At 41.2% G+C, this 288,358-nt stretch overlaps 1 protein-coding gene across 1 annotated transcript; it reads right to left on the minus strand.

Annotated features, from left to right (window-relative positions):
- Positions 1-27,163: 27,163 nt before the first annotated feature.
- On the minus strand, positions 27,164-215,498 carry PTGFRN (prostaglandin F2 receptor inhibitor). The gene is made up of 9 exons (XM_053705760.1): positions 215,360-215,498; positions 122,196-122,564; positions 71,004-71,426; positions 69,357-69,707; positions 46,544-46,960; positions 42,762-43,148; positions 41,625-41,732; positions 40,481-40,777; positions 27,164-28,531 (listed from the first exon to the last, which is right to left on the minus strand). The coding sequence occupies exons 1-9, from the start codon at positions 215,415-215,417 to the stop codon at positions 28,362-28,364; spliced, it is 2,580 nt and encodes an 859-aa protein (XP_053561735.1). The 5' UTR covers positions 215,418-215,498; the 3' UTR covers positions 27,164-28,361.
- Between the last annotated feature and the right edge of the window lie 72,860 nt (positions 215,499-288,358).

A 288,358-nucleotide genomic window follows, 5' to 3' on the forward strand; every position in this document is an offset into this window, starting at 1 on the left:
CCAAGGGTGGTGAACATATATTTCCAATCAATTCTATCAAACGCCTTCTCCGCATCCAATGACAGGAGCAGAGAAGGCGTTTTTGTCTTATCCAACCATTGCACGAGATTTGTCACCTTTCTGATATTATCCGGAGCCTCCCTATCTTTGATGAATCCCACCTGATCAGGATGCACCAGGTGGGGTATAATTAGTTTAAGGCGATTTGCCAAAATCATCGTAAAGATCTTCAAATCTTGATTTATAAGGGATATCGGGCAATAATTTTTACAAAGTCTATGGTTTCTGCCAGGTTTAGGTATCACTACAATTTTAGCATATAAGAGTTCCGGTGGAACAGGGTTGCCCTCCATAATATGGTTGCAAAATGTGGTAAGGTGAGGGAGCAGCGTGGATCCAAATAATTTATAGTATTCCCCTGGAAGCCCATCAGGGCCCGCCGCCTTCCCTGGTTTAAGATCTCGGATCGCCCCCATCACCTCTGCCGCAGATATCTTAGCATTAAGTGTTTCCCTGTGTTCCCTAGATATTGTGTGCAGTGGGGAATGTGCGAAAAATTCTGTCATGAGAGTTTCTGTTGTTGTGTTATGAATGACTTTGTGTCCGTCGTATAATTCCCCATAATAGGTTGCAAATGTATGGACTATTTCCTGTGGATGTGAAGTGGAGGTACCACGAATGGTCTCAATAACTGGGATTGCTGATGCTCTACATCTTTCCCTAATTTTGTAGGCCATAAATTTATCCGGCTTATTCGCGTAAATGAAATACCGAGATTTCAGTTTTTGAGTAGCCCTAGTAGCTTGGGAGTTAAGCATCGACATTAGTAGTTTTTTTTTAGTCTGGAGCATATTTAGGGTGGAAGTCAATTTTGATAGTCTGTGTTGTCTCTCTAATAAATTTATTTCCCTATAAAGCTCTTCTAGTTGATTTCTGTATTTTTTGTTTTGGACAGCTTTTTCTTTGATAAGCAATCCCCGTAGCACTACCTTATGCGCTGCCCATATGTTTATTGGATTTAAAGTAGAGTCAGTGTTCATAGTCCAATATTCTGTTAATGCTCGTAGAGTGTTTTCGTGTGCCTGAGGGTTTTTAAGATATGTAGGGTCGAACGTCCAAGTTTTGCTACGTGATGGATCTCTTAGTCCGTCTATCTGTAGGGAAACAATGGAATGATCCGACCATACACAGGAATGTATGTCAGATTTTCGTATTAATTATGAATAGAAAGTAGTATCAGTAGTTACTCCATATAATGTATCCCATGTATCTATTAGGGAGTGAGGTGATAAGTGATCTTGAATAGATTTGACTAGTCGATTATGTCGTAGTTGCTTGTTAGTCAAAAAGCTATTAGATGTATGTTTAATCAGGGACATAGTGATATTAAAATCCCCTGCTAAAATGATCTTAGTTTGGGACCATTGTGTTAATAGGTGTGCTATATGTCGAAAGAATGAGTGCTGGTTCTCGTTGGGTGCATAGACATTGCATAGAATGATCTCAGTGTCTAAAATCTGACCCCTGACAATAAGATATCTCCCTTCTGGGTCCTCAATGGTAGATACATGTGTGAAATTAATAGAGGAATGAATTAAAATAGAGACTCCCCTTTTCTTGGTGGATGCCGTGGCATGGTAGTGGGTTGTGAAGTGTCGTGCCCAGTATCTTGGGATATTAGCTTTAAGAAGGTGTGTTTCTTGTAAAAATAATAAGTTTGCCTGCAATGAGGCATATTGGGACATCGCTATCTTACGTTTGGTGTCAGTGTTAAGTCCCCTGACATTATGGGAAAGCAAAGTTATTCTAGGGAACATTGTTTGGTAATGTTGTGTATGTTAGGGCTGCGTAAACTGGTACCTTCTGGTTCCGACCTTTACCTTGCTGGAGTCTTAATGGAGTAGTAGTTTCAGTATCAAGGAGCATTACAAAGTTGTCACTGGGGTAAAAAGAAACATTAGAGAAAAAACAGCACATTACATGCAACAGAATAAAAAACAAGTCCCCGTCCCTGAAACGGTCAGCTAGGGGACAACATTGTGAAAATGAACAAATAATCAACAATCAGTATTGCGAGGGGGCAAGGGCACCCCTCCAGCTCACAAGTCAGGTCATATCTAAAGTGAGCTCACGACCTCAACCAAACGAGCATCATCAAAGTTTGTTTTTGTGTAATTAGTGAAAAGTTCAAAGGCTTCTAAACAACCATCAACTAGGCCGTTAACCGGAATTTGGTAGTGTTACCTCAGTCTCGGGTATCTTTCACATTGAGGAGTCAAGTTCCGTTTCCTCGAGTTTCTTTTGTCTTTTATAGTTAATTTTCTGCCATAACGCTTTGTGTCTGGTTTCTTGTGTTGATTCGCCATTAGAGAGAGCTTCCAGATGTGGTAATGCTGGGGCTTCTAAGCCCAGGACTTTACAAATTTCAGGAATATCTTCTCGCTCTTTGAGGGTTATTATTTTAGAGTCTTTGGTGATGATGAGCGCAAAGGGGAAGCCCCACTTATATGGTATCTGATGTTTCCGGAGCAAAAGCGTAAGGGGCCGTAAGGTACCCCTGCGTTGTAGAGTTCGCAAGCTTAGGTCCTGAAAGAACTGAATCACATTCCCCTGAAATTTGAAGGTAGGATGTCTCCTAGAGGCTTGTAATATTTTCTCTTTGTCAGGGAAGAAAGTTAATCTGATTACTACATCCCTGGGGGGAAGGCCGTTCTTAGGTTTAGCCTTTAAAGCTCTGTGAGCCCTTTCCACCTGGAAAATATAGTCAGCTGGTTTTTCAGTGATCTGGCTGAAGAGTTGAGATAGATATGCTGGTAGATCTCTAGAAGTGACTTCTTCCGGAATTCCCTTCAGTCTGATGTTGTTACGTCTACTTCTATTTTCGAGGTCCTCCAATTTATCTTGACATTCCGCTATTAGTTGTTGTTGTGAGGAAATTGTTTGTGTCATTTCATCCATGTTTCCCACAATAGAGTCCTGTTGGTCTTCTAGGGTCTCAATTCTCCCCCCATGTCCACCAAGTCAGATTTGATCTCTGACAAACTGTTAGTGACTGATGTGTGGATAGAGTCAATCTTCTCCCACAACTTCTCAAAGTTATCAGCGATATCCTGCTTAGAGACTAATGTGCGTAAATCTGCCCTTGTGAGAGGGACACTGTCATCTCGAGGTTGTGTGGGTTCCCCCTCTGATTCCTCTTCTATCTCTAAATCTTTGGGGATTTTATCAGATTGGGTTGTTTTAAAAAAAGAGGACATATTGGTAGTCTTCGGCGACTTATCGCCCTTCACTGATCTCCTGGCAGCCATGTTTCTGCTTCTAAGATGTGGTTCTGACTGCCATGGCGGTACAGACGAGTGCACGGGAGCACCAAGTCCTAAACAATTAATGGAAGTGGGCGTATGTTTATGTCAGCGTTAGGCAGAATATTTGTTTTAATGACTAGATCATTTTTTCATATACTTGAGGTTTGGTATAAAGGCAGCGACCAAAAAAAGAACGCCATTTAACGGCATATGAATTACCTGAGAGCATATCATTGGAGTCAGAAAGCTGGCTGGTTACCCCCTCTATTTTATCTATGTGTTTACATTATTTTCACTTTGAGAGTGTTCCTGCAGTTCAATGCAGTCCTGAATAATTCTGCTGCAGGTGTAATGCTTCTATTGACTTAAAGAGATGTATAAATAAAATGGTGTATTTTTCCGCCACTTACCCCTCTGCAGGGACTCTTAATATATCTGGATGCCTCTTTTGCTTCTGAATTTCTTATACTTCTGTACACTATCCCAGCATGGATGTCTGTGTCTTTTCTAACACCACTTTTATTCAGAGAGGCTACTAGGATTGCTGGCTGTGGGGGCCTCCGTTTTTCTCCTAATTGCAAAAGGCTTATTTTGGCTTCTATTCTCCTCTACCTGATCTCTCAGTGTATGTGTCTACCTTGTTTGGGCTGCCTTTACAAATCCAGCTTTTTTTGTCTTCTTTGGGGGGCCTACTTGATCCGGAGTAGGCCGCAGCCAGGGACTTTCCTGAATTTTCCCTGGTTCTCAAATTCAGGTTGAAGTTCCGTTTTTTTTAGTGCTTCCAATTTGATGTTATTTATTACCCCTTAGTTGAGGATGCCAACAAGTAGTAAGTAGTGGCCTCAGTGAGCTGCTTTTTATTAGTTTAATACCCTTTTTTACACAGAGCTTCTCTCATATGCTGCTGTTTCCTTTGCCAGCTAGCCCCACCTATCCCAAGTACAAATTTAAAAAGAGGAACAATGCACAACAGAATTATTTCAACCAACTGATGTTATTTATGTTGTTGATAGAGAAAATAATTTTTATCTTAATGCATTATCACAGATACTATTAGAGAAAAAGACTCCAGTCAAAATCTTTGTTCATACCCTTTGGCTTCATGCATTCTAGGTTATATACCCAGAACATCTCTCTCATTTTTAATAGTTGTTCCCTATCTCCACCCCTTCTAGGCCTATCTACTTGTTCAATAATTTGAAACCTAAGTTGGCTGATATTATGACCCATAGAGAGGAAGTGAGAGGAAACTGGAGCCTCTTTATTCTTGCATCTAATATTAGATTTGTGTTCAGTTATCCTCTCCCTTAACTCTCTACAGGTCTTGCCAATATAAATTTGGCCACACGGACATTTAATAAGATAGATACAGTATGTAGCCCTGCATGTAAGATACTTATTTATTTTATATTTCTTTTCAGTAATGGGATGATGGAAAATTTCTCCCTTAATCATAGAGCTACAGTTGGAACAGTTCAGACATGGGTAACAGCCATACCTCTTGGGCCCAATGGTTTTCTGGCTCTCTTGTTTACAGCTACCAATATCAGAATGTACCAACACATCTTTAATACTTCTGTTTTTCTTATAAGCCACCATTAAATTTTCTTTAAATTCCAAAACTTCTGGATGGCAGTCTTTTATTATATGCCAATTTTTCTTCAAGATACCAGTAATTTTATTACTTAACCTGTTAAATTGTGTGACAAAAATCATACGGTTTGACTTTGTTTTTTGTTTATTTATCTTATCTGAATTGTTCTCTTTCAGGATCGCATCTAATTGTTTAGAGATCAAAGATGGAGGATAATTTCTATTTATAAATTTGTTAGCCATTTGTTCCAATCTATATTTACATTGTTCTTGATCTGATACTATTCTTTTCACACGAGTAAACCGACTTTTAGGAAATTGCCTGAAAAATATTTTCTAGATGATAGCTCCCATACTTCAACAAATTATTCCTGTCAATACTCTTTGTGTAAAGATCAGTATATAGAAATCCCTCCTTATTATAAACAATAGTATCAAGATACTCAATCCTCACCTCATTCATATTCAGTGTAAACTTTAAACCTGTTACTGAACTATTAAGATCCTGTACAAATGACAGGAGGCTACCAATGTCGCCCCCCCACACGCCAAACACATCATCGATATATCTCCACCAGGAGGCGCCATAGCATTGAAAAGATGAATGTGAATATACAAAATATTCTTCAAAATTATTCATGAAAATATTGGCGTATGTGGGGGCGACGTTGGAGCCCATTGCCGTTCCCCGTCTTTGTAAATAATATGTATCTCCAAACAAGAAATAATTCTGATATAATATGATAGATAATAATTCAACAAGAAACCCAATTTCTCTTTCAGTATAGTCACTATTAGATCTCAATGTATTCTCAACAGCTTCAACCCCACTAGTATGTTTTATTGAGGTATATAGACTGGAAACGTCTAAAGTAAATAAAATACATTTATCCCCAACATATCCAAGATCCTTAATTTTGTTTAGGAAATCATTAGTATCTCTAACATAGGAATTTGCTTGTTTTACAAATGGCTGTAATATTTTGTCTAAGAAAACAGAGATAGATGAAAAACAGAACCCATACCTGCCACAATTGGCCTACCAGGGGGTTTCTCTTTAGCCTTATGTATCTTGAGGTCTAAGATGTTTTTAATTTCTTTATTAATATCAATGGTTGGATCTCTACTTAGTATTTGATATACTTGATTATCAGATAGTTGTCTATTGATTTCTGCCACATAATCTATTCTATCCAAAAGGACAATGGCTCCGCCCTTATCGGCTTCTTTAATGATTATCTCTTTATTATTCCTTAATTTCTCAATAGCAAGCTTATCTTTTTTGTTCTTTTGTACCAATTTCTTTTTTCTCTCTCTCTTAAAAAGAATGTCAATTTCTTTTTGTACCAAACTCATATGTGGCTAAGCACATACCATAATCTCTAATATTTTTAAATCTAGTGATATTAGTGTTATCAGTGCTTGGTGTCTGTACATAATCCCTTTGCATAGCAAAGTACATTTTTAATTTTAGTTTTCTATAAAATTTCTGCAAATCCTGTTGTACCAAAAACTCATTGCAATGATTATCCAAACAATAGGATAAACCTTTGTTTAGTGCCATTTCCTCCTCTTCACTAAGAATATAAGAGGATAGATTATAAACCAAATTTTCGTTACATATTGTCAAATCATTCACACCAGAATTACACATCCTATCATTCACACTGTGCCCATTGTGATTAAGTGCTTCATTCAATTCAGTGTCATCATTCACAATTGTGGTACATACATCGATTTTTCCAGGAGAGAGAGATTCAATATTAAACATGTCTGTCATATCATCATTTACACTCTGGTTAATAATAGCAGTAATATTGTTTTCAATAAGATTACTAGCTAGTAAAGAATCATTACGGCTCCCAGTCTTATTAGATTCTATGCCATTAGTACATTTAACCAATTGTATATCATTAGGGTTAGTAACTTTATCAAATATGGAAGTCCTGGATTTTTTATCACAGTTCTTATTCGTAATAGCACCCACAGCAATATGTGTCAAGTGTCTATAGCCATGGATTTGTTTAAAGTCCTGCATAGGGCCTTTTTCGAAAGTTCCACATATTTTTTCACTTTCGGCTGCTTGATTTAACGCCGTATCAGGACTACATCCATCTGTAGCATCACTAACATTCCCCAAAGATCTTATCTGCTCATACCTCTCAGGTTGGTTGTATATCCTTGGGGGCATAGTGGCATTTAATAACGGTAATGGCCTTGTGGAGCACAACGAGGCCATTACCGTTATTAGTGATGCTACAGATGGATGTAGTCCTAATATGAGAAGATAAGATCTTTGGGGAATGTTAGTGATATGTTAAATTTTGAAAAAAATACCCCCTGCACCTCACCACAGCTCTGCTGTGGTGCCTACCTACCCCCAGGGTACTTCAAAATGACTCGCCAACAATCCGGATAATAGAACCCCTGTCTAAGATTAACCAGAGTTAATGCTTGCTGCTTCACAGCCAGAGGAAAGTGCGCATCTGAGCGTGCGAAATTAGGCCCCGCCCATCATGTCCGATGATCAAGTAGGCCTAAAACAACCGCATGGTGAAGCAGTTTCAAGAAAAAAAAAACAAGTGAAACTTTTTAACCCCAATAACACACCAAATTGTCAAACTGTTCATTTTGCAATAAAAACCGTTAAACAATTCCTGCCTCTCCCAGTGTCTCTTATAATGCTTAAGCCCATTATAATGATTGCCCAATATTTGTCAACTGATAATTTAAGCAGAGGTCTCCCAGTAACACCCCTTTGTTTTACAGGTCTACTGCTTACCCCTTCCCTTGCAGGGAAATAAATGTCAACCAGTTCTGATATACCAAGTCTCCTCAGAAATAAAGGGCTGCATATACCTCAATGCTGCTTGTAGCATGAAACCGTTCTCCACACTGAAGATATCTCTTGTATTACCTTCAGAAGCTCTGTGGGAACCAACATGGATCTTAGTTACATCTGCTAAGATCATTAACCTCAGGGCAGAAATCTTCTTCCATATCCCCCTGAGGAAAATAGTACTCACCGGTACCATTTAAAAATAAAAAACTTCTTGATTGAAGAAACTAAAACACCTCACTTTACCCCTTCCTAGTATAACACAGGCAAAGAGAATGACTGGGGGTGGAGGGGAAGGATGGAGCTATATATATATATACAGCTCTGCTGTGGTGCTTTTTGCCACTTCCTGTTAGCAGGAGGATAATATCCCACAAGTAAGGATGAAATCCGTGGACTCGTCGTATCTTGTAGAAGAAATACAGTCCATCTGATTCTGTTCCCCAGAAAAAACAAAATTTATGCTTACCTGATAAATTTATTTCTCTTGTGGTGTATCCAGTCCACGGGTTCATCCATTACTTGTGGGATATTCTCCTTCCCAACAGGAGGCTGCAAGAGGACACCCACAGCAGAGCTGTCTATATAGCTCCTCGTCTAACTGCCTCCCCCCAGTCATTCGACCGAAGACAAGCAAGAAAAAAAGGAGAAACTATAGGGTGCAGTGGTGACTGTAGTTTAAAAATAAAAAACACCTGCCTTAAAATAAATTTATCAGGTAAGCATAAATTTAGTTTTCTCTTGTAAAGGTGTATCCAGTCCACGGGTTCATCCATTACTTGTGGGATACCAATACCAAAGCTTTAGGACACGGATGAAGGGAGGGACAAGGCAGGAAACTTAAACGGAAGGCACCACTGCCTGTAAGACCTTTCTCCCAAAACTAGCCTCCGAAGAAGCAAAAGTATCAGATTTATAGAATTTAGAAAAGGTATGAAGCAAAGACCAAGTCGCCGCCTTACAAATCTGTTCAACAGAGGCCTCATGTTTAAAAGCCCATGTAGAAGCTACTGTAATTCTTTCAGGAGGCTGCTGGCCAGCAGTCTCATAAGCTAAGCGAATTATACTTCTTAGCCAAAAGGAAAGAGAAGTTGCCGAAGCCTTTTGGCCTCTCCTCTGTCCAGAGTAGACAACAAACAAAGCAGATGTTTGACGAAAATCTTTCGTAGCTTGTAAATAAAACTTTAAAGCACTAACCACATCAAGATTGTGTAATAGACGTTCCTTCTTTGAAAAAGGATTAAGACATAGGGAAGGAACAACAATCTCCTGATTGAAATTCTTATTAGATACCACCTTAGGCAGAAACCCAGGTTTGGTACGTAACACTACCTTATCTGCATGGAAAATCAGATAAGGGGAATCACACTGTAAAGCAGATAAACGGAACCCCTTGAAGAACTTTAATTACTAAATTTAAACTCCATGGCGGAGCAACAGGTTTAAACACAGGCTTGATTCTAACTAAAGCCTGACAAAACGCCTGAACGTCTTGAAGCTCAGCCAGGAACTAGCTGACAATCCCTTCTCCAATCCTTCTTGGAGAAAAGAAAATATCCTAGGAATCCTGACCTTACTCCATGAGTAACCCTTGGATTCACACCAATGAAGATATTTACACCATATCTTACGATAGATTTTCCTGGTGACAGGCTTTCGAGCCTGAATTAAGGTATCAATGACCGATTTGGAAAAAACACGCTTTGATAGAATCAAGCGTTCATTCTCCAAGCAGTCAGACGTAGAGAAATTAGATTTGGATGTTTGAAGGAACCTTGAAGTAGAAGGTCCTGCCTTAGCGGCAGAGTCCATGGTGGAAAGGATGACATGTCCACCAGATCTGCATACCAAGTCCTGCGTGGCCACGCAGGGGGTATCAAGATCACCGAAGCTCTCTCCTGCTTGATCTTGGCAATCAGACGAGGTAGCAGAGGAAACACATAAGCCAGGCTGAAGGACCAGGGCGCTGCTAGAGCATCTATCAGCGCTGCCTTGGGATCCCTGGACCCGTAACAAGGAAGCTTGGCGTTCTGACGAGACGCCATGAGATCCAGTTCTGGTTTGCCCCAAAGTTGGATCAACTGGGCAAATACCTCCGGATGGAGCTCCCACTGCCCCGGATGAAAAGTCTGCCGACTTAGAAAATCCGCCTCCCAGTTCTCTACTCCTGGGATATGGATAGCTGAGAGATGGCAAGAGTGAACCTCTGCCCATAGAATTATCTTTGAAACCTCCAACATTGCCAGGGGGCTCCTTGTTCCCCCTGATGGTTGATATAGGCTACAGTCGTGTTGTTGTCCGACTGAATTCTGATGAACCTGACCGCAGCTAGCTGAGGCCAAGCCTGAAGAGCATTGAATATCGCTCTTAGTTCCAGAATGTTTATCGGAAGGAGGGCCTCCTCCTGAGTCCACGAACCCTGAGCCTTCAGGGAGTTCCAGACTGCACCCCAGCCCAGAAGGCTGGCATCTGTCGTTACTATAGTCCATTCTGGCCTGCGGAAACTCATTCCCTTGGACAGATGGACCCGAGATAGCCACCAGAGAAGAGAATCCCTGGTCTCTTGATCCAGATTTATTAGAGGGGACAAATCTGTGTAATCCCCATTCCACTGATTGAGCATGCAAAGTTGCAGTGGTCTGAGATGTAGGCGGGCAAACGGAACTATGTCCATTGCCGCTACCATTAATCCGATTACCTCCATACACTGAGCCACTGATGGACAAGAAATGGAATAAAGAGCACGGCAGGAAGTTAGAAGTTTTGACAACCTGACCTCTGTCAGATAAATCTTCATTTCTACTGAATCTATCAGAGTTCCTAGGAAGGAAACTCTTGTGAGGTGAGAGAGAACTCTTTCCTTCGTTCACCTTCCACCCGAGAGACCTTAGGAATGCCAGAACAATGTCTGTATGGGACCTGGCGATATGAAAAGTTGACTCCTGTATCAGGATGTCGTCTAGGTAAGGGCTACAGCTATACCCTGCGGTCTTAGAACCGCCAGAAGGGACCCTAGAACCTTCGTAAAGATTCTTGGTGCCGTGGCTAACCCAAAGGGAAGAGCCACAAACTGGTAATGCCTGTCTAGGAAGGCGAACCTGAGAAACTGATGATGATCCCTGTGTATCGGAATATGTAGATAAGCATCCTTTAAATCCACGGTAGTCATATATTGACCCTCCTGGATCATAGGTAGGATGGTTCGAATAGTCTCCATCTTGAAGGATGGGACACTGAGAAATTTGTTTAGGATCTTGAGAGCCAAGATTGGTCTGAAAGTTCCCTCTTTCTTGGGAACTATAAACAGATTTGAATAGAAGCCCTGCCCCTGTTCCTCCTTTGGAACTGGGTGGATCACTCCCATAACTAGTAGGTCTTGAACGCAATGAAAGAATGCCTCTCTCTTTATATGGTTTGCAGATAATTGTGAGAGATGAAATCTCCCCTTTGGAGATGAAGCTTTGAAATCCAGAAGATATCCCTGGGAAACAATCTCCAGAGCCCAGGGATCCTGGACGTCTCTTGCCCAAGCCTGGGCAAAGAGAGAAAGTCTGCCCCCCCCCACTAGATCCGGTCCCGGATCGGGGGCTACTCCTTCATGCTGTCTTAGAGGCAGCAGCAGGCTTTTTGGCCTGCTTCCCCTTGTTCCAAGCCTGGTTAGGTCTCCAGACTGGCTTGGACTGGGCAAAAGTTTCGAAAGGAACGAAAATTAGTCTGTTTGGTCCTTAACTTGTTGGACCTATCCTGGGGAAGGGCGTTGCCTTTTCCTCCAGTAATATCAGAAATGATCTCCTTCAGTCCAGGCCCAAATAGGTTCTGTCCTTTGAAGGGGATCTTGAGAAGTTTAGACTTTGAAGTGACATCAGCTGACCAGGATTTAAGCCATAGCGCCCTACGTGCCTGAATGGCAAAACCTGAATTTTTAGCCGTTAGCTTGGTTAAATGAAAAACGGCGTCAGAAATAAATGAATTGGCTAACTTAGGAGCTTTAAGCCTGTCAAGGATATTATCCAACGGGGTCTCTACCTGCAAAGCCTCCTCCAGAGACTCGAACCAGAAAGCCGCTGCAGCAGTGACTGGAGCAATGCATGCAAGAGGCTGGAGAATAAAACCTTGTTGTATAAAGATTTTCTTAAGGAAACCCTCTAATTTCTTATCCATAGGATCTAGGAAAGCACAACTGTCCTCGACAGGAATAGTTGTACGCTTAGCTAGGGTAGAGACTGCTCCCTCCACCTTAGGGACCGTCTGCCACAAGTCCCGTGTAGCGGCATCTATAGGAAACATTTTCTTAAAAGCAGGAGGGGGAGAGAACGGCACACCTGGTCTATCCCATTCCTTAGTAATAATTTCTGAAAACCTCTTAGGGATTGGAAAAACATCAGTGTAAACAGGCACTGCAAAGTATTTGTCCATTTTACACAATTTCTCTGGGACTACAATGGTGTCACAGTCATCCAGCGTCGCTAAAACCTGCCTGAGCAACACGCGGAGGTGTTCAAGCTTAAATTTAAATGCTGTCATTTCAGAGTCAGACTGAAGTAACGCCTTCCCTGAATCAGAGAAGTCGCCCACAGATAGAAGCTCTCCTGCACATTGTGAGGGTATATCAGCCATAGCTACTAAAGCGTCAGAGAGCTCTGTATTTGTTCTAGCCCCAGAGCTGTCTCGCTTTCCTTGTAACCCTGGCAGTTTGGACAATACCTATGTGAGGGTATGATTCATAACTGCCGCCATGTCTTGTAAAGTAAACGCATTGGACGCGCTAGATGTACTTGGCGTCCCTTGAGCGGGAGTTATAGGTTCTGACACATGGGGAGAGCTAGATGGCATAACCTCCCTTTTGTCAGTCTCAGAAACCTCAGGTGATAAATCTTTAAAACCCATAATATGGTCTTTATAACTTATAGAAAGGTCAGTGCATTTGGTACACATTCTAAGAGGGGGTTCCACAATGGCTTCTAAACATAATGAACAAGGAGTTTCCTCTATGTCAGATATGTTTAACAGACTAGTAATGAGACCAGCAAGCTTGGAAAACACTTTAATAAATGTGAAAAAAGCAATAATAAAAAACGGTAATATGAGTATAAACATGAATATTATCCCTTTTTGCAAGCATGATCCCAGTCGTTGTTAAATCACTATCAGGCTTACCTTAAATATACCAGGCACTGTCAGCATTTTCTAGACCTTATCTCTCTAGAAAAAAATATACTGAACATACCTCAAAGCAGGCAATCTGCAGACCGTCCCCCCAACTGAAGTTTTTTTTCCATACTCTTCAGTTATGTGTGAGAACAGCAATGGACCTTAGTTACAAACCGCTAAGATCATCAAACCTCCAGGCAGAAGTCTTCCAATTTCTGCCTGAGAGTAAAAACAGTACAACGCCGGTACCGTTTAAAAATAACAAACTTTTGATTGAAGGTAAAAACTACACTAAGTCACCACATCTCTCTTGATACGTCCTTTCTTGTCGAGAGCTGCAAGAGAATGACTGGGGGTGTCCTCTTGCAGCTTCCTGTTGGGAAGGAGAATATCCCACACGTAATGGATGAACCCGTGGACTGGATACATCTTTACAAGAGAAATAAGAACTGCAGGTGCCGTTTCATATCCTCCTGAGGTCCTGTGAAACAGAAAAAGTCTTAGTTAAGATTTTCTAAGACTTTGTACATCAACGCAGCACAATCCTGGGAGGCACAGTGGAGACAAAAATCCACCAGTTCCCACAGACTAAAAAGACTGCTTGAAGCTGCTCTGTAATAAAATAGTACACTTTGGCACCATTTAAAAACAAAAAATTCTTGACTGAAGAATCTAAACTAAACACCTCACTTTACCTCTTCCCATCACTAACACAGGCAAAGAGAATGACTGGGAAGGGAGGCAAGGGCTATATATGCAGCTCTGCTGTGGAGCTCTTTGCCACTTCCTGCTCGTCATATCTTGTAAAAACAAAATTTATGCTTATCTGATAAATTTATTTCTCTTGTGGTGTATCCAGTCCACGGGTTAATCCATTACTTGTGGGATATTCTCCTTCCCAACAGGAAGTTGCAAGAGGACACCCACAGCAGAGCTGTCTATATAGCTCCTCCCCTAACTGCCACCCACAGTCATTCGACCGAAGACAAGCAAGAAAAAAGGAGAAACTATAGGGTGCAGTGGTGACTGTAGTTTAAAAATAAAAAAACCTGCCTTAAAAAGACAGGGCGGGCCATGGACTGGATACACCACAAGAGAAATAAATTTATCAGGTAAGCATAAATTTTGTTTTCTCTTGTAAAGGTGTATCCAGTCCACGGGTTCATCCATTACTTGTGGGATACCAATACCAAAGCTTTAGGACACGGATGAAGGGAGGGACAAGGCAGGAACTTCAACGGAAGGCACCACTGCCTGTAAGACCTTTCTCCCAAAAATAGCCTCCAAAGAAGCAAAAGTATCGAATTTGTAGAATTTAGAAAAAGTGTGAAGCGAAGACCAAGTCGCCGCCTTACAAATCTGTTCAACAGAGGCCTCATTTTTAAAAGCCCATGTGGAAGCCACCGCTCTAGTGGAATGAGCTGTAATTATTTCAGGAGGCTGCTGGCCAGCAGTCTCATAAGCTAAGCGGATTATGCTTCTCAGCCAAAAAGAAAGAGAAGTTGCCGAAGCCTTTTGGCCTCTCCTCTGTCCAGAGTAGACAACAAACAAAGCAGATGTTTGACGAAAATCCTTCGTAGCTTGTAAATAAAACTTTAAAGCACGAACCACATCAAGATTGTGTAAAAACAGAATTTATGCTTACCTGATAAATTACTTTCTCCAACGGTGTGTCCGGTCCACGGCATCATCCTTACTTGTGGGATATTCTCTTCCCCAACAGGAAATGGCAAAGAGTCCCAGCAAAGCTGGCCATATAGTCCCTCCTAGGCTACGCCCACCCCAGTCATTCGACCGACGGACAGGAGGAAATATATATAGGAGAAACCATATGGTACCGTGGTGACTGTAGTTAGAGAAAATAATTCATCAGACCTGATTAAAAAACCAGGGCGGGCCATGGACCGGACACACCATTGGAGAAAGTAATTTATCAGGTAAGCATAAATTCTGTTTTCTCCAACATTGGTGTGTCCGGTCCACGGTGTCATCCTTACTTGTGGGAACCAATACCAAAGCTTTAGGACACGGATGAAGGGAGGGAGCAAATCAGGTTACCTAAACGGAAGGCACCACAGCTTGCAAAACCTTTCTCCCAAAAATAGCCTCCGAAGAAGCAAAAGTATCAAATTTGTAAAATTTAGCAAAAGTGTGCAGTGAAGACCAAGTCGCTGCCTTACATATCTGGTCAACAGAAGCCTCGTTCTTGAAGGCCCATGTGGAAGCCACAGCCCTAGTGGAGTGTGCTGTGATTCTTTCAGGAGGCTGCCGTCCGGCAGTCTCGTAAGCCAATCGGATAATGCTTTTAAGCCAAAAGGAAAGAGAGGTAGAAGTCGCTTTTTGTCCTCTCCTTTTACCAGAATAAACGACGAACAAGGAAGATGTTTGTCTGAAATCTTTAGTAGCCTCTAAATAGAACTTTAGAGCACGGACAACGTCCAAATTGTGTAACAAACGTTCCTTCTTTGAAACTGGATTCGGACACAAAGAAGGTACAACTATCCCCTGGTTAATATTTTTGTTAGAAACAACTTTAGGAAGAAAACCAGGCTTAGTACGCAAAACCACCTTATCTGCATGGAACACCAGATAGGGCGGAGAACACTGCAGAGCAGATAACTCTGAAACTCTTCTAGCAGAAAAAATTGCAACTAAAAACAAAACTTTCCAAGATAGTAACTTAATATCTATGGAATGTAAAGGTTCAAACGGAACCCCATGAAGAACTGAAAGAACTAGATTTAGACTCCAGGGAGGAGTCAAAGGTCTGTAAACAGGCTTAATCCGAACCAAAGCCTGAACAAATGCTTGAACATCTGGCACAGCTGCCAGTCTTTTGTGTAGTAAGACAGATAAAGCAGAGATCTGTCCCTTTAGAGAACTTGCAGATAATCCTTTCTCCAAACCTTCTTGTAGAAAGGAGAGAATCTTAGGAATTTTTATCTTATTCCATGGAAATCCTTTGGATTCGCACCAACAGATATATTTTTTCCATATCTTATGGTAAATTTTTCTAGTTACAGGTTTTCTGGCCTGAACCAGAGTATCTATAACAGAATCTAAAAACCCACGCTTTGATAGAATCAAGCGTTCAATCTCCAAGCCGTCAGTTGGAGGGAGACCAGATTTGGATGTTCGAATGGACCCTGAACAAGAAGGTCCTGTCTCAAAGGTAGCTTCCATGGTGGAGCTGATGACATATTCACCAGGTCTGCATACCAAGTCCTGCGTGGCCACGCAGGAGCTATCCAGATCACCGAGGCCCTCTCCTGATTGATCCTGGCTACCAGCCTGGGAATGAGAGGAAACGGTGGGAATACATAAGCTAGGTTGAAGGTCCAAGGTGCTACTAGTGCATCTACTAGAGTCGCCTTGGGATCCCTGGATCTTGACCCGTAGCAAGGGACCTTGAAGTTCTGACGAGACGCCATCAGATCCATGTCTGGAATGCCCCATAATTGAGTTATTTGGGCAAAGATTTCCGGATGGAGTTCCCACTCCCCCGGATGGAATGTCTGACGACTCAGAAAATCCGCTTCCCAATTTTCCACTCCTGGGATGTGGATCGCAGACAAGTGGCAGGAGTGATCCTCCGCCCATTGAATTATTTTGGTCACTTCTTTCATCGCCAGGGAACTCTTTGTTCCCCCCTGATGATTGATATATGCAACGGTCGTCATGTTGTCTGATTGAAACCTTATGAATTTGGCCTTTGCTAGTTGAGGCCAAGCTCTGAGAGCATTGAATATCGCTCTCAGTTCCAGAATGTTTATCGGGAGAAGAGACTCTTCCCGAGACCATAGACCCTGAGCTTTCAGGGATTCCCAGACCGCGCCCCAGCCCACCAGACTGGCGTCGGTCGTGACAATGACCCACTCTGGTCTGCGGAAGCTCATTCCCTGGGATAGATGGTCCAGGGTCAGCCACCAACGGAGTGAATCTCTGGTCTTTTGATCTACTTGAATCATTGGAGACAAGTCTGTATAATCCCCATTCCACTGTTTGAGCATGCACAGTTGTAATGGTCTTAGATGAATTCGTGCAAAAGGAACTATGTCCATTGTTGCAACCATCAATCCTACTACTTCCATGCACTGCGCTATGGAAGGACGAGGAACAGAATGAAGCACTTGACAAGAGCTTAGAAGTTTTGATTTTCTGACCTCTGTCAGAAAAATCCTCATTTCTAAGGAATCTATTATTGTTCCCAAGAAGGGAACTCTTGTAGACGGGGACAGAGAACTTTTTTCTTTGTTCACCTTCCATCCGTGAGATCTGAGAAAGGCTAGAACGATCTCCGTATGAGCCTTTGCTTTTGACAGAGACGACGCTTGTATTAGAATGTCGTCCAAGTAAGGTACTACTGCAATGCCCCTTGGTCTTAGAACCGCTAGAAGGGACCCTAGCACCTTTGTGAAAATCCTTGGAGCAGTGGCCAACACGAATGGGAGGGCCACAAACTGGTAATGCTTGTCCAGAAAAGCGAACCTTAGGAACTGATGATGTTCCTTGTGGATAGGAATATGTAGGTACGCATCCTTTAGATCCACGGTAGTCATAAATTGACCTTCCTGGATGGTGGGTAGAATCGTTCGAATAGTTTCCATTTTGAACGATGGTACCCTGAGAAATTTGTTTAGGATCTTCAAATCCAAAATTGGTCTGAACGTTCCCTCTTTTTTGGGAACTACGAACAGATTGGAATAAAATCCCATTCCTTGTTCCTTTATTGGAACTGGGTGTATCACTCCCATTTTTAACAGGTCTTCTACACAATGTAAGAATGCCTGTCTCTTTATTTGGTTTGAGGATAAGTGAGACCTGTGGAACCTTCCCCTTGGGGGTAGTTCCTTGAATTCCAGGAGATAACCTTGAGAAACTATTTCTAGCGCCCAAGGATCCTGAACATCTCTTGCCCAAGCCTGAGCAAAGAGAGAGAGTCTGCCCCCCACTAGATCCGGTCCCGGATCGGGGGCTACTCCTTCATGCTGTTTTGTTAGCAGTGGCAGGCTTCTTGGCCTGCTTACCCTTGTTCCAGCCTTGCATTGGTTTCCAGGCTGGTTTGGGTTGTGAGGCATTACCCTCTTGCTTAGAGGATGCAGAATTAGAGGCTGGTCCGTTTCTGCGAAAAGGACGAAAATTAGGCTTATTTTTAGCCTTAAAAGACCTATCCTGTGGAAGGGCGTGGCCCTTTCCCCCAGTGATGTCTGAAATAATCACTTTCAATTCTGGTCCAAATAAAGTTTTACCTTTGAAAGGGATGTTAAGCAATTTTGTCTTGGATGACACATCCGCTGACCAAGACTTTAGCCAAAGCGCTCTGTGCGCCACAATAGCAAACCCTGAATTTTTCGCCGCTAATCTAGCTAATTGCAAAGCGGCATCTAAAATAAAAGAGTTAGCCAATTTAAGTGCGTTAACTCTGTCCATAACCTCCTCATATGGAGTTTCTCTACTGAGCGACTTTTCTAGTTCCTCGAACCAGAACCACGCTGCCGTAGTGACAGGAACAATGCATGAAATTGGTTGTAGAAGGTAGCCTTGCTGTACAAAAATCTTTTTAAGCAAACCTTCCAATTTTTTTATCCATAGGATCTTTGAAAGCACAACTATCTTCGATAGGAATAGTAGTGCGTTTGATTAGAGTAGAAACTGCCCCCTCGACCTTGGGGACTGTCTGCCATAAGTCCTTTCTGGGGTCGACCATAGGAAATAATTTCTTAAATATAGGGGGGGAACAAAAGGTATGCCGGGCTTTTCCCACTCCTTATTTACTATGTCCGCCACCCGCTTGGGTATAGGAAAAGCGTCGGGGGGCACCGGAACCTCTAGGAACTTGTCCATCTTGCATAATTTCTCTGGAATGACCAAGTTGTCACAATCATCCAGAGTAGATAACACCTCCTTAAGCAGTGCGCGGAGATGTTCTAATTTAAATTTAAATGTCACAACATCAGGTTCAGCTTGATGAGAAATTTTTCCTGAGATTTCTCCATCAGACAAAACCTCCCTCATGGCCCCTTCAGATTGGTGTGAGGGTATGACAGAACAATTATCATCAGCACCCTCTTGCTCTTCAGTGTTTAAAACAGAGCAATCGCGCTTTCTCTGATAAGTAGGCATTTTGGATAAAAGATTTGCTATGGAATTATCCATTACAGCCGTTAATTGTTGCATGGTAATAAGTATTGGCGCACTAGATGTACTAGGGGCCTCCTGCATGGGCAAAACTGGTGTAGACACAGTAGGAGATGATGTAGTATCATGTTTACTCCCCTCATTTGAGGAATCATCTTGGGCAATATCATTATCTGTGGCAGTACTGTCCTTACTTTGTTTGGACGCTATGGCACAATTATCACATAAATTTAAATGGGGAGACACATTGGCTTTCATACATATAGAACATAGCTTATCTGATGGTACAGACATGTTAAACAGGCTTAAACTTGTCAACAAAGCACAAAAAACGTTTTAAAATAAAACCGTTACTCTCTCTTTAAATTTCAAACAGAAAACACTTTATTACTGAATATGTGAAAAAGTATGAAGGAATTGTTCAAAAATTACCAAAATTTCACCACAGTGTCTTAAAGCATTAAAAGTATTGCACACCAAATTTCAGAGCTTTAACCCTTAAAATTTAACCCCTATACAGTCCCAGCTATAGTCTTTGCTGAGACCCAACCAAGCCCAGAGGGGAATACGATACCAAATGACGCCTTCTAGAAGCTTTTTCAGTGATTCTTAGATCCTCACACATGCATCTGCATGCCCTGCTCTCCAAAAACAACTGCGCAGTAATGGCGCGAAAATGAGGCTCAGTCTATAACTAGAAAGGCCCCCTGACTGAAAAAGGTGTCCAACACAGTGCCTGCCGTTTTATAAACGTTCCCCAAGATTATAAATGCCAAATGTTAGCCTAAATCTGAATAATATGCCCAAATAAAGCAATCGATTTAGCCCATAAAAATGTCTACCAGTTTTTTAGCCCTTATTAAGCCCTTTATTCTGTATGTTTGACTAAGAAAATGGCTTACCGGTCCCCATAAGGGGAAATGACAGCCTTCCAGCATTACACAGTCTTGTTAGAAATATGGCTAGTCATACCTTAAGCAGAAAGATCTGCTAACTGTTTCCCCCAACTGAAGTTACTTCATCTCAACAGTCCTATGTGGAAACAGCAATCGATTTTAGTTACTGTCTGCTAAAATCATCTTCCTCTTACAAACAGAAATCTTCATCCTTTTCTGTTTCAGAGTAAATAGTACATACCAGCACTATTTTAAAATAACAAACACTTGATAGAAGAATAAAAACTACATTTAAACACCAAAAAACTCTTAACCATCTCCGTGGAGATGTTGCCTGTGCAACGGCAAAGAGAATGACTGGGGTGGGCGGAGCCTAGGAGGGACTATATGGCCAGCTTTGCTGGGACTCTTTGCCATTTCCTGTTGGGGAAGAGAATATCCCACAAGTAAGGATGACGCCGTGGACCGGACACACCAATGTTGGAGAAATACGTTCCTTCTTTGAGGAAGGATTAGGACATAATGAAGGAACAACAATCTCCTGAATTATGTTCTTATTAGATACTACCTTAGGAAGAAACCCAGGTTTGGTACGCAAAACTACCTTATCTGCATGGAAAATCAGATAAGGGGAATCACACTGTAAAGCAGATAACTCCGAAACTCTTCGAGCCGAGGAGATAGCTACTAGAAACAGAACATTCCAAGACAAAAGTTTAATATCTATGGAATGCAAAGGTTCAAACGGAACCCCTTGAAGAACTTTAAGAACTAAATTTAAACTCCATGGCGGAGCAACAGGTTTAAACACAGGCTTAATTCTAACTAAAGCCTGACAAAACGCCAGAACGTCTGGAACCTCAGCCAGACGTTTGTGCAAAAGAATAGACAGAGCAGAAATCTGTCCCTTTAAGGAACTAGCAGACAATCCTTTCTCCAGTCCCTCTTGGAGAAAGGATAAGATTCTAGGAATCCTGACATTACTCCATGAGTAACCCTTGGATTCACACCAATGAAGATATTTACACCATATCTTATGATAGATTTTCGAGCCTGAATTAAGGTATCAATGACCGACTTGGAAAAACCACGCTTTGATAGAATCAAGCGTTCAATCTCCAAGCAGTCAGATGCAGAGAAATTAGATTTGGATGTTTGAAAGGACCTTGAAGTAGAAGGTCCTGCCTCAGCGGCAGAGTCCATGGTGGAAAGGATTAGCGCTGCGGAATCTGTTGGCGCTCTACAAATAACCGATAATAATAATAATAATAATGACATGTCCATCAGATCTGCATACCAAGTCCTGCATGGCCACTCAGGAGCTATTAAAATCACCAAAGCTCTCTCCTGCTTGATCTTGGCAATCAGACGAGGGAGCAGAGGAAACGGTGGAAACACATAAGCCAGGCTGAAGGACCAGGGCGCTGCTAGAGCATCTATCAGCGCTGCCTTGGGATCCCTGGACCTGGACCCGTAACGAGGAAGCTTGGCGTTCTGACGAGACGCCATGAGATCCAGTTCTGGTTTGCCCCATAGTTCAATCAACTAGGCAAATACCTCCGGATGGAGCTCCCACTCCCCCGGATGAAAAGTCTGCCGACTTAGGAAATCCGCCTCCCAGTTCTCTACTCCTGGGATATGGATAGCTGAGAGATGGCAAGAGTGAACCTCTGCCCATAGAATTATCTTTGAAACCTCCAACATCGCCTGGGGGCTCCTTGTACCCCCCTGATGGTTGATATAGGCTACAGTCGTGATGTTGTCCGACTGAAATCTAATGAACCTGACCGCAACTAGCTGAGGCCAAGCCTGAAGAGCACTGAATATCGCTGTTAGTTCCAGAATGTTTATCGGAAGGAGGGTTTCCTCCTGAGTCCACGAACCCTGAGCCTTCAGGGAGTTCCAGACTGCGCCCCAACCCTCTATAAACAAAAAACCCTCTATAGTGGTCCTAGATGCCAGAGGACTCCTTTAGGGAAGCTGGATGTCTCAGTCTGAATATCAACTGCGCATAAAGTGTGCGAAAATAGGCCCCTCACACCATGCACTCAATGTCAGAGGGCCTTAAAAAAGTACTCCTAGGAGTAATCTAACAAGCCATGTGGAAAACTAGGCCCCAAATAAAGATTTATCACCCTCAGAGAAAAAGTTTTTTCTGTAAGTTATGCAAAAGTTTTTACACTAAGTAATATGAGAGTTAACATGAATATTACCCATATCTTGTAAGCATGATCCCAGTCGTTGTTAAATCACTGTATCAGGCTTACCTCAAATATACCAGGCACTGTCAGCATTTTCTAGACCTTATCATCTCTCTAGAAAAAAATATACTGAACATACCTCAAAGCAGGTGATCTGCAAACCGTCCCCCCAACTGAAGTTTTCTTTCCATACTCTTCAGTTATGTGTGAGAACAGCAATGGACCTTAGTTACAAACCGCTAAGATCATCAACCTCCAGGCAGATTCTTCTTCCAATTTCTGCCTGAGAGTAAAACAGTACAACGCCGGTACCGTTTAAAAATAACAAACTCCTCTGATCGAAGGTAAAAATTACACTATGTCACCACATATCTCTTGATACTTCCTTTCTTGTCGAGAGTTGCAAGAGAATGACAGGGGGTGGCAGTTAGGGGAGGAGCTATATAGACAGCTCTGCTGTGGGTGTCCTCTTGCAACTTCCTGTTGGGAAGGAGAATATCCCACAAGTAATAGATGAACCCGTGGACTGGATACACCTTTACCAGAGAAAGAAATACTTTTTATCTCTGTGATTAACTTGTATCTAAGCCTCTGCATTTAGAGGTTTAAATGTTATAAAGTAAATTAATAGAACGTTGGTTGTGCAAAGCTGGGGAATGGGTAGTAAAGGTGTTGTCTATCTTTTTACACAATAACAATTTTAGTATTGACTGTCCCTTTAACGTACTTTATCACCTCTAAGTTTTCGTGTTTCTTGCACAACAACTAGACAGTGCTAGTGCATGTGTGCCATATTGATAACACTGTGCTCACTCTCGTGGAAAATTATAATGGTAAAGCAAGAACCAGCACTGATTGGCTAAAAACAGAATTTATGTTTACCTGATAAATTACTTTCTCCAACGGTGTGTCCGGTCCACGGCGTCATCCTTACTTGTGGGATATTCTCTTCCCCAACAGGAAATGGCAAAGAGCCCAGCAAAGCTGGTCACATGATCCCTCCTAGGCTCCGCCTACCCCAGTCATTCGACCGACGTTAAGGAGGAATATTTGCATAGGAGAAACCATATGATACCGTGGTGACTGTAGTTAAAGAAAATAAATTATCAGACCTGATTAAAAAACCAGGGCGGGCCGTGGACCGGACACACCGTTGGAGAAAGTAATTTATCAGGTAAACATAAATTCTGTTTTCTCCAACATAGGTGTGTCCGGTCCACGGCGTCATCCTTACTTGTGGGAACCAATACCAAAGCTTTAGGACACGGATGAAGGGAGGGAGCAAATCAGGTCACCTAAATGGAAGGCACCACGGCTTGCAAAACCTTTCTCCCAAAAATAGCCTCAGAAGAAGCAAAAGTATCAAACTTGTAAAATTTGGTAAAAGTGTGCAGTGAAGACCAAGTCGCTGCCCTACATATCTGATCAACAGAAGCCTCGTTCTTGAAGGCCCATGTGGAAGCCACAGCCCTAGTGGAAGGAGCTGTGATCCTTTCAGGAGGCTGCCGTCCGGCAGTCTCGTAAGCCAATCTGATGATGCTTTTTGACCTCTCCTTTTACCAGAATAAACAACAAACAAGGAAGATATCAACGGAATGTAAGGGTTCAAACGGAACCCCCTGAAGAACTGAAAGAACTAAGTTGAGACTCCAAGGAGGAGTCAAAGGTTTGTAAACAGGCTTGATTCTAACCAGAGCCTGAACAAAGGCTTGAACATCTGGCACAGCTGCCAGCTTTTTGTGAAGTAACACAGACAAGGCAGAAATCTGTCCCATCAAGGAACTTGCAGATAATCCTTTTTCCAATCCTTCTCGAAGGAAGGATAGACTCTTAGGAATCTTAACCTTGTCCCAAGGGAATCCTTTAGATTCACACCAACAGATATATTTTTTCCAAATTTTGTGGTAAATTTTTCTAGTTACAGGCTTTTTCTAGCGCCCAAGGATCCAGAACATCTCTTGCCCAAGCCTGAGTGAAGAGAGAGAGTCTGCCCCCCACCAAATCCGGTCCCGGATCGGGGGCCCGCATCTCATGCTGTCTTGGGAGCAGTGGCAGGTTTCTTGGCCTGCTTTCCTTTGTTCCAGCCTTGCATAGGTCTCCAGGCTGGATTGGCTTGAGAAGTATTACCCTCCTGCTTAGAGGACGTAGCACTTGGGGCTGGTCCGTTTCTGCGAAAGGGACGAAAATTAGGTTTATTTTTGGCCTTGAAAGACCTATCCTGAGGAAGGGCGTGGCCCTTGCCCCCAGTGATATCGGAGATAATCTCTTTCAAGTCAGGGCCAAACAGTGTTTTCCCCTTGAAAGGAATGTCAAGCAATTTGTTCTTGGAAGACGCATCCGCTGACCAAGATTTTAACTAAAGCGCTCTGCGCGCCACAATAGCAAACCCAGAATTTTTCGCCGCTAACCTAGCCAATTGCAAGGTGGCGTCTAGGGTGAAAGAATTAGCCAATTTAAGAGCACGAATTCTGTCCATAATCTCCTCATAAGAAGAAGAATTACTAATAATCGCCTTTTCTAGCTCATCGAACCAGAAACACGCGGCTGTAGTGACAGGGACAATGCATGCAATTGGTTGTAGAAGGTAACCTTGCTGAACAAACATCTTTTTTAGCAAACCTTCTAATTTTTTATCCATAGGATCTTGGAAAGCACAACTATCTTCTATGGGTATAGTGGCGCGCTTGTTTAGAGTAGAAACCGCCCCCTCGACCTTGGGGACTGTCTGCCATAAGTCCTTTCTGGGGTCGACTATAGGAAACAATTTTTTAAATATGGGGGGAGGTACGAAAGGTATACCGGGCCTGTCCCATTCTTTATTAACAATGTACGCCACCCGCTTGGATATAGGAAAAGCTTCGGGGGGCCCCGGGGCCTCTAGGAACTTGTCCATTTTACATAGTGTTTCTGGAATGACCAGATAATCACAATCATCCAAATTGGATAACACCTCCTTAAGCAGAGCGCGGAGATGTTCCAACTTAAATTTAAAAGCAATCACATCAGGTTCAGCTTGTTGAGAAATTTTTCCTGAATCTGAAATTTCTCCCTCAGACAAAACCTCCCTGGCCCCCTCAGACTGGTGTAGGGGCCCTTCAGAAACAATATCATCAGCGTCCTCATGCTCTTCAGTATTTTCTAAAACAGAGCAGTCGCGCTTTCGCTGATAAGTGGGCATATTGGCTAAAATGTTTTTGATAGAATTATCCATTACAGCCGTTAATTGTTGCATAGTAAGGAGTATTGGCGCGCTAGATGTACTAGGGGCCTCCTGTATGGGCAAGACTGGTGTAGACGAAGGAGGGGATGATGCAGTACCATGCTTACTCCCCTCACTTGAGGAATCATCTTGGGCATCATTTTTACTAAATTTTTTATGACATAAATCACATCTATTTAAATGAGAAGGAACCTTGGCTTCCCCACAGTCAGAACACAATCTATCTGGTAGTTCAGACATGTTAAACAGGCATAAACTTGATAACAAAGCACAAAAAACGTTTTAAAATAAAACCGTTACTGTCACTTTAAATTTTAAACTGAACACACTTTATTACTGCAATTGCGAAAAAGTATGAAGGAATTGTTCAAAATTCACCAAAATTTCACCACAGTGTCTTAAAGCCTTAAAAGTATTGCACACCAAATTTGGAAGCTTTAACCCTTAAAATAACGGAACCGGAGCCGTTTTTATATTTAACCCCTTTACAGTCCCTGGAATCTGCTTTGCTGAGACCCAACCAAGCCCAAAGGGGAATACGATACCAAATGATGCCTTCAGAAAGACTTTTCTATGTATCAGAGCTCCACACACATGCAGCTGCATGCCATGCTGTTCTCAAAAACAAGTGCGCCATACCGGCGCGAAAATGAGGCTCTGACTATGATTAGGGAAAGCCCCTATAGAATAAAGTGTCTAAAACAGTGCCTGCCGATATTATTTTACAAAAAATACCCAGATTAAATGATTCCTCAAGGCTAAATATGTGTAAATATGATCGATTTAGCCCAGAAAATGTCTACAGTCTTAATAAACCCTTGTGAAGCCCTTATTTACTGTCTGAATAAAAATGGCTTACCGGATCCCATAGGGAAAATGACAGCTTCCAGCATTACATCGTCTTGTTAGAATGTGTCATACCTCAAGCAGCAAAAGTCTGCTCACTGTTCCCCCAACTGAAGTTAATTCCTCTCAACAGTCCTGTGTGGAACAGCCATGGATTTTAGTAACGGTTGCTAAAATCATTTTCCTCATACAAACAGAAATCTTCATCTCTATTCTGTTTCAGAGTAAATAGTACATACCAGCACTATTTTAAAATGACAAACTCTTGATTGAATAATAAAAACTACAGTTAAACACTAAAAAACTCTAAGCCATCTCCGTGGAGATGTTGCCTGTACAACGGCAAAGAGAATGACTGGGGTAGGCGGAGCCTAGGAGGGATAATGTGACCAGCTTTGCTGGGCTCTTTGCCATTTCCTGTTGGGGAAGAGAATATCCCACAAGTAAGGATGACGCCGTGGACCGGACACACCTATGTTGGAGAAATGCAAGTTTGTAAAAAGCACTGAAATAACGGGGCAGTCTGCAGAGACTTAAATACAAGGAAATTATAGAGATAAAAAATGTATTAATATAACTATGTAGGTTACGCAGTACGGGGGAATGGGCAATAAAGGATTTATCTAGACTTTCCCTTTAATTTTGTCTTTACTGTCCCTTTAATCGTTTAGAGGAATGCCAAAAAAATGTAATTACAAGGTGTTTACTGTCCCTTTAAACTCAAAACAACAATGAATAGAAATATTTCATTTGTTTGTACTTATGCTGGATGGCAGTGCCAGTATTAACCAGTATCAGCTGTGGCTAAACAGAACTGGCGTCTCATCTGCTCACAATGAATTATTCGCCCCTCTCCTTCAGAACTGACAGTTATACTGGAGATGTAGAAAACAGAACGCATGAAAGAAATATACTGACGACCCTTTTCTGAAAAAGGTTTTATACATCACTGGTCAGACAATAACAAATCTGTGTCAAAAAATAAAAGAAGGTCTTTATTTTGTTTATTGCTCGAGAAGCCGCAGGCAGAGGCGGAAAACAGGACATACAAACCGCAGTATAAAAACTTGTATCTTTCAGAAACAATCACTATAAAATACATATACTCAAGTCTCCAATTAACCTCTGCATTGCTGGAAAGGACGAAAAGCTGCTAAACCTTTTTGTTTTACGGCAAAATTCTGCAGCATTGAATTTCTGTACCGGTATCAATAAAAAAAAACCCAACAAAACAAACAAAAAAAGAAACATTTTACGATTATATAAAAAAATACTTTAAAAAATAATCCAAAACATGTGCTTGTCATTTAAATAAGCAGTACCATGCGAGAAGACCCGCGTCTCTCTGCTCGTCTGGAGAATAGTGCACAAATAAGCCGAACCATAAATTCAGCTAGGTATTAGTGAGCGGATTGTTGATAGAACTATATACAGACTGAGGTTTACATTGTCTTTCCCCTTTGGCCTGTATTGTGGCACCAGATGAGCAGTAAAGACCGCTATATGAAGTACACGTCGGGCTATACTGAGGCATACAGTATATATGGCTGTCACGTATGATCAGTAACTTGGCACTGAACACTTGGCTTTGTACAGATTTCATCACAACATACAGAGCTTCCTTCATAACCTGCACAAATGATTGCAATGCACACAAGGCATGGATAACGCAGTGGATCAAACTCTCTTTTGGTTCCAATGGCATCTGTTGGATGTTGTCCGTACTGCAATGTCAGACACTGGGGCTTAAACTGGTGCCTTTTTACACAAGCACCCTCACAAATATTAACCCTTGGGTGGCCTAGACGGTCTTGTTCATAATTCCACATTTGGCAGCTGAAGAACTAATATTCTTCATTTAAAGAGTTCCCATGTAACCTCAGTAGAGGCTCTCAACCTCCTCATCTGTCCTAGGGCTTAGTTGTTCTCCACAGGTTTATTGTCCTTTATGTGTCCATTGCACTATGGGTCAACAGTTACTTCTTTTGGATCCACAATCGGAAATCAGGGTCAACTCATGTTCGTCCTACATGGGCCCAGAGCCTCAGTTTATTATGCATAAGGTTCTGAGTGATGGAGGCTTTAGATCAATCTCATAACCATTTGCCCCTATGGCTTTGTGTCACTAGCAGCCCACTTAGTGACTCAGTATTCCGGGCTATTGACTATTTGTCAGTCCATTTCCATTGACATGAGACGGCGGTGCTCCCTACGGGTCTCCTTAATTGGCTGAGTCTTACAACAAAAGTGTGAGGTGCAATATCCAATCAGACAAGAGAGAAGGCCGACCACCAGAGCGAGACCAACTCCGATAATTAGTGGATACTTGAAAGCACTTAGCACTGGGGAGAAAAAGAAACAAAGTCACTAACACAGTTAAAAAGTATGTGCTATGTGTGTAAACACTGTGTATTCATTTCAGTGTCTGTCTAAATATGAAAAAAAAAAAAAAAAAACTAACTTAATCATGCAAAATGTACATATCCAAGACCAGTAAATATATACAAGGAAATGTGTTTGTTTTTAAACGTTTCTAGGGATGTAATTCTGATACCATCCACATGGTGGTGATATGACAACACAAGAAACATAAATTATGCTTACCAGATACTTTCCTTTCCTTCTGTATGGGAAAAGTCCACAGCTGCATTCATTACTTGTGGGAAATACTGAACCTGGCCACCAGGAGGAGGCAAAGACACCCCAGCCAAAGGCTTAAATACCTCCCCCACTTCCTACTAACCCCAGTCATTCTGCCGAGGGAACAAGGAACAGTAGGAGAAATATCAGGGTGAAAAAGGTGCCAGAAGAATACATTTAAATGTAGGGCCGCCCATCTGAGAACACGGTCTGGAGCTGTGGACTCTTCCCATACAGAAGGAAAGGAAGTTATCTGGTAAGCATAATTTATGTTTTCCTTCTTAATATGGGAAGAGTCCACAGCTGCATTCCTTACTTGTGGGAAACATATACCCAAGCTCTAGAGGACACTGCATGCTAACAGGAGGGTAAAAAGAGAGGCGGTCCCTAATCTGAGGGCACCACAGCCTACAAAACCTTTCTCCCAAAGGCTGCCTCAGCAGAAGCAAAAACATCAAACTTGTAAAATTTGGAAAAAGTATGTAATGAGGACCAGGTAGCCGCCTTACAAATCTGATCCATAGAGGCCTCATTTTTGAAGGCCCAAGAGGAAACCACTGCTCTTGTAGAATGAGCAGTAATCCTCAGAGGAGGCTTATGTCCCGCTGTCTCTATGCTAAACGGATGACACTCCTCAGCCAAAAAGATAAGGAAGTCGAAGAGGCCCTCTGACCCCTACGTTTCCCGGAATAGAGAACAGAGAAAGAAGTTTGTCTAAATCCCTTCGTGGTCTGAAGAAAGAACTTCAAGGCACAAACCACATCCAGAATTACGTTGTAAACGTTACTTCGATGAAGAAGGATTAGGATATAAGAAAGGAACCACAATCTCTTGATTGATGTTGCGATTTGACATAACCTCAGGAAGAAAACCTAACTTGGTTTGTAGAACAGCCTTATCAGCATGGAACGCCAGATAAGGAGGGACGCATTGCCAGGCAGCAATCTCAGATACTCTGCGCGCAGAAGCAATAGCCAGTAGAAAAGGAACCTTCCAAGACAACAAATCAATATCTACTTCATGCATAGGCTCCAACAGAGCCTGTTGCAAAACTTTAAGAAGAAGATTTAAACTCCAAGGAGGAGCATTAGATCTAAACACAGGTCTGATCCGAGCAGAGCCTTACATGACTGTACATCTGGAAGCTCAGCGAACCTCTTGTGTAGTAACAGACAGGGCCGGAATCTGTCCCTTCAGAGGACTTGCAGAAAAGCCCTTCTCCAGTTCATCCTGGAGAACAGAATAAGTAGGTCCTTCACACCTTATGATAGATGTGACAAGAAACCGGCTTACGAGCTTGAATGAGAGTATAAATAACTCTCTCAGAAAACCCTCTCTTGACTAGGACTAAGCGTTCAATCTCCACACAGTCGGCCTCAGAGAATCTAGACATTGATGAACAGAGACCTTGATTAGCAGATCCCTGCGACAAGGTAACTTCCACGGAGAAGATGACACCCCCACTAGATCCGCGAACCATATCCTTGGCGGCCAAAACGGAGCAATCAGTATTAATGATGCCTGCTCTTGCTTGATTCGAGCCACTACACGAGTGAAGTAGAGGCAACGGTCGGAAAAGATAAATTTGGATTAAACCTCCAAGGCACTGCTAATGCATCTGTTAGCTCCGCCTAAAGAATCCCTGTACCTCGACCCATATCTGGGTAGCTTGGTATAGCGACGTCATAAGATCTTCATTTGGAAAAACTCTGCAAACACTTCGGTAAGGAGAGACCATTCCCCCAGATGCAAGGATTGTCTGCTGAGGAAATCCGATTCCCAGTAAAGCACATCCGGAATATGGAACGCTGACAGCGAACAGATGTGGGTCTCCGCCCACTCCAGAATCTGAGATACTTCCCTCATAGCTAGGGAGCTTCTCGTTTCCCCCTAATGATTGATGTAAGCCACCAAGGATATAATATCCGATTGGAATCTGATAAACTGGGACGAACACAGCGGAGGCCAGGCCTTCAGAGCATTGTATATTGCCCAAAGCTCCAAAATGAAATCGGAAGGAAGATTTCCTCCTGAGTCAATAGGCCCTGTGCCTTCCTGGCAACTTAAACAGCTCCCCATCCTGACAGATTAGCGACCGTAGTCACAATCACCCAGTATGGTCTTAAGATGTATGACCCTCGGGAAAAGTGATCCAGACAAAACCACCAAGACAGCGATTCTCTCGATCGGTTGTACAGAGAAATCTGTTGAGACAGATCTGAATGATCATCATGAGACCAATCACCTCCATACACCGAGCCACAGATGGCTTTAAGTAGGTCTGGAGGGCAAGACATGTGGAAGCTAGCTTGCAACGTCTCTGGTCTGTTAGAAATATTCTCATGTCTATGGAGTCTATTATAGTATCCAGGAATTCTACCCTGCTACTTGATATAAGAGAACTCGCTCTAGAATTATCTTCCATCCATGGGATCGAAGAAGACAGGAGGAGAGATTCCTAATGGTCTACTCTTCGAAACATTTCTTGGAGCCATAGCTAGACCAAACGGAAGTGCAATAAACTGGAAGTGCTGGTCCAGGAATGCAAACCTTAGGAGCTGGAAGCGGTCCTTGGGATTGGTAAGTGAAGGGAGCATCCTTCAGATCTATCGTGGTCATGAACTGCCTTTCTCGAACGAGGGGAAGAATGGACCTTATTGTCTCCATCTTGAACAAGGGGATATTTAAAAACTTGTTTAAGCACTTTAGGTCCAAAATCGGACAGAAAGTTCCCTCCTTCTTTGGGACCCCGAAAAAGTTGAAATAGTACCCCCAACCTCTCTCTGTGATAGGCACCAGGACAAAAACTCCTAAGAGGACAGATCCCGTACGCACCCCAGAAAGGCATCCCTCTTTTCTGGTCTGGAAAAAAGGTTTGAGGGGAGAAATCTGCCCTTGGGTGGCTGAGACTTGAAACCTATCTTTTAACCCTGAGCTATAAACCTCCAGGATCCATGGATTCTGCACGTCCCTGAACCAAGCGACTGAAAGAGCGACAGTCTGCCCCTACACGATCCAGAAGAGGACCAGGGACTGCCCCTTAATGCCGACTTAGACTCCACGGGCTTCTTGCTCTGCTTGGATTTATTCCAGAACAGAGCCGGCTTCCAAGAGCTCTTGGTTTGCTCTGGCTTAGCGGAGGACTGCTGACAATGGGTTTTATCAGAACGAAAACAACGAGAATTGGAATTTTGGCCCTTAGACTAGCTCTTATTCTCTTGTGGTAGGAGTAGGAGGGCACCGTTGCCCCCTGAGAGCATGGAGATAATTGAGTCCAGGCCTGGACCAAACAAAATCTTTCCCTTACAGGGGAGGGAAAGAAGTCTAGACTTAGAAGTCATATCCGCAGACCATGACTTCAGCCAGAGCACGACGGACCTGAACAGAAAAAGCTGAAGCCTTAGCATCGAGGCGAATAATCTGCTTAATAGCATCACAGATAAATGAATTAGCAACCCTCAAGGCCTTAATTCTTTCCTGAATAACGTCGAGGGGACCCTCCACCTCGGTCAAATCCTATAAGGAGTCTCACCAGTAGGTAGTTTCTCCAGCAACCGCGGCAACAGCCACCAGTTGAAACAAATATCCCGCATGTTGAAACATCTTTCTTAACAGAGTTTCAATCTTTTATCCATGGGCTCTTTAAACGAAGATCTATCCTCAAGCAGGATATTAGTATGTTTATCAAGGGTGAAGACAGCACCATACCTTTTAGGAACGGAACCCCACAACTCCATTGAGAGTCCAGGACCGGGAACAATTTCTTAAAGGGAAAAGAGGGGGAAAAGGAATCCAATCTCGTCCCATTCATTCTTAATAATGTTCGCCATCTAACAGGCACAGGGAAGGATAAGGTACCACCCTATCCTCAAACTCTATCCAATTTAGGAATCAAAGGTTCATCAGGCAGCTTGGCCTCTGAAACCTCTAAATTCGCCAAAACTTCCTTTAGAAGACTGCGCAAATTCCTAAAACTAAAGTCTGGTTCCTCCGCAGCCAGAGGTTTAGAGGCAGCAGACTCCGACCCAGAATGTTCATACTCTGAAGTCTCAGAAAGAACTTCATCCTCTGATAACCTATCAGTTAAATTTAATAAATTATCTAATGTACTCTGGGAAGGAGTGCAATATGTAACCATTCGCTTGTAGGGCGAGGTAAAGCATTAAAGGCCACAGACACCGCCGTCTGAACTTATTTTATTAAAGAAAACAGCACCCTTATAACCCAATGGCTGGGGCACTCCCCACCGCCTATGACCCAGGCAGTACAGAGATTTATGACTCCTCTCTGATAGACACCCAGTCAAGAAAGATGGAATGAAAGCCGCGACCACTCCCGGTCACATGGTGTACAATGTAGGATCGTCCCTGCTATGAGAAAAAGCTCTCCAAGCTGGTAAGCTGCACAGCTCTCAAAGTGAAACCTGTATATTCCATAACAGCCTATGAGCCCATAACATCTCACACATAAAAGCAGCATAAAATCTCCACTGTTCAATAATCCTCCTCAAGAGATATTAACCATTGTTTTTATAAAGATAAAAACATAATTTATGCTTACCTGATAAATTTATTTCTCTTGTAGTGTAGTCAGTCCACGGGTCATCCATTACTTATGGGATTATATCTCTTCCCCAACAGGAAGTTGCAAGAGGATCACCCAAGCAGAGCTGCTATATAGCTCCTCCCCTCACATGTCATATCCAGTCATTCGACCGAAACAAGACGAGAAAGGAGAAACCATAGGGTGCAGTGGTGACTGGAGTTTAATTAAAAATTTAGAACTGCCGTAAAAGACAGGGCGGGCCGTGGACTGACTACACTACAAGAGAAATAAATTTATCAGGTAAGCATAAATTATGTTTTCTCTTAAGTTAAGTGTAGTCAGTCCACGGGTCATCCATTACTTATGGGATACCAATACCAAAGCTAAAAGTACACGGATGATGGGAGGGACAAGGCAGGAACTTTAAACGGAAGGAACCACTGCCTGTAGAACCTTTCTCCCAAAAACAGCCTCCGAAGAAGCAAAAGTGTCAAATTTGTAAAATTTGGAGAAAGTGTGAAGTGAAGACCAAGTTGCAGCCTTGCAAATCTGTTCAACAGAGGCCTCATTTTTAAAGGCCCAGGTGGAAGCCACAGCTCTAGTAGAATGAGCTGTAATCCTTTCAGGAGGCTGCTGTCCAGCAGTCTCATAGGCTAAACGTATTATGCTACGAAGCCAAAAAGAGAGAGAGGTAGCCGAAGCTTTTTGACCTCTCCTCTGTCCAGAGTAAACGACAAACAGGGAAGAAGTTTGACGAAAATCTTTAGTTGCCTGCAAATAGAACTTCAGGGCACGGACTACGTCCAGATTATGCAAAAGTCGTTCCTTCTTTGAAGAAGGGTTAGGACACAATGATGGAACAACAATTTCTTGATTGATATTCCTGTTAGAAACTACCTTAGGTAAGAACCCGGGTTTAGTACGCAGAACTACCTTGTCGGAATGAAAAATCAGATAAGGAGAATCACAATGCAAGGCGGATAACTCAGAGACTCTTCGAGCCGAGGAAATAGCCATCAAAAACAGAACTTTCCAAGATAACAGCTTGATATCAACGGAATGAAGGGGTTCAAACGGAACGCCTTGCAGAACGTTAAGAACTAAGTTTAAGCTCCACGGCGGAGCAACAGTCTTAAACACAGGCTTAATCCTAGCCAAAGCCTGACAAAAAGCCTGAACGTCTGGAACTTCTGCCAGACGTTTGTGCAGAAGAATAGACAGAGCAGAAATCTGTCCCTTTAACGAACTAGCAGATAAGCCCTTTTCTAAACCCTCTTGTAGAAAAGACAATATCCTAGGAATCCTAATCTTACTCCATGAGTAACTCTTGGATTCGCACCAATATAAATATTTACGCCATATCTTATGGTAAATTCTTCTGGTAACAGGTTTCCTAGCCTGTATTAAGGTATCAATAACCGACTCTGAGAAGCCACGCTTTGATAAAATCAAGCGTTCAATCTCCATGCAGTCAGCCTCAGAGAAATTAGATTTGGATGGTTGAAAGGACCCTGAATTAGAAGGTCCTGCCTCAGAGGCAGAGACCATGGTGGACAGGACGACATGTCCACTAGGTCTGCATACCAGGTCCTGCGTGGCCACGCAGGCGCTATCAGAATCACCGATGCTCTCTCCTGTCTGATCTTGGCAATCAGTCGAGGAAGCATCGGAAATGGTGGAAACACATAAGCCATGTTGAAGACCCAATGTGCTGTCAGAGCATCTATCAGCACCGCTCCCGGGTCCCTGGACCTGGATCCGTAACAAGGAAGCTTGGCGTTCTGGCGAGACGCCATGAGATCCAGATCTGGTTTGCCCCAACGATGAATCAGTTGAGCGAAGACCTTCGGATGAAGTTCCCACTCCCCCGGATGAAAAGTCTGGCGACTTAGAAAATCCGCCTCCCAGTTCTCCACGCCTGGGATGTGGATCGCTGACAGGTGGCAAGAGTGAGACTCTGCCCAGCGAATTATCTTTGAGACTTCCAACATTGCTAGGGAACTCCTGGTTCCCCCTTGATGGTTGATGTAAGCCACAGTCGTGATGTTGTCCGACTGAAATCTGATGAACCTCAGAGTTGCTAACTGAGGCCAAGCTAGAAGAGCATTGAATATTGCTCTTAACTCCAGAATATTTATTGGGAGGAGTTTCTCCTCCTGAGTCCATGATCCCTGAGCCTTCAGGGAATTCCAGACTGCGCCCCAACCTAGAAGGCTGGCATCTGTTGTTACAATCGTCCAATCTGGCCTGCGAAAGGTCATCCCTTTGGACAGATGGGGCCGAGAAAGCAACCATAGAAGAGAATCTCTGGTCTCTTGATCCAGATTTAGCAGAGGGGACAAATCTGAGTAATCCCCATTCCACTGACTTAGCATGCACAATTGCAGCGGTCTAAGATGCAGGCGCGCAAATGGTACTATGTCCATTGCCGCTACCATTAAGCCGACTACCTCCATGCACTGAGCCACTGACGGGTGTGGAATGGAATGAAGGGCACGGCAAGCATTTAGAAGTTTTGAGAACCTGGCCTCCGTCAGGTAAATTTTCATCTCTACAGAATCTATAAGAGTCCCTAGGAAGGGAACCCTTGTAAGTGGCAATAGAGAACTCTTTTCCACGTTCACCTTCCACCCATGCGACCTCAGAAATGCCAGAACTATCTCTGTATGAGACTTGGCAGTTTGAAAACTTGACGCTTGTATCAGAATGTCGTCTAGGTACGGAGCCACCGCTATGCCTTGCGGTCTTAGTACCGCCAGAAGTGAGCCCAGAACCTTTGTAAAGATTCTTGGGGCCGTAGCTAACCCGAAGGGAAGAGCTACAAACTGGTAATGCCTATCTAGGAAGGCAAATCTTAAGTACCGGTAATGATCCTTGTGAATCGGTATGTGAAGGTAGGCATCCTTTAAGTCCACTGTGGTCATGTACTGACCCTCTTGGATCATGGGTAGGATGGTTCGAATAGTTTCCATTTTGAATGATGGAACTCTTAGGAATTTGTTTAGGATCTTTAAATCCAAGATTGGTCTGAAGGTTCCCTCTTTCTTGGGAACCACAAATAGATTTGAATAGAATCCTTGCCCGTGTTCCGTCCGCGGAACTGGGTGGATCACCCCCATTAGTAAGAGGTCTTGTACACAGCGTAGAAACGCCTCTTTCTTTATTTGGTTTGCTGATAACCTTGAAAGATGAAATCTCCCTTGTGGAGGAGAAGCTTTGAAGTCCAGAAGATATCCCTGAGATATGATCTCCAACGCCCAGGGATCCTGGACATCTCTTGCCCAAGCCTGGGCAAAGAGAGAAAGTCTGCCCCCCACTAGATCCGTTTCCGGATAGGGGGCCCTCTCTTCATGCTGTCTTAGGGGCAGCAGCAGGTTTTCTGGCCTGCTTGCCCTTGTTCCAGGACTGGTTAGCTTTCCAGCCCTGTCTGTAACGAGCAACAGCTCCTTCCTGTTTTGGCGCGGAGGAAGTTGATGTTGCTCCTGCCTTGAAGTTACGAAAGGCACGAAAATTAGACTGTTTGGCCTTTGATTTGGCCCTGTCCTGAGGCAGAGCATGGCCCTTACCTCCCGTAATGTCAGCGATAATTTCTTTCAAGCCGGGCCCGAATAAGGTCTGCCCTTTGAAAGGAATATTAAGCAATTTAGATTTAGAAGTCACATCAGCTGACCATGATTTAAGCCACAGCGCTCTGCGAGCTTGGATGGCGAATCCAGAGTTCTTAGCCGTAAGTTTGGTTAAATGTACGACGGCATCAGAAACAAATGCGTTAGCTAGCTTAAGTGCTTTAAGCTTGTTCATAATTTCATCCAATGGAGCTGTGCGAATGGCCTCCTCCAGAGACTCAAACCAGAATGCCGCCGCAGCAGTGACAGGCGCAATGCATGCAAGGGGCTGTAAGATAAAACCTTGTTGAACAAACATTTTCTTAAGGTAACCCTCTAATTTTTTTATCCATTGGATCTGAAAAGGCACAACTATCCTCCACCGGGATAGTGGTACGCTTAGCCAAAGTAGAAACTGCTCCCTCCACCTTAGGGACCGTCTGCCATAAGTCCCGTGTGGTGGCGTCTATTGGAAACATTTTCCTAAATATAGGAGGGGGGGAAAAAGGCACACCGGGTCTATCCCACTCCTTGCTAATAATTTCTGTAAGCCTCTTAGGTATAGGAAAAACGTCAGTACACACCGGTACCGCATAGTATTTATCCAGCCTACATAATTTCTCTGGAATTGCAACCGTGTTACAATCATTCAGAGCCGCTAATACCTCCCCTAGCAATACGCGGAGGTTCTCAAGCTTAAATTTAAAATTAGAAATCTCTGAATCCAGTCTTCCTGGATCAGATCCGTCACCCACAGAATGAAGCTCTCCGTCCTCATGTTCTGCAAATTGTGACGCAGTATCGGACATGGCTCTCCCATCATCAGCGCGCTCTGTCCTTAACCCAGAGCAATCGCGCTTGCCTCTTAATTCTGGCAATTTAGATAATACTTCTGTCATAACAGTAGCAATGTCTTGCAAAGTGATTTGTATGGGCCTCCCTGTTGGCGCCACAATATCACGCACCTCCTGAGCGGGAGGCAAAGGTACCGACACGTGAGGAGAGTTAGTCGGCATAACTTCCCCCTCATTGTCTGGTGATAATTTCTTTACATGTAAAGATTGACTTTTATTTAAAGTGACATCAATGCAATTAGTACACAAATTTCTATTGGGCTCCACATTGGCCTTTAAACATAGTGAACAAAGAGATTCATCTGAGTCAGACATGTTTAAACAGACTAGCAATGAGACTAGCAAGCTTGGAAAAAACTTTCAATGAATTTACAAGCAATATAAAAAACGCTACTGCGCCTTTAAGAAGCACAAAAAGCTGTCACAGTTGAAATAACAATGAACCAAATTAGTTATAGCAACCAAATTTTCACAGTAAATGTATTAAGTTAGCAGAGCATTGCACCCACTTGCAAATGGATGATTAACCCCTTAATACCCAAAAACGGATAACAATTATATAATTAACGTTTTTATCACAGTCAAACACACTGTCACAGGTCTGCTGTGACTGATTACCTCCCTCAAAACGAATTTTGAAGACCCCTGAGCTCTCTAGAGACGTCCTGGATCATGGAGGATGAAGTAGGAAGATTGTGACTGAAATTTTACTGCGCAAAAAAGCGCTAAAATAGGCCCCTCCCACTCATATTACAACAGTGGGGAAGCTCAGTAAACTGTTTCTATGCAGAAAACAAAGATAGCCATGTGGTAAAAATCATGCCCCAATAAGTTTTATCACCAAGTACCTCACAAAAAACGATTAACATGCTAGTAAAGTTTTGAACATATATTTTAAAAGCTATGAAGTGTTATTAATAAGCCTGCTACCAGTCGCATTTACTGCAGTGAAGGCTCATACATTACTTCAGTATTAACAGTATTTTCTGAGTCAAATTCCATTCCCTAGAAAAATACTTCAGTGTGCACACACTCATCAGCCTAATACCAGTCGCTACCACTGCATTTAAGGCTGAACTTACATTACATTGGTATTAGCAGTATTTTCTCAGTCAATTCCATTCCTTAGAAAAATTATTTACTGCACATACCTCGTTTGCAGGGGGGCCCTGCATGCTATTCCCCTTTTCTGAAGTTACCTCACTCCTCAGAATGTATGAGAACAGCCAGTGGATCTTAGTTACGTCTGCTAAGATCATAGAAAACGCAGGCAGATTCTTCTTCTAATGCTGCCTGAGAACAAACGGCACACTCCGGTGCCATTTAAAATAAACTTTTGATTGAAGAAATAAACTAAGTTTAAAAACATCACAGACCTCTCACAACGACCTATCTTTAGTTAGGTTGCAAGAGAATGACTGGATATGACATGTGAGGGGAGGAGCTATATAGCAGCTCTGCTTGGGTGATCCTCTTGCAACTTCCTGTTGGGGAAGAGATATAATCCCATAAGTAATGGATGACCCGTTGACTGACTACACTTAACAAGAGAAAGGAGCCACACTATGACCCTGTCTTCTATACGTTAACATGAGTGTAAAGTAATGAAACAATCTTACCGGAATCTATGCCGTGGAACAGTGACACGATCCTTCAAGTTTGACAGATTGTAGCAGCGCTTCTGACATGGACTTTAGTGAAGAAAGCAGGCAGCGAAACTCGTCAACGCTGATTGCTTAAGGAGCTGTTAATATGAGTCTGGATGGGTTCGCAGAAAGACTCTCCCTGCATCTCCAGACTCTCTTACCCATGCTCTCACTGAGAGGCTGACAAGACTACTTAAAACTCCTGTCCCATCTTGAAGAGTACTACCCTCCATAAGAGACTACTCCGAAATCTTCTGACACTTCTCTGCCAACCTCCTGTGGAAAAAAAGGCAAAGAATGACTGGGGATAGGAGGAAGTGGGGAAGGTATAAAAGCCTTTGGCTGGGGGTGTCTTTGCCTCCTCCTGGTGGCCAGGTTCGATATTTCCCACAAGTAAGGAATGCAGCTGTGGACTCTTCCCATATTAGGAAGGAAAGTAGAATGTATGCACTTGTTGAGGGTATAAAAGACAACTAAATGTGCAGACATGACTAAGGGCTGATTGTAGGCCCAAAACGTTGTCTATTTATCATACTTTGGACCCTGTCATGTTACAATAAAGTTCCCTTTTGGTGGCTGGAACTCAACTTTATTTTATTGAGCATAATCTGGAAGTGGATGATCCAGGGTTCTGTGCCCCACAGAGTGCCGTTTTCTAGACAATGCGCTGCAACATACTGGCACCAAACACATTGTAAGAGTAAGCAGCATACAAAACAAATGTGAAGGACTCAAAAAAGGTTGTCCCAAAAAAGAATGTCAGGAAGACAGACTGGAAAATTATAAAAAGGGGCGATGGGTTGCAGGAAGGGAGGAATTGTTTACCAACATGGAAGTTAAGGTTCCAGGCTCTGAGTTTTCTGTCCATCTCTTACCTAAATCCCAGTCCTTTTAGGGCGAGCCAGGTTAATCCTATGCCTGTGTGTTGTGCATTTTGTGTATGGCTAAACATTCCGATATATTTAGCAATTAGTGCTAATAGTGTGTAGAACATATCTTACCGTCCATTCTGACCCTCAGTGACACAACATTGGAGGTGATTCCTTCTTGACTATTCCATCCACCTTCACCTGAACGAACCCAGGGGGTAACAACGCAGTAATAGCTACCAGCATCCTGTTCCTCGCAGTTGTATATACGCAGCCTGTATTCCATGTCACTCATGCGCTCCAGCGCAACCTCACTACTACTGTTCCTGCGAGTCTGACGGACTTGAGCTGCTCGATTCACTGCTGCCAGCAGCACTGGTGACTCACCTGGGCGCTGTGCAAACCAGGAAACCTCAAACCCCAGGTCTTCTGTGTAAACACAAATGCAGAGGATAAGCTACACCTGGGATATACAACTGCAGGTGACATTCATGAAATACATGAAGTGTAACAAATTAAATCAGATATGGATACAATATTCAGATACTCTATTCTAGAGTGATAAAATATAATTTAATTTGTACACACATTTTCACATAGGTACTCTCACAAGAAGCCAATATAGTTGAACCACCACAAGGGGGCAGCGATACATTAAAAATTAACCATCACACATTTTAGTATCTGTACCATTAGTGTTGGGCAAATAAGAATTACAATAAGAAGAGACAAGATCGACATCTAGATCACCCAGTGAATATTGTACTAAAAAAAAAAATGAAACAAGATGCTCAGACTGTACTAAAGATTATATATATATATATATGTAGTTCCTGATGTATTTTTTTTTTATATATAAGGAGGATTTGGGAGGAGACAGCAGTGGTTTCTTTTGGTAATTAGCCAATTGTGACCAGACACAGTTTGCTTTATTATTTTACGTTAAAACCTCCCAGTATTTCGTGTAGCACTTCTAGCTGAGAGCGCTTCATTTAATGCAGTGTCTGGACACTGGTTCGTGCACAATGTCGTCTCCCTCACTTTAGGGATTATTTCTGTTGCGCACTGTGGTGTTTAATGTTATGGGGGATACAAAGATGCACTGTGTCTTGTGTCCATCAGGAAGATCACCTGTACATATAGTAAATATACACATAGCACTGCCCTAAGTACAAACTATCCTGATGACTATAGTATGGATACACATGCATACATAAGTACTGTATATAGCGATACAATCAATCATATATAAACATATTTGTGCTTAAATGTTAACCTGGTTCAGCAGCCAGTCCATGAAAACTAATAATGCACCAGAATTCAGCTCTCTCTCTGCGGGAAACAGACGGACTGTCAGACATAGCGGTGATATTAAACAGCAAACCTGTGAAAATAGAAAGAAAATATTCTGATCAACTTCTACAGATGTCCATCACCTCCCAGGGACAAGACAATGCTCATTCACACACAAGGACACTCAGGATTCCACACCACACTCTCACAGGATTACAAAAAACTTACAGCCTGGCATACCCAGAATTCCATAAATTGCTAGGACCACCACATTTTTATATCTCATACTTTAATGCATTCAGGACCTTATCACTTGCCGCCACCCCCAGGCCTGCCTCTCTCACGCAGCGCCACCCCCAGGCCTGCCTCTCTCACGCAGCGCCACCCCCAGGCCTGCCTCTCTCACGCACCGCCACCCCCAGGCCTGCCTCTCTCACGCACCGCCACCCCCAGGCCTGCCTCTCTCACGCACCGCCACCCCCCAGGCCTGCCTCTCTCACGCACCGCCACCCCCAGGCCTGCCTCTCTCACGCACCGCCACCCCCAGGCCTGCCTCTCTCACGCAACGCCACCCCCAGGCCTGCCTCTCTCACGCACCGCCACCCCCAGGCCTGCCTCTCTCACGCACCGCCACCCCCAGGCCTGCCTCTCTCACGCACCGCCACCCCCAGGCCTGCCTCTCTCACGCACCGCCACCCCCAGGCCTGCCTCTCTCATGCACCGCCACCCCCAGGGCTGCCTCTCTCACGCACCGCCACCCCCAGGGCTGCCTCTCTCACGCACCGCCACCCCCAGGCCTGCCTCTCTCACGCACCGCCACCCCCAGGCCTGCCTCTCTCACGCACCGCCATCCCCAGGCCTGCCTCTCTCACACACCGCCATCCCCAGGCCACCCTTGTTATGCATGAGGGGGGGGGGTTATAAAGTGAGAGGGAAACAGCTTCTGCTGTAAGAATCACCAGGCAAAGTAATACATGAGTGGGGTAATAATAAAGTGATAGAGGGAAAACTTGTGCTGTAGGCACAGTATAGTGCGAGGCTGGGGATTATTACTGTACATGTATAGTTCGATGTGTAAAACAAGCGGTGTGGCTCATGGGCCCTGGCTTTATTTGCTCACCTGAGCTTTGGAATCCCAGCTGCACAGGATTGGAAATCTGCCTTTGGACTTCCCTCCAGACTCCTCCCCCTCCTTGCGTCCAGGCAGCAATAGCACAGCGGTAGGCTCCGACATCCTGCATCTGCGCCCGGTACAATCTAAAGAGATAGAGCCCCTCTTCTTCCTTCTCCAGCATTGTGTCCGCTCTGCTGCCCATCTCCCTAAATATTACTCCATCATGACTCAGTGAGATAACCAGAACAGGCCCTGATGTGTGATCCACCGTCACCTGCACTGAGTACTTTGGTGAAGGGATATGTCTAGCAGTTGCACCACATCTCATCTCAAACGTCCCACCTGCTGCCGACACCAGCCTGGTCAGTTTAGCACCAACTGTGAGGACAGGATCTGTAAGGTGAGAACAAGGAGTTACACTGAACCTACCAGCAGAATGAATATCCCGATATACCAGTGATGTCTAAGCTTGGCACCCCAGCTGTTTCAGAACTACATTTCCCATAATGCTAAACTAGACTGCAGAGTACCTAAGCATCATGGGAAATGTAGTTCTGAAACATCTGGGGTGCCAAGGTTAGCCATCACTGATGTTCCATCACCTGCATGAGTGCCAGCACAAATAATGAATGTTCTCCTAAGTCTCCACAGAAAGGTATTTTTGCAATATGTCAAATCTTAATTGCTGCATATTTTCAATGATGTTCGAAAACCGATCCCTTCACTAAATTAATTTGCTGTAATATCTGCTTTTAAGAATATGGACCATATAGGAGCACAGGTCCCTGGTTCTAAACTCTCTAAGTATCCCGTTATCTTACACTGTATACAACACTGCTGTATATGTTTCTGGCTTCTGTGTTGCAGCTAAGGATGAAGACATAAAATACCACAAATGCTGTGTGTGCAACCACCCGCTACAATGTGCCACCTTATTGCCTCTTGCTATTGCACAGCTGGTATGTGAGAGAAAATAAAACGCAACTGTAGCATAAAACAATAATCCACATATATGCACAAATGTGTAACATACATGATCACCCACAGCTTCACTCACGTGCCAATTAGTGTCTAGCACATGTGTAACATATGATCACCCACAGCTTCACTCACATGCCAATTAGTGTCTAACACATGTGTAACCTATATGATCACCCACAGCTTCACTCACATGCCAATTAGTGTCTAACACATGTGTAACATATAACCCACAGCTTCACTCACATGCCAATTAGTGTCTAACACATGTGTAACCTATATGATCACCCACAGCTTCACTCACATGCCAATTAGTGTCTAACACATGTGTAACCTATATGATCACCCACAGCTACACTCACATGCCAATTAGTGTCTAACACATGTGTAACATATAACCCACAGCTTCACTCACATGCCAATTAGTGTCTAACACATGTGTAACATATAACCCACAGCTTCACTCACATGCCAATTAGTGTCTAACACATGTGTAACATATAACCCACAGCTTCACTCACATGCCAATTAGTGTCTAACACATGTGTAACATATAACCCACAGCTTCACTCACATGCCAATTAGTGTCTAACACATGTGTAACATATAACCCACAGCTTCACTCACATGCCAATTAGTGTCTAACACATGTGTAACATATAACCCACAGCCCCAGAGGCAGAACTTTTCTTCACTTTCTGCTTCACTCACATGCCAATTAGTGTCTAACACATGTGTAACATATAACCCACAGCTTCACTCACGTGCCAATTAGTGTCTAACACATGTGTAACCTATAACCCACAGCTTCACTCACATGCCAATTAGTGTCTAACACATGTGTAACATATGATAACCCACAGCTTCACTCACATGCCAATTAGTGTCTAACACATGTGTAACCTATAACCCACAGCTTCACTCACATGCCAATTAGTGTCTAACACATGTGTAACCTATAACCCACAGCTTCACTCACATGCCAATTAGTGTCTAACACATGTGTAACATATGATAACCCACAGCTTCACTCACATGCCAATTAGTGTCTAACACATGTGTAACATATGATCACCCACAGCTTCACTCACATGCCAATTAGTGTCTAACACATGTGTAACATATAACCCACAGCTTCACTCGCATGCCAATTAGTGTCTAACACATGTGTAACCTATAACCCACAGCTTCACTCACATGCCAATTAGTGTCTAACACATGTGTAACATATAACCCACAGCTTCACTCACATGCCAATTAGTGTCTAACACATGTGTAACCTATATGATAACCCACAGCTTCACTCACATGCCAATTAGTGTCTAACACATGTGTAACATATGATAACCCACAGCTTCACTCACATGCCAATTAGTGTCTAACACATGTGTAACATATAACCCACAGCTTCACTCACATGCCAATTAGTGTCTAACACATGTGTAACCTATAACCCACAGCTTCACTCACGTGCCAATTAGTGTCTAACACATGTGTAACATATAACCCACATCAGCTTCACTCACATGCCAATTAGTGTCTAACACATGTGTAACCTATATGATCACCCACAGCTTCACTCACATGCTAATTAGTGTCTAACACATGTGTAACATATGATAACCCACAGCTTCACTCACATGCCAATTAGTGTCTAACACATGTGTAACATATAACCCACAGCTTCACTCACATGCCAATTAGTGTCTAACACATGTGTAACATATGATCACCCACAGCTTCACTCACATGCCAATCAGTGTCTAACACATGTGTAACATATGATCACCCACAGCTTCACTCACATGCCAATTAGTGTCTAACACATGAGTAACATATATGATAACCCACAGCTACACTCACATGCCAATTAGTGTTTAACACATGTGTAACATATGATAACCCACAGCTTCACTCACATGCCAATTAGTGTCTAACACATGTGTAACATATAACCCACAGCTACACTCACATGCCAATTAGTGTTTAACACATGTGTAACATATAACCCACAGCTACACTCACATGCCAATTAGTGTCTAACACATTTGTAACATATGATCACCCACAGCTTCACTCACATGCCAATTAGTGTCTAACACATGAGTAACATATATGATAACCCACAGCTACACTCACATGCCAATTAGTGTTTAACACATGTGTAACATATAACTCACAGCTTCACTCTAACAGGTCTCTATGGAGACCTACAAGCAACGTTTTGGGCTTAGTGCTAGCCCTTATTCATGCTTCAAGCACTAGCCTGAAACATTGCTTGTACACTTGTTGGATCCTGCACATGCTAATGAAATAAAGGTTCTTTTAATGTTGTGCGCTGGAGGTTTGGACGTTTTTTGTTGCAGCAGGCTTGGTAAGTTATCTCCGTGCTGGAAGTGTGGCGCTGTTTCTTACCTCTATTTGAGAGCAAACAAAACCTGTCCAATATCATTTACAAGAAAAAGAAAGAGGCAGCCTATGCAGATGAACCATTAAACATGGCTACACGCAGGGTACACACAAGTGTGAGTTTAATGTATCTAAGTCTATTCTTAGCAACAGGACACAAATTAATAGAGAGAGGTTGGCCATGTAGATTTAGTAAAGACTAGTAATTTTGTGATGCACATTTTACATCCGAATATACCTGTGCGGCAAAAGATCCCTTTATTCCTGAGACAGTGAGTGTGAAAAAAGTGACTACACCTAAATAAAAATAATTAACCAAAACTGACAGCCCTTTAATATGTTTTGATGACTATTTACAAGAAGAAAAAAAATAAAGATAATTATTTGACAGAGTAACGTACCTTCTGCCTCCCAGAAGACCATGACGGGCCTTGATGTAACCTCTCTGCTCTGTACCCAGCTGTCATTTCTCTGCTGCTGCCAGGATGTCACCACGCAATGGTAGTTACCTCTGTCTTTCTCCAATGTCCATCGGATAAGAAGAACAAAAGTATGGGGGTCCTTTCGTAAGAAGATTATGTCCCCATTCGCTAGTTGCTGCTTATAAGCTTCCCCAGCCTGCAGAATCCAGTCTTGGTCCAGGGAGCCCAGAAGCTGAGAGTGGACAGCTGGAACGTCTCCCGGTAAGGAAGGAGTGTAATACCAGGAGACTGACAGACGGGCATCAGCAGAACCGATCACATGACACTCAAGTTCAGTAGGCTCCTGAGAAAACTGAGGTATGAGGGAGGCATTCATAGACACCTCAAATTCTGGCACTGTAACAGAAATAGGGGGGCAGACACAAGTGAATAAGACGGGGTGCAGAGCAAACCATGGCACATACATTTGTAGGATAGGATGAGTAAACAATGCAGAGGGGAAGAATACTGGTACAGAAGTATAGAGGACATTGTCACCAGCAGTAAATGTAGTATTAGTACAGGGGAAGAATACTGGTACAGAAGTATAAAGGACATTGTCACCAGCAGTAAATGTAGTATTAGTACAGGGGAAGAATACTGGTACAGAAGGAACATGTCACCAGCAGTAAATGTAGTATTAGTACAGGGGAAGAATACTGGTACAGAAGTATAGACAGAAGGAACATGTCACCAGCAGTAAATGTAGTATTAGTACAGGGGAAGAATACTGGTACAGAAGGAACATGTCACCAGCAGTAAATGTAGTATTAGTACAGGGGAAGAATACTGGTACAGAAGGAACATGTCACCAGCAGTAAATGTAGTACAGGGGAAGAATACTGGTACAGAAGTATAGAGGACATTGTCACCAGCAGTAAATGTAGTACAGGGGAAGAATACTGGTACAGAAGGAACATGTCACCAGCAGTAAATGTAGTACAGGGTAAGAATACTGGTACAGAAGTATAGAGGACATTGTCACCAGCAGTAAATGTAGTATTGGTACAGGGGAAGAATACTGGTACAGAAGTATAGAGGACACTGTCACCAGCAGTAAATGTAGTATTAGTACAGGGGAAGAATACTGGTACAGAAGTATAGAGGACATTGTCACCAGCAGTAAATGTAGTATTGGTACAGGGGAAGAATACTGGTACAGAAGTATAGAGGACATTGTCACCAGCAGTAAATGTAGTATTAGTACAGGGGAAGAATACTGGTACAGAAGTATAGAGGACATTGTCACCAGCAGTAAATGTAGTATTAGTACAGGGGAAGAATACTGGTACAGAAGTATAGAGGACATTGTCACCAGCAGTAAATGTAGTACAGGGGATACCTGGTTTATAAGCATCAACTTGAGTGAGCAAAACGCCAAAGGAACATGACACAGAAGCATTTTCTTTCTACACTTCCGTGTCCCTTTAATCAGACTGTAATTGCTTTAACCAAACGCATAGTATTAAAAAGGGACACTGTATATTAGACATTCCTCTTTATAGTAGCGTCTACAACATGTAGTTAGATGAAAACTGGTGCCCTTAAACTGCTCAAGAGGCTGATACATTGAAATCACAGCCTTTTGGCAATTAAAGTGACAGTATACACTCATTTTCATATAACTGCATGTAATAGACACTACTATACAGAATATGTACAGTACTGATATAAATATACAGTATACACTAATTGTCATATAACTGCATGTAACAGACACTACTATACAGAATATGTACAGATACTGATATAAATATACAGTATACACTAATTGTCATATAACTGCATGTAACAGACACTACTATACAGAATATGTACAGATACTAATATAAATATACAGTATATGCTAATTGTCATATAACTGCATGTAACAGACACTACTATACAGAATATGCACAGATACTGATATAAATATATAGTATACACTAATTGTCATATAACTGCATGTAATAGACACTACTATACAGAATATGTACAGATACTGATATAAATATACAGTATACACTAATTGTCATATAACTGCATGTAATAGACACTACTATACAGAATATGTACAGATACTGATATAAATATACAGTATATACTAATTGTCATATAACTGCATGTAACAGACACTACTATACAGAATATGTACAGATACTGATATAAATATACAGTATACACTAATTGTCATATAACTGCATGTAACAGACACTACTATACAGAATATGTACAGATACTGATATAAATATACAGTATACACCAATTGTCATATAACTGCATGTAATAGACACTACTATACAGAATATGTACAGATACTGATATAAATATACAGTATACACTAATTGTCATATAACTGCATGTAATAGACACTACTATACAGAATATGTACAGATACTGATATAAATATACAGTATATACTAATTACATATAACTGCATGTAATAGACACTACTATACAGAATATGTACAGATACTGATATAAATATACAGTATACACTAATTGTCATATCACTGCATGTAATAGACACTACTATACAGAATATGTACAGATACTGATATAAATATACAGTATACACTAATTGTCATATAACTGCATGTAACAGACACTATTATACAGAATATGTACAGATACTGATATAAATATACAGCATACACTAATTGTCATATGACTGCATGTAATAGACACTACTATACAGAATATGTACAGATACTGATATAAATATACAGTATACACTAATTGTCATATAACTGCATGTAATAGACACTACTATACAGAATATGTACAGATACTGATATAAATATACAGTATACACTAATTGTCATATAACTGCATGTAATAGACACTACTATACAGAATATGCAGATACTGATATAAATATACAGTATATACTAATTGTCATATAACTGCATGTAATAGACACTACTATACAGAATATGTACAGATACTGATATAAATATACAGTATACTGTACACTAATCGTCATATAACTGCATGTAATAGACACTACTATACAGAATATGTACAGATACTGATATAAATATACAGTATACACTAATTGTCATATAACTGCATGTAACAGACACTACTATACAGAATATGTACAGATACTGATATAAATATACAGTATACACCAATTGTCATATAACTGCATGTAATAGACACTACTATACAGAATATGTACAGAAACTGATATAAATATACAGTATACACTAATTGTCATATAACTGCATGTAACAGACACTACTATACAGAATATGTACAGATACTGATATAAATATACAGTATACACCAATTGTCATATAACTGCATGTAACATACACTACTATACAGAATATGTACAGATACTAATATAAATATACAGTATACACTAATTGTCATATAACTGCATGTAATAGACACTACTATACAGAATATGTACACATACTGATATAAATATACAGTATACACCAATTGTCATATAACTGCATGTAATAGACACTAATATACAGAATATGTACAGATACTGATATAAATATACAGTATACACTAATTGTCATATAACTGCATGTAATAGACACTACTATACATAATATGTACAGATACTGATATAAATATACAGTATACACTAATTGTCATATAACTGCATGTAATAGACACTACTATACAGAATATGTACAGATACTGATATAAATATACAGTATACACTAATTGTCATATAACTGCATGTAATAGACACTACTATACAGAATATGTACAGCTACTGATATAAATATACCGTATACACTAATTGTCATATAACTGCATGTAATAGACACTACTATACAGAATATGTACAGATACTGATATAAATATACAGTATACACTAATTGTCATATAACTGCATGTAATAGACACTACTATACAGAATATGTACAGATACTGATATAAATATACAGTATACACTAATTGTCATATAACTGCATGTAATAGACACTACTATACAGAATATGTACAGATACTGATATAAATATACAGTCTATAGTAATTGTCATATAACTGCATGTAATAGACACTACTATACAGAATATGTACAGATACTGATATAAATATACAGTATACACTAATTGTCATATAACTGCATGTAATAGACACTACTATACAGAATATGTACAGATACTGATATAAATATACAGTCTATAGTAATTGTCATATAACTGCATGTAATAGACACTACTATACAGAATATGTACAGATACTGATATAAATATACAGTCTATAGTAATTGTCATATAACTGCATGTAATAGACACTACTATACAGAATATGTACAGATACTGATATAAATATACAGCATACACTAATTGTCATATAACTGCATGTAATATACACTACTATACAGAATATGTACAGATACTGATATAAATATACAGTATACACTAATTGTCATATAACTGCATGTAATAGACACTACTATACAGAATATGTACAGATACTGATATAAATATACAGTATACACTAATTGTCATATAACTGCATGTAATAGACACTACTATACAGAATATGTACAGATACTGATATAAATATACAGTCTATAGTAATTGTCATATAACTGTATGTAATAGACACTACTATACAGAATATGTACAGATACTGATATAAATATACATTATACACTAATTGTCATATAACTGCATGTAACAGACACTACTATACAGAATATGTACAGATACTGATATAAATATACAGTATACACTAATTATCATATAACTGTATGTAATAGACACTACTATACAGAATATGTACAGATACTGATATAAATATACAGTATACACTAATTGTCATATAACTGTGTGTAATAGACACTACTATACAGAATATGTACAGATACTGATATAAATATACAGTATACACTAATTGTCATATAACTGCATGTAACAGACACTGCTATACAGAATATGTACAGATACTGATATAAATATACAGTATACACTAATTGTCATATAACTGCATGTAACAAACACTACTATACAGAATATGTACAGATACTGATATAAATATACAGTATACACTAATTGTCATATAACTGCATGTAATAGACACTACTATACAGAATATGTACAGATACTGATATAAATATACAGTATACACTAATTGTCATATAACTGCATGTAATAGACACTAATATACAGAATATGTACAGATACTGATATAAATATACAGTATACACTAATTACATATAACTGCATGTAATAGACACTACTATACAGAATATGTACAGATACTGATATAAATATACAGTATACACTAATTGTCATATAACTGCATGTAATAGACACTACTATACAGAATATGTACAGATACTGATATAAATATACAGTATATACTAATTGTCATATAACTGCATGTAACAGACACTACTATACAGAATATGTACAGATACTGATATAAATATACAGTATACACTAATTGTCATATAACTGCATGTAATAGACACTACTATACAGAATATGTACAGATACTGATATAAATATACAGTATATACTAATTGTCATATAACTGCATGTAATAGACACTACTATACAGAATATGTACAGATACTGATATAAATATACAGTATACACTAATTGTCATATAACTGCATGTAATAGACACTACTATACAGAATATGTACAGATACTGATATAAATATACAGTATATACTAATTGTCATATAACTGCATGTAATAGACACTACTATACAGAATATGTACAGATACTGATATAAATATACAGTATACACTAATTGTCATATAACTGCATGCAATAGACACTACTATACAGAATATGTACAGATACTGATATAAATATACAGTATATACTAATTGTCATATAACTGTATGTAATAGACACTACTATACAGAATATGTACAGATACTGATATAAATATACAGTATACACTAATTGTCATATAACTGCATGTAATAGACACTACTATACAGAATATGTACAGATACTGATATAAATATACAGTATATACTAATTGTCATATAACTGCATGTAATAGACACTACTATACAGAATATGCAGATACTGATATAAATATACAGTATACACCAATTGTCATATAACTGCATGTAATAGACACTACTATACAGAATATGCAGATACTGATATAAATATACAGTATACAATAATTGTCATATAACTGCATGTAATAGATACTACTATACAGAATATGTACAGATACTGATATAAATATACAGTATATACTAATTGTCATATAACTGCATGTAATAGACACTACTATACAGAATATGCACAGATACTGATATAAATATACAGTATACACTAATTGTCATATAACTGCATGTAATAGACACTACTATACAGAATATGTACAGATACTGATATAAATATACAGTATACACCAATTGTCATATAACTGCATGTAATAGACACTACTATACAGAATATGTACAGATACTGATATAAATATACAGTATACACTAATTGTCATATAACTGCTGTAATAGACACTAATATACAGAATATGTACAGATACGGATATAAATATACAGTATACACTAATTGTCATATAACTGCATGTAATAGACACTAATATACAGAATATGTACAGATACTGATATAAATATACAGTATACACTAATTGTCATATAACTGCATGTAATAGACACTACTATACAGAATATGTACAGATACTGATATAAATATACAGTATATACTAATTGTCATATTACTGCATGTAACAGACACTACTATACAGAATATGTACAGATACTGATATAAATATACAGTATATACTAATTACATATAACTGCATGTAATAGACACTACTATAAAGAATAAGATGCACAGATACTGATATTAAAATCCAGTATAAAACTGTTTACAAACTGAAGCTGTCAGTTTAGCTCTGTTGAAAAGGCAGCTGGAAAGCCCACTGCAAGTGGGAAATAAGACCCTCCCCCCCTCCCCCTTCTTTTGCATATGAGAAGACCCTTTACACAAACAGGAGCAAGCTGGAGAAGGTAGCTGACAGTATTCACATAAAACGCTGGGGCTTGGTTAGGAGTCTGAAAATCAGAGCAATGTTATTTAAAAAAAAGCAAAACTATACATTTATTTAACCCCTTAATGACAACTGACGTACCAGGTACGTCATGCATTAACAAGTAGTTAATGACAATGGACGTACCTGGTACGTCAGTTGTCTAAGAGAGTGCTGGAAGCGATCGCAATCGCTTCCAGCAGCTCTCAGGGTATTGCAGTGATGCCTCCATATGGAGGCATCCTGCAATACCTTTTTAGAAGACTCCGATGCAGAGAGGGCCACTCTGTGGCCCTCTCTGCACCGGTAGCGATGGTGCCGGTTCGTTGGTGGGTGGGAGCGCAACAGGGAGGCGGGTGGGCGGCCCATCGCTACCCGGCATCCGGTTCCTAGAAGTGCAATGTGCACGCCGGGTGCCGGGAGCGTGCGGGGGGCGCGCGTGCGCGTGCGTGTGTGCGCGTGCGTGCGCATTAGCTGGCCACTGACACCAATGAGGAGGGAAGAGGGGGGGGGGGAAAGATATTTTTTTTAAATAATATAAAAGGATCTGGGAGGGGGAGGGGGGTAGGGGTATTGTGGGGGGCTGCTACACTACAGAAAACCCCAAAAAAAAGCAAAAGAGCAAAAAATACTTTTGTTTTAGGGCAAATTGGGTACTGGCAGACAGCTGCCAGTACCCAAGATGGCCGCAATTAGATAGGGGAGAGGGTTAGAGAGCTGGGGGGGGATCATGGAGGTTGGGGCTAAGGCAGGAGTCCATCACAGCTAAAATATTTTATTTTTTTTATAAAAAAAAAAAAAACTCCTTTTATTTAGTACTGGCAGACTTTCTGCCAGTACTTAAGATGGCAGGGACATTTCTGGGGTGGGGGAGGGAAGAGAGCTGTTTGGGAGGGATCAGGGGGTGGGATGTGTCAGGTGGGAGGCTGATCTCTACCCTAAAGCTAAAATTAACCCTGCAAGCTCCCTACAACCTACCTAATTAACCCCTTCACTGCTGGGCATAATTTACGTGTGGTGCGCAGCAGCATTTAGCGGCCTTCTAATTACCAAAAAGCAATGCCAAAGCCATATAAGTCTGCTATTTCTGAACAAAGGGGATCCCAAAGAAGCTTTTACAACAATTTGTGCCATAATAGCACAAGCTGTTTGTAAATAATTTCAGTGAGAAACCTAAAATTGTGAAAAATGTAAAGTTTTTTTTTTATTTGCTCGCATTTGGCGGTGAAATGGTGGAATAAAATATACCAAAATGTGCCTAGATCAATACTTTGGGTTGTCTTCTAACAAAAAATATATACATGTCAAGGGATATTCAGGTATTCCTGACAGATATCAGGGTTCCAATGTAACTAGCGCTAATTTTGAAAAAAAGTGGTTTTGAAATAGCGAAGTGCTACTTGTATTTATGGCCCTATAACTTGCAAAAAAAGCTAAGAACATGTAAACATTGGGTATTTCTAAACTCAGGACAAAATTTAGAAACTATTTAGCATGGGTGTTTTTTGGTGATTGTAGATGTGTAACAGATTTTGGGGGTCAAAGTTAGAAAAAGTGTGTTTTTTTCCATTTTTTCCTCATATTTTATTATTTTTTTTGTAGTAAATTATAAGACATGATAAAAATAATGGTATCTTTAGAAAGTCCATTTAATGGAGAGAAAAACGGTATATAATATGTGTGGGTACAGTAAATGAGTAAGAGGAAAATTACCGCTAAACACAAACACCGCAGAAATGTAAAAATAGCCATTGTCATTAAGGGTAAGAAAATTGAAAAATGGTCCGGTCATTAAGGGGTTAAAAAAACAACTCAATGGGCTATAAAAATAGATCATTTACAAAACATTTATGCAAAGAAAAAATGAGTGTATAATGTCCCTTTAAAGGGACATAAACCCAAATAATGTTCATAATTCAGAGAGAGCATAAAATTCTAGTTTACTTGTATCATATGCGCTTCATTCTCTTGGTATCCTATGTTGAAGGAGAAGTAATTCACTACTTGGAGATCGCTCAACACATCAGGTGAGCCAATGACAAGATAAATACAAGTGCAGCCACCAATCCACAGCTAGTTCCCAGTAGTGCATTGCTGCTCCTGAGCCTAGATATGCTCTTCAATAAAGGATAACAAGTGAACAAAACAAAATTAGACAATAGAAGTAAATTGTAAAGTTGTTTAACCCCTTAACGACTGAGGACAAAAAGGATGGTTTCAAGCGGTGGAATCTATCCTGATCGCTTCCACCCACTTTCAGGGTATTGCCGCGATGCTTCAATATTGTGCAATACCCTTTTTAAGCAACTGATGCAGCCGATCGTTGGTGAGTGGGAGGGATACGAGGGGGGAGGGATACGAGGGGGGAGGGATACGAGGGAGGCGGGGGGGAGGAATACGAGGGAGGCGGGGGGGAGGGATACGAGGGAGGCGGCTGGGAGGGATACGAGGGAGATGGCTGGGAGGGATGCGGCTGGGAGGGATACGAGGGAGGCGGCTGGGAGGGATACGAGGGAGGCGAGAGGGATACGAGGGAGGCGGGAGGGATACGAGGGAGGCGGGAGGGATACGAGGGAGGCGGGTGGACGGCTCATCGCTGGAGCAGTTCCTGTGCGGCAGATGTCGGGGGCGTGTGCCACATAGATTTAAAAGCAGGCGGAAGAGGGAAGGAGGGAGAGAGAGGCAGGAATAGCTTTTAGGAAAGGGATCTGGGAGGGTATTGAGGGGGGGCAGCTGCACAACAGAAAAAAAAATGGCTTTATTGTTTCTTAAAAAAAAACAAAAAACAAACAAAAAAAACCCAAAAAAAACATAATTTATGTAAGAACTTACCTGATAAATTCTTTCATATTAGCAAGAGTCCATGAGCTAGTGACGTATGGGATATACATTCCTACCAGGAGGGGCAAAGTTTCCCAAACCTCAAAATGCCTATAAATACACCCCTCACCACACCCACAACTCAGTTTAACGAATAGCCAAGAAGTGGGGTGATAAGAAAGGAGCGAAAGCATCATAAAATAAAGAATTGGAATAATTGTGCTTTATACAAAAAAATCATAACCACCACAAAAAAAGGGTGGGGCTCATGGACTCTTGCTAATATGAAAGAAATGAATTTATCAGGTAAGTTCTTACATAAATTATGTTTTCTTTCATGTAATTAGCAAGAGTCCATGAGCTAGTGACGTATGGGATAGCAGATACCCAAGATGTGGAACTTCCACGCAAGAGTCACTAGAGAGGGAGGGATAAAATAAAGACAGCCAATTCCGCTGAAAAAATAATCCACAACCCAAATCAAAAAATGAAATAATAAGCAGCAGAATCAAACTGAAACAGCTGCCTGAAGTACTTTTCTACCAAAAACTGCTTCTGAAGAAGAGAAAACATCAAAATGGTAGAATTTAGTAAAAGTATGCAAAGAAGACCAAGTGGTTGCTTTGCAAATTTGATCAACAGAAGCTTCATTCCTAAAAGCCCAGGAAGTAGAAACTGACCTAGTAGAATGAGCTGTAATACTTTGAGGCGGGGACTTACCCGACTCTACATAAGCATGATGAATCAAAGATTTTAACCAAGATGCCAAAGAAATGGCAGAAGCCTTCTGACCTTTCCTGGAACCAGAAAAGATAACAAATAGACTAGAAGTCTTCCTAAAACTTTTAGTAGCTTCAACATAATATTTCAAATCTCTTACTACATCCAAAGAATGTAAAGATTTCTCCAGAGAATTCTTAGGATTAGGACACAATGAAGGGACAACAATCTCTATACTAATGTTGTTAGAATTCACAACCTTAGGTAAAAATTTAAATGAAGTCCGCAACACTGCCTTATCCTGATGAAATATCAGAAAAGGAGATTCACAAGAAAGAGCAGATAACTCAGAAACTCTTCTAGCAGAAGAGATGGCCAAAAGGAACAACACTTTCCAAGAAAGTAATTTAATATCCAGAGAATGCATAGGTTCAAACGGAGGAGCCTGTAAAGCCCTCAGAACCAAATTAAGACTCCAAGGAGGAGAGATTGACTTAATGACAGGCTTGACACGAACCAAAGCCTGTACAAAACAATGAATATCAGGAAGATTAGCAATCTTTCTGTGAAAAAGAACAGAAAGAGCAGAGATTTGACCTTTCAAAGAGCTTGCAGACAAACCCTTATCCAAACCATCCTGAAGAAACTGTAAAATTCTAGGAATTCTAAAAGAATGCCAAGAGAATTTATGAGAAGAACACCAAGAAATGTAAGTCTTCCAGACTCGATAATAAATCTTTCTAGACACAGATTTACGAGCCTGTATCATAGTATTAATCACTGAGTCAGAGAAACCTCTATGACTAAGAATCAAGCGTTCAATCTCCATACCTTCAAATTTAATGATTTGAGATCCTGATGGAAAAAAGGGCCTTGAGATAGAAGGTCTGACCTTAACGGAAGTGTCCAAGGTTGGCAACTTGCCATCCGAACGAGATCCGCATACCAAAACCTGTGAGGCCATGCTGGAGCCACCAGCAATACAAACAAACGTTCCATTAGAATTTTGGAAATCACTTTTGGAAGAAGAACTAGAGGAGGAAAGATATAAGCAGGTTGATCATTCCAAGGAAGCGACAGCGCATCCACTGCTTCCACCTGAGGATCCCTGGATCTGGACAGATACCTGGGAAGTTTCTTGTTTAGATGAGAGGCCATCAGATCTATTTCTGGAAGTCCCCAGATTTGAACAATCTGAAGAAACACCCCTGGGTGAAGAGACCATTTGCCCGGATGTAACGTCTGGCGACTGAGATAATCCACTTCCCAATTGTCTACACCTGTGATATGAACCGCAGAGATTAGACAGGAGCTGGATTCCGCCCATACCAGTATCCGAGATACTTCTTTCATAGCCTGAGGACTGTGAGTCCCACCTTGATGATATGCCACGGTTGTGACATTGTCTGTCTGAAAACAAATAAACGATTCTCTCTTCAGAAGAGGCCAGAACTGAAGAGCTCTGAAAATTGCACGGAGTTCCAAAATATTGATTGGTAATTTCGCCTCCTGAAATTCCCAAACCCCCTGCGCTGTCAGAGATCCCCATACAGCTCCCCAACCTGAAAGACTTGCATCTGTTGAGATTACAGTCCAGGTTGGACGAACAAAAGAGGCCCCTTGAATTAGACGATGGTGATTCAACCACCAAGTCAGAGAAGATCGAATATTGGGATTTAAGGATATTAACTGTGATATCTTTGTATAATCCCCACACCACTGGTTCAGCATACAAAGCTGAAGAGGTCTCATGTGAAAGCGAGCAAAGGGGATCGCGTCCGATGCAGCAGTCATGAGACCTAGAATTTCCATGCACAAAGCTACCGAAGGGAATGATTGAGACTGAAGGTTTCGACAAGCTGAAACCAACTTCAGACGTCTTTTTTCTGCTAGAGACAAAGTCATGGACACTGAATCTATTTGAAAGCCCAAAAAGGTTACCTTTGTCTGAGGAATCAATGAACTCTTTGGTAAATTGATCCTCCAACCATGTCTTTGAAGAAACAACACAAGTTGAATGTAAAGACTGAGCAAGTACCAAGATATCGTCCAAATAAGGAAATACCGCAATACCCTGTTCTCTGATTACAGAGAGAAGGGCACCGAGAACCTTTGAAAAGATCCTTGGAGCTGTTGCTAGGCCAAACGGAAGGGCAACAAACTGGTAATGCTTGTCTAGAAAAGAGAATCTCAGGAACTGATAGTGATCTGGATGAATTGGAATATGAAGATACGCATCCTGTAAGTCTATTGTAGACATATAATGCCCTTGCTGAACAAAAGGCAGAATAGTCCTTATAGTCACCATTTTGAATGTTGGTATCCTTACATAACGATTCAATATTTTTAGATCCAGAACTGGTCTGAAGGAATTCTCATTCTTTGGTACAATGAAGAGATTTGAGTAAAACCCCAGACCCCGTTCCAAAACTGGAACTGGCACAATTACCCCAGCCAACTCTAGGTCTGAAACACATTTCAGAAACGCCTGAGCCTTCACTGGGTTTACTGGAATGCGTGAGAGAAAAAATCTTCTCACAGGCGGACTTACCTTGAAACCTATTCTGTACCCTTGTGAAACAATGTTCTGAATCCAAAGACTGTGAATCGAATTGATCCAAATATCTTTGAAAAATCGTAACCTGCCCCCTACCAGCTGCGCTGGAATGAGGGCCGCACCTTCATGCGGATTTGGGAGCTGGTTTTTACTTTCTAAAAGGCTTGGATTTATTCCAGACTGGAGACGGTTTCCAAACGGAAACCGTTCCTTTAGGGGAAGGGTCAGGCTTTTGTTCCTTATTCTGACGAAAGGAACGAAAACGATTAGCAGCCCTATATTTACCTTTAGATTTTTTGTCCTGAGGCAAAAAGGTTCCTTTCCCCCCAGTAACAGTTGAAATTATAGAATCCAACTGTGATCCAAATAATTTATTACCTTGGAAAGAAAGAGAAAGCAAAGTTGACTTAGAAGTCATATCTGCATTCCAAGATTTAAGCCATAAAGCTCTTCTAGCTAAAATAGCTAAAGACATATACCTGACATCAATTCTAACGATATCAAAAATGGCATCACAAATAAAGTTATTAGCATGTTGAAGAAGTTTAACAATGCTATAAGCATTATGGTCTGACACTTGTTGTGCTAAAGCCTCCAACCAGAAAGTGGAAGCTGCAGCAACATCAGCCAAAGAAATAGCAGGTCTAAGAAGATTACCTGAACATACATAAGCTCTCCTTAGAAAGGATTCAAGCTTCCTATCTAAAGGATCCTTAAAAGAAGTACTATCCGCTGTGGGACTAGTAGTACGTTTAGCAAGAGTAGAAATAGCCCCATCAACTTTAGGGATTTTATCCCAAAATTCTAATCTATCAGATGGCACAATTTCTTAAACCTTGGAGAAGGAGTAAATTAAGTACCCAGACTATTCCATTCCCTAGATATTACTTCTGAAATAGCATCAGGAACTGGAAAAACTTCTGGAATAACTACATGAGGTTTAAAAAACGAATTTAAACGCTTAGTAGATTTAGTATCGAGAGGACTAGACTCCTCCATATCTAATGCAATCAACACTTCTTTAAGTAAAGAACGAATAAACTCCATCTTAAATAAATATGAAGATTTATCAGTGTCAATATCTGAAGCAGAATCTTCTGAATCAGATAGATCCTCATCAGAAACAGATAAGTCAGAATGATGGCGGTCACTTAAAAATTCATCTGAAATATGAGAAGTTTTAAAAGACCTTTTACGTTTACTGGAAGGAGGAATAACAGACAAAGCCTTCATAATAGAATTAGAAACAAATTGTTTTACATTAACAGGGACATCCTGAATATTAGATGTTGAAGGAACAACAACAGGTAATGGATTATTACTAATGGAGACACTATCTGCGTTAGAAAGCTTATCATGACAACTAACACGAACTACAGCCGGAGGAACAGATACCAAAAGTTTACAACAGATGCACTTAACTTTGGTAGAACCAGCATCAGGCAGCGTCTTTCCAGAAGTAGATTCTGATCCAGGGTCAGGTTGCGACATCTTGCAATATGTAATAGAAAAAACAACATATAAAGCAAAATTATCAAATTCCTTAAAATGACAGTTTCAGGAATGGGAAAATATGCAAAATAAACAAGCCTCTAGCAACCAGTAGCAATAAAAAAGTGAGACTTAAATAATGTGAAAAAAAGTGGTGCCAAGTATGACGCCCACATTTTTTGGCGCCAAGTAAGACGCCCATATTATTGACGCCAAATACAACGCCCATATTTTTTGGCGCCAAGTATGACACAACATCCTCTGACGTCAAAAAACGACGCCCACGATTTTTGGTGCAAAAAAACGCCTGTAACATACATACGTCAAAAAATGAAACAATCACGAACAAACTTCCGGCGTCAACTATGGCGCCGGAAATGACAACATTTTGCGCCAAAAAAGTTTGCGCCAAGAATGACGCAATAAATTGAAGCATTTTCTGCCCCCGCGAGCCTAACAGCCCGCAGGGAAAAAAGTCAATTGAAAATTCTTAAGGTAAGAAAAAATTATTTATTCATATGCATTATCCCAAATAATGAAACTGACTTTCTGTTTAAACACATATATTTAGAACTTTACATATAAAGTGCCCAACCATAGCTTAAAGTGTCATAAATAAAATAAGACTTACTTACCCCAGGACACTCATCTACATATAGAAGATAGCCAAACCAGTACTGAAACGAGAATCAGTAGAGGTAATGGTATATATAAGAGTATATCGTCGATCTGAAAAGGGAGGTAGGAGAAGAAATCTCTACGACCGATAACAGAGAACCTATGAAATAGATCCCCTAGAGGAAGACCATTGTATTCAAATAGGCAATACTCTCTTCACATCCCTCTGACATTCACTGCACTCTGAGAGGAAAACCGGGCTCCAGCCTGTTGCGAAGCGCATATCAACGTAGAATCTAGCACAAACTTACTTCACCACCTCCATGGGAGGCAAAGTTTGTAAAACTGAATTGTGGGTGTGGTGAGGGGTGTATTTATAGGCATTTTAAGATTTGGGAAACTTTACCCCTCCTGGTAGGAATGTATATCCCATACGTCACTAGCTCATGGACTCTTGCTAATTACATGAAAGAAATTTAGCAAACTGGGTACTGGCAGACAGCTGAAACATAAAGGAGCAGCCCTGCCACATATCTGTCCTAAAAACTGAGAGAGCAACCCTGCCACATATCTGTCCTAAAAACTGAGAGAGCAACCCTGCCACATATCTGTCCTAAAAACTGAGAGAGCAACCCTGCCACATATCTGTCCTAAAAACAGAGAGCAACCCTGCCACATATCTGTCCTAAAAACTGAGAGAGCAACCCTGCCACATATCTGTCCTAAAAACAGAGAGAGCAACCCTGCCACATATCTGTCCTAAAAACTGAGAGAGCAACCCTGCCACATATCTGTCCTAAAAACAGAGATCAACCCTGCCCAATAGCTGTCCTGAAAACTGAAAGAGCAACCCTGCCACATACCTGTCCTGAAGATAAAGCGCAGCTTTGCCAAAAATCTTTCTACAGTGATCACTTTATAGCTATAAAGGACAGGAAACCCCATACTGGAATTTTGCCACCTCACTTTTTCAAAATGTGGGGTCTTGGCTTCTATTTTCATGTTAAGGGGGCCTCATACAAAGAGCTGCAACCCCCAAAATAGAACCAATGCTGAAAGACACTCATGACTGCCCTGACAATCAGCTGGTAGTGGGCAGACGCAGGACCACTCAGAGTGTTACGGAATTTGGCGGCGCTATACAAATGATAATAATAATAATAATAATAATAATAATAATAATAATTAGAAAGAGCAGGATTGCTCTTTTCAAACAAGGGGTCTCAAATGAGTGGGGACAAGATACCCCCACCCCTCCTGCAGGAGTTCCAAATACTTATGGTTCTGACACATGATGACTTAAAGGGACAGTCAATTCCAAACTGTTATGTTTAAAAGATAGATAATCCCTTTATTACCAATTCCCCAGTTTTGCATAACAAACACTGTTATATTAATACACTTTTTACCTGTGATTATCTTGTGTCTAAGCCTCTTCTGACAGCCCCCTGGTCACATGACTTGATTTATTATCTATTGACTTGCATTTTATCCAATTAGTGCAGTGTCTGCCACAAATCACGGGCGTGAGCACAATGTTATCTATATGGCTCACATGAACTAGCACTACCTGTTGTGAAAAGCAAATAAAAAAAGCATTTTGGTGTTGATTGTCCCTTTAACACAATGGTCAGCGGATAACCACCAGGGCATGTGACCCTTACATTGTAAGAATGGCCTCTCCTCTTTTCTATAAAAGGGTCACTTACCCCATAGTAGCGCTTATTTTGAAATGCTAGGGTCCATTTTAAAGGCCAGAGCACCGTAAAAGATACCAAGTAGACAGATGATTGACATTTCTATTGCTTAATGCTTATTCTTGAAGGGACAGTCTACTCCAGAATTTTTATTGTTTATAAAGACAGATGATAATCTCTTTATTACCCATTCCCCAATTTTGCATAACCAACACTGTTTACCTCTGCGATTATCTTTTATCTAAGTCTCTGCAGACTGCCCCCTTATTTCAGTTCTTTTGACAGACTTGGATTTTAGCCAATCAGTGTAGCCTCATAAATAACTCCACAGGAGTGACCAGTGTTATCTATGTGGTACACATGAACTAGCGCTGTCTTACTGTAAAAAACTGTCAGAATGCACTGAGATAAGAGGTGGCTTCAAGGGTTTAGCAATTAGCATATGAGACTACTTAGGTTTAGCTTTCAACAAAGAATACAAAGAGAACAAAGCAAACGTGATGATAAAAGTAAATGGGTTTAGGGGTTAAACAACTTTCTGAATACGACATATATATATACACACATTATGCGGTACGAAGCCCATCATACCGAATAACAAATATACGTTGGTTTCAGGAAGCTCCAGCAGGGTTGCTGTAAAGTGACAGCCGAGTCTGCTGTTCCTGAGCTGTCATATGATAACTGAGCACTGATCGAATGAGTGCAGATTGCCATATCGTTAGTGATACGGTCTAGGAGGGAGTGGACAGTACACTACAGGAGAAAAAAAAAAAGAATTAGGGTAGGGGCACTACAAATCGCAGGGAGGGGCGGAGGTGGGGGGACCACTACACTACAAGTACTAAAAATGTTTTTTCTAAACTGGGTACTGGAGGCCCTAAACATAATACAGACTGTCTGTCAATGCCTACGATGGTGGTGAGGAGTGTGGGTGGGGAGAGCTGTTTGGAAGGGATCAGGTGGGAGGGTTATCCTTGCCAGCTAACCCCTTCACTGCCAGGAATTTCAGAAGTATGGTGTGCAGCTGCAGTAAGCAGGCCATCTAATTATGAAAAAGCAATGGCAACGCCATGTATATCTATTTGTGAATAATGGGGACCCCGGAGAAGGTTTTACATCAATTTGTGTTATAACTGCACAAGCTGTATGCAAATAATTTCAGTGAGAAGCACACAGTTTGTGAAAAAGTAAAACATTTTATAAGTGTGTATGCATTTGTGAATGGCTGATGGCTGTCACATGGTACGTGTATGCATTTGTGAATGGCTGATGGCTGTCACATGGTACGTGTATGCATTTGTGAATGGCTGATGGCTGTCACATGGTACGTGTATGCATTTGTGAATGGCTGATGGATGTCACATGGTACGTGTATGCATTTGTGATTGGCCGATGGCTGTCGCATGGTACAGGGGGAGTGGAAAAAGACATAACTTAAAATTGTCAGAAAAAAAAAAAAAAATCTACTACTCACTTGAAGTTCAGACTAAGTGCTATTGCACTGTCTTGTTATCTTGCATTTGTTGATTATGCAAATCTACTGTGTTTACTGGTCCAAAATTGCATGCCCTATCTGAATCATGAAAGTTTACATTTTGACTAGACTGTCTCTTTAATTACACTTCAGAAGGGTTTTAACTATTTAATGATCTAAGCTCTCTGCACAGGTAAGATTACATAAGTCTTGTCAGCCTGCGAGTGTTTATCTTACTATACACGGTTCTGCATCACATGATGTACATTACAATATAATAATATTTGCTAATCAGGCCCCGGATACGCTGTCAAACCTATGATTCTGTATAGTCTCTGTAAAGTTCTGAATTCCAACTATAAATCTAGCACCAAGATATGATCATAAGACCTATAGGCACTTGGCACAATGAAATACAGTCACCACAACACATGCCAGCGTGATACGTGCTTGTACACTGTAATAAGTACCATAATACCAGATAATAATGCAGGACTGCGATACCTTTTGGTGTAGTGCCCACATGAAGGATTGGCACAATGAAATACAGTCACCACAACACATGCCAGCGTGATACGTGCTTGTACACTGTAATACCATAATACCAGATATTAATGCGATACCTATTGGTGTAGTGCCCACATGAAGTAAGGATTGGCACAGTGGTGTCTGCCATTAGTGCATTCAGTGTCAGTTACAACCGCAAATAGCTAAACACAAAGAGGGGATTAGACATTTATATTACTCTTTTCATGTGCGTCAACAGCTTGTTTTCTTTCTTCCAAGGCACTTGCCTCCGTCTTCCTGCTCTTGTCATACAAGAAACTGACCGCTCATTCGGTTTTTATAGCCACATACACGTTTCTAATAAATCCAGAACACTGGCCTATGGGATTGTAAATATGACAGGCGAGATCACTGCTCTACAACAAGTTATAAAAAGAGTGCAGATCCGTTTCCTACTTTCATATAGAGCCCGTTTCTATAAAGCCCTCTGGGTTTGTGAGATTCTATAAGTTTCTCTAGCACCACAAAGTCCCTGTCCTTATGCTATAAAAGCAGATTTTACCTTGAGAAAAGTGTCTCTCGCAAAGGGATGGTCACGGTTTAAGTATGTGAAGGTGATAAATAAATTACAAATGTCATTTAAAAACACATAAAACAAAAATATGCTGTAAAAAACATTGTTTACTGCACATACAAAAAATGCTGTGAAATTTCTATTTATAATACGAAATTCAAAGCCTAATTTTTTCCCTTATTGTAATAGAAGTTTCCATACACCGGCTAGTGAGCTATACACAAGCTAGAGGTGTACAACTACTGCTCTGCGACAAGCTATATACCGGCGGGATGAATAACTTTATTTAGAAAGTGATTTTATCATCAAATCTGCTTTGTTGAAGGCTAAACCTAGGTAGGCTCATATGCTAATTTCTAAGCCATTAAAGGCTGCCTCTAAACTTAATGCATTTTGATAAATGTTCACAGCAAGACAGTGTTAGTTCATGTGTGTCATATAGATAACATTGGGCTCACTCCAGTGGAGTTATTTATGAGTCAGAACTGATTGGCTAAAAGGCAAGTCTGTCAAAAGAACTGAAATGAGGGGGCAGTCTGCCAAGGATTAGATACAAGGCAATCACAGAGGTAGAAAGTGTATTAATGTAACTTATGCAAAACTGGGGAATGGGTAATAAAGGGATAATCTATCTTTTTAAAGAACAATTGTGGAGAAGACTGTCCCTTTTAAGCTATAAGCATGGATCTGATAAGTTGTTAGAGACATTTTACACAACTTCCATGTGTCAGAACTAAGTCACAAAGGATGATAAGAGGCACATGTGTGCAGCCACCAAACAGCAACAAGCACCCAGTGTTGCTTTGGTGCTTTAGGCCTACCCAGGTATGCTTTTTAACAAAGGATAACAAAATAAAATAGAGCATACAATTTTAAACAACTTACAATTTACATCTATCATGAAATTAATCATGAAAGTTTAATTTTGCTTCACTGTCTCTTTAAGGAAATGTAGTCATTTTCTACAAAGCCCCCTTCAGTATAGATTAATCTTCTGATTAAAGGGACATTAAATGCCTTTTGTTTCTGTGTAAAGATGGCGATTGACCACAGTCCCAAGAGAGGCCATAAAGTAGATTCCACAATCTTTCTTACAGGACTTGGAAGAGGTGTTTAAGGTGTCTCACTTCCGACACAAGCTGGTCACCTGTGATCTAGGGTTATACATTTGTACCTAATCAGACACAAGCTGGTCACCTGTGATCTAGGGTTATACATTTGTACCTAATCCGACACAAGCTGGTCACCTGTGATCTAGGGTTATACAATTGTACCTAATCCAACACAAGCTGGTCACCTGTGATCTAGGGTTATACATTTGTACCTAATCCGACACAAGCTGGTCACCTGTGATCTAGGGTTATACATTTGTACCTAAGCAGACACAAGCTGGTCACCTGTGATCTAGGGTTATACATTTGTACCTAATCAGACACAAGCTGGTCACCTGTGATCTAGGGTTATACATTTGTACCTAATCAGACACAAGCTGGTCACCTGTGATCTAGGGTTATACATTTGTACCTAATCAGACACAAGCTGGTCACCTGTGATCTAGGGTTATACATTTGTACCTAATCGACACAAGCTGGTCACCTGTGATCTAGGGTTATACATTTGTACCTAATCCGACACAAGCTGGTCACCTGTGATCTAGGGTTATACATTTGTACCTAATCCGATACAAGCTGGTCACCTGTGATCTAGAGTTATACATTTGTACCTAATCCGACACAAGCTGGTCACCTGTGATCTAGGGTTATACATTTGTACCTAATCCGATACAAGCTGGTCACCTGTGATCTAGAGTTATACATTTGTACCTAATCCGATACAAGCTGGTCACCTGTGATCTAGAGTTATACATTTGTACCTAATCGACACAAGCTGGTCACCTGTGATCTAGAGTTATACATTTGTACCTAATCGACACAAGCTGGTCACCTGTGATCTAGAGTTCTACATTTGTACCTAATCAGACACAAGCTGGTCACCTGTGATCTAGGGTTATACATTTGTACCTAATCAGACACAAGCTGGTCACCTGTGATCTAGGGTTATACATTTGTACCTAATCAGACACAAGCTGGTCACCTGTGATCTAGGGTTATACATTTGTACCTAATCGACACAAGCTGGTCACCTGTGATCTAGGGTTATACATTTGTACCTAATCCGACACAAGCTGGTCACCTGTGATCTAGGGTTATACATTTGTACCTAATCCGATACAAGCTGGTCACCTGTGATCTAGAGTTATACATTTGTACCTAATCCGACACAAGCTGGTCACCTGTGATCTAGGGTTATACATTTGTACCTAATCCGATACAAGCTGGTCACCTGTGATCTAGAGTTATACATTTGTACCTAATCCGATACAAGCTGGTCACCTGTGATCTAGAGTTATACATTTGTACCTAATCGACACAAGCTGGTCACCTGTGATCTAGAGTTATACATTTGTACCTAATCGACACAAGCTGGTCACCTGTGATCTAGAGTTCTACATTTGTACCTAATCCGACACAAGCTGGTCACCTGTGATCTAGGGTTATACATTTGTACCTAATCAGACACAAGCTGGTCACCTGTGATCTAGAGTTATACATTTGTACCTAATCCAACACAAGCTGGTCACCTGTGATCTAGAGTTATACATTTGTACCTAATCCACACAAGCTGGTCACCTGTGATCTAGAGTTATACATTTGTACCTAATCGACACAAGCTGGTCACCTGTGATCTAGGGTTATACATTTGTACCTAATCCGACACAAGCTGGTCACCTGTGATCTAGGGTTATACATTTGTACCTAATCAGACACAAGCTGGTCACCTGTGATCTAGGGTTATACATTTGTACCTAATCCGACACAAGCTGGTCACCTGTGATCTAGAGTTACACATTTGAACCTAAGCAGACACAAGCTGGTCACCTGTGATCTATAGTTATACATTTGTACCTAAGCAGACACAAGATGGTCACCTGTGATCTAGGGTTATACATTTGTACCTAAGCAGACACAAGCTGGTCACCTGTGATCTATAGTTATACATTTGTACCTAAGCAGACACAAGCTGGTCACCTGTGATCTAGAGTTATACATTTGTAAATAAACATTGTGGGTGTACGGAATGTAACCATTTGTGAGATAAAGAACATGGAGTCACTTTTTGGATTGATAGAAATGATACAAACTGTAGTATGCATGACAACTAAACTATAATATCCCTCATTTAAATGACTGTACAATATAAAATACTGCACTCTCTGCGGGAGGGAAGGTGACCTGACACGTACCAGACGACATGACGACAATTCTGGCAGGGATGGACATCTTTTCTGCAGAGACATACCACGTCCCATTGCTGTGTGCAGCCCACACGGTGGCCTTGCAAGAGTAATCTCCTGAGTCCCATGTATGTGCCAACTCCAGAGTGTGCGTTCCTGACCCCTGATGCGCAGGTTCTGGATCGTGCCCAGGCCTCAGCTCGCGGGTCTCCTCAGGGGAAGACGACAGGTCAGGAGAATAAAACCAGTTCACCTTCACCACCACAGGTCCATCTGAATCATGGGATACAATGCAGGACAGTCGCATAGGGTCCCCAGACCACACAGCCTCCGATTTTACAGGGATAGCAACACTCAAACCTGCATAGAGAAGAGAGGGTCACAGATCAGGCAGTGACAGGGTTAATCTCCATCGCCATTATGACTTGGTAGGAAATAGTGGCATCACAAAACTAAAACAAACAGACTGGGCACACACACAAAAGATTACCCTGGTGTCCCTTCATATAAAGTTAGCACAGCGCTGAGTATTAACAGGTTTTGGGAGTGTGTACCCAGACTGATATAGCATTAAAGTGCCCAGGGTACATTTGTTTTTACATTTAAAGGGGCATTAAGCATTAAAATGAATGTTTCCATATTAATTAAAGCAGGACAGTAAAATCTAAATTAAAGAACTTAGACAATTTTCCAATTTACACCCAATAACAAAATTTGCTTTGTTCTCTTGGTATCCTTTGTTAATGAGTAAACCCAGTCTTTAGCACACTATAGCAGTAGTGTTTGGAAAAAAAAATAGTAGCAGCATTATACAAATTGTAAACACTGCTGCCATAGTGTGCTGAAGACAAAAGCACGCTCCTCAGCGCCTAACTAGGTTTACTGTTCAACAAAGGACACTAAGAGAAACAAAGCAACTGTAATAGTAGTAAACTGGAAAATTCTTTAAAAATTGTTTGTGATGGCTTAGATTTCACTTGACGGTCCCTTTAATTAGCGATATACTGTATGTAGCGTAACTTCATAAGAAAAGAGAATGCGTATTAACTACTGCAGATGAATGCGGTGATATCCCAGACTGCCCTGCTATAATGAGAGACACAACGTTAGGTCCCTTTAATTAGCGATATACTGTATGTAACGTGGCTTCATAAGAAAAGAGAATGCGTATTAACTACTGCAGATGAGTGTGGTGATATCCCAGACTGCCCTGCTATAGTGAGAGACACAATGTTAGGTCCCTTTAATTAGCGATATACTGTATGTAACGTGGCTTCATAAGAAAAGAGAATGTGTATTAACTACTGCAGATGAGTGCGGTGATATCCCAGACTGCCCTGCTATAGTGAGAGACACAATGTTAGGTCCCTTTAATTAGCGATATACTGTATGTAACGTGGCTTCATAAGAAAAGAGAATGCGTATTAACTACTGAAGATAAGTACGGTGATATCCAAGACTGCCCTGCTATAGTGAGTTACAGGACACATTAGGTTCCTTTCTAATGTATCCACCCAAGTAAACAGGAGATTTGTGAGAAAACAAAAAACAAAAGCTAAAATAAATAAAAAAAAACTGGATTATGAATTTCTATATAATGAAAAAAAATGTGCCGCTTCCCATTGAACGTAATTTATTTAATCATATAGTATTTACCAATGGGCCGGACATCAACACGGGAAACATCCACACGCTTCTCCTGGATGCTTTCCCACCCCTCAGGGCCTTGAACCCAAGTCCTGGCCACACAGGAATATTCCCCTTCATCAGAGAAGAGGACATTGTTCAAAGTCAGCCGGAATCCATCTGCTCCAACGGTATCTAGTCGCACCTCCCCACTGCTATACCGCTCCTCGTACCCAGGGCCAGGATGCAGACGCCCAAGCTGGGTGAGGGACACAACTTCCCTGGGTGATGATCCTGCAGTCTGGTGCTCCCAGCTGAGGGACAGATGTGTGTGCTGTGAAGAGTCCTGAGAAGAAGCCTGGCACTGTAGCTGGAAGGAGCTTCCCTCAGTCACATTATGGACCCTTGCCTGACGTCCTCTCTTCCCGTTGAGCTTTAATGTATCTGGAAGCACTAAAGACAAAAACGCACAGGTATTAGTGTGAGGTAACAAACAATAAAATAGACACTCGGATGCATTTCTGGTTCTTATGCTTTGGCTAAACATTTGCGTAACCCAGTGTAACGGGTAGGTTTATAAACATAGTGCAGTACAAAACATAATTTATGCTTACCTGATAAATTTATTTCTCTTGTAGTGTATCCAGTCCACGGATCATCCATTACTTGTGGGATATTCTCCTTCCCAACAGGAAGTTGCAAGAGGATCACCCACAGCAGAGCTGCTATATAGCTCCTCTCCTCACTGCCATATCCAGTCATTCGACCGAAACAAGCAGAGAAAGGAGAAACCATAGGGTGCAGTGGTGACAGTAGTTTAATTAAAAATTTAGACCTGCCTTAAAAGGACAGGGCGGGCCGTGGACTGGATACACTACAAGAGAAATAAATTTATCAGGTAAGCATAAATTATGTTTTCTCTTGTTAAGTGTATCCAGTCCACGGATCATCCATTACTTGTGGGATACCAATACCAAAGCTAAAGTACACGGATGATGGGAGGGACAAGGCAGGAACTTAAACGGAAGGAACCACTGCCTGTAGAACCTTTCTCCCAAAAACAGCCTCCGAAGAAGCAAAAGTATCAAATTTGTAAAATTTGGAAAAAGTATGAAGCGAAGACCAAGTTGCAGCCTTGCAAATCTGTTCAACAGAGGCCTCATTTTTAAAGGCCCAGGTGGAAGCCACAGCTCTAGTAGAATGAGCTGTAATCCTTTCAGGAGGCTGCTGTCCAGCAGTCTCATAGGCTAAACGGATTATACTCCGAAGCCAAAAAGAAAGAGAGGTTGCCGAGGCCTTCTGACAACAGGTTAGATGTTTGGCGAAAATCTTTAGTAGCCTGTAAGTAAAACTTCAAGGCACGGACTACGTCTAGATTATGCAAAAGACGTTCCTTCTTTGAAGGAGGATTAGGACATAATGATGGAACAACAATCTCTTGATTGATATTCTTGTTAGAAACCACCTTAGGTAAAAACCCAGGTTTTGTACGCAGAACAACTTTATCTGAATGAAAGATCAGATAAGGAGAATCACAATGTAAGGCAGATAACTCCGAGACTCTTCAAGCCAAGGAAATAGCCATCAGAAAAAGAACTTTCCATGATAGAAGTTTGATATCAATAGAATGAAGGGGTTCAAACGGAACCCCTTGAAGAACTTTAAGAACCAAGTTTAAGCTCCATGGAGGAGCAACAGGTTTAAACACAGGCTTGATTCTAACTAAAGCCTGACAAAATGCCTGAACGTCTGGAACTTCTGCCAGACGCTTGTGTAAAAGAATAGACAGAGCAGAAATCTGTCCCTTTAAAGAACTAGCTGATAGTCCTTTGTCCAAACCCTCTTGGAGGAAGGACAATATCCTAGGAATCCTAACCCTACTCCATGAGTAATTCTTGGATTCACACCAATGAAGATATTTACGCCATATCTTGTGGTAAATTTTCCTGGTGACAGGCTTTCGTGCCTGTATTAAGGTATCAATTACTGACTCGGAGAAGCCACGCTTTGATAGGATCAAGCGTTCAATCTCCATGCAGTCAGTCTCAGAGAAAGCAGATTCGGATGATTGAAAGGATCTTGTATTAGAAGGTCTTGTCTCAGAGGCAGAGTCCATGGTGGAAAGGATGACATGTCCACTAGGTCTGCATACCAGGTCCTGCGTGGCCACGCAGGCGCTATCAATATCACCGATGCTCTCTCCTGTTTGATCTTGGCAATCAGACGAGGGAGCAGAGGAAACGGTGGAAACACATAAGCCAGGTTGAAGAACCAAGGCGCTGCTAGAGCATCTTTCAGTGCCGCTTCTGGGTCCCTGGACCTGGATCCGTAACAAGGAAGCTTGGCGTTCTGGCGAGACGCCATGAGATCCAATTCTGGTTTGCCCCAACGGAGAACCAATTGAGCAAACACCTCCGGATGGAGTTCCCACTCCCCCGGATGAAAAGTCTGGCGACTTAGAAAATCCGCCTCCCAGTTCTCTACACCTGGGATATGGATTGCTGACAGGTGGCAAGAGTGAGTCTCTGCCCAGCGAATTATCTTGGAGACTTCTGACATCGCTAGGGAACTCCTGGTTCCCCCTTGATGGTTGATGTAAGCCAGCCACAGTCGTGATGTTGTCCGACTGAAATCTGATGAACCTCAGTGTTGCTAACTGAGGCCAAGCTAGAAGAGCATTAAATATTGCTCTTAACTCCAGAATATTTATTGGGAGGAGTTTATCCTCCTGAGTCCATGAACCCTGAGCCTTCAGGGAGTTCCAGACTGCACCCCAACCTAGAAGGCTGGCATCTGTTGTTACAATTGTCCAATCTGGCCTGCGAAAGGTCATACCCTTGGACAGATGGGTCCGAGATAACCACCAGAGAAGAGAATCTCTGGTTTCCTGATCCAGATTTAATAGAGGGGACAAATCTGTGTAATCCCCATTCCACTGACTGAGCATGCATAATTGCAGCGGTCTGAGATGCAGGCGCGCGAATGGCACTATGTCCATCGCCGCTACTATTAAGCCGATTACTTCCATGCACTGAGCCACCGTGGGGCGCGGAATGGAGTGAAGAACACGGCAAGCATTTAGAAGTTTTGATAACCTGGACTCAGTCAGGTAAATTTTCATTTCTACAGAATCTATAAGAGTCCCTAGGAAGGAAACCCTTGTGAGAGGAGATAGAGAACTCTTTTCTTCGTTCACTTTCCACCCATGTGACCTCAGGAATGCCAGAACCATCTCTGTATGAGATTTGGCAATTTGAAAGCTTGACGCCTGTATCAAGATGTCGTCCAGGTAAGGAGCCACCGCTATGCCTCGCGGTCTTAGGACCGCCAGAAGAGAGCCCAGAACCTTTGTAAAAATTCTTGGGGCTGTAGCCAACCCGAATGGAAGAGCTACAAATTGGTAATGCCTGTCTAGAAAGGCAAACCTCAGGAACTGATGATGATTCTTGTGAATCGGAATGTGAAGGTAGGCATCCTTTAAGTCCACTGTGGTCATGTACTGACCCTCTTGGATCATGGGTAAAATGGTTCGAATAGTTTCCATCTTGAATGACGGAACTCTGAGGAATTTGTTTTAGGATCTTTAAATCCAAAATTGGTCTGAAGGTTCCATCTTTTTTGGGAACCACAGACAGATTTGAATAAAACCCCTATCCTTGTTCCGACCGCGGAACTGGATGGATCACTCCCATTACAAGGAGATCTTGTATGCAGCTTAGGAATGCCTCTTTCTTTATCTGGTTTGCAGATAATCTTGAAAGGTGAAATCTCCCTTGTGGAGGAGAAGCTTTGAAATCCAGAAGATATCCCTGAGATATGATCTCCAACGCCCAGGGATCCTGAACATCTCTTGCCCACGCCTGGGCGAAGAGAGAGTCTGCCCCCTACTAGATCCGTTGTCGGATAGGGGGCCGCTCCTTCATGCTGTCTTAGAGGCAGCAGCAGGCTTTCTGGCCTGCTTGCTCTTGTTCCAGGACTGGTTAGGTTTCCAGGCCTGCTTGGATTGAGCAAAAGTTCCCTCTTGTTTTGAAGCAGAGGAAGTTGATGCTGCACCTGCCTTGAAATTTCGAAAGGCACGAAAATTAGACTGTTTGGCCTTTGATTTGGCCCTGTCCTGAGGAAGGGTATGACCCTTACCTCCAGTAATGTCAGCAACAATTTCTTTCAAACCAGGCCCGAATAAGGTCTGAAAGGAATGTTGAGTAATTTAGACTTTGAAGTTACATCAGCTGACCAGGATTTGAGCCATAGCACCCTACGCACCTGGATGGCGAATCCGGAATTCTTAGCCGTTCGTTTAGTCAAATGAACAATGGCATCAGAAACAAATGAGTTAGCTAGCTTAAGAGTTCTAAGCTTGTCAACAATTTCAGTCAATGGAGCTGTATGGATGGCCTCTTCCAGGGCCTCAAACCAGAATGCCGCCGCAGCAGTGACAGGCGCAATGCATGCAAGGGGCTGTAAAATAAAACCTTGTTGAATAAACATTTTCTTAAGGTAACCCTCTAATTTTTTATCCATTGGATCTGAAAAAGCACAACTGTCCTCAACCGGGATAGTGGTACGCTTTGCTAAAGTAGAAACTGCTCCCTCCACCTTAGGGACTGTCTGCCATAAGTCCCGTGTAGTGGCATCTATGGGAAACTTTTTTCTAAATATAGGTGGTGGGGAAAAAGGCACACCGGGCCTATCCCACTCCTTACTAATAATTTCTGTAAGCCTTTTAGGTATTGGAAAAACATCAGTACTCACCGGCACTGCATAGTATTTATCCAGCCTACACAATTTCTCTGGGACTGCAATTGTGTCACAGTCATTCAGAGCAGCTAATACCTCCCCAAGCAATACACGGAGGTTCTCAAGCTTAAATTTAAAATTAGAAATCTCTGAATCAGGTCTCCCCGATTCAGAGACGTCACCCACAGACTGAAGCTCTCCGTCCTCAGGTTCTGCATATTGTGACGCAGTATCAGACATGGCTCTAACAGCATCTATGCGCTCTGTATCTCGTCTAACCCCAGAGCTATCGCGCGTGCCTCTCAATTCAGGCAATCTGGATAATACCTCTGACAGGGTATTATTCATGATTGCAGCCATGTCCTGCAAAGTAATCGCTATGGGCGTCCCTGATGTACTTGGCGCCATATTAGCGTGCGTCCCTTGAGCGGGAGGCGAAGGGTCCGACACGTGGGGAGAGTTAGTCTGCATAACTTCCCCCTCGACAGACCCTCTGGTGACAATTCTTTTATAGATAAAGACTGATCTTTACTGTTTAAGGTGAAATCAATACATTTAGTACACATTCTCCTATGGGGCTCCACCATGGCTTTTAAACATAATGAACAAGTATCCTCTGTTTCAGACATGTTTGTACAGACTAGCAATGAGACTAGCAAGCTTGGAAAACACTTTAAAGCAAGTTAACAAGCAATATAAAAAACGTTACTGTGCCTTTAAGAGAAACAAATTTTGACAAAATTTGAAATAACAGTGAAAAGAGGCAGTTACACTAATGAAATTTTTACAGTGTATGTAACAAGTCAGCAGAGCATCGCACCCACTTGCAAATGGATGATTAACCCCTTAATACCAAAAACGGAATAAGAAATGACAAAAACGTTTTTTAAACACAGTCACAACAACTGCTACAGTCTACTGTGGTTGTTACCCTCCTCAAACACGACTTTGAAGTCTTTTGAGCCCTTCAGAGATGTCCTGTATCATGCAGAAGGAAGCAGAGTGTCTCAGTCTGTAATTCTAGCTGCGCCCCTCCCACTCATATTACAACAGTGGAAAGCCTCAGGAAACTGTTTCTAGGCAAAAATCAAGCCAGCCATGTGGAAAAAAACTAGGCCCCAATAAGTTTTGTCACCAAACATATATAAAAATGATTAACATGCCAGCAAACGTTTTATATTACACCTTTATAAGAGTATGTATCTCTGTTAATAAGCCTGATACCAGTCGCTATCACTGCATTTAAGGCTTAACTTACATTAATCCGGTATCAGCAGCATTTTTCTAGCAAATTCCATCCCTAGAAATATGTTTACTGCACATACCTTATTGCAGGAAAACTTGCACGCCATTCCCTCTCTGAAGTCACCTCACCCCTCAGAATATTTGAGAACAGCAATGGATCTTAGTTACTTCTGCTAAGATCATAGAAATCACAGGCAGATTCTTCTTCTAATGCTGCCTGTGAGAAAACAGTACACTCCGGTACCATTTGAAAATAAAGTTTTGATTGAAGTTAAAAACTAACTATAATACACCACTCTCCTCTTACTACGTCCATCTTTGTTGAGAGTTGCAAGAGAATAACTGGATATGGCAGTGAGGGGAGGAGCTATATAGCAGCTCTGCTGTGGGTGATCCTCTTGCAACTTCCTGTTGGGAAGGAGAATATCCCACAAGTAATGGATGATCCGTGGACTGGATACACTTAACAAGAGAAATGACTATTAGTTCATACTGGCAGCAACCACCATCAAAAACAGCACATTCCCTTTAAATGGAATGGATCGAAACCCAAAACCCTAACTTCTCTCCAGGTTATGAAAATTTTATTTCTGCTGTTTCTGGGGCACTTGGCAGATGGGCAGCACAATTTGTATGAGCTGTTATGCTCATTTGTTTTTCCCACTGTCCCAGCTTATATGTTTAGTGAGTGCAGCAATATTATGGCCCTGCTTGATGAAAATATAATAATCACTTATTTAAGCTTATATGGTCTTTAGGTAAAATGTGACTGATATATTCAGGAGAGAAAGGTAAGTTTCTTCCTCAGAATACCGAGAGGAGCTAAAGATTCCTTTACCAGTGCTCTTCTTCCTCTCTTCTTTGGGACTAGTTTTGCTCTCAGCCCTGGGTATAGTAAACATAAGGCAGAAGACAAATTAAAAAATGCCACATTCACCCAAACAAAGATGACATGAGATGCCTCTTGCACAGATGTATTGTGGGAGCACACTTTGCAATGTCATTCAGAAGACGCCTCTTCTTTCTGCAAACAATCTTTCTGGCTCCTGTCAGGGTCTAAAGATACCCAAACATGTGCTTCAAGATGGAGCCTACATTGACTGTTCTGATATACACACACACACACATATACACACACACACACACACACATTTATATATATATATATATATATATATATATATATATATATATATATATATATATATATATATATATATATATATATATATACACACACAAGTTCTGTACTTCACATTAGGAGAAAATCATCACTAATCCACCCGTCTGCCCTTTGGTGTTTCCACTTCACTTGGGACATACACACATAGTGTGTGTGTGTGTATGTGTGTGTATGTGTGTATGTGTGTATGTATGTGTGTATGTGTGTATGTATGTGTGTATGTGTGTGTATGTATATATATATATATATATATATATATATATATATATATATATATATATATATATATATACACACACACACACACACACACACACATACTCACTGTTTTTCAATTGAGTTGTGTAGTTTATAGGTCACATTAAAGGTGGAAAAAGTTCTGAAATAATTTATCTTTGTCTAATTTCTTTTACGTCACAGAAACCTGCCATTTTAACAGGGGTGTGTAGACTTTTTATATTGTGTGTGTGTGTGTATATATATATATATATATATATACACGTTGATTGGAGTAGCCGTGTTAGTCCAGAAATTTAGATATCAAAATAACAAGAGTATTGCATTGAGCAATGATACTTTTTTTAATTGGACTAGACCAACTATATATTTATAAGATGACAAGCTTTCGGAAGAGTGTCTTTCTTTTTCAAGTCTGAAGCAATACTGACCAATTTGATGGAATTTACAGATAATATCTTAAAACACAGGCTAAAAAGTGTTACAGAGGTCTGAATGCAGGGGGAGGAGGGGTGTTGTAAAAATCATGATGGGGGTTTAGGAGACAGGCAGATAGTCAGTAAAAGATTACAGGCAGGGGAAATATATGGTAAATAATAGACAAAGCATATACTGACATAACGTTAAATATCAACATAGAATCCATATGAATAAAGAGGGGGAATTAGGTATACAGGGGACTATAAAATAGTCAAAAAAAGGAGAAAGGAAAGAAAGGAAAAAAGGGTTCATTTCAAAGGTTTTTCTTTCCGTGGTGTTTTTGAAGTTGCCTCTGAGAATCTTTATCTTGAGGTTTTGGCTGGGGTGGTCAGGTTGGGTGAAATGGTGACCAACAGGGGTACAGTATTTTGTTTCACAGTGGTTTTTAAATTGTCTGTGTACGTTCATCCGCAGGTGCAGTTTTTGGCTTGTTTCTCCAATATAACATCCCACTTCACATGCAGTGCAATGCATCATGTATACCACATTTGCAGATATACATGAATATGCCCCTTTAATGTTATAGGATTTGCTCTTGTGATTTGCTGTGCTGCTTTCATAAATGTGTTGACAGTTTGCAGAGAGCTTTGTTGCAGCACTTGGTTCCATTCTGGGTGTTCTTTTTATCAAGGGGTAGCTTTCTGTGGACCAGTTTCTGTTTTAGGTTGGGTGGTTGTCTGAGTGCCAGGATAGGGGGTTTTGGAAAGATTTTTTTGAGTGTGGGATACTCTAAGAGTAGTGGCTGTAAGTCTTTTATGATTATAACAAGGGTTATAAACAAACAAATGAACTCTGCCCTTAATACCCCACGTGAACACTTGCTACAATACATATTAAGTATCCCACTAGTTGTCAAATATAACCGTGCTGTAGAAGGAATATGAAAAATCATAAAAGACTTACAGCCACTACTCTTAGAGGATCCCACACTCAAAAAAATCTTTCCAAAAAACCCTATCCTGGCACTCAGACAACCACCCAACCTAACCAGGTCCACAGAAAGCTACTCCTTGATAAAAAGTACACCCAGAATGGAACCAAATGCTGCAACAAAGCTTTCTGCAAACTATGTCAACACATTTGTGAAAGCAGCACAGCAAATCCTATAACATTAAAGGGGAATATTCATGTATATCTGCAAATGTGGTATACATGATACATTGCACTGCAAGTGAAGTGGGATGTTATATTGGAGAAACAAGCCAAAAAGTGCACCTTCGGATAAACGTACACAGACAATTTAAAAACCACTGTGAATCAAAATACTGTACCCCTGTTGGTCACCATTTGACCCAACCTGACCACCCCATCCAAAACCTCAAGATCAAGATTCTCAGAGGCAACTTCAAAAACACCACGGAAAGAAAAACCTTTGAAATGAACCCTTTTTTCGACAATTTTATAGTCCCCTGTATACCTAATTTCCCCTCTTTATTCATATGGATTCTATGTTGATATTTAACGTTATGTCAGTATATGCTTTGTGTATTATTTACCATACATTTCCCCTGCCTGTAATATTTTACTCACACTATCTCCTAAACCCCCATCATGATTTTTACAACACCCCTCCTCCCCCTGCATTCAGACCTCTGTAACACTTTTTAGCCTGTGTTTTAAGATATTATCTGTAAATTCCATCAAATTGGTCAGTATTGCTTCAGACTTGAAAAAACATAATTTATGTAAGAACTTATCTGATAAATTCATTTCTTTCATATTAGCAAGAGTCCATGAGCTAGTGACGTATGGGATATACATTCCTACCAGGAGGGGCAAAGTTTCCCAAACCTCAAAATGCCTATAAATACACCCCTCACCACACCCACAAATCAGTTTAACGAACAGCCAAGAAGTGGGGTGATAAGAAAAAAGTGCGAAAGCATAAAAAATAAGGAATTGGAATAATTGTGCTTTATACAAAAAAATCATAACCACCACAAAAAAAGGGTGGGCCTCATGGACTCTTGCTAATATGAAAGAAATGAATTTATCAGGTAAGTTCTTACATAAATTATGTTTTCTTTCATGTAATTAGCAAGAGTCCATGAGCTAGTGACATATGGGATAATAAATACCCAAGATGTGGAACTTCCACGCAAGAGTCACTAGAGAGGGAGGGATAAAATAAAGACAGCCAATTCCGCTGAAAAAATAATCCACAACCCAAAATAAAGTTTTAATCTTATAATGAAAAAAACTGAATTTATAAGCAGAAGAATCAAGCTGAAACCGCTGCCTGAAGTACTTTTCTACCAAAAACTGCTTCAGAAGAAGAAAACACATCAAAATGGTAGAATTTAGTAAAAGTATGCAAAGAAGACCAAGTTGCTGCTTTGCAAATCTGATCAACCGAAGCTTCAATCTTAAATGCCCAGGAAGTAGAGACTGACCTAGTCGAATGAGCTGAAATCCTTTGAGGCGGAGTTCTACCCGACTCAACATAAGCATGATGAATCAAAGACTTTAACCAAGATGCCAAAGAAATGGCAGAAGCCTTCTGACCTTTCCTAGAACAGGAAAAGATAACAAATAGACTAGAAGTCTTTCTGAAATCTTTAGTAGCTTCAACATAATATTTAAAAGCTCTAACTACATCCAAAGAATGCAACGATCTTTCCTTAGAGTTCTGAGGATTAGGACACAATGAAGGAACCACAATTTCTCTACTAATGTTGTTAGAATTCACAACCTTAGGTAAAAATTTAAATGAAGTTCGCAACACCGCCTTATCCTGATGAAAAATCAGAAAAGGAGACTCACAAGAAAGAGCAGATAATTCAGAAACTCTTCTAGCAGAAGAGATGGCCAAAAGAAACAAAACTTTCCAAGAAAGTAATTTAATATCCAGCGAATGCATAGGTTCAAACAGAGGAGCTTGAAGAGCCCCCAGAACCAAATTCAAACTCCAAGGAGGAGAAATTGACTTAATGACAGGTTTTATACGAACCAAAGCCTGTACAAAACAATGAATATCAGGAAGACTAGCAATCTTTCTGTGAAAAAGAACAGAAAGAGCAGAGATTTGTCCTTTCAAAGAACTTGCAGACAAACCCTTATCCAAACCATCCTAAAGAAACTAAAATTCTAGGAATTCTAAAAGAATGCCAAGAAAAATGATGAGAAGAACACCAAGAAATGTAAGTCTTCCAGACTCGATAATATATCCTCCTAGATACAGATTTACGAGCCTGTAACATAGTATTAATTACGGAGTCAGAGAAACCTCTATGACTGAGAATCAAGCGTACAATCTCCATACCTTCAAATTTAAGGATTTGAGATCTTGATGGAAAAAAGGACCTTGCGATAGAAGGTCTGGTCTTAACGGAAGAGTCCACGGTTGGCAAGTAGCCATCCGAACAAGATCCGCATACCAAAACCTGTGAGGCCATGCTGGAGCCACCAGCAGAACAAACGAACGCTCCTTTAGAATTTTGGAAATCACTCTTGGAAGAAGAACTAGAGGCGGAAAGATATAAGCAGGATGATACTTCCAAGGAAGTGACAATGCATCCACTGCTTCCGCCTGAGGATCCCTGGATCTGGACAGATACCTGGGAAGCTTCTTGTTTAGATGAGAAGCCATCAGATCTATTTCTGGAAGTCCCCACATTTGAACAATCTGAAGAAATACCTCTGGGTGAAGAGACCATTCGCCCGGATGTAACGTTTGGCGACTGAGATAATCCGCTTCTTAATTGTCTATACCTGGGATATGAACCGCAGAAATTAGACAGGAGCTGGATTCCGCCCATACAAGTATTCGAGATACTTCTTTCATCGCCAGAGGACTGTGAGTCCCTCCTTGATGATTGACATATGCCACGGTTGTGACATTGTCCGTCTGGAAACAAATGAACGACTCTCTCTTTAGAAGAGGCCACGACTGAAGAGCTCTGAAAATTGCACGCAGTTCCAAAATGTTGATTGGTAATCTCGCCTCCTGAGATTCCCAAACCCCTTGTGCTGTCAGAGACCCCCATACAGCTCCCCAACCTGTCAGACTTGCATCTGTTGAGATCACAGTCCAGGTTGGAAGAACAAAAGAAGCCCCCTGAACTAAACGATGGTGGGCTGTCCACCATGTCAGAGAGTGTCTTACAATCGGTTTTAAAGATATTAATTGAGATATCTTTGTATAATCCCTGCACCACTGGTTCAGCATACAGAGCTGAAGAGGTCGCATGTGAAAACGAGCAAAGGGGATCGCGTCCGATGCAGCAGTCATAAGACCTAGAATTTCCATGCATAAGGCTACCGAAGGGAATGATTGAGACTGAAGGTTTCAACAAGCTGAAACCAATTTCAGACGTCTCTTGTCCATCAGGGACAGAGTCATGGACACTGAATCTATCTGGAAACCTAAAAAGGTTACCCTTGTCTGAGGAATCAACGAACTCTTTGGTAAATTGATCCTCCAACCATGTTCTCGAAGAAACGATACAAGTCGATTCGTATGAGATTCTGCTAAATGTGAAGACTGAGCAAGTACCAAGATATCGTCCAAATAAGGAAATACCACAATACCCTGTTCTCTGATTACAGATAGAAGGGCACCGAAAACCTTTGTAAAAATCCTTGGAGCTGTTGCTAGGCTAAACGGCAGAGCCACAAACTGGTAATGCTTGTCTAGGAAAGAGAATCTCAGAAACTGATAGTGATCTGAATGAATCGGAATATGCAGATAAGCATCTTGTAAATCTATTGTGGACATATAATGCCCTTGCTGAACAAAAGGCAGAATAGTCCTTATAGTTACCATTTTGAATGTTGGTATCCTTACATAACGATTCAATATTTTTAAATCCAAAACTGGTCGGAAGGAATTCTCCTTCTTTGGTACAATGAAGAGATTTGAGTAAAACCCCAGCCCCTGTTCCAGAACTGGAACTGGCATAATTACTCCAGCCAACTCTAGATCTGAAACACATTTCAGAAATGCTTGAGCCTTCACTGGATTTATTGGGACACGGGAAAGAAAAAAATCTTCTTGCAGGAGGCCTTATCTTGAAGCCTATTCTGTACCCTTGTGAAACAATGTTCTGAATCCAAAGATTGTGAATCGAATTGATCCAAATCTCTTTGAAAAATCGTATTCTGCCCCCTACCAGCTGGGCTGGAATGAGGGCCGCACCTTCATGTGGACTTGGGAGCTGGCTTTGGCTTTCTAAAAGGCTTGGATTTATTCCAGACTGGAGATGGTTTCCAAACTGATACCGCTCCTGTAGGGGAAGGATCAGGCTTTTGTTCCTTATTGTGACGAAAGGAACGAAAACGATTAGCAGACCTAAATTTACCTTTAGACTTTTTATCCTGTGGTAAAAAAAGTTCCTTTTCCCCCAGTAACAGTTGAAATAATAGAATCCAACTGTGAACCAAACAATTTATTACCCTGGAAAGAAAGGGAAAGCAAAGTTGACTTAGAAGACATATCAGCATTCCAAGTTTTAAGCCATAAAGCTCTTCTAGCTAAAGACATATACCTGACATCAACCCTAATGATATCAAAGATGGCATCACAAATAAAATTATTAGCATGTTGAAGATTAACAATGCTATGAGTATTATTATCTGTTACTTGTTGTGCTAAAGCTTCCAACCAGAAAGTTGAAGCTGCAGCAACATCCGCTAAAGATATAGCAGGTCTAAGAAGATTACCTGAACATAAGTAAGCTTTTCATAGAAAGGATTCAATTTTCCTATCTAAAGGATCCTTAAAGGAAGTACTATCTGCCGTAGGAATAGTAGTACGTTTAGCAAGAGTAGAGATAGCCCCATCAACCTTAGGGATTTTGTCCCAAAACTCTAATCTGTCAGATGGCACAGGATATAATTGCTTAAACCGTTTAGAAGGAGTAAATGAATTACCCAAATTATTCCATTCCCTGGAAATTACTTAAGAAATAGCATCAGGGACGGGGAAAACCTCTGGAATAACTACAGGAGGTTTAAAAACCGTATTCAAACGTTTAGATTTAGTATCAAGAGGACCAGATTCCTCTATTTCTAATGCAATTAAGACTTCTTTAAGCAAAGAACGAATAAATTCCATTTTAAATAAATATGAGGATTTATCAGTATCAACCTCTGAAACAGAATCCTCTGAATCAGAAGAATCATTATCAGAATCAGAATGATGATGTTCATTTAAAAATTCATCTGAAAAATGAGAAGTTTTAAAAGATCTTTTACGTTTACTAGAAGGAGGAATAACAGACATAGCCTTCTTAATAGATTTAGAAACAAAATCTCTTATGTTAACAGGAACACCCTGAATATTAGATGTTGATGGAACAGCAACAGGTAATGGAACATTACTAAAGGAAATATTATCTGCATTAACAAGTTTGTCATGACATTCATTACAAACAACAGCTGGAGGAACAGTTACCACAAGTTTACAACAAATACACTTAACTTTGGCAGATCCAGCATCAGGCAGCAATTTTCCAGAAGTATCTTCTGAATCAGGGTCAATCTGAGACATCTTGCAATATGTAATAGAAAAACAACATATAAAGCAAAATTGATCAAATTCCTTAAAAGACAGTTTCAGGAATGGGAAAAAAACATAATTTATGTAAGAACTTACCTGATAAATTCATTTCTTTCATATTAACAAGAGTCCATGAGCTAGTGACGTATGGGATATACATTCCTACCAGGAGGGGCAAAGTTTCCCAAACCTTAAAATGCCTATAAATACACCCCTCACCACACCCACAAATCAGTTTAACGAATAGCCAAGAAGTGGGGTGATAAGAAAAAAAGTGCGAAGCATATAAAATAAGGAATTGGAATAATTGTGCTTTATACAAAAAAGTCATAACCACCACAAAAAAGGGTGGGCCTCATGGACTCTTGTTAATATGAAAGAAATGAATTTATCAGGTAAGTTCTTACATAAATTATGTTTTCTTTCATGTAATTAACAAGAGTCCATGAGCTAGTGACGTATGGGATAATGACTACCCAAGATGTGGATCTTTCCACACAAGAGTCACTAGAGAGGGAGGGATAAAATAAAGACAGCCAATTCCTGCTGAAAATAATCCACACCCAAAATAAAGTTTAACAAAAAACATAAGCAGAAGATTCAAACTGAAACCGCTGCCTGAAGAACTTTTCTACCAAAAACTGCTTCAGAAGAAGAAAATACATCAAAAAGGTAGAATTTAGTAAAAGTATGCAAAGAGGACCAAGTTGCTGCTTTGCAGATCTGGTCAACCGAAGCTTCATTCCTAAACGCCCAGGAAGTAGAAACTGACCTAGTAGAATGAGCTGTAATTCTTTGAGGCGGAATTTTACCCGACTCAACATAGGCAAGATGAATTAAAGATTTCAACCAAGATGCCAAAGAAATGGCAGAAGCTTTCTGGCCTTTCCTAGAACCGGAAAAGATAACAAATAGACTAGAAGTCTTACGGAAAGATTTCGTAGCTTCAACATAATATTTCAAAGCTCTAACAACATCCAAAGAATGCAATGATTTCTCCTTAGAATTCTTAGGATTAGGACATAATGAAGGAACCACAATTTCTCTACTAATGTTGTTGGAATTCACAACTTTAGGTAAAAATTCAAAAGAAGTTCGCAACACCGCCTTATCCTGATGAAAAATCAGAAAAGGAGACTCACACGAAAGAGCAGATAATTCAGAAACTCTTCTAGCAGAAGAGATGGCCAAAAGGAACAAAACTTTCCAAGAAAGTAATTTAATGTCCAATGAATGCATAGGTTCAAACGGAGGAGCTTGAAGAGCTCCCAAAACCAAATTCAAACTCCATGGAGGAGAAATTGACTTAATGACAGGTTTTATACGAACCAAAGCTTGTACAAAACAATGAATATCAGGAAGAATAGCAATCTTTCTGTGAAAAAGAACAGAAAGAGCGGAGATTTGTCCTTTCAAAGAACTCGCGGACAAACCCTTATCTAAACCATCCTGAAGAAACTGTAAAATTCTCGGTATTCTAAAAGAATGCCAAGAAAAATGATGAGAAAGACACCAAGAAATATAAGTCTTCCAGACTCTATAATATATCTCTCGAGATACAGATTTACGAGCCTGTAACATAGTATTAATCACGGAGTCAGAGAAACCTCTATGACCAAGAATCAAGCGTTCAATCTCCATACCTTTAAATTTAAGGATTTCAGATCCGGATGGAAAAAAGGACCTTGAGACAGAAGGTCTGGTCTTAACGGAAGAGTCCATGGTTGGCAAGAGGCCATCCGGACAAGATCCGCATACCAAAACCTGTGAGGCCATGCCGGAGCTATTAGCAGAACAAACGAGCATTCCCTCAGAATCTTGGAGATTACTCTTGGAAGAAGAACTAGAGGCGGAAAGATATAGGCAGGATGATACTTCCAAGGAAGTGATAATGCATCCACTGCCTCCGCCCGAGGATCCCGGGATCTGGACAGATACCTGGGAAGTTTCTTGTTTAGATGAGAGGCCATCAGATCTATCTCTGGGAACCCCCACATTTGAACAATCTGAAGAAATACCTCTGGGTGAAGAGACCATTCGCCCGGATGCAACGTTTGGCGACTGAGATAATCCGCTTCCCAATTGTCTACACCTGGGATATGAACCGCAGAGATTAGACAGGAGCTGGATTCCGCCCAAACCAAAATTCGAGATACTTCTTTCATAGCCAGAGGACTGTGAGTCCCTCCTTGATGATTGATGTATGCCACAGTTGTGACATTGTCTGTCTGAAAACAAATGAACGATTCTCTCTTCAGAAGAGGCCAAAACTGAAGAGCTCTGAAAACTGCACGGAGTTCCAAGATATTGATCGGTAATCTCACCTCCTGAGATTCCCAAACTCCTTGTGCCGTCAGAGATCCCCACACAGCTCCCCAACCTGTGAGACTTGCATCTGTTGAAATTACAGTCCAGGTCGGAAGAACAAAAGAAGCCCCCTGAATTAAACGATGGTGATCTGTCCACCACGTTAGAGAGTGCCGAACAATCGGTTTTAAAGATATTAATTGATATATCTTCGTGTAATCCCTGCACCATTGGTTCAGCATACAGAGCTGAAGAGGTCGCATGTGAAAACGAGCAAAGGGGATCGCGTCCGATGCAGCAGTCATAAGACCTAGAATTTCCATGCATAAGGCTACCGAAGGGAATGATTGAGACTGAAGGTTTCGACAGGCTGTAATCAATTTTAGACGTCTCTTGTCTGTTAAAGACAAAGTCATGGACACTGAATCTATCTGGAAACCCAGAAAGGTTACCCTTGTTTGAGGAATCAAAGAACTTTTTGGTAAATTGATCCTCCAACCATGATCTTGAAGAAACAACACAAGTCGATTCGTATGAGACTCTGCTAAATGTAAAGACGGAGCAAGTACCAAGATATCGTCCAAATAAGGAAATACCACAATACCCTGTTCTCTGATTACAGACAGAAGGGCACCGAGAATCTTTGTGAAAATTCTTGGAGCTGTAGCAAGGCCAAACGGTAGAGCCACAAATTGGTAATGCTTGTCTAGAAAAGAGAATCTCAGGAACTGATAATGATCTGGATGAATCGGAATATGCAGATATGCATCCTGTAAATCTATTGTGGACATATAATTCCCTTGCTGAACAAAAGGCAATATAGTCCTTACAGTTACCATCTTGAACGTTGGTATCCTTACATAACGATTCAATAATTTTAGATCCAGAACTGGTCTGAAGGAATTCTCCTTCTTTGGTACAATGAAGAGATTTGAATAAAACCCCATCCCCTGTTCCGGAATTGGAACTGGCATAATTACTCCAGCCAACTCTAGATCTGAAACACAATTCAGAAATGCTTGAGCTTTCACTGGATTTACTGGGACATGGGAAAGAAAAAATCTCTTTGCAGGAGGTCTCATCTTGAAACCAATTCTGTACCCTTCTGAAACAATGTTCTGAATCCAAAGATTGTGAACAGAATTGATCCAAATTTCTTTGAAAAAACGTAACCTGCCCCCTACCAGCTGAACTGGAATGAGGGCCGTACCTTCATGTGAACTTAGAAGCAGGCTTTGCCTTTCTAGCAGGCTTGGATTTATTCCAGACTGGAGATGGTTTCCAAACTGAAACTGCTCCTGAGGACGAAGGATCAGGCTTTTGTTCTTTGTTGAAACGAAAGGAACGAAAACGATTGTTAGCCCTGTTTTTACCTTTAGACTTTTTATCCTGTGGTAAAAAAGTTCCTTTCCCACCAGTAACAGTTGAAATAATAGAATCCAACTGAGAACCAAATAATTTGTTTCCCTGGAAAGAAATGGAAAGTAGAGTTGATTTAGAAGCCATATCAGCATTCCAAGTCTTAAGCCATAAAGCTCTTCTGGCTAAGATAGCCAGAGACATAAATCTAACATCAACTCTAATAATATCAAAAATGGCATCACAGATGAAATTATTAGCATGCTGGAGAAGAATAATAATATCATGAGAATCACGATTTGTTACTTGTTGCGCTAGAGTTTCCAACCAAAAAGTTGAAGCTGCAGCAACATCAGCCAATGATATAGCAGGTCTAAGAAGATTACCTGAACATAGATAAGCTTTTCTTAGAAAAGATTCAATTTTTCTATCTAAAGGATCCTTAAACGAGGTACCATCTGATGTAGGAATGGTAGTACGTTTAGCAAGGGTAGAAATAGCCCCATCAACTTTAGGGATTTTGTCCCAAAATTCTAACCTGTCAGGCGGAACAGGATATAATTGCTTAAAACGTTTAGAAGGAGTAAATGAATTACCCAATCTATCCCATTCCTTAGCAATTACTGCAGAAATAGCATTAGGAACAGGAAAGACTTCTGGAATAACCGCAGGAGCTTTAAAAACCTTATCCAAACGTATAGAATTAGTATCAAGAGGACTAGAATCCTCTATTTCTAAAGCAATTAGTACTTCTTTAAGTAAAGAGCGAATAAATTCCATCTTAAATAAATATGAAGATTTATCAGCATCAATCTCTGAGACAGAATCCTCTGAACCAGAAGAGTCCAAAGAATCAGAATGATGGTGTTCATTTAAAAATTCATCTGTAGAGAGAGAAGATTTAAAAGACTTTTTACGTTTACTAGAAGGAGAAATAACAGACAAAGCCTTCTTTATAGATTCAGAAACAAAATCTCTTATGTTATCAGGAACATTCTGCACCTTAGATGTTGAGGGAACTGCAACAGGCAATGGTACATCACTAAAGGAAATATTATCTGCATTAACAAGTTTGTCATGACATTTAATACAAACAACAGCTGGAGGAATAGCTACCAAAAGTTTACAGCAGATACACTTAGCTTTGGTAGATCCAGCAGGCAGAGGTTTTCCTGTAGTATCTTCTGGCTCAGATGCAACGTGAGACATCTTGCAATATGTAAGAGAAAAAACAACATATAAAGCAAAATAGATCAAATTCCTTATAAGACAGTTTCAGGAATGGGAAAAAAATGCCAAACATCAAGCTTCTAGCAACCAGAAGCAAATAAAAAATGAGACTGAAATAATGTGGAGACAAAGGCGACGCCCATATTTTTTGGCGCCTAAATGCTTTTGGCGCCAAAAATGACGCCACATCCGGAACGCCGACATTTTTGGCGCAAAATAACGTCAAAAATGACGCAACTTCCGGCGACACGTATGACGCCGGAAACGGAAATGAATTTTTGCGCCAAAAAAGTCCGCGCCAAGAATGACGCAATAAAATGAAGCATTTTCAGCCCCCGCGAGCCTAACAGCCCACAGGGAAAAAAGTCAAATTTTTGAGGTAAGAAAATATATGATAATTAAAGCATAATCCCAAATATGAAACTGACTGTCTGGAAATAAGGAAAGTTGAACATTCTGAGTCAAGGCAAATAAATGTTTGAATACATATATTTAGAACTTTATAAATAAAGTGCCCAACCATAGCTTAGAGTGTCACAGAAAATAAGACTTACTTACCCCAGGACACTCATCTACATGTTTGTAGAAAGCCAAACCAGTACTGAAACGAGAATCAGTAGAGGAAATGGTAAATATAAGAGTATATCGTCGATCTGAAAAGGGAGGTAAGAGATGAATCTCTACGACCGATAACAGAGAACCTTATGAAATAGACCCCGTAGAAGGAGATCACTGCATTCAATAGGCAATACTCTCCTCACATCCCTCTGACATTCACTGCACGCTGAGAGGAAAACCGGGCTCCAACTTGCTGCGGAGCGCATATCAACGTAGAATCTAGCACAAACTTACTTCACCACCTCCATCGGAGGCAAAGTTTGTAAAACTGATTTGTGGGTGTGGTGAGGGGTGTATTTATAGGCATTTTAAGGTTTGGGAAACTTTGCCCCTCCTGGTAGGAATGTATATCCCATACGTCACTAGCTCATGGACTCTTGTTAATTACATGAAAGAAATGCCAATGAACAAGCTTCTAGCAAGCAGAAGCAAATAAACAAAGAAACTTAAATAATGTGGAGACAATAATGACGCCCATATTTTTTAGCGCCAAAAAAGACGCCCACATTATTTGGCGCCTAAATGCTTTAAGCGCCAAAAATGACGCCACATCCGGTGACGCCGACATTTTTGGCGCAAAAAACGTCAAAAAAATGACGCAACTTCCGGCGACAAGTATGACGCCGGAAATGACAGAAAAAATTTTGCGCCAAAAAAGTCCGCGCCAAGAATGACGCAATAAAATGAAGCATTTTCAGCCCCCGCGAGCCTAACAGCCCACAGGAAAAAAGTTCAAATTTTAAGGTAAGAAAAATAGATTATTCATATGCATTATCCCAAATAATGAAACTGACTGTCTGAAATAAGGAACGTTGAACATCCTGAATCAAGGCAAATAAATGTTTAAACACATATATTTAGAACGTTATATAAAAGTGCCCAACCATAGCTTAGAGTGTCACAAAAATAAGACTTACTTACCCCAGGACACTCATCTACATGTAGTAGAAAGCCAAACCAGTACTGAAACGAGAATCAGTAGAGGTAATGGTATATATAAGAGTATATCGTCGATCTGAAAAGGGAGGTAAGAGATGAATCTCTACGACCGATAACAGAGAACCTATGAAATAGACCCCGTAGAAGGAGATCATTGAATTCAAATAGGCAATACTCACTTAACATCCCTCTGACATTCACTGCACACTGAGAGGAAAACCGGGCTCCAGCCTGCTGCGAAGCGCATATCAACGAAGAATCTAGCACAAACTTACTTCACCACCTCCATGGGAGGCAAAGTTTGTAAAACTGTGTCAAAACGTGGTTTAGAAAGGAGCGCCAAATCTTGGCGAGGTCTGGTGCGGTATAGGTGTGAAAATATGGTATTCTGTCTGAGAAATTGTATAGCGCTATAGCTCAGCTACAATTATGGTAGTTGTGCTGTATAGATGTGTAGGTTTTGATATCTAGATATAAGATCTAAGAGTGGCACAGTTGATACATAAAAGCATTTAATACATATTAAACATATAAAACAAGGGTGTCGTTTAAAATATATTTTAACAGAACGGCAAGAAATAATGTGTAAAAACACATAAACACATAAATATCTATAAAAACACGCGTGTTTTGCTTTTTAGCTGTATGTATAATGTCTCATAAAATTCGTCTCATATATAGTTGTGTTGGCATAAATCTGAAAATAATAAACAATAAAAAATAATAAAAAACAATGAAAAGTAAATAATGTCCAATAATCCCTTCTCAAAGTTAAGAGATATATAAAAAAAGGTTAAGTAGTGTCCAAAAATCCCTTCTCAAAGTTAAGAGATATAAATAGATTTTCACATGTGTATCCAAAAAATAAACTGTCCAAATTTAAGTGTTGTCCAAAAACGTGGTATAAATGAATAGTGCAAATCCAGCAGATTCAAAAGTTCTATTAAAAAAGCTTTGCAAAAAACATTTCAAAGAGACATTTAAAAAACATCAAAATGAAGGTAGAAAAAAAGGTCTATCAAAATATGGTGACAAAGAATAATCCGTGAAGTTAATCCAAAATAGTGATAAAAATAAGTCCAAAAAAGATGTAAAATATCCAAAAGATAAAAAACAAAAAATAAATGATTAGTATGTGCACAAACTAGTGAGAGTGATCCCAAAAAGGGGGCTTATGTGGAGGGGTTATGTTTCCATGTAGAAAAATTATTTGCTGTATAAAAAGAAAAAAGAAAAAATAAAAATAAGCAAAAATACAAAAATATAAATAAAAATAATCCTAGGGAATCTTCAAACCCTGAAAATAAAAGATAATAACAATAGTGTAATACTGTATTATAATTCAACAATCAAGGAATAAATAGCTCACCATAGCTCTGTCAACGCGTTACGGCCCTCAAGAGAGGCCTTTATCAAGACTATAGTATGGTGTGGGTGAGCTGATGACTTTATACCTTTCTCTAACCAATCAAATTGCATTGAAATTGCGCCAAAATTTCGCGCCAAAAATGTGGTACCGGAAGTGTTGAGCCGGAAGTGCTCATCTGTATAAAAAAAAAAAAAAAAAAAAAAAAAAAAAAAAAAAATATAAAAATAAAATAAAAAAAGTTCACATTTGTCTCTGTATCATTTAGATAAGGCTTTTATTTAGAGTTTGTCTATGTTTATGTTTATTAAACATTGTCTATGTTGTTCCTAATGTGTTTATTCGTGTTATGTGCCTTAGTAGTTAGCTGTGGGGTCAAATGTTATGGTTTGCCGGTGTTTTTTTTAACCGGAAATGGCCGCTGAGATGTAAACATCCGGTTAAGCTATATCGGATGTTATGGGTGAGGCGGAAGTGGTATTTACTCTGTACCAATCAGATCCGGAGGGGCAGAAAGCAGTTATCCCACATGTAGAGCCAGTTTTACAACTTGGCATTAAATATATGACAAAATACCGGTACGTTTCTGAACCGGAAGTAGCCGGAAAAAGTAAGATACTTTAACATCCGGTAAGATTGAGCCGGATGTTGCACCTTACCGGTCATGGTTAAACCGGAAGTGGTGTGTATCCTAGCCTATTCAAATTCAAAGGAACAAAAAGTGTTAACCTTGGTATTTGTCTAGTGAACAAAATCAATGTAGGGATCACGGTACAGAGAGTGTATATTGTAAAATACACAGTTTATATATATTGGAAAATATATATATATCGAAAAATACATAATCTAATAAATAGAGATCTAAAAACCTTAAAGGAACTTTTGGAAACTTTCTAAAAAACTTTTTAGGATAAAAATATAAAAGATATGTAGTATAAAGAAAAACTTTTTTACAATGCATCTATGATTGGTTAGAAAATCTATAGAAGGAGTACATTTGTATCAACCTGTATTCTCTTTTTGTCATGTGCAATATTGGGTATTGGAAGTCTTATTTTCTATCTAAATGTGCCTGGTATAAAAATTAGTTAACCATGTGCGCACTATGATAGGAGTTTTTTGAAATCTGATGTGGATATGAAGGAAACTTGTCTCATACAAGTATATGAATGTATTTATGTAGATTGTGAGATCAATGGGTACTTTTATCGATCTAATTGATTAGTTGTCTTTTGGGGAATTGTGAATTTAAATTTGTTATGAGGTGTAATCATGTTGTTGGTATTGGGATTATGTTACCTCTATACACATTTTAAATTGTGTTTATATTCTTATGAAGAGTCAGGCTTCTGTTACTTTCTAACTTATTCTGTTAGATATTTCCCAGATGGAGAGGTTGCTAAGTCAAGTGTCTCTTATGCTGTTGACATATTATGGGATCATATCTTGTTAATATTATTGGCATCTCATATGCTGTTTACATATTAGGGGATCATATCTTGTTAATGTTATTGGCATCTATATAGTCTCTCTGTATGTGTAATAAGGTTTGTTGGAACTCATCTTATGGCTATTTGAGTAGAGCAATAAAAATAAAGATGATTAGATTGGCTTTAGAGATCCTAATATAGATCTTTGTGTGGATCTATGCAGGACATCTTCATTAGATATATTTTGTTCTTGTCGTGTCATATATTGACCTCGTTATGTTTTCTTTATTGTTTTCCTTCTGTATGAGGGCAGCAGTGTTTTCCGAATAGATATTCAGAAGTCAAATTTATGTGTGTTTCAAGCTTAAAAGATGTGAGAGGTCTTCCTTGTTGTTCAGACCCTTCGGGTAGAGACAATCCAGCTCAAATATCCATCTGGATTCCGCGATTAGGAGCTTCTTTTCATAGTTGCCTCCCCTCCAATTAGGCTTTACTATCTGGATACCATAGAAGTTTAGATCCTTGATGTTTCCTTTGTGTTTAATAGAAAAGTGTCTATACAGTGCGGTGTCTGTGCTGCCATGTTCAATCTGTAGCACATGTTCCCGTATTCTGTCTTTTAGGCATCTCGAGGTTTGTCCGACGTATTGTAGTCCACATTTGCATTGTATTATGTAAATTACCCCCTTGCTGCTGCATCTGATCAGATCCTTTATTTCATGTTTGATACTGGAGTTGTGCGGTGAAAAGTTTTTGATTTTCAAGCCTCTCTTACACGCCTTGCAGCTCGGGCATGGGAAAAAACCTTTTATGGGTTTCCCGGATATATCTCTCGTCTGAGGTGTTGTTGGGCGTGGAATGCTAGGAGATAGAATGTTCTTAAGGTTATCTGATTTTCTATAGATAAATTTCGGTCTGTTGATGAGTGTTTCGCCAATTGTGTCGTCATCCTTCAGTAGATGCCAGTGCTTTTCTATTATTTTCTCGATGGTTCTCCTGTTTTCGCTGTACTGCGTGATAAAGGCAACCTCTATGGAGTCGGTGTTCATGTCTCTCCTAATTCTCTTGTCTTTATACTTGAGAAGTTCCTTGCGATCCTTTTGCCTGACTTCTTCTATATCTTTGTGGAGTTTTTCCTCTTCATATCCTCTCTCAAGAAAGCGTTTTTTCAGTTCTTCCGCCTGGGTTTCCCATAAAATGGGGTCCGAACAGTTCTTTTTCAATCTTAGTAACTGTCCCTTTGGTATATTCTCCTTCCATTTGAAATGATGGCAGCTGTCCCTGTGGACATAGTTGTTACAATCCACAGGTTTAAAAAATGTTGAAGTCTGAAGTTTCCCATTTTTGATGGTAATTTTTAGATCGAGGAATGTGATTTCCTTGTCACTGATCTCGTAGGTAAATTTCAGGTTGTTGGTGTTGTTATTCATAACCCTTATAGTGTGTTCTAAATCTTCTTTGGAGCCTTTCCATATCAGGAGGATGTCATCTATGTACCTGTAGTAGGAGACTAGGTCCGCGCCGGCTGGGCACGACTCCCAAAATATGTGTTCCCATTTGCCCATGTAAAGGTTCGCATAGCTCGGCGCGAACCTAGTCCCCATGGCGGTGCCGCACAGCTGTCTATAAAATTTCCCATCGTGGTGGAAATAGTTGTGCGTTAGAATATAGTTAATCCCTTCCAGAATGAATGTCTTCTGTAGTGCCGGCACTGTGTGGTCCTTCTTGAGAAAGTACTCTACAGCTTCTCGACCTCCTTTGTGTGGTATGCAGGTATATAGGGAGGTGACGTCACAGGTGGCGAGTAGGTAGTTCTCTTTCCATTCTGTATTCTCCAGACTGTTCAGAATCTGTGTGGAATCTCTCACGTACGATGGTAGTTGTGTCACATATTTCTGTAAGTTCTTATCTAGATATTCAGACAGATTACTGGTTAGAGACCCTATGCAGGATATGATGGGTCTTCCCGGAGGGTTGTGGAGGGTCTTATGGATTTTCGGGAGGTAGTAGAAGACGGGAGTGATGGGATGCTCCACGCTTATGTATCTGAATTCTTTATGGTTCAGTATTTTGTTGTTATGTGCCTCTCCTAGAATCCTGTCCATTTCCTTCTTGAAACCATCTGTGGGGTTGTTCCTCATAATTTCGTAGGTCTTGGTGTCTGACAAGATTCGTCTGCATTCTGTGTAGTAGTCTTCTTTATCCAGGACTACTATGCCGCCCCCCTTGTCGGCGGGTTTGATCACTAAGTTTCTGTTCTTTTCCAGTGCTTTGATGGTTAGCATCTGGCTCTTAGATAGATTTTGTTTGTGTTTCATTAGTTGATTCTGACTGATTTTCTTCAAGTCGTTGCATACCAAGTCGACCAAAGACAGTTAAACCCTACATCCACTAACATTATTTCTAACGTCAACCACAATGACGTTCCCACAGCCTCCAATTCCAGTCATTTTTTAGTGAATCACCAATTGACGACCAAAGAACTAGAAAGAACCTCCATAAAGAGGAAGAATTCCAACACAGACGAATTCCAACACCCTATGGAAAAAAGAATAAGCACAGAGGAAAGAGGGGCGGAAGGAGAATAAATGGCAAAATTGAGAAAGAACATACAAACAGTCCAGAGAATGAAGTGAATACCAAGGGAATATACAACCTCAGCTCTATTACTCTAACGGACAAAGAAAAATCTATTTTAAGCTACGGCCTCTCCTTTGCCCCATCCAAAGGCCTCAACAAATTTGACACATTTGTCAACATCAAACAATTCACAAGAAAGCTAACACTGAAACGGCATTTTATGAAGTCACCTCTCGAATATGACAATAGACCCACAGATTCATACCAACACACTGACTTAAAACCCAATTCATCCTTCTACCCTACATCCAGCAAGGGCAACGCCATCGAAATCTTTGAGACGATGGTATGCAACGACTTGAAGAAAATCAGTCAGAATCAACTAATGAAACACAAACAAAATCTATCTAAGAGCCAGATGCTAACCATCAAAGCACTGGAAAAGAACAGAAACTTAGTGATCAAACCCGCCGACAAGGGGGGCGGCATAGTAGTCCTGGATAAAGAAGACTACTACACAGAATGCAGACGAATCTTGTCAGACACCAAGACCTACGAAATTATGAGGAACAACCCCACAGATGGTTTCAAGAAGGAAATGGACAGGATTCTAGGAGAGGCACATAACAACAAAATACTGAACCATAAAGAATTCAGATACATAAGCGTGGAGCATCCCATCACTCCCGTCTTCTACTACCTCCCGAAAATCCATAAGACCCTCCACAACCCTCCGGGAAGACCCATCATATCCGGCATAGGGTCTCTAACCAGTAATCTGTCTGAATATCTAGATAAGAACTTACAGAAATATGTGACACAACTACCATCGTACGTGAGAGATTCCACACAGATTCTAAACAGTCTGGAGAATACAGAATGGAAAGAGAACTACCTACTCGCCACCTGTGACGTCACCTCCCTATATACCTGCATACCACACAAAGGAGGTCGAGAAGCTGTAGAGTACTTTCTCAAGAAGGACCACACAGTGCCGGCACTACAGAAGACATTCATTCTGGAAGGGATTAACTATATTCTAACGCACAACTATTTCCACCACGATGGGAAATTTTATAGACAGCTGTGCGGCACCGCCATGGGGACTAGGTTCGCGCCGAGCTATGCGAACCTTTACATGGGCAAATGGGAACACATATTTTGGGAGTCGTGCCCAGCCGGCGCGGACCTAGTCTCCTACTACAGGTACATAGATGACATCCTCCTGATATGGAAAGGCTCCAAAGAAGATTTAGAACACACTATAAGGGTTATGAATAACAACACCAACAACCTGAAATTTACCTATGAGATCAGTGACAAGGAAATCACATTCCTCGATCTAAAAATTACCATCAAAAATGGGAAACTTCAGACTTCAACATTTTTTAAACCTGTGGATTGTAACAACTATGTCCACAGGGACAGCTGCCATCATTTCAAATGGAAGGAGAATATACCAAAGGGACAGTTACTAAGATTGAAAAAGAACTGTTCGGACCCCATTTTATGGGAAACCCAGGCGGAAGAACTGAAAAAACGCTTTCTTGAGAGAGGATATGAAGAGGAAAAACTCCACAAAGATATAGAAGAAGTCAGGCAAAAGGATCGCAAGGAACTTCTCAAGTATAAAGACAAGAGAATTAGGAGAGACATGAACACCGACTCCATAGAGGTTGCCTTTATCACGCAGTACAGCGAAAACAGGAGAACCATCGAGAAAATAATAGAAAAGCACTGGCATCTACTGAAGGATGACGACACAATTGGCGAAACACTCATCAACAGACCGAAATTTATCTATAGAAAATCAGATAACCTTAAGAACATTCTATCTCCTAGCATTCCACGCCCAACAACACCTCAGACGAGAGATATATCCGGGAAACCCATAAAAGGTTTTTTCCCATGCCCGAGCTGCAAGGCGTGTAAGAGAGGCTTGAAAATCAAAAACTTTTCACCGCACAACTCCAGTATCAAACATGAAATAAAGGATCTGATCAGATGCAGCAGCAAGGGGGTAATTTACATAATACAATGCAAATGTGGACTACAATACGTCGGACAAACCTCGAGATGCCTAAAAGACAGAATACGGGAACATGTGCTACAGATTGAACATGGCAGCACAGACACCGCACTGTATAGACACTTTTCTATTAAACACAAAGGAAACATCAAGGATCTAAACTTCTATGGTATCCAGATAGTAAAGCCTAATTGGAGGGGAGGCAACTATGAAAAGAAGCTCCTAATCGCGGAATCCAGATGGATATTTGAGCTGGATTGTCTCTACCCGAAGGGTCTGAACAACAAGGAAGACCTCTCACATCTTTTAAGCTTGAAACACACATAAATTTGAATTCTGAATATCTATTCGGAAAACACTGCTGCCCTCATACAGAAGGAAAACAATAAAGAAAACATAACGAGGTCAATATATGACACGACAAGAACAAAATATATCTAATGAAGATGTCCTGCATAGATCCACACAAAGATCTATATTAGGATCTCTAAAGCCAATCTAATCATCTTTATTTTTATTGCTCTACTCAAATAGCCATAAGATGAGTTCCAACAAACCTTATTACACATACAGAGAGACTATATAGATGCCAATAACATTAACAAGATATGATCCCCTAATATGTCAACAGCATATGAGATGCCAATAATATTAACAAGATATGATCCCATAATATGTCAACAGCATAAGAGACACTTGACTTAGCAACCTCTCCATCTGGGAAATATCTAACAGAATAAGTTAGAAAGTAACCGAAGCCTGACTCTTCATAAGAATATAAACACAATTTAAAATGTGTATAGAGGTAACATAATCCCAATACCAACAACATGATTACACCTCATAACAAATTTAAATTCACAATTCCCCAAAAGACAACTAATCAATTAGATCGATAAAAGTACCCATTGATCTCACAATCTACATAAATACATTCATATACTTGTATGAGACAAGTTTCCTTCATATCCACATCAGATTTCAAAAAACTCCTATCATAGTGCGCACATGGTTAACTAATTTTTATACCAGGCACATTTAGATAGAAAATAAGACTTCCAATACCCAATATTGCACATGACAAAAAGAGAATACAGGTTGATACAAATGTACTCCTTCTATAGATTTTCTAACCAATCATAGATGCATTGTAAAAAAGTTTTTCTTTATACTACATATCTTTTATATTTTTATCCTAAAAAGTTTTTTAGAAAGTTTCCAAAAGTTCCTTTAAGGTTTTTAGATCTCTATTTATTAGATTATGTATTTTTCGATATATATATATATTTTCCAATATATATAAACTGTGTATTTTACAATATACACTCTCTGTACCGTGATCCCTACATTGATTTTGTTCACTAGACAAATACCAAGGTTAACACTTTTTGTTCCTTTGAATTTGAATAGGCTAGGATACACACCACTTCCGGTTTAACCATGACCGGTAAGGTGCAACATCCGGCTCAATCTTACCGGATGTTAAAGTATCTTACTTTTTCCGGCTACTTCCGGTTCAGAAACGTACCGGTATTTTGTCATATATTTCATGCCAAGTTGTAAAACTGGCTCTACATGTGGGATAACTGCTTTCTGCCCCTCCGGATCTGATTGGTACAGAGTAAATACCACTTCCGCCTCACCCATAACATCCGATATAGCTTAACCGGATGTTTACATCTCAGCGGCCATTTCCGGTTAAAAAAAACACCGGCAAACCATAACATTTGACCCCACAGCTAACTACTAAGGCACATAACACGAATAAACACATTAGGAACAACATAGACAATGTTTAATAAACATAAACATAGACAAACTCTAAATAAAAGCCTTATCTAAATGATACAGAGACAAATGTGAACTTTTTTTATTTTATTTTTATATATTTTTTTTTTTTTTATACAGATGAGCACTTCCGGCTCAACACTTCCGGTACCACATTTTTGGCGCGAAATTTTGGCGCGAAATTTTGGCGCAAAAATTTGGCGCAATTTCAATGCAATTTGATTGGTTAGAGAAAGGTATAAAGTCCTCAGCTCACCCACACCATACTATAGTCTTGATAAAGGCCTCTCTTGAGGGCCGAAACGCGTTGACAGAGCTATGGTGAGCTATTTATTCCTTGATTGTTGAATTATAATACAGTATTACACTATTGTTATTATCTTTTATTTTCAGGGTTTGAAGATTCCCTAGGATTATTTTTATTTATATTTTTGTATTTTTGCTTATTTTTATTTTTTATTTTTTATTTTTATACAGCAAATAATTTTTCTACATGGAAACATAACCCCTCCACATAAGCCCCCTTTTTGGGATCACTCTCACTAGTTTGTGCACATACTAATCATTTATTTTTTGTTTTTTATCTTTTGGATATTTTACATCTTTTTTGGACTTATTTTTATCACTATTTTGGATTAACTTCACGGATTATTCTTTGTCACCATATTTTGATAGACCTTTTTTTCTACCTTCATTTTGATGTTTTTTAAATGTCTCTTTGAAATGTTTTTTGCAAAGCTTTTTTAATAGAACTTTTGAATCTGCTGGATTTGCACTATTCATTTATACCACGTTTTTGGACAACACTTAAATTTGGACAGTTTATTTTTTTGGATACACATGTGAAAATCTATTTATATCTCTTAACTTTGAGAAGGGATTTTTGGACACTACTTAACCTTTTTTTATATATCTCTTAACTTTGAGAAGGGATTATTGGACATTATTTACTTTTCATTGTTTTTTATTATTTTTTATTGTTTATTATTTTCAGATTTATGCCAACACAACTATATATGAGACGAATTTTATGAGACATTATACATACAGCTAAAAAGCAAAACACGCGTGTTTTTATAGATATTTATGTGTTTATGTGTTTTTACACATTATTTCTTGCCGTTCTGTTAAAATATATTTTAAACGACACCCTTGTTTTATATGTTTAATATGTATTAAATGCTTTTATGTATCAACTGTGCCACTCTTAGATCTTATATCTAGATATCAAAACCTACACATCTATACAGCACAACTACCATAATTGTAGCTGAGCTATAGCGCTATACAATTTCTCAGACAGAATACCATATTTTCACACCTATACCGCACCAGACCTCGCCAAGATTTGGCGCTCCTTTCTAAACCACGTTTTGACACATATTTTCTAAAAGTGGGCACCTGGGGACCCACTATAGACAGGAGCTATAGGTCCACACTTTCAGCGCTGTAAGAAAACATTGAAAGTTTGTAAAACTGATTTGTGGGTGTGGTGAGGGGTGTATTTATAGGCATTTTGAGGTTTGGGAAACTTTGCCCCTCCTGGTAGGAATGTATATCCCATACGTCACTAGCTCATGGACTCTTGCTAATTACATGAAAGAAATATATATATATATATATATATATATATATATATATATATATACACATATACACACACACACACACACATATACATACACACACACATATATATATATATATATATATATACACACATATACATACACACACACATATATATATATATATATATATATATATACACACATACATATATATATATATATATATATATATATATATATATATATATATATATATATACACACACACATATACATACACACATATATATATATACACACACACATATATATATATATATATATATATATATATATACACACACACACACATATATACACACACATATATATATATATACACACATACACACACTTTTTTCCCATGCTCTTTGTTACTCCCTCTCACCAAATGCACTATGTGATGCACAGCCTATTATTATTATATTGATAATGCTGATAATCTGAAGGAAGTATTAATCCTTCAAGAGAAGCGTTCACACCTCACGCTATAGGAAAAGAACAAAGTCAGCTGTATAGAGAGTTGTAGGAAGGACACATACAACTGCTCATTATTTGTATCTTCCCTGTGTATTGCGGACTTTTCTCATATCTTTAAGAACAAGAGTACAAGGTGAGGACAGTGAGGATTAACAGCTATAAACAAGGTGGATGTTTTGAGTTCTTTATTGAGACAGCTCATGATTAGTCAGTGCTACGTGCCAGGGCTTATTATGGGAAGATTTCCTGTAAGGAGGAATGAGCAAAAAAAAACATTAAAAAGTGTTTGACTGAAAAAACATAAATTATGCTTACCTGATCATTTCCTTTTCTTCTGATGGGAAGAGTCCACAGCCGCATTCATTACTTTTGGGAAATAAGAACCTGGCCACCAGGAGGAGGCAAAGACACCCCAGCCAAAGTCTTAAAGGGACACTGAACCCAATTTTTTTTCTTTTTTGATTAAGATAGAGCAAGCAATTTTAAGCAACTTTCTAATTAACTCCTATTATCATTCTCCTGGTATGTTTATTTTAAAAGCAAGAATGTAAGATTAGATGCCGGAACATTTATGGTGAAAAACCTGGGTTGTCCTTACTGATTGGACAGCACCAATAATCAAGTGCTGTCCATGGTACTGAACCAAAAAATTGCTGGCTCCTTAGCTTAGATGCCTTCTTTTTCAAATAAGGATAGCAAGGGAATTTAGAAAAATTGATAATAGAAGTAAATTAGAAAGTTGCTTAAAATTGCTGCTATATCTGAATCATGAAAGAAAAAAAATGTGGGTTCAGTGTCCCTTTAAATGCTTCTCCCACTCCCCTCATCCCCCAGTCATTCTGCCGAGGAACAAGGAACAGTAGAAGAAATATCAGGGTGAAGGGTGCCAGAAGAATATAAGGACGCCCCACATAAAACTAAGGGTGGGGAGCTGTGGACTCTTTCCATCAGAAGAAAAGGAAATTATCAGGTAAGGATAATTTATGTTTTTCTTCTTAAATGGAAAGAGTCGACAGCTGCATTCATTACTTTTGGGAAAACAATACCCAAGCTATAGAGGACACTGAATGCCAAGACAGGAGGGTACAATAGGCAGCCCATACTGGAGGGCACCAGGCCTGAACCTCTACCCAATAAAAAAAAAATATCCTGCAAGCACGGATGCAACAGAAGAGTTCAAGTCCTCCCAGTGTCTGGCCATAAAATACCAAGGTATGTGACCATGAAAAAAAAATGTGTGCTATACCCAGGTGAAAAACCCCAAGTCTGAGAACACAGAGTCCACAACAGGACAACAAAGAGGATATTTGGGAGGAAGAAGAAGAATCAGTCAAGCAAGAAACCCCCTAACAGAGGGCACGTTCCAGGCAACCTAAGTCGCCGGACCTACACACAGGTACCTGAAAAGGGGGAACACAAAAACCTCAAACCAGGCCCCGCAAGAAGAGTATACACTCAGAACCTGAAGGAAGAGTAAACCCTCTTCTATCAATGGAGCAAGTTGAAAGGAAACGCTATACCCTAGCAGACTAAGCTAACAGGAAAGACTAAAACAAGCACACACATCCAGAGGAGACTGCGTGAATGCAGGTCCTTAGACCGCTCTGCCATCCTGACCTGCAGACCCACAACCAGCTGGACCAACCCAGCCTCCGGGATCCAAGACAAGGAAACAAAAGAATCCTGAAACAGGTACAGGAACGAGCGTAAGGATAGCACAGCCATCCCCACAGAGCACAAGTACAACTTGACTCTGAAAAAGACAACAAGGTCATAGACCTAAGGAGCTATCAAAAGAAAGGCCCAACAAGCCTGCTTGGAGACAACAAGACTCCAGGGGGAACCAATCCCACCTTTCCGCCTCCCAACCAGGAGAAGCCCCAAGCAAGGAATCTATCTCCATAGGGAGGAGAATATCCCCTAAAGAAAAAGGGATGATGCTGGAAAAAGGACCCCTACAAGTAGTTTGCCAAGCAGAGGCACAGCCAACCCATTCGCCTGCAGAGCCGGGAATCCACAGGAACACTGGCAAGCTGACCAGGGGAATGCAACCCTAAGGTGCACCAGAAATAGGACATACAGCGAAAGCAGCTGGGTATGAACCAACCACCCTTGAGGCTCAAGCCATACAACTAACCAACAGATGACATGAGCCACTCTGAGGCAAAGAGTAAAAGAAAATACTCCAAAGACCTGGCCAGGTGAGGTAGATGGAGCAAGAACATAGCCCAAGTTCTCACTATCGTGCAACACCGCGACCAGCCATGAAATCCAAGATTCCAAAACCACCCAAGACTGGGTCAGTAAAAAGGCCAAGCAGAGCATCGGCAACTGGAAGTCTCAGGGAGAAAAAACAAGTCCGGGCACCTAATAGATCAGGCAAAACTTACCCTAGAACTAAATACCCCAACCGGCCAAAAAGCCAGACACAAGGGTATGGATGCATATCCAGAGAATCCGGATAGCGAGAAGAACTCGAAAGCTCCGACCAAAGGGAGGATCCACCCCTAGCCAAAGTCCAACGCTCCAAGAGGCAAGGCTAGAAGTTTTATGAAGATACTTCTCAGAGTCTCAGGACAACCAAGGGATACCTCGAGGTCCAAAAATCCTACTAGCAGGACTAGTCTCCCTAACATCTCCGCACAAGCAGAGGACACAAGGAAGAGAGAGGCACAAAGCCTACCCAGCCCCGGAAAACCCTGAGCTAAAGAAAAGTCCCTGCAGGGAACAACCATCACCCAGAAGCACAGATCCCTAAAAGGAGATCCACTCAACCGAGGCAGTGGAAGAAGACCCAAAGGCCTCTTATAACTCAGTCAAGAGTAAGAGCTGCAACTAGATATACTAGAAACAGCTAAGCATACCTGCAAGGTGTCAAGAGCTGCAACAGGTTTCAAACTGCAACCTTCCGCATGCTAAAAAGCTATGCTGCACAAGCTGTTGGATCAAGCCCCAAAAGGACACATCCAGAGGCCTAGAAACGAAGGCCAAACCGCTGAATAGCAGTAAGGGGCATTAAGCCCTCCCACCCTCCACCACATGGGGGAGGAAACTAAGATCTGATGAAATCAGATGTCAGAGTGACGCAGCAGAAAAACTCCCCTGCCCGGTCATCTATGACTGAAGGCTATAAGGACAAACAATCCTTCCCACCTCACGGAACCACAGGTCCTCTGGAATGCTTAGTTGAACATGAAAAACAATGATAACCCGAACACTCTGCGCTTCTACCGAACCAGCCAAGCAGAACAGCGCCACGTGTCTGAACAGCCGCAAAACCAAACAAACCGACAGGACCAGCCTGCACCTAGGGTCCCAACCAGCAAGCTGCTAAATTCTCCCTCATAGGGGAAAACCCCCCCAGAAAACAGACATTTTTAACAGAGGACTAACATGTCCAACAACTTCCGAAGAAGTAATAAAGAGTATCAATCCCAGAAGGTTCCCGAAGGAAACAAAAACAAATAAGAGACATCCCATCGGATATAATTAAAATATAAGGCAACCCGGAGGTTAACGCCCAAAAAACACAGGCCTACCCGCAGGACCAGCCAAACTGAGCCCTATTTCACAAAACTGGGAAAGATCTCAACAAATGACAATCAGGAGATTACTTCATCCCCACATGTCTAATGAGGTGCACCATTCGAATTATCAGACTGAAATTCCCCGTAACTGGTAACGATAGGGTCATTCAATAACTGAAAAACATGTCTGAGCAATACTCGAAGGCGCGCAATCCTGAAACGGAAGGCACAACACTCAGGGACAGAAACCCCTGCAGGGAACTGTAGAGGCTCGGGACAATAGGGCACAAGCACATTCTCAAAGAAACGTCTGGACTCTGCAGATGAACAATCTCCAACATTACGTGAAAGCGAAAACGTGCTGCAACCTCCGGGGGAAACACGCCACCCTGTATGGAGGAACCATAAACTGGGTTACCCTCATGTGTAGAAGTATTATTTGGTAGGGAACTCACTTCTCGGAGGACAGGACCCCCAGGGGCAGATGGCTCAGCAGTCCCTTGATTCCGAGCCTGAGGAACCAGGCGCTCTGAAATGGCATACGGAACACCACTGGTTGACAGGCGTCAACGAGGCCACTCCGGATTCATCACCGGACACAGAATCTGAACCAGAAATCAAAATAGTTGCACTCTGAAGAGAGATTTTCTACTGGGTATCAATAAGCTGTAAATAAAGTATGTTGTTTTTGGTGCAGCCTGTGTCACACTTTGGCTTTTGTTTATATTCTCATTAGCCCTTTCTTTATATGGTGTATTCTTATAATATTGTGTGACTGCTTGCACATTTACTTCTGGTGTAATTCACCAAAGCCTTTCTAAATGAGTGCCACCATCCCCCACAACTAGTATGTATGTATGTATGTATGTATACACACCCCTGTTAAAATGTCAGGTTTCTGTGATGTAAAAAAAATGAGACAAAGAAATCATTTCAGAACTTTTTCCCCCTTTAATGTGACCTATAAACTGTACAACTCAATTGAAAAACTAACTGAAATCTTTTAGGTAAAGGGAAATAAAAAAATAAAATAAAATAATATGGTTGCATAAGTGTGAACACCCTTTTACAACTGGGGATGTAGCTGTGTTCAGAATTAAGCAATCACATTCATAATCATGTTAAATAGGAGTCAGTAAACACCTGTCATTTAAAGTGTCTCTGATTAACCCCAAATAAAGTTCAGCTGCTCTAGTAGGTCTTTCCTGACATTTTGTTAGTCGCATCATACAGCAAAAGCCATGGTCTGCAGAGAGCTTCTAAAGCATCAGAGGGATCTCATTGTTAAAAGGTATCAGTCAGGAGAAGGGTACAAAAGAATTTCCAAGGCATTAGATATACCATGGAACACAGTGAAGACAGTCATCCTCAAGTGAAGAAAATATGGTGCAACAGTGACATTACCAAGAACTGGATGTCCCTCCAAAATTGATGAAAAGACGAGAAGAAAACTGGTCTGGGAGGCTGCCAAGAGGCCTTCAGCAACATTAAAGGAGCTGCAGGAATATATGGCAAGTACTGGCTGTGTGGTACATGTGACAACAATCGCCCGTATTCTTCATATGTCTAGGCTATGGGGTAGAGTGGCAAGACGGAAGCCTTTTCTCACAAAAAAAACAAAAAACATTCAAGCCCGGCTAAATGTTGATAACTCCATTCAGTTAATATGCAGTGGACAGTGTGATCAAAGTTCCAAAGCTTTGCATACAATAGGTTTAGGCAATATAAACAATCCGGTAACAGTTACCAAGTAATAGCATGAAGTATTTAAAATATAGTAAAAGCAATTCAGTCAAACAATAAAATACCCTGACGCGTTTCAAAGGATTTAGAATAAGTTCCTTCTTCCTCTTTATTTATTCTAAATCCTTTGAAACGCGTCTGTATTTTATTGCTTGACTGAATTGCTTTTACTATATTTTAAATACTTTATGCTATTACTTAGTACCTGTTACCGGATTGTTTATATTGCCTAAACCCATTGTTGTATGCAAAGTTTTGGAACTTTGATCACACTGTCCACTGCATATTAACTGAATGGAGTTATCAACCATCAATGCTATAAACATACCTCATAGTGTTTGAGGTTACTTCATGCGAGTTCAATGATTGCTTGTTTTGTTTATATTACATATTAAAAAACGGTATCACACTATATATTATTCTTCTCTTTCATGGGTTCACTTTCCTGTGAGGAAACAAAATTAAAGCTACATACTCCAAGGAGGTGGATGGCATATTTGAATATCCTGGGAGGAAACTCCTGGATGTAAACCTTTTCATCATTACATACTCCAAGAGGTGGATGAGATCTGTGAGGAATCCCTTGCTACACCGGACCTACCTGTACCAGCACATGAGTACCCCTTTCAGTGCGGCAACTTACCTCATTAGATTGAGGTAAATTCTGGTAAGGGGATTCACATCACAAGAGAATACTTAAGTGGACATCCACTACATTGCATTATTTTGCACTTGATAACCTACAAGACTGTATAATTACGTTTTATTATTGATTTTTAATCTTATCTATCTAGCTACTACCTTATGTTTTATATGAGGAACTTTTAAGCGCCGTTATACCCTTGTATACATTTTTAACCCTTACATTTGTTGGGGAGTCTTGTACTACCCTCTGATGTATTTGTCTCTTAACGGCTGCTAAAGACTCTCTTCCCCCTGATCAGCGCAATCTTGAGTGCTGCTTGTTTACAGAGTCCAAACAGTGTGCACTTCAGAGTTTCAGCCGCAAATTGACTTGGGTGCTGCTCAGCAATATAAATAGGTTATCAGACAGAAAAGTACTCCAAAGGTCTTGTGAAATTCAGTCACCTTTAATGTGAACGTTTTCGGGTCAATAAGAACCGTCCTCAGACATCATTAATCAGACACTGCAACCTGAATTACTTTCCAGTCAAACGCAGCTTCCAAGGAAGCGGAAACATTGAAATGTAAGCTTTTAGGTAAGCTTTTCAGATTAACGGTTTCAACCAAAAGACCAAGTTAAATGTAGTAGCCTCGCTGACCTGAACATTAACAAATAACGCTGAATATTGCCTAAAATATTTAGTGGCTTGAAGACAAAATTTCTAAGCCCTAACAACGTCCAAGTTATGCAAAAGTCATACCATAGAAGTCTTTGGAGACGGACATAATGAAGGAAAAACAACCTCCTGGTTAAAAGGGACAGTCAACACTAGAATTGTTGTTGTTTTAAAAGATAGATAATCCCTTAATTACCCATACCCCAGTTTTGCATAACCAACACCGTTATAATAATAATACACATTTTACCTCTAATTACCTTGTACCTAAGCCTCTGCAAACTGCCCTCTTAGTTCAGTTCTTTTGACAGACTTGCATTTTAGCCAATCAGTGGTCACTCCTCTGTAAATTCATGTGCAAGAGCTCAATGTTATCTATATAAAACACATGAACTAACGCCCTCTAGTGTTGAAAAATTGCCAAAATGCATTTAGATTAGAGGCGGCCTTCAAGGTCTAAGAAATTAGCATATAAACCTCCTAGGTTTAGCTTTCAACTAAGAATATTAAGAGAACAAAGCAAAATTGGTGATAAAAGTAAATTGGAAAGTTGTTAAAAATTACATGCCCTATTTGAATCATGAAAAAAAAATTGGACTTGACTGTCCCTTTAATGTTTTGAAATGAAACTACCTTAGGTAAAAAAACAAAAACATAGTGAGTCCCGAGAATTCCCTTCTTGTGATGAAAAGTAAGATAAGGAGTTTCACAAGAAAGTACGAAAAGTTCGTCCACATCAGCAACTGAACATCTGGATCATGCATAGGCTTAAAAGGAGCAACTTGCAAAACTCTCAAAACCAGATAAAGATTCTAAGGGGGAGACACTCGTTTAAAAACTGGTCTAACAAGAGCCTTATCAGGTAACCTCACTAGCTTTTGATGATTTTGTTTTGTTGATTTCGTTCTGACACTGAAACGATCACACCTATGTGCTCAAAGTCAGAAACAAACTAAAAAAAGGCTCTCGTCTTCAACTGATTCTTGGGAACATGCGGCAGAAGAAACCTTCCCTGAGGGGGTCTGGTGCAAAAATCTATCCAGTAAACCCGGGGAAGCTATATTTAATACCCATGGATGCGAGCCAGGCCTTCTGGAACAGGATCAATCTGCTCCTACTAGATTTATTTCTGGATTGGCATCTTCATTCTGACTTAGAAGGGGTGGCAGACTTTTTGGATTGCTTGGACTTGTTACAAGAATTTCCAGGAAGACTTTGAGGAGTCTGGCTTTTGATTTGAAAAAGATTATTTTGTTCCTAAACTGATGAAAGGAACGAAAACTATCTTCTGGCCTAGATTTTCCCTGAGGCACCTTTATCACTAGTCACTGTGGAAATAACTGCACCCAATACTGGATCAAAGGGAATCTTTCCTTGAAAAGGAAGAGACAAAAGTCTACTCTAAGAAACCATATCCTTTAACCAGTGCTTTAGTGACAAAACTCTTCTAGCTAGAACAGCCAATGCTGCATTCTTAGTATTTATAAAAAAAAATTTACTACGGTTAATCGACAAATAAAAGATCAGGCTTTCTTGATGATTTTAAGGCGTTCTTGGATCTCTCCTCTGAGACCATTTCTTGTAACGCATCACATCGAAGTGTAATCGCACTAGCCACACATGCTATACTGACCGCTGACTTGAATAAAAACCCAGCTTGCAGAAAGCCTATTCTATGGTAAGCTTCCAACTGTCTGTCCTTGGGATCTTTGAACAGATCAATTGTTCTCTTAGCCAGAGTAGAAATAGTTCCATCTACTTTGAAAATGGTTTACTAAAGTTTGACTTTGGAGAGAGAGGAAACGTCTTTTTAAAAACTTTGGAGAAGAAATGAATGGAATACCTGGCTTATTCCATTCCTTAGAAATAATTTCCAAAATAGCATTAGGAACCCTTTGCTGGTTTAGACTATGGTTTAAGCAATAGATCCAATTTAACTGACTGATCTTCTCTGAAGAAAATGGCTCTTGAATGCTCAAAATTAACTTTACTTCACACATTAGAGAATGTAGATGTTCCATATTAAAAATAAAAGTAGATTCTAAATCCTGTTCTGATGCAGAGCCCTGGTCCTCAGAAAGTAGTTACCCTTCAGAAGAGAACTTAGATTTATTAGAATCTAACACTTTTTAGCCCTAAAGGAAGCAGGTAGACCTGACACTGCAGCGAACTTAGCCTCAGGATGAAGGCGTATGCCCTTACTTGAAGAAAACCATGGCTACCAACACCTCAGTGATAGTAGAGCAGAGACATTCTTTGAATCCTGGAGACACACTCAGAGATGCAGGACAAAGCAAGCTTGAAAGGCCAATACAACGTCTGGTGTGCTAAGGTGTGACCCCTGTCACCTCTGTGACAGCAGAGTTGAAGATGGGCAACGCTGAGAGAAAAAAAAAAGGAAAATGCAGAAGCACAAAGAGTGTAAAAGAATTTCTTAAGTACTAGGCGCTTGAAAACGAGCTGCGAGCACCAAGGATATATAATAAATATAATAGTGAGCTTGAAACCTTTACATTGATCAGTCCCTGACCCGTCTCCTACTTCAATGGTGCCTATAGACTACAAGAAAAAAGCTGCACACACCAAGAATATTATCTACAATAGAATAGCACGCCCCTGACCTTACACATGCCTAATTAGTGTTACCGGAGCTCCCTGTATGCAGCACGCAGACAGCACAGATAAAAGTGTTGTGGCTGGAGCGGCTAGCAAGAACATAATGCACCCAGTAATAAAATAAAAACATGAATATGCTGAAAAGAGGAGCCTCGCAAATCATGAGACCCTAGCAGAAGTGAAACACCCCCCATATTGATGTAAGTACTGCCTAAGTACCCTGTGTGCTGACCCACAATCAGTCCCCTGGCTATGATGTACACTACTTCTAGCCTGTGGGCTATGCGAGTGCTGATGGTACTTACCCGAGAGCACCAATGCCACTGTGCTTATCCAGCTGCAAGAGTCCTGCTACCAGTAGCCGTGCTTATCCAGCTGCAAGAGTCCTGCTACCAGTAGCCGTGCTCATCCAGCTGCAAGAGTCCTGCTACCAGTAGCCGTGCTTATCCAGCTGCAAGAGTCCTGCTACCAGTAGCAAAGCTCATCCAGCTGCAAGAGTCCTGCTACCAGTAGCCAAGCTCATCCAGCTGCAAGAGTCCTGCTACCAGTAGCCGTGCTTATCCAGCTGCAAGAGTCCTGCTACCAGTAGCCGTGCTCATCCAGCTGCAAGAGTCCTGCTACCAGTAGCCGTGCTCATCCAGCTGCAAGAGTCCTGCTACCAGTAGCCGTGCTTATCCAGCTGCAAGAGTCCTGCTACCAGTAGCAAAGCTCATCCAGCTGCAAGAGTCCTGCTACCAGTAGCCGTGCTCATCCAGCTGCAAGAGTCCTGCTACCAGTAGCCGTGCTCATCCAGCTGCAAGAGTCCTGCTACCAGTAACCAAGCTCATCCAGCTGCAAGAGTCCTGCTACCAGTAGCCGTGCTCATCCAGCTGCAAGAGTCCTGCTACCAGTAGCCAAGCTCATCCAGCTGCAAGAGTCCTGCTACCAGTAGCCGTGCTCATCCAGCTGCAAGAGTCCTGCTACCAGTAGCCGTGCTCATCCAGCTGCAAGAGTCCTGCTACCAGTAGCCAAGCTCATCCAGCTGCAAGAGTCCTGCTACCAGTAGCCAAGCTCATCCAGCTGCAAGAGTCCTGCTACCAGTAGCCGTGCTTATCCAGCTGCAAGAGTCCTGCTACCAGTAGCTGTGCTTATCCAGCTGCAAGAGTCCTGCTACCAGTAGCCGTGCTTATCCAGCTGCAAGAGTCCTGCTACCAGTAGCCGTGCTCATCCAGCTGCAAGAGTCCTGCTACCAGTAGCCGTGCTCATCCAGCTGCAAGAGTCCTGCTACCAGTAGCCGTGCTCATCCAGCTGCAAGAGTCCTGCTACCAGTAGCCGTGCTTATCCAGCTGCAAGAGTCCTGCTACCAGTAGCCATGCTTATCCAGCTGCAAGAGTCCTGCTACCAGTAGCCGTGCTTATCCAGCTGCAAGAGTCCTGCTACCAATAGCCAAGCTCATCCAGCTGCAAGAGTCCTGCTACCAGTAGCCGTGCTTATCCAGCTGCAAGAGTCCTGCTACCAGTAGCCAAGCTCATCCAGGTGAGTATAAACTAACCAAGTATTAATATTAGGAAGTACCTCGATGAGACCAAAATAAGGGGGCTGGAGGATTAAATAGACACCTCTGGCAGGCTTCCCACAACAGAATTACGTGGTTCTCCTTTTCTACCCTTTGTCCTATTCTGGGATCTCTAAGGGGGAAATGGTCCTCACTCAAATCCGAGCACCACTTTCCACAATGAATCTCTAGTACCTCAATATTTCACCTGACTCCTGTGGATTGGACACAAAACCACGACTGGGAGGTAGAGGGAAGTGGGAGGGATTGCTTTTGGTGGGTTGGAAGTTTTACCTCCCTCCTTGTAGACTAGAGTTTAATCCCAGAAGCTACAGCTCATGGACTCTCACTACCTTATGAAAGAAAAATAAAAGGAAATTTATGCTTACCTGATACATTTATTTATTTTACGATATGACGAGTCCACGGATTTCATCCTTACTTATGGGATATCGCCTCCAGGTCAGCAGGAGGAGGCAAAGAGCACCACAGCAGAGCTGTATATATAGCTCCTCCCTTTCCTCCCACTCCAGTCATTCGACCGAAGTTAGGAAGAGAAAGGAAAAGCCAAGGTGCAGAGGTGACTGAAGTTTAACAAAAATAAAGACCTCTCTTAGAAAATGACAGGGTGGGCCGTGGACTCGTCATATCGTAAAATTAATAAATTTATCAGGTAAGCATAAATTTCCTTTTCTTTTACAAGATATGACGAGTCCACGGATTTCATCCTTACTTATGGGATACAATACCAAAGCTATAGGACACGGATGAAAGGGAGGGACAAGACAGGAACCTAAACGGAAGGCACCACTGCTTGAAGAACTTTTCTCCCAAAAACAGCCTCGGACGAGGCAAAAGTATCAAATTTGTAAAATTTGGAAAAAGCTTGAAGAGACGACCAAGTTGCAGCCTTGCAAATCTGTTCAACAGAAGCATCATTTTTAAATTCCCATAAGGAAGCCACAGCCCTAGTAGAATGAGCCGTAATTTTTTCAGGAGGCTGCTGTCCAGCAGTCTCGTATGCAAAACGGATGATACTCTTCAGCCAAAAAGAAAGAGGTAGCCGTAGATTTCTAACCCCTACGCTTTCCTAGAAAAGACAACAAATAATGAAGATGATTGACGAAATTCTTTAGTCGCCTGCAAGTAAAACTTCAGGGCACGGACCACGTCCAAGTTATGTAACAGACTCTCCTTCTTAGAAGAAGGATTAGGACACAATGAAGGAATACTGATTTCCTGATTAATATTTTTGTTGGAAACAACCTTAGGAAGAAAACCAGGTTTGGTACGTAACACTACCTTATCGGAATGAAAAATAAGGTAAGGAGAATCACATTGTAATGCTGAAAGCTCAGTAACTCTGCGAGCAGAAGAAATAGCAACCAAAAATAAAACTTTCCAAGATGATAACTTAATATCTATGGAATGCATAGGTTCAAACGGAACCCCTTGAAGAACCTTAAGAACTAGATTCAAACTCCAAGGAGGATCAATAGGTCTAAACACAGGCCTGATCCTAGTCAGAGCCTGTCAAAAAGATTGTACATCCGGAATATCTGCCAGACGTTTGTGTAGCAAAATAGATAAAGCAGAAATCTGTCCCTTTAAGGAACTTGCTGATAACCCTTTCTCCAATCCTTCTTGGAGAAAGGACAAAATCCTAGGAATCCTAATCTTACTCCATGATTAGCCCCTGGATTCGCACCAATAAAGATATTTACGCCATATCTTATGGTAAATCTTTCTAGTAACAGGCTTGCGCGCCCGGATCAAGGTATCAATGACCGCATCAGAGAACCCTCGCTTAGATAAAATCAAGCACTCAATCTCCAATCAGTCAGCTGCAGAGAAATTAGATTAGGATGATGGAAGGGTCCCTGAATGAGAAGGTCCTGCCTCAATGGAAGCTTCCACGTCGGTAGAGAGGACATGTCCACCAGATCGGCATACCAAGTCCTGCGAGGCCATGCAGGAGCGATGAGAATCACCGAAGCCCTCTCCTGTTTGACTCGAGCAATCACCCGGGGAAGGAGAGCAAACGGTGGAAACACATAAGCTAGGTTGAACGGCCAAGGCATCTATCAGTTCGGCCTGAGGATCCATGGTCCTGGATCCGTATCTCAGGAGCTTGGCATTCTGACGAGACGCCATAAGATCCAGTTCCGGTCTGCCCCATCTGAGAATTAGGGTGGCAAAGACCTCCGGATGGAGTTCCCATTCCCCCGGATGAAACGTCTGTCTGCTCAAAAAATCCGCTTCCCAGTTGTCCACTCCTGGGATGTAGATTGCTGACATAACAAGAGTGAGCCTCTGCCCACCGAATTATCTTGGATACTTCTGTCATCGCGAAGGAACTCCTTGTTCCTCCCTGATGATTGATGTAAGCCACAGTCGTGATGTTGTCTGACTGAAATCGGATGAATTTGGCCAAAGCCAACTGAGGCCAAGCCTGAAGCGCATTGAATATTGCTCTCAACTCCAGAATATTGATGGGAAGTAGAGACTCCAACCGAGTCCACACACTCTGAGCCTTCAGGGAATTCCAGACTGCACCCCATCCTAGTAGGCTTGCGTCCGTTGTCACTATCACCCATGAGGGTCTGCGGAAGCACGTCCCAGATCTGAGGAGACAAATTTGCATAATCGCCATTCCATTGTCTGAGCATGCTCAGTTGTAGAGGTCTGAGATGAAAACAAGCAAACGGAATGATGTCCATTGCAGCCACCATCAATCCAATTGCCTCCATGCACTGAGCCACTGATGGCCGAGGATTGGACTGAAGGGATCGGCATGTATTCAGAATCTTTAACTTTCTGACTTCCGTCAAAAAGATTTTCATGGATAGAGAGTCTATTAGAGTTCCCAGGAAAGGAACCCTTGTCTGTGGAATTAGTGAACTCTTTTCTAGATTCACCTTCCACCCGTGAGTCCTTAGAAAGGATAGAGCAATGTCGGTATGAGACTTTGTCAGCTGATAAGACGACGCCTGGATCAGAATATCGTCCAGATACGGTGCCACTGCAATGGCCCGCGGCTTGAGAACCGCCAGCAGAGACCCTAAAACCTTTGTGAAGATTCTGGGTGCCGTGGCCAACCCGAAAGGAAGGGCCACGAACTGAAAATGTTTGTCCAGAAAGGCAAACCTCAGGAACTTGTGATGATCTCTGTGGATAGGAATATGAAGATATGCATCCTTTAAGTCCACGGTAGTCATATATTGACCCTCCTGGATCAATGGAAGAATTGTCCGAATAGTCTCCATCTTGAAGGATGGAACTCTGAGAAACTTATTTAGACTCTTGAGGTCTAAAATTGGTTGGAACGTTCCCTCTTTTTTGGGAACCACAAAAAGATTTGAGTATAAAACCCTGCCCCTGTTCCTGTATGGGAACGGGACAAATTACTCCCATAGTGGAGAGGTCTCTTACACAACTTAAGAACGCCTCTCTTCATCTGGTCTACAGACAATCGTGAAAGAAGAAACCTTCCCCTTGGGAAGGAATTTTTGAACTCCAACTGATACCCTTGAGACACGATTTCTAGTGTCCAGGGATCCTGAACGTCTCTTATCCAAGCCTGGACAAAGAAAGTCTGCCCCCAACTAGACCCGGTAAAGGATCGGGGGCCGCCCCTTCATGCTGTCTTGGCAGCAGCAGCGGGTTGTTTACCTTTGTTCCAAGCCTGGTTGGATCTCCAGGTGGGCTTGGCTTGTGAATAATTCCCTTCCTGTTTAGCAGAAGAGGAAGGGGGGACTCCTTTGAAATTACGAAAGGAACGAAAATTACTCTGTCGTCCCCTTTGCTTAGATGTTTTGTCTTGAGGGAGGAGATGACCCTTACCTCCCATAATATCAGAAATTATTTCTTTCAAGTCAGGCCCGAATAGGGTCTTACCATTGAAAGGAATAGCCAAAAGTTTGGATTTAGAGGATACATCTGCAGACCAAGATTTTAATCATAAAGCTCTTCATGCTAAGATGAAGAATCCCGAACTCTTAGCCGCTAATTTGATGATCTGAAAGGAAGCATCCGTAATAAAAGAATTAGCCAGCTTAAGGGCCATAATTCTGTCCTGTATTTCCTCTAAAGAGGTCTCAGTTCTAAGAGACTCTTCTAGAGTCTCAAACCAAAAAGCAGCCGCAGTCGTGACTGTTACAATGCAGGCCGCCGGTTGAAATAAAAACCCTTGATGAACATAGAGTTTTTTGAGAAGACCCTCCAACTTCTTCCATGGGGTCTTTGAAAGCACAACTGTCCACGTAGGGATAGTCGTACGCTTCGCCAGGGTAGAGATAGCTCCCTCCACCTTAGGGACCGTCTGCCAAGAGTCCCGAACGGTGTCAGCTATAGGGTACATTTTCTTAAAAATAGGGGAAGGGGAGAACGGGATACCCCGTCTTTCCCATTCCCTTGCAATAATTTCCGAAATTTTCTTAGGAACCGGAAAAACATCGGAATAAGAAGGGACCTCTAAGTATTTGGAATATAAAGAGAACAAATCATATGTACTTCTGCGCAACAAGGAAAATCAAAAATACAGAAAAATAAACTTTTCAAGTCTGTTGTAAACAAAGTTCAAAAGGATGTAAAATGTAGTCTATTCAGGCAAGGATAAGGTATAGGTGTCCTATTACCGGATATTACCTCAATCTTATGAGGTAATGTATGGTCACGTAGGGATTGTGGTAGTTAGGTGGTCCGTGGTTCAAACAGTGTCACTGTAGAGGTTAAAGACTTTGATGCTGGCTTGTGTATGGTATTCTCCTTTCGGAAACTTCCAAGACCTTGTATAGTGGACTTGGTACCTCTTGTTGGTATGGTATTTTTAGTCAGCCGGTCTTTCTCCGATTTCTCAGTGGGAGGTATTGTAGAAAGAAAGAAGAAGAAAATATATAGCGTGATACGGTTTAAAAATAATGTTTATTTACACTCTAAAAGATAGGAATTGCACTCACATTTTGTACCCTCAATCATATATGAGGTAAGTATTGTCACATCAAGATATATGTAGGCAAGGAACACTTCTGGATAATTGCATGAAGAACTCACTTAATCAGGGTAAGTATAATTCCACAATCCAACCATGTCAAAGTCAATGTTCCTTAAAAACAGGGGTTTAGGAGCAGGGTAATCTGAAGAGGCGTTATGCCAAGGATATCACACAAAGAATTCTTAATGGTATATCGATAAAAACCAGGTAATAGTATCTGATTAATGCGGCAAAGGATGTTGTAGCAAAAAAGCAAAAGTGTACTATTGTTCAGTAGTGACAGGCACAGAGCACTTAGTAACAATAGTACTATAGATATTACCAGTGTCTTACAGCAATAAATTGTGGGTCACCACTCAAACCCAAAAAGAGTACCTGGTGTGCTGTGAACGATCCGACCGTCTGCAGCAAGTCGGATATGAGACACAGCACCACTGACCACTGGCAGGTGTGGCAATACTGTTTCTCCTCGCTCATTTGAAACGCAAACCGGCTCCCTTTGTTTTCACCGCTCACACGCCCGCTCCATCAATGAGACCTCCCTCGCTCTATCGGAGCCGGTCAGTGGTGCTGTGTCTCATATCCGACTTGCTGCAGACGGTCGGATCGTTCACAGCACACCAGGTACTCTTTTGGGGTTTTTAGTTCTTTTTTAGTATCACGCTATGTATTTTCTTCTTCTTTCTTTCTACAATACCTCCCACTGAGAAATCGGAGAAAGACCGGCTGACGAAAAATACCATACCAACAAGAGGTACCAAGTCCACTATACAAGGTCTTGGAAGTTTCCGAAAGGAGAATACCATACACAAGCCAGCATCGAAGTCTTTAACCTCTACAGTGACACTGTTTGAACCACGGACCACCTAACTACCACAATCCCTACGTGACCATACATTACCTCATAAGATTGAAGTAATATCCGGTAAGAGGATACCTATACCTTATCCTTGCCTGAATAGACTACATTTTACATCCTTTTGAACTTTAATTGTTTACAACAGACTTTGAAAAGTACATATGATTTGTTCTCTTTATATTCCATTTTTCACAGTGTAAGGGGTACACTGGGATCTTACCTTCTTGCTGCACTATTCCCGTCATAAATATTGGTTTTTAGATACTCTAATTAGCCAGGGAATATCTAAATAGAAGGGAGTATATACACCTCCCAGGAGTGTACATTGAGACACACACAGTTCTATTTCACTCTTTACAACAGTGAGTTTGGACATTGCGATCCAACTTGAGCGCTGGTACTTTTTCTTTATTAACAAACCTCTAAGTATTTGTCCATCTTACTCAATTTCTCTGGTGGGACCACAATAGAGTCACAGCCGTCCAGAGTCACCAAAACCTCTCGCAGCAAAAGACGGAGGTGTTCAAGGTTAAATCTGAAGGACATGACATCCGAATCTGTCGGAGGCAATGCACTTCCTGAGTCAGACAGTTCCTCCTCAGACAGGGCCTCCCTACCCCCCCAATTCAGAGCCGTGGGAGGGTACATCGGAGATAGCCATCAAAGCATCAGAAGTCGCAGGGACCACATGGGTCTCTGTCCTACTGCGTTTGCCTTGTAAAACTGGCAACTTAGATAAAACTTCTGTAAGAGTGGATGACATAACTGCAGCCATATCCTGCAGAGTGAATGAAGTGGACGCAGTTGAAGAACACAGCATCGCCTGAGCGGGCGTTAAAGGTTGTGACGCTTGGGGAGAAAGTTGCGGCATACTCTGAGTCTCATCAGGCTGAGAAACATCCTTAGATACACTTGTATTAAAGAAAATTTGTTCTTTAAACTGTAAAGCCCTCTCAGTACATGAGGGACAAAAAGGGATAGGGGGTTCCACATTGGCATCTAAACACATAGAACATGTACTTTCCTGAAGGTCAGCCATTATAAACAAACCAGCAATAGCAATATTGGTTGTTTAAATGTGATTAAAAACAAACTCTTTTAGAAAATTTGTTGAAAAGCGATGTACTGTGCCTTTAAAAATTAAAACCGTATAGTTTTTTACTGCTCCGCAATAAACATGTAATAACAGGGAAGCACCACAAGACTTTTAGAAGGTTGTCCTGTATTCTGTACAGTCAATTATGTATAAAGCCTTATAGACTAATTTAAACACTGCACCTCGCCACAGCTCTGCTGCGGTGCCTACCTGCCCCCACGAGTCCCTGAATAGACCTCCGTGAACGGCGCTCCTAAAACCGCTTGAGAGATTGCTAACACAAGCAGTCTTAGGCCACACCGGAGCTCTAAGAACCTCTCAACAGTCAGGATCCGGAAAGCAAGTGCGCGTCTCAGCGCGCGAAACGCTAAGCCCCGCCCATCGTGGGCGGAATTAAGTCCCCGGCCTCCTGAATAATATTTTAGTAAGAACCGCATGGGAATAAAAATGTCGGAAACCAATTTGGCCGAAGCCATGCAATCAACAAGATAAGAGTTGTCAATGTGCCCCCACAAAACACACTCTCCTGTCCAACCATTAAATCATTAAAAGTTAATGTCAGGACAATTAGCTGCCACAATCTCCCAGCGTCAAGCCCCTGAACACATCCACCTGATTAAACCTTTATTAGGGTCCTGATAGCACCTGCTGTACTTCACCTAATAAAGAGGGGATACCCATGCACACAATCTTACCCTGTGCAAATTGATTACCCCTTCCCAGTATAGGGAATAAGTGCCAGTCTGTTCTGAGATACTACAGTCTCCCCAGAAGTAAATGACTGTACATACCTTAATACTGAACGCAGTATGAGGCTGTCCCACACAATGAAGATGTTCTTTTCCTCACCTCCAGCAAATCTGTGTGGACAAACAGGGTCTTAGATAATATCTGCTAAGACCATCAGCAGGGCAGCAATCAATATGGGAGTCACTTGAAAGAATGAAAGTCTCCCCAGTCCATTGATTAAAGCCTGTAGCTCTAGCCCTGAGAAAAATAGCACACACTGGTACCATTTAAAAATAATAAACTCTTGATTGAAGAAACTAAACACCTCACTTTACCTCTTCCTATCACTAACACAGGCAAAGAGAATGACTGGAGTGGGAGGGAAGGGAGGAGCTATATATACAGCTCTGCTGTGGTGCTCTTTGCCTCCTCCTGCTGACCAGGAGGCGATATCCCAGAAGGATGAAATCCGTGGACTCGTCATATCTTGTAAAAGAAATCAAGGTTTTCTTTTATATAATTTCTTATCCTTCTGCTCTTACAAGGTATACAATAAAGCTGCAGGAAAGCAACAAGGATAGACTATGTCAGGCTGCCCCCGATCAAGTTAATTTGTTCAGATTTAACACTGTGGCCCCCACCATCTGGAGCATGTCATAAATGTCCAACTCATTAACATGCAGTTTCCCTGCCCCATGCGTATTTACCTTTCAGGACAACGCTGTCTTCATAATTCCCACTGTAGGTCGCATCTGTGCTGGGCGTAGAGCAGATGTACGCTCCTTCGTCAGATGGCGTCACCTGCTTGATACGTAGCATCACTGCGCTGCTGCTGACCCTCAGTAACTGGATATCATTGGATCTCACTCTACTTTTATACAATGAGTTTGAGAATCCGGGGTCCCAGGTGCTAAGCACTTCCAGAGGAGTATTCCCAGTGTTGGAAAATTTCCATTCAAAGTTCTGCTCACGGGGACCCTCATAATCACTAACATTACAGGGGATGGAGACTTCTGTGCCTGCAACCCGGAAAAGCGGACCAGTGGGAACACGAACTATACGTGACCAGACCGCACCTGGTGGGAGAAAAACAAAGAAAAGTGAGACGTGCAAAATGCCGGAAAGGAAAAGTAACTGAATAAATGTGTCTTAGTATTTTAAAAACAAAAAAGGTTAAGCTTCGGTATCTTTTAGAGCAGTGGTTGCCAACCGCGGTCCTCAAGGACCCCCAACAGTCCTGGTTTTCATTATAGCTGAACCAGTACACAGGTGAAATAATCAGCTGATGGATGAGAGCAGGTTGGTTACAGATCAGCTGATTACTTCACCTGTGCACTGGTTTAGCTATAATGAAAACCAGGACTGTTGGGGGTCCTTGAGGACCGCGGTTGGCAACCACTGTTTTAGAGAAGTTTTTTTTTTCTAGACTTCTCAGAGAAAAATAAAAGGTAAAAGATTTTCACATGTGAAAAAACACTTAGTCACCCTCAACTTTCACCCCCGTAAGTCTCAGAAAGAGCAAAGGCAGCTTTATTTTATTTAGTGATGGGAACCAGTTCATTTTCAGTAAATCATTATGTGAATACCAATGAATCTTGGGGGGTGCACAGTATCTGTCACTGCTGCCGCCCAAAATATCCCTACTATAGCACTTGCATTGCTCATTTTACACAGACAGTGGGGATAGGCATACTAATGTATGCAAATAATTACTCTCAAAAACACCTATTAACCTCTACCTTGCTGTTTGTTGCCAAGACGCAGCACCAGCACACTGGCTTGTTACAGCGCACCTCAAAGTAGTTAACAGCAACACGTCTGAAGATTTACATATCAATTTCATGCTGGGAAAGCAGAGTTGGATTTAGGGCAGAGCTTACTGTATAGCTGGTTAACTCTCTCCTAACTACATTGCACCAGTGTATGTAACAGATAGTAACAAGGCTAAATAACCCCTCATTAACTGTGCTTAACCGCTACACCAGTTGCCCGCCAGGATCAGATGGGGCACAGAATCAGACAAAGTGCCAGGAGAGCTTCAGCAGGCACCTAGCTGTCCGAAAGGGAAGCAATAGACTAATACTTCCCTACAGCTCTCTGGTAACCAGGGGTTAAAAGTTATATTTTTTTAGTAAATGAATTAACATCTTTATTGCCATTATTATTGTCTTTATGTTCTACTGCTCAAACCAAAGCCTACTGCTCCCCCAGAGCTGATGCAGTTAAATCACTGACCTACAAACTAAGGCTCCCTGTAGCTCTCTGCCATAAACTGCAGCTTTACTAAAGACAGCAGAAAGCATTATGGGGTGAGAGGTGGTGACATATTAAGTAAAGAGGGACAAAGCACGGGGGGGGGGAGAGAAGATAGCAGAGGACACACATTTAATTAAACAGTGATAGAGAGTATGAGAAAGACAAGGAATCAGTTATACCAGCATACACCTAAGGGTATGAGAAAGATAAGGAATCAGCCATAAAACCATATACATAAGGGTATGAGAAAGATAAGGAATCAATTATACCACCATACAAATAAGGGTATGAGAAAGAAAAATAATCAGTTATACCAGCATACACCTAAGGGTATGAGAAAGATAAAGAATCAGTTATACCAGCATACACATAAGGGCATGAGAAAGATAAGGAATCAGTTATACCAGCATACACATAAGGGCATGAGAAAGACAAGGAATCAGTTATACCACCATACACATAAGGGTATGAGAAAGACAAGGAATCAGTTATACCAACATACACATAAGGGTATGAGAAAGACAAGGAAACAGTTATACCACCATACACATAAGGGTATGAGAAAGATAAGGAATCAGTTATACCAGCATACACATAAGTGTATGAGAAAGATAAGGAATCCGTTATACCACCATACACATAAGGGTATGAGAAATATAAGGAATCAGTTATACCACCATACACATAAGGGTGAGAGTAAGACAAGGAATCCGTTATACCACCATACACATAAGGGTATGAGAAAGATAAGGAATCAGTTATACCACCATACAGATAAGTGTATGAGAAAGACAAGGAAACAATTACACCACCATACACATAAGGGTTTGTCAGTGGAGTCAAAGACACAAGCCAGAAGAAACTAATTGGTGGGTCTGGTCAAATTACACTTGTATCACCCAGAATGGAGAAACAGTAATGTCTGGGAAGGTCTGAAAACCAATGGTACAATCCAGGAGACATTGGAGTCTGACAGTATAGGAACCAATAACAGAACCTAGGGACAGAGGTACATTGGTTTCTGCATCATCCTAGACCGTAGTCACAGCACACAGCAAAGAGAGAGATAGTGGAGTCTTGTATAGTATAACCACCAATAGCAGCACAACACTGAGTTGTGGTTGTTAAGGGGTTAAGGCAGTAGGCATCATTTATTTTGCTGCACTTAGACTTTCTACAGAGGCTTAAGGTTAATTCTGCTATTTCTGTGTATTATTGTGCCCTCTCCCTCATGTCTCTAATCATTCGATCTCTTAAGGCGGACAGTCAGTTGTGTCAAAAATCAAAATAGGAAAAACATTCCTTGCAATAGCAGTGGGTATAGCAAGTAGTTTAGGTGTGAATATTATGGTGCATATATAAATATATACAGTATTTAGCTATTAGAGAGGAATATGTACAAGTTTAAGATGGCTGAATCACCGCTATATCATCTTAAGGGAAGTGAAGAAGAGCTACCCACAAACAATTCAAATTTTATATATATATCCAAATGAAAAGAGGAAGCAGCTGTCAAAATAAAACGTCACTTTTATTGGTTCAAATTAATTAAAAGTCCATGGTCAAGTAAACAAATAGCATCCAGAAACGCGTTTCGGCTCTAAGCCGTACTCATAACGGTTTAAAGCATACTATGCACTCCATCTTAAAAAGGGTGTACTAAAAACCCATTGGTTAAAAGGAGACACACCTCACTTTTAGAATTAACAACTGAATGTCTTGTATATATTCCTTCTATTCTGGCAATCAGTTACTATAGGTATATGAGGCTAAAAAGGTATATCATATTGTGATAACCCTGATATTGCATGCATCAATTCTGACAGTATTGTATGCTATGCAATTACATAGTTGTTATATTGATATTATTGTCTGGCAAACACGATCTTGCATTAGGGTAACACATGATAATATGCATATTACAATGACAGTAAAAAGGATATAATAATAGTAGCAAGCATGAAGAATACATTAACCATGTCCTGGTATATGGAATAATTCTATAACACCTGTGGGACAACGATTTATAATTTTTGGCCATAACACGCAGTTACCTCCCTCCCTACTAGATAGTCCCATTCAAGCGTATCTCTACATAAACTATGATATATGCACAATTATAACAGCCAATGGATTGTGACCAATAGTTTGATGGTTTTATAGGTTCTGTATCCTCTAAAGCTTCTCCCAGTAATTAATTAAATCATACTCTGTGTTTAAACCTAGGGGCACCCTGGTGGACAGTTTAAAAATCCACAACATTTCCCTTTGCTCCAAAAGCTCTTGTCCATCTCCTCCACGTTTTGGATGCAGTACTTTGTCAATGTCTTGCCATCTGAAGCCTGTTCTTTGTCATGTTTGTGTACAAAATGCTGCATCAAAGGAGAGGAGGACTTCATTAATTGTGGAAAGATGTTCTATTATTCTAGATCCAATGTCTCGTGTCGTGAGCCCAACATATTGGACCTTACACAATTCACGTTATCAGATATATCCCATAACTTGATGTACAATTTAAATAGTTAATCCGTGACAGTGGATGTGAAGGAATCAGAAACTATTATGTAGTCAAATGGTCTACACCTGGTGCCACCTATACATGCCATTACTTGTTAACCAGGAACTTGTCCTATCCTGGGGTTTACTTTACACTGTGGGTGAGATATAATTGCCCAGGAACTCGATATGAGCACCGTATCCCTTTCTCACACAATCCACTAGTCTATCCGCTGCAATTAACAATCTGAAATGCTTCTTTATGATGCTACATATTTGATTATACTCAGAGCTATAATCTGTGGCAAAAGTCATAATAGTGTTATGATATTCCACTAGGGGATTATTTTCGGTCTGATGACCCCATTATTCCTCTTGATCGATCAGGACACAGGAGTGCTGACACCAGCCTCTTATTAGGGTTGTCCCATATGACGTGTTTGTTTTTCATTTTGATTTTTGACTCTCCATTCGTCCCGTTACCTTGGTAATGCTTACAGCAACCAATGGTATTGTCAGAGGAGGTCCTATCACATGGCATAATAGAGAAGGAGATAATCAACGCCTTTCAGTCTGTTGCACATGGGTGTTTGACAGTGGATGTGTGTATAAGTATGTTTCCCTTACATTGGATGATCTGGATTAAAGGTTGGCGACAGATATTTATGCTGTTTGCGTGTCATTGGGTGCTAGCCACGCCAATGGGCGGTGTCAATAACTAGACACCCTCCGGTTATCATGCACTATGAGGGGGCATGTGCTCAACTCTCGTGTTTACAATTAGTGGGACTATGTGACCGGGAGGTGCGTTTGCATGGTCCAATAAGGAGGCAGTTTTAATGAGGTTTGAATTAGGTCAGTGGATCATATGTTTTTTTTCTATGCTTATTCTGTGTTTTTTTATAGAATGGAGCACTGCTGATGCATCCTGGAGTCACTTGTTATACACTGATGAACACTACATTATGCAACTTATGATTAATTATCACATAAGGATCTGTTTTGTATTTGAATTAATTTTGATAATTGAGTTTGACAGTTTCACACATGCTTAGTTGTTACCATTTGCACACGTTGCTTTCCGATTGGTTAATTGTGTGCGGGAGGGCATAACAGGCCTTTATAAGTTTGTTTTGAACACTGTTTGTCAGAAGAAGGGGTTCTTCACTAAACACTTATATAAATATACACACACACACATACATATATACATATATATATATATATATATATATATATATATATATATATATATATATATATATATATATATATATATATATATATATATATATATATATACACAAATACAAAATTTGTTTTTTTAGCACACCTTACAAAAAGTTTAAATCAACATCTGGGAGTGCTGCCAATATGACCCAGTAATTACACAAACAAAGAGGTATCAGCGCACATCCATTTTCAAAAGCACAACATATTTTTTACTGCTGCAAAAAATTGCCTGCATATACATCAAGAGACAACTATCTTTTTTTAAATAATATTGGGAACTTAGTCACACAATATGGCCATATTTTGCTTAGCCAGTCACCGCTTACAAGGTGCCCCAATTCGACTGGTCCTACTCTGTGAATAAAAAGCCAGGGAGTCTCATTCTATTATGAAGAGTAAAAGCAGGAATGTTTCATCCCTCTGTGGCAAAAGGATTTAGAGTAGGACCAGTCGAATTGGGGCACCTTGTAAGCGGTGACTGGCTAAGCAAAATATGGCCATATTGTGTGACTAAGTTCCCAATATTATTTAAAAAAAGATAGTTGTCTCTTGATGTATATGTAGGCAATTTTTTGCAGCAGTAAAAAATATGTTGTGCTTTTGAAAATGGATGTGCGCGGATACCTCTTTGTTTGTGTAATTACTGGGTCATATTGGCAGCACTCCCAGATGTTGATTTAAACTTTTTGTAAGGTGTGCTAAAAAAACAAATTTTGTATTTGTATTTAAAATTACCAGGGAGACTGACCATCTCCCATTGGTTTAAGCACCCCACCCAAGTTCAGGTGTGCTCATTACAGTGTTAAAGAGTTGTGAATAAAAAGCCAGGGAGTCTCATTCTATTATGAAGAGTAAAAGCAGGAATGTTTCAGCCCTCTGTGGCAAAAGGATTTAGAGTAGGACCAGTCGAATTGGGGCACCTTGTAAGCGGTGACTGGCTAAGCAAAATATGGCCATATTGTGTGACTAAGTTCCCAATATTATTTAAAAAAAGATAGTTGTCTCGATGTATATGCAGGCAATTTTTTGCAGCAGTAAAAAATATGTTGTGCTTTTGAAAATGGATGTGCGCTGATACCCGTTTATATATATATATATATATATATATATATATATATATATATATATATATATATATACACACATACATATATATATATATATATATATACACATACATATATATATATATATATATATATATATATATACATACACACATACATATATATACACACATACATATATATACACACATATATATACATATATATATATATATATATATATTTAGGAAACCCTATCAGGGATATTAATCCCAAATAATATTTAAAATGAGCTACAAATCATTAATCTGTCCTCATTTAAGTTAAATCTTACTCACATTGAAGTTCTAAAATAGAGACTATCTTTTTGTCCCACTAATAAACTGAAAAAATTTTAATTAATAAAAGATCTTCACCTCTTTGCTAGAAAAATAGTTCTCCATCACACTATGCATCAATATAAGTCTGAGCAAATAAAAGATCAGGTATTGCTTTCTTGAGTATTGCTTTAGACTTGATAAAGGAAGGAACTCTTCCGAAAGCTTGTCAACTTATAAATGTATAGTTAGTCCAATAAAAAAAAGTATCATTGCTCAATGCAATACTCTTGTTATTTTGAGATTATATATATATATATATATATATATATATATATATATATATATATATATATATATATATATATATATATATATATATATATATATATATATATATACATACATACACACACACACACACACATACACTAAATAGATAGATAGATAGATAGATATACACACACACACATCCTGTATGAGTGTATGTGTATTAGTTTGTGATTGGTTAGCAACAATCAGGGAAATTACTAATTTGACAAAGCTGCATTATTCATGGCAAACGAAATTACATTATTATGCAGATTACACTTTGGGATTTATGTCCATTTAACTCCTCTAACAAATATAATTCAGACAGTCAGATTACTCACATTATATCTTCTGTAAATAAGGCAGTGCTCTGTACATCAGCTGCTGTTACTGAGAAGGCAAACACCTCCTATAGCCACATGCCAGTCTCACCCTATCCTGGGAGTCAGGGACCTGCTAGAATGTTACTTATTTTTTTATTTATACTCATGTCGTCTAATTTCTATATCATATTGGTATAAAAATCCAATACGTTAGAACTAGAAGTAAATTGTTAAAGGCACATGAAACCCACTTTATCATTCAGATAGAAAACATAAAATTATACTTACCTTATAATTTTCTTTTCTTCAGATGGAAAGAGTCCACAGCTGCATTCATTACTTTTGGGAATTCAGAACCTGGCCACCAGGAGGAGGCAAAGACATCTCAGCCAAAGGCTTAAATACTCCTCCAACTCCCCTCATCCCCCAGTCATTCTGCCGAGGAACAGTAGAAGAAATATCACAGTGAGAAGGTGCCAGAAGAACAAAATTATCGCATAAAAACACGGGCGGGGAGCTGTGGACTCTTTCCATGTGAAGAAAATAAAAGTATCAGGTAAACATAATTTATGTTTTTCTTCATAAATGGAAAGAGTCCACAGCTGCATTGATTACTTTTGGGAAAACAATACCCAAGCTATAGAGGACACTGAATGCAAAAACGGGAGGGTACAAGAAGCGGCCCATTCTGAGGGCACCAGGCCTGAAAACCCCTACCCAACAAAATCCCGCTTCATCCGAAGCCAAGAACAACTTTGAAAAAGAGGAAAAGACCCAAGGACACTGACCCGCAGATAGTCCACAAGCCTTGCTAGAGACCGCAGGCTGTGGTGTGTGGAGTGGTGTGATCCTATTTTTGTTTGTATACTTTGAATAAATCTTGGAACGATTTAATACGCTCGTCTGCTGGCTGTCTTTGTTACCTAATTTCTTGGAGTGTTTGACAGAGGTACGGAAATTGGAGTTATCCGTGGAGGTACACAGCCCTTGCTCCTCATCTGATGCAGAGCTGACCGGTGAGGTGGAGTTCATGGAGACCAGCTGCTATCCCGCGGATGTGGGGCCAGTTCACTGAGTAATCTTAGAGGTGTTTCTTATTACACTACATATTGTTACACTCGACACCTTGTTACAGTCTACACATCTTGTTTATAACCTGGGATACAAGATATTATGCCATTATACAAAAGACTGAGGTTGTATGAGAGTGTGTAACAGCGATCTGTGCTTTATACTGTATACTTTGTGTTTGTAACAACGCCACTATACAGACTGCTTACCGTTACACTGCATGATTTATAAATACACAGATTCATGAGTGTTTTTTCAGCTTTGGAACATATTTGTGATTGTCATCCGCACTTTCTTATACTTGCCTTTAAACAGAAGGTTTTGAATACTTACCTATGCTACAATAGCTATTGGAACATTGTTGCCAACCAATCTTATAACAGGCAAGTTTAAAGGATTATCACCCAAGGGACTTTACAATACAGGTCACTTCTCAGTATAACGTTGTAGAGACCGCAGGAACTAGACTCGACTGAGTCAACAGCCTCCAGGAGACACCATCGTCCAGCAGTCGGTCTACAAACAACACACCCCTTACTAAAAAAACATAATTTATGTAAGAACTTACCTGATAAATTCATTTCTTTCATATTAGCAAGCGTCCATGAGCTAGTGACATATGGGATATACATTCCTACCAGGAGGGGCAAAGTTTCCCAAACCTCAAAATGCCTATAAATACACCCCTCACCACACCCACATTTCAGTTTAACGAATAGCCAAGAAGTGGGGTGATAAGAAAGGAGCGAAAGCATCAAAAAATAAGGAATTGGAATAATTGTGCTTTATACAAAAAAATCATAACCACCACAAAAAGGGTGGGCCTCATGGACTCTTGCTAATATGAAAGAAATTCATTTATCAGGTAAGTTCTTACATAAATTATGTTTTCTTTCATGTAATTAGCAAGAGTCCATGAGCTAGTGACGTATGGGATAGCAGATACCCAAGATGTGGAACTTCCACGCAAGAGTCACTAGAGAGGGAGGGATAAAATAAAGACAGCCAATTTCGCTGAAAAAATAATCCACAACCCAAATCAAAAAGTTTTAATCTTATAATGAAAAAAAATGAAATTATAAGCAGAGGAATCAAACTGAAACAGCTGCCTGAAGTACTTTTCTACCAAAAACTGCTTCAGAAGAAGAGAAAACATCAAAATGGTAGAATTTAGTAAAAGTATGCAAAGAAGACCAAGTTGCTGCTTTGCAAATCTGATCAACAGAAGCTTCATTCCTAAAAGCCCAGGAAGTAGAAACTGACCTAGTAGAATGAGCCTTAATCCTTTGAGGCGGGGATTTACCCGACTCCACATAAGCATGATGAATCAAAGACTTTAACCAAGACGCCAGAGAAATGGCAGAAGCCTTCTGACCTTTCCTAGAACCAGAAAAGATAACAAATAGACTAGAAGTCTTTCTGAAATCTTTAGTAGCTTCAACATAATATTTCAAAGCTCTTACTACATCCAAAGAATGTAAAGATCTTTCCAGAGAATTCTTAGGATTAGGACACAATGAAGGGACAACAATTTCTCTACTAATGTTGTTAGAATTCACAAATTTAGGTAAAAAATTAAACACCGCCTTATCCTGATGAAAAATCAGAAAAGGAGATTCACAAGAAAGAGCAGATAACTCAGAAACTCTTCTAGCAGAAGAGATGGCCAAAAGGAACAAAACTTTCCAGGAAAGTAATTTAATATCCAGAGAATGCATAGGTTCAAACGGAGGAGCCTGTAAAGCCCTCAGAACTAAATTGAGACTCCAAGGAGGAGAGATTGACTTAATGACAGGCTTGATACGAACCAAAGCCTGTACAAAACAATGAATATCAGGATGATTAGCAATCTTTCTATGAAAAAGAACAGAAAGAGCAGAGATTTGTCCTTTCAAGGAACTTGCAGACAAACCCTTATCCAAACCATCTTGAAGAAATTGTAAAATTCTAGGAATTCTAAAAGAATGCCAAGAGAATTTATGTGAAGAACACCAAGAAATGTAAGTCTTCCATACTCGGTAATAGATCTTTCTAGACACAGATCTACGAGCCTGTAACATAGTATTAATCATTGAGTCAGAGAAACCTCTATGACTAAGTATTAAGCGTTCAATTTCCTTACCTTCAAATTTAATGATTTGAGATCCTGATGGAAAAAACAGAATTTATGTTTACCTGATAAATTTCTTTCTCCAACGGTGTGTCCGGTCCACGGCGTCATCCTTACTTGTGGGATATTCTCTTCCCCAACAGGAAATGGCAAAGAGCCCAGCAAAGCTGGTCACATGATCCCTCCTAGGCTCCGCCTACCCCAGTCATTCGACCGACGTTAAGGAGGAATATTTGCATAGGAGAAACCATATGGTACCGTGGTGACTGTAGTTAAAGAAAATAAAATATCAGACCTGATTAAAAAAACCAGGGCGGGCCGTGGACCGGACACACCGTTGGAGAAAGAAATTTATCAGGTAAACATAAATTCTGTTTTCTCCAACATAGGTGTGTCCGGTCCACGGCGTCATCCTTACTTGTGGGAACCAATACCAAAGCTTTAGGACACGGATGAAGGGAGGGAGCAAATCAGGTCACCTAAATGGAAGGCACCACGGCTTGCAAAACCTTTCTCCCAAAAATAGCCTCAGAAGAAGCAAAAGTATCAAACTTGTAAAATTTGGTAAAAGTGTGCAGTGAAGACCAAGTCGCTGCCCTACATATCTGATCAACAGAAGCCTCGTTCTTGAAGGCCCATGTGGAAGCCACAGCCCTAGTGGAATGAGCTGTGATTCTTTCGGGAGGCTGCCGTCCGGCAGTCTCGTAAGTCAATCTGATGATGCTTTTAATCCAAAAAGAGAGAGAGGTAGAAGTTGCTTTTTGACCTCTCCTTTTACCTGAATAAACAACAAACAAGGAAGATGTTTGTCTAAAATCCTTTGTAGCATCTAAATAGAATTTTAGAGCGCGAACAACATCCAAATTGTGCAACAAACGTTCCTTCTTTGAAACTGGTTTTGGACACAGAGAAGGTACGATAATCTCCTGGTTAATGTTTTTGTTAGAAACAACTTTTGGAAGAAAACCAGGTTTAGTACGTAAAACCACCTTATCTGCATGGAACACCAGATAAGGAGGAGAACACTGCAGAGCAGATAATTCTGAGACTCTTCTAGCAGAAGAAATCGCAACTAAAAACAAAACTTTCCAAGATAATAACTTAATATCAACGGAATGTAAGGGTTCAAACGGAACCCCCTGAAGAACTGAAAGAACTAAATTGAGACTCCAAGGAGGAGTCAAAGGTTTGTAAACAGGCTTGATTCTAACCAGAGCCTGAACAAAGGCTTGAACATCTGGCACAGCTGCCAGCTTTTTGTGAAGTAATACCGACAAGGCAGAAATCTGTCCCTTCAGGGAACTTGCAGATAATCCTTTTTCCAATCCTTCTTGAAGGAAGGATAGAATCCTAGGAATCTTAACCTTGTCCCAAGGGAATCCTTTAGATTCACACCAACAGATATATTTTTTCCAAATTTTGTGGTAAATCTTTCTAGTCACAGGCTTTCTGGCCTGAACAAGAGTATCGATCACAGAATCTGAGAATCCTCGCTTCGATAAAATCAAGCGTTCAATCTCCAAGCAGTCAGCTGGAGTGAAACCAGATTCGGATGTTCGAACGGACCCTGAACAAGAAGGTCTCGTCTCAAAGGTAGCTTCCAAGGTGGAGCCGATGACATATTCACCAGATCTGCATACCAAGTCCTGCGTGGCCACGCAGGAGCTATCAAGATCACCGACGCCCACTCCTGCTTGATCCTGGCTATCAGCCTGGGGATGAGAGGAAATGGCGGGAACACATAAGCTAGTTTGAAGGTCCAAGGTGCTACTAGTGCATCCACTAGAGCCGCCTTGGGATCCCTGGATCTGGCCCCGTAGCAAGGAACTTTGAAGTTCTGACGAGAGGCCATCAGATCCATGTCTGGAATGCCCCACAGGTGAGTGACTTGGGCAAAGATTTCCGGATGGAGTTCCCACTCCCCCGGATGCAATGTCTGACGACTCAGAAAATCCGCTTCCCAATTTTCCACTCCTGGGATGTGGATAGCAGACAGGTGGCAGGAGTGAGACTCCGCCCAAAGAATAATTTTGGTTACTTCTTCCATCGCTAGGGAACTCCTTGTTCCCCCCTGATGGTTGATGTACGCAACAGTCGTCATGTTGTCTGATTGAAACCGTATGAACCTGGTCCTCGCAAGCTGGGGCCAGGCCTGGAGCGCATTGAATATCGCTCTCAGTTCCAGAATATTTATCGGTAGAAGAGATTCTTCCCGAGACCAAAGACCCTGAGCTTTCAGGGATCCCCAGACCGCGCCCCAGCCTATCAGACTGGCGTCGGTCGTGACAATGACCCACTCTGGTCTGTGGAACATCATCCCTTGAGACAGATTGTCCAGGGACAGCCACCAACGGAGTGAGTCTCTGGTCCTCTGATTTACTTGTATCTTCGGAGACAAGTCTGTATAGTCCCCATTCCACTGACTGAGCATGCACAGTTGTAATGGTCTTAGATGAATGCGCGCAAAAGGAACTATGTCCATCGCCGCCACCATCAACCCGATCACTTCCATGCACTGAGCTATGGAAGGAAGAGGAACGGAATGAAGTATCCGACAAGAGTCCAGAAGCTTTGTTTTTCTGGCCTCTGTTAGAAAGATCCTCATTTCTAAGGAGTCTATAATTGTTCCCAAGAAGGGAACCCTTGTTGACGGGGATAGAGAACTCTTTTCCACGTTCACTTTCCAGCCGTGAGATCTGAGAAAGGCCAGGACAATGTCCGTGTGAGCCTTTGCTTGAGGAAGGGACGACGCTTGAATCAGAATGTCGTCCAGGTAAGGTACTACTGCAATGCCCCTTGGTCTTAGCACCGCTAGAAGGGACCCTAGTACCTTTGTGAAAATCCTTGGAGCAGTGGCTAATCCGAAAGGAAGCGCCACGAACTGGTAATGTTTGTCCAGGAATGCAAACCTTAGGAACCGATGATGTTCCTTGTGGATAGGAATATGTAGATACGCATCCTTTAAATCCACCGTGGTCATAAATTGACCTTCCTGGATGGAAGGAAGGATAGTTCGAATGGTTTCCATCTTGAACGATGGGACCTTGAGAAATTTGTTTAAGATCTTGAGATCTAGGATTGGTCTGAACGTTCCCTCTTTTTTGGGAACTATGAACAGATTGGAGTAGAACCCCATCCCTTGTTCTCTTAATGGAACAGGATGAATCACTCCCATTTTTAACAGGTCTTCTACACAATGTAAGAACGCCTGTCTTTTTATGTGGTCTGAAGACAACTGCGACTTGTGGAACCTCCCCCTTGGGGGAAGTCCCTTGAATTCCAGAAGATAACCCTGGGAGACTATTTCTAGCGCCCAAGGATCCAGAACATCTCTTGCCCAAGCCTGAGCGAAGAGAGAGAGTCTGCCCCCCACCAGATCCGGTCCCGGATCGGGGGCCAATATTTCATGCTGTCTTGGTAACAGTGGCAGGTTTCTTGGCCTGCTTTCCCTTGTTCCAGCCTTGCATTGGTCTCCAAGCTGGCTTGGCCTGAGAAGTATTACCCTCTTGCTTAGAGGACGTAACACCTTGGGCTGGTCCGTTTTTACGAAAGGGACGAAAATTAGGTCTATTTTTTGCCTTGAAGGGCCGATCCTGAGGAAGGGCGTGGCCCTTACCCCCAGTGATATCAGAGATAATCTCTTTCAAGTCAGGACCAAACAGCGTTTTCCCCTTGAAAGGAATGTTTAGTAGCTTGTTCTTGGAAGACGCATCAGCCGACCAAGATTTCAACCAAAGCGCTCTGCGCGCCACAATAGCAAACCCAGAGTTCTTAGCCGCTAACTTAGCCAATTGCAAAGAGGCGTCTAGAGTGAAAGAATTAGCCAATTTGAGAGCATTGATTCTGTCCATAATCTCCTCATAAGGAGGAGAGTCACTATCGAGCACCTTAAGCAGTTCATCAAACCAGAAATATGCGGCTGTAGTGACAGGGACAATGCATGAAATGGGTTGTAGAAGGTAACCCTGCTGAACAAACATCTTTTTAAGCAAACCTTCTAATTTTTTATCCATAGGATCTTTGAAAGCACAACTATCCTCTATGGGAATAGTGGTGCGTTTGTTTAAAGTAGAAACCGCTCCCTCGACCTTGGGGACTGACTGCCATAAGTCCTTTCTGGGGTCGACCATAGGAAACAATTTTTTAAATATGGGGGGAGGGACGAAAGGAATACCGGGCCTTTCCCATTCTTTATTAACAATGTCCGCCACCCGCTTGGGTATAGGAAAAGCTTCTGGGAGCCCCGGCACCTCTAGGAACTTGTCCATTTTACATAGTTTCTCTGGGATGACTAAATTTTCACAATCATCCAGAGTGGATAATACCTCCTTAAGCAAAATGCGGAGATGTTCCAATTTAAATTTAAATGTAATCACATCAGATTCAGCCTGCTGAGAAATGTTCCCTAAATCAGTAATTTCTCCCTCAGACAAAACCTCCCTGGCCCCCTCAGATTGGGTTAGGGGCCCTTCAGAGATATTAATATCAGCGTCGTCATGCTCTTCAGTAACTAAAACAGAGCAGCCACGCTTACGCTGACAAGGGTTCATTTTGGCTAAAATGTTTTTGACAGAATTATCCATTACAGCCGTTAATTGTTGCATAGTAAGGAGAATTGGCGCGCTAGATGTACTAGGGGCCTCCTGAGTGGGCAAGACTCGTGTAGACGAAGGAGGGAATGATGCAGTACCATGCTTACTCCCCTCACTTGAGGAATCATCTTGGGCATCATTGTCATTATCACATAAATCACATTTATTTAAATGAATAGGAATTCTGGCTTCCCCACATTCAGAACACAGTCTATCTGGTAGTTCAGACATGTTAAACAGGCATAAACTTGATCAGAAAGTACAAAAAACGTTTTAAAATAAAACCGTTACTGTCACTTTAAATTTTAAACTGAACACACTTTATTACTGCAATTGCGAAAAAACATGAAGGAATTGTTCAAAATTCACCAAATTTTCACCACAGCGTCTTAAAGCCTTGAAAATATTGCACACCAATTTTGGAAGCTTTAACCCTTAAAATAACGGAACCGGAGCCGTTTTAAGCTTTAAACCCCTTTACAGTCCCTGGTATCTGCTTTGCTGAGACCCAACCAAACCCAAAGGGGAATACGATACCAAATGACGCCTTCAGAAGTCTTTTATAAGTATCAGAGCTCCTCTCACATGCGACTGCATGCCATGCCTCTCAAAAACAAGTGCGCAACACCGGCGCGAAAATGAGACTCTGCCTATGCTTTGGGAAAGCCCCTAAAGAATAAGGTGTCTAAAACAGTGCCTGCCGATATTATTAAATCAAAATACCCAGAATAAATGATTCCTCAAGGCTAAATAAGTGTTAATATCAATCGATTTAGCCCAAAAAAAGTCTACAGTTTAAATAAGCCCTTGTGAAGCCCTTATTTACAATCGTAATAAACATGGCTTACCGGATCCCATAGGGAAAATGACAGCTTCCAGCATTACATCGTCTTGTTAGAATGTGTCATACCTCAAGCAGCAAGAGACTGCAAACTGTTCCCCCAACTGAAGTTAATTGCTCTCAACAGTCCTGTGTGGAACAGCCATGGATTTTAGTTACGGTTGCTAAAATCATTTTCCTCATACAAACAGAATTCTTCATCTCTTTTCTGTTTCTGAGTAAATAGTACGTACCAGCACTATTTGAAAATAACAAACTCTTGATTGAATAATGAAAAACTACAGTTAAACACTAAAAAACTCTAAGCCATCTCCGTGGAGATGTTGCCTGTACAACGGCAAAGAGAATGACTGGGGTAGGCGGAGCCTAGGAGGGATCATGTGACCAGCTTTGCTGGGCTCTTTGCCATTTCCTGTTGGGGAAGAGAATATCCCACAAGTAAGGATGACGCCGTGGACCGGACACACCTATGTTGGAGAAATGGGCCTTGAGACAGAAGGTCTGGCCTTAACGGAAGTGTCCAAGGTTGGCAACTTGCCATCCGAACGAGATCCGCATACCAAAACCTGTGTGGTCATGCTTGAGCCACCAGCAGTACAAACGAACGCTCCATTAGGATTTTGGAAATCACTTTTGGAAGAAGAACTAGAGGCGGAAAGATATAAGCAGGTTGATAATTCCAAGGAAGTGACAACGCATCCACCGCTTCCGCCTGAGGATCCCTGGATCTGGACAGATACCTGGGAAGTTTCTTGTTTAGATGAGAGGCAATCAGATCTATTTCTGGAAGCCCCCAGATTTGAACAATCTGAAGAAATACCTCTGGGTGAAGAGACCACTCGCCCGGATGTAACGTCTGGCGACTGAGATAATCCTCTTCCCAATTGTCTATACCTGGGATGTGAACCGCAGAAATTAGACAGGAGCTGGATTCCGCCCATACAAGTATCCAAGATACTTCTTTCATAGCCTGAGGACTGAGTCCCCCCTTGATGATTGACATATGCCACGGTTGCGACATTGTCTGTCAGAAAACAAATAAACGATTCTCTCTTCAGAAGAGGCCAGAACTGAAGAGCTCTGAAAATCGCACGGAGTTCCAAAATGTTGATTGGTATTCTCGCCTCCTGAGATTCCCAAACCCCCTGTGCTGTCAGAGATCCCCATACAGCTCCCCAACCTGAAAGACTTGCATCTGTTGAGATCACAGTCCAGGTTGGACGAACAAAAGAGGCCCCTTGAACTAAACGATGGTGATCTAACCACCAAGTCAGAGAAGAACGAACATTGGGATTTAGGGATATTAATTGTAATATCTTTGTATAATCCCTGCACCATTCGTTCAGCATACAAAGCTGGAGAGATCTCATGTGAAAACAAGCAAAAGGGATTGCGTCCGATGCAGCAGTCATGAGACCTAAAATTTCCATGCACAAAGCTACTGAAGGGAAAGATTGAGACTGAAGGTTTCGACAAGCTGAAACCAATTTCAGACGTCTCTTTTCTGTTAGAGACAAAGTCATGGACACTGAATCTATTTGGAAACCCAAAAAGGTTACCCTTGTCTGAGGAATCAAGGAACTCTTTGGTAAATTGATCCTCCAACCATGTCTTTGAAGAAACAACACAAGTTGATTCGTGTGAGATTCTGCAGAATGTAAAGACTGAGCAAGTACCAAGATATCGTCCAAATAAGGAAATACCGCAATACCCTGCTCCCTGATTACAGAAAGAAGGGCACCGAGAACCTTCAAAAAGATCCTTGGAGCTGTTGCTAGGCCAAAAGGAAGAGCAACAAACTGGTAATGCTTGTCTAGAAAAGAGAATCTCAGGAACTGATAATGATCCGGATGAATTGGAATATGAAGATATGCATCCTGTAAGTCTATTGTGGACATATAATGCCCTTGCTGAACAAAAGGCAGAATAGTCCTTATAGTCACCATCTTGAATGTTGGTATCCTTACATAACGATTCAATATTTTTAGATCCAGAACTGGTCTGAAAGAATTCTCTTTTTTTGGAACAATGAACAGATTTGAATAAAACCCCAGGCCCTGTCCCAGAACTGGCACAATTACCCCAGCTGACTCCAGATCTGAAACACATTTCAGAAACGCTTGAGCCTTTACTGGGTTTACTGGAATGCGTGAAAGAAAGAATCTTACCTTGAAACCTATTCTGTACCCTTGTGAAACAATGTTCTGAATCCAAAGACTTTGAATCGAATTGATCCAAACATCTTTGAAAAATCGTAACCTGCCCCCTACCAGCTGTGCTGGAATGAGGGCCGCAACTTCATGCGGATTTGGGAGCTGGTTTTGATTTTCTAAAAGGCTTGGATTTATTCCAGACTGGAGAAGGTTTCCAAACGGAAACTGTTCCTTTAGAGGAAGGGTCAGGCTTTTGTTCCTTATTCTGACGAAAGGAACGAAAACGATTAGCAGCCCTATCTTTACCTTTAGATTTTTTATCCTGAGGTAAAAAGGCTCCCTTCCCCCCAGTAACAGTTGAAATTATTGAGTCTAACTGAGAACCAAATAATTTATTACCTTGGAAAGAAAGAGAAAGCAAAGTTGACTTAGAAGTCATATCTGAATTCCAAGACTTAAGCCATAAAGCTCTTCTGGCTAAAATAGCTAAAGACATATACCTGACATCAATTCTAATTATATCAAAAATGGCATCACAAATAAAGTTATTAGCATGTTGAAGGAGTTTAACAATGCTATAAGCATTATGGTCTGACACTTGTTGTGCTAAAGCCTCCAACCAGAAAGTTGAAGCTGCAGCAACATCAGCCAAAGAAATAGCAGGTCTAAGAAGATTACCTGAACATAGATAAGCCTTCCTTAGAAAGGATTCAAGCTTCCTATCTAAAGGATCCTTAAACGAAGTACTATCTGCCGTAGGAATAGTAGTACGTTTAGCAAGAGTAGAGATAGCCCCATCAACTTTGGGGATTTTCTCCCAAAACTCTAATCTATCAGATGGCAAAGGGTACAATTTCTTAAACCTTGGAGAAGGAGTAAATGAAGTACCCAGACTATTCCATTCCCTAGAAATTACTTCTGAAATAGCATCAGGAACTGGAAAAACTTCTGGAACAACAACATGAGGTTTAAAAACTGAATTTAAATGCTTAGTAGTTTTAATATCAAGAGGACTAGACTCCTCCATATCTAATGCAATCAACACTTCTTTAAGTAAAGAACGAATAAACTCCATCTTAAACAAATATGAAGATTTATCAGTGTCAATATCTGAGGCAGAATCTTCTGAACCAGATAGATCCTCATCAGAAATAGATAAGTCAGAATGATGGCAGTCATTTAAAAATTCATCTGAAATTTGTGAAGTTTTAAAAGACCTCTTACGTTTACTAGAAGGAGGAATAACAGACAGAGCCTTCCGTATATAATTAGAAACAAATTCTTTAACATTAACAGGAACATCCTGAACATTAGATGTTGAAGGAACAACAACAGGTAATGGATTATTACTAATGGAAATGCTATCTGCGTTTGATAGCTTATCATGACAACTACCACAAACTACAGCCGGAGGAACAGTTACCAAAAGTTTACAACAAATGCACTTAGCTTTGGTAGAACCGACATCAGGCAGCGCTTTTCCAGAAGTAGATTCTGATCCAGGGTCAGGTAGTGACATCCTAAGACACTCATCTACATATAGTAGATAGCCAAACCAGTACTGAAATGAGAATCAGTAGAGGTAATGGTATATAAGAGTATATCATCGATCTGAAAAGGGAGGTAGGAGAAGAAATCTCTACGACCGATAACAGAGAACCTATGAAATAGATCCCTCTGACATTCACTGCACTCGGAGAGGAAAACCGGGCTTCAGCCTGCTGCGAAGCGCATATCAACGTAGAATCTAGCACAAACTTACTTCACCACCTCCATGGGAGGCAAAGTTTGTAAAAACTGAATTGTGGGTGTGGTGAGGGGTGTATTTATAGGCATTTTGAGGTTTGGGAAACTTTGCCCCTCCTGGTAGGAATGTATATCCCATACGTCACTAGCTCATGGACTCTTGCTAATTACATGAAAGAAAAGGGAACAAGCTACCATAATTTTCCACAGAGAAGGAAAGACACGGAGAAAACATGAATGTACTTGTAAAGCGCGGCTAATCTCCCTTAAGGGACTCAAGAAGCTGCTCATCATCCCAGAGACAGAACTTTTCTTCACTTTCTGCGATGAAAGTGAAAATTTTTCTGCAGGTCATTTTTAAATAAAATAAAATTGTAAATTTGTCAGTTACACTAAGACAACAATCAATGCACTGCTGCTTTGCAGCACTACTGCATATTTGACTGTTGTCTTCAAACAGCACTTTGTTTTGGATGCACTGTGTTAATGCAAACTTATACAATGCAGCCAGAGAACAGCTCTGTTTAAAAAGAACAGCCTAATGCACTGAAAAGTTAAAGTGCTAACAGTTGCTGTTCTTTCTGCAGACATGCTGTATTTTCTGCGATGACATCTCAGATTACTCTATGTTCTGCCTTGGGGCTCATCATATTAACCTCGAAAGGAGGAAGGTGAGTAGACCTCGCCGGGGATTGACTTGCAACCCTCGGATTGCTACAGTGCAGAGTAGCCACAGCGCATTAGTATGCGGAGTTAGCTGTCCAGCTAGCATAAGGAACTCCAGACCAACAGAGATCCATCAGTCTCATAGAAACAAGGGGAGGCAACGCCCAGACCCCAGAAAAACAGAAACCACGGGATAAGGCCGGGAGTCTGAAACAGAGAGGATCTTCCCCCAACACAGTGCAACCGCACTCTAAAAAGCAATTGAAGACGAAGATCCCCAAAACGCAAAAAAGTAGCTCAGAATACCGAAATATTCAGAAACGAAACCTCGTGCAGCAAGCTCAGACAGGTCTGACGAACAACACATGAAGCAAAAAAACTGCACGCTGCAGTCATCTAAAAATGACTCTGAAGCTTAAATACTTACAGGGCAAGCAGAAAACAGCTGAAGATAGGATCCTTCAGATTGCTAAATATCCACTAACCAGCGGATAACGTTGCAGGCTAAGAGCCGCCAGTCCTTCCCACAAATCCTGAACATGGAAAAAGGAGAAACCTCAAGAGGCTTACCGTACTTCGAATACTCAGAGGACGAATTTAACAGAGCAACAGATCTCAGATCCTGCTCCAACACCGGACCAGCCCAAGCAACAGATATGTCTGATAGACAGGGAGGACAGAAAGACCCCAACCACAAGCCCCCAGGAAATGGTCAACAGAGCTTGGGTGCCAACCCAATCCGCTCCTCCAAAATAAGGCACTCCCAAGGAGAACCCCCTGGGACCTGGAACAGAGAAAAGTGCAATAGATCCGTAGGAAGACCTGTCACAGCTCTTAGACACTCTCTACGTAGAGAGATCAAATTCCAACAGGTGGAACAGAGCCCACAGAGCAGCAGATGATGCCCCTTACAGAGATAAGCCACCTGATCCAACCTCCTACACACAGGGCAGGACAAAGACCCTCCAGAGTGAGGAACCCCAGCTCAACAAACTATCCCCCAAAGGGAAGGGCACAGCGTACATGTCCACAACACATAACGCCATAATATGATCCAAACACAGACCGAATGGAAAAAAAATTCTAGACACCAATGTTGACCCAACAGAGAAAAAAACTCCCCATGAAGAGAAGCACACTTCGTCCGAAGGACAAGTCAGGCCTTAAAGTTGATAACCAGTACCCAAAGGTAGATGTGAACTCTGGCCTTCCTGCTTGCAAGCCCAATGAGCTAGTCCCTATGTCGCAACATAGGGTCCCTGAAAAAACTGGGTCGTCCAGAACCAGTCCACAGGATCATAAGTCTCCAAACATCCAAGACAAGAACCCTGGACCCAGAATCGTCCTAGAGCGAACAACATCCCAGGGAACACAAGATACCCCGTCTGAAGCAATCAGACCTCACAGGGGATGAGAACCGGGAAACCCAGAGAACGGGTACAGGACTCGGTCGTAATTCCCAGCCCAAAGGGAAGAGAACACCCTTAGCCGGAGGTCAACAACCCCCCAACAAAGGTGCTAGGCCGCGACAAAGTCACACAATTTCTCTAGAGCCCAAGGGGAACACTAAGGGAAATGAGAACGAGAACAGAGTCACCAGAAAGAGAGAGTAGAAGAAAGTCTATTCTCCATAATTTTTTCAGATTAACGTTCCAGAGGACCACACCCAAGGGAGAAGAATGCAAAGCATCCGGAACCCAGGCAGAAAAACATCCCCTAAGCAAAAAACTTGGAAAAAGAGACAACACCTCCTATCGCCCCTGATATGGAGACGACTAACTCCCGAATGAAGACAGAGCCTCAAGGCCTTAATTTCCTAATAAAGTGGCCAAAGCCGCCAGAAAAACCGGACAAAGTCCAGAAAGTGTCGACCCAATGGAGGAGAACCTCTAAAAAGGAACAAGTCCTAAAAGGACACTTCTAAAGAGACCAGGAAAGGCAAAACCGTAAGAACGGCGGTATGAAGGACCTAAATCCTCCAAGCCTCCAACTAACAACGGGAAGGAACACTCTAGTTCCCGGAAAATTGGAACCGACATGTCACCGGGGAGCTCAACGGAGTCCCGGCCCACTAGATTGAAAGGCGAATGAGGACTGAACCAATCCACCATGCCCCTAAGCAACCACAGACCCTCAAGTCCTCTCAGGATGCTAGTTGAAGCTTGTAAAATAAAAGAAAACTAATTATGCATACCTGATAATTTCCCTTCTGATGGAAAGAGTCCACAGCTGCATTCATTAATTACTTTTGGTAAATAAGAACCTGGCCACCAGAAGGAGGCAAAGACAACTCAGCCAAAGGCTTAAATACTCCTCCCACTCCCCTCATCCCCCAGTCATTCTCCCCATGAACAAGGAACAGTAGAAGAAATATCAGGGTAAAAGGTGCCAGAAGAATATAAGAACGTCCCACATAAAATTACAGATGGGGAGCTGTGGACTCTTTCCATCAGAAGAAAAGGAAATCATCAGGTAAGCATAATTTATGTTTTTCTTCTTACATGGAAAGAGTCCACAGCTGCATTTATTACTTTTGGGAAAACAATACCCAAGCTACAGAGGACACTGAATGCCAAGATGGGAGGGTACAATAGGCGGCCCATACTGAGGGCACCAGGCCTGAACCTCCACCCAATAAAAAAACCCGCTTCGTCCGAAACCGAGAACATTTTAAGAGGAAAAGCCCCAATAACACTGACTCGCAATTAGTCCAGAAGCCAAACTAGAGACCACAAACGGACTCTACTGAGCCAACAGTCCTCCAGGAGACACCGTCGCCCAACAAACGGTCCCCCACCGCTCATCTCCACAAATAAAGGAGACACCAGCCGAAACCCCAAGGGAACAAGGCAAAGGAGAACTAAGGAAAACGAAAGGTCCCCCTAACACAAAAATAACACCTCCACGAGTAAGCCCAGCTCACAGAGACCCAAAGGGGCACAAACAGGGAAAGGAGGCCACGCCTATACCAAGCGAAACCCGGGGAATAAGACCGGGCACAGAGACAAAACAGAGGTCTCTCCAACATCCTGAAAGCACAGAATGCAACTGAAGAGGCAAAGTCCTCCCAGTGTCTGGCCATAGAAAACCAAAGTATTCGGCCATGAAAAAGTGTGTAATACACGCAGGTGAAAAACCCCAAGTTTGAGAACACAACAGGACAACACAGAGGGTACTTGCAAGGAAGAAGAAGCAGTCAAGCAAAAAAACAGACCTTAAAAACAACCCCTAGACAAAGGGCACGTTCCAGGCAACCTAAGTTGCCGGACCTACACACAGGTCCCTTAAAAGGAGAACAAAACCTCAAATCGAGGCCCGTTGAGGAGAGTATACCCTCAGAACCCAAAGGAAGAGTAAACCCTCTTCAAATCAATGGAGCAAGTTGAAAAAAATATATATACCCTAGCAAACTAAGCTAACAGAATAGACTCAACAAAGCTCACACATCCAGAGGAGACTGCGACCTGAACGCAGTTCCTTAGACCACTCGGCCGTCCTGACCTGCAGACCCACACTCAGCTGGACCAACCCAGCCTCAGAGATCCAAGACAGGGAAACAAAAGAATCCCAAAACAGGTACAGGAACGAGCGCAAAGATGGCACAGCCATCCCCACAGAGTTCAAGTACAACTCTGAAACAGATAACAAGGCCATAGACCTAAGGATCTATCAAATAAAAGCCCAACAAGTCTGCTTGGAGCCATCAAGACCCCAGGGGGAACCATTCCCACCTTTCCGCCTCCCATGCAGGAGAAGCCCCAAGCAAGGACTCTATCTCCAAAGAGAGGAGAATATCCCCTAAAGAAAAGGGATGATGCGGGAAGGGCAACAACTGTCCTTAAGGCCCGAAGGCACCGGCTAATGGGAAGAGAAATTTCCAACACAGATGTCCTAGAAAAAGATGTCCTAGAAAAGGACCCCCTATAAGTAGCCAACCCATTCGCCTGCAGCGCAGGGAATCCACGGGAACACTGGCAAGCCGACCAGGGAAAGCAACCCTAAGGCACACCAGAAATTGGACATCCAACGCCAGCAGCTGGGTATGAACCACCCACCCTTGAGGCTCGAGCCACCCAGCTAACCACCAGATGACATAGGTTACTCTGTGACAAAGAGTAAAAAATACTCAGAGAACCTGGCCAACCATGACCAGGTCAGGTAGATGGAGAAAGGACATAGCCCAAGTTCTCACTACCGTGGAACACCCCGACCAGCCCTGAGATCCAAGATTCCAAAACCACCCAAGACTGGGTCAGGAAAAAGGCCAACGAAGATTCAGCAACCGGAAATCTCAGGGAGAAAAACAGGTCTGGGTACCTAATAGTTCACCTTACCCTAGAACTAAACACCAAAATGACAAATCCAGAGGCCTAATAATGAAGGCCCAACCACTAAATAGCAGTAAGGGGCATTAAGCCCTCCCACCCTCCACCATGTGGGGGAGGAAAACTCTAAGTTCTGATGAAATCAGACGTCAGTGACGCAGCGGAAAACTCCCCTGCCCAGTCATCTATGTCTGAAGGCTATAAGGAGTGAATCAATCCTTCCCACCTCACGGACCCACAGGTCCTTTCAAATGCTTAGTTGAACATGAAAAACAATAACCTGAGCACTCGGCGCTTCTACCGAACCAGCCGAGCAGAACAGCCGTAAGACCGAAAGAACCCGACAGGACCAGCCTGCACCTAAGGTCCCAACCGGCAAGCTGCATAAATTCTCCCTCACAGGGGAAAGAACAGAAAACAAACAGACATCTTTAACATAGGACTAACATGTCCAAAACAACTTCTGAAGAAGTAATAAAGAGTATCAATCCCAGAAGGTTCCAGAAGGAAACAAAAAAAGAAAAAAAAAAAGACATCCCATCAGATATAAATAAAATATAAGGCAACCCGGAGGTTAACGCCCAAAAAAAACACAGGCCTACCCGCAGGACCAGCCAAACTGAGCCCTAGCTTACAAAACTGGGAAAGTCCTCAGGAGATTACTTCATCCCCACATGTCTAATGAGGTGCACCATTCGAATTATCAGACTGAAAATCCACTGGTAACGATGGGGTCATTCAATAACTGAAAAACATGTCTGAGCAACACGTGAAGGCACGCAATCCAGTAACGAAAGGCACAACACTCAGGGAAAGATACACCCGTGGGGAACTGTAGAGGCCCTCCCCAAGGAGGAAGGCCCGGGACAATAGGGCACCAGCACATTCTCAAATAAACGTCTGCAGGCAAACAATCGCCAACATTATGTGGAAGCGAAAACGTGCTGCAACCTCCGAGGGAAACACGCCATGGAGGAACCATAAACTGGGTTACCCGCATGTGCAGAAGTATGATTTGGTAGGGAACTCGCGCCTCTGAGGAAAGGAACGTAACCATGCCCGAACACAAGGTGAACCGTACAGTCGGAAAAAAAACCACACCCAACCAAAAGGCTGCGTCACTTCCAAAGGCCTCAATGTTCCAACCACGAGCCCAGTAAACATCACACATAAGTAGGTTGAATCACATACCAAAACATGATTATAAACACCCCCTGTTCAATAACCCCCCTCAGGAGATATTAACCCTTGATTCCAAGATACTAAAAGAGACTCACTGATACTAAGTTAGACCCACAAGGTGGCAGCCTCTTCGGAAACAAATAAAGTAAAATGAAACGATCTTACCGGAATCTATGCCGTGGAACAGGAACACGGCCCTTCAAGTGTGACGGATAGTAGCATCGCCTCCGCCATGGACTTGAGAGAAGAAAGAAGGCAGCAAAGCGAAGTTAGACAACACTGATTGCTTGAGGAGCTGTTAATATGAGTCGGGATGGTTTTGCAGAAAGAAACTCCATGCATCTCCGGACTCTTACCTTCATCCAAGCCCTCACTGAGAGACTGACAGGACTACGTAAAACTCCTGTCCCATGCCGAAGAGTACTGCCCTCCACAAGAGACAAAAACAAAAATTCTGACACTTCTCTGCCATCCTCCTGAGATGAAAGGCAAAGAATGACTGGGGTATGAGGGGAGTGGGAGGAGTATTTAAGCCTTTGGCTGGGTTGTCTTTGCCTCCTCCTGGTGGCCAGGTTCTTATTTCCCAAAATGAATGCAGCTGTGGACTCTTTCCATTTAAGAAGAAAAACAACACAAAACATATTGTGATCACTAGGCGCCCTTACCGAACCAACCGGACATAAAAAAGGCGCCACGTGTGTGAACTAGGCCTCAAAGACAGAAGGATTTGTACCCAGCCAGGACCAGCCTGAAACCAAGAGCCCCAGCACTGTCAAGGCCACATAGAGTCCCCCCCGAGATGGAGGGATAAAGAACAGTCAGACAGACTTTTGTAAACAGTGCGACCACAAAATCGCCAGTATCAATTTCAGAGAAGAAAGTTCCTGAAAGAAACATCACACCACAACCTAAACTTTAGGCCAAATAAAAATCATCCTCACTGGATTAAGATAAAACAGGGGTCTGAGACTTTCAAGCTCAGAACTGGAACAGGATACACAAATAACAAAGACTATAAGAAGATTACTTCATCGCCTTATGTCTATGCATAATGTGCCTTCGTAGAACACAAAGGTATGCCAGTCTATAACGAAAGGCGCAACATAACTCCACCGGGACAAAAGAAAACACCAGCCCTGAAGGTTGACCCCCTGAGGCCTCAGAGGCAGCCGCTCCTCCGAAGGCTGAACTGAACCAGGTGATCCCACGCCTGACGAGCCCCGGTTAACGGAACATGGACAATATCGTAAGCACACTCCCGGGAGGTGAGGTGCAGATGCACCAGTGCCAAAGATTTGGCCATGCGGAACCGCGTTGTAACCTCCTGTGGGAACAGGCCACACTCCATAGAAGGATAAGTAGCGTTTGGGTTACCTGCATGCGTAATAAGAGTTGGTGGTAGGGAACTCGTCTCGTGGGAAATAGAATCCCCAGAGGCGGATGGCTCAGTGGGCTCCTGATTCCCCGATCCTGCGGAACACAGCACTCTAAAACGGCATTCGGAACATAACTGATGGGCATGTATCACCCGAGCCAATTCATATTCTCTGCAAGAAGTAGAGACTGAATCAGACATCTGTCTCCAAAAAATCAGAATCCTCCATAACTGGGACACTGAAATAAAAAATGGACCAATAAGAAAAATCTAAAAACGGCACCTTACACCCACAATGGCTGGGGCACACCACCTCCAGAGAACCAGACACCAGTGGACCAGGATATCTCCGTCGCCACACGGTCAGGAATGCGGAAATAGAGTCTCAAGTTAAACCGCGCAGTCCATGCAAAAGCTCGTCCGACCGCAAAGGCTGCGTCACTAGACATAGGCTGCTATGTTTCAAAATAGCCATGAGCCGAAGCAACACTACACAGTAGCAGACAGAATCACATAACAAACATGATTATAAACCCCCCTGTTCAATAACCCCCCTCAGGAGATATTAACCCTTGATTCCTAGATACAAAAAGGAGCCTCACTGAGACCCTATGTTAAAGTTATCCCCGAAAGGTTGTAGCCCCTCTCGGATAAACAGTTGTAATTACAATACATCCATGATGAAAGTAAAATGAAACGAGCTTACCGGAATCTAAGCCGTGGAACAGGAACACGGCCCTTCAAGTGTGACAGATAGTAGCGTCGCTTCTGCCATGGACTTGAGAGAAAAAAGCAGGCAGCAAAACTCGTCAATGCTGATTGCTTGTGGAGCTGTTAATATGAGTCAGGATGGTTTCGCAGAAAGACTCTCCCTGCATCTCCGGACTGTAACTTTCACCCATGCTCTGACTGAGAGGCTGACAGGACTACTTAAAACTCCAGTCCCATGCCGAAGAGTACTACCCTCCATAAGAGACTATCGAAAACCTCTGACACTTCTCTGCCAACCTCCTGGGACAAAAGGCAAAGAATGACTGGGGGATAAGGGGAGTGTGAGGAGTATTTAAGCCTTTGGCTGGTGTGTCTTTGCCACCTCCTGGTGGCCAGGTTCTGAATTCCCAAAAGTAATAAATGCAGCTGTGGACTCTTTCCATTTATGAAGAAAAATACATTTTTAAATCAACTATCCAATTTAATTCTATTATCTAATTTTTCTACATTCGTTTTGTATCCTTTGTTGAAGGAGCAGCAATATACTACTGGGAGCTAGCTGAAAGCCAGTCACGCATATATGTGCAGCCATCAATCAGCAGCTTCTGAGCCTACCTAGGTATGCTTTTCAACATAGGATACAAAAAGAACAAAAATTAGATAACAAATGAATTGGAAATTTTAAAATATCATGCTGTTTCTGAATCATGAAAAAAAAATTTGGTATTTATGTCCCTTTAAGAGCAGTTGATCGTTGTCTCGCTGGATTTGTCAGGCCCTGTTGTATACAGATCTGTATGAAACAAAATGTCACCCAATAAAGTGTGAGGATGTCGCCTAAGTGTGAAATAAGCATGCTGTGTACCCTTCAGAATATATAAGATATAAATGTGCGACACACACTGCTAGCGCTCAGAGCTCCTTGTGAAGTACGAGGTCACAAGTGACACAGCTCAGACAACAGAACATCTATTCATGGGGTCGTGTCCTGTCGTGCCCCAGGGCAAAGCATTCTAATGGCCGAGGATCACAGCAAGCCATGACTGCCCCTAGCAATGAGTAACAAGCTTTTCTGTACATTCCTCTCGTTAGAGGAGCACACATTATACCACATGAAAGAAAGCTATTACACAAGTATGACACATTACAGGTCTGTGCACAGTACCCAGCAGGCATTGCTCCTTGTGGTACATATAATATACATAGAAACCACTATGCACATGTATATCAATTCATGGTTTGCTAGATCTGTGCAGCCCACCTCTTGTATCACAACAAATTACATACATATGCTCTCTATGTAGCAGACACACTGACATATCAGTAAGTTACACGTGCACTGCTGTATGTTCACAATGTGTAACACATATGCTCTCTATATAGCAGACACGAATAATAACTGCACACTCTGTACAGTGACATACTGACATATCAGTAAATTACACGTGCACTGCTGTATGTTTCCCAATTTGTAGCACAAAAGCCAAATTATACGTTTTATATATAAAGTAAAACAAACATTTTTGAGATGTATTTTACAACATAAAGAAATAATGAGAGGTTTTATTGTCTTGTTAGGCTATACAGTAGTCACTAATTACATGGCTGGGCCTCTCTGTAAAGTTCCCATGACATTAGTAATTCTCCCAGCTATGTACAGTAGTTGCCTGGTGACTTAGCCTGCAGGTCCCAACACATCACAAGTTGTCACACAGCACAGAGTAACCCTTTCTTTACTCCTTTGTGCAAGAACAAAGGGTTACTGCTAACCCAAACAAATCCTGTCATAGCAAAACACAAGTTCTGTTCACAATCCGGCTCTTGTAAGTGCAGTTATTTGTAACCTCCCTGTCCTGTAATTAGCAGGCAAAGATAAAAATATATACATTCCCCAAGTTAATATAATGTGATTAACAGTGAGAAACACAGCGCACGTGACTTACTTCCTAACACATTAGCTCTGTCCTCACTGACAAATACTATGTGACATCAGATAAAACTGCTCGTCTGTGTTCCAATCTCTCATGTGATCCCCGGATTCATTTTACCTTTAGAAAGTCGCCTGCCTATTTTCACAAGTGTGTATTATATCACCTTGTTCATTGCATTTCCATTAAGGGGAAAAAAACAAGTTTAGCCTTATATAAAAGTCAAGTTTATATATAAAATCAGTATAAATGTTGTTTCTCTAACCGTTTGCCATATACTAGTGAGGTGAGGATAATAGATAGGTGTAAGACATTACTTTCATATGTTGCTTGTAAAGATACAAACTCATGAAGAACACGGCGAGTGCATGAAAAGGATAAGAAGCGGCCAGATGAAGCGGCACAGTGCTCTAGGGCAATAGTCTCAGTGTCTAATCTAAGTACTGATCACTCACAGGTCACACATGTAAAATCTGCCTTATCCAGATGACTAATCTAGTAAGGAAGAGCACAATAAGACACCCAGCTACAAAACGACTAAGTTAAGCACAGCAGTTAACGCCATATTATTCTTTTATCCAAAATATGGCAACTTTAATTGTTTTTTTTATAAAACCACCAATATCGCCAAATTGTACCTTTTATTCCTCTCATTCTTTCTGCTTCTTCTGCGCATGCGTTAAACAAAATTCTCCCTATTCAGTTCAGATGTGCGTTCAAATTATACTTACATTACAATGAATACTATGCTGCAGTCACAGAATAGGATTCTTGCGCATGCGCAGGTCCACAGATCAAAGGGGAACACGCTTGAGAGATACGTATAGAGCGGGTGGGACCGCTCTATACGTCACACTGTGCCAAACAAGGAAGTGCCGAATGTGAGGAGTCCAAAATGAGAATGGAATATAAATTGGTAAATAAATATTAAAATGATAGAAAATTGAAGAAAAAAAAAAATTGGCGGTTCACACGTGATTATTAGGCTTCTTCACTACGTAAATTGACATTCGCAAATGTTCATGATATCTGAAGAAAAGCACAGGTGAAATAATCATTAACCATGGTTACTAACTTGCTCTCACCAATCAGCTGATTATTTCACCTGTGCTCTAGCTCAGATATCATGACAATATGGCTTGTTAGTGTGCCCAGAGTACTAGAGTTGTAAAACACTGGTGTAGAGGGGCTGCAATGAGAAATGAATGATTTGAGAACGTCTCCCTATTATTTCTCCATGTGCACTGGAAATGTAAATTCCCTACAAAAGGGACATGAAACACAAAAAAATATCTTTATGATTCAGATAGAGAATGTCATTTTATTTTTTTTTGCTTAATTCTCTTGGTATCATTTATTGAAGGAGCAGCAATGCACTTCTGGGAGCTAGCTGAACACTGGTAATCCAATGGCAAGACATGTGCAGCCACCAATCAGCAACTAGCTCTCAGCTCACGTACCTACCTAGTTATGCTTTTCAACAAATAGCAAGAGAATGAAGGAAATAAGATAAGAGAAGTATATTGGAAAGTTGTTTATAATTTCATGCTCCGTCTGAATCATGAAAGAAAAACAGTTTGGGTTTCATGTCCCTTTAAGATGCAGGGAAATTTAGCTGAGAAAAAAAAGGTATCTAACAGAATCTCTATCTTCCAGTGTCTGAAAGTGAAAAAGTCCCTGTTTTGAATGAGATGTCACTTGTTCCCTAGGCCAGCGCTGGACAAACCCAGGGAGCCACCGGCTCCTAGAATATTACCCCTGGCTTCTAACTTTTTGGGTTATTCTCCATATATCTATATACAAACCCAACTGTCTGCCTCCTAAATTTGTAACCAGATTTGTCAAGTACTGGCCTGGAATACAGATGACTGCTGTGAAAACCATAACTACTAGTGGCCACCAGGGAAGGAAACCATTGCTTATAAGGAGCTAAATTCTCATGCCCCTTTAACAACAGAAATGGTGATCACTTGTACCAGGGAGAGGCGTTTTTATAAAAGCTTTCTTTTAGAGTCCGTATATCCGCCAAAGAAACGACTGGCAGGGAAGCACCAGAAGTTGCCTACTAGTTATACACACACACGTATAATAAATGTTCTACAGACAAGTAAAACCCACGGCACTTATCTCACTTGCTTCACTCTGACCAGATACATCTGTGTAAATCAGACAATCACTGTGCAACATGCAGGACATGACAAGTGTCCCTTTAAAGGGGATATGCTTATTCCCCATGTTATTCTTTAGTGAAAGAACTTCATGGCAGGAAATAGTGCTGCCATCTAGTGCTCCAGTAAATGGGTCACATGCTCGCAAAACTGCTGCTATATAGTGCTCCAGACACGTACACACTGCTGAGCTTACCTTCCTGCTGTTCATTAAAAGATACCAAGAGAACAAATAACATTAAAAAAAATAATTAAGTTTTGGGATTCATTTACCTTTAAATGCAACTAACTAAAAGCAGCATAACCGATACATAGAACAAGCAACACAACATAAGGTAAAGAGACACAGGAACTCTACAGTGACAGGAGGACATGTAACGGAGATCCCTCAGCTTATGAGAAGGAGCAGGACTGCTGGCACAATGTCACAAGCTGTCCTCAGGGTGACCAGCCGGAGAGCAAACAGTGCACAGTTAAGAGGGGGTATATATAGCAGGGTCTAGTGAAATGTACAGTTCTGGCCCGGCACAATGTCACAAGCTGTCCTCAGGGTGACCAGCCGGAGAGCAAACAGTGCACAGTGAAGAGGGGGTATATATAGCAGGGCCTAGTGAAATGTACAGTTCTGGCTGGCACAATGTCACAAGCTGTCCTAAGGGTGACCAGCCGGAGAGCAAACAGTGCACAGTCACGAGGGGGTAAATATAGCAGGGCCTAGTGAAATGTACAGTTCTGGCTGGCACAATGTCACAAGCTGTCCTCAGGGTGACCAGCCGGAGAGCAAACAGTGCACAGTGAAGAGGGGGTATATATGGCAGGGCCTAGTGAAATGTACAGTTCTGGCTGTCACAATGTCACAAGCTGTCCTCAGGGTGACCAGCCGGAAAGCAAACAGTGCACAGTGAAGAGGGGGTATATATGGCAGGGCCTAGTGAAATGTACAGTTCTGGCCCAGCACAATGTCACAAGCTGTCCTCAGGGTGACCAGCCGGAGAGCAAACAGTGCACAGTGAAGAGGGGGTATATATGGCAGGGCCTAGTGAAATGTACAGTTCTTGCCCAGCACAATGTCACAAGCTGTCCTCAGGGTGACCAGCCGGAGAGCAAACAGTGCACAGTAACGAGGGGGTATATATAGCAGGGCCTAGTGAAATGTACAGTTCTGGCTGGCACAATGTCACAAGCTGTCCTAAGGGTGACCAGCCGGAGAGCAAACAGTGCACAGTGAAGAGGGGGTATATATAGCAGGATCTAGTGAAATGTACAGTTCTGGCTCGGTACAATGTCACAAGCTGTCCCCAGGGTGACCAGCCGGAAAGCAAACAGTGCACAGTGAAGAGGGGGTATATATAGCAGGGCCTAGTGAAATGTACAGTTCTGGCTGGCACAATGTCACAAGCTGTCCTCGGGGTGACCAGCCGGAAAGCAAATAGTGCACAGTGAAGAGGGGGTATATATAGCAGGGCCTAGTGAAATGTACAGTTCTGGCTGGCACAATGTCACAAGCTGTCCTCAGGGTGACCAGCCGGAGAGCAAACAGTGCACAGTGAAGAGGGGGTATATATAGCAGGGCCTAGTGAAATGTACAGTTCTGGCTGGCACAATGTCACAAGCTGTCCTCAGGGTGACCAGCCGGAGAGCAAACAGTGCACAGTGAAGAGGGGGTATATATGGCAGGGCCTAGTGAAATGTACAGTTCTTGCCCAGCACAATGTCACAAGCTGTCCTCAGGGTGACCAGCCGGAGAGCAAACAGTGCACAGTAACGAGGGGGTATATATAGCAGGGCCTAGTGAAATGTACAGCTCTGGCTAGCACAATGTCACAAGCTGTCCTCAGGGTGACCAGCCGAAGAGCAAACAGTGCACAGTAACAAGGGGGTATATATGGCAGGGCCTAGTGAAATGTACAGTTCTGGCTGGCACAATGTCACAAGCAGTCCTCAGGGTGACCAGCCGGAGAGCAAACAGTGCACAGTGAATAGGGGGTATATATAGCAGGATCTAGTGAAATGTACAGTTCTGGCTGGCACAATGTCACAAGCTGTCCTCAGGGTGACCAGACGGAAAGCAAACAGTGCACAGTGAAGAGGGGGTATATATAGCAGGGCCTAGTGAAATGTACAGTTCTGGCCCGGCACAATGTCACAAGCAGTCCTCAGGGTGACCAGACGGAAAGCAAACAGTGCACAGTGAAGAGGGGGTATATATGGCAGGGCCTAGTGAAATGTACAGTTCTGGCTGGCACAATGTCACAAGCTGTCCTCAGGGTGACCAGCTGGAGAGCAAACAGTGCACAGTGAAGAGGGGGTATATATATAGCAGGGCCTAGTGAAATGTAGAGTTCTGGCTGGCACAACGTCACAAGCTGTCCTCAGGGTGACCAGCCGGAGAGCAAACGGTGCACAGTGAAGAGGGGGTATATATAGCAGGGCCTAGTGAAATGTACAGTTCTGGCCCGGCACAATGTCACAAGCTGTCCTCAGGGTGACCAGCCGGAGAGCAAACAGTGCACAGTCACGAGGGGGTATATATGGCAGGGCCTAGTGAAATGTGCAGTTCTGGCTGGCACAATGTCACAAGCTGTCCTCAGGGTGACCAGCCGGAGAGCAAACAGTGCACAGTGAAGAGGGGGTATATATGGCAGGGCCTAGTGAAATGTGCAGTTCTGGCTGGCACAACGTCACAAGCTGTCCTCAGGGTGACCAGCCGGAGAGCAAACAGTGCACAGTCACGAGGGGGTATATATGGCAGGGCCTAGTGAAATGTGCAGTTCTGGCTGGCACAATGTCACAAGCTGTCCTCAGGGTGACCAGCCGGAGAGCAAACAGTGCACAGTAACGAGGGGGTATATATGGCAGGGCCTAGTGAAATGTACAGTTCTGGCCCAGCACAATATTACAAGCTGTCCCCAGGGTGACCAGCCGGAGAGCAAACAGTGCACAATGAAGAGGGGGTATATATGGCAGGGCCTAGTGAAATGTGCAGTTCTGGCTGGCACAATGTCACAAGCTGTCCTCAGGGTGACCAGCCGGAGAGCAAACAGTGCACAGTAACAAGGGGGTATATATGGCTATATGGCAGGGCCTAGTGAAATGTACAGTTCTAGCCCAGCACAATGTCACAAGCTGTCCTCAGGGTGACCAGCCGGAGAGCAAACAGTGTACAGTAACGAGGGGGTGTATATGGCAGGGCCTAGTGAAATGTACAGTTCTGGCTCGCACAATGTCACAAGCTGTCCTCAGGGTGACCAGCCGGAGAGCAAACAGTGCACAGTAACAAGGGGGTATATATGGCAGGGCCTAGTCAAATGTACAGTTCTGGCTGGCACAATGTCAGAAGCTGTCCTCAGGGTGACCAGCCGGAGAGCAAACAGTGCACAGTGAAGAGGGGGTATATATGGCAGGGCCTAGTGAAATGTACAGTTCTGGCCCGGCACAATGTCACAAGCTGTCCTCAGGGTGACCAGCCGGAGAGCAAACAGTGCACAGTGAAGAGGGGGTATATATATATATATGGCAGGGAAAAGTGAAATGTATAGTTCTGGCTGGCACAATGTCACAAGCTGTCCTCAGGGTGACCAGCCAGAGAGCAAACAGTGCACAGTAACGAGGGGGTATATATGGCAGGATCTAGTGAAATGTACAGTTCTGGCCCGGCACAATGTCACAAGCTGTCCTCAGGGTGACCAGCCGGACAGCAAACAGTGTACAGTGAAGAGGGGGTATATATGGCAGGGCCTAGTGAAATGTGCAGTTCTGGTTGACACAATGTCACAGGCTGTCCTCAGGGTGACCAGCCGGAGAGCAAATAGTGCACAGTGAAGAGGGGGAATATATGGCAGGGCCTAGTGAAATGTCCAGTTCTGGCTGGCACAATGTCACAAGCTGTCCTCATGGTGACCAGCCGGAGAGCAAACAGTGCACAGTAACAAGGGGGTATATATGGCAGGGCCTAGTGAAATGTACAGTTCTGGCTGGCACAATGTCACAAGCTGTCCTCAGGGTGACCAGCCGGAGAGCAAACAGTGCACAGTGAAGAGGGGGTATATATGGCAGGGCCTAGTGAAATGTACAGTTCTGGCCCGGCACAATGTCACAAGCTGTCCTCAGGGTGACCAGCCGGAGAGCAAACAGTGTACAGTGAAGAGGGGGTATATATGGCAGGGTCTAGTGAAATGTCCAGTTCTGGCTGGCATAATGTCACAAGCTGTCCTCAGGGTGATCAGCCGGACAGCAAACAGTGCACAGTAACGAGGGGGTATATATGGCAGGATCTAGTGAAATGTACAGTTCTGGCCCGGCACAATGTCACAAGCTGTCCTCAGGGTGATCAGCCGGAGAGCAAACAGTGTACAGTAACAAGGGGGTATATATGGCAGGGTCTAGTGAAATGTCCAGTTCTGGCTGGCACAATGTCACAAGCTGTCCTCAGGGTGACCAGCCGGAGAGCAAATAGTGCACAGTGAAGAGGGGGTATATATGGCAGGGCCTAGTGAAATGTGCAGTTCTGGCTGGCACAATGTCACAAGCTGTCCTCAGGGTGACCAGCCGGAGAGCAAACAGTGCACAGTGAAGAGGGGGTATATATGGCAGGGCCTAGTGAAATGTGCAGTTCTGGCTGGCACAACGTCACAAGCTGTCCTCAGGGTGACCAGCCGGAGAGCAAACAGTGCACAGTCACGAGGGGGTATATATGGCAGGGCCTAGTGAAATGTGCAGTTCTGGCTGGCACAATGTCACAAGCTGTCCTCAGGGTGACCAGCCGGAGAGCAAACAGTGCACAGTAACGAGGGGGTATATATGGCAGGGCCTAGTGAAATGTACAGTTCTGGCCCAGCACAATATTACAAGCTGTCCCCAGGGTGACCAGCCGGAGAGCAAACAGTGCACAATGAAGAGGGGGTATATATGGCAGGGCCTAGTGAAATGTGCAGTTCTGGCTGGCACAATGTCACAAGCTGTCCTCAGGGTGACCAGCCGGAGAGCAAACAGTGTACAGTAACAAGGGGGTATATATGGCTATATGGCAGGGCCTAGTGAAATGTACAGTTCTAGCCCAGCACAATGTCACAAGCTGTCCTCAGGGTGACCAGCCGGAGAGCAAACAGTGTACAGTAACGAGGGGGTATATATGGCAGGGCCTAGTGAAATGTACAGTTCTGGCTGGCACAATGTCACAAGCTGTCCTCAGGGTGACCAGCCGGAGAGCAAACAGTGCACAGTAACAAGGGGGTATATATGGCAGGGCCTAGTCAAATGTACAGTTCTGGCTGGCACAATGTCACAAGCTGTCCTCAGGGTGACCAGCCGGAGAGCAAACAGTGCACAGTGAAGAGGGGGTATATATATATATATGGCAGGGAAAAGTGAAATGTATAGTTCTGGCTGGCACAATGTCACAAGCTGTCCTCAGGGTGACCAGCCAGAGAGCAAACAGTGCACAGTAACGAGGGGGTATATATGGCAGGATCTAGTGAAATGTACAGTTCTGGCCCGGCACAATGTCACAAGCTGTCCTCAGGGTGACCAGCCGGACAGCAAACAGTGTACAGTGAAGAGGGGGTATATATGGCAGGGCCTAGTGAAATGTGCAGTTCTGGTTGACACAATGTCACAGGCTGTCCTCAGGGTGACCAGCCGGAGAGCAAATAGTGCACAGTGAAGAGGGGGAATATATGGCAGGGCCTAGTGAAATGTCCAGTTCTGGCTGGCACAATGTCACAAGCTGTCCTCATGGTGACCAGCCGGAGAGCAAACAGTGCACAGTAACAAGGGGGTATATATGGCAGGGCCTAGTGAAATGTACAGTTCTGGCTGGCACAATGTCACAAGCTGTCCTCAGGGTGACCAGCCGGAGAGCAAACAGTGCACAGTGAAGAGGGGGTATATATGGCAGGGCCTAGTGAAATGTACAGTTCTGGCCCGGCACAATGTCACAAGCTGTCCTCAGGGTGACCAGCCGGAGAGCAAACAGTGTACAGTGAAGAGGGGGTATATATGGCAGGGTCTAGTGAAATGTCCAGTTCTGGCTGGCACAATGTCACAAGCTGTCCTCAGGGTGACCAGCCGGACAGCAAACAGTGCACAGTAACGAGGGGGTATATATGGCAGGATCTAGTGAAATGTACAGTTCTGGCCCGGCACAATGTCACAAGCTGTCCTCAGGGTGATCAGCCGGAGAGCAAACAGTGTACAGTAACAAGGGGGTATATATGGCAGGGTCTAGTGAAATGTCCAGTTCTGGCTGGCACAATGTCACAAGCTGTCCTCAGGGTGACCAGCCGGAGAGCAAACAGTGTACAGTGAAGAGGGGGTATATATAGCAGGGTCTAGTGAAATGTACAGTTCTGGCTGGCACAACGTCACAAGCTGTCCTCAGGGTGACCAGCCAGAGAGCAAACAGTGCACAGTAACAAGGGGGTATATAGGGCAGGGCCTAGGGAAATGTCCAGTTCTGGCTGGCACAACGTCACAAGCTGTCCTCAGGGTGACCAGCCAGAGAGCAAACAGTGCACAGTAACAAGGGGGTATATAGGGCAGGGCCTAGTGAAATGTCCAGTTCTGGCTGGCACAATGTCACAGGCTGTCCTCAGGGTGACCAGCCGGAGAGCAAACAGTGCACAGTAACAAGGGGGTATATATGGCAGGGCCTAGTTAAATGTACAGTTCTGGCTGGCACAATGTCACAAGCTGTCCTCAGGGTGACCAGCCGGAGAGCAAACAGTGTACAGTAACGAGGGGCTATATATAGCAGGGCCTAGTGAAATGTACAGTTCTGGCCCGGCACAATGTCACAAGCTGTCCTCAGGGTGACCAGCCGGAGAGCAAACAGTGCACAGTGAAGAGGGGGTATATATAGCAGGGCCTAGTGAAATGTACAGTTCTGGCTGGCACAATGTCACAAGCTGTCCTCAGGGAGACCAGCCGGAGAGCAAACAGTGTACAGTAACGAGGGGCTATATATAGCAGGGCCTAGTGAAATGTACAGTTCTGGCTGGCACAATGTCACAAGCTGTCCTCAGGGTGACCAGCCGGAGAGCAAACAGTGCACAGTGAAGAGGGGGGTATATATGGCAGGGCCTAGTGAAATGTACAGTTCTGGCTGGCACAATGTCACAAGCTGTCCTCAGGGTGACCAGCCGGAGAGCAAACAGTGCACAGTGAAGAGGGGGTATATATGGCAGGACCTAGTGAAATGTACAGTTCTGGCCCGGCACAATGTCACAAGCTGTCCTCAGGGTGACCAGCCGGAGAGCAAACAGTGCACAGTGAAGATGATCTTGCGACTAAAAACACACAATTCAGGGAACTTAGGAAACAAAAAGAATAAATATCAGCTGAATCACTTTAGGGTATTTGGTAAAACAAGTGCAGGAGGATATAAATGAAGTGGGGATTTACATAGAAGAGAGATATTCCTTCTATGCTCCAGTTACTAATCTCCCTCTACAGCCGGCTTCCTGCTAGGTTCCCCATCACCCTAGGAACTGGCTCGTCTACCTTTTATCTTACTGGATAATGATGCTTAGGTCCTTCCAGTATCTATTGTGCTAAAATGCAACTAATCCTCTATTTCACTTTGAAGTTCCACATTCTAAATCCTTAGTGCTCTGTCAATTTACCTATGAGACCCCTTCACTTCTGTACAATAAATCATGTGGCTCACGGGTAAAGAGACATTAAACCCTAATGTTTTCTTTCATGATTCACATAGAGCAACAATTGTAAGCAACTTATTATCAATTTGTCTTCGTTCTCTTGGTATCTTTATTTGGAAAGCAGGAATGTAAGCAACACCAATCAGCAAGCGCTACCCAAGTGCTGAACCAAAAATGGTCTGGCTCCTAAGCTTACATTCCTGCTTTTCAAATAAAGATCCCAAGAGAATGAAGAAAATTTGATAATAGGACTAAATTAGAAAGTTGCTGCTCTATCTGAATCACAAACAATAGGTTTCATATCCCTTTAAATCCACAAGATTGGTATCACCAGGAAAATAAAACTGCATTCTATTAGTTGTATTTAAATGACAGAGCAAGTCACTGTTAGGTGTCATTATACAGAGGTAGATTTAATGCTGCTCTATGAACAAAGTGTAACCCAGCACCTGCATTCCTAAGCGTTATGTGCCACCCATAGCAATGACTTGCAAGGCTAACACACTTAAAGGGACATTGTAAACTTAAATTTTTTTTTTTGCAAAAATGTTTTGTAGATGATCCATTTATATAACCCATCCGAGGGTGTTTTTTTTCAGACTCCTAACCAGGCCCCAAAGTTATATATGTATACTGATGTCTACAGACTCCTACTTGCCAATGTTTACATATTGGGTCTTTTAATATGCAGGGGAGGGGGAGATGGTCTGCTCTCAATCACTTTCAATGGGTGTCCCAGCCTAAACTCATCAACACTGCTAAATTGAGAGCTTCTAAATACGTTTTTAAAAGGTTTTATACTGGATCATCCTCTCGCCCCTCCTCTTCCTCACACACACCTCCTAACCCTCTAGCCCCCCACCGTGCTTCACACACACCTCCCACCACCCCTCATACACAGCCATCTCAACCTCTCGCCCTTCCTCTCTCTCACCCGCTCGCCCCTTCTCTGCCTCACATACACCTCCTCCTCACCCGCTCGCCCCTTCTCTGCCTCACATACACCTCCTCACTCGCTCGCCCCTTCTCTGCCTCACATACACCTCCTCAACCTCTCACCCTTCCTCACATACACCTCCTCAACCTCTCACCCTTCCTCACACACACCTCCTCAACCTCTCACCCTTCCTCACACACACCTCCTCAACCTCTCACCCTTCCTCACACACACCTCCTCAACCTCTCACCCTTCCTCACACACACCTCCTCAACCTCTCACTCTTCCTCACGCACACACCACCTCAACCTCTCACTCTTCCTCACGCACACACCACCTCAACCTCTCACTCTTCCTCACGCACACACCTCCTCAACCTCTCACTCTTCCTCACACACACCTCCTCAACCTCTCACTCTTCATCACACACACCTCCTCAACCTCTCACACTTCCTCACACACACCTCCTCAACCTCTCACTCTTCCTCACACACACCTCCTCAACCTCTCACTCTTCCTCACACACACCTCCTCAACCTCTCACTCTTCCTCACACACACCTCCTCAACCTCTCACCCTTCCTCACACACACCTCCTCAACCTCTCACTCTTCCTCACACACACCACCTCAACCTCTCACTCTTCCTCACGCACACACCTCCTCAACCTCTCACTCTTCCTCACACACACCTCCTCAACCTCTCACCCTTCCTCACACACACCTCCTCAACCTCTCACCCTTCCTCACACACACCTCCTCAACCTCTCACCCTTCCTCACACACACCTCCTCAACCTCTCACCCTTCCTCACACACACACCTCCTCAACCTCTCACTCTTCCTCACACACACACACCTCCTCAACCTCTCACTCTTCCTCAACCTCTCACTCTTCCTCACACACACCTCCTCAACCTCTCACCTTTCCTCACACACACCTCCTCAACCTCTCACCTTTCCTCACACACACCTCCTCAACCTCACCTTTCCTCACACACACCTCCTCAACCTCACCTTTCCTCACACACACCTCCTCAACCTCACCTTTCCTCACACACACCTCCTCAACCTCTCACCCTTCCTCACACACACGCCTCCTCAACCTCTCGCCCTTCCTCTTCCTCACACACACCTCCTCAACCTCTCGCCCTTCCTCAACCTCTCACCTTTCCTCACACACACCTCCTCAACCTCTCACCCTTCCTCACACACACCTCCTCAACCTCTCACCCTTCCTCACACACACCTCCTCAACCTCTCACCCTTCCTCACACACACCTCCTCAACCTCTCACCCTTCCTCACACACACCTCCTCAACCTCTCACCTTTCCTCACACACACCTCCTCAACCTCTCACCTTTCCTCACACACACCTCCTCAACCTCTCACCTTTCCACACACACGCCTCCTCAACCTCTCACCTTTCCACACACACGCCTCCTCAACCTCTCGCCCTTCCTCTTCCTCACACACACGCCTCCTCAACCTCTCACCCTTTCACTTCCTCCCACCACGCCTCAGACCCAGCCACCTGTACACCCTCCCCCTCATCACCGTCTCACTCCTTTTAACAAGGGTACCTGCTACCAAACACAATTATTACTTCATTACAGGAACTTGTCACTCTTCTCGCACAAATGGGCAGCATCAGAAAAGTCTTAACATTAAGTGCAGAAGAGGCGTGAAAATGAGCCTGCTCATGTATATAATTCTCAAGCAAAGATTTGGCTAAAAAGAGTGAATAGCAGGGTTCTATAACGCAATAAAATGTAAAATCTATAGATGTGTGATTGTGTCTGTTTAGTAATGATATCACTTTAAACCTAGCAGTGTTTCCATACAGTACTTTAATAGAAGTGCAGACGTTGCTTTCTAAGCTCTGTAGAACAGGGTTTCACAGCATCCTATTATTAGCAGTTAGCTGGATTCCAATCTTACATGGTAATGGGATTTTCTTGATATGATCACAGGCACAGCTGGAGCTCTCATTACTAAAGGCACAACACACTGCTCACATACTGGACTGGTGACAAACAAGCGGCTTCACCATTGTTATGCACCTGCAGCCATCTATATACCCCTTGATAAGCCCACCCTAGCTGAGCGAACTCACTGGTACCAGCCTCATGATAGAATAAACAGGATTCCTCATCTAGACCCATTTCTCTGCCATCTCCAAGCTCTGTGTCATAGTTTAACTATTAATATACCGGAGGCCATGCTATCGGACCCTCAGAATTATACCTATACCTTATGTCTGAGGATGTGACTGATTACAGGTTAGTACATGACAGTGTACAACACCACAACTATACGCACATCCCACTCATGGCTAAAGGTATTTGTTGTGTATTTAGATCATCTGAAAAAGTTCTGCAAAGGTTAATAGGCACTTTCTGCTGTGGATTTAATGGTTATTGCTGTGTAGTTTTATTGCAGGAATCTGGCAGGGCTGTGTTTTCAGCAATTCCTAAGCACAAGAGAAAAAAACCCTCTATTAAACGGAGTACAATTCATTCTCCCACACAGGTAATGCAGGTCAGACACTGCTAGTTTATAAAGCTTTATTAGATAGAAATGTATTAACGTGATATTGTTCTGTTCTACCTGCGTCACATGTCTAGTAATCCGCGTACGGTTGTCCCATATAAAGCTTTATTAGATAGAAATGTATTAACCTGATATTGTCCTGTTCTACCTGTGTCACATGTCTAGTAATCCGCGTACGGTTGTCCCATATAAAGCTATATTACAGTGAAATGTATCAACGTGATATTGTCCTGTTCTACCTGTGTCACATGTCTAGTAATCCGCGTACGGTTGTCCCATATAAAGCTTTATTAGATAGAAATGTATTAATGTGATATTGTTCTGTTCTACCTGTGTCACATGTCTAGTAATCCGCGTACGGTTGTCCCATATAAAGCTTTATTAGATAGAAATGTATTAACCTGATATTGTTCTGTTCTACCTGTGTCACATGTCTAGTAATCCGCGTACGGTTGTCCCATAGAAGGCTTTATTACAGTGAAATGTATTAACGTGATATTGTCCTGTTCTACCTGTGTCACATGTCTAGTAATCCGCTTACGGTTGTCCCATATAAAGCTTTATTAGATAGAAATGTATTAACCTGATATTGTCCTGTTCTACCTGTGTCACATGTCTAGTAATCCGCGTAATGGTTGTCCCATATAAAGCTTTATTAGATAGAAATGTATTAACGTGATATTGTTCTGTTCTACCTGCGTCACATGTCTAGTAATCCGCGTACGGTTGTCCCATAGAAAGCTTTATTACAGTGAAATGTATTAACCTGATATTGTTCTGTTCTACCTGTGTCACATGTCTAGTAATCCGCGTACGGTTGTCCCATATAAAGCTTTATTAGATAAAAATGTATTAACCTGATATTGTCCTGTTCTACCTGTGTCACATGTCTAGTAATCCGCGTACGGTTGTCCCATATAAAGCTTTATTAGATAGAAATGTATTAACCTGATATTGTCCTGTTCTACCTGTGTCACATGTCTAGTAATCCGTGTACGGTTGTCCCATAGAAAGCTTTATTACAGTGAAATGTATTAACCTGATATTGTTCTGTTCTACCTGTGTCACATGTCTAGTAATCCGCATACGGTTGTCCCATATAAAGCTTTATTAGATAGAAATGGATTAACCTGATATTGTCCTGTTCTACCTGTGTCACATGTCTAGTAATCCGCGTACGGTTGTCCCATATAAAGCTTTATTAGATAGAAATGTATTAACCTGATATTGTCCTGTTCTACCTGTGTCACATGTCCAGTAATCCGCGTACGGTTGTCCCATATAAAGCTTTATTAGATAGAAATGTATTAACGTGATATTGTTCTGTTCTACCTGTGTCACATGTCTAGTAATCCGTGTACGGTTGTCCCATAGAAAGCTTTATTACAGTGAAATGTATTAACCTGATATTGTTCTGTTCTACCTGTGTCACATGTCTAGTAATCCGCGTACGGTTGTCCCATATAAAGCTTTATTAGATAGAAATGTATTAACCTGATATTGTCCTGTTCTACCTGTGTCACATGTCTAGTAATCCGCGTACGGTTGTCCCATATAAAGCTTTATTAGACACTGCACATGCGACCAGGTGTGAGAAGCTTAGTATGGAGCCGCGTGCAGTGGGCAACAAATACAAATGTGCTGGTTTAGCCTAGATTAATGGGAACAGAAAATGAGCCAATAAAAAGGGACAAATATATATTAATAAATAAAAAAAAAAAAAACTATCATGTGTTTTTCCTATAAACCTGTTTCAGTTGATAAGTTGCGACTAATGAAGCGATCCCTAGAGACAAATGCTCATTGGCTGAGAGGGACAACTCCCACAGCTCTATTGGCAGACACACCCTACAAGCATATAAACATAACAGGAGCATCTTACAAACACCTGCAATACTTTTCTAAGTGTTGCGAGAAAGAATCAGCTAACATTGCTCATCTGTAACAACAACCGGAAGTGACTGACTGAATGACTGGCTCTCAAGACGGGAAAACCTTAACTATGACCCTAAATAATATCTTTATACCTTGTTGTTAAATCAGCCTGGTGCCTACAGCCATCATTACCCACAGAGCAAGCATGGGAAGCAGCTGTGTGTCTGCCATGCTATAGACATAAACCCAGGGTTATCAGCCTGGTGCCTACAGCCATCATTACCCACAGACCAGGCATGGGAAGCAGCTATGTGTCTGCCATGCAATAGACATAAACCCAGGGTTATCAGCCTGGTGCCTACAGCCATCATCACCCACAGAGCAAGCATGGGAAGCAGCTATGTGTCTGCCATGCAATAGACATAAACCCAGGGTTATCAGCCTGGTGCCTACACCCATCATTACCCACAGACCAGGCATGGGAAGCAGCTATGTGTCTGCCATGCAATAGACATAAACCCAGGGTTATCAGCCTGGTTCCTACAGCCATCATTACCCACAGACCAGGCATGGGAAGCAGCTATGTGTCTGCCATGCAATAGACCTAAACCCAGGGTTATCAGCCTGGTGCCTACACCCATCATTACCCACAGACCAGGCATCGGAAGTAGCTATGTGTCTGCCATGCAATAGACATAAACCCAGGGTTATCAGCCTGGTGCCTACAGCCATCATTACCCACAGACCAAGCATGGGAAGTAGCTATGTGTCTGCCATGCAATAGACATAAACCCAGGGTTATCAGCCTGGTGCCTACACCCATCATTACCCACAGACCAGGCATGGGAAGCAGCTATGTGTCTGCCATGCAATAGACATAAACCCAGGGTTATCAGCCTGGTGCCTACAGCCATCATCACCCACAGAGCAAGCATGGGAAGCAGCTATGTGTCTGCCATGCAATAGACATAAACCCAGGTTTATCAGCCTGGTGCCTATAGCCATCATTACCCACAGACCAAGCATGGGAAGCAGCTATGTGTCTGCCATGCAATAGACATAAACCCAGGGTTATCAGCCTGGTGCCTACACCCATCATTACCCACAGACCAGGCATGGGAAGCAGCTATGTGTCTGCCATGCAATAGACATAAACCCAGGGTTATCAGCCTGGTTCCTACAGCCATCATTACCCACAGACCAGGCATGGGAAGCAGCTATGTGTCTGCCATGCAATAGACCTAAACCCAGGGTTATCAGCCTGGTGCCTACACCCATCATTACCCACAGACCAGGCATCGGAAGTAGCTATGTGTCTGCAATGCAATAGACATAAACCCAGGGTTATCAGCCTGGTGCCTACAGCCATCATTACCCACAGACCAAGCATGGGAAGCAGCTATGTGTCTGCCATGCAATAGACATAAACCCAGGGTTATCAGCCAGGTGCCTACACCCATCATTACCCACAGACCAGGCATGGGAAGCAGCTATGTGTCTGCCATGCAATAGACATAAACCCAGGGTTATCAGCCTGGTGCCTACAGCCATCATTACCCACAGACCAAGCATGGGAAGTAGCTATGTGTCTGCCATGCAATAGACATAAACCCAGGGTTATCAGCCTGGTGCCTACAGCCATCATTACCCACAGACCAAGCATGGGAAGTAGCTATGTGTCTGCCATGCAATAGACATAAACCCAGGGTTATCAGCCTGGTGCCTACAGCCATCATTACCCACAGACCAAGCATCGGAAGTAGCTATGTGTCTGCCATGCAATAGACATAAACCCAGGGTTATCAGCCTGGTGCCTACAGCCATCATTACCCACAGACCAAGCATCGGAAGTAGCTATGTGTCTGCCATGCAATAGACATAAACCCAGGGTTATCAGCCTGGTGCCTACAGCCATCATTACCCACAGACCAGGCATGGGAAGTAGCTATGTGTCTGCCATGCAATAGACATAAACCCAGGGTTATCAGCCTGGTGCCTACAGCCATCATTACCCACAGACCAAGCATGGGAAGTAGCTATGTGTCTGCCATGCAATAGACATAAACCCAGGGTTATCAGCCTCGTGCCTACAGCCATCATTACCCACAGACCAGGCATCGGAAGTAGCTATGTGTCTGCCATGCAATAGACATAAACCCAGGGTTATCAGCCTGGTGCCTACAGCCATCATTACCCACAGACCAAGCATCGGAAGCAGCTATGTGTCTGCCATGCAATAGACATAAACCCAGGGTTATCAGCCTGGTGCCTATAGCCATTACCCACAGACCAAGCATGGGAAGTAGCTATGTGTCTGCCATGCAATAGACATAAACCCAGGGTTATCAGCCTCGTGCCTACAGCCATCATTACCCACAGACCAGGCATGGGAAGTAGCTATGTGTCTGCCATGCAATAGACATAAACCCAGGGTTATCAGCCTCGTGCCTACAGCCATCATTACCCACAGACCAAGCATGGGAAGTAGCTATGTGTCTGCCATGCAATAGACATAAACCCAGGGTTATCAGCCTGGTGCCTACAGCCATCATTACCCACAGACCAGGCATGGGAAGTAGCTATGTGTCTGCCATGCAATAGACATAAACCCAGGGTTATCAGCCTGGTGCCTACAGCCATCATTACCCACAGACCAGGCATGGGAAGTAGCTATGTGTCTGCCATGCAATAGACATAAACCCAGGGTTATCAGCCTGGTGCCTACAGCCATCATTACCCACAGACCAGGCATGGGAAGTAGCTATGTGTCTGCCATGCAATAGACATAAACCCAGGGTTATCAGCCTGGTGCCTATAGCCATCATTACCCACAGACCAAGCATGGGAAGTAGCTATGTGTCTGCCATGCAATAGACATAAACCCAGGGTTATCAGCCTCGTGCCTACAGCCATCATTACCCACAGACCAGGCATGGGAAGTAGCTATGTGTCTGCCATGCAATAGACATAAACCCAGGGTTATCAGCCTCGTGCCTACAGCCATCATTACCCACAGACCAAGCATGGGAAGTAGCTATGTGTCTGCCATGCAATAGACATAAACCCAGGGTTATCAGCCTCGTGCCTACAGCCATCATTACCCACAGACCAGGCATGGGAAGTAGCTATGTGTCTGCCATGCAATAGACATAAACCCAGGGTTATCAGCCTCGTGCCTACAGCCATCATTACCCACAGACCAGGCATGGGAAGTAGCTATGTGTCTGCCATGCAATAGACATAAACCCAGGGTTATCAGCCTCGTGCCTACAGCCATCATTACCCACAGACCAAGCATGGGAAGTAGCTATGTGTCTGCCATGCAATAGACATAAACCCAGGGTTATCAGCCTGGTGCCTACAGCCATCATTACCCACAGACCAGGCATGGGAAGTAGCTATGTGTCTGCCATGCAATAGACATAAACCCAGGGTTATCAGCCTGGTGCCTACACCCATCATTACCCACAGAGCAGGCATGGGAAGTAGCTATGTGTCTGCCATGCAATAGACATAAACCCAGGGTTATCAGCCTGGTGCCTACACCCATCATTACCCACAGACCAGGCATGGGAAGTAGCTATGTGTCTGCCATGCAATAGACATAAACCCAGGGTTATCAGCCTGGTGCCTACAGCCATCATTACCCACAGACCAAGCATGGGAAGTAGCTATGTGTCTGCCATGCAATAGACATAAACCCAGGGTTACCAAATCCCATGAGCCAGGGAGCGGCTGCCGACTTATTCTATACATATTATGGCATAACCTTAATACCACAACACCTTCCCATCATAAAATATTACTTCCCACACCTATACTTAAAAGGGATAGTAAACCCCACATTTGTATTTGATGAATCAGATAGAACATACAATTTTAAACAACTTTCCAATTTAATTCTACTATCAAATTTTCTTCATTCTCTTGTTATCCATTGCTGAAGGGACAGCATTGCACTACTGACAGGAAGCTGATAATATCTATTTAGCCAATTACAAGAGACAAATGTGTGCTGGCACCAATTAGCAGCAGCTCCCACTAGTGTAAGATATGTGCGTATTCTTTTTTAACAAGGGATACTAAGAGAACGAAACACATTTGAAAATAGAAGAGAATTTAAAAGTGTCTTAAAAAGACACGCTCTATATGAATCATGCAAGTTTAATTTCGAATTTCCTATCACTTTAAAGGGATATGGAACCCACTTTTCTTTTCCTCTTATGATTCAGATAGAGCATGTGACAAACAATTTTCCAGTTTACTTCTGTTATCCAACTTATTTTGTTCCTTTGATATCCTTTGTTAAAAAGCATACCATGGTAGGCTCAGAAGTAAAATTGGAAAGTTGTATTCTGTATCTGAATTATGAATGAATTATTTTGGGATCCACGTTCCTTTAAGTCACAGGCAGTGAACAGCAGCATTAATTTATTGAGTCCACCATAACCCCAGATTGTTTTGCAGCATACCAGGTTTAAATAATAACCAGCAGATAAGGACTGAAGAGCACATGGCTTGTGATTACAAGTAAGACATTTTAGGATATTTGACAAGAGATTTTCTGTTCCTCATTTATGGACCAAGCTATTGGTCAGTGACAGCTCACACCAATATAAGCCCCCAGGCGCTAGGTCACAGTGGCCGCAAACTGTCTCAGGGCGCAGCTGTTCTACCTCATCATGGTCACGGGGGACAATCTTCCATTGCAGACCCCTTCCTGATTTCCTTACAGGGGTAGGGACAAAGAGTAAAGCACATTTTTATTGTTTATATTTTCCTGAAGATGTCAGGAAGCAAAATAGAAGGGGCTGAAGTTTAAGCTCACATTTGAAATGTGCTTCTAATATTAAAGCATGTAGCTGAGACACAGTTATTTAACGCTGGAGGATGACTTGGGATGGTACAGTAGATAGGAGCACAGCATAACAACATATCAAACCATAGATTACATTAATCCGGAACCTGAAAGCAACTGGCCTAGTATTGTGGATACACTATAGTGAGGAAAGAGGATGTCATGGATTGGCCCCTAGAGAGGACCAGGACAAAAGTTGACAAATGTATGCTTTTTTTTATATAGTAAAATATTGAGAAGCCAGACACACCGGTGTTAATGTACCGAAGATCACATGATTCCCAGATCCAAGGCACAGGGAAGAGGCAAAGCAAGAGTATCAGAGGCAGATCATGGCCAAAGCAGTAGCATCTGGGGACAGAATATGCCAAGGAATCAAGTGCGAGCCAAAGGGGACACTCAGAAGTCAGATCTGCGCATAAAGAGGGAAGCAGAAAGCAAAATCATAGGCTGCAGCCATGGCCAAGACCCCCGTAAGACGAGCAATTGAGGCAATACTCTGCATCTTTTACTGATCAATCAAGAAAAGCCACAGAGATTATTATATCAGCCACAGCACATTCTTCATGAATAGGGTGCTCCCATCTTATTCCAGTTGTAGCTGGTTTATCTCACCGTTACAAGCTGGAGCTTTAAACCATGGTGCAGAATTAGTGAGCTTCCATCTTCTGTTGCGCTCGGCTAATATGACCTTCACATATTATCTCTCAGTTAACACGGTTACCAATCTAACACAGTCGTGTCTGTCACTTGCGAGCTGTGCTGCTAAGCTGTCACCGCATGGAACCCAAGCCTTGCCTGTGTGTCAGTGACAAGCGTGTAAGTAGCAGGGTATCACAGCTGGAGGGCAGACATACAGATAGTCACATGCAGACCAGAGGAGACATGACAGCAAAGTCACCCATCTGTATCAAGTCTGGCCTGTATACGTCGTATAAATAACGGCCGTGCTATGAGAGCTGGCATCAGTAATGAATCATTTATAAAGCAAACGTTACTTAGCTTTTACATCTAGAATAAAGACGCAGAAAAGAAAATGCATTAAATGAACAACAAGGACATACAAACTTATTGTGATAAAGGGACAAGATCTCAGCACAAGGACAATTTATATCAGGACACTGATAAAGAGGGTCTCAGATACGTCAGCATCAATTCACTTGCAGATCTCACTAAAGTAAATAACGTGGAGCTTCTCCTGGTATCATGACCTTATGAAGTAGCTTTTTGGCCTGACTGTAACAATACGAGCTGTAATGTTCTTGGTATGACTCACACAAAGGAAGGTTTCACTAAAAACTAGAATTATAGTGCAGAATACTTGTGTACAATATGGTTAGACCTGTGACTTCAGTGAGAACCCGGGAGGTTGAGTATGTAGCAGATAAAAGTAGAGTTACATAGTGTGTGAGTAAAAAGAGCGTTTGCCTTGGATAGAGAAGGGATGGATGTTAAGGAGACAGCGCAGGATTAGGGGAACATTTATCTGCTGCAAGAAATAAGAAAATTGTCAGAGACAAGAAATGAGAAAGGGATTTAACAGCGCTTTTTAGTGGGTGCCCCATCCGGCTGAACTTACTGAACACCCGGCTAAAATTTGTATCCAATGTTAAGCTAAAATTAGCCAGTATTACAAATGTTCCATTTTTATTGCACAGATTATCATTAAATGACGCAATTAATATGAGAATGATAGATTATTATAAAATATTACACTGCCCTAATCCGGCTACTTCATAATGCCACCCGGCTGGCAAAACTTTTCTGTGGAGACTATTGAAAATATTTAAATTATAATAGCTAGCAGAACAACTTTGCAGTATAGTTTCAGCATCCATCGCCTCCTTTTCCTGTAATTTAAACCTGAAAAAGGGAGTTTTCCCAAGTCTGAAAATTGGAAGGGCACACGGAAGCCTTTACAAACATTGCTATATTACTGTCCCTGGTTGACCTTAGCAGAGGTGATCACTGCAAAACAGTGCAAGTTGTATTAATAAAATAAGTGCACATGAATGTATTACAACACTACATGAAAGTCTAGTAATTAAAAGGGGGATTCATGTCCTATTAAAGACTGGCGAATGTTACTGTAAAGTGGCATAGGGTGGTGATAAAGATTCTGTAAATACGAGCAGCTTATGAAAACCAAGTTTAGGAGTGGACACGAGAGATGGGTCTACAGGTACTAGATGTGAAATGGGACCACAGCAAAATCAAATAAAATGTGTTTTTAATGGGACACTAATGCAGCAAAATAAACTATGTACACATCATTTCTCCTCCACAAAATTCCCACCTAAGTTTTTATATCAGCTTCAGCATTTTGTATTAATTTCTCAAGCACTGAATTAAAAGGACACTAAAGTCAAATTTAAATTTTCATGCAATAGAACATGCAATTAAATTTTAAAAAAAAACACAATAACTTGCCAATGAACTTTATCAAATTTGCCTTCTTCTCTTGTTACCCTTTGTTGACGCCTCAGGTAGGGTCAGGAGCAGGCACACCTTTAGCACTCTAAGGCAGGAGTGTTAGCACAATGTTTGTTGCAATGTTGTGCATTGTTGCAATCACTACTGCCGGCATTCATGTTTGAGCTCTTATCAGCCTTTTACTCTATAAAAAAGGACACCAAAATATTCAAACAAATTTGATTAAACAAAAATATTTCCTTATTTGCGCGTTCTATGTAATTACATTTTCCCTTCAGCGTCCCTTTAAAAATGGACATGAAACCCATAGTTTATTTCCATGATTCAGAAAGATCACCACATTTAATACAACTTCCAATTGACTTCCATTAGCAATTGTGATTCTCTCTCATTGTAGAAGGAGCAGCAATGCACTACTGGGTGATAGCTGAGCACATCTGGTGAGTCAATGACTCATGTGGAGCAATTTGATTTAAAGCGTTAGTGAGACCAATTTAAGTTCATTTAAATCATGGTTTTCATTTTTATAATAATAAATCATTCATATTTGATCAACTTCCAGCTGTACTTTATTGGAAGAAGAAAGACTACCTCAATAACAATTTCAATATGTTTAACTAAAAACAATAACGTTATATATAATTTGTCCGGCTCACACGTAGGTCCTTGTGCAGATCTATTCCACTACACACAATTTTCTATTCAGTGAGCTTCTTGAAACTTAGTATGGGTCGATTCTGTGTACATAGACTTGCAGAGGAGCAATGGCATTAAAGGGGCAGTAAAGTAAAAATTAACCTTTCATGATTCAGTAACAAAATGCAATTTTTAAAAAGTTTCCAATTCTCATCTAATTTTCTGCATTCTTTTGGTATCCATGGCTGAAAAGCCTGCATAGGTAGGCTTAGAAGCAATGCACTAGTGTGAGCTAGCTGCTTGTCACTCTCACCCAATGTTTTCAGCTAAGCCCCAGTTAGAGCATTGCTCTCCTTCAAAAAAGGATACCAAAAGAATGAAGCAAATTTGATAATAAAGAGAAAATTTGAAAATTGTATGCTCTGAAACCCAAAAGTTTTCATTCATGATTATGCCACTTTAAGGGCTATTTCTCACCTCTGTATGTTAATTTTATAACATTGTGCTGTGTAGAAGGGGCAAGTTATTTCTGCAGACACAAAGTCTTAGTTTTGAGAACTACAAAACCAATAAAAATGTGATGATATCTTCATGATAGACAAATTGCCCAAAATAATCTGACAGAAATCTCTGGGAGAACAGAACATTGTGACTGGATTAATGGGATTAATTTACCAAAATAATTAAAGATTACAACTATGAATATGCAGCATGGTGCTATATAAATTAAAACCTTATCTATATTTCAGGAAGAACAACATTTAGACTATAATGTATCTTAAATAGAATCTTTAGATAGATTTTTTTTTTATCCACCTGGGTGTGCAGCCATCAATAAGAAACTCAAACAAATACCAGAGAATTAAACAAATTAAATAGAAGTAAAATGGAAAATTGCTGCTTTATCAGAATCATTAAAGTTTAATTTTTGTCTTTACTGTCCCTTTAAATTAGGGCTGCAATTAACGATTATTTTCATAATCGATTAATCGGCCGATTATTTTTTTCGATTAATCGAATACAAAAAAAACAAACAATTTTTTTCCTGTATTTAAAATAAAATCCACATACGGAGTATTATAAATATAAAACTTCAGACTAAAAGTTTACATTAACACAACTGTTTGCACATTTTTATAATTAAACAAAGCCACAAACTGAAGAGAAGTAGAACTATCACTGTTTATAACATTCTGTTATTCACTCTTTCAGAATCCTTGCACTGAAATGCAGCCATGTCAACATCTCCACGTGCTCCCGGCTGAGGCTGGCTCTCTTTTTGTAGCTATTTTGCCTGAAGCAGAGAAGAGGTGCTCAGATGGTGTTAAGGTGCTTGAGATGCATAAGTAGGGTTTTGCCAATTTTGCCAAAGTGGGATATTTATCTTTGTTAAATCCACCAATGCAAAGCGTTTTCCTTCTTGTGAAGGGGCCTCTCAATAAAGTAAAGCCTGGACTTACTACTTACTAACTATAAGGTTAGGAAACAAATATCTAGTCTGCTTTAAAAATAACAAATATATACTTAAAGATGTTGAATCTGGTACAAATCACAATTTATTAAAACAAAAACAATAAAAGACAAAAGCGCTAAGGACTATATATCAATAACAGGACAAAGCCTTACACATTTATCTATACAGTACATATAATCAGCAATAGCAAGCGATCCGCTAATAATTGTGCAAACAGATAATAGTGCACATGAATTCAAATAACAAATCCCATCAATCTAGGGCTAGGTGTAAATAACAAGCTTGGCGCTAGATCATGCAAAGCATCGTCCAATTCACCTGAATTTATATAAACAATCCAAATGGTGACTTATTATTTCTGTGTTGCACATAAGTCAGGAGTAGTTGAAAACTTAAAAAGAAACTAATACTTATCCTGAAAAAGTGATAAGTAAACATCTGTAGACGTCCTTTAGGCTAAGGGCATAACCATAAAACACAATACTATGTGCAGGAGCTCATTGTAGTGTATTGCAGACCAACTAATCAATAATAAGATTCGTTGACAACTGTTTTAATCATCTATTATTGATTATATTGATTGGTTATTGCAGCGCTACTTTAAATAAGACAAACACTTTCACATACAACACATGGATCATACATGGAACACTCACAATAGCTGTATACAGAGTGAGGGTGGTTTCATTTACGCAAACAATCCAGCCCGCCCCTTCCCTGGTGACCCATAAGCTTCAACAGAAATGGCAGACGGGCTACATTACCCCACTGCTGCGGTGCTGATAGCCAGGATGGAGGGAATTTGTAAGATATAACCAGCCAGAAAGATGGCTGTACACTTTTGTAGCTCAAAATAATGTGTGTGGTGGGGGGGAATTATATATAGTAGTGTATATCACCCGGGCCCAGAGACAGAACTTTATTTCACTTTCTGCAATGAGATTTTTTTAGTGAAAAATTTGCTGCAGGTCATTTTTAAATAAAATAAATGTTTAAATTTGTCAGTTACACTAAAGCACCAGATCAATTGCAATGTGTTGGTTAACTGGAGAATAAAGCAATATTTAAAGTTGTATAATCTAGTGCAGTAGTTGAAAATTGCATTGCAAATTAGCTGCAGATAAAAAAAGTCATTGTAAAATGTCTCTTGAATTAATGTTTCCTTTTCTCTTAGTCTAACATAGAAATGTAGTAATAAAAAAGGTGCATTGCTCATACGAACATCTTACATTCAGAGAAAAACAGCTTTGCAGACTGTGAAAAGCTAGGGAACGAGCTTGCAAAAATCTCAGAGCCAGACAACAATCAATGCACTGCTTCTTTGTAGCACTACTGCATATTTGACTGTTGCCTTCAAACAGCACTTTGCTCTGGATGCACTGTGTTAAGGAAAACTTATACAATGCAGCCAGAGAACAGCTCTGTTTAAAAAGAACAGCCTAATGTCTAGCAGCACTGAAAAGTTAAAATGCTAACAGTTCCTGTTCTTTCTGCAGACATGCTGCATTTTCTGCGATGACATCTCAGATCACTCTATGTTCTGCCTTGGGGCACCCGGGTACAAGGTTTTGTGTAAAAGTTATGCAGCTTAGAGAGGCCAAACAGAAAATGCTGTAACCTAATTATTTCCTAAGGTAGCCATTGATTTGCAGCATTCTAAAGAAAACTTAAGCCACACAATGTCAGCCCTCTAGGGTCCATGGGATAAGAAACGTTTAGGGTTCCCAGACTGCACAGGAATTCTGGGAGAGTGGCACGGTACCCGCATGTTGGCTCACGTCTCTCTGCACCAGTGCTAGTACGCTACTGGGGACAACATCCAGCTCACTTTTTAACCGTTATCCATGAAACCTATATTTAGTAATCACATGCAGACTTTCCATGACTTTCCTACTGCTGGCAGCCCTGGTGAGAATGCTGCTGCCAGGCTGTAGACCCTTTCATTGCCAGAGTACAGCTGCACACATGCATAAAGCTTACATTGGCAATGAACATAATAGAGTGTGCAGTGCAATGCTGCCTGATTTATTGTTGTCCTCTCTGGCACCTAAGGGGTTAAGTAACAATAACTACTAAACTCTATGAAAGTGGGAGGATCAGAAATTAAACCTAACAAAAAATGCTAACAACGTTTAACATTTAGGAGTTTGGGAAATGAAAAGGATAAGAATCAGTTGTGTTTCTTTATTTTAAACAAGCCCAAACTAGTGCCAAGATCACACCCATTCCTTTTGTCCCCCTATAAGGAGACTGTGCACGCTGTACAGTGCTGAGTGACAGGTGAGTCACTGATCTTCCACAAAAGCTCAGCCGCTTCTACACATCTAAAGTAATCAGCTGGCTTCACAGGAAGAATCACACGGCGTGTGACGTAACCGAGAAGTGAGACTCACCGTATCAGCTATTACTCACACCTAAGTATCACAGACACTAGCCAGAGGCATCATCTGTACACATGACTATACAACTACACTAAATGACACCCACTATATCACATATTACTCACACCTAAGTATCACAGACACTAGCAAGAGGCAGCATCTGTATACACGACTATATAACTACACTGAGTGACACTCACTATATCACACATTACTCACACCTAAGTATCAGTCACTGACCAGAGGTAGCATCTATCTGTACACATGACTATATAACTAAACTGAGTGACACTCCCTATATCACATATTACTCACACCTAAGTATCAGTCACTGACCAGAGGTAGCATCTATCTGCACACATGACTATATAACTAAACTGAGGGACACTCACTATCACACATTACTCACACCTAAGTATCACAGACACTAGCAAGAGGCAGCATCTGTACACATGACTATATAACTAAACTGAGTGACACTCACTATCACACATTACTCACACCTAAGTATCAGTCACTGACCAGAGGTAGCATCTATCTGTACACATGACTATATAACTACACTGAGTGACACTCACTATATCACATATTACTCACACCTAAGTATCACAGACACTAGCAAGAGGCAGCATCTGTACACATGACTATATAACTACACTGAGTGACACTCACTATATCACACATTACTCACACCTAAGTATCGGTCACTGACCATAGATAGCATCTATCTGTACACATGACTATATAACTACACTGAGTGACACTCACTATCACACATTACTCACACCTAAGTATCGGTCACTGACCAGAGGTAGCATCTATCTGTACACATGACTATATAACTAAACTGAGTGACACTCACTATATCACACATTACTCACACCTAAGTATCAGTCACTGACCAGAGGTAGCATCTATCTGTACACATGACTATATAACTACACTGAGTGACACTCACTATCTCACACATTACTCACACCTAAGTATCAGTCACTGACCAGAGGTAGCATCTATCTGCACACATGACTATATAACTACACTGAGTGACACTCACTATCACACATTACTCACACCTAAGTATCAGTCACTGACCAGAGGCAGCATCTATCTGCACACATGACTATATAACTAAACTGAGTGACACTCACTATATCACACATTACTCACACCTAAGTATCAGTCACTGACCAGAGGTAGCATCTATCTGTACACATGACTATATAACTACACTGAGTGACACTCACTATATCACACATTACTCACACCTAAGTATCACAGACACTAGCAAGAGGCAGCATCTATCTGCACACATGACTATATAACTAAACTGAGTGACACTCACTATATCACACATTACTCACACCTAAGTATCAGTCACTGACCAGAGGTAGCATCTATCTGTACACATGACTATATAACTACACTGAGTGACACTCACTATATCACACATTACTCACACCTAAGTATCAGTCACTGACCAGAGGTAGCATCTATCTGTACACATGACTATATAACTAAACTGAGTGACACTCACTATATCACACATTACTCACACCTAAGTATCGGTCACTGACCAGAGGTAGCATCTATCTGTACACATGACTATATAACTAAACTGAGTGACACTCACTATATCACACATTACTCACACCTAAGTATCAGTCACTGACCAGAGGTAGCATCTATCTGTACACATGACTATATAACTACACTGAGTGACACTCACTATATCACACATTACTCACACCTAAGTATCAGTCACTGACCAGAGGCAGCATCTATCTGCACACATGACTATGTAACTAAACTGAGTGACACTCACTATATCACACATTACTCACACCTAAGTATCAGTCACTGACCAGAGGTAGCATCTATCTGTACACATGACTATATAACTACACTGAGTGACACTCACTATATCACACATTACTCACACCTAAGTATCACAGACACTAGCAAGAGGTAGCATCTATCTGTACACATGACTATATAACTACACTGAGTGACACTCACTATATCACACATTACTCAAACCTAAGTATCAGTCACTGACCAGAGGTAGCATCTATCTGCACACATGACTATATAACTAAACTGAGTGACACTCACTATCACACATTACTCACACCTAAGTATCAGTCACTGACCAGAGGTAGCATCTATCTGCACACATGACTATATAACTAAACTGAGTGACACTCACTATCACACATTACTCACACCTAAGTATCAGTCACTGACCAGAGGTAGCATCTATCTGCACACATGACTATATAACTACACTGAGTGACACTCACTATATCACACATTACTCACACCTAAGTATCGGTCACTGACCAGAGGTAGCATCTATCTGTACACATGACTATATAACTACACTGAGTGACACTCACTATATCACACATTACTCACACCTAAGTATCAGTCACTGACCAGAGGTAGCATCTATCTGTACACATGACTATATAACTACACTGAGTGACACTATCACACATTACTCACGCCTAAGTATTAGTCACTGACCAGAGGTAGCATCTATCTGTACACATGACTATATAACTACACTGAGTGACACTCACTATATCACACATTACTCACACCTAAGTATCAGTCACTGACCAGAGGTAGCATCTATCTGTACACATGACTATATAACTACACTGAGTGACACTCACTATATCACACATTACTCACACCTAAGTATCAGTCACTGACCAGAGGTAGCATCTATCTGTACACATGACTATATAACTAAACTGAGTGACACTCACTATATCACACATTACTCACACCTAAGTATCAGTCACTGACCAGAGGTAGCATCTATCTGTACACATGACTATATAACTAAACTGAGTGACACTCACTATATCACACATTACTCACACCTAAGTATCGGTCACTGACCAGAGGTAGCATCTATCTGTACACATGACTATATAACTAAACTGAGTGACACTCACTATATCACACATTACTCACACCTAAGTATCAGTCACTGACCAGAGGTAGCATCTATCTGTACACATGAACATATAACTAAACTGAGTGACACTCACTATATCACACATTACTCACACCTAAGTATCGGTCACTGACCAGAGGTAGCATCTATCTGTACACATATGACTATATAACTAAACTGAGTGACACTCACTATATCACACATTACTCACACCTAAGTATCAGTCACTGACCAGAGGTAGCATCTATCTGTACACATGACTATATAACTACACTGAGTGACACTCACTATATCACACATTACTCACACCTAAGTATCACAGTCACTGACCAGAGGTAGCATATATCTGTACACATGACTATATAACTACACTAAATGACACTCACTATATCACACATTACTCACACCTAAGTATCACAGTCACTGACCAGAGGTAGCATCTATCTGCACACATGACTATATAACTAAACTGAGTGACACTCACTATATCACACATTACTCACACCTAAGTATCACAGTCACTGACCAGAGGTAGCATCTATCTGCACACATGACTATATAACTAAACTGAGTGACACTCACTATCACACATTACTCACACCTAAGTATCAGTCACTGACCAGAGGTAGCATCTATCTGTACACATGACTATATAACTAAACTGAGTGACACTCACTATATCACATATTACTCACACCTAAGTATCAGTCACTGACCAGAGGTAGCATCTATCTGCACACATGACTATATAACTACACTGAGTGACACTCACTATATCACACATTACTCACACCTAAGTATCGGTCACTGACCAGAGGTAGCATCTATCTGTACACATGACTATATAACTACACTGAGTGACACTCACTATATCACACATTACTCACACCTAAGTATCAGTCACTGACCAGAGGTAGCATCTATCTGTACACATGACTATATAACTACACTGAGTGACACTATCACACATTACTCACGCCTAAGTATTAGTCACTGACCAGAGGTAGCATCTATCTGTACACATGACTATATAACTACACTGAGTGACACTCACTATATCACACATTACTCACACCTAAGTATCAGTCACTGACCAGAGGTAGCATCTATCTGTACACATGACTATATAACTACACTGAGTGACACTCACTATATCACACATTACTCACACCTAAGTATCAGTCACTGACCAGAGGTAGCATCTATCTGTACACATGACTATATAACTAAACTGAGTGACACTCACTATATCACACATTACTCACACCTAAGTATCAGTCACTGACCAGAGGTAGCATCTATCTGTACACATGACTATATAACTAAACTGAGTGACACTCACTATATCACACATTACTCACACCTAAGTATCGGTCACTGACCAGAGGTAGCATCTATCTGTACACATATGACTATATAACTAAACTGAGTGACACTCACTATATCACACATTACTCACACCTAAGTATCAGTCACTGACCAGAGGTAGCATCTATCTGTACACATGACTATATAACTACACTGAGTGACACTCACTATATCACACATTACTCACACCTAAGTATCACAGTCACTGACCAGAGGTAGCATATATCTGTACACATGACTATATAACTACACTAAATGACACTCACTATATCACACATTACTCACACCTAAGTATCACAGTCACTGACCAGAGGTAGCATCTATCTGCACACATGACTATATAACTAAACTGAGTGACACTCACTATATCACACATTACTCACACCTAAGTATCACAGTCACTGACCAGAGGTAGCATCTATCTGCACACATGACTATATAACTAAACTGAGTGACACTCACTATCACACATTACTCACACCTAAGTATCAGTCACTGACCAGAGGTAGCATCTATCTGTACACATGACTATATAACTAAACTGAGTGACACTCACTATATCACATATTACTCACACCTAAGTATCAGTCACTGACCAGAGGTAGCATCTATCTGCACACATGACTATATAACTACACTGAGTGACACTCACTATATCACACATTACTCACACCTAAGTATCAGTCACTGACCAGAGGTAGCATCTATCTGTACACATGACTATATAACTACACTGAGTGACACTCACTATATCACATATTACTCACACCTAAGTATCACAGTCACTGACCAGAGGTAGCATCTATCTGCACACATGACTATATAACTAAACTGAGTGACACTCACTATCACACATTACTCACACCTAAGTATCAGTCACTGACCAGAGGTAGCATCTATCTGTACACATGACTATATAACTAAACTGAGTGACACTCACTATATCACATATTACTCACACCTAAGTATCAGTCACTGACCAGAGGTAGCATCTATCTGCACACATGACTATATAACTAAACTGAGTGACACTCACTATCACACATTACTCACACCTAAGTATCAGTCACTGACCAGAGGTAGCATCTATCTGTACACATGACTATATAACTACACTGAGTGACACTCACTATATCACACATTACTCACACCTAAGTATCAGTCACTGACCAGAGGTAGCATCTATCTGTACACATGACTATATAACTACACTGAGTGACACTCACTATATCACACATTACTCACACCTAAGTATCGGTCACTGACCAGAGGTAGCATCTATCTGTACACATGACTATATAACTAAACTGAGTGACACTCACTATATCACACATTACTCACACCTAAGTATCGGTCACTGACCAGAGGTAGCATCTATCTGTACACATGACTATATAACTAAACTGAGTGACACTCACTATATCACACATTACTCACACCTAAGTATCACAGACACTAGCAAGAGGCAGCATCTGTACACATGACTATATAACTACACTGAGTGACACTCACTATATCACACATTACTCACACCTAAGTATCAGTCACTGACCAGAGGTAGCATCTATCTGTACACATGACTATATAACTACACTGAGTGACACTCACTATATCACACATTACTCACACCTAAGTATCAGTCACTGACCAGAGGTAGCATCTATCTGTACACATGACTATATAACTACACTGAGTGACACTCACTATATCACATATTACTCACACCTAAGTATCAGTCACTGACCAGAGGTAGCATCTATCTGTACACATGACTATATAACTACACTGAGTGACACTCACTATATCACACATTACTCACACCTAAGTATCAGTCACTGACCAGAGGTAGCATCTATCTGCACACATGACTATATAACTAAACTGAGGGACACTCACTATATCACATATTACTCACACCTAAGTATCAGTCACTGACCAGAGGTAGCATCTATCTGTACACATGACTATATAACTAAACTGAGTGACACTCACTATATCACACATTACTCACACCTAAGTATCGGTCACTGACCAGAGGTAGCATCTATCTGTACACATGACTATATAACTAAACTGAGTGACACTCACTATATCACACATTACTCACACCTAAGTATCAGTCACTGACCAGAGGTAGCATCTATCTGTACACATGACTATATAACTAAACTGAGTGACACTCACTATATCACATATTACTCACACCTAAGTATCGGTCACTGACCAGAGGTAGCATCTATCTGTACACATGACTATATAACTACACTGAGTGACACTCACTATCACACATTACTCACACCTAAGTATCAGTCACTGACCAGAGGTAGCATCTATCTGTACACATGACTATATAACTAAACTGAGTGACACTCACTATCACACATTACTCACACCTAAGTATCAGTCACTGACCAGAGGTAGCATCAATCTGTACACATGACTATATAACTACACTGAGTGACACTCACTATATCACACATTACTCACACCTAAGTATCAGTCACTGACCAGAGGTAGCATCTATCTGTACACATGACTATATAACTAAACTGAGTGACACTCACTATATCACACATTACTCACACCTAAGTATCAGTCACTGACCAGAGGTAGCATCTATCTGTACACATGACTATATAACTACACTGAGTGACACTCACTATATCACACATTACTCACACCTAAGTATCACAGTCACTGACCAGAGGTAGCATCTATCTGCACACATGACTATATAACTAAACTGAGGGACACTCACTATCACACATTACTCACACCTAAGTATCGGTCACTGACCAGAGGTAGCATCTATCTGTACACATGACTATATAACTAAACTGAGTGACACTCACTATATCACACATTACTCACACCTAAGTATCAGTCACTGACCAGAGGTAGCATCAATCTGTACACATGACTATATAACTACACTGAGTGACACTCACTATATCACACATTACTCACACCTAAGTATCAGTCACTGACCAGAGGTAGCATCTATCTGTACACATGACTATATAACTAAACTGAGTGACACTCACTATATCACACATTACTCACACCTAAGTATCGGTCACTGACCAGAGGTAGCATCTATCTGTACACATGACTATATAACTAAACTGAGTGACACTCACTATATCACACATTACTCACACCTAAGTATCAGTCACTGACCAGAGGTAGCATCTATCTGTACACATGACTATATAACTACACTGAGTGACACTCACTATATCACACATTACTCACACCTAAGTATCAGTCACTGACCAGAGGTAGCATCTATCTGTACACATGACTATATAACTAAACTGAGTGACACTCACTATCACACATTACTCACACCTAAGTATCACAGACACTAGCAAGAGGTAGCATCTATCTGCACACATGACTATATAACTAAACTGAGTGACACTCACTATCACACATTACTCACACCTAAGTATCAGTCACTGACCAGAGGTAGCATCTATCTGCACACATGACTATATAACTAAACTGAGGGACACTCACTATATCACATATTACTCACACCTAAGTATCAGTCACTGACCAGAGGTAGCATCTATCTGTACACATGACTATATAACTAAACTGAGTGACACTCACTATATCACACATTACTCACACCTAAGTATCACAGACACTAGCAAGAGGCAGCATCTGTACACATGACTATATAACTAAACTGAGTGACACTCACTATCACACATTACTCACACCTAAGTATCAGTCACTGACCAGAGGTAGCATCTATCTGCACACATGACTATATAACTAAACTGAGTGACACTCACTATCACACATTACTCACACCTAAGTATCGGTCACTGACCAGAGGTAGCATCTATCTGTACACATGACTATACAACTACACTGAGGGACACTCACTATATCACACATTACTCACACCTAAGTATTAGTCACTGACCAGAGGTAGCATCTATCTGCACACATGACTATATAACTAAACTGAGTGACACTCACTATCACACATTACTCACACCTAAGTATCAGTCACTGACCAGAGGTAGCATCTATCTGTACACATGACTATATAACTAAACTGAGTGACACTCACTATATCACACATTACTCACACCTAAGTATCAGTCACTGACCAGAGGTAGCATCTATCTGTACACATGACTATATAACTACACTGAGTGACACTCACTATATCACACATTACTCACACCTAAGTATCACAGACACTAGCAAGAGGCAGCATCTGTACACATGACTATATAACTACACTGAGTGACACTCACTATATCACACATTACTCACACCTAAGTATCAGTCACTGACCAGAGGTAGCATCTATCTGTACACATGACTATATAACTACACTGAGTGACACTCACTATATCACACATTACTCACACCTAAGTATCAGTCACTGACCAGAGGTAGCATCTATCTGTACACATGACTATATAACTACACTGAGTGACACTCACTATATCACACATTACTCACACCTAAGTATCAGTCACTGACCAGAGGTAGCATCTATCTGTACACATGACTATATAACTAAACTGAGGGACACTCACTATCACACATTACTCACACCTAAGTATCACAGACACTAGCCAGAGGCATCATCTATCTGTACACATGACTATATAACTACACTGAGTGACACTCACTATATCACACATTACTCACACCTAAGTATCAGTCACTGACCAGAGGTAGCATCTATCTGCACACATGACTATATAACTACACTGAGTGACACTCACTATCACACATTACTCACACCTAAGTATCAGTCACTGACCAGAGGTAGCATCTATCTGTACACATGACTATATAACTACACTGAGTGACACTCACTATATCACACATTACTCACACCTAAGTATCGGTCACTGACCAGAGGTAGCATCTATCTGTACACATGACTATATAACTAAACTGAGTGACACTCACTATATCACACATTACTCACACCTAAGTATCGGTCACTGACCAGAGGTAGCATCTATCTGTACACATGACTATATAACTAAACTGAGTGACACTCACTATATCACACATTACTCACACCTAAGTATCAGTCACTGACCAGAGGTAGCATCTATCTGTACACATGACTATATAACTACACTGAGTGACACTCACTATATCACACATTACTCACACCTAAGTATCACAGTCACTGACCAGAGGTAGCATCTATCTGTACACATGACTATATAACTACACTGAGTGACACTCACTATATCACACATTACTCACACCTAAGTATCGGTCACTGACCAGAGGTAGCATCTATCTGCACACATGACTATATAACTACACTGAGTGACACTCACTATATCACATATTACTCACACCTAAGTATCGGTCACTGACCAGAGGTAGCATCTATCTGTACACATGACTATATAACTACACTGAGTGACACTCACTATATCACACATTACTCAAACCTAAGTATCAGTCACTGACCAGAGGTAGCATCTATCTGCACACATGACTATATAACTAAACTGAGGGACACTCACTATATCACATATTACTCACACCTAAGTATCAGTCACTGACCAGAGGTAGCATCTATCTGTACACATGACTATATAACTAAACTGAGTGACACTCACTATATCACACATTACTCACACCTAAGTATCGGTCACTGACCAGAGGTAGCATCTATCTGTACACATGACTATATAACTAAACTGAGTGACACTCACTATATCACACATTACTCACACCTAAGTATCAGTCACTGACCAGAGGTAGCATCTATCTGTACACATGACTATATAACTACACTGAGTGACACTCACTATATCACACATTACTCACACCTAAGTATCACAGTCACTGACCAGAGGTAGCATCTATCTGCACACATGACTATATAACTAAACTGAGGGACACTCACTATCACACATTACTCACACCTAAGTATCGGTCACTGACCAGAGGTAGCATCTATCTGTACACATGACTATATAACTACACTGAGTGACACTCACTATATCACACATTACTCACACCTAAGTATCAGTCACTGACCAGAGGTAGCATCTATCTGTACACATGACTATATAACTAAACTGAGTGACACTCACTATCACACATTACTCACACCTAAGTATCAGTCACTGACCAGAGGTAGCATCTATCTGTACACATGACTATATAACTACACTGAGTGACACTCACTATATCACACATTACTCACACCTAAGTATCAGTCACTGACCAGAGGTAGCATCTATCTGTACACATGACTATATAACTAAACTGAGTGACACTCACTATCACACATTACTCACACCTAAGTATCACAGACACTAGCAAGAGGCAGCATCTGTACACATGACTATATAACTAAACTGAGGGACACTCACTATCACACATTACTCACACCTAAGTATCGGTCACTGACCAGAGGTAGCATCTATCTGCACACATGACTATATAACTAAACTGAGTGACACTCACTATCACACATTACTCACACCTAAGTATCGGTCACTGACCAGAGGTAGCATCTATCTGTACACATGACTTTATAACTAAACTGAGTGACACTCACTATATCACACATTACTCACACCTAAGTATCAGTCACTGACCAGAGGTAGCATCTATCTGTACACATGACTATATAACTACACTGAGTGACACTCACTATATCACACATTACTCACACCTAAGTATCAGTCACTGACCAGAGGTAGCATCTATCTGTACACATGACTATATAACTAAACTGAGGGACATTCACTATCACACATTACTCACACCTAAGTATCACAGACACTAGCCAGAGGCATCATCTATCTGTACACATGACTATATAACTACACTGAGTGACACTCACTATATCACACATTACTCACACCTAAGTATCAGTCACTGACCAGAGGTAGCATCTATCTGCACACATGACTATATAACTACACTGAGTGACACTCACTATATCACACATTACTCACACCTAAGTATCAGTCACTGACCAGAGGTAGCATCTATCTGTACACATGACTATATAACTACACTGAGTGACACTCACTATATCACACATTACTCACACCTAAGTATCGGTCACTGACCAGAGGTAGCATCTGTACACATGACTATATAACTACACTGAGTGACACTCACTATATCACACATTACTCACACCTAAGTATCGGTCACTGACCAGAGGTAGCATCTGTACACATGACTATACAACTACACTGAGTGACACTCACTATCACACATTACTCACACCTAAGTATCGGTCACTGACCAGAGGTAGCATCTGTACACATGACTATATAACTACACTGAGTGACACTCACTATATCACACATTACTCACACCTAAGTATCAGTCACTGACCAGAGGTAGCATCTATCTGTACACATGACTATATAACTAAACTGAGTGACACTCACTATATCACACATTACTCACACCTAAGTATCAGTCACTGACCAGAGGTAGCATCTATCTGTACACATGACTATATAACTACACTGAGTGACACTCACTATATCACACATTACTCACACCTAAGTATCACAGTCACTGACCAGAGGTAGCATCTATCTGCACACATGACTATATAACTAAACTGAGGGACACTCACTATCACACATTACTCACACCTAAGTATCGGTCACTGACCAGAGGTAGCATCTATCTGTACACATGACTATATAACTACACTGAGTGACACTCACTATATCACACATTACTCACACCTAAGTATCAGTCACTGACCAGAGGTAGCATCTATCTGTACACATGACTATATAACTAAACTGAGTGACACCCACTATATCACATATTACTCACACCTAAGTATCACAGACACTAGCAAGAGGCAGCATCTGTACACATGACTATATAACTAAACTGAGTGACACTCACTATCACACATTACTCACACCTAAGTATCACAGACACTAGCAAGAGGTAGCATCTATCTGCACACATGAACATATAACTACACTGAGTGACACTCACTATCACACATTACTCACACCTAAGTATCAGTCACTGACCAGAGGTAGCATCTATCTGTACACATGACTATATAACTACACTGAGTGACACTCACTATATCACACATTACTCACACCTAAGTATCGGTCACTGACCAGAGGTAGCATCTATCTGCACACATGACTATATAACTAAACTGAGTGATACTCACTATCACACATTACTCACACCTAAGTATCACAGACACTAGCAAGAGGTAGCATCTATCTGCACACATGAACATATAACTACACTGAGTGACACTCACTATCACACATTACTCACACCTAAGTATCAGTCACTGACCAGAGGTAGCATCTATCTGTACACATGACTATATAACTACACTGAGTGACACTCACTATATCACACATTACTCACACCTAAGTATCGGTCACTGACCAGAGGTAGCATCTATCTGCACACATGACTATATAACTAAACTGAGTGATACTCACTATATCACACATTACTCACACCTAAGTATCGGTCACTGACCAGAGGTAGCATCTATCTGTACACATGACTATATAACTACACTGAGTGACACTCACTATCACACATTACTCACACCTAAGTATCAGTCACTGACCAGAGGTAGCATCTATCTGTACACATGACTATATAACTACACTGAGTGATACTCACTATCACACATTACTCACACCTAAGTATCGGTCACTGACCAGAGGTAGCATCTATCTGTACACATGACTATATAACTACACTGAGTGATACTCACTATCACACATTACTCACACCTAAGTATCGGTCACTGACCAGAGGTAGCATCTATCTGTACACATGACTATATAACTACACTGAGTGACACTCACTATATCACACATTACTCACACCTAAGTATCACAGACACTAGCAAGAGGCAGCATCTGTACACATGACTATATAACTACACTGAGTGACACTCACTATCACACATTACTCACACCTAAGTATCAGTCACTGACCAGAGGTAGCATCTATCTGTACACATGACTATATAACTACACTGAGTGATACTCACTATCACACATTACTCACACCTAAGTATCGGTCACTGACCAGAGGTAGCATCTATCTGTACACATGACTATATAACTACACTGAGTGACACTCACTATATCACACATTACTCACACCTAAGTATCACAGACACTAGCAAGAGGTAGCATCTATCTGTACACATGAACATATATAGCTAAACAAGACTCTTGCTCTTGTGGGAGGTAAAACAGTTAGTGAAAGAGTCTGCTGTGCCGCACCTTAGCTATAGGTGAAGTCCCAAACACCTTACAAGGCACAAAGCCTTCTGTAGATTAAATAAACAATAAACATTTATCCCAATTATTAACAAAAAGGATAATGTTAACTCCATAAACGGTTAGGTCGTGAGTAAGGAACAGGTTTCTCAGGTAGACAAATAGGTTGTTCTTCAATAGTGAAAGAATAAAACTGTTATGTATCCGAGTGATTTATCTTAAAGGGGCAGTATACACCAATTTTCATTTAACAGACACTACTATAAAGAAGAATATGCACAGTGTAAAAGCTTTTAAAAACTTACTCAGAAGCTCCCAATTTTACACTGTTAATGAGATAAGCTTGAAACACCCAGTGAAAGGGGCTAATAGCAGAACCCCCCCTCCCCAATATATGAAAAGACCCATTACACAAACAGAAGCAGTCTGAAGTCAGTATACATCAGTAAACATCCAAAACTTTGGAGCTTGGTTAGGAGTCTGAAAATCAGCATAATGTTATTTAAAAATAAGCAAAACTATACATTTTTACAAAAACACATCAAGATGGGCTATCTAAAATAGATCATCAAAAAAACAGTTATGCAAAGAAAAATCTAGAGTACAATGTCCCTTTAAAGGGACATTAAATAAGCACAAGCAAACCTCAGTTTACCCTAACTGGCACAAAGGGGATGAGAGTAAAAACAAAGTCCCCTTGTCTCAGTGTGACCTGTTCATTATGGGCAGTTTCAAACTACACAAAGGGCTCGGTTTATCAAGCCCTTCGCCACTCTGCGACTGCAGGATCTCACAAGAGAACCTGCAGTCAGTATTTATCAGGTGGCGCTCAGACCCAAGAGAACCTGCAGTCAGTATTTATCAAGCAGCAGTCATCAGACACAAGAGAACCTGCAGTCAGTATTTATCAAGCAGCGGTCATCAGACCCAAGAGAACCTGCAGTCAGTATTTATCAAGCAGCAGTCATCAGACCCAAGAGAACCTGCAGTCAGTATTTATCAAGCAGCAGTCATCAGACACAAGAGAACCTGCAGTCAGTATTTATCAAGCAGCAGTCATCAGACACAAGAGAACCTGCAGTCAGTATTTATCAAGCAGCAGTCATCAGACACAAGAGAACCTGCAGTCTGTATTTATCAGGTGGCGCTCATCAGACCCAAGAGAACCTTCAGTCTGTATTTATCAGGTGGTGCTCATCAGACCCAAGAGAACCTGCAGTCAGTATTTATCAGGTGGTGCTCATCAGACACAAGAGAACCTGCAGTCAGTATTTATCAGGTGGCGCTCATCAGACACAAGAGAACCTGCAGTCAGTATTTATCAGGTGGTGCTCATCAGACCCAAGAGAACATGCAGTCAGTATTTATCAAGCAGTGCTCATCAGACCCAAGAGAACCTGCAGTCAGTATTTATCAGGTGGCGCTCATCAGACACAAGAGAACCTGCAGTCAGTATTTATCAAGCAGCGGTCATCAGACACAAGAGAACCTGCAGTCAGAATTTATCAAGCAGCGGTCATCAGACACAAGAGAACCTACAGTCAGTATTTATCAAGCAGCGGTCAGACACAAGAGAACCTGCAGTCAGTATTTATCACAAGCAAACCTCAGTTTACCCTAACTGGCACAAAGGGGATGAGAGTAAAAACAAAGTCCCCTTGTCTCAGTGTGACCTGTTCATTATGGGCAGTTTCAAACTACACAAAGGGCTCGGTTTATCAAGCCCTTCGCCTCTCTGCGACTGCAGGATCTCACAAGAGAACCTGCAGTCAGTATTTATCAGGTGGCGCTCATCAGACCCAAGAGAACCTGCAGTCAGTATTTATCAGGTGGCGCTCATCAGACCCAAGAGAACCTGCAGTCAGTATTTATCAGGTGGCGCTCATCAGACCCAAGAGAACCTGCAGTCAGTATTTATCAAGCAGCAGTCATCAGACCCAAGAGAACCTGCAGTCAGTATTTATCAAGCAGCAGTAATCAGACCCAAGAGAACCTGCAGTCAGTATTTATCAAGCAGCGCTCATCAGGCACAAGAGAACCTGCAGTCAGTATTTATCAAGCAGCAGTCAGACCCAAGAGAACCTGCAGTCAGTATTTATCAAGCAGCAGTCATCAGACAAAAGAGAACCTGCAGTCAGTATTTATCAAGCAGCAGTAATCAGACACAAGAGAACCTGCAGTCAGTATTTATCAAGCAGCAGTCATCAGACACAGGAGAACCTGCAGTCAGTATTCATCAAGCAGCGGTCATCAGACACAAGAGAACCTGCAGTCAGTATTTATCAAGCAGCGGTCATCAGACACAAGAGAACCTGCAGTCAGTATTTATCAAGCAGCAGTCATCAGACACAAGAGAACCTGCAGTCAGTATTTATCAAGCAGCGGTCATCAGACACAAGAGAACCTGCAGTCAGTATTTATCAAGCAGCGGTCATCAGACACAAGAGAACCTGCAGTCAGTATTTATCAAGCAGAGGTCAGACACAAGAGAACCTGCAGTCAGTATTTAACAAGCAGCGGTCATCAGACACAAGAGAACCTGCAGTCTGTATTTATCAAGCAGCGGTCATCAGACACAAGAGAACCTGCAGTCAGTATTTATCAAGCAGCGGTCATCAGACACAAGAGAACCTGCAGTCAGTATTTATCCAGCAGCGGTCATCAGACACAAGAGAACCTGCAGTCAGTATTTATCAAGCAGCAGTCATCAGTCACAAGAGAACCTGCAGTCAGTATTTATCAAGCAGCGGTCATCAGACACAAGAGAACCTGCAGTCAGTATTTATCAAGCAGAGGTCAGACACAAGAGAACCTGCAGTCAGTATTTATCAAGCAGCGGTCAGACACAAGAGAACCTGTAGTCAGTATTTATCAAGCAGCGGTCATCAGACACAAGAGAACCTGCAGTCAGTATTTATCAAGCAGCGGTCATCAGACACAAGAGAACCTGCAGTCAGTATTTATCAAGCAGCGGTCATCAGACACAAGAGAACCTGCAGTCAGTATTTATCAAGCAGCGGTCATCAGACACAAGAGAACCTGTAGTCAGTATTTATCAAGCAGCGGTCATCAGACACAAGAGAACCTGCAGTCAGTATTTATGAAGCAGCAGTCATCAGACACAAGAGAACCTGCAGTCAGTATTTATCAAGCAGCGGTCATCAGACACAAGAGAACCTGCAGTCAGTATTTATCAAGCAGCGGTCATCAGACAAGAGAACCTGCAGTCAGTATTTATCAAGCAGTGGTCATCAGACACAAGACAACCTGCAGTCTGTATTTATCAAGCAGTGGTCAGACACAAGAGAACCTGCAGTCACTATTTATCAAGCAGCAGTCATCAGACACAAGAGAACCTGCAGTCTGTAATTATCAAGCAGCAGTCATCAGACACAAGAGAACCTGCAGTCAGTATTTATCAAGCAGCGCTCATCAGACAAGAGAACCTGCAGTCAGTATTTATCAAGCAGCTGTCATTAGACACAAGAGAACCTGCAGTCAGTATTTATCAAGCAGCTGTCATTAGACATAAGAGAACCTGCAGTCAGTATTTATCAAGCAGCGGTCATCAGACACAAGAGAACCTGCAGTCAGTATTTATCAAGCAGCGGTCATCAGACACAAGAGAACCTGCAGTCAGTATTTATCAAGCAGCGGTCATCAGACACAAGAGAACCTGCAGTCAGTATTTATCAAGCAGTAGTCATCAGACACAAGAGAACCTGCATTCTGTATATATCAAGCAGCAGTCATCAGACACAAGAGAACCTGCAGTCAGTATTTATCAAGCAGCAGTCAGACACAAGAGGACCTGCAGTCACAATTTACCAAGCAGCGCTCATCAGACCCCAGCTTCCCAGCCACTTCACCTTTTAGGTGGAGAATTTAAATCTCCCTGGTCTCGTCCGACTGGGGAGATTGACAGCTCCTGCCCGTGCATGACTGGCTGTGCGCGGGTAGAGGGCAGCATTGCATGCAAGTTCAAAGTAGCGCTTGCATATGTACGCTCCTGTCCACCGTACCTTGATAAATCGAGCACAGTGGCAGAGATAAATACCCAGCAGCTAAAAACCACACACATTACTAATAAACTTTATTTAACTACAAGACGTTTAAAGCCAGAATAACCCTTTAGATTGTAAGGTCTTCTGAGTAATAATGGTTCTTACAAAAGAGGAATAATGCGTAATGGTACCGTAAGAGGAAACACTAACACTTAATATGAAGGTCTTATTAAGCTCTTTGTGATTAATGCCAGGCCTAAATTACAAGTGAAAATACAATGTATTAACCTTAGCAAACTTTACACTATGCATTCAGCAACAGCAAAATCATTGTGATTAGTAACTTATGCTACACCAGAATATTACTAAATGTAGCCACCAATCAGCAAGCGCTATCCAGGGTGCTGAACTAAAAACGGGCCGGCTCCTAAGCTTTCATTCCTGCTTTAAATAAAGATACAAAAAGAACAAAGAATACTTGATAATAGGAGTAAATTATAAAGTTGTTTAAAATTGCTGCTCTATCTGAATCAGGAAAGAAAAAAAAATGGGTTTAGTGTCCCTATAATATTGGTTTAAATTTTAGCCAGGTGTTTGCCCATAAAATAAGTCCTGGGAATACACGGTTAAAGGGACAGTCTAGGCCAAAATAAACTTTCATGATTCAGATAGAGCATGTAATTTTAAACAATTTTCCAATTTACTTTTATCACCAATTTTGCTTTGTTCTCTTGGTATTCTTAGTTGAAAGCTTAACCTAGGAGGTTCATATGCTAATTTTTTAGACCTTGAAGCCCTCCTCGTTCAGATTGCATTTTAACAGTTTTTCACCAGTAGAGGGTGTTAGTTCACGTATTTCATATAGATAACACTGTGCTCGTGCACGAGAAGTTATCTGGGAGCAGGCACTGATTGGCTAGACTGCAAGTCTGTCAAAAGAACTGAAAAAAGGGGCAGTTTGCAGAGGCTTAGATACAAGATAATCACAGAGGTTAAAAGTATATTATTATAACTGTGTTAGTTATGCAAAACTGGGAAATGGGTAATAAAGGGATTATCTATCTTTTAAAACAATACAAATTCTGGTGTAGACTGTCCCTTTAATGTTAAGGCCACCCTTGACATCAGTATAACTGATAGGTTATTTGCAATCTGCATAATAATGACGAATAAACAAAAGGTAATTTTTTATTTTTATATAAAGATGTAATGACACACACACACATATATATACACACACACACACATATATACACACACACATACACACACACATACACACACACACATATACATACACACACACATATACATACACACACACATATACATACACACACACATATACATACACACACACATATACATACACACACACATATACATACACACACACATATACATACACACACACATATACATACACACACACATATACATATATACACACACACATATACATATATACACACACACATATACATATATACACACACACATATACATACACACACACACATACACACATATATACATATATACACACACACATATATACACACACACACACACATACACATATATACACACACACATATATACACACCTCCAAATGAAATGCACTCAGGTTCTGATGAAGGGGATTTGTGCGTCTCCAAAACGTTGAAATACATTTTGGCTTTCTTCACCCAAAAGGTCATTTGGAGGTATTATATACATATTTGCACCAGGTGGTTGTAAGCAGATGGGTGGATCAGCTATCTGGACTAATATATATATTATTTATTTATTTATTTAGTAAGATGGCACTATTTCCGCCATTGTAAAATGATGTTTAAAGAAACATTTCAATTAACTTATATTATCATATTAACTTCGTAGCTAGAGGGGCTCAGGAGCAATAACCATCTACTGGGAGCTAGCTGCTGAGTGGTGGTTCCACTGATATATCTCTTGATATTGACTCACTAGTTGTGATCAGCTAGCTCCCAGTAGTGTATTTCTGCTCTGGAGCTAAGTGTTTAAAGGGACACTCAAGTCAAAATTAAACTTTAATGATTCAGATAGAGCAGCAATTTTAAACAGCTTTCCAAATTATTCCCATTAATAAAATGTGCACAGTGTTTTTATATTTACACCTTTTGAGTCACCAGCTGCTACTGAGCATGTGCAAGAATTCATATAATATACATACATGCATTTGTGATTGGCTGATGGATGTCACATGGTACAGGAGGAGTGGAAAGAGACATAACTAAAAATTGTCAGACAAAAATCTGCTACTCATTTAAAGTTCAGACTAAGTGCTATTGCATTGTCTTGTTATTATGCATCTGTTTATGCAAATCTACTGTATTTACTGATGCTTTAAAGGGACACAAGTCAAAATGAATGTAGTTTTAAGAGACTTTCCTATTTACTTTCATTTTCAACTTCTGTCTTTGTGTCAGTACAATTGTCAGGGAAATTCACCTTTTTGATATTGCATATCCGCGTCTGTGCTATATTATGTAGGCATAGAATTGATCATGTGTATTTACTTCTATACTCAAGTACACAGCATAGAATTGACCATGTGTATTTACTTCTATACTCAAGTACACAGCATAGAATTGACCATGTGTATTTACTTCTATACTCAAGTACACAGCATAGAATTGACCATGTGTATTTACTTCTATACTCAAGTACACAGCATAGAATTGATCATGTGTATTTACTTCTATACTCAAGTACACAGCATAGAATTGACCATGTGTATTTACTTCTATACTCAAGTACACATACATTTTGTTAATCAGCTAGTGTTGCTTGTCAGTATATAATTGCTTACGGTGTACTTTAACAAAATAATTAATATTTAGTTATGATATTCAAGGTCCCCGACATAGCTGCAGGATTCTTATCATTATTATTATAAATATACGCAATTATCCCTATGTTATTCATACATGGTTCCAGTAAGTCTCTGTCTATAAACATTAGTGGGGTTCAACCTTGGTTAACGGTCAAACAGAGATTATGACTTGTTTTTAATAACATTTATAAATTAATAATTTGTCTATTATAGTGCCATGTTCTGACTGCTAAATCTTAGCTCATTAACAAAAATGTTACTTGATCTGTAATTAGTGTTAGCCAATCATTTATGTGAACCTAACCTTATCAGTTGGGGTGGAGTGTGGCATTAAGAGTTTTCTATAATATATATATTCCCCCACAAATTATTTATGTGAACCTAACCTTATCAGTTGGGGTGGAGTGTGGCATTAAGAGTTTTCTATTATATATATATTCCCCCATAAATCATTTATGTGAACCTAACCTTATCAGTTGGGGTGGAGTGTGGCATTAAGAGTTTCCTATAATATATATATTCCCCCACAAATCATTTATGTGAACCTAACCTTATCAGTTGGGGTGGCGTGTGGCATTAGGAGTTTCCTATAATATATATATTCCCCCACAAATCATTTATGTGAACCTAACCTTATCAGTTGGGGTGGCGTGTGGCATTAAGAGTTTCCTATAATATATATATTCCCCCACAAATCATTTATGTGAACCTAACCTTATCAGTTGGGGTGGCGTGTGGCATTAGGAGTTTCCTATAATATATATATTCCCCCACAAATTATTTATGTGAACCTAACCTTATCAGTTGGGGTGGAGTGTGGCATTAAGAGTTTCCTATAATATATATATTCCCCCACAAATCATTTATGTGAACCTAACCTTATCAGTTGGGGTGGAGTGTGGCATTAGGAGTTTCCTATAATATATATATTCCCCCACAAATCATTTATGTGAACCTAACCTTATCAGTTGGGGTGGAGTGTGGCATTAGGAGTTTCCTATAATATATATATTCCCCCACAAATCATTTATGTGAACCTAACCTTATCAGTTGGGGTGGCGTGTGGCATTAAGAGTTTCCTATAATATATATATTCCCCCACAAATCATTTATGTGAACCTAACCTTATCAGATGGGGTGGAGTGTGGCATTAGGAGTTTCCTATAATATATATATTCCCCCACAAATCATTTATGTGAACCTAACCTTATCAGATGGGGTGGAGTGTGGCATTAGGAGTTTCCTATAATATATATATTCCCCCACAAATTATTTATGTGAACCTAACCTTATCAGTTGGGGTGGAGTGTGGCATTAGGAGTTTCCTATAATATATATATTCCCCCACAAATCATTTATGTGAACCTAACCTTATCAGTTGGGGTGGAGTGTGGCATTAGGAGTTTCCTATAATATATATATTCCCCCACAAATCATTTATGTGAACCTAACCTTATCAGATGGGGTGGAGTGTGGCATTAGGAGTTTCCTATAATATATATATTCCCCCACAAATTATTTATGTGAACCTAACCTTATCAGTTGGGGTGGAGTGTGGCATTAGGAGTTTCCTATAATATATATATTCCCCCACAAATCATTTATGTGAACCTAACCTTATCAGTTGGGGTGGAGTGTGGCATTAGGAGTTTTCTATAATATATATATTCCCCCACAAAAGGGGGCACACTGAGCATGCACGATGACCACACCCTGTCTATAGGAGATGGGAGGCTAAGCTGACCGGACAGACAAGTCAGGATAATGGCAAGAGAGGGTCAAGGGGTAAACCTGAGAGGGTCTTTTACACTGAACCACATTAAAAGATCCCACAATATTGATAAGAATTTAACAGTTTTGTTTATACGATTTATGCTCTTTACACTTATAGTCAGTTTTCTTATTGAATCAGGTGAGTTAATTCTGGTTGCCCTTTAAAGTCACAAATCTTTTTCTTCAGTCATTCCTGTTAACCTGGTTTTATCTGCTGACAATAACACTGGGTTCAGGAATCTGGTAATATCATTTACTTAATCCCAGCAAACCTTATTAGCTGACCTGATTCTTGCCAGCTATGCTGAGAATTTAACAGTGTTTATTATACACGCAAACTACTGCAAAGAAAATAATTTAGTGATTTGTTTCATCCGTTCTAAATGAGAAATGTTTATTGCCTTACTTTATTTAACTATTGCTTATTATTTGTAATAATTAGTTTAATAAACTAAGTTTGTTTATTGACTTGGTCTTTAATAGACACATCAGAACTATAAGGATTTAGGTTTATATGTATTAGGCGCTCTACAAATAACCGATAATAATAAATTATCCTTTGCAGATGATATAATTCAGAGTGTTATTAAATTGCACACATTGCCCCTGCAGAGTTGGTAACCGCTATTTTATTTATATATTTAATTCCATTAACAGAATGATCCAGAGGTTCCATAATATTTATTGTGTCTAAACACAGTATACACTTAGCGGGTACACTACTGAAATAACAAGAATAAGGATAATATTCACAACATATGCACACCTTGAGGCATGTGCAAGAGTTTACAGGGTATACATATACTAGTCTGTGATTGGCTGATGGCTGTCATGTGATACAGTTATATGCACACCTAAGTCACCAGCTCCTACTGAGCATGTGCAAGAGTTTACAGTGTATACTTAAAGGGACACTGAACCCAATTTTTTTTCTTTCATGACTCAGAGCATGCAATTTTAAGCAACTTTCCAATTTACTCCTATTTTCAATTTTTCTTCGTTTTCTTGCTATCTTTATTTGAAAAAGAAGGCATCTAAACTTTTTTTTGGTTCAGTACTGTGGACAGCACTTTATTGGTGGATGAATTTATCCAACAAACAGAAAGGACAACCCAGGTTGTTCAACAAAAATGGGCCGGCATCTAAACTTACATTTTAAATAAATAAAGATACCAAGAGAATGAAGAAAATTTAATATGAGTAAATTAGAAAGTTGCTTAAAATTTCATGCTCTATCTGAATCACGAAAGAAAAAAATTAAGGTTCAGTGTCCCTTTAAACTAGTCTGATACTTGTCACATGATAAAAGGAGCTGGCAAATAGGGGGGAAAATAAAAAATTCTTACGTTTATTTGAAATTCTCGTTAAAGGGACAGTATACACCAATTTTCATATAACTGCATGTAATAGAAACAAATATAAAGAATACGATGCACAGATACTGATATAAAAATCCAGTATAAAACCTTTTAAAAACTTCCAGTTTAGCTCTGCTTAAAAGGTAGCTGGAACAACCACTGCAAGTGGGAAATAGCAGACACTTCCCCTTCCTCTGCATATGAAAAGACCCTTTACACAAACAGGAGCAAGCTGCAGAAGGTATACATCAGTATTCTCCTAAAACTTTGGGGCTTGGATAGGAGTCTGAAAATCAGAGCAAAATTATACATTAAAAAAAACAACACCTGTATGGGCTATATAAATGGATCATCTACAAAACATTTATGCAAAGAAACATCTAGTGTTTAATGTCCCTTTAAGTGTTATTGCATTGTGTTTATTACATACTGGTTATTTATACAATTCTACTGTATTTAACGGTGATTCAAGCTCAAACTAAAGTTATACACAAGTAATAGTGCAAAAGCAAAACGGTGTAGCAGAGTATTTACTTTTTGCCCCTTTAATCAGGTGTCGCGCATACAATGAGACCGTTTACAAAACTAGCTAACCCTTTTTCTTTTGCACTCCTTTATCCCTTTAAATCAACAAAATTAATAAAATCCCATAGTTGGTAATTTTCCCAAAGCAAAATGTCTCTCAATTACAGTTATTACCACGGACAGAAAAACAAGATTATAGCCTTGTGCTGCAAACAACCACTCCCTTTTATCACAAGAATACAGGTGGCTTAAATACAAATGCTTGCTCCATTAAACATAAAAACATGAATCAGCGTCATTATGGGCACTACTACTCAAGTACCCAGCAGCACAGATAAGACCAGACCCACTTATTGCAAATGCAATAGCACTTAGTCTGAACTGAAACTTGTTTGGTAAAGTTTACCCAAAAATTCTCTCCCAATGATCTATTACACCTGCTGGAGTGTATTAAATTATTTACACGTTGCTCTTTACCTTTATTTTGGGGTTTGAAATAGCTGATTTGCACCGTAGTGTCCCCACCTATACTGAAAGTTTCTATACTGAAGTCTAGGCTAGTGACAGGCTATGTAAACACAGCCAGCAGAATAAATTACACTCCCAGTGGGGTGTAGAAGAGATAACTAATAAAATGATAACATTTCCCATTGTTCTCTCTAAGTATTGGGCTTTGGTTTACAGAGAGTTATATAAGTAAGCATGTTTATGTACACAAAGTGATAACACGAGAGCTCATTTTACCTGCAAGCTCCACCCATTATAATAGGTTGTGGTTTCAAAACACAAAACCAGCTATTTCATATACACAAATAAACCTTACAAATGTAGCTGGTCATTGGGGAAAAAACTACTTTACGTATACCGTCTATTTAAGGAACATGATAGTAATTATGTAGTGCTGCAGGATACCTAACACATGCACCATTAACTGAAGCCCTCAACCTTCTGGGTAACTATTTCAGATCAGATAACTGACAGCAAACATAAGACACAGTGCTGTTGGGACCAGAGGGCACTGTCTGGTTTTGGGTATTTACAGTCAGAACCACAGATTCACTCTCATTGAGCCTCAGCCCATTTAGAGATACATCACTTACCTAATGTAATCAGGGTAATATCCCCATCATGCCGAAAATGACTGCAGCATGTGCATTTAATGGGTCACTTAGGGTCAATCTTAAAATTATCCAATTAATAGAAAATAAATGAAGTCACTGAAGCTTGTTCCACAGCAGCTAAATCTCCTCTTACATGGTCAGTGACAGCACTATATTATACTTTATTTATAAAGCGCCAACATATGCTGCAGCGCTGTCCATGGATACAATTCATTTAGATAAAACAATGTTATAAAACTTGTAAATAGACAAGACAACATTTTACAAACCCATACGGGAGGAATTGAGGGCCCTATCTAGAAGGGTAGGAGGTTGAGAAACAGGAGGTGAGGACTGCAAGATTGAGAAAGATGTAAATGCAGAGTTAGATGAGGGAAGTGAAATTAATTTATTATTGAGTTGGGTGGTCGGCTTCTCAGAACAGAAAAGTCTTCAGAGAGCATTTAAAGGAAGACAGATTAGGGGAAAGTCTGACAGCACGAGGGAGAGAGTTCCAGACAGAAGTCCTGCAGTCTAGCATGAGAGGAGGTGATAGTCGCAGGTGCAAGGAGAAGGTCATTGTTGGATCTTAGTGGATGGGCTGGAGTATACTTGTTTATTAGAGAGGGTAGGTAGGGGGAGCGGCGTTGGTGAGAGCTTTGAATGAAAGGGTGAGAATTTTGAATTTAATTCTGCTGTAAAAGGGGAGCCAACAAAGGGACTCACAGAGAGGTGCAGCAGATACAGAGCGACGGGAAAGGTGGGATAGCCTGGCAGAGGCATTTAGGATGGATTGAAGGGGGAGAGGGGGGTGAGGCGGGAAAGAGGAAGGCCAGTAAGTAGGTTATTGCAGTAGTCAAGTCGGGAAATAACAAGGGAGTGGATTATTTGCTTTGTGGTGTTAGAGCTCAGAACAGGGCGAATCTTGGAAATATTGCACAGGTGGTTGCGGCTGGATGAAGAAAGCGATTGGATGTGGGGGACGAAGGATAGATTTGAGTCAAGTGTAACTCAGAGGCAGCGGACTTGAGGCAATGGGGAGATGGTGATGCCATCAACAGAGATAGAAAAGTCAGAGGTCGGCATAGAGCTTGGGGGGGTTAGAAGGAGCTCAGTCTTGAACATGTTAATCTTTAGGTGGTGAGAGGCCATCCAGGACGAAAAGCCAGATAAGCAGTCGCTGACATGAGAAAGGACAGAGGGAGAGAAAGTGGGGGTGGAGAGGTTTGAAGAAAGAGTAGATATGAGAGAAGAGAAGTAGGTTTGCTTGGCTAAGTGAAGGGCAGAAGTGTATGAACGAAGAATAAACTTATAGTGGATGAAATCGGGTTCAGAATGAGTTTTGCTCCAGGCACGCTCAGGAGTACGGGAGCATTTTTGCTTATAGCGTGTTTACTGAGAGTGCTAGGGCTGTAACCGACGGCGTGATGTTATGTGCAGTTGGGGAGGGGCAAGTGTGTCTAGTGCAGAGGAGAGAGTTTTCTTATAGTGGGCTGTAGCGAGATCAGGGCAGGTTATAGCGGAAGTGTGAGGGAGATCTTGAATGATTTTTGAAAATTGGAGCGGATCCACAGTGTGTAGATCCCTACAGGTGCGGGATGGAGAAGTGTGTTTAGCTGTTGCATTAATATTATAGGTGACCAGGTGATGGTCTGAAATGGGAAAAGGGCAACAGGTTAGGTCAGATATAGAGCAGAGAAAGGAAAATACCAGGTAACACCCCGCTGTTATCAGACTGAAGTCTCGAGATACAACGTTACTGAAGCCCTTTATGTACACACAGCAGCTAAATCTTCTCTTACATGGTCAGTGACAGCACTACACCCCACTCACCCCTGTTATCCCACTGAAGTGGCATAGAATTGTTTTTTTTTTTTTTTTTTTAAGTGTGTTTAGTATGATCCCAAAGAAGCAAAGTTTTTTAAAACCGATAATTCTTCAGTGACACAAACTTCCCCAGTTCACGTTATCTGATGGAGTCTCATGAGTTAATCAGCTCCTCAGGATAAGAGGAATGGGAGGGATTTTTTACACAGGTGAGCTCTAAAGCACCATAACCAGCCCAGACAACCGCATTATTACCCAGCAAATCAGACTTGATCACAGCAGCCTCCGCACAGGACAAACATTACTCCCCTCTACAAGTCATAAGCCTCTGTATAACACCATCAGTAAGCAGTCACCACCCCTGCCCTGAGAAGTTAAAGGCTCACAAAACACTTTGTTTTTACTACATATAATAAACTGCTTATATTACAACCTCACTTTGCAGTACACTTTATTTATGTTGTCCTAATTTTCTGTAATTTAGCATCAAAAAAATTCTGAGTACTGGAAGGGCAGACTTCAGGCTTCACAAGCCTAACCCTGCTACATACTTGTCCCTACCTGCTCTCAGCAGAAGTGATAAGATAAGGGAATGCAAAACAATGCAAGTTTTGTTAACAAAAGGAAGAGTGGCTGGCCAGGTTCAAGCCTGGATTGGCTCCTCCAAACAAGGCTTGTGTGGGGTTGGGGGAGAATTGCAACAAATTAGGTTACAATCTATTCAGAAAGTGTTCAGATTATTTATTGAAAGACAATAGGAAAGTCTTGTTATTACACAGTGTTTTATATCTAGGTGACAGACAAGTGGGGTATAAATACTATATCATATACAAACAGCAGGAAAAAAAAAAAACGATAAACTAAACCCACCCTTGTCCAAAGAGCTTACAATCTAGTAGACAGTATTTTAAACTGCAAGCAGCTTGGACATTTTCAGTCTAAAAGGGTAGAATCCCCATTGTACATCCTCAAACCTTATAGATTGATATAGATCCAGCTAATTATTCAGGGCATGGTGTTTAAACCCTTGGCTGCTAGAGGAGACTGACGTGTACTATGCAGCAGTCTATGGCAAGAAGGAGGTAACAGAAATAAAACAACTGCTAAGATAACATCAGCAAATTATCCGATTTATAAGAATGTGTAAGGGGGGTGTTGGGTTTATTGTTTGGAATCCCCACACTAAGAAGTTATAATAAATGACCTTGACAGTCCCTAAGCTTCATGTTTGGCTGTATAGTAAGAATCTGAATCTCCTGACTTCACTACATAATACATCACTTATAACAGAGAGCTTTAATACAAAGGGACATTCCACAAACTTCACAATACAAGATAGAAACATTTCAACACAAGACCTGAAAAAAAGATGCTTTTCTTAGACCTTGTAACGTATCAGACTGTGGCCAAGTATTACTGAACAATGGGCACAAGGGGGGTAAAGCAGATAATGTATACAAGAGATTTACAGACAGAAATGTCTGCCCTGAACATTAGGCAAATACTTATTATCTGCATCAGGAATGGGACTAAGCACATTTGTGCCAGACTACAGTATTGCAGACATGTATAGCAGCCGGAATAAAGCAGTAGCCCTGTAATATTTAGCCCCACTTGTGTGAGAACGGCATTATGTGATAGCCCGGGGTGCTAATGCACAACTTTAGTTACGCTCCACTTTAGGGAATGGGGGAAGGGGATTTCTGAAGAAACAAAGTGAGGGGGAGGCATCTGTGTCTGCAACAGGCTGCAGAAATCCGAGACCCTGTCTGAAAACCCCGGCACCAAAAGGAGGGGCAAGAATGTGACACCCAGCAGGGAGCACAATACACACTCAGCCATGGACGGCTGCTCTAGATATACAAAAGGGTACATAAAGCATTATGGAGCCCCAAAAAGTGTAAAACCAACAGGGGGTCCCCCCCCTTCAGCAACATTGTTTTATGCTGCTCAATCCAAAAATGTGCGTTATCTCCCCATTCCATCCACAGCACAGGAATCTTTAGAGAGAGACCTCTCCATTCTTACCTAACCAAGGCCAGCGTCTCAACCACACAACACAGGACTCTGCTACTCTAGAGATGCAGAATGTGACAGCCACGAGGTTATAAATGAGTCTGTAATTGCCTTAGAGATAGGTGCCACTAAATGCTACTATACACAAGATTAGGGATTTCCTAGAACTGATCCCCCCTGAGGACTTGTTTGTCAATAAAGCTAAGTACATGGCCGCTTTTCACTGGTTAAAGTCTACACAAGAATTGTTATTGTTTAAAAAGATAGATAATCCCTTTATTACCCATTCCCCAGTTTTGCACAACCAACACCGTTATATCAGGGCTCGACAAACCCAGGAACAAGGTAGCCACTGGCTCCTAGAATTTTACCCCTGGCTCCTAACTTTTGGGGTTATTTTCCATAGATCTATTTACAAATACCACTGTCCGGCTCCTAAATTTTAAACAGATTCATTGACCCCCTGCATTATATTAATATACTTTTTACCTCTGATTACCTTGTATCTAAGCATCTTCTGACAGCCCCTGCTTACATTACTTTTTATTATCTATTGACTTGCATTTTAGCTAATTAGTGCTGACTGTTAAAATATCTCAACGGGCGTGAGCACAATGTTTTCTGTATGGCACACATGAACTAGCAGTCTGCTGTTGTGAAAAGCAAATATAAAAATCATGTGATAAGAGGCTGTCTATAGTGGCTTGGAAACAGACAGAAATGTAGAGGAAAGTATAGTAATAGAACAATGGTGGTTGTGCAAAGCTGGGGAATGGGTAGTAAAGGCGTTATCTATCTTTTTACAGAGTAACAATTTTAGTGTTTGACTGCCCCTTTAAGTGATTGCTGTGTTTCGCTAGGTACAGATGCCAATTATACCGGGTGCACATACTGGTTACATGACGTGTGCCCTGGCCAAGCAAGAGACGAGAAAAGCCACATACACTGGTGAAGAGGGGAGAACAGGCGAGGCAACATGCACGCTCCTAGGTAGGCAAACGTAACAGCCTCTTATGTTCATCTGGTTACACAGGGGCTAGGTAACATGCACACTCCTAGGTAGGCAAACGTAACAGCCTCTTATGTTCATCTGGTTACACAGGGGCTAGGTAACATGCACACTCCTAGGTAGGCAAACGTAACAGCCTCTTATGTTCATCTGGTTACACAGGGGCTAGGCAACATGCACACTCCTAGGTAGGCAAACGTAACAGCCTCTTATGTTCATCTGGTTACACAGGGGCTAGGAAACATGCACGCTCCTAGGTAGGCAAACGTAACAGCATCTTATGTTCATCTGGTTACACAGGGGCTAGGCAACACGCACGCTCCTAGGTAGGCAAACGTAACAGCCTCTTATGTTCATCTGGTTACACAGGGGCTAGGCAACACGCACGCTCCTAGGTAGGCAAACGTAACAGCCTCTTATGTTCATCTGGTTACACAGGGGCTAGGTAACATGCACACTCCTAGGTAGGCAAACGTAACAGCCTCTTATATTCATCTGGTTACACAGGGGCTAGGTAACATGCACACTCCTAGGTAGGCATAGGGAAACGTAACAGCCTCTTATGTTCATCTGGTTACACAGGGGCTAGACAACATGCACGCTCCTAGGTAGGCAGAGGGAAACGTAACAGCCTCTTATGTTCATCTGGTTAAACAGGCACTGGAAGCAACAAGCCGAGGCTTTAACTCACAACAAAGCAGTTTGACGCAGGTACTTCATTCATTGCACTGAAACGCCTCCAGTTATTAAACAGTGAGCTCCTGAGTCTCAAAAATACATTTGTAAACATCTGCGTCCAGAGCTGCACAAATTCCATGAGTGTAAGCTCCCAGGGACAGAACCTTTTAGGAAATGCCCTCTCAAAATACCCTAAAGTGGAAGAAAAAGCCATAGAAAACAAAAAGCTGATGTTATCAGACAGACATGAGAAGGGAGGGTTCCCTGATGGTAAGATCAGGGAAGTGAGGGTGGTGGATGAACTATCCCAACTCCCCCCTAATGTAGAATATAGAGGGGCAGTGCCTAGTGATTGATAATATGCAAACAAAAGAAACACTATATTGGCACACAACTACTATAGGAGGGAAGTTCATCTGAACAAGTAAGGGAGGAGTGGAGAGTGGGATATTTAAAACTTAACGTTTAATGTTATAACTGTATTAAAATAAGGGGGTGTTGAAAAAACACTTCATTGTACATAAATAACAGACAAAAAAAGAAAAAAATGAATTAAAAATGACATATTATATGTACTGCTCCCTGAGTGTCCAGCCAGTAACTATAAAGTCCTAAGGCCGACTGTGTTAGTTAACAAATTCAAATAACCCTGAGTGGTAGAGAAGTAACTGAGGTCTCAAAAATTATAAGAGGCAGAGTTGGAAAATATATTCTACTATAAATACCAAAGCAAAACGTGGCTATTGGATACCTTTAATACCAATGTGAGGCGTATGGCAAGTTACTGCTAATAGGAAACTTAGCTATCCGTTGGAACCATATTAAATTAAGTTCCCACTAATGAATAATATCAGTATGTTAATAGCCAGGACACCAAGAAGTCTATCAAGACACCAGCCAAAATGGCTGTGTTATACCAATTAATACCGTAGAGCAGTGTTTTTCAACCAGTGTGCCATGAGAGATCTTCAGATGTGATACGGCAGACTGACATATTTTTTAAACTTTGCTTGTTTTTTACTCCCAGTGCAGGGGTAGTTTGTAGGAGGCATGGTATAACAGCACAATACATACAGTATGTGTGTGTTTGTGTGTATGTGTATATATATTTGCTGTATTAGGCTACAAATGTGTGATTTTTTTAAAATTTTGGGATGGTGGTGTGCCACAGGATTTTTTAATGTAAAAAAGTGTGCCACGGCAAAAAAAAAGGTTAAAAATCACTGCCGTAGAGTAACGTTTAAAGGGACACTGAACCCAAATTTTTCCTTTTGTGATTCAGATAGCGCATGCAATTTTAAGCAACTTTCTAATTTACTCCTATTATCATTTTTTTCTTCATTCTCTTGCTATATTTATTTGAAAAAGAAGGCATCTAAGCTTTTTTTTTTTTGGTTCAGAACCCTGGATAGAACTTTTTTATTGGTGGATGAATTTATCCACCAATCAGCAAGGACAACCCAGGTTGTTCACCAAAAATGGGCCAGCATCTAGACTTACATTCTTGCATTTCAAATAAAGTTACCAAGAGAATGAAAAAAAAAATTGATTATAGGAGTAAATTAGAAAGTTGCTTAAAATTTCATGCTCTATCTGAATCACGAAAGAAAAAAAATTGGGTTCAGTGTCCCTTTAAATAAAGGTGACCCAAGGCATTTGTAAAATATTACGAATCAAATTAATTAAATTCAACAGGGTTTTGAAAGTCGGACCGCATATATACTATAGCGGCATAAGGAAATGAACAATCAGAGGACACAAGGCAGGGAGCAGTGCGAACCCCTTCGCATCTGCTTTGGTGTCTACAACCTGCTGCAGATTATGTTGTGATATTTCCTAACCATGAGTATATTGCATAGGTGTGTGCTCACTACCTCCTCCTCAAAACAGATGTTGTTTGTGCCATTTATTTGCACAGTGAAACAACCTGTGCAAGACCACAAGATGCCACTAAACCACAGCTGTGCACGGAGTTCCAGATACACCGTTACCTTGACCGTTCCTGCACATTGTAACCGATAGATATATTGTTGTCACACAGAATCTCAGTAATAAACTAAATTTAGATTATTGTAACAATTACAGACTATAAACTCCCTGACACCTTGAAAGAACACAAGCTAATGTTGGGAACATGAGTTATGTGAGATATAAAGCAGTGCAGATGTTTCCTGATAATCAGGTGATTGAGGAGGATTCAGCCTGACACACTGTACCAGGGAAGGGTTTGGCTCTCATACATAGAGAGGCCCCTACAGACATCTTGTGCACCCGCTGTATAGGAATCTACTGGCACGTTACAAACAATGGCACTGATACCAACACACAGCCCGCAGCCAGGAGGTGACAAGGTATAAGGAACAGGGACTTTCACACAGTCAGCAGCACACAGCATCTCCCTAAAAAGGAGGAGTAGCAGGTACAGGGGATTTGCTGCTGTAACCTATCCAGCTTGTTTAGAGGTGGGGCCATGACACAGGGTATTTACCACCCTACTTACCCACAAATCATTCCATAGATTTCCTTGTGTGTGATAACAGGCGGCTGTATTGTGCAACACATGGAACTGCTGCATGTAAAGTGAATCAGACAATCTAGAAATGATTGTGTAACTATAATCCAGCACCGCACGATCTGGCAGACATGACACCACCCTGCACCCCCCCTCACGGCCAGTAAGAAGTAAACCAGCTCCCCAAATTCTCTCCGAGTGAGAGCTTCAAGTACTAGCGACTGTCCCCTCAGGTCATTCTGCAGCTTGTCAGCCCCAGTCACACTGCGTTATCCCCTCACTCTGCACGTTTACTCAGCTTATCCCCTCTTGTCAGTCTAACAGGACTCCCCCAGGGTCCCTAACTTTATCCCCTGACACTTTCCAGTCATCCCCTCAGGAGATGCCTCAGTCTCCTCCGGTCACTTCTTTTAGGATACCCCTTCTGTCTCACATGGTAAACCCCTCCATTAACAACCGACTCTCCAGTCACCCCTCACTCTCAGCTGGCAACCCCCCCCAGTCACCCCTCACTCTCAGCTGGCAACCCCCCCAGTCACCCCTCACTCTCAGCTGGCAACCCCCCCCCAGTCACCCCTCACTCTCAGCTGGCAACCCCCCCAGTCACCCCTCACTCTCAGCTGGCAACCCCCCCCAGTCACCCCTCACTCTCAGCTGGCAACCCCCCCCAGTCACCCCTCAATCTCAGCTGGCAACCCCCCCCAGTCACCCCTCACTCTCACCTGGTAACCCCCTGTCACCCCTCACTCTCACCTGGTAACCCCCCCTAGTCACCCCTCACTCTCAGCTGGTAATCCCCCCCGTCACCCCTCACTCTCAGCTGGTAACCCCCCCAGTCACCCCTCACTCTCAGCTGGTAACCCCCCCCAGTCTCTCCCACTCATCCGGTAACCCCACCTTAAGCACTCACTTATCTGATAACCCCACCTTTACCCCTGGCTTGCATCTTGTCACCCCTCACTCACATCCAGTATCCCCCAGTCACCCTTCACTCGCTATTAACCACTCACTCTCCTCCAATCACCCCCACCTCTCCTCTAGTAACCCCCACCAGTCACCCCTCACTCTCCTCTAGTAACCCCCACCAGTCACCCCCCACTCTCCTCTAGTAACCGCCACCAGTCACCCCCCACTCTCCTCTAGTAACCCCCACCAGTCACCCCCCACTCTCCTCTAGTAACCCCCACCAGTCACCCCCCACTCTCCTCTAGTAACCCCCACCAGTCACCCCCCACTCTCCTCTAGTAACCCCCACCAGTCACCCCCCACTCTCCTCTAGTAACCCCCACCAGTCACCCCCCACTCTCCTCTAGTAACCCCCACCAGTCACCCCCCACTCTCCTCTAGTAACCCCCACCAGTCACCCCCCACTCTCCTCTAGTAACCCCCACCAGTCACCCCCCACTCTCCTCTAGTAACCCCCACCAGTCACCCCTCACTCTCCTCTAGTAACCCCCACCAGTCACCCCCCACTCTCCTCTAGTAACCCCCACCAGTCACCCCCCACTCTCCTCTAGTAACCCCCACCAGTCACCCCCCACTCTCCTCTAGTAACCCCCACCAGTCACCCCCCACTCTCCTCTAGTAATCCCCACCAGTCACCCCCCACTCTCCTCTAGTAACCCCCACCAGTCACCCCCCACTCTCCTCTAGTAACCCCCACCAGTCACCCCCCACTCTCCTCTAGTAACCCCCACCAGTCACCCCCCACTCTCCTCTAGTAACCCCCACCAGTCACCCCCACTCTCCTCTAGTAACCCCCACCAGTCACCCCCCACTCTCCTCTAGTAACCCCCACCAGTCACCCCCCACTCTCCTCTAGTAACCCCCACCAGTCACCCCCCACTCTTCTCTAGTAACCCCCACCAGTCACCCCCCACTCTTCTCTAGTAACCCCCACCAGTCACCCCCCACTCTCCTCTAGTAACCCCCACCAGTCACCCCCCACTCTCCTCTAGTCACCCCCACCAGTCACCCCCCACTCTCCTCTAGTCACCCCCACCAGTCACCCCTCACTCTCCTCTAGTCACCCCCACCAGTCACCCCTCACTCTCCTCTAGTCACCCCTCACTCTCCTCTAGTCACCCCCACCAGTCACCCCTCACTCTCCTCTAGTCACCCCTCACTCTCCTCTAGTCACCCCCACCATTCACCCCTCACTCTCCTCTAGTCACCCCCACCAGTCACCCCCCACTCTCCTCTAGTCACCCCCACCAGTCACCCCTCACTCTCCTCTAGTCACCCCTCACTCTCCTCTAGTCACCCCCACCATTCACCCCTCACTCTCCTCTAGTCACCCCCACCAGTCACCCCTCACTCTCCTCTAGTCACCCCTCACTCTCCTCTAGTCACCCCTCACTCTCCTCTAGTCACCCCCACCATTCACCCCTCACTCTCCTCTAGTCACCCCCACCAGTCACCCCTCACTCTCCTCTAGTCACCCCTCACTCTCCTCTAGTCACCCCTCACTCTCCTCTAGTCACCCCCACCATTCACCCCTCACTCTCCTCTAGTCACCCCCACCATTCACCCCTCACTCTCCTCTAGTCACCCCCACCATTCACCCCTCACTCTCCTCTAGTCACCCCCACCATTCACCCCTCACTCTCCTCTAGTCACCCCCACCAGTCACCCCTCACTCTCCTCTAGTCACCCCTCACTCTCCTCTAGTAACCCCCACCAGTCACCCCTCACTCTCCTCTAGTCACCCCTCACTCTCCTCTAGTCACCCCTCACTCTCCTCTAGTAATCCCTCTCTCCTCCAGTCACCCCCTCATTTATCCCATGTGAAAATGCCCATAACTGCCCCTTGACTCCCTCGTGTTATCAGTCTTCAGGTACTCTGTCAGGGCGCTCATTTATTATCTCCTTAGGTGACTCTATTAGCCCAGCACCACCTCTTGTTCCCCGGTACCTCACACACTTCACAGTTACAATGAGGACTCACCGGGGCAGAGCAGCGCCAGCAGTAAGCCCAGCGCTGTACATGAGGTCGGGGATCTCATCCTGACTCGCGGCAACTTGCAGCCAGCCTCACCACCAGGCACTGAGTACACAGCCAGAGCCGTGTCCCGGGAGGGGGCGGGGCCAAGCTGGCTGGGCGGGGGCTACTGTGCGGAGAGGAGGAGCTAGAGCTTTAGAAGCAGGGCTAGAAAAGCTAGGAGGCGTGGTTAAAGCGCGAGGTGGGCGGATACTATATGTTTGTCACGCCCCACTACCACAATCCCTGTATATCTTTAATGACTTTGTCTAGCTGGCCCCGCCCCTGTAGCTCACCCGCTTACCTTGTGGTTATTTCTGGCACCCGCCCGTTTCAAGGACTTTATTTCCCTTTTACATCACTTCAGCTATTACCAATACCAGAGCTTCTGTCCTGCTGTGGCTCCGCCCCATTCTTCTAGAGACCCTCCTCTGTCCTGTTCTGACTCCACCTCTGTGCTGGCTCCGCCTTCGTTTAGACCGCGCCCACCATCTCGCTCCTTTCTTCTCACGGTCCAAGCCCAGATGACGTCACTGATCTCAGGTGAGATCTCGCACCTGTCCTTGCTTCGTCCAATCAGAAGTCCGTTGATTCACCTAGCTCAGCGTTTGATTGGCTGCTTGGTATTAAAAGGAGGCGGGGCTATGTTTAATCATTCTCTACCCACCGCTATACTAATCTCGGACTTTAATCATTCAAATGAATCCTCATAGACTGGCGCAGTGCAGGATGGGAAGTTTAACCCACGATGTGACAGTGAGAAATAGATCTTATTAGTACACAGTGAAGTGTAACATTTATTAGCTAAAGGTTTAACCCCTGATGTGACAGTGAAGTGTAACATTTATTAGCTAAAGGTTTAACCCCTGATGTGACAGTGAAGTGTAACATTTATTAGCTAAAGGTTTAACCCCTGATGTGACAGTGAAGTGTAACATTTATTAGCTAAAGGTTTAACCCCTGATGTGACAGTGAGGTCTAGAACTTATTAGCTAAAGGTTTAACCCCTGATGTGACAGTGAGGTCTAGAACTTATTAGCTAAAGGTTTAACCCCTGATGTGACAGTGAGGTCTAGAACTTATTAGCTAAAGGTTTAACCCCTGATGTGACAGTGAGGTCTAGAACTTATTAGCTAAAGGTTTAACTCCTGATGTGACAGTGAGGTCTAGAACTTATTAGCTAAAGGTTTAACCCCTGATGTGACAGTGAGGTCTAAAACTTATTAGCTAAATGTTTAACCCCTGATGTGACAGTGATGTCTAGAACTTATTAGCTAAAGGTTTAACCCCTGATGTGACAGTGAAGTGTAACATTTATTAGCTAAAGGTTTAACCCCTGATGTGACAGTGAGGTCTAGAACTTATTAGCTAAAGGTTTAACCCCTGATGTGACAGTGAGGTCTAGAACTTATTAGCTAAAGGTTTAACTCCTGATGTGACAGTGAGGTCTAGAACTTATTAGCTAAAGGTTTAACTCCTGATGTGACAGTGAGGTCTAGAACTTATTAGCTAAAGGTTTAACCCCTGATGTGACAGTGATGTGTAACATTTATTAGCTAAAGGTTTAACCCCTGATGTGACAGTGAAGTGTAACATTTATTAGCTAAAGGTTTAACCCCTGATGTGACAGTGAGGTCTAGAACTTATTAGCTAAAGGTTTAACCCCTGATGTGACAGTGAGGTCTAGAACTTATTAGCTAAAGGTTTAACCCCTGATGTGACAGTGATGTCTAGAACTTAGTAGCTAAAGGTTTAACCCCTGATCTGACAGTGAGATGTAAAACTTATTAGCTAAAGGTTTAACCCCTGATGTGACAGTGAGGTCTAAAACTTATTAGCTAAAGGTTTAACCCCTGATGTGACAGTGAGGTCTAAAACTTATTAGCTAAAGGTTTAACCCCTGATGTGACAGTGAGGTCTAGAACTTATTAGCTAAAGGTTTAACCCCTGATGTGACAGTGAGGTCTGGAACTTATTAGCTAAAGGTTTAACCCCTGATGTGACAGTGAGGTCTAAAACTTATTAGCTAAATGTTTAACCCCTGATGTGACAGTGAGGTCTAGAACTTATTAGCTAAAGGTTTAACCCCTGATGTAACAGTGAGGTCTAGAACTTAGTAGCTAAAGGTTTAACCCCTGATGTGACAGTGAGATGTAAAACTTATTAGCTAAAGGTTTAACCCCTGATGTGACAGTGAGGTCTAGAACTTATTAGCTAAAGGTTTAACCCCTGATGTAACAGTGAGGTCTAGAACTTATTAGCTAAAGGTTTAACCCCTGATGTGACAGTGAGGTCTAAAACTTATTAGCTAAAGGTTTAACCCCTGATGTGACAGTGAGGTCTAGAACTTATTAGCTAAAGGTTTAACCCCTGATGTGACAGTGAGGTCTAGAACTTATTAGCTAAAGGTTTAACCCCTGATGTGACAGTGATGTCTAGAACTTATTAGCTAAAGGTTTAACCCCTGATGTGACAGTGAGGTCTAAAACTTATTAGCTAAAGGTTTAACCCCTGATGTGACAGTGATGTCTAGAACTTATTAGCTAAATGTTTAACCCCTGATGTGACAGTGATGTCTAGAACTTATTAGCTAAAGGTTTAACCCCTGATGTGACAGTGATGTCTAGAACTTATTAGCTAAAGGTTTAACCCCTGATGTGACAGTGAGGTGTAGAACTTATTAGCTAAAGGTCTAACCCCTGATGTGACAGTGAGGTCTAAAACATATTAGCTAAAGGTTTAACCCCTGATGAGACAGTGAGGTCTAAAACTTATTAGCTAAAGGTTTAACCCCTGATGTGACAGTGAGGTCTAAAACTTATTAGCTAAAGGTTTAACCCTTGATGTGACAGTGAGGTCTAGAACTTATTAGCTAAAGGTTTAACCCCTGATGTGACAGTGAGGTCTAGAACTTATTAGCTAAAGGTTTAACCCCTGATGTGACAGTGAGGTCTAAAACTTATTAGCTAAAGGTTTAACCCCTGATGTGACAGTGAGGTCTAAAACTTATTAGCTAAAGGTTTAACCCCTGATGTGACAGTGAGGTCTAAAACTTATTAGCTAAAGGTTTAACCCCTGATGTGACAGTGAGGTCTAGAACTTATTAGCTAAAGGTTTAACCCCTGATGTGACAGTGATGTGTAAAACTTATTAGCTTAAGGTTTAACCGCTGATGTGACAGTGAGGTCTAGAACTTATTAGCTAAAGGTCTAACCCCTGATGTGACAGTGAGGTCTAAAACTTATTAGCTAAAGGTTTAACCCCTGATGTGACAGTGATGTCTAGATCTTATTAGCTAATGGTTTAACCCCTGATGTGACAGTGAGGCCTAGAACTTATTAGCTAAAGGTTTAACCCCTGATGTGACAGTGAGGTCTAGAACTTATTAGCTAAAGGTTTAACCCCTGATGTGACAGTGAGGTGTAAAACTTATTAGCTAAAGGTTTAACCCCTGATGTGACAGTGAGGTCTAGAACTTATTAGCTAAAGGTTTAACCCCTGATGTGACAGTGATGTCTAGAACTTATTAGCTAAAGGTTTAACCGCTGATGTGACAGTGAGGTCTAGAACTTATTAGCTAAAGGTTTAACCCCTGATGTGACAGTGATGTCTAGAACTTATTAGCTAAATGTTTAACCCCTGATGTGACAGTGAGGTCTAGAACTTATTAGCTAAAGGTCTAACCCCTGATGTGACAGTGATGTCTAGAACATATTAGCTAAATGTTTAACCCCTGATGTGACAGTGAGGTCTAGAACTTATTAGCTAAATGTTTAACCGCTGATGTGACAGTGAGGTCTAGAACTTATTAGCTAAAGGTTTAACCCCTGATGTGACAGTGAGGTCTAGAACTTATTAGCTAAAGGTTTAACCCCTGATGTGACAGTGAGGTCTAAAACTTATTAGCTAAAGGTCTAACCCCTGATGTGACAGTGATGTCTAGAACTTATTAGCTAAAGGTTTAACCCCTGATGTGACAGTGAGGTCTAGAACTTATTAGCTAAATGTTTAACCGCTGATGTGACAGTGAGGTCTAGAACTTATTAGCTAAAGGTCTAACCCCTGATGTGACAGTGAGATGTAAAACTTATTAGCTAAAGGTTTAACCCCTGATGTGACAGTGATGTCTAGAACTTATTAGCTAAAGGTTTAACCGCTGATGTGACAGTGAGGTCTAGAACTTATTAGCTAAAGGTTTAACCCCTGATGTGACAGTGATGTCTAAAACTTATTAGCTAAAGGTTTAACCCCTTATTTGACAGTGAGGTCTAAAACTTATTAGCTAAAGGTTTAACCCCTGATGTGACAGTGAGGTCTGGAACTAATTAGCTAACGGGTTAACCCCTGATGTGACAGTGAGGTCTGGAACTAATTAGCTAAAGGTTTAACCCCTGATGTGACAGTGAGGTCTAGAGCTTATTAGCTAAAGGTTTAACCCCTGATGTGACAGTGATGTCTAGAACTTATTAGCTAAAGGTTTAACCCCTGATGTGACAGTGATGTCTAGAACTTATTAGCTAAAGGTTTAACCCCTGATGTGACAGTGAGGTCTAGAACTTATTAGCTAAAGCTTTAACCCCTGATGTGACAGTGAGGTCTAGAACTTATTAGCTAAAGGTTTAACCCCTGATGTGACAGTGAGGTCTGGAACTTATTAGCTAAAGGTTTAACCCCTGATGTGACAGTGAGGTCTGGAACTTATTAGCTAAAGGTTTAACCCCTGATGTGACAGTGAGGTCTAGAACTTATTAGCTAAAGGTTTAACCCCTGATGTGACAGTGAGGTCTAGAACTTATTAGCTAAAGCTTTAACCCCTGATGTGACAGTGAGATGTAACATTTATTAGCTAAAGGTTTAACCCCTGATGTGACAGTGAGGTGTAAAACTTATTAGCTAAAGGTTTAACCCCTGATGTGACAGTGAGGTCTGGAACTTATTAGCTAAAGGTTTAACCCCTGATGTGACAGTGAGGTCTGGAACTTATTAGCTAAAGGTTTAACCCCTGATGTGACAGTGAGGTCTAGAACTTATTAGTTAAAGGTTTAACCCCTGATGTGACAGTGAGGTCTAGAACTTATTAGCTAAAGCTTTAACCCCTGATGTGACAGTGAGATGTAACATTTATTAGCTAAAGGTTTAACCCCTGATGTGACAGTGAGGTGTAAAACTTATTAGCTAAAGGTTTAACCCCTGATGTGACAGTGAGGTCTGGAACTTATTAGCTAAAGGTTTAACCCCTGATGTGACAGTGAGGTCTGGAACTTATTAGCTAAAGGTTTAACCCCTGATGTGACAGTGAGGTCTGGAACTTATTAGCTAAGGGTTTAACCCCTGATGTGACAGTAAGGTCTAGAACTTATTAGCTAAATGTTTAACCCCTGATGTGACAGTGATGTCTAGAACTTATTAGCTAAAGGTTTAACCCCTGATGTGACTGTGAGGTCTAAAACTTATTAGCTAAATGTTTAACCCCTGATGTGACTGTGACGTCTAAAACTTATTAGCTAAATGTTTAACCCCTGATGTGACAGTGATGTCTAGAACTTATTAGCTAAATATTTAACCCCTGATGTGACAGTGAGGTCTGGAACTTATTAGGTAAAGGTTTAACCCCTGATGTGACAGTGATGTCTAAAACTTATTAGCTAAAGGTTTAACCCCTGATGTGACAGTGAGGTCTAGAACTTATTAGCTAAAGGTTTAACCCCTGATGTGACAGTGAGATGTAAAACTTATTAGCTAAAGGTTTAACCCCTGATGTGACAGTGAGGTGTAAAACTTATTAGCTAAAGGTTTAACCCCTGATGTGACAGTGAGGTCTAGAACTTATTAGCTAAAGGTTTAACCCCTGATGTGACAGTGAGGTCTAGAACTTATTAGCTAAAGGTTTAACCCCTTATGTGACAGTGAGGTGTAAAACTTATTAGCTAAAGGTTTAACCCCTGATGTGACAGTGATGTCTAGAACTTATTAGCTAAAGGTTTAACCGCTGATGTGACAGTGAGGTCTAAAACATATTAGCTAAAGGTTTAACCCCTGATGTGACAGTGAGGTCTAGAACTTATTAGCTAAAGGTTTAACCCCTGATGTGACAGTGAGGTGTAAAACTTATTAGCTAAAGGTTTAACCCCTGATGTGACAGTGAGGTCTAGAACTTATTAGCTAAAGGTTTAACCCCTGATGTGACAGTGAGGTGTAAAACTTATTAGCTAAAGGTTTAACCCCTGATGTGACAGTGATGTCTAGAACTTATTAGCTAAAGGTTTAACCCCTGATGTGACAGTGATGTCTAAAACTTATTAGCTAAAGGTTTAACCCCTTATGTGACAGTGAGGTCTAAAACTTATTAGCTAAAGGTTTAACCCCTGATGTGACAGTGAGGTGTAGAACTTATTAGCTAAAGGTTTAACCCCTGATGTGACAGTGAGGTCTAGAGCTTATTAGCTAAAGGTTTAATCCCTGATGTGACAGTGATGTCTAGAACTTATTAGCTAAAGGTTTAACCCCTGATGTGACAGTGATGTCTAGAACTTATTAGCTAAAGGTTTAACCCCTGATGTGACAGTGATGTCTAGAACTTATTAGCTAAATGTTTAACCCCTGATGTGACAGTGATGTCTAGAACTTATTAGCTAAAGGTTTAACCCCTGATGTGACAGTGATGTCTAGAACTTATTAGCTAAAGCTTTAACCCCTGATGTGACAGTGAGGTCTAGAACTTATTAGCTAAAGGTTTAACCCCTGAAGTGACAGTGAGGTGTAAAACTTATAAGCTAAAGGTTTAACCCCTGATGTGACTGTGAGGTGTAAAACTTATTAGCTAAAGGTTTAACCCCTGATGTGACAGTGAGGTCTAGAACTTATTAGCTAAAGGTTTAACCCCTGAAGTGACAGTGAGGTGTAAAACTTATTAGCTAAAGGTTTAACCCCTGATGTGACAGTGAGGTGTAAAACTTATTAGCTAGAGGTTTAACCCCTGATGTGACTGTGAGCTGAGGTGTAAAACTTATTAGCTAAAGGTTTAACCCCTGATGTGACAGTGAGGTCTAGAACTTATTAGCTAAAGGTTTAACCCCTGATGTGACTGTGAGGTGTAAAACTTATTAGCTAAAGGTTTAACCCCTGATGTGACAGTGAGGTCTAGAACTTATTAGCTAAAGGTTTAACCCCTGATGTGACAGTGAGGTCTAGAACTTATTAGCTAAAGCTTTAACCCCTGATGTGACAGTGAGATGTAACATTTATTAGCTAAAGGTTTAACCCCTTATGTGACAGTGAGGTGTAAAACTTATTAGCTAAAGGTTTAACCCCTGATGTGACAGTGAGGTCTGGAACTTATTAGCTAAAGCTTTAACCCCTGATGTGACAGTGAGGTCTGGAACTTATTAGCTAAAGGTTTAACCCCTGATGTGACAGTGAGGTCTGGAACTTATTAGCTAAAGGTTTAACCCCTGATGTGACAGTGAGGTCTGGAACTTATTAGCTAAAGGTTTAACCCCTGATGTGACAGTGAGGTCTAAAACTTATTAGCTAAAGGTTTAACCCCTGATGTGACAGTGATGTCTAGAACTTATTAGCTGACGGTTTAACCCCTGATGTGACAGTGAGGTCTAAAACTTATTAGCTATAGGTTTAACCCCTGATGTGACAGTGATGTCTAGAACTTATTAGCTAACGGTTTAACCCCTGATGTGACAGTGAGGTCTAGAACTTATTAGCTAAATGTTTAACCCCTGATCTAACAGTGATGTCTAGAACTTATTAGCTAAAGATTTAACCCCTGATGTGACAGTAAGGTCTAGAACTTATTAGCTAAAGGTTTAACCCCTGAAGTGACAGTGAGGTGTAAAACTTATTAGCTAAAGGTTTAACCCCTGATGTGACAGTGATGTCTGGAACTTATTAGCTAAAGGTTTAACCCCTGATGTGACATTGATGTCTAAAACTTATTAGCTAAAGGTTTAACCCCTGAAGTGACAGTGAGGTGTAAAACGTATTAGCTAAAGGTTTAACCCCTGATGTGACAGTGATGTCTGGAACTTATTAGCTAAAGGTTTAACCCCTGATGTGACATTGATGTCTAAAACTTATTAGCTAAAGGTTTAACCCCTGATGTGACAGTGAGGTCTGGAACTAATTAGCTAAAGGTTTAACCCCTGATGTGACAGTGAGGTCTAGAACTTATTAGCTAACGGTTTAACCCCTGATGTGACATTGAGGTCTAGAACTTTTTAGCTAAAGGTTTAACCCCTGATGTGACAGTGAGGTCTAGAACTTATTAGCTAAAGGTTTAACTCCTGATGTGACAGTGAGGTCTAGAACTTATTAGCTAAAGGTTTAACCCCTGATGTGACAGTGAGGTCTAGAACTTATTAGCTAAAGGTTTAACTCCTGATGTGACAGTGATGTCTAGAACTTATTAGCTAAAGGTTTAACCCCTGATGTGACAGTGAGGTCTAGAACTTATTAGCTAAAGGTTTAACCCCTGATGTGACAGTGAGGTCTAGAACTTATTAGCTAAAGGTTTAACCCCTGATGTGACAGTGAGGTCTAGAACTTATTAGCTAAAGGTTTAACCCCTGATGTGACAGTGAGGTCTAGAACTTATTAGCTAAAGGTTTAACCCCTGATGTGACAGTGAGGTCTAGAACTTATTAGCTACAGGTTTAACCCCTGATGTGACAGTGAGGTCTAAAACTTATTAGCTAAAGGTTTAACCCCTGATGTGACAGTGAAGTGTAACATTTATTAGCTAAAGGTTTAACCCCTGATGTGACAGTGAGGTCTAGAACTTATTAGCTAAAGGTTTAACCCCTGATGTGACAGTGCGGTCTAGAACTTATTAGCTAAAGGTTTAACCCCTGATGTGACAGTGAGGTCTAGAACTTATTAGCTAAAGGTTTAACCCCTGATGTGACAGTGAGGTCTAGAACTTATTAGCTAAAGGTTTAACTCCTGATGTGACAGTGAGGTCTAGAACTTATTAGCTAAAGGTTTAACCCCTGATGTGACAGTGAGGTCTAGAACTTATTAGCTAAAGGTTTAACCCCTGATGTGACAGTGAGGTCTAGAACTTATTAGCTAAAGGTTTAACTCCTGATGTGACAGTGAGGTCTAGAACTTATTAGCTAAAGGTTTAACCCCTGATGTGACAGTGCGGTCTAAAACTTATTAGCTAAATGTTTAACCCCTGATGTGACAGTGATGTCTAGAACTTATTAGCTAAAGGTTTAACCCCTGATGTGACAGTGACGTCTAAAACTTATTAGCTAAAGGTTTAACCCCTGATGTGACAGTGAAGTGTAACATTTATTAGCTAAAGGTTTAACCCCTGATGTGACAGTGAGGTCTAGAACTTATTAGCTAAAGGTTTAACTCCTGATGTGACAGTGAGGTCTAGAACTTATTAGCTAAAGGTTTAACCCCTGATGTGACAGTGAGGTCTAAAACTTATTAGCTAAATGTTTAACCCCTGATGTGACAGTGATGTCTAGAACTTATTAGCTAAAGGTTTAAACCCTGATGTGACAGTGAAGTGTAACATTTATTAGCTAAAGGTTTAACCCCTGATGTGACAGTGAGGTCTAGAACTTATTAGCTAAAGGTTTAACTCCTGATGTGACAGTGAGGTCTAGAACTTATTAGCTAAAGGTTTAACTCCTGATGTGACAGTGAGGTCTAGAACTTATTAGCTAAAGGTTTAACTCCTGATGTGACAGTGAGGTCTAGAACTTATTAGCTAAAGGTTTAACCCCTGATGTGACAGTGATGTGTAACATTTATTAGCTAAAGGTTTAACCCCTGATGTGACAGTGAAGTGTAACATTTATTAGCTAAAGGTTTAACCCCTGATGTGACAGTGATGTCTAGAACTTAGTAGCTAAAGGTTTAACCCCTGATCTGACAGTGAGATGTAAAACTTATTAGCTAAAGGTTTAACCCCTGATGTGACAGTGAGGTCTAAAACTTATTAGCTAAAGGTTTAACCCCTGATGTGACAGTGAGGTCTAAAACTTATTAGCTAAAGGTTTAACCCCTGATGTGACAGTGAGGTCTAGAACTTATTAGCTAAAGGTTTAACCCCTGATGTGACAGTGAGGTCTGGAACTTATTAGCTAAAGGTTTAACCCCTGATGTGACAGTGAGGTCTAAAACTTATTAGCTAAATGTTTAACCCCTGATGTGACAGTGAGGTCTAGAACTTATTAGCTAAAGGTTTAACCCCTGATGTAACAGTGAGGTCTAGAACTTAGTAGCTAAAGGTTTAACCCCTGATGTGACAGTGAGATGTAAAACTTATTAGCTAAAGGTTTAACCCCTGATGTGACAGTGAGGTCTAGAACTTATTAGCTAAAGGTTTAACCCCTGATGTGACAGTGAGGTCTAGAACTTATTAGCTAAAGGTTTAACCCCTGATGTGACAGTGAGGTCTAAAACTTATTAGCTAAAGGTTTAACCCCTGATGTGACAGTGAGGTCTAGAACTTATTAGCTAAAGGTTTAACCCCTGATGTGACAGTGAGGTCTAGAACTTATTAGCTAAAGGTTTAACCCCTGATGTGACAGTGATGTCTAGAACTTATTAGCTAAAGGTTTAACCCCTGATGTGACAGTGAGGTCTAAAACTTATTAGCTAAAGGTTTAACCCCTGATGTGACAGTGATGTCTAGAACTTATTAGCTAAATGTTTAACCCCTGATGTGACAGTGATGTCTAGAACTTATTAGCTAAAGGTTTAACCCCTGATGTGACAGTGATGTCTAGAACTTATTAGCTAAAGGTTTAACCCCTGATGTGACAGTGAGGTGTAGAACTTATTAGCTAAAGGTCTAACCCCTGATGTGACAGTGAGGTCTAAAACATATTAGCTAAAGGTTTAACCCCTGATGAGACAGTGAGGTCTAAAACTTATTAGCTAAAGGTTTAACCCCTGATGTGACAGTGAGGTCTAAAACTTATTAGCTAAAGGTTTAACCCTTGATGTGACAGTGAGGTCTAGAACTTATTAGCTAAAGGTTTAACCCCTGATGTGACAGTGAGGTCTAGAACTTATTAGCTAAAGGTTTAACCCCTGATGTGACAGTGAGGTCTAAAACTTATTAGCTAAAGGTTTAACCCCTGATGTGACAGTGAGGTCTAAAACTTATTAGCTAAAGGTTTAACCCCTGATGTGACAGTGAGGTCTAAAACTTATTAGCTAAAGGTTTAACCCCTGATGTGACAGTGAGGTCTAGAACTTATTAGCTAAAGGTTTAACCCCTGATGTGACAGTGATGTGTAAAACTTATTAGCTTAAGGTTTAACCGCTGATGTGACAGTGAGGTCTAGAACTTATTAGCTAAAGGTCTAACCCCTGATGTGACAGTGAGGTCTAAAACTTATTAGCTAAAGGTTTAACCCCTGATGTGACAGTGATGTCTAGATCTTATTAGCTAATGGTTTAACCCCTGATGTGACAGTGAGGCCTAGAACTTATTAGCTAAAGGTTTAACCCCTGATGTGACAGTGAGGTGTAGAACTTATTAGCTAAAGGTTTAACCCCTGATGTGACAGTGAGATGTAAAACTTATTAACTAAAGGTTTAACCCCTGATGTGACAGTGAGGTCTAGAACTTATTAGCTAAAGGTTTAACCCCTGATGTGACAGTGAGGTGTAAAACTTATTAGCTAAAGGTTTAACCCCTGATGTGACAGTGAGGTCTAGAACTTATTAGCTAAAGGTTTAACCCCTGATGTGACAGTGATGTCTAGAACTTATTAGCTAAAGGTTTAACCGCTGATGTGACAGTGAGGTCTAGAACTTATTAGCTAAAGGTTTAACCCCTGATGTGACAGTGATGTCTAGAACTTATTAGCTAAATGTTTAACCCCTGATGTGACAGTGAGGTCTAGAACTTATTAGCTAAAGGTCTAACCCCTGATGTGACAGTGATGTCTAGAACATATTAGCTAAATGTTTAACCCCTGATGTGACAGTGAGGTCTAGAACTTATTAGCTAAATGTTTAACCGCTGATGTGACAGTGAGGTCTAGAACTTATTAGCTAAAGGTTTAACCCCTGATGTGACAGTGAGGACTAGAACTTATTAGCTAAAGGTTTAACCCCTGATGTGACAGTGAGGTCTAAAACTTATTAGCTAAAGGTCTAACCCCTGATGTGACAGTGATGTCTAGAACTTATTAGCTAAAGGTTTAACCCCTGATGTGACAGTGAGGTCTAGAACTTATTAGCTAAATGTTTAACCGCTGATGTGACAGTGAGGTCTAGAACTTATTAGCTAAAGGTCTAACCCCTGATGTGACAGTGAGATGTAAAACTTATTAGCTAAAGGTTTAACCCCTGATGTGACAGTGATGTCTAGAACTTATTAGCTAAAGGTTTAACCGCTGATGTGACAGTGAGGTCTAGAACTTATTAGCTAAAGGTTTAACCCCTGATGTGACAGTGATGTCTAAAACTTATTAGCTAAAGGTTTAACCCCTTATTTGACAGTGAGGTCTAAAACTTATTAGCTAAAGGTTTAACCCCTGATGTGACAGTGAGGTCTGGAACTAATTAGCTAACGGGTTAACCCCTGATGTGACAGTGAGGTCTGGAACTAATTAGCTAAAGGTTTAACCCCTGATGTGACAGTGAGGTCTAGAGCTTATTAGCTAAAGGTTTAACCCCTGATGTGACAGTGATGTCTAGAACTTATTAGCTAAAGCTTTAACCCCTGATGTGACAGTGATGTCTAGAACTTATTAGCTAAAGGTTTAACCCCTGATGTGACAGTGAGGTCTAGAACTTATTAGCTAAAGCTTTAACCCCTGATGTGACAGTGAGGTCTAGAACTTATTAGCTAAAGGTTTAACCCCTGATGTGACAGTGAGGTCTGGAACTTATTAGCTAAAGGTTTAACCCCTGATGTGACAGTGAGGTCTGGAACTTATTAGCTAAAGGTTTAACCCCTGATGTGACAGTGAGGTCTGGAACTTATTAGCTAAAGGTTTAACCCCTGATGTGACAGTGAGGTCTAGAACTTATTAGCTAAAGCTTTAACCCCTGATGTGACAGTGAGATGTAACATTTATTAGCTAAAGGTTTAACCCCTGATGTGACAGTGAGGTGTAAAACTTATTAGCTAAAGGTTTAACCCCTGATGTGACAGTGAGGTCTGGAACTTATTAGCTAAAGGTTTAACCCCTGATGTGACAGTGAGGTCTGGAACTTATTAGCTAAAGGTTTAACCCCTGATGTGACAGTGAGGTCTGGAACTTATTAGCTAAAGGTTTAACCCCTGATGTGACAGTGAGGTCTAGAGCTTATTAGCTAAAGCTTTAACCCCTGATGTGACAGTGAGATGTAACATTTATTAGCTAAAGGTTTAACCCCTGATGTGACAGTGAGGTGTAAAACTTATTAGCTAAAGGTTTAACCCCTGATGTGACAGTGAGGTCTGGAACTTATTAGCTAAAGGTTTAACCCCTGATGTGACAGTGAGGTCTGGAACTTATTAGCTAAAGGTTTAACCCCTGATGTGACAGTGAGGTCTGGAACTTATTAGCTAAGGGTTTAACCCCTGATGTGACAGTAAGGTCTAGAACTTATTAGCTAAATGTTTAACCCCTGATGTGACAGTGATGTCTAGAACTTATTAGCTAAAGGTTTAACCCCTGATGTGACTGTGAGGTCTAAAACTTATTAGCTAAATGTTTAACCCCTGATGTGACTGTGACGTCTAAAACTTATTAGCTAAATGTTTAACCCCTGATGTGACAGTGATGTCTAGAACTTATTAGCTAAATATTTAACCCCTGATGTGACAGTGAGGTCTGGAACTTATTAGGTAAAGGTTTAACCCCTGATGTGACAGTGATGTCTAAAACTTATTAGCTAAAGGTTTAACCCCTGATGTGACAGTGAGGTCTAGAACTTATTAGCTAAAGGTTTAACCCCTGATGTGACAGTGAGATGTAAAACTTATTAGCTAAAGGTTTAACCCCTGATGTGACAGTGAGGTGTAAAACTTATTAGCTAAAGGTTTAACCCCTGATGTGACAGTGAGGTCTAGAACTTATTAGCTAAAGGTTTAACCCCTGATGTGACAGTGAGGTCTAGAACTTATTAGCTAAAGGTTTAACCCCTGATGTGACAGTGAGGTGTAAAACTTATTAGCTAAAGGTTTAACCCCTGATGTGACAGTGATGTCTAGAACTTATTAGCTAAAGGTTTAACCGCTGATGTGACAGTGAGGTCTAAAACATATTAGCTAAAGGTTTAACCCCTGATGTGACAGTGAGGTCTAGAACTTATTAGCTAAAGGTTTAACCCCTGATGTGACAGTGAGGTGTAAAACTTATTAGCTAAAGGTTTAACCCCTGATGTGACAGTGATGTCTAGAACTTATTAGCTAAAGGTTTAACCCCTGATGTGACAGTGATGTCTAAAACTTATTAGCTAAAGGTTTAACCCCTTATGTGACAGTGAGGTCTAAAACTTATTAGCTAAAGGTTTAACCCCTGATGTGACAGTGAGGTGTAGAACGTATTAGCTAAAGGTTTAACCCCTGATGTGACAGTGAGGTCTAGAGCTTATTAGCTAAAGGTTTAATCCCTGATGTGACAGTGATGTCTAGAACTTATTAGCTAAAGGTTTAACCCCTGATGTGACAGTGATGTCTAGAACTTATTAGCTAAAGGTTTAACCCCTGATGTGACAGTGATGTCTAGAACTTATTAGCTAAAGGTTTAACCCCTGATGTGACAGTGATGTCTAGAACTTATTAGCTAAAGGTTTAACCCCTGATGTGACAGTGATGTCTAGAACTTATTAGCTAAAGCTTTAACCCCTGATGTGACAGTGAGGTCTAGAACTTATTAGCTAAAGGTTTAACCCCTGAAGTGACAGTGAGGTGTAAAACTTATTAGCTAAAGGTTTAACCCCTGATGTGACTGTGAGGTGTAAAACTTATTAGCTAAAGGTTTAACCCCTGATGTGACAGTGAGGTCTAGAACTTATTAGCTAAAGGTTTAACCCCTGAAGTGACAGTGAGGTGTAAAACTTATTAGCTAAAGGTTTAACCCCTGATGTGACAGTGAGGTGTAAAACTTATTAGCTAGAGGTTTAACCCCTGATGTGACTGTGAGCTGAGGTGTAAAACTTATTAGCTAAAGGTTTAACCCCTGATGTGACAGTGAGGTCTAGAACTTATTAGCTAAAGGTTTAACCCCTGATGTGACAGTGAGGTGTAAAACTTATTAGCTAAAGGTTTAACCCCTGATGTGACAGTGAGGTCTAGAACTTATTAGCTAAAGGTTTAACCCCTGATGTGACAGTGAGGTCTAGAACTTATTAGCTAAAGCTTTAACCCCTGATGTGACAGTGAGATGTAACATTTATTAGCTAAAGGTTTAACCCCTGATGTGACAGTGAGGTGTAAAACTTATTAGCTAAAGGTTTAACCCCTGATGTGACAGTGAGGTCTGGAACTTATTAGCTAAAGCTTTAACCCCTGATGTGACAGTGAGGTCTGGAACTTATTAGCTAAAGGTTTAACCCCTGATGTGACAGTGAGGTCTGGAACTTATTAGCTAAAGGTTTAACCCCTGATGTGACAGTGAGGTCTGGAACTTATTAGCTAAAGGTTTAACCCCTGATGTGACAGTGAGGTCTAAAACTTATTAGCTAAAGGTTTAACCCCTGATGTGACAGTGATGTCTAGAACTTATTAGCTGACGGTTTAACCCCTGATGTGACAGTGAGGTCTAAAACTTATTAGCTATAGGTTTAACCCCTGATGTGACAGTGATGTCTAGAACTTATTAGCTAACGGTTTAACCCCTGATGTGACAGTGAGGTCTAGAACTTATTAGCTAAAGATTTAACCCCTGATGTGACAGTAAGGTCTAGAACTTATTAGCTAAAGGTTTAACCCCTGAAGTGACAGTGAGGTGTAAAACTTATTAGCTAAAGGTTTAACCCCTGATGTGACAGTGATGTCTGGAACTTATTAGCTAAAGGTTTAACCCCTGATGTGACATTGATGTCTAAAACTTATTAGCTAAAGGTTTAACCCCTGAAGTGACAGTGAGGTGTAAAACTTATTAGCTAAAGGTTTAACCCCTGATGTGACAGTGATGTCTGGAACTTATTAGCTAAAGGTTTAACCCCTGATGTGACATTGATGTCTAAAACTTATTAGCTAAAGGTTTAACCCCTGATGTGACAGTGAGGTCTGGAACTAATTAGCTAAAGGTTTAACCCCTGATGTGACAGTGAGGTCTAGAACTTATTAGCTAACGGTTTAACCCCTGATGTGACATTGAGGTCTAGAACTTTTTAGCTAAAGGTTTAACCCCTGATGTGACAGTGAGGTCTAGAACTTATTAGCTAAAGGTTTAACTCCTGATGTGACAGTGAGGTCTAGAACTTATTAGCTAAAGGTTTAACCCCTGATGTGACAGTGAGGTCTAGAACTTATTAGCTAAAGGTTTAACTCCTGATGTGACAGTGATGTCTAGAACTTATTAGCTAAAGGTTTAACCCCTGATGTGACAGTGAGGTCTAGAACTTATTAGCTAAAGGTTTAACCCCTGATGTGACAGTGAGGTCTAGAACTTATTAGCTAAAGGTTTAACCCCTGATGTGACAGTGAGGTCTAGAACTTATTAGCTAAAGGTTTAACCCCTGATGTGACAGTGAGGTCTAGAACTTATTAGCTAAAGGTTTAACCCCTGATGTGACAGTGAGGTCTAGAACTTATTAGCTACAGGTTTAACCCCTGATGTGACAGTGAGGTCTAAAACTTATTAGCTAAAGGTTTAACCCCTGATGTGACAGTGAGGTCTAGAACTTATTAGCTAAAGGTTTAACCCCTGATGTGACAGTGAGGTCTAAAACTTATTAGCTAAAGGTTTAACCCCTGATGTGACAGTGACGTCTAAAACTTATTAGCTAAAGGTTTAACCCCTGATGTGACAGTGAGGTCTGGAACTTATTAGCTAAAGGTTTAACCCCTGATGTGACAGTGAGGTCTAGAACTTATTAGCTAAAGGTTTAACCCCTGATGTGACAGTGACGTCAAAACTTATTAGATAAATGTTTAACCCCTGATGTGACAGTGAGGTCTAAAACTTATTAGCTAAAGGTTTAACCCCTGATGTGACAGTGAGGTGTAGAACTTATTAGCTAAAGGTTTAACCCCTGATGTGACAGTGAGGTCTAAAACTTATTAGCTAAAGGTTTAACTCCTGATGTGACAGTGAGGTCTAGAACTTATTAGCTAAAGGTTTAACCCCTGATGTGACAGTGAGGTCTAGAACTTATTAGCTAAAGGTTTATCCCCTGATGTGACAGTGAGGTCTAGAACTTATTAGCTAAAGGTTTAACCCCTGATGTGACTGTGAGGTCTAGAACTTATTAGCTAAAGGTTTAACCCCTGATGTGACAGTGAGGTCTAGAACTTATTAGCTAAAGGTTTAACGCCTGATGTGACAGTGAGGTCTAGAACTTATTAGCTAAAGGTTTAACCCCTGATGTGACAGTGAGGTCTATAACTTATTAGCTAAAGGTTTAACTCCTGATGTGACAGTGATGTCTAGAACTTATTAGCTAAAGGTTTAACCCCTGATGTGACAGTGAGGTCTAAAACTTATTAGCTACAGGTTTAACCCCTGATGTGACAGTGAGGTCTAAAACTTATTAGCTAAAGGTTTAACCCCTGATGTGACAGTGAGGTCTAGAACTTATTAGCTAAAGGTTTAACCCCTGATGTGACAGTGGTCTAGAACTTATTAGCTAAAGGTTTAACCCCTGATGTGACAGTGACGTCTAAAACTTATTAGCTAAAGGTTTAACCCCTGATGTGACAGTGAGGTCTAAAACTTATTAGCTAAAGGTTTAACCCCTGATGTGACAGTGAGGTCTAGAACTTATTAGCTAAAGGTTTAACCCCTGATGTGACAGTGAGGTGTAAAACGTATTAGCTAAAGGTTTAACCCCTGATGTGACAGTGAGGTCTAGAACTTATTAGCTAAAGGTTTAACCCCTGATGTGACAGTGAGGTGTAAAACTTATTAGCTAAAGGTTTAACCCCTGATGTGACAGTGACGTCTAGACTTTATTAGCTAAAGGTTTAACCCCTGATGTGACAGTGAGTTCTAAAATTTTTTTTTTAATTATTATTTATTACACAATATAACCAGGAATAGGCAAGGTGTCCGTACATGGACACCGGTGTCCGTGACTAGCCCTGGCAGTGTCCTCCACAACCTTAGTATATATTTTCTTTCTGATTAAATAATAGGAATAAAAAAAAAATATGTAGTGTGAGAAAAGTTAGTGGTTTGTCAAGAGACTGCTAGTGATATTCGGTGATAAGCTATGGAATAAATACAGGGAGTGCAGAATTATTAGGCAAATGAGTATTTTGACCACATCATCCTCTTTATGCATGTTGTCTTACTCCAAGCTGTATAGGCTCGAAAGCCTACTACCAATTAAGCATATTAGGTGATGTGCATCTCTGTAATGAGAAGGGGTGTGGTCTAATGACATCAACACCCTATATCAGGTGTGCATAATTATAAGGCAACTTCCTTTCCTTTGGCAAAATGGGTCAAAAGAAGGACTTGACAGGCTCAGAAAAGTAAAAAATTGTGAGATATCTTGCAGAGGGATGCAGCACTCTTAAAATTGCAAAGCTTCTGAAGCGTGATCATCGAACAATCAAGCGTTTCATTCAAAATAGTCAACAGGGTCGCAAGAAGCGTGTGGAAAAACCAAGGCGCAAAATAACTGCCCATGAACTGAGAAAAGTCAAGCGTGCAGCTGCCAAGATGCCAGTTGCCACCAGTTTGGCCATATTTCAGAGCTGCAACATCACTGGAGTGCCCAAAAGCACAAGGTGTGCAATACTCAGAGACATGGCCAAGGTAAGAAAGGCTGAAAGACGACCACCACTGAACAAGACACACAAGCTGAAACGTCAAGACTGGGCCAAGAAATATCTCAAGACTGATTTTTCTAAGGTTTTATGGACTGATGAAATGAGAGTGAGTCTTGATGGGCCAGATGGATGGGCCCGTGGCTGGATTGGTAAAGGGCAGAGAGCTCCAGTCCGACTCAGATGCCAGCAAGGTGGAGGTGGAGTACTGATTTGGGCTGGTATCATCAAAGATGAGCTTGTGGGGCCTTTTCGGGTTGAGGATGGAGTCAAGCTCAACTCCCAGTCCTACTGCCAGTTTCTGGAAGACACCTTCTTCAAGCAGTGGTACAGGAAGAAGTCTGCATCCTTCAAGAAAAACATGATTTTCATGCAGGACAATGCTCCATCACATGCGTCCAAGTACTCCACAGTGTGGCTGGCAAGAAAGGGTATAAAAGAAGAAAATCTAATGACATGGCCTCCTTGTTCACCTGATCTGAACCCCATTGAGAACCTGTGGTCCATCATCAAATGTGAGATTTACAAGGAGGGAAAACAGTACACCTCTCTGAACAGTGTCTGGGAGGCTGTGGTTGCTGCTGCACGCAATGTTGATGGTGAACAGATCAAAACACTGACAGAATCCATGGATGGCAGGCTTTTGAGTGTCCTTGCAAAGAAAGGTGGCTATATTGGTCACTGATTTGTTTTTGTTTTGTTTTTGAATGTCAGAAATGTATATTTGTGAATGTTGAGATGTTATATTGGTTTCACTGGTAAAAATAAATAATTAAAATGGGTATATATTTGTTTTTTGTTAAGTTGCCTAATAATTATGCACAGTAATAGTCACCTGCACACACAGATATCCCCCTAAAATAGCTATAACTAAAAACAAACTAAAAACTACTTCCAAAACTATTCAGCTTTGATATTAATGAGTTTTTTGGGTTCATTGAGAACATGGTTGTTGTTCAATAATAAAATTAATCCTCAAAAATACAACTTGCCTAATAATTCTGCACTCCCTGTAAAGCCTGAGTAAAATACTGGATGTGTATCTGCATCTGTATAATAACACCCAGCTCTATACAAAGACACAGTAGTGACACTAGCACATGCGTATAGCCAGACAAGGGCTGGTTATAGGATCAGTGGTATCTGCATCAGTATAATAACACCCAGCACTATATAATGACACAGTAGTGACACTGGCTTATGGGTATAGCCAGAGGAGGGCTGGTTATAGGATCAGTGGTATCTGCATCTGTATAATAACACCCAGCTCTATACAAAGACACAGTAGTGACACTGGCACATGCGTATAGCCAGACAAGGGCTGGTTATACAGGGAGTGCAGAATTATTAGGCAAGTTGTATTTTTGAGGATTAATTTTATTATTGAACAACAACCATGTTCTCAATGAACCCAAAAAACTCATTAATATCAAAGCTGAATAGTTTTGGAAGTAGTTTTTAGTTTGTTTTTAGTTATAGCTATTTTAGGGGGATATCTGTGTGTTCAGGTGACTATTACTGTGCATAATTATTAGGCAACTTAACAAAAAACAAATATATACCCATTTCAATTATTTATTTTTACCAGTGAAACCAATATAACATCTCAACATTCACAAATATACATTTCTGACATTCAAAAACAAAACAAAAACAAATCAGTGACCAATATAGCCACCTTTCTTTGCAAGGACACTCAAAAGCCTGCCATCCATGGATTCTGTCAGTGTTTTGATCTGTTCACCATCAACATTGCGTGCAGCAGCAACCACAGCCTCCCAGACACTGTTCAGAGAGGTGTACTGTTTTCCCTCCTTGTAAATCTCACATTTGATGATGGACCACAGGTTCTCAATGGGGTTCAGATCAGGTGAACAAGGAGGCCATGTCATTAGATTTTCTTCTTTTATACCCTTTCTTACCAGCCACGCTGTGGAGTACTTGAACGCGTGTGATGGAGCATTGTCCTGCATGAAAATCATGATTTTCTTGAAGGATGCAGACTTCTTCCTGTACCACTGCTTGAAGAAGGTGTCTTCCAGAAACTGGCAGTAGGACTGGGAGTTGAGCTTGACTCCATCCTCAACCCGAAAAGGCCCCACAAGCTCATCTTTGATGATACCAGCCCAAACCAGTACTCCACCTCCACCTTGCTGGCGTCTGAGTCGGACTGGAGCTCTCTGCCCTTTACCAATCCAGCCACGGGCCCATCCATCTGGCCCATCAAGACTCACTCTCATTTCATCAGTCCATAAAACCTTAGAAAAATCAGTCTTGAGATATTTCTTGGCCCAGTCTTGACTTTTCAGCTTGTGTGTCTTGTTCAGTGGTGGTCGTCTTTCAGCCTTTCTTACCTTGGCCATGTCTCTGAGTATTGCACGCCTTGTGCTTTTGGGCACTCCAGTGATGTTGCAGCTCTGAAATATGGCCAAACTGGTGGCAAGTGGCATCTTGGCAGCTGCACGCTTGACTTTTCTCAGTTCATGGGCAGTTATTTTGCGCCTTGGTTTTTCCACACGCTTCTTGTGACCCTGTTGACTATTTTTAATGAAACGCTTGATTGTTCGATGATCACGCTTCAGAAGCTTTGCAATTTTATGAGTGCTGCATCCCTCTGCAAGATATCTCAATATTTTTGACTTTTCTGAGCCTGTCAAGTCCTTCTTTTGACCCATTTTGCCAAAGGAAAGGAAGTTGCCTAATAATTATGCACACCTGATATAGGGTGTTGATGTCATTTGACCACACCCCTTCTCATTACAGAGATGCACATCACCTAATATGCTTAATTGGTAGTAGGATTTCGAGCCTATACAGCTTGGAGTAAGACAACATGCATAAAGAGGATGATGTGGTCAAAATACTCATTTGCCTAATAATTCTGCACTCCCTGTAGGATCAGTGGTATCTGCATCAGTATAATAACACCCAGCACTATATAATGACACAGTAGTGACAATGGCACATGGGTATAGCCAGAGGAGGGCTGGTTATATGATCAGTGGTATCTGCATCAGTATAATAACACCCAGCACTATATAATGACACAGTAGTGACACTGGCACATGGGTATAGCCAGAGGAGGGCTGATTATAGGATCAGTGGTATCTGCATCAGTATAATAACACCCAACACTATATAATGACACAGTAGTGACACTGGCACATGGGTATAGCCAAATGAGGGCTGGTTATAGAATCAGTGGTATCTGCATCAGTATAATAACACCCAGCACTATATAATGACACAGTAGTGACACTGGCACATGGGTATAGCCAGAGGAGGGCTGGTTATAGGATCAGTGGTATCTGCATCAGTATAATAACACCCAGCACTACTGTGGCACTATATAATGACACAGTAGTGACACTGGCTCATGGGTATAGCCAGAGGAGGGCTGGTTATAGGATCAGTGGTATCTGCATCAGTATAATAACACCCAGCACTATATAATGACACAGTAGTGACACTTACTCATGGGTATAGCCAGAGGAGGGCTGGTTATAGGATCAGTGGTATCTGCATCAGTATAATAACACCAAGCACTATATAATGATACAGTACTGACACTGGCTCATGGGTATAGCCAGAGGAGGGCTGGTTATAGGATCAGTGGTATCTGCATCTGTATAATAACACCCAGCACTATATAATGACACAGTAGTGACACTGGTACATGGGTATAGCCAGAGGAGGGCTGGTTATAGGATCAGTGGTATCTGCATCAGTATAATAACACCCAGCACTATATAATGACACAGTAGTGACACTGGCTCATGGGTATAGCTAGAGGAGGGCTGGTTATAGGATCAGTGGTATCTGCATCAGTATAATAACACCAAGCACTATACAATGACACAGTAGTGACACTGGCTCATGGGTATAGCCAGAGGAGGGCTGGTTATAGGATCAGTGGTATCTGCATCAGTATAATAACACCAGCACTATACAAAGACACAGTAGTGACACTGGCTAATCGGTATAGCCACAGAAGGGCTGGTTATAGGATCAGTGGTATCTGCATCAGTATAATAACACCAGCACTATACAAAGGCACAGTAGTGACACTGGCTCATGGGTATAGCCAGAGGAGGACTGGTTATAGGATCAGTGGTATCTGCATCAGTATAATAACACCCAGCACTATATAATGACACAGTAGTGACACTGGCTCATGGGTATAGCCAGACAAGGGCTGGTTATAGGATCAGTGGTATCTGCATCAGTATAATAACACCCAGCACTATATAATGACACAGTAGTGACACTGGCTCATGGGTATAGCCAGAGGAGGACTGGTTATAGGATCAGTGGTATCTGCATCAGTATAATAACACCCAACACTATACAAAGACACAGTAGTGACACTGGTACATGTGTATAGCCAGACAAGGGCTTGTTATAGGGTCAGTGGTATCTGCATCAGTATAATAACACCCAGCACTATATAATGACACAGTAGTGACACTGGTACATGGGTATAGCCAGAGGAGGGCTTGTTATAGGGTCAGTGGTATCTGCATCTGTATAATAACACCCAGCACTATATATTGACACAGTACTGACACTGGCTCATGGGTATAGCCACAGAAGGGCTGGTTATAGGATCAGTGGTATCTGCATCTGTATAATAACACCTAGCACTATATAATGACACAGTAGTGACACTGGTACATGGGTATAGCCAGAGGAGGGCTTGTTATAGGGTCAGTGGTATCTGCATCAGTATAATAACACCCAGCACTATACAATGACACAGTAGTGACACTGGCACATGGGTATAGCCAGAGGAGGGTTGGTTATAGGATCAGTGGTATCTGCATCAGTATAATAACACCAGCACTATACAAAGACACAGTAGTGACACTGGCTAATCGGTATAGCCACAGAAGGGCTGGTTATAGGATCAGTGGTATCTGCATCAGTATAATAACACCAGCACTATACAAAGACACAGTAGTGACACTGGCTCATGGGTATAGCCAGAGGAGGACTGGTTATAGGATCAGTGGTATCTGCATCAGTATAATAACACCCAGCACTATATAATGACACAGTAGTGACACTGGCTCATGGGTATAGCCAGACAAGGGCTGGTTATAGGATCAGTGGTATCTGCATCAGTATAATAACACCCAGCACTATATAATGACACAGTAGTGACACTGGCTCATGGGTATAGCCAGAGGAGGACTGGTTATAGGATCAGTGGTATCTGCATCAGTATAATAACACCCAACACTATACAAAGACACAGTAGTGACACTGGTACATGTGTATAGCCAGACAAGGGCTTGTTATAGGGTCAGTGGTATCTGCATCAGTATAATAACACCCAGCACTATATAATGACACAGTAGTGACACTGGTACATGGGTATAGCCAGAGGAGGGCTTGTTATAGGGTCAGTGGTATCTGCATCTGTATAATAACACCCAGCACTATATAATGACACAGTACTGACACTGGCTCATGGGTATAGCCACAGAAGGGCTGGTTATAGGATCAGTGGTATCTGCATCTGTATAATAACACCTAGCACTATATAATGACACAGTAGTGACACTGGTACATGGGTATAGCCAGAGGAGGGCTTGTTATAGGGTCAGTGGTATCTGCATCAGTATAATAACATCAAAATACTTCCACACAGGTGAAAAGGTTCCAGCAGTAAATGGATCGAGATAGAAGGTTTAAAAGTATATCCTTTAATAGTATCCGTAAAAAGTGTACTGTGTAGGTTTCACAGAAAAAAACTTTGCAATATCACAGCCAGTAAGCTAGTCAGCCCAAAAGCTCTATATCTAACAGACCAACATGTTTCGTGCTGGTACAGCACTTCGTCAGGGATAGTGAAGGGTTAACTGTTCACCTGTTAAATGCATATCCGGTCCAATCGAAACTCAGCAGCTTTGCTCTGTCCAATAAGGAACAGGATACTGAATTCAAATTGTGTGTCATGCAATAACACCCAGCACTATATAATGACACAGTAGTGACACTGGCTAATCGGTTTAGCCACAGAAGGGCTGGTTATAGGATCAGTGGTATCTGCATCAGTATAATAACACCAAGCACTATAAAATAACGTTTTTAATTTCAAATGTATCTTGGTGTCCTTCACTAAGGTTTGTACTTTGGAAAAATGTCCGCCACAACCTTTTTTCTGTGCCTATCCCTGAATAAAGCAATACAACAAAATAAGTTTAAATATTAAATTTACCAGTTACATATCTTAAAGTTATTGACATTATTACAGTACCTCCAGCATTTCAAAGCCCAAAACCAACAAAACAAAACAAAAACATACAAATATCTTATCTCCCTCTTCCCTCAATGCTCCCCGATCGCCCCCTTGGATTAATTTCACTAAATTTAAACATTTACAATTTGACTTATCCAAGATTTCAGCTCTATGCCCTTATAGAAAATAAATGTATTCCAATTTTTTATAAAATTTTTGACATTACCTCCTCTAGTTAATTTGCAGTCATAGGTATCTATTATCAGCTTATTAACTAGAAGATTTTTTAGTTGTCCGATTGATGGAACCTTATTATTGATCCAGTTTTTAAAGATCAGCTTCCTAATATTTAAGATTGTTATTACTATAAAATATCACATTTCCCCATAGCTTATCAGAGATTAGTAAAAGGATTGTATCTTTGGTCTAAGTAATTTTGATTTTTGTTATCTGAGAGAAAAAATATGCTGCTCTTTGCCAAGGTTGTTTCAATCCAGGGCATTCAACACTCAAATGTCCTAAATCTGGGTTTTGAAATGAGCATTTTACACAGATATTACTAATCTATTTTCTCCATTTAGACACCCTTCGTGGAGTGAAATAATCCTGGTGTATTAGTCTAAGTTGTGACTCTTACACAGGTCATTAGTCTATCGACTGTAGATAAGTTCTTAAATATTTTATTAGACAAATCAGGAACCTCTAATAGTTTCACCCAATTGCTCCTAATGTGATTGCTTGGTTCTTCTATCTGTTTCATTTTAAATATTTTATATATTGACGATATCGACAATTTCTTAAGGTATAAAATATCTCAGTTTGAATGATTCTGCCATATCCGAGAGTAATTCCTAACTAATTGAGAGATATAATTTTTCAATTGTAAAAAGTAAAATTTATGTTTATTTTGAACCAATGGGAACTTGATTTGAAAATCTTTAAATATGTAGAGGTTTTTTTAGTCACTGGATCATATATATCCTTTATTAATAACATTTGTTTAGGAGCCTAAGATGAAAATATATTTGTAGAAGAGCCCAGAGGAAACTGCGGAATGCCTTTATTTGGAAGCCATTTTGAAATTTTAACATTTAAATTAAGGTTCCTCATAGTTGTTCTCCAAACCCAATGGATGTCTTTGAAGAGGGGATGTGTACAAATGGCTTTCCCTAATTCTTTGTCCGATGCATTATCAAAAAATTCAGTGAGAGAGCTCCTGCTGTTAGATCGAATAAATAACCATATTAAGCTTGATAAGGAGCCTTATACTATGCTATCTCTCTTGATTGTGTCCTAGTGTTCAGGGCAAACGTTATAAGTCACGGAAATAAGGTATTTGACACCGCAACAGCTCAAATAACTTTTTGGCCTGAAGAACTGGCTACATGGGGTAAGCCGCCATCTTAGAGGACATATATGCACTATAGCTACTACCGGTGATATTTCTTTGTATCTTCTACCGCACATTGACCCAGCCTTAAGATACCCTATGGAGCTGCACATTGTGTCTGCGCTGCGCAATCTACTGCTCTTCCTGGACACCCATCAACAATCACTCATCGTGGAGCTGAGAGCGACCATACGCCAGAAAAGGGATACACTGATAGCTTATGGGACTGAATAAACTCCCAGACCTGGCGTATCAAGTATACTACATTGGGGAGGAGACATGCCTCTAGACTCAGAGGAAGTGAGTGGCGTAGATGACCAGAGCCCTGAACCTAATTTGGCAGACCTAACGGATTACTGTGGGCAACGCAGCCCTCTACAGCCCAAAACCTCTAAAGCTATGAACAGCACTGCGTGGGGAAAATTCAGAGTCACTCTTCATGGGTTTATGCGGCAGAAGCGAAGCTACACCAGGATCCAGTTGTTTGGAAGTCCAGAGAGCCAAGCACCATGGATAGTTCTGACTCCGGTGTGCTATGTAGTGATCCGTGTGTAGAGCCCTCTGTACTCATGGTCTGGAATGCTCAGGCTGAGGTCCTGGCAGGTGACGCCGAAATTTCTAAGGAACTGTCGCATGTTCACTATCTTGCCAGTTCCTCAAAGCCCACAAAGTCTACACAGTGTACAGAAGATTTTGCAGGCGTCTATGAGCAGATTCACGGCACCAACTACCACAGTTACTTTAATCCGGCTTTAGGAGAAACATGGGAGGCTTGGAGCTGCGACAGTGAGACAAGCTTTAACAGATCCTGTGCTGGCTTTCGGCTGAGAACGGGTGACTGTAGTTTACTAATTCAGGAGTCCCACTTCAGGTATAATAACTTGCCCCATGCACTGGTATACACAATCGACCCCATGCGGCCTCTACTTCAATCTGGCATAGGATAACTCTTCACTCAACCTGAACTGCTTTCTATGTGACTACGATATTTACTAAGCAGCCCCTAATATGGCCGGACCCCTGGACTGTCTCTCCACATAAGCGTAGATGCCTCACATTAGTTTAAATAGAAGTAATTTTTGTTTTCCTACATGTTTATATTACTGAGTTGTTTACTTCATGTATCTGAGCACATATTTTTGTACTCCCTCATATCTCTGCGTCTACTAGTGCATAATCTTACCTTGATAAGACATATATGTTTACCTACAGAACACTATTTCATGACAAATGCTGATAAAACACAATTTTTATGATGTGATACCCTAATAATTTATGTATAGATTTACTTATAGAAAACTATTTTATGTTAAACACTTCTAAAACACCACATCAGTAAATATGCTTATACATTCTGAACTATTGGGGTGCCATGGAGTGGCTAGTGTAGTTATCTCACTTCTTCATGGCCCTATGCATACAACCCTTGGTTTACACAAGAAGACTATGGACTCTTGCCCTTTTTGCTCTCCTCTTATAGTATGCCAGTTCCCTTAGGTTAAGCTAGGAGGGTTTTATTGCAGGGAATCCTAAGGTTATGAACACATGTGTAGGTCCATCTAAGGTTATGAACACATGTGTAGGTCCATCTAAGGTTATGAACACATGTGTAGGTCCATCTAAGGTTATGAACACATGTGTAGGTCCATCTATGATACCTGCCCACTTACATCCTCTCTATTGATGTCCGCATAGGTGCACTGCTGCTATACTGCCTCTATTCCTAGCTACTGCAGCTTATTCTCAGATCTGCATTAATAAGGTGTATACACATACTGAAGACTTATTTTATATCCAGGTGTAGCAAGTATCTAACCTCGGTATGTGTACCCTCTCATCTGGCATACTACAATGAGGCATATATATATATCGTATAGTAGCTTTTCAGAGCCCAGGGACCTGGTCGAGGTGTATTGCATATAAATAATGATGATTCTATTACATACTACGCTACAACATGATATGCAATATCATATTTTGGGCTACTTATGCCATTTCTCCCTTAAGCTGCATTCAGTCAGGACACAATAATATTATCGACACGTTAACTCATATTCACTTACTCTTGTGGATACGCTGACCCATACTACATATGTACGCCTCTCACATGCCGTGGCAGAATATTTAACTTCCCTTTAAGCTTTAATTTCCTATAAGGCCCATATTAAATTATGATATCCTAAGGGAGTCCTAACTAGGCTGATGCCAGAATATACTGTATGTTGCCCAAGTTTTTTATATAGAGCTCATAATATCCCTAAAACAATATCATATAATGCCCCTTTTACAGATCATTACTGTAGTGGCTGCTACTTACAGGCATAGACCAGACGTTGTCATTGCCATATGCACTCGCTATCTAGGTCACATGAGCTCCTATACTTCTCAACAGTTATATTATATATGCTCTTACTGTCTATATTTACACTGTATAAGTCTTAGAGAGCCATGTTTGTATCACCCTCTGTATTCCATAATTGCAATCTTACTTGCATCCTATTAGGTGTATGTATATTTAGCTCTTTACTACTATTATAAGACAGGGCCGTACTGATAATCCATATGTAACCTGTATACTACAGGGAGTGCAGAATTATTAGGCAAGTTGTATTTTTGAGGATTAATTTTATTATTGAACAACAACCATGTTCTCAATGAACCCAAAAAACTCATTAAAGGGACAGTACACTGTAAAATTGTTTTTCCATAAATGTATTTTAAATGACTTGTTATACCAACTGCAGAGTATAAAATATTTGAGAAATTGCATTTTCGGGTTTATTTGTGTATCTGAAGTAGCTGGTTTTGTGCTTTGAAACCACAGCCTATTACAATGGGTTGAGCTTCAGGTAATATCAGATCTCATTATGTTATCACTTTCATGTACACAGACTTGCTTCCTTATCTTATATTTGTCTGGAACACCAAAGCTCAAAACATAGAGAGAACAATGGAAAATTATCATTTTATTACTTAACTACCATGCCCCCACTGAGGGTGTAATCTCTTCTGCTGGCTGTGTTTACTTAGGCTTGTCAATAGCATATACGCCAGTATCAAAACTTTCAGTATAGGTTGGGAAACACAAGCTAAATCAGCTATTTCAAATGCTGAAATATGAGTAAAGGAGCTACTTGCAACCAATTTAATACACTCTAGCAGGTAAAAAGGATCATTGGGAATAATTTAAAGGGGAGAAAGTTTTTGGGTGAACTGTCCCTTTAATATCAAAGCTGAATAGTTTTGGAAGTAGTTTTTAGTTTGTTTTTAGTTATAGCTATTTTAGGGGGATATCTGTGTGTGCAGGTGACTATTACTGTGCATAATTATTAGGCAACTTAACAAAAAACAAATATATACCCATTTCAATTATTTATTTTTACCAGTGAAACCAATATAACATCTCAACATTCACAAATATACATTTCTGACATTCAAAAACAAAACAAAAACAAATCAGTGACCAATATAGCCACCTTTCTTTGCAAGGACACTCAAAAGCCTGCCATCCATGGATTCTGTCAGTGTTTTGATCTGTTCACCATCAACATTGCATGCAGCAGCAACCACAGCCTCCCAGACACTGTTCAGAGAGGTGTACTGTTTTCCCTCCTTGTAAATCTCACATTTGATGATGGACCACATGTTCTCAATGGGGTTCAGATCAGGTGAACAAGGAGGCCATGTCATTAGATTTTCTTCTTTTATACCCTTTCTTGCCAGCCACGCTGTGGAGTACTTGGACGCGTGTGATGGAGCATTGTCCTGCATGAAAATCATGTTTTTCTTGAAGGATGCAGACTTCTTCCTGTACCACTGCTTGAAGAAGGTGTCTTCCAGAAACTGGCAGTAGGACTGGGAGTTGAGCTTGACTCCATCCTCAACCCGAAAAGGCCCCACAAGCTCATCTTTGATGATACCAGCCCAAACCAGTACTCCACCTCCACCTTGCTGGCGTCTGAGTCGGACTGGAGCTCTCTGCCCTTAACCAATCCAGCCACAGGCCCATCCATCTGGCCCATCAAGACTCACTCTCATTTCATCAGTCCATAAAACCTTAGAAAAATCAGTCTTGAGATATTTCTTGGCCCAGTCTTGACGTTTCAGCTTGTGTGTCTTGTTCAGTGGTGGTCGTCTTTCAGCCTTTCTTACCTTGGCCATGTCTCTGAGTATTGCACACCTTGTGCTTTTGGGCACTCCAGTGATGTTGCAGCTCTGAAATATGGCCAAACTGGTGGCAAGTGGCATCTTGGCAGCTGCACGCTTGACTTTTCTCAGTTCATGGGCAGTTATTTTGCGCCTTGGTTTTTCCACACGCTTCTTGCGACCCTGTTGACTATTTTGAATGAAACACTTGATTGTTCGATGATCACGCTTCAGAAGCTTTGCAATTTTAAGAGTGCTGCATCCCTCTGCAAGATATCTCACTATTTTTGACTTTTCTGAGCCTGTCAAGTCCTTCTTTTGACCCATTTTGCCAAAGGAAAGGAAGTTGCCTAATAATTATGCACACCTGATATAGGGTGTTGATGTCATTAGACCACACCCCTTCTCATTACAGAGATGCACATCACCTAATATGCTTAATTGGTAGTAGGCTTTCGAGCCTATACAGCTTGGAGTAAGACAACATGCATAAAGAGGATGATGTGGTCAAAATACTCATTTGCCTAATAATTCTGCACTCCCTGTATACTATGGATGCCTGACGTTAAATATAATTTTCCCTCTATGCACACCATCGATTCTATTTCCCATACCCTCAGCTACTTCTTTGCTTTAATATAGACGGCCCCCCTCCTCCTCCCCTATATTTCGAGCGGCTCTCGCCTGCTGATTTCTCTCCCTCCCCTTAATACTGCGGCCTAAGTTTGGCCATTACAACAGCCTACTCCCCGCATTTTCTTGACTTAGAATTAGAAGAGTACAGAGTATTTCCCCTAGGAATGCGGGGACTATTTTCTATTCTCTATCTATTATAATTATACAGCCCAAAAGTGGCTGCTCACCTGACTACCATAGATCTTTTTGTTTTCACGACCATTTGACCCAAAAGCGGTCATCTCATTAGTCAGCCACTTACACTATAATATTATAAAATGGAGGTCTAAGAAGCTTATCTCTAGGTTTGCTTTGTTATATTGTATCCTTTCTCTGCAAATGTTTATGTGTTATTAACAATGCTGTATATGTCATTGATGTTATAAGGCGATTATTGTATGTTATCTACATTGCAAAACCTCAATAAAAAAACTGTTTTAAGAAAAATAAAAAAATTCAGTGAATAGGGATAGCAAATGAATTCTTCCACATCTTTAGATGAATAACTATACAAATGGTGCAGCCAATCAATAGGGAATTTTAGAATAGTAGCATAATTATACAAATTTGGTAAAGTTATGCCTCCTTTATAGTATGGTAGATACAAATTAGAAAGTTTTATGCTAGGCTTTCTCCCTGTCCCTGACCATTAAAAATATCTATGGTCCTGAGAGAATACTAGAAGATCTTTCTTCCTAATTAGTATAGGGAACATCCTTAGAACATACAGAATCTTTGGAAAAATAAACATTTTTAATAAACGTATTTTGCCTGTTAGAGACAGGAAGTCCTACCCAACGTATTAACTTATCTCTGCTTTCTTTCAAAACTGGGAGTCTTAGTTTCAGTGAAGGGATATTTTTGTTGATCATCTATTTTTATTTTTTTTTTGAGCCATAAAATCTTGGATTTAGCAAAATTTGTTTTATAGCCTGACATTTCACTATATTTTTGCAGCAGTTTAATAATTCTAGTTATATAAAGAGCCGGATCTGATACACAGATTAATAAGTCGTCTGCAAAGAGGAGGATCTTAAGTGGAATTTTCCCCATTTTAATAGTAGGGATTTGATCTCTTAATTTCACAGCTGGAGGTTCTAGAATTAAGTCAAACAGTAAAGAGGACAAAGGACATAACTGACGGCTACCTCTTGTCAATAAGAGTTAGATAGATCATTATTAATCAGCAAATTCACTTTTGCTTGAGAATACACACTATCCATTATATTTAAAAAGTTCCCACTGATCCCATAGACCCCCAATACAGTAGTCATATAATCCCACTCTACCCTGTCGAAGGCCTTCTCTGCATCCAAAGATAGAAGGAAGGCCTCCGGTAGGGCGGAGTGGCCTTTATCGTAAAAACAGATGGTAGGAAGAATCTTTCTAATATTGGATTCTGAAGATCTGCCCTTAACAAACCTTTCTTGATTGTGATGTATTAATTTAGTTAAGGATATATTTCAGTCTATCTGCTAAAATCTTCATAAAAATCTTATAATCTAAGTTTAAAAGGGAAATTAGCCTATAAGAAGAGGTTTCTAATGGGTCTTTATCTTGCTTAGGAATCAAAATTATGTTTGCTCTATTGAATTCCTCAGTAATTTTACCATTTGATTTAAAGTATATAGATTTTGTAATGTATGGGCCACTTTATTTGAAAGCATTATATAGAACTCCATATAGTACTCTATGGTAGATTATCTGGTCCTGGAGTCTTCCCTTTAGCCATTACATTTATTGTTTTTAAGATCTCATCTTTTTCTATTGGTTTGTTAAGGGTCTCCAAATCTGAATTTGAAATCTTGGAAAGCTTCATATTGTCTAAGAATGTATGAATCTTATCCTTTGAAGGGTTCTGGGAGCTGTACAAGTCTGTATTGTACCTTTTGAAATGGTAGAATTATTTGTCCTTGATTATTTTTTACTTCAGATCCAAACCTTATAGACATCATAAGGTTTCCTCTTACTGTGTTACTTAAACATAGACGCTAAAAATGTCCCTGCTTTATTGCCATGTCTTTAAAATTTTGTGACATTTTTGTAAATGGATTCCTGTGCCTCTTCCAAAAGATACAGATCCATATTCTTTTTCCAAAGGAAGTACTCATCCCTATTCTGTTTACTCGGGTATTGCTGTAAAAGGGCATAAGTCTTTTAGGGCATTGGAGGTTTTTCTATATTGTGCTTGGGCTTTCTTTTATCTAGTTACATAAGAAATTATTTCAGCTTTCAAAAAGGCCTTAGCTGGTTCCAAACAAATTGAACTATTACATTTGTACTCTCTGTGGTGCTCAGAGAATTCTTCCCATTTTTCATTCAAAAATGCTGAATTTTGATGAGTTGGACAAATAAGAAGGGGAAAAAAAGAGTTATAAGAATATCTGTTAATTTCATCAAATTCCAGTATAACTGGAGCATGGTCTGATAACACATGATCTAAAATTGTACATGGTTTTTGTCTTGAGAACTAGGCTATCTGAAACAAAAGTATATTCAATCTAGATAAAGTGTTACGCAAGTGGCAAGTGAATTCCAAATTATTAGGATTCAGAAGTCTCCAAGCAACTACTAAGCCCAGTGAGTTTGAGAAAGAAGAAAATATTTTTTTTTCTTCATATTTTAATTGGTAAATTGTATAAGAAACTGATTTATTCCCCAATTCTATCTTTCTCCTATCTAGAAAAGACTTCAGAGTGATATAAAAGTCCCAAGTCAAAATGATCTTCCGACTGGGGAATTTAGCTAAGATTTTATCTATATTTTATCTATATATAGATATATAGATTTTATCTATATTGTTCCAAAACTTTTAATTCATCCTATTGGGTCCATAGATATTACATATCAAATAGTCAGTATCTACCCTCCTTGTCTTGTGTGGTGGATTTTATATGTAAGATTAATATTAGGAAGTATCATTATCCCTCTAGCTGATTTTTTGTAAGAAGAAAATAAAGATTCCTTGACCCACCTAGCTTTCATTTTCCAAAGCTCCATATCAGAAAGTTGTGTCTCCTGTAGACAGACAATATCGCAGCATTTCTTGCTCAAATAGTTCATAACAGCTTTACTTTTCACTGGTGAATGGATCCCTCCCACATTCCACGTTAGAATTTTAACCATTAATTATATTTTTATAAGGGAGAGAGAGAGAGAAAGAGGGAGAAAGATAAAAAATAACCCACAAACAAACCATTTGGTATCTGTCAGACTCCCTTAACATGTGTAGCATAAATAGATCATTTTATCTTCTAGCCATAAATCCAATGTTATAAAAATCAATATAGTAAACATACATAAGCAATGTTAGTTTCATATAAAAGACAATGTAGTTCCATGATTATAAAAAAAAAGAATTTACAAATTGTTTTCTTTCTTCTCCTTTTTCCTTCCTTCCTTCCCTCCCCTTCCCTTCCCTCTCTTTTTAAGAGACTTACAGCCAGATTGCGAGTTTTGCGTTATGAGTATAACGCTGCTTTTTCCCTAACGCCGGTATTACGAGTATTGTAGGTATAGCTGTACCGCACACTTTTTTGGCCGTCACGCAACGTCAGTACCGCACTTTTAAAAAAAGTCCTTTTTCAATGGAACTTCCATAGCGCCGGTATTACGAGTTTTGCCTTGGGGGCCAAAAAGTGAGCGGTACACTCTATACTGACAAGATTCATACCGCCATCTAAAGTCAGTAGTTATGAATTTTACGTTACAAAGCTGAAGCATAAAACTCATAACTAAAGTGTTAAAAGTACACTAACACCCATAAACTACCTATTAACCCCTAAACTGAGGCCCTCCCGCATCACACACACTAAAATAAGTTTATTAACCCCTAATCTGACGCTTCAGACATCGCCGTCACTTAAAAAAATGATTACCCCTATTCCGCCGCTCCCCGACATTGTCGACACTATAATAAAATTATTAACCCCTAAACCGCCGCCCTCCCCCATCAAAAACACTATTTAAAATAATTAACCCCTAATCTGCCATCCGCCTCTATAATAAACTTATTAACCCCTAACCCTAACAACCCCTAATTTAAATATAATTAAAATAAATCTAAATAAAACCTACTATTATTACCTAAATAATTCCTATTTAAAACTAAATACCTATAAAATAAAACCTAAGCTAGCTACAAAATAACTAATAGTTACATTGTATCTATCTTAGGTTTTATTTTTATTTCACAGGTAAGTTTGTATTTATTTTAACTAGGTAGACTAGTTTGTAAATAGTTATTAACTATTTACTAACTACCTAGGTAAAATAAATACAAAAAATACAAACAACCCCCCAAGAGTAAAACCCACCACCCACACAACCAAACCCCCAAATAAAATCCTATCTAAATCAAACTAAGCTCCCCATTGCCCTGAAAAGGCCATTTGGATGGGCATTGCCCTTAAAAGGGCATTTAGCTCTTTTACATTGCCCAAAACCCTAAGCTAAAAATAAAACCCACCCAATAAACCCTTAAAAAAACACTAACCCCCGATGATCCACTAACAGTTTTTGAAGACCGGACATCCATCCTCATCCAGGCGGCAGAAGTCTTCATCCAAGCGGGCAGAAGTCCTCATCGAAGCCGGCAGGTCTTCATCCAAGCGGGCAGAAGTCTTCATCCAGATGGCATCTTCTATCTTCATCCATGCGGTGCGGAGCAGGTCCATCTTCAAGATATGCGGCGCGGAGCATCCTCTTCTTCTGACGTCTGTTGAAGAATGAAGTTTCCCTTTAAATGACATCAATCAAGATGGCGTCCCTTACATTCCAATTGGCTTATAGAATTCTATCAGCCAATAGGAATTAAGAGAGAAAAAATCCTATTGGCTGTTGCAATCAGCCAATAGGATTGAGCTTTCATCCTATCGGCTGATCCAATCAGCCAATAGGATTGAGCTTGCATTCTATTGGCTGATTGGAATAGCCAATAGAATGCAAGCTCAATCCTATTGGCCGATTTCCCCCCTTAATTCCTATTCGCTGATAGAATTCTATCAGCCAATCGGAATGTAAGGGATACCATCTTGGATGACGTCATTTAAAGATAAACTTAATTCTTCAACAGGCGTCGGAAGAAAAGGATGCTCCGCGCCGGATATCTTGAAGATGGACCCGCGCCGGATGGATGAAGATAGAAGATGCTGTCTGGATGAAGACTTCTGCCCACTTGTATGAAGACTTCTGCCGCCTGGATGAGGATGGATGTCCGGTCTTAAAAAACTGTAAATGGATCGTCTAGGGTTAGTGTTAGTTTTTTTTAAGGGTTTATTGGGTGGGTTTTATTTTTAGCTTAGGGTTTTGGGCAATGTAAAAGAGCTAAATGCCCTTTTAAGGGCAATGCCCATCCAAATGTCCTTTTCAGGGCAATGGGGAGCTTAGGTTTATTTAGATAGGATTTTATTTGGGTGGTGGGTTTTACTGTTGGGGGGGTTGTTTGTATTTTTTTTTTACAGGTAAAAGAGCTGATTTCTTTGGGGCAATGCCCCGCAAAAGGCCCTTTTAAGGGCCATTGGCAGTTTAGTGTAGGCTAGGGTTTTTTTTTATTTTGGGGGGGGGGGCTTTTTTATTTTGATAGGGCTATTAATTAGGAGTAATTCATTTTATTTTGTGTAATTTAGTGTTTAATATTTTTTGTAATTTAAAAAAATGTATTTTGATAATTTAATTAATTTAATTTGATTGTAATGTTAGGTGTTAGTGTAACTCAGGTTAGGTTTTATTTTACAGGTAACTTTGTATTTATTTTAACTAGGTAGTTATTAAATAGTTAATAACTATTGACTAACTAGTCTACCTAGTTAAGTAAATACAAACTTACCTGTGGAATAAAAATAAAACCTAAAATAGGTACAATGTAACTATTAGTATTAGTAGGTTTTATTTAGATTTATTTTAATTATATTTAAAGGGACACTGAAACCAAATTTTTCTTTCATGATTCAGATAGAGCATGCATGATTCAGATAGAGCATGCAATTTTAAGCAACTTTCTAATTTACTCCTTTTATCAATTTTCTTCGTTCTCTTGCTATCTTTATTTGAAAAAGAAGGCATCTAAGCTTTTTTTTTCTGGACAGCACTTTTATTGGTGGATGAATGTATCCACCAATCAGCAAGAACAACCCGGTTGTTCACCAAAAATGGTCCGGCATCTAAACTTACATTCTTGCATTTCAAATAAGCATACCAAGAGAATGAAGAAAATGTGATAATAGGAGTAAATTAGAAAGTTGTCTAAAATGTCATGCTCTATCTGAATCACGAAAGAAAAAAATTGGGTTCAGTGTCCCTTTAAGTTAGGGGGTGTTAGGGTTAAGTTAGGGTTAGGGTTAGACTTAGGGTTATGTTAGGGGTTAATATATTTATTTAGTGTTAGTGATGTGGGAGGCCAGAGGTTTAGGGGTTAATAACTTTAGTATAGTGGCAGCGGCGACATTGGGGGCGGCAGATTAGGGGTTAATAAATGTATATAGGTGGCGGCGACATTGGGGGCGGCAGATTAGGGGTTAATAAGTGTAATGTAGGTGTCGGCGATGTCGGGGGCAACTGATTAGGGGGGTTTAGACTCTGTGTTTATGTTAGGTTTAAACATACATTTTTTTCCCCCATAGACATCAATGGGGCTGCGTTACAGAGCTTTACGCTCCGCGATTGCAGCTGTTAGGCTTTTTTTTAGCCGGCTCTTCCTATTGATGTCTATGGGGAAATTGTGCACGAGCACGTCAAAACACAGCTTGTATTTGGGTGAAGCATGGAGCTCATCGCAGTCATATCGCCCGCACAAGACGCTTTTTTGCAAACCTGTAATAGCAGGGCTATTAAAGGTGAGCGGTGGAAATAACTTACAAGTTATAAGCGAGCCAGCCATAATGCAAAACTAATCTGGCTGTTAATAAAAATGATAAATCTAATGTGATAAAAGTGTGGATTATTTGCTGTGCAAACCATATCAGTTTTATACAAAAAGTCAGTGTTTCCATACAATTAAAACAACACAAATAAAATAAAATGTAATATAGTCCATAAAAAAAAGGGTGTCTGTCAAATTCCCTTAACCGATATAGCATACAATAGATCATTTTCTCTTCTAACTTATAAGGTCAATGTGCTAAACATCAAAATAGTTATTGTGCATAACCAAACAAGATTAGTTTAATATAAAGGACAATATAATAATAATAATAATAAAAAAAAAAAAAATAGTTATATATCTAGTATAGTTAAATTGCAGGTTATTTGCTCTGCAAATCTTGTCAATTTTATAAAAAAAAATAAAAAAAAAATAAAATACAGTGGGCCCGATCCGATATGCAGCGTCGCCCGCAAAAGCCGACGACGCCAGATTTTACGCAATTTTGGTATTATATATACGGCGTAGCATACAAGTTACGCGCGTATATTTCACCCTTCGTCCGTATTTTTTTTACCTATACACTAACATAGAAAAGATGCGCAATTTGGTATCCAATATACAGCGTAAGGACTTACGCGCGCAGAATTTAGAAAATCTACTCCATTCTCATCTCGCCACAAATTGCAGGTGCAGCAACCCTTGCACTGACTTAAAAACCAACATAACTCTCTGAAGGCCTAACAAACGCATGCGCAATCACATACATATCAGCCGCAAATCTCAAACAGTTAAACCTCTTCTAAGCATTTATTATTCCTGCCCCTGCAAGTGTGTCAAACCAATCACAAACAGCACAACCTCTCAACAGGAAACCTAAAAAACCCGCCAATGCACATCCTAATTAGCCACCATGTTTCCCCTGCTTTCCATAGAGAGGCAGCATCATGGGGCACAAGGGGTGCATCATGGGGCACAAGGGGTGCTGGAAGCCCTACAAGCCCCTGTTGATCTGTTTATACATGCTGATTCTATAGTTGCTGCTGAGGTCCCTGGTCATTGTGCTGTAGCCGTCCCTGCTCCTGCTGCTGCTGTCCCTGCTCCTCACGCTGCTGTCCCTGTTCCTGGTGCTGCCCCTGCTGCTGCCCCTGCTGCAGCTGGTCATAGAATTACATACTGCGGATATCCACTGCATGTAAGTGAAACTACTACATCCCACCCAATTCCCTTAACCACCCTAATTACTGAAAATATCTCATTTGTTTAATTCATGTTTAGGTCACTATGATTTATTAACTATCATTAAGAAGAATGAAAATGGATGTTTATACCTTATGTTCACACCTTCTGTAAATACATTATTATTTATATATATACCCATGTGTCAATTTCCATTGGATGTGAGAAACCTTGATTTACATCTTATAAGTGAATATTACTATATGTACCCTTCATATACAACTATGTGATGTGGTTTATAGAACATGAATATGTCATAAACATGCTAATATTACCTTTTTTGGACCATTTCCACACAGGCCTCATTATATGTTTTAACAATATTAGTGTACTAAAACACACCTCACATGGATGTGGATGACAATTATATGGTAAATAACAGAGGACAAGATTTATGGTGAACTATAAGAATATTTATTTCTTTTTAGGCTTCTTGGATGAGGGGACTGAGGTGACTGGAGTGGATTTCCTTGTTCTCCTGGTTTGAGAAGATTCAGATGTTTCTGCTGGAGTGCTGGCCACAGATGATAGGCTGGAGGCAGTGTCCTGCTGGTGTGTAAAGTGCTCAACCAACACACCCAAGAGTTGATTTTGTTCCCGCCATCTATTGTCCATCTGCATCGGCATATCAGACAGAATTCGCATCATCTGTGACTGGTTTTGAACAATTCCACTTAATGATGCTGCCATGTCCCTCTGCAGCTCTATACTACGCTTGTGTAAACTCTCTTGGCTCCTGTGTAACCTCTCTTGGCTCCTGTGAAACCTGTCTTGCCCTCTTTGTCTGCTCTCGCAGCTTGTTATGAGCCTCCTCTGGAGTGCAATGTATTCCTCACCCAGGGGAGAATAAAATGCATCCACAGGCTCTTGAGCAGCAGGGCTTCTAGGTGCTTGAGGTGCAGGTTCAGCTACATCTGCTGGTTCCTGTGGGACATTTTTAGCTGCATCTGCTGGTGCTTGTGGGACATTTTCAGCTGCAACTGCTGGTGCTTGTGGGACATTTTCAGCTGCATCTGCTGGTGGTGCTTGTGGGACATTTTCAGCTGCATCTGATGGTGCTTGTGAAACATCTTCAGCTGCATCTGCTGGTGCTTGAGTACTTTCATCTATATGTTCATCTGCAGATGGTGGAGCTCTCAGGGTGGATTGATAGTCCCACTGATGACCAGTGTGTGACCACTCAGCCTGTCCAGTTGGCACTTCTTGTGACATAGCCTGTGTGTAAAAGCCATGACTGCCCCGAGATTGTTTTTTTTTTTTGGAGGGGGGGTAAATACATGGACCCTTTGTGGCTGTCTTGGCTCCCCCTCAAAGCCAAAAGAAAAATATTCCTCTGGCCAGGAATCTTGCCAGGGGTCATATGTAAATGGTGGTGGCATCACTTCCGGGTCCTCAACTGAAGCCATCCAACCCTGCTCATGCCTGGGAGCATAATGTTCACGTGGTTGCCTGAAGACTGGTGGTGGTGGCTGCATGCCTGTGACTGGTGGTGGTGGTGGAGGTGGCGGCATGCCTGTGACTGGTGGTGGTGGTGGAGGTGGCGGCATGCCTGTTTGCATCCTCGTGACAGGAGGTTCTGTGGAGGAGTCAAATGATGAGAGGGATTAGTACAGTCTTATATATGTCCATGTGGGCATACAATGTACATTGATACATGCTAGGGCCTATACTGATTCTCATGTCAAACTCTATAACATGCATGTGCACATTGTGATTTGTGATATGAGGAATTTTAATATGCACAGTATACAGGTATGTGTTTCATACAATAGTTAAGTGTACATGTCAATGATGCAAAAAAATTGTTCTTTAAGTGACACTATGGTCACACAATTTACTTTAGCCTGATGTAGGCACAGAACCTGCTTTCTTGAGCTAAAAGTATTGTGATGGCTATAGTGTCCATTTACTGAAAACTCTAAATGTGGCTTGTGGCCTGTGTTACTCTGAGACATGTTAGTATTGCACTATTCCACCTCATATCATGAATTGCATTGTGTTAAGTAGCGTTAATGTCAAATATAATTGTAGATGTTTTTGTTAGTAGGTCAAATACCATGCTCCTCATTGTGTACATGAATGTGTGACATTAAAGGATATTATATCTCAAATACATATTATACTGGTGTGTGGGATGTTACTCACCAGCATGATGTGCTGTGGTTGCAACCCCTGAGTCACGAGCCCCTGGAAGTCCACGGACTGCTGTGATACTCAGGGACCTGCATATCATCTCCTGCCAGGTGTTGTATTCTATGTCCAGGGGTGGACCACTGCCTGTTCCCCTCTGGTGCATAGCTCCCTGCCCCATCTTTTCTTTTCACACGCCTCTTGCAGTCATTCCACTGCTTTTTAAGGCCCTCAACAGTCCTCCTCTGTGGGGCCACACTGTCGACGGCATCCTCTACCGCCAACCATGCTGTTTTACGCCTTTTGGCACTGTCTTTGCCCTTCTCCTGGCCAAAGAGGGCACTGTGATTGTCCATGATGGCATGGACTAGGGCAACATTTTCATCGAATGAGAAGTTTGGACATCTCATCCTCTCATCCTCTGTGGACACTTGGCTTGCTCCCTGTGATGTCCCTGGTGTGGGTTCCTCCCTATCCTCTCCCTCCTCCCCCCTTCTGTCCCCATGTGCACCCTCTGTCGCTCTTCTAGATGTGCCTGGTCTCTGGGGCTCTCGGGCATCTCTCCTCCCATCATCCCTTCTAGCTCTCCCTCTCCCCACTCCACTTACTCCCTGACTGGGACCCCACTGCTCCTCCTGTCCTCTACAATGCTCCTCTCCCTGCCACTCCTCTCCCCTCCGCCCTACCTCTCCCTGCCATCCTCACACTACACACACTCACACTCACTCCCAGTTCAATCACACACAATCACAACCAAACACTCAGCCTATCACACTGTAAAATTAAAATAAAATGTGTGAGGTGTTAGAAAAAAAAGTGTTGTGTATTTTGAAATATGTATGTATGCAATATGTAAAAATATGTAAAAATATGTGTAAGTGTACAAGCTTAATCTACCAACAATGCGACCTAACTAACTCTGTTTGCGCCTCTCTCTCTACTCTGACTAATCCTCCACTCCACTGTAGTGTGCTGTAGATCAACAAACCATCCAAACACACTGAAGAAAATGGCGGCTGCGCATGGGTTTATATATGACTTTTGAATAGCGTAATTACGTGTCGCATTTTTAGATGGAGTCGCGATTCATTTTTACGAGTGTTAGCCTAATTTGCATAAAACTACACTTTATTGAGACTTTACGTGGACAAAATACAGGCATAAGTTACTTGCGATGACTAAAATGTGTATTTGCGCACTTTTCGGAAGATCGCCAGTTTGTCCTACTTACGCCAGTTTAGCATCTGATGTGCGAGGTGAAATTATGGGCGGCGCGGGTTCCCACGCTTGCGCCAAAAACTATGCCATATATCGGATCGCGCCCAGTGTATCCATACAATTCAGACAACAATAAATAAAACAATGTGATGTGTTCCATTCAACAACAACAAAAAAACAAAAAGCCATAAAAGTTCAAATTAGTTATCATACATAACCACTCTACATCCATTTTGTATAGAGTAGAAAAAAATATTTCAGAAGGGAATTATCTAAAAATTTTGAACAGCCAATAGGATTTCAGTAGCTCTCATCCTATTGGCTGATTTGAATTTGAAGAATCAAATCAGCCAATAGGAATGCAAGGGAGGCCATTTTTAACCCCTTAATGACCAAGGACGTACGCCACACGTCCTCAAAAAAAAGACAGTTAATGACCGAGGACGTGTGGCGTACGTCCTTGGTCTGGAAAGCAGCTGGAAGCGATCCTGCTCGCTTCCAGCTGCTTTCCGGTTATTGCAGTGATGCCTCGATATGGAGGCATCCTGCAATAACCCCCCTTGGCCATCCGATGCAGAGAGAGCCACTCTGTGGCCCTCTCTGCACCGGACATCGGTGGCCGGTATCGTTGGTGGGTGGGAGCAAGTCTGGGAGGCGGGTGGGCGGCCATCGATGTGCCGACTGGAGGGAAGGGGGGCGGGATCGGGGGCGGAACCGTCGGGAGCGCGCACGGGAACGCGCACGTGCATGGGGGGCGGCGGGCGGGCGCGTGCACGGGGCGGGAGCGGGAGGGAACCGCTACATTACAGAAAAATGAAGCTGCTAAAAGTTAAAATAAAATGTTTGTTAAAAGTTAAAAATGAACAGCTAAGGGATCTGGAAGGGGTGGGGGGATGGTCTTGGGGGGGGGGGGAAGCTACACTACAGAAAAGGGCATTTTTTTTAAAAAAAAGGCACATTTGTTACTAAACTGGGTACTGGCAGACAGCTGCCAGTACCCAAGATGGCGCCCATTAAGGCAGAGGGGGAGGGTTAGAGAGCTGTTTGGTGGGGGATCAGTGAGGTTGGGGACTAAAGGGGGATCCTACACAGCAGCATATGTAAATATGCCAAAAAAAACCCCCAAAAAAGCCCAAGTATAGCTTTTATTTTAGTACTGGCAGAGTTTCTGCCAGTACTTAAGATGGCGGGGACAATTGTGGGGTGGGGGAGGGAAGAGAGCTGTTTGGGAGGGATCAGGGGGTCTCATGTTTCAGGTGGGAGGCTGAGCTCTACACTAAAGCTAAAATTAACCCTGCAAGCTACATAATTAACCCATTCACTGCTAGCCATAATACACGTGTGAAATGCAGCGGCATTTGGCGGCCTTCTAATTACCAAAAAGCAACGCCAAAGCCATATATGTCTGCTATTTCTGAACAAAGGGGATCCCAGAGAAGCATTTACAACCATTTGTGCCATAATTGCACAAGCTGTTTGTAAATGATTTCAGTGAGAAACCTAAAATTGTGAAAAATTTAACGTTTTTTTTAATTTGATCGCATTTGGCGGTGAAATGGTGGCATGAAATATACCAAAATTGGCTTAGATCAATACTTGGGGCTGTCTACTACACTACACTAAAGCTAAAAGTATCCCTAAAAGCTCCCTACATGCTCCATAATTAACCCCTCCACTGCTGGGTATAATACACGTGTAGTGCGCAGTGGCATTTAGCAGCCTTCTAATTACTAAAAAGCAACGCCAAAGCCATATATGTCTGCTATTTCTGAACAAAGGGGATCCCAGAGAAGCATTTACAACCATTTAAGCCATAATTGCACAAGCTGTTTGTAAATAATTTCAGTGAGAAACCAAAAGTTTGTGAAAAAATTAGTAAAAAAAGTGAACGATTTTTTATATTTAATCGCATTTGGCGGTGAAATGGTGGCATGAAATATACCAAAATGGGCCTAGATGAATACTTTGGGATGTCTACTAAAAAAAAATATATACATGTCAATGGATATTCAGAGATTCCTGAAAGATATTAGTGTTCTAATGTAACTAGCGCTAATTTTGAAAAATAATGGTTTTGAAATAGCAAAGTGCTACTTGTATTTATGGCCCTATAACTTACAAAAAAAGCAAAGAACATGTAAACATTGGGTATTTCTAAACTCAGGACAAAATTTAGAAACTATTTAGCATGGGTGTTTTTTGGTGGTTGTAGATGTGTAACAGATTTTGGGGGTCAAAGTTAGAAAAAGTGTGTTTTTTTCAATTTTTTCTTCATATTTTATAATTTTTTTTATAGTAAATTATAAGATATGATGAAAATAATGGTATCTTTAGAAAGTCCATTTAATGGCGAGAAAAACGGTATATAATATGTGTGGGTACAGTAAATGAGTAAGAGGAAAATTACAGCTAAACACAAACACAGCAGAAATGTAAAAATAGCCTTGGTCCCAAACGGACAGAAAATGGAAAAGTGCTGTGGTCATTAAGGGGTTAAACGCGTACATTGAATTCATTATTCAGTGTACGGCGGCGATCGTAAGAAGAGGATCCTCCACGCTCCAAGGCTCTGTGGTCGCCGGTCCTGCTCCATGCTTATCTCCACACCGTGCCGGCTTGAAAGAATATTTCATCGCCTGGAACAGGGTCTTCTCTGCCGGACTTCAGGAATGGTGAGTACCTATTTGGGGGGATTTCTGGGCACTCTTAAAATTGCTGAATGCCCTTTTAAGGACAGTAAAAGAGCTGAATGCCCTTTTAAGGGCAATGCCCATTCAAAGGCCCCTTTAGGGGCAATGGGTAGTTTAGGATTTTTTAGTGTTAGGTTTTTTATTTTGGGGGGTTTGGTGGGTGGGGGGTTTTACTGTTAGAGGGGGGACTTTGGGCAAAAGTATGCATCTATGTAGCACTTCACTCTCCCTTTTATTGTTTTTGAGTACCATCAAAATCGAAGGATGTGTTGAAGTGATGTGTTTAAAATTTAACCTTTATTGGTTTTTATTAAAATTGCAAAACAAACACAACATAACATTTAAAAAACACATTAAATTATAGACCAGTAGAACAGTGACTCTGCTACCAAGTCAAAGGTAATGGGGGAGATATATAACCTAGAAATGTGTTAAGATAGAGTTAACATAAGTGGTGGATATGACACAAAATCACAAATATATGTCAATAGTAAAACACACCATCCACATATATCTTATTTATCCTTCTGCGGGCGGTATATCAGGAGATTATACGGGGGATACTGCTGTATCTACTTCTAATATAAGGTACTAGAATACCAATCTATAATTACATGTATAGGAGTGCTTGTGAGCAATTACTTCAGAATAAGTTTATTAGTGATATAAGTAGGTGTGAAGTACTTAATATCTTTAGCTCTGTATATACAGGGCAATTGTTACAGTCTTGTGTTTCTTGTCAGAGGCTCACATTGTTAGTTGCTGGATAACTATCCGGGCAACTAGAGTAATAATATAGATTAATATAGGTTACACAATTATTTCAGAGAGGTAGTATAATCTAGGTATTTTGTCCCACACCTGAATTAACCACCACGTCTTTTGTCAGTGGCTCACAATATCACTGGGGTAGTGTATAATGTCTGTGATTGGTGTAAACACTGTTAAATAGTTCTGCCAAAATCGAGAACTTATATTTGTATGCACCACAAATTAGTGCTGAATGGAGAAGTTATTAGTATATATACACATACAGATAAAATTGGTCATGTGTATTGGTGAAGTCAACGTTTTGGTTTTTGGAGCTCTGATTATACTAGAGCTATTTTTGTTAAAACTGATTTTGGGTTTATCACACAGAGTCTGTTCAGTTAATAATAAATCCCCCGGATTGAGTAGATATTGTAATTTATATTCGACAAGTGCCGATTTGGCAGGATAGTGTCGAAATAATATATAGGTTTAATACGTTTGAAATCTTATAAGTTTTACAAAATGCTAGGGTATATAATGTACTTCCACAATTACAGCTCCTAATGTAAGTTCAGATATACTAACAAATAGTGGTAGGAAGAGAATACTGTTTAAAGCGTAATATATAGTACAAAGTAACCTGCATTAATCTGCTGCAGTACTAATTTTATATACACTGTTACAGTTTCTCCCTTGGATTTGCAACAGTTAGTGCTGATAGATGTAGTTGCAAAAGGGCATAATCAGTTATTAAAGGCCACATTTGTAAGTTGCAATAACGTGCCCTTATCTATAATCTGCAAAATGCTGGTATTGAAATATTGCCCTTAGTTGCTTTTAATTGAATATGGCAATAAAATTTGTTGGCAACTTTTTGTATGTAAATTATATCTGCATTACAACGGAGCTAAAGCGTTACAATAAGTCAAGGCAAAAAGCCACCTCAGTTACACTATTTGCATATTAATAAATATCCCAGATAATGACGGTTATATTCTGTCACTTTCAATTCTGCGGTTTTACCAAGTAAGAATATATAGTAACTTATATGTATAGTACGGTCGCTAGGACTTAAACTTGATTTTTTAGGTAGCAGAGAATTCTACTTAATTAAAGTATTAACCTTAGTAAGGCATTGCGCGGTCTCAATTTTATGCTAAGTTAACTGTTGAGTGTTGAAAGGCATTCAACACCCTCCCCTGACATGTTTCGCCGACAAAGTGGCGGCTTTTTCCGAAGTCTAGAACTTATTAGCTAAAGGTTTAACCCCTGATGTGACAGTGAGGTCTGGAACTTATTAGCTAAAGGTTTAACCCCTGATGTGACAGTGAGGTCTGGAACTTATTAGCTAAAGGTTTAACCCCTGATGTGACAGTGAGGTCTGGAACTTATTAGCTAAAGGTTTAACCCCTGATGTGACAGTGAGGTCTGGAACTTATTAGCTAAAGGTTTAACCCCTGATGTGACAGTGAGGTCTAGAACTTATTAGCTAAAGGTTTAACCCCTGATGTGACAGTGAGGTCTAGAACTTATTAGCTAAAGGTTTAACCCCTGATGTGACAGTGAGGTCTAGATCTTATTAGCTAAATGTTTAACCCCTGATGTGACAGTGAGGTCTAGAACTTATTAGCTAAAGGTTTAACACCTGATCTGACAGTGAGGTCTAGAACTTATTAGCTAAAGGTTTAACCCCTGATGTGACAGTGAGGTCTAGAACTTATTAGCTAAAGGTTTAACCCCTGATGTGACAGTGATGTGTAAAACTTATTAGCTAAAGGTTTAACCCCTGATGTGACAGTGAGGTCTAGAACTTATTAGCTAAAGGTTTAACCCCTGATGTGACAGTGAGGTGTAAAACTTATTAGCTAAAGGTTTAACCCCTGATGTGACAGTGATGTGTAAAACTTATTAGCTAAAGGTTTAACCCCTGATGTGACAGTGACGTCTAGAACTTATTAGCTAAAGGTTTAACCCCTGATGTGACAGTGAGGTGTAAAACTTATTAGCTAAAGGTTTAACCCCTGATGTGACAGTGAGGTCTAGAACTTATTAGCTAAAGGTTTAACCCCTGATGTGACAGTGAGGTCTAGAACTTATTAGCTAAAGGTTTAACCCCTGATGTGACAGTGAGGTGTAGAACTTATTAGCTAAAGGTTTAACCCCTGATGTGACAGTGATGTCTAGAACTTATTAGCTAAAGGTTTAACCCCTGATGTGACAGTGATGTCTAGAACTTATTAGCTAAAGGTTTAACCCCTGATGTGACAGTGATGTCTAGAACTTATTAGCTAAAGGTTTAACCCCTGATGTGACAGTGAGGTCTAGAACTTATTAGCTAAACGTTTAACCCCTGATGTGACAGTGATGTCTAGAACTTATTAGCTAAAGGTTTAACCCCTGATGTGACAGTGAGGTCTAGAACTTATTAGCTAAAGGTTTAACCCCTGATGTGACAGTGATGTCTAGAACTTATTAGCTAAAGGTTTAACCCCTGATGTGACAGTGAGGTCTAGAACTTATTAGCTAAAGGTTTAACCCCTGATGTGACAGTGATGTCTAGAACTTATTAGCTTAAGATTTAACCCCTGATGTGACAGTGAGGTGTAGAACTTATTAGCTAAAGGTTTACCCCTGATGTGACAGTGATGTCTAGAACTTATTAGCTAAAGGTTTAACCCCTGATGTGACAGTGATGTCTAAAACATATTAGCTAAAGGTTTAACCCCTGATGTGACAGTGTTGTCTAGAACTTATTAGCTAAAGGTTTAACCCCTGATGTGACAGTGAGGTGTAAAACTTATTAGCTAAAGGTTTAACCCCTGATGTAACAGTGAGGTCTAGAACTTATTAGCTAAAGGTTTAACCCCTGATGTGACAGTGAGGTGTAAAACTTATTAGCTAAAGGTTTAACCCCTGATGTGACAGTGACGTCTAAAACTTATTAGCTAGAGGTTTAACCCCTCATGTGACAGTGAGGTCTAGAACTTATTAGCTAAAGGTTTAACCCCTGATGTGACAGTGACGTCTAAAACTTATTAGCTAAAGGTTTAACCCCTGATGTGACAGTGAGGTGTAAAACCTATTAGCTAAAGGTTTAACCCCTGATGTGACAGTGAGGTCTAGAACTTATTAGCTAAAGGTTTAACCCCTTATGTGACAGTGAGGTCTAGAACTAATTAGCTAAAGGTTTAACCCCTGATGTGACAGTGAGGTCTAGAACTTATTAGCTAAAGGTTTAACCCCTGATGTGACAGTGAGGTCTAGAACTTATTAGCTAAAGGTTTAACCCCTGATGTGACAGTGAGGTCTAGAACTTATTAGCTAAAGGTTTAACCCCTTATGTGACAGTGAGGTCTAGAACTTATTAGCTAAAGGTTTAACCCCTGATGTGACAGTGAGGTCTAGAACGTATTAGCTAAAGGTTTAACCCCTGATGTGACAGTGAGGTCTAGATCTTATTAGCTAAATGTTTAACCCCTGATGTGACTGTGAGGTGTAAAACTTATTAGTTAAAGGTTTAACCACTGATGTGACAGTGAGGTCTAGAATCTGTCAGCTAAAGGTTTAACCCCTGATGTGACAGTGAGGTCTAGAACTTATTAGCTAAAGGTTTAACCGCTGATGTGACAGTGAGGTCTAGAACTTATTAGCTAAATGTTTAACCCCTGATGTGACAGTGAGGTCTAGATCTTATTAGCTAAAGGTTTAACCCCTGATGTGACTGTGAGGTGTAAAACTTATTAGCTAAAGGTTTAACCCCTGATGTGACAGTGAGGTCTAGAATCTGTTAGCTAAAGGTTTAACCCCTTATGTGACAGTGAGGTCTAAAATTAATTAACTACTTAATCAATTAGGTGCCAGAAAAGTCTCCAATAGATCTGCTAAAGGTTTAACCCCTGAAGTACCAGAAAGGCATACAACAGATTAGTTAAAGGTTTAACCCCTGAAGTGCCAGAAAGGCATACAACAGATTAGATAAATGTTTAACCCCTGCAGTGCCTGAAAGGCATACAACAGATCAGCTAAAGGTTTGCCCCCATAGTGCCAGAAAGGCATACAACATATAAGCTATAGTTTTAACTCCTGCAGTACCAGAAAGGCATATGACAGATAACCCCTGCAGTGCTATAAAAATCTACAACAGGTTAGCTAAATGTTTTACCCGGGCCCTGCAGTGCCAGAAAGGCATACAACAGAGTAGTTTAAGGTTTAACCCTGTAGTGCCAGAAAAGCATACAACAGATTAGCTAAAGGTTTTAACCCCTGCAGTTGCACAAAAACTACAACAGATAAGTTAAAGTTTTTACCCCCTGCAGTGCCAGAAAGGCATACAATAGATTAGCTAAAGGTTTAACCCCTGCAGTGCCAGAAGGCATACAATAGATTAGCTAAAGGTTTAACCCCTGCAGTGCCAGAAGGCATACAATAGATTAGCTAAAGGTTTAACCCCTGCAGTGCCAGAAAGGCATACAATAGAATAGCTAAAGGTTTAACCCCTGCAGTGCTAGAAAGGTATACAACAGATCAGCTAAAGGTTTAACCCCTGCTGTGTCAGAAAGGCATACACCAAATCAGCTAAAGCCCACTGCACAGCTCAGTTTTTTCATTGAGGTGAAGTTTCCACTTATTAAGCCGTGTTAGCCAATAGGCATAACAAAGGTCTCCTTTATTTTTAGTGAAGGTAAATCCTAGTATTTTTTGAAACTATAGAATTTACTATCACTTTCAGAAACGTTTTCATCACTTTTATGTTACTTGATGACCAAATATGACAGACAGCCTCATGATATCACTATGGGTATATGATGGGCGGCAGGCCAGACCAGGGGTGCGTGTGCTGGAGCCGGTCTCCCTCTGGAGCAGGTATACGTGATGGGCGGCAGGCCAGACCAGGGGTGCGTGTGCTGGAGCCGGTCTTCCTCTGGAGCAGGTATACATGATGGGCGGTAGGCCAGACCAGGGGGGGGGGGGGCAGTGTGCTTGGGCCGGTCTCCAAAGATTTCCAGGGTTGGTCTGATTTCCCAGTCCGGCCCTGCGTATCAGCCAGTACTTTCAAGAGTTATAGTTCGTCTCTCTCTGATTTATTGCATATCAGACGTCTCATGGATATTTAGGCATTTGTTCAGGTCTAGTTAAGAATTTGAACTGTTATTAAGACTATTTCTCCTCTATGGAGTTTGAATTAAGTTCTAAGAGTTCTGCTACCTTCTTCCTTTGAACCTTTTGCTTGACATTTCCTCTGCTAGAAGGGTTTAGAATTATCAGCTCTTTCTTGTGAGTCTTCATATTTATAATTTCATCAGGACAACCTCAAATTCTTTAAAGGAGAGATTATTACATAATCTGGATGTGGTCAGGGAGTTGAAGTTTTATTTACTGGCGACTAAGGACTTTCATCAGACCTCTAGTGTATTTGTTTTGTTTTCAGGCAAACGTAAAGGCCAAAAGGCAACTTCTGTAGCTTCTTGGTTTAAGAGTTTGATTCACAGAGCTTACTTGGAGGCCGGACAATCGCCGCCCTTAAGAATTGTAGTTCATTTAACTCGTTCAGTTTCCACTTCCTGGGCTTTCAAGAATGAGGCTTCAGTAGAACAAATTTGTAAAGCTGCAACTTGGTCACCTTTGCACACTGCCACCAAATTTGATCATTTTGTTGTTTTTGCTTCGGAGCTGCTTATGGCAGGAAAGTTCTTCAGGCCGGGGTTCCTGGAAAATAGGTGCCTGTCTTTTCCATTTTGTCACACTGAATTATTGTAGACTCCACAGCGTTGGTATTAGTTCCCAAGAGTAAGGACTCGTGGACTCTCACCACCTTAAGATAGAAAACATAATTTATGCTTACCTGATACATTCATTTATTTCTTGGAGGTGAGAGTCCACTGTCTCTCCAATTTTATCAACGTTTCCTCCTCCTATCCTTAGCTATACGTAATACTAGGATGGTTATTAGAAGTAGGAGGGATACTTAAAAGCTCTGGTGTAGGGTGTCTTTGCCTCCCCCTGGTGGTCAGGTGATGTACTTCCCAAGAGTAAGAACTCGTGGAATCTCACCACCATGAAAGAAATTAATTTATCAGGTAAGCGTAAATTATGGTTTTCAAAGTGTGTGTCCAAAAATGGGGATAATATTCTAAAAAAAAATGTTCTTAAGGGCCTCTTGTACAGTTGGCATAAATTAATTTTTAAGGGAAAGTGAATAAACATTAAGCTCCAGATTACAAGCGGGGTGCTAATGATAGCATGGGGTGCTAATGATAGCGTGGGGTGCAAACTGAAATCCAAGCAGTAGAAACAACAGGAGCACCACATTTAAAATCCAACAATACTTTATTTATTCACAATGGTCTTGAGCTGAGTTAGCAGACCTCCACAATCTGTATTCTATGTTGTGTCCGCTGTGTGCCACACTTAAAGGGACAGGAAACACAAAGTTTTTCTTTCATGATTTAGCCAGCACCTACAATTTTAAACTGCATTCCAGTTTACTTCTATTATCAAATTTGCTTAATTCTCTTGGTATCATTTGTTGTAGGAGCAGCAACGCACTACTGGTTTCTAACTGAACACATGGGTGAGCCAATGACAGTCGGTATATATATATGCAGCCACCAATCAGCAGCTAGAACCTAGGTTCTTTGCTGCTCCTGAGCTTTCCTAGATAAACCTTTCAGCAAATGATAACAAGAGAAGGAAGCAGATTAAATAATAGAAGTAAATTGTAAAGTTGTTTAAAATTGTATGCTCTGTCTATATCATGCATGTCTAATTATGACTTTACTGTCCCTTAAACTTTTAAGGATCTTTTAAAAAATATTGTGAATAAAGTATTGTTGGATTTTAAGGTCCTGTTGTTTCTACTGCTTGGCTTGGGATCTGAGTTTTAGTGAAGCACGGCTTTTGGATCACTCACCTCGCTTGATTAGTTGCCTGGGTAAGTGACAGCTCAGCCGTCGTATGGGATAACCGTTTACGTCATAACGTCCGAAAGAGGATGCAGAAGCCACCAGGCAGCAATGGAAACACTTGCTGAGTCTGAGCAACTGTGGTAAGATTGTACCATGTTGTTTATGTGGTTTACCACAGATTATTGAGGCATTCTGCATCTTAGGACCAGGCGTTCCACAAGGGAGTGGGGTAAGCTGGTTTCATACAAACTGACAAACTGACTTTCTTTGTGTCGAGACTTTGCACTCGTTTAAAGTACTTTTACCAGGCACACCTGGCTATATTTGGCATACGTTCCATGTAGCCCCGGATTATCTTGTATTTATGGACATATTTGGACGCATTATGTGCAAATTGATATTACAAGTCCATGGTAAAACAGATTTACCAGAGAAGATTTAGCGATTTAGCATGGATGACTTCCCTTTAGCGCACCCTATACTTTCGTTGGAGATTAGTTGAAAGTTTTATGTGTTGCTCATGAGTGAAAGACAAAATAGCATTAGCAGAATTAGTGCAACCTGAAGTAAAGTGTTAGGGGTATATTTATCAATGTGCAAGCGGACATGATACGAAGTTGCGTATCATATCCGCTACCCTTCGCTGCACATCGATAAATGCCAACAGCATACGCTGTTGGCATTTATCATTGCACCAGCAGTTCGATCGGGTTGATTTCTGTCCGCTGCCTCAGAGCAGATGGACGAGTTATGGTGCAGTGGTCTTTAGACCGCTGGTTCATAACTTCTGTTTCCTGCAAGCCTGAAGTCTCGCCGGAAACAAGGGGCCTCAAGCTCCATACGGCGCTTGATAAATATGCCCCTTAGGGTTAAAGAGATATGAAACCCAATTTTTTTCTTTCATGATCCAGATAGAGAATACAATTTTAAACATCTTCCAATTTCTTCCAACTTCCAGTTAGTCTGACATCAATAGTGGGGAAGATATTTGAAGGGATTATAAGGGATTATATTGGTGATCATATTTGTGTAAACAAGATTATGAGTTCTAATTAGCATGGTTTTATATAGATCATGTTAAACTAATCTAATTAGATTCTACGAGGAAGGAAGTACAAATATAGATAAAGGGGAATCAGTTGATGTGATATACTTAGATTTTGCAAAGGCATTTGATACAGTGCCACATGAGAGATTAATGCACAAAATGAAGGGACTGGGAATAGCTGAAAACGTTAGCTCATGGATAAATAACTGGATAAAATATAGGGAGCAACGAGTAGTAGTAAATGGATCATACTCAGATTGGACAAACGTAATCAGTGGAGTCCCCCAGGGATCAGTACTGGGCCCTGTTCTTTTTAATATTTTTATAAATGACTTGGAGCAAGGATTAAATAGAGACATCTCTATTTTTGCAGATGATACTAAGTTAAAGGGACAGTCTAGTCAAAATTAAACTTTCATGATTCAGATAGGGTATGCGATTTTATACAACTTTCCAATTGACTTTTATCATTAAATTTGCTTTGTTCCCATGATGGTATTTTTGAAAAGCTAAACCTAGGTAGACTCAAACTGATTTCTAAACCGTTGAAAACCGCCTCCTAGCTCAGAGCATTTTGAAAGTTTTTCACAGTTAGACAGTACTAGTTCATGTGTGTCATATAGATAACATTGCACTCACTCCTGTGGAGTTATTTAGGAGTCTGTACTGATTGGCTAAACTGTATGTCTGTCAAAAGCACTGAGATAAGGGGGCAGTCTGCAGAGGCTTAGATACAAGCTAATCAAAGAGGTAAAACATATATTAATATAACAGTGCTGGTTATGCATACCTGGGGGATGGATAATAAAGGGATTATCTATCTTTTAAAACAATAACAATTCTGGTGTAGACTTTCCCTTTAAGTAAGATCATTAGGTCAGAGCAGGATGAACTTTCATTACAAAGGGATCTGCAAAAATTAGAAATATGGGCAAGTAAATGGAAAATGAGATTTAATACGGAAAAATGCAAGGTTCTACATTTTGGAAGTAAAAATAAGCAGGCAACATATTATTTAAATGGGACAAGACTTAGCCAAACACAATGCAGGGCAGCGGCTTCAGAGGCTAATTAGATACTAGCATGTATTAAAAGAGGCATTGACTCAAGGGAGGAAAGCATAATTCTGTCACTATATAAAGCCCTGGTAAGACCTCCTCTTGAGTATGGAGTGCAGTTCTGGGGACCCATCGCAAAAAAAGATATTGCAGAGATAGAAAAAGTTCAGAGAAGGGTCACAAAGCTAATAAGGGGATTTGAGAATTTAACCTATGAGGAGAAACTAGCCAAACTGGGTCTGTTTTCTTTATAAAAAATATGCTTGAGAGGTGACATGATTACTTTATATAAATATATTCAAGGCCCATATACAGAGATGGCAGAAGCTCTGTTTATTCCAAGAAAATTGTTTGTGACAAGAGGTCAAAATTTAAGGTTGGAGGAAAGGAGATTTAATCTCCTGCAACGGAAACGTTTTTTCACTGTCAGAGCAATACAATTGTGGAACTAATTACCAAAGGAGGTAGTGAATGCCAAAACCCTAGATACATTTAAAAATAGTCTGGTTACATTTCTGTATATAAACAAAATTCATGGGTATGATTGCTAGTATTAAATGGGTCACCTTTTAGTGGGGTTATTTAAGCTTAACTGGAGCTTTTTGTAAGTATTTTAGATTTGTATAGGTTGAACTCATGGACTTCGGTCTTTTTTCAACCTTATCTACTATGTTACTTATTTTATCTAAATAAAATAAAGTGTTACACTCATATATAAATTTTTTTTTAATAAAAAATGTTTATTATTGATTTTTTTTAAAGGGTTAAAAAGAGATATGATATATGACAAGGTGTTTAACTTGGAAGGGGTCAAAAGAGTATATATATGTCTAAATATTTGTATGTGTGTGTATGTATAGATATCTATAAATGTGTATTTATGTGTTTATGTGTGTAAATCTATATGTAAAAAAAAATAAATGAATGTACTCACTTTATTGCTATATTCGCTTTATTGTCTGGAACCTAACCCGCAATATCTCCGAGGTACGCCTGTGTATATAAATATATATATATATTACAATAAATTTACAGATATATATATATATATACAGTAGATACAGAAATATCTATTTAAAAATAAAAACAAATCAAAAACATAGGTAATTGAAGTATTCTTAATTAACTTTTGGCTTTAGTGCAATTAGCCTAGTGCACCTTTAGGTTAGCGCTCGAGTTAGCGAGCCACATAGAAGTTAATGGGGAAAGGAAGTTAGCGTTGTCATCCGTCCTCCAGATGTTAACATCAGTCTTTCGCTTGCGCACTATGGGCCAGATTATAAGGTATATAAGCATAAACATATATATTTACTGGGAACACATAGTTCCCATAGATCATCACTTTTCAGTGACGTTTTTTTCTAACATTCCACGTTCCCTCACTTTAAGCCCTAAAAACTGACTAGTGCAGTTATTTTATTCAAAAATTAAGATGCTGCTATCTTTCAGGTAGATTACAAGTTGTGCGTTCGTGTTTTAACGCTGAAAAAATGGTCATTTCAGCGTTAAAACAGCACCGCAGCCATTACAAGTTTTGTTGGTATGGCTGTACCGCAAGCCTTTTAGCCTGTAACGCAACGTCAGTCCCGCACTCGAAAAAATGACGTTTTTTCATGGGACTTCCATAGCGCAGCCATTACGAGTTTTGCGGTGAGGCTAAAAAGCTTGCGTTACACCCTATAACGACATTATAATCCGTACTGCAGTAGTTATGAGTTTTACACAACAAAACAGCCAATAGGATAAGAGCTACTAAAATTCTATTGGCTGATTTGAACAGCCAATAGAATTTCAGAAGCTCTCATCCTATTGGCTGTTTTGAACAGCCAATAGGATTTCAGTAGTGCTCATCCTATTGGCTGATTTGAATTTCCAAAATCAAATCAGCCAATAGAAATGCAAGGGAAGCCATTTTGAAAAGGCTCCCTTGCATTGAAGATTCAGTATACGGCGGCGACCATATGAAGAGGATGTTCCGTGCCGGATGTTTTCAGGATGAACCCGCTCCGCACCGCCGGGATGAAGATAGAAGACGCCGCCGGGATGAAGATAGAAGATGTCGCCTGGATGAAGATAGAAGACGCCGCCTGGATGAAGATGGAGCTGTCTGGATAAAGATGGAGCCGCCGGGATGAAGATCCTTCAAGCGGGACTTCAGCAACTGTGAGTACCTAAAGAGGGGTTAGTGTTAGGTTTTTTTAAAGGTTTTTTGGAGTGGGTAGATTAGGTTGTTTTAGATATTTTTTTTTATCTTGTGGGTTGGGGGTTTGCAATGTTAGTGGGTCTTTGTATTTTTTTTTTAGAAAAAGAGCTGATTTCTTTAGGGCAATTCTCTTCAAAAGGCCCTATTAAGGGCTATTGGTAGTGTAGTATAGATTAGGTTTCTTTTATTTTGGGGTGGTTTTTAAAAAAATAAATAAATGGTATTAATAGTTATTATTTTGGATAATTCGTTTGTTATTTTGTGTAATGTTTTTTGCTTGTTTTGGGGTGGGTTTTTCTTTTTAGAATAGCCATTTTTTATTTTTAATGGGCAGCAAAAGAGCTGAATGCCCTTGTATGGGCAATGCCCATACAAATGTCCTTTTCAGGGAAATGGGTAGATTAGGTTTTTCTTTATTTTTATTTTGTGGGTTTGGGAGTTGGGGGTTTGTATACTGTTAGGGGGTGTTTGTTTTTTGTTTGTAGGAAAAGAGCTGTTATCTTTAGGGCAATGCTCTACACAATGCATTTTTTTTTAAAGGGTATTAGAATAGGATAAAAAAAAATTTGGATAATTTTGTTTGTTATTTTTTTGTAATGGTAGGTTTTTTTATTTTTGTAATGTTAGTTTTTAGTGTAAGGCAGGTTAGGTTTTATTTTACAGGTAACTTTTGGCTTGATTTAGAGTTTTGTCGGTAAAGACCCGCGTAGCTAACGCTGCTTTTTTTCCCAACGCACCCTTAAGACAACGCTGGTATTTAGAGTTGTCTGAGGGGCTGCGTTAGGCTAAAAAAAGGGAGCGTTGAGCCTAACTTAGCTCCACTTCAACCCACAATACCAGCGTTGCTTACGGTAGTGGTAAGCAGCTAAAACGTGCTTGGCACGATATCCCCATAGGAAACAATGGGGCAGTTTGGGCTGAAAAAAAAACCTAACACCTGCAAAAAAGCAGCGTTCAGCTCCTAACGCAGCCCCATTGTTTCCTATGGGGAAACACTCTCTAAGTCTACACCTAACACCCTAACATGAACCCTGAGTCTAAACACCCCTAACCTTACACTTATTAACCCCTAATCTGCCGCCCCCACTATCGCTGACACCTGCATTATACCATTAACCCCTAATCTGCCGCTCCGGACACCGCCGCAACCTACATTATCCCTATGAACCCCTAATCTGCTACCCCTAACACCGCCGACCCCTATATTATAATTATTAACCCCTAATTTGCCCCCCCAATGTCGTCGCCACCTTACCTACACTTATTAACCCCTAATCTCCCGCCCGCAACGTCGCTGATGATCGGAACAGCCAATAGAATGCAAGTTCAATACGATTGGCTGATTGGATCAGCCAATCGGATTGAACTTCAATCTGATTGGCTGATTGCATCAGCCAATCAGATTTTTTCTAACTTAATTCCGATTTGAAGGAACTTTCATTCGTCGTTAATCCGTCGGTTGAAGAGGATGGCTTCGCGTCAGCTCCGTTGAAGATGGCTCTGCTCCGGATGGATGAAGATTGAAGACGCCGCTTGGATGAAGACTTCTACCGGATCAAGGACTTCCTCTGCGCACCTTGGATGAAGAATTCGGCTCGGCTGGGTGAAGACGACTCAAGGTAGGATGATCTTCAGGGGGTTAGCGATAGGTTTATTTAAGGGGGGTTTGGGTGGGTTAGAGTAGGGGTGTGTGGGTGGTGGGTTATAATGTTGGGGGGTATTGTATTTTTCTTTTCAGGTAAAAGAGCTGATTACTTTGGGGCAATGCCCCGCAAAAAGCCCTTTTAAGGGCTGGTAAAAGAGCTGATTACGTTTGTATTTTAGAATAGGGTAGGGAATTTTTTATTTTGTTTTTTTTTTTATTTTATTAGGGGGCTTAGATTAGGTGTAATTAGTTTAAACTGCTTTTAATTCTTTTTTATTTTTTGTAATTTATTGGGGTTTTTTTGTATTATAGAATAGTTTATTTTATTGTATTTTATTTTAGCTAATTGTATGTAATTTATTTAATTAATTTAATGATAGTGTAGTGTTAGTTGTATTTGTAACTTAGGTTAGGATTTATTTTACAGGTAATTTTGTATTTATTTTAACTAGGTAGCTATTAAATAGTTATTAACTATTTAATAGCTATTGTACCTAGTTAAAATAAATACAAAGTTGCCTGTAAAATAAATATAAATCCTAAAATAGCTACAATGTAATTATTAGTTATATTGTAGCTATATTAGGGTTTATTTTCTAGGTAAGTATTTAGTTTTAAATAGGATTAATTTAGTTAATTTTAGGAATATTATTTCGTTTAATTTAAATTATATTTATGTTAGGGGGGGGTTAGGGTTAGAGTTAGGTTTAGGGGTTAATAACTTTATTATAGTAGCGGTGACGTTGCGGGCGGGAGATTAGGGGTTAATAATTGTAGGTAGGTGGCGGCTATGTTAGGGAGGGCAGATTAGGGGTTAATCAAATTTATTATAGTGTTTGCGAGGCGGGAGTGCGGCGGTTTAGGGGTTAATACATTTATTATAGTGGCGGCGAGGTCCGGTCGGCAGATTAGGGGTTAATAAGTGTAGTTAGGTGGCAGCGACGTTGGGGGGCAGATTAGGGGTTAATAAATATAATATAGGGGTCGGCGATGTTAGGGGCAGCAGATTGGGGGTTTATAGGTATAATGTAGGTGGCGGCGGTGTCCGGTCGGCAGATTAGGGGTTAAAAAATTTAATTATAGTGGCGGCGATGTGGGGGGCCTCAGTTTAGGGGTACATAGGTAGTTTATGGGTGTTAGTGTACTTTAGAGCACTTTATGATAAAGTATTCTTTATTAATTTTGTAGTGAAAGGTATAATAACAGGAAAAAAGAAATATATATGAAAAAAACAGATCAAGAAAGCAATAATCTTGGTTTTCTTAAGTTACATAGTAATTGAAATAATGCAATATACATAACAATGAATCGTTCGATTACTACATCTAAACTAGTAGGGCCGCTCTAACATGAGATATTTAAGTGGTAGCATACATTGTGGACCAATAGTCCTATGACAAGAAATCTCTTATTTGAACAAGATGAAGAATTATATTGTGTTCTTTTGGACACTAAAGGCCCCTTTCTATTACCTGTTACCAAAGTTAATGAAATAAAGTGTTAGAGAGTAGAGGAAAAGTAGGGTGAGACAGGGGGAGAGAGGAAGGTGGGGTGTGGGTAAGGGAATATCTCCTGACCATTCCGCTCCAGTTTGTGTAGATAAAGAAGACCTTTATTGTAAATGGGGTTATTTTGTCTCCTAATGAACTTTGTTGTGACTATCTTGTTTGGGGACCCTGATTATCTGGAGAGTAATTCTATCTGTGTGGGGAGTCCCATCATAGTGGGCTAGTGTGTTAGGACACGTTATTTAATATCCAGTAATACCATACTTTCTGGAAAGTTTCTTGGGTGTTTAGGAGAAAAGCTGCCTGCTCTGACATATTGTAATAAAATTTAATTTTAAGTTGGATTTCTTCCCAGGAAGGAGCACCCTCTCTCCAGTGATGGGCTATGCAGATCCTTGTGGCTGTACAAGTGATTCTGATAAACAGATTAATGTATTTGTTAAATTCTTTAAGTCTGACATGGAGCAAAGCTTGCTCCATGGTCAGTCTAATTGGGCTGTCTAGGAGTGAGCTTAAGATACTTTAGAGCACTTTAGAGCACAGTAGTTAAGAGGTTTATATTCCGGCGTTAGTCCATAAAGCTCTTAACTACTGTCTTTTTTTGGCGGTAGGAATCTTGTCGGTAGAGGGTCTACCGCTCACTTCTCCCAAGACTCCAAATACCGGCGTTAGGCAGATCCCATTGAAAAGATAGGAGACGCAATTGGCGTAAGGGAATCTGCGGTAGCCTGGAATCGCAGTAGGGAAGTGAGCGTTAGACCCTTTCCTGGCTGACTCTAAATACCAGAGGGCGGCCAAAAGCAGCGTTAGGACCCCTTAACGCTGCTTTTGACGTCTAATGCAAAACTCTAAATTTAGGTGTTAGTATTTACTTTAACTAGGTAGTTAGTAAATAGTTAATAAATATTTACTAACTAGTATACCTAGTTAAAATAAATACAAACTTACCTGTGAAATAAAAATAAAACCCAAGCTAGCTACAATATAACTATTACTTATATTGTAGCTTGCTTAGTTTTTTTTCACAGGTAAGTATGTATTTAGTTTAAATAGGTATTATTTAGTTAATAATTGTAACTTTAATTAAGCTCTATTTTAATTATGTTAAAGTTAGGGGGTGTTAGATTTAGGGTTACGGTTAGGGTTAGGTTTAGGGTTAGGTTTAGGGGTTAATAGTTTAATTTAGGTTGTTGCGATGTCGGGGGCTGGCGGTTTTGGGGTTAATAAGTTTATTTAGTGGTAGTGATGTGGGAGGCCAGAGGTTTAGGGGTTAATAGCTTTATTTAGTGGCAGTGATGTCGGGGAGCGGCGGAATAGGGGTTAATATCTTTATTATAGTGTGGGCGATGTTGAGGTGCGGGGGAATAGGGGTTAATAACTTTAGTATAGTGGCAGCGATATCAGGAGCGGCAGATTAGGGGTTAATAGATTTATTTCGGTGGCGGCAATATCAGGAGCGGCAGATTAGGGGTTAATAACATTATGTAGGTGTCAGCGATGTCGGGGGCAGCAGATTAGACATGGGGTTTATGTTAGGGTGTGAGGTTTAAACGTAACTTTTTTTCCCCATAGACATTAATGGGGCTGCATACGGAACTTTTCATTCCGCGATCGCAGGTGTTAGGTTTTTTTCTAACCCGCTCTCCCCATTGATGTCTATGGGGAAAGCGTGCACGAGCACATTCAAACAGCGCTTGTATTTTGTGCGGTATGGAGCTTGACGCAACCATATCGCATGCACAAGCCGGCTGTTTCAAAACTCGTAATGGCAGTTCTATGGAGGGTGAAATAACGCAACTTTTGTTGCGTTCGTTAAAAACCCTCTAATGTGCATAACTCGTAATCTACCTGTTTATTTTTTAATAAATATATTACACTGTATTTTGGGGGTATTTTGTAGACATTTATAAAATTAACCAGAGATCTGATCTCTGGTTAATTTTATAAGGGTTAATAATAATAAGTAGCAATAACCAGCCACTTGTAATGGCTGGTTATTTATCGTGCGCCTGCATACGGGCAGATTTGCCTGTTTGTGAGTGCGTGATAAATTAGCGCTCCACTTGTAATGGCTGGTTATTTATCGTGCGCCTGCAGACGGGCAGATTTGCCCGTTTGTGGGTGCGTGATATATTAGCGCTCCACTTGTAATCTAGCCCTATATTTTTACTTTCAACGTCTAATACCAGCGCTAACATGAGAGCGGTGTTGATATATTTTGAGGCAGTTAGCGCACACAAGTGATAAAAATGTATCACTCCACTTGTAATCTCGCTCTAAATCTTTTCTTTTCCCTGTTATCCATATATTGATTCATGAGAAACATATTAAGCTTTACAATTTCTGCCAATGAAGCCAAGAAGAAAATTGTTATGAGTGCCGCCACTCGAGTCACATGGTCCCCTGCCTTACAGAGAAAAAGGAGACCTATACCGCACAGCTGTGCAAATTGATCACAATAACATGATGTATGCCCCTGTAGCTGTCAGATGATCATTGCTGCGGCACTCACATGGCCACAGCCTCAAGGTTGTTTAGAATGTTGTGTTGATTCTCTTAGTAAACATGCCTGGGGGTCCCAGTAGCGTACTAGTGCGAGGGTAGGGCGGTAAAAACAAGCAATGATTTAATGTCATTATTTTCTGTATCATTTTACAAAACATATAAGTATTTTATGCATTGTGCATTATGGGCTCAGTAATGACATGTCAGTATGTCACCATTAACTGAAATATGTATTTTGTGTTGTTTGTCATAACTAACAGCATCTTCTTAAACAACATAGGGTCTTTGTGAGTAACTCACAAATCCTACCACACACACGCACACACAAATAAGTGCTTAAATCAGCACAAACTTGCTCCATCAGTCTCCATGCTTGTTCTTCTCTTCATGGTACTCGTCCATCCTACTGTATTTCTTGCGCACAGACACTATTCACAGGTCTCTATATAAGTATACACCACGGGGATGCTCAGCTGTAGTTGGCCCATGGCGGTCTTCTGCAAAAGCACCTACAGTAGTGTGCAAGTCACTGGAAAACTGCCCCTATGCTGGTGTAAGTAATCACATCTGGAAACACAGTGCTCTGTACTGCACTGCATCAAACCGGAGCCTCTGCATCATATAAAAACATACTTTATTCCCATAGTATTCATGTGCAACAAAGAAGGGAACTCCCACAAGAAAAAAGGGGATCTCCAACCGCACAACTCAGTGAACAAATGTCATAGGCATGAAACGCGTCTGTGTTGTGCGGTTGGAGATCCCCTAACAGCTTTTGCTTGTGGGATTTCCCTTGTTTCTCACACATTTTTATTTAATATTCTTGGAATAAACTATGTTTTAATATGACAGAGGTGGAAAGGGGAGTACTGTGTTTATAACTCTATATAGATTAGGGTGTGCTGGGAGAAAAAGCTGATAATAATATCACTAGCAGCTGGGATTATGATATTAGGTAAATATATTTATTAGCTTTACTAAATCGGGGCAATCTCCAATAAACACAAGAAACATTGCAGTAGCTAAACACAGATTGTGTCAAACAATATTATTTAATACCAGAAACACATAAAATGTATTCACACAATAAAACATGCATACAAAAAAGGAATACTAACACGCTTGGCGTCTTTTTGCTATGTCAAATTCCACGGTGGTCTTTGCAGTTTCAGGCTCCCATATATAAAACCTTCTCCACTTGTCTAAGAGGGGCTCCCAGTCTTTTTTATTTTGTGGCTTTCCAGCCCTTTATTGTCCACTGATATGAGGCCAGTTTTTAGTTTGAAACAAAACTGCTTATAGCAATTAGCATTTGGGGTGTACAATATACTACAGAAGCCTAAGGGGGTCAGTTCTAGAGCAACGCATTTCAGAAATAAATTCCTCTACCTAGCTTTAAGTCTCTGCGTCTGACTTGTTCCTTTTGTTACATGAGCAAGTGTCAGGAGGGTGGGACTAAGTGCCGGCATCGGGGAAATGTCTCCATTAAATTTCAAGTACTTCAATAGTTCTGCATACATCAATCTTACTTCCTTTCTGATAAAACAGCATACTTGTACTGTCAAACATTACACCGGCAACATCCGCAGCTATGCATACAGGTCTTCATGAGATTTGTGAGTTTTAGCAGCTCCTCATCATGCAGGAGAGAGGTTTCTATGGGGGGGGGTGAAATAAAGGTAGAATAATCTTAACAAGGGGGAAGGGTCATGGAGTTGCTGTGCATAACTGTAGGCCAAGGGCTCACTCCCTGCTAGGGTCATAGTATATTTATGACATTGATATATGTATGATCTTAACCCCTATTAGGTTACAAGTGTCCATAGACATGAAACAGCCATGGGCTTAGTCCCTACTAGGGCGACCATTTACTACTGACAATGACATTACTGGGCTCAATCCCCACTTTCAACAATGTTAACCAACATTTACACATTCATAAGCTCTTGTTATGTTAGAGGTGTCCATAAACATGACACCGTCATTGCTATAATTTGGACCTTGTGGGTACTATGTCCATAAACATGTCACTATGATTATTACACTTTGAGCTTCCTTGGGACTGAGCCCATAAACATGTCATTGTTTGTAGTATGCTTTTATCACAAGTAGGGACTATAGCTATATATATGCACCACTGACATTAGTACATTGGCATTAGTACTCTTTGGCCCTAGCATGTTCCCATAAACATGCCACTGTCATTATTATACTTTAGACCGAGTTGGGACTTAGCCCATAAACATGTTACTGTCATTAGTAATCTTTGGCCCTAGCATGGACTGACCCCAAACATATATCATGGCCATTGATATATTTTGGCCCTTGCATAAACATGTCACTGTCATTAGTACACTGTGGCCCTAGCTGGGACTGAGCCAATAAACATATCACTTTCATTAGTACACATCGGCCCTAGAAGGGATGAGCCCATAAACAGGTCAAAGTCATTAGCAGTGTTCCCTCTAAGGCCACTTTTTTAAGAAGCATAGCAGTAAAACAGATAACAAGGGAACTACATATTGCAGTCTGTATTGCGTAGTGTTTGCTAATTGCTCTAATTAACTGTTTCACTGCTGGACCACTGGTCGTAGAGGGAAGACTGGTCATTAGTACACACTGACCCTAGCAGAGGCTGAGCCCAAAACCTGTCATGGTAATTAGTACACTTTGGCCCTAGAAGGGGCTAAACCTATAAACATGTGATGGTAATTGGTAATTAGTACACATTGACCCTAACAGGGTCTGAACCTATAAAAATTTTACTGTCATTAGTACACATTCACAAGAGAAAAACCCCATAAATAAGCCACTGTCATTAGTACACATTGACCCTAGCAGGTGCTGAACCCCTAATCATGTCATTGTCATTGGTACACATAGACCCCAGCAGGTATTGAACCCATAATCTTGTCACTTTTATTAATAAACATTAACCCAAGCAGGGGCTGAACTCATAATCATGTCACTGTCATTAGTACACATTGACCCTAGCAGGGGCAGAATCCATAATCATGTCACTGTCATTAGTACACATTGACCCTGGCAGGGGCAGAAACCATAATCATGTAACTGTCATTAGTACACGTTGACCCTAACAGGGGCAGAACCCATAATCATGTCACTGTCATTAGTACATATTGACCCTAGCACTGGCTGAACCCATAATCATGTTGTTGTCATTAGTACACATTGAGCCTAGCAGGGGCTGAATCCATAATCATGTCACTATCATTAGTACACATTGAGCTTAGCAGGGGCTGAATCCATAATCATGTCACTATCATTAGTACACATTGACCCTAGCAGCGGCAGAACCCATAATCATATCACTGTCATTAGAACATATTGACCCTATTAGGGCTGAGCACATAAACATGTCACTGTCATTAATACACATTGACCCTAGCAGGGGCTGAGCCCATAATCATATCACTGGCATTAGTACACATTGACCCTAGTAGGGGCCAGGGACATGCACTCATAGGAGGCAGGGGAGGCAGTGCCTACCCTGCCATATGTAGCCAAAGCTTAATTAAATTTTAATTAAAACAAAAAAAAAAGTCCAAAAAAAAATATTTCCCCCCCATGTAATGCTATGGAGAGGCAGGTACAGGAACGCTTCTCTCCATTGCGGTACATGGGTCAAAGGAAAAGCTGTGCTGCAGCGCCATCTGTGTTCTGTCAATATATTAGCAGCAAAATTTGGGACCAATAGGAGGCACCCCTCTTGATGCCTCCTAGCAAGTGAAGGATATATAGATTAATCAGGAGGATGCAGTGAGCAGGGTCATGTGACACAACTGGAAGCTGAGGTAACCTAAGAACAGATGACACCAAGCAGAAGAGTAAAGTAGTATTCTACATCTCTTGTGATTCACACATTGTGTTCAGATACAGCTCATTAACAGGGGGGGACAGTAAGTGAGCATAACCCAAGCAGAAGAGTAAAGTAGTATTCTACATCTCTTGTGATTCACACATTGTGTTCAGATACAGCTCATTAACAGGGGGACAGTAAGTGAGCATAACGCAAGCAGAAGAATAAAGTAGTATTCTACATCTCTTGTGATTCACAAATTGTGTTCAGATACAGCTCATTAGCAGGGGGACAGTAAGTGAGCATAACCCAATACTGACAGGAAGTCAAAGGGTCAATTCAAATTTAAATCCATAATTTAAAACCCAGAGTTTGAAGTTAAGTGTGCAGTGTCCACATTATTTAAAGTTTTTGACATTGAATATTGCTAAGCCTCCCTTTTTCATGGTTATTTGATTTAATTAGGTACAAACTCCATATATGATATGTCTGTTCAGTCAGAGGATGCAGTATCTATTTTTATTTTTCTCTGTGTCTCCATTTATTTAAAGACTGCTGTTAACTTGTAATTCACAAATCAATTGAAAGCTGTTGCATTGTGTTTTTAATATGTGCTGCTTTTATACAAGTTTATATTAATAAAAAGGAGATAATTAGTCTGTAATTATTGCAGTTAAATGTTTTTAGAAATAATGCCATTGTAAAGTAACTGGTTAAACACATAGTCAAAGGGAGACATTTAAAATTAAACTTTCATGATTGAGGTAGAGCATGCTATTTTAATAGACTTTTCTAGTTATTTATATTTTGAGAATTAGCATCAACTGTTACTGGCCCCATGTCAGCAAATCAAATTAGTTTTTGAAAGGAACATGAAAGTCATAATTACATTTCCATCATTCAGATAGAAATTGCACAAAAAAATAATAAATAAACGTTATATTTTACTTTTATTATTATGTACTTCATTCTTTTGGTATCATTTAGTGTCCTTTGTTGAAGAGCATACCTAAGTGGGATGTGCACGTGCTTTTCTTGAACACCATATTGCAGCAGCTGTGTTGGCAGTATTGATAACTTCTCCTTTGTGTAAAGCTTGTATGGTAAATTATTTCTATTTTTACAATACAGTAGTGAGTGCCCCTGTGCACTGGTTCAGCTATCATTTAAACCTGTCCTGTTGAGGGTACTTGCAGCCCTCTGTACATGTGTTTCTCCGGTGTATCATATCTAGTGCTTCACCAGCCTCTGACCTCACTGCACGTCACTGGTAGGGGCTGAGCCCATAATCATATCACTATCATTAGCACATATTGACCCTATTAGGGGCTGAGCCCATAATCATATTACTGTCATTAGTACACATTGACACTAGCAGTTGCAAAGCCCATAATCATGTCACTGTCATTAGTACACATTGACCCAAGCAGGGGCTGAACCCATAAATATGTCACTGTCATTAGTACACATTGACACTAGCAGGGGCAGAGCCCATAATAATGTCACTGTCATTAGTACACATTGACCCTAGCAGGTGCTGAGCCCATAATCATGTCACTGTCATTAGTACACATTGACCCTAGCAGGTGCTGAGCCCATAATCATGTCACTGTCATTAGTACACATTGACCCTAGCAGGGGCAGAGCCCATAATCATGTCACTGTCATTAGTACACTGTGGCCCTAGCTGGGACTGAGCCAATAAACATATCACTTTCATTAGTACACATCGGCCCTAGAAGGGATGAGCCCATAAACAGGTCAAAGTCATTAGCAGTGTTCCCTCTAAGGCCACTTTTTTAAGAAGCATAGCAGTAAAACAGATAACAAGGGAACTACATATTGCAGTCTGTATTGCGTAGTGTTTGCTAATTGCTCTAATTAACTGTTTCACTGCTGGACCACTGGTCGTAGAGGGAAGACTGGTCATTAGTACACACTGACCCTAGCAGAGGCTGAGCCCAAAACCTGTCATGGTAATTAGTACACTTTGGCCCTAGAAGGGGCTAAACCTATAAACATGTGATGGTAATTGGTAATTAGTACACATTGACCCTAGCAGGGTCTGAACCTATAAAAATTTTACTGTCATTAGTACACATTCACAAGAGAAAAACCCCATAAATAAGCCACTGTCATTAGTACACATTGACCCTAGCAGGTGCTGAACCCCTAATCATGTCATTGTCATTGGTACACATAGACCCCAGCAGGTATTGAACCCATAATCTTGTCACTTTTATTAATAAACATTAACCCAAGCAGGGGCTGAACTCATAATCATGTCACTGTCATTAGTACACATTGACCCTAGCAGGGGCAGAACCAATAATCATGTCACTGTCATTAGTACACATTGACCCTGGCAGGGGCAGAAACCATAATCATGTAACTGTCATTAGTACACGTTGACCCTAACAGGGGCAGAACCCATAATCATGTCACTGTCATTAGTACATATTGACCCTAGCACTGGCTGAACCCATAATCATGTTGTTGTCATTAGTACACATTGAGCCTAGCAGGGGCTGAATCCATAATCATGTCACTATCATTAGTACACATTGAGCTTAGCAGGGGCTGAATCCATAATCATGTCACTATCATTAGTACACATTGACCCTAGCAGCGGCAGAACCCATAATCATATCACTGTCATTAGAACATATTGACCCTAGTAGGGGCTGAGCACATAAACATGTCACTGTCATTAATACACATTGACCCTAGCAGGGGCTGAGCCCATAATCATATCACTGGCATTAGTACACATTGACCCTAGTAGGGGCCAGGGACATGCACTCATAGGAGGCAGGGGAGGCAGTGCCTACCCTGCCATATGTAGCCAAAGCTTAATTAAATTTTAATTAAAACAAAAAAAAAAGTCCAAAAAAAAATATTTCCCCCCCATGTAATGCTATGGAGAGGCAGGTACAGGAACGCTTCTCTCCATTGCGGTACATGGGTCAAAGGAAAAGCTGTGCTGCAGCGCCATCTGTGTTCTGTCAATATATTAGCAGCAAAATTTGGGACCAATAGGAGGCACCCCTCTTGATGCCTCCTAGCAAGTGAAGGATATATAGATTAATCAGGAGGATGCAGTGAGCAGGGTCATGTGACACAACTGGAAGCTGAGGTAACCTAAGAACAGATGACACCAAGCAGAAGAGTAAAGTAGTATTCTACATCTCTTGTGATTCACACATTGTGTTCAGATACAGCTCATTAACAGGAGGGGACAGTAAGTGAGCATAACCCAAGCAGAAGAGTAAAGTAGTATTCTACATCTCTTGTGATTCACACATTGTGTTCAGATACAGCTCATTAACAGGGGGACAGTAAGTGAGCATAACGCAAGCAGAAGAATAAAGTAGTATTCTACATCTCTTGTGATTCACAAATTGTGTTCAGATACAGCTCATTAGCAGGGGGACAGTAAGTGAGCATAACCCAATACTGACAGGAAGTCAAAGGGTCAATTCAAATTTAAATCCATAATTTAAAACCCAGAGTTTGAAGTTAAGTGTGCAGTGTCCACATTATTTAAAGTTTTTGACATTGAATATTGCTAAGCCTCCCTTTTTCATGGTTATTTGATTTAATTAAGTACAAACTCCATATATGATATGTCTGTTCAGTCAGAGGATGCAGTATCTATTTTTATTTTTCTCTGTGTCTCCATTTATTTAAAGACTGCTGTTAACTTGTAATTCACAAATCAATTGAAAGCTGTTGCATTGTGTTTTTAATATGTGCTGCTTTTATACAAGTTTATATTAATAAAAAGGAGATAATTAGTCTGTAATTATTGCAGTTAAATGTTTTTAGAAATAATGCCATTGTAAAGTAACTGGTTAAACACATAGTCAAAGGGAGACATTTAAAATTAAACTTTCATGATTGAGGTAGAGCATGCTATTTTAATAGACTTTTCTAGTTATTTATATTTTGAGAATTAGCATCAACTGTTACTGGCCCCATGTCAGCAAATCAAATTAGTTTTTGAAAGGAACATGAAAGTCATAATTACATTTCCATCATTCAGATAGAAATTGCACAAAAAAATAATAAATAAACGTTATATTTTACTTTTATTATTATGTACTTCATTCTTTTGGTATCATTTAGTGTCCTTTGTTGAAGAGCATACCTAAGTGGGATGTGCACGTGCTTTTCTTGAACACCATATTGCAGCAGCTGTGTTGGCAGTATTGATAACTTCTCCTTTGTGTAAAGCTTGTATGGTAAATTATTTCTATTTTTACAATACAGTAGTGAGTGCCCCTGTGCACTGGTTCAGCTATCATTTAAACCTGTCCTGTTGAGGGTACTTGCAGCCCTCTGTACATGTGTTTCTCCGGTGTATCATATCTAGTGCTTCACCAGCCTCTGACCTCACTGCACGTCACTGGTAGGGGCTGAGCCCATAATCATATCACTATCATTAGCACATATTGACCCTATTAGGGGCTGAGCCCATAATCATATTACTGTCATTAGTACACATTGACACTAGCAGTTGCAAAGCCCATAATCATGTCACTGTCATTAGTACACATTGACCCAAGCAGGGGCTGAACCCATAAATATGTCACTGTCATTAGTACACATTGACACTAGCAGGGGCAGAGCCCATAATAATGTCACTGTCATTAGTACACATTGACCCTAGCAGGTGCTGAGCCCATAATCATGTCACTGTCATTAGTACACATTGACCCTAGCAGGTGCTGAGCCCATAATCATGTCACTGTCATTAGTACACATTGACCCTAGCAGGGGCAGAGCCCATAATCATGTCACTGTCATTAGTACACATTGACCCTAGCAGGTGCAGAGCCCATAATCATGTCACTGTCATTAGTACACATTGACCCTAGCAGGTGCAGAGCCCATAATCATGTCACTGTCATTAGTACATATGGACCCTAGCAGAGGCTCAGCCCATAATCATGTCACTGTCATTAGTACACATTGACCCTAGCAGTAGCTGAACCCATAATCATGTCACTGTCATTAGTACACATTGAGCATAGCAGGGGCTGAACCCATAATCATGTCACTGTCATTAGTACACATTGACCCTAGCAGAGGCTGAACCCATAATCATGTCGCTTTCATTAGTACACATAGATCCCAGCAGGGGGTGAACCCATAATCATGTCACTGTCCTTAGTACACATTGACCCTAGAAGGGGCTGAGCACATAATCATGTCACTGTCATTAGTACACATTGACCCTAGCAGGTACAGAGCGCATAATTTTGTCACTGTCATTAGTACACATTGACCCTAGCAGGTGCTGAGCCCATAATCATGTCACTGTCATTAGTACACATTGACCCTAGCAGGTGCTGAGCCCATAATCATGTCACTGTCATTAGTACACATTGACCCTAGCAGGGGCAGAGCCCATAATCATGTCACTGTCATTAGTACACATTGATCCTAGTAGGGGCTGAACCCATAATCATGTCAGTGTCATTAGTACACATTTACCCTAGCAGAGGCTGAAGCCATAATCATGTCACTGTCATTAGTACACATTGACGCAAGCAAGGGCTGAACCCATAATCAAGTCGTTGTCATTAGTACACATTGACCCAAGCAGGGGCTGAACCCATAAATATGTCACTGTCAGTAGTACACATTGACACTAGCAGGGGCAGAGCCCATAATCATGTCACTGTCATTAGTACACATTGACCCTAGCAGGTGCTGAGCCCATAATCATGTCACTGTCATTAGTACACATTGACCCTAGCAGGGGCTGAACCCATAATAATTTCACTGTCATTAGTACACATTGACCCTAGCAGGTGCAGAGCCCATAATCATGTCACTGTCATTAGTACATATGGACCCTAGCAGAGGCTCAGCCCATAATCATGTCACTGTCATTAGTACACATTGACCCTAGCAGTAGCTGAACCCATAATCATGTCACTGTCATTAGTACACATTGAGCATAGCAGGGGCTGAACCCATAATCATGTCACTGTCAT

This window comes from Bombina bombina, chromosome 3 (assembly GCF_027579735.1).
Source record: "Bombina bombina isolate aBomBom1 chromosome 3, aBomBom1.pri, whole genome shotgun sequence".
Classification (NCBI taxonomy): Eukaryota; Metazoa; Chordata; class Amphibia; order Anura; family Bombinatoridae; genus Bombina; species Bombina bombina.

What these genes read in the sequence shown, in the direction of transcription:
- PTGFRN (XM_053705760.1), bottom strand. Translation starts at nt 215,417, where the DNA reads ATGAGATCCCCGACCTCATGTACAGCGCTGGGCTTACTGCTGGCGCTG. An exon ending in AGACAGCGTTGTCCTGAAAG is followed by an intron (nt 71,427 to 122,195) that starts GTAAATACGCAT and finishes TTTTGTCTTTAG; the next exon opens with TGCTTCCAGATACATTAAAG. An exon ending in GCTGGGATTCCAAAGCTCAG is followed by an intron (nt 41,733 to 42,761) that starts GTGAGCAAATAA and finishes CTATTTTCACAG; the next exon opens with GTTTGCTGTTTAATATCACC.